Source organism: Vombatus ursinus, unplaced genomic scaffold (assembly GCF_900497805.2).
Source record: "Vombatus ursinus unplaced genomic scaffold, bare-nosed wombat genome assembly UNPS02014932.1, whole genome shotgun sequence".
NCBI lineage: Eukaryota > Metazoa > Chordata > Mammalia > Diprotodontia > Vombatidae > Vombatus > Vombatus ursinus.
In genome coordinates, this window is record NW_020954710.1 from 6217672 (window position 1) to 6449448 (window position 231777).

General features: G+C 39.5%; 2 protein-coding genes across 3 annotated transcripts; both read right to left on the reverse strand.

Annotated features, from left to right (window-relative positions):
* Positions 1–6161: 6161 nt before the first annotated feature.
* Positions 6162–27168, reverse strand: PGD (phosphogluconate dehydrogenase). The gene is made up of 13 exons (XM_027844033.1): positions 27051–27168; positions 25501–25576; positions 24779–24958; positions 20806–20871; positions 19863–19981; positions 16735–16804; positions 14330–14464; positions 12815–13004; positions 8512–8642; positions 7693–7826; positions 7062–7161; positions 6767–6889; positions 6162–6647 (listed from the first exon to the last, which is right to left on the reverse strand). Exons 1-13 carry the CDS (start codon positions 27056–27058, stop codon positions 6528–6530), a joined length of 1452 nt encoding a protein of 483 aa, XP_027699834.1. The 5' UTR covers positions 27059–27168; the 3' UTR covers positions 6162–6527.
* A 7143-nt stretch (positions 27169–34311) lies between these two features.
* KIF1B (kinesin family member 1B) lies at positions 34312–219569 on the reverse strand. Of its 2 annotated transcripts, XM_027844030.1 has the most exons (46): positions 219466–219569; positions 200881–201057; positions 164963–165039; positions 163611–163790; positions 159632–159697; positions 156082–156260; positions 155325–155436; positions 154079–154156; positions 152804–152869; positions 150633–150708; positions 150031–150109; positions 149265–149407; positions 145215–145348; positions 141762–141841; positions 138920–138995; positions 133368–133447; positions 132702–132808; positions 131701–131784; positions 129308–129488; positions 128869–128941; positions 106324–106417; positions 104330–104478; positions 103336–103514; positions 101647–101784; positions 94879–94997; positions 84312–84397; positions 83614–83743; positions 83280–83442; positions 76549–76639; positions 75273–75391; positions 74404–74459; positions 72008–72116; positions 69282–69348; positions 68248–68332; positions 65292–65397; positions 59436–59550; positions 58088–58221; positions 55930–55991; positions 54024–54169; positions 50350–50589; positions 49451–49522; positions 44309–44430; positions 42921–43070; positions 41731–41923; positions 39503–39621; positions 34312–38897 (listed from the first exon to the last, which is right to left on the reverse strand). In XM_027844030.1, exons 2-46 carry the CDS (start codon positions 200984–200986, stop codon positions 38855–38857), a joined length of 5064 nt encoding a protein of 1687 aa, XP_027699831.1. In that variant the 5' UTR covers positions 200987–201057; positions 219466–219569; the 3' UTR covers positions 34312–38854. The 2 variants fall into 2 exon arrangements, with proteins under 2 accessions (XP_027699831.1, XP_027699833.1); XM_027844032.1 differs by lacking the exons at positions 34312–38897; positions 39503–39621; positions 41731–41923; ... (21 more) ...; positions 104330–104478; positions 106324–106417 and adding an exon at positions 112957–116084 and having other exon boundaries at positions 219466–219568.
* Between the last annotated feature and the right edge of the window lie 12208 nt (positions 219570–231777).

Here is a 231777-nt window from a genome sequence, read left to right on the forward strand (position 1 = left end):
AAAAAAAAAGAAAAAAAAAGAAATATGAGCAGGCAGACTTCAGATAAACCTGGAAAGACTTGTATGAACTGATGCTGAGTGAAATGAGCAGAAGCAGAGAATGTTGTATACAGTAACAGCCACGTTGTGTAATGACTAACCTTGATAGACTTAGCTCTTCTCAGCAATACAAGGATCTAAGACATCTCCAAAAGACTCATGATGGAAAATTCTATCCACATCCAGAGAAAGAGCTATGGAGTCTGAATGCAGGTGGAAGCATGCTATTTGCTCTCCTTTCCTTTTGTTGTTTTGTTTTATTTCTTTTTTCTCATGGTTCCTCCCATTAGTTCTAATTCTTCTTTACATCATGACTAATGTGAAAATATGCATACTATGAATGTATAAGTAGAGCGTATATCAGATTACATGCCTTCTTGGGGAGGGGTAAGGAAAGGAAGGGACAGAAAATTTAAAACTCAAAATCTTGTGGAAGTGAATATTGAAAACCAAAAATAAATAAATTATTTAAAATTTTTAAAAAAGAGAGAAAAAGGACACAGGTAGAGATGTACTGGAGAATGTGTGGTAACTGGCTCATTGGGGGGAATCATAGGCATGACACACTTTTAAGTTTAACTAGAATTGGGAGGCAGAGCCAAGATGGCAGAGCAAAGTGAGCATTTTTTTCCCTAGCTCTCTGAACATATCACTCTAAAACACTTCAAAAGTGTCTCAAACTGAATTCTGAGCAGGATGAATGACAAAATGTTGCAGGTGGTCACTTTTTCCAGCCCGGGGCAGCTTAGAAAGATAGTAAGAGAGATCTGTGTGCACTGGGGTGGGGCGGGCAGGGAGTAAGGCACTAAGGAAGTGGCATTAGGCACGGGCAGCCGACAGGACTGCCAGAACCCAGGGATGGTAAAGGTACTGAACATCCGGTCAGAAAGAGATCGCAGGGGACCCCTATGCTAGCACTGGGCTCAGGAGTCTGCATCATTTGGGAGCTCAATCACCAGCTACCTAGTTCTAGGTCAAAGTTCCAGGGCAGAGAGGAGTGATTATGGTCACCAGGGAGCAGAGCCCCTACCTAGGTAAGGACTGAACAATCCACAAGACAACAGAATCAAGCGCTGATTTGGAGTATTTGCCTCTTTCTGAGCTGTAAATGCCCACACTGAAAACTGAACATTCAGCTCTCACAAGAGCAGTCGGAGTTGGTCCCACCAAAGACGCCTGTGAAGGGGATAAGGGAAGTAGAATTTTGTACAAAAGGAAATCTGGGAAGCAGAGAAAACCTGGGAGAGAGAATTGCAGTTTACCCAAATCCAAGAAAGCAGAAACGGAAGTGATATTAATATGCAACTGTATGACGGACCATTTGGGGAAGAAAAAAAAAAACATAACCAGCCTACCACAGACACTGGACAGTCATGGGAAATTTCAGTTACCCAGAAATCAGTTGGAGATCTTACTCTACCAAAATCACAGCCACTGATTAATCACTTCTCCCCTTGTCTTTTTGATGATTTCATCCTTCAAAAGGTAGAGAACCTTCTTCAAAGACACTCCCCTTCCAAAGGGAATCTGATTGTCACCTGCCAGGACAAAATGGTGGTTGTAGTAGGAATGATGGGGACATTTGAGGCAGGGAACCATTTCATCTCAGACTTTTGTGATTAATCAATAAGCATTTATTAAGCACCTAATGTGTGGCAGGCATTGGAGATATAAATAAAAAGTATGAAATGATCCCTACTCTCAAGGAGGGAGACAGCCACACACACACACACACACACACACACACACACACACACACACAAACACACATACAACATGAATATAAAGAGAATGATTATGAGCGTACACAAAGCAGTTAAAGACAAAGTAGCTTGGGAAGGAAGGTACTAGGGTCAGGAGGATCAGGAAAGGAAGCCTTCACACTCATGGTAGTGCCCAGCTTGGATTTTGAAGGAAGAGAAGGATTCTGGGAGGTTGGAGTAGGGAGGGAGCACATTCCAGGCATGGGGATAACTAGGGTAAAGTCTTGGACACTGACGATGGAATACTGAGGGTAAGGATCAGAGAGGTCAGTTTGGCTGGATCACAGGGTGTGGGATGAGACTGGAAAGAGAGATTGGGGGCAGGGTGTGAAGGGCTTCCAAAGTTAAGTGTCTAGTAAGAGGTGATAGGGAGCCACTGGAGTTTATTGAGAAGGGGAGTAACGTGGTTAGATCCTGGGGCCCTGTGTCCAGGCAGCGCAACATAGCAGGTGGGCAGCCAAGCTTGGAGTCTGAAAGAGCTAGCCTTTGGCACTTACTGGCTCTTAACCTCTCAATGTCTCCCAAGGAACTCCCTAAGACTATCAGCATTAGTAGTCTGATCTGCCTCAGTGAAGAGAACTCCCACACTGGAAGCACCCACAGCAAACAAATAATAGGTCCTCTCCTTGCTCTGGTCGGTCTTACCTACCCATAATGTTCAAAAGGTAAAGGGATAGGACTGGGGTAGTGTTGGAAAATGAAATATTCGGGTAAAAGTGGAATGAGCTGCTGGGGAAGGTGGTGAGTTACCCATCCCTGGAGGTCTTCAAGCAGAGGCTGGATGACCATTGGTTGGGTGTGTTGTAGAAGAGATTCCTGTTTGAGTCTGGGCTGGCTGGGATGAATGCTGAGGTCCCGTCCAGCTCTTTCACCTTCTGGGATCCGATCTCTCTGTCTCTGTCTCTCCTTGTCTCTGTCTGTCTCTGTTTCTCTCTCTCTCTGTGTCTCTCTGTCTCTGTCTCTCCCTGTCTCTCCTCTCTGTCTCTCTCTCTTTCCCTGTCTCTGTCTCCTCTTTCTCTCTATTTTTAAAATTTTTTAAATTTTTTAAAATTTTATTTTTTATTAATTTATTTTGAATTATCAACAATCACTTCCATAAGTTTTTGGGTTTTAAATTTTTCTCCCCCTCCCTCCCCACCTTCCTCCGCAAGACAGCGCACAATCTAATATAGGCTATACATAGGCTATTAAACATATTTTCACATTAGTGATGTTGCAGGTAAGAATTAGAACCAATAGGAGGAACCACCAGAATCTCTTTCTCTCTGTCTCTGTTTCTGTCTCTCTCTCCCTGTCTCTTTCTCTCTTTCTCATCGCTGTGCAAATTTCGAGACATCTCCCCTCCAAATGTTCACATGGACTATTTGTGCCCGACCTGTGGTAAGCTTTCCGAGCTCGTAATGTTCTGATCAGCCACAGTCGGACACGGTGTCCCTTGACCCTGACAGTGATGTCATTTTGGTCCTCTTCCAGCAGGAAGGACAACAACCCACCTTCTGGAACTGAGTGAGAAGCATGGCGTCCGAGTTCTTAACCCAGTTATAGAACTGGCCACTAGGGGTCACCATCACACCATGCAACAATGAGCCTTCACATTCTGCACTAGCTCAGAGATGGAAAAACCAGAGGCAGCTGGTCCAAACTGTCCTTGAGCAAGAATTCTTCGTCATCTCCGCCGCCACCACCATCCTCCTCTTCACAATAATAACACTAATAGCTAATACTTATCCAGCACTTTAAAATTTGCAAAGTCCTTTCAATTTATTATCTGATTTGAGCTACAAGGGGTCACCCAGTCTCTGTTTGAAGACTTCCAGTGACAGGGTGCTTATCACCTTCCCCAGCGGCCCATTCCCCCTTCGGACAACTTTAGTCATTAGGAAGCTTTCCCTGACATGAAGCCTTTCTAGAGCAGCAGGATGGTGCAGTGGGTAGAGCAGCAGGCCTGGAGTCAGAAAGATCTAAGTTCAAATCCAGCCTCAGACACTTACTAGCTGTGTGAACATGGGCAAGTCACTTAGCCCTGCTTGCCTCAGTTTCCTTATCTGTAAAATGAGCTGGAGAAGGAAATGGCAAAACCGCTCTAGTATCTGCCGAGAAAACTTTGTTGGCCAGTGTGGGTCAGAGGGAAGATTCGAACCTGGGTCTTCCAGACTCTGATGACTGCTCTCCATCCCTGCTGCCCTCTCTGAGAGTTCATGGGTGCCAAAGTGCCACATCTGGAGGCCACCACGAGGCTCTTCAGACTCAGCTAGGCCGGTTCTCGAGGTGTTGGCAGGCAGAGCCAGCTGCTGTCCCCAGGCCTCAGGCCTGCCTGAGCTTGCAAAGCCTTTGGGAGCACAGGGTCACCTCCACTCCCATAATGCAAGATTCCTAACAAGCTCAGTGATCATCCTTCCTCCAGCTGAGCGCAGTGTCCTAGCCCTGGTCTGAGCTGAGCTGGACGCCCAAGATCAGCCGGAATTACAGGCCTTGTCTTTAGTAAACAGGACACTAGGATAACCACTTCAGGAAGCGGTAACGTTTTTCGTTCCCCTCCAGGGAAAGCAGTGCCGTGTAATGCTGGATCTTCACTCCGAGCAGGGATCTGCTGCTCTGGAACACAGTGGGAGCTTAAGGAATGCTTTGCTGACTGGCTGGACAAGCACTTTCTTCCCCTATAAGAGGAATTACATGGATTACATGGCCTCTGAGGATTCTTTCACTTCCAAACTTGTGGTCTTAGGGTCACACAGCCCACTGTAGAAATGCCCCATGAAGGATCAGGGCAGCCATTTTGTCTGCAGCTTAGTTTTAGAGGCTTGACGTGCCCAGGGTCACACAGCCAGTGTGTGAAGAGGCAGGATTGAGCCCAGGTGGTTCTTTTTTATTGTTTTATTTATTTAAATATTCTTCTCTTTTTAAATTTTGAGTTCCAAATTCTCTCCTCCCCTCTGACCTCCTCCCCCACCCACTGAGAAGGCAAGCAATTTATCAATTAGGAGCAGCTAGGTGGCACAGAGGGCAGAGACCCTGGAGTCAGGAGGACCCGAATTCAGATCTGGCCTTAAGACAGTTATTAGCTGTGTGACCCTGGGCAAGTCACTTCACCCTGTTTGCTTCAGTTTTCTCATCTGTAAAATGAGCTGGAGAATGAAAGGGCAAATCTCTCCAGTGTCTTTGCCAAAAAACCCCAAATGGGATCACAGTCGGAAATGACAAAAACATCAAATGTCAATCATACACGTGAAATCATGCAAAACATACGGCGCAGGTCTTTCTGATCCAAGGCTGGCTCTCTCACTGCTATGCTACATAACCCTCGAGCAGATGTACCAGCTCTGGGAAGAAGAGAAACAGGCTCAAAGGAGTAGAGCCAGAAGGCCCCTCCGAGGCCAGTTAGGCTGCGGCTGAACCCTTGGAAAGCCGAGTGTCTGCAGATTCCAGCCTTCTCCTATCATTTCAGCACACTGCCATCCCCATCCCCACCAGGCTCTCCAGAGAGAAGGTCAGGACACGGGACACCAGCGTAGAGTCGTCAGGACACATCTCAGGGGTCTTTCCAGCCCCTGCCAGGGCTGACTCCTCTCAGGATGCTGGGACACTGGCTGGCCAAAGCCTCCCACAATGGCTAATCTCCTCTCAGCATGTGGTGGGGTCCCAGACTGAATGGGGGATGGGCTTTGAAACAGATCAAGGAGGAGATGGCCAAAATCAGGCGTGAGGGCAGGAACTTACAGACATCTCAGTCTAAGTCTTGGAAAAGTTCAGTCATTGTGATGGATTTTCTTAAAGGGAAAAAAATCCCAAACAAATTAGAAGAAAATTGGGTCAAATGTAAGAAAAACTGTCTACCAGTCAGAGATTCTGAGCAATGACCCACATCCCAGGCTAGGGAAGCACCAACTGTCTGGGTGAGAGTAACAAGGGACTCCCGTGATCTTCCCCAGAACACCCCAAGAAGACAAGGAAAAAGCCAGCAGATCCTGACATGGGTCAAACTTTTGGAGCTGGAGGACCCCAGTTCCAGTCCTGCCTCGTCATGGTACCTGTGTGACCTTGGGCAAATTACTTTATCTCTCTGGTCCTGTCTGCTCCTCTATAAAGAGGGGCGGCTGGCCTGGCAGAGCCCTTCTGGCTCCAGATGTGGCATTCTCTGACCCTGAGACAAGGGATGCTCCGGCACAAGGGGGCACTAGGGTACCACACACAGCAGCTTGGAAGTCATCCCAGGCCAGGGCTGGACGGCTGGAGGGGCATGGATTGGGTGTGCGGGAGGATTCTTTTTCCCCAATTCCATGGGTTGGCCTAGATGGCGGCTGAGCTCCTAAGGACTTGGTGGTCCTGAGATGAGAGTATTTAAGAGGCTGGAGACAAAACTATAAATAGAATGGAGTTTTTATTAAAAGGTAAAAGAAGGGCCATTCCCCTGTGTAAGACAGACAAGGATTCCAGTTTGGTCAGAGCCTTTCCCAACCACGACGGATGTGCCACTACCCTCTGGGAGCCCACTCCCCGCCTTCGCGGATCCTGCTCCCAGGGTAGGGCCACTGGTCCCATGATCAGTTTCTAGACAGTTCTAAGAAGCAAGGGCAGAGGGCAGAGAGGGGTCTCCACAGTCGCCGTACAGGCTCTACAGCAATTATTTTCAGAGCCCTGGGCAGAAGCAAATGCTGTGCAAGCTGAAGAGGGCGGTGGGAATGTCCTGGGTCTCTGGAATTCCGACAGCAGACAGACACAGTCTGGTTAGGCGTTGTAGGATGAGGACGACACGTTGCCCCCATGGCCCGTCCAGTTGGTGTGGATGAAGTGTCCTGGTTTGGCTAAGAGTTCATAGGTGTGAGCCCCAAAGTAATCCCTCTGAGCCTGGAAAACAAAAATATGTTGTGCACGTGGATATGCAGTCACACCTCGGACACCAATTCCATGCCTTATGCCGCCTGCCCGGCCAGGCTAACGCTTGACGCACGCCCCCAAGAACATACCTGGATCAGGTTGGCAGGCAGCATCTCGTGTCTGTACCCATCATAGAAGGAAAGCGCAGTGGTGAAGCAGGGCATGGGGATGCCAGCCTGCACGCCGGTGCTGATCGCCCGCCGCCACGAGTCCTGGACGTGAAACACCAAGCAAAGGTTTGTTCAGGAGAAAAAATAAAAGAAATCTGATTCGTGCTAAACCGCAGCTGCTCCCCTGGCTGGGGACGTCAGAGAATTAGAGCCGATCCCCAGAGCACGCGCCACCGGGCACAGTTCACATGCGGCCTCTTGCCGGCACACACACCTGGCAGTTCTGCACGGCGGTCTTAAAGAAGTCATCCAGGAGAAGGCTCTGGAGCTGGGGGTTCCGGTCAAAGGCATCTTTTATCTTCCCCAGGAAGACGCTGAGAAAACAAAGGATAAGTCAGCAGGTAAACCAGCGCCTTGCAGCCAGGGAGGTGCAAAGTCCCATTTCCCACCTCTCCAGAGCGTGGAAAGTGAATCACTGCCAAGAGTGCCCACGGTCAGCTGTGCCCCTTCTCAGCTGCCATGAGCCACATGGAGGCTGGCAGCAAGACTGTCCATTCAAGCAGCCCATGCTCAGATACGAAGAGAGCAAACATTACGATTCATTTGTGAAATTTAAAAAAATCTTTATGATTTGGGGAAAAACCCAGTTTCTCAGAAGAGCCCCAGGGCTCTGTGGCTGCTGCCAAGGCCTAAGCTCGGCGAGCAGATGGGCAGGATTGGCAGAAACACCATGGAAGGGCCGGGCTGGAGGCGTGGGCTTCCAGGAGGATGCCTCGGGGCCCCCCCTGCAGCCTATGAGCCCACCGACTCCAGTACTGCTAACACCCTCAACGCCTCTAACAGCGGGAGAGCTGGTCTACCGTTGTTGTGGCCAGCCTGTGGTGAGGCCAGGGAGCCGTTCTCACCTACGGATGATACAGCCTCCCCTCCACATGAGGGCGATCCCACCGTAATTGAGCGTCCAGCCGAACTCCTTGGCTGCCTGACGCAGAAGCATGAATCCTTGGGTGTAAGAGATGATCTTGGAGGCGTAGAGGGCCTGGGGAGGAACAGAAAGACTCAGGCCAGACTCTAAAAGCAGCGAGGGGATTGGGGTCAGACGCAAGTGGGACCAGAAGGCCCCTGGGGAGACTCTAGGATTTCTGTGACGCCCGATTTCAGAAGCTGAGCAGAAGGGCAGAGAACCCCAGCAGCACCAGCTAGACCAGCTGCTAAGATCAGAGACGTTGGAAGGGACCTTACAGACGGTCTACTCTGACCCCCTCATTTTACAGATGATGAAACTGAGGCCCAGAGAAGATAATCCACTCACCAAAGCTCCCATGGGTAGCACTGTACCACGATGACCTCTCAAGCTCCTCCTGGACCTAACATTCTCTAATTCCATAATGAATGGATCTAGCCCTGTCCTCAGGGGCCAGGAGACCTGAGTTACAATCCTGCCTCTGCTCTTTGCCCCACTTCAGGCACATCATCTCACTCTCAGGCCCTCAGTCTCCTCATCTCTAAGATCCCTCCAGCCCAAGCCCCACCATTCCAGACTCAGTCAGCACAACGGCCTTTCCGAGATGGTCAGAGGACAGGAGAATCCTAAACCACAATTCGAGGGGCCCCTGATGGGGCAGCACACCCCGTGCAGTGTGACCCGTGTCTTCAACACATTTCCTGCGCCATCCTCACTGCCTGGATGGGATAAAGAAGCACTCACCCCTTCTCACACCCACCTTTCGAATGTCCTCCAGGAACGACTTCTTCTCACCCCCAAACTTAGTCTTCGGGGGGCCTGCCAACTTCTTGCTGGCTTGGATCCGCTCGTCCTTCAGAGATGAGAGACATCGTGCAAAGACAGCTTCTCCTAGAGCAAAGCAAGGGAAAGATGGTGAATAACCCAGAGGAGAGCAGGGATGGGCACTGGCAGCTGGCAGGGGAGACCGCGGCTGGCTGAGATCACTCTGTCTGCGATGGGAAGTGTCTCACAAGTAAACCCCAATTCCACTCTCCAGCCAAAGTACAGGTAATTGTCAGTGGAGAACAACGGAAAATTCCCAGGGCGATTATGCGGAAAAGAAGACACGAGGCAGGTGTAAACTCCTCGTCACTTTTGCACCTGTGATTGCCCTGGTACCAGAAGTCCCTCTGCCCATGAAGGCTGGCACTGTCTCTTAAACTCTCAGATCAGGGGGATCTTCACCTGACTTGTGTCACGGACCCCTCTAGCAGGTGAGTGAAGCCTATGGGCTTCTATTGTTTTTAAAGACATAAGACAGAGGCAGCTAGGTGGTGCAGTGGCTACAGTACTGGCCCTGGAGTCAGGAGGACCTGAGTTCAAATCTGGCCTCAGACATATAACACTCACCAGCTGTGTGACTCTGGGCAAGTCACTCACCCCCAACTGCCTCACCAAAAAAAAAAAAAAAAAAAGATACGCAGAATTACAAAGCAAACTGTATTGGAATAGTTTTCAAGATGTTAAAAAAAAAAAAAAAACCCAAGTTCACAGACCTCAGGTTGGGAACTGCCTCAGAAAATCAAATCCAAAGCCCAATGGCCCCATGGGGCTGATAACACTACTGGGTGTGGTCTGGACCAAATTAAAATGTAACTGGGAAATATTTAACAAAGTACATGAAAATACAGTAACGTGTATAATATTACATTTTAAAGCTAAGTGAATATGTGGCCCACAGGGAACCTTTGGTTTGAATTAGTGGCACCTGTTTCTGAATTTGGCATCCTTTGACTCCAAGGTTAAGTGACTGATTCAAGGTCATACAGCCTGTATGTTTTGGCAGGACCTGAACCCAGGTCCACCCGACTCGGAGGTGGGCTCATTGTCTACTACTCCATGCTACCTCTCAAACTATTATTCAGCTTCAGTATCCTGGGCTGGACTCTAAGTGACCCTTTGATTCAAAGAGTTTTATGGAACATTGGCCATTCACTCCAGCTCTTCTATTCCTCCTTTGGCATTTGGGGAAAATCAAGTGACTTCTCTGCTTCCTGATCTAGGAAATGGAGACACTAGAGAGTCTCAAAATCCCTTCCAAGAATGAAATCCAATCTAATCCCATCCCTACTGTGTGTAATACACTGTCCCAGGCACTGAAGATACAAAGAAACAACAGAAAAAAGCACCTGCCTGATAATTAGCAGAGGGAGAGAGCACTGACAATTTGGGGAACCATGAAAGGCTTAGAGCTGAACCTTGAAGAAGTCAAGGATTTCTATTTTTTTCCCCTTAAAAAATATTATCTTTTTTTACACTGCCAAAATTTCCAGCTGTATGTTTTTTCCTCCCAGAGGAATATACAATATAACAAATGCTTTTTTTTCCTAAAGAAAAAGAGAAATGAAAGAAAAACTGATCAATCCATAAAAAAAGCTAATCATACATGCAATGTTCTATGGACATTCCCCCCCACCCCCAGGCGCTGCAAGGGAGTAGGGGAAGTGTGTTCTATTTCTTCATAGGGATCGAGATGGAGGGGAGGTGAAAGTACATTTGTGGCATCTGAGAAAGCCTGGGCTAATGCATGGGGGCAGAGATGAAAGGTCAAGTTTGGGGACCAGCCAATGAACTCTGGTCCACTCATCCATTCACTGAATAAACAGACATTGAAGACCCTTCAGCACCTGCCACATTCAGCATGGAGAAGAGCCCCAGCCTGAGTTCTCCAGATTCTACCCCAGGGGACCCCACCAAGGACCCCGACACTGCTCATGCAGGATGACTTGGCTTTTGTGGAGAGATGTGTAAGGCACCTGGTGCAATGAGACCCGAGGGGCCAACGCCCTGGTGTTACATAAGGGCCGGGGGAAGCCTTCACTTCCTCATCTGCTCAGGGAGCCCGAGGCTGCACCCAAGCCTTTTTCGCTGCCCTCGCCCAATGACACTGCAAAAACGCACAAGAAAGCCTTCTAAAGCTGCCTCTGAGCACAGCGATGTTTTATGTATCAAATCAGGGACAGACACAGAGCTTCCCAGGAATGTTCCGTAATCTCCCTGGGTTTGGCTGAAAAGCAGCCAGCTTCCTTCTGGGCAGGCTAGGTCTCTGGCCTCACAAGGACACTGCGAACAGGGTGGGGTGTGATTCAACAGAAGAATACCAGGAAGAGAGAAGAAAGGAGAAGAGGAGAGGGAGAACTCTGCAGATGATCAGAGTTGAAAAAAGACTTAATTCCTTAAATCTTAGAAGACGAACACCAGCCCTTGGATTGGCAGCTGAATGAAGGGGCTAATGCCTTCACGTCAGGAAGACGGAGGTTCAGATCTCGTCTCCGACGATGACCGTGTATCCCTTCTCTCCACACATAAAGCCACCCTCCTCCTCTGGGTTCTCATCCCCTTTCCCCTGGACTCTAAGCCCCCAGCTTGGCCCCAAACAGCTGCCAAAGCACTGACCAGGTCCTTTTCTCCTTTACAGAAACATCAGTGGCCCCCCAATATCTCCAGGATCAAATGCAAAAATCTGTTTGGCATTCCAAGCCCTTCGTCCCCTGGTCCCTTCCCACCTTTGCACTCTCCTCTCCACACATGCCACATCTCAGCCACCTGGCCTCCTTGTAGGCCACGGCCATCTCCCACGGCCCAGCCTCTGCTTGAAAGGCCTGCTGTACCAGGAAAGTCCGGGCCCCTCTTCTCTGCCTGAGTTCCACCGGCTTCCTTCAGGACTCAGCTCAAAGCCCACCATCTGCAAGAGGCTTTCCCCAGCCCCCTAGCTGCTAGTGCCTTCCCCTTTCAGATCACCTCTCATTTACCCGGAATACATTTTGTACATTCATGATGATTGACATGCTGTCTTCCCCGTCAGAATGTAAGCCCCATGAGGGCAGGAAATGTTTTTGTCTTTTTGTGGATCCCCAGAGCCTGGCACATAGGAGGCACTTAGCAAATGCACGTGGACTGACTGTCTGGCCATGGTTCTCACTTCACCTTTCTGGCCCTCAGTTCCTTCATCTACACAACTGGGAAACAACACCTGAAGCATCTGAAGGGAGGGGATGTATGGGAAATGCTCTGAGACACTTGAACCTGACAAACACTGATTATTAGCCTTCACCTCATAGCACAGCTCCACAACTCTCATTCCAATGCCTTCTCAACTTCTAAAAGCATTAGAAAGGTACTGATTTGGAGGTGGGGGTCTCTAGTCTCAGACACATCAGTTCCAAGCTAGACAGGGTCTCATGGGCTGCCTCTTCCAATGCCGTCATTTTACAAATATGGGAAGTGAGGCCCAGCAAAGGGGAGTAAGCACTCAAGGCCCCAAAGGCTGGAAGGCCTGCAGCTCCTGCTCAGTGTTCCTCTCCCCAGACGACACTGCCAAGTGAGAGACTCCAGAACTATTCCAAGATAAACCAAGATAGGGGACGGCACCCCGACCCCACAGACAGAGAAGAAAGGGGCTGAAATGAGAGGAAATGGCTGAAATTTTCCTTTTTTGGTTTTTTTACATTGAGACCCAGTTTTTGATGCTGTCAGTGTGTCCTGAGAGCTCATGGCTGGCACTCTTTTCCACACTGGACAAATACCTATTTTAAAAACTTTTGTATACAGTAAATGTCTAATAAACATTTGCCAAAAAAATTAATGGGATGATGACCGTTTCATCTCCAAATTCAAAGCTGGAAGAGATCCTCTTGTCCAGGGGTGGGGAGCCTGCAGCCTCAAGGCCACATGTGGCCCTCTAGGTCCTCAAGTACAGCCCTCTGACGGAATCCAAACTTCACAGAACAAATCTCCTTCCTAAAAGGATTTGTTCTGTAAAAATTGGACTCAGTCAAAAGCCCACACCCAAGGACCTAGAGGGCCACAGGTTCCCTACTGCTGCTCGTGTCCAACTTCTCAGTTTTATGGATTAGAAAAGTGAGAAGGTTCACCAAAGTTAGACAAAAGCTCCAAAGAAAAATCCCCTGGCTTTCTAACCTCCCTAAGTTCCCTCAATAGGCCAACATGGTCAGAACGGGGGGAGGGAACACAGGGCAAAGAAAGGTGGCTCCCGAGCAGGGAGGGGCGGTGGGCATTACCGATGAGGGTCACGGGGACTCCGTACTCCAGCGCGGAGATGGCCGTCCACTTGCCGGTGCCCTTCTGGCCGGCACTATCCCTGATCTTTGGCAGGAGGTGCTGGCCATCACTGTCTTGGAACTTAAGGATATTGGCTGTGATTTCAATCAGGAAGGAGTCCAGCTCTGTCTTATTCCATTCTTCGAATACCTAAGCACAGGATGTGGGAAGAAATGAAACGATCAAATCAAAGACAAGATGGGCCATATTCTGCGGCCACTCTTCCTGACCACGAGCCAGATACCCCATTCTCTAAAAATCCTGCTGGACCCACCGCCAGCAGCCTCCCATGCATTCTCAGCCACAACAGCCAGAGGAAAAGGCATGAGAGAGCTGGCAAGGATGAGGAAGACAAATCTGGAAAAGAATTTTATGAGATGATGCAAAGTGAGAAAAAGATAAACTGAAGGATGGACTAAACGGTGACCACACATACCAAGGCAGTGGATGGAATACTCGACTTGGGAGTCAGGCAGACCTGGGTTCAAATCCTACCTTGGACACGTCTAAGTTGCGTGACCCTCGGTGGGTCACCAGACCTGAGCTTTTTTTTTTCCACACACATAGTGGCCTTGATATCTATGGTGGTATCCTCAACTGAACTGTTCTAGGGATCGAATGAGATAATCTTTGTGAGATGCTTTGCAAACCTTAAAGTGCCATACGAATGTTTTTTTATTAAGTGTTCACTGTGTGCCAGGCATCTAGAACACAAAGAAAGGCAGCAACAGCCCCTATCCTCAAGGAGCTCACATTTCAGGGGTAGAGACAACATGTATAAATCAGGACCTATGACATAAACACAGAGTGGATGGAAGGTGAGGAGAGCCTTGGTAAAAGTAAGGAGAGAGTCAGCTGAGGAGTCAGGAAGAGCTGGGCTCAAATTCTACCTCTGACTCATTCTAGCTGGCTGACCCTGGATAAGTCCTTTGACCTCTTAGTGTCCCAAGCAACTTCTTAAGACGGTAAATTACAACACATCCAACTTGTGCCAGCAGAGAGGGTTTCACCCCAGGAAACACCCACAAGTGGCATCACAGACCAAACCAAATATAAGAGGAAAAGATAATGAGAACGAATGAACAAAGAAGGCTGATGGGACTTTCCCAACCCCTTATCAGAAAGAAACTTCTCCTGACAAAGAAAAAGAATTAACCAAAAAACCTTGAGTGACATGGCCAACATTCTGACTTAATATTCCCTTGCCTCTCTGCCATGATGGAGGCATGACAAACATTAGGTGTTATTAAAACAAAAGCATGAAAAAGCACTTATTATGTGCAGAGCACTGTGCTAAATGCTGGTGAGACAAAGAGAAAAGTCAGTTCCTGCTTTCAAGGAGCTCATGTTCTAATGGGGGAGAAAATATACCAAAAAGAGAGAAAGAAGAAATGAGCAGAAATGTATTTGGATGTATCCTCCTGTCCAGCCTCCTGATGTGTGGTGGCAAGCACAGGGCCGGGTTCCAGACTCACCTTGGCCATCTCATCATGCTCCATGCCCAGGATGTCTTTCATCAGGTGGTAGGCTTCACAGATCAGCTGCATGTCTCCATATTCTATCCCATTGTGCACCATCTTGACAAAGTGACCAGCACCTTCATCTCCCACCTATCAGATAGAGCCAAGTGCCACAAGGCCATGAGAGGCTGCTGGAGCACCAGAGCAAGCCTACACTGGTCTACTTCCAGCTGGGAGCTCCCCTGAAGGCAGGCTCAAAGGCCCTCGCCCCTTAAGGACAGACTTGAAGCAAATACAGTAAAATCCCTGTCCTTCGCCAGCTAAGTTTCACACTAAAAGAAGCCCAGAGAAAAGGACTTATTGCAGCTCTTTCTGCGGTGGCTGAGAATTGGAAATCAAAGGGATTCCCATTAACTGGAGAACGGCTGAATGAGATGTGGTATATGACTGTAATGGAATATTACTGTGCCAAAAGAAATGACAAGCAGGATGATTTCAGAAAAACTTGGGAAGTCTTATATGAACTGATGCAAAGTGAAGTCAGCAGAACCAGGAGAACATTATACACAATAGCAGCAATACTGCACGACGATCAACTGTGAACGATTTAGCCATTCTCAGCAACACAAGACAATCCCAAAGGGCTAATGATGAAGCATATTATCCGCCTCCAGACAAAGAACTGATATTGTTTGAATACAAACCGAAACATGCTATTTTTCGCTTTCTTTCTTTTATTCAAGTCTTCTTGTACAAAATGACTGGTATGGAAATGATTTACATGATTCGATAAGTATAACCTATATCTGCTTACTGTCTCAGGGAGGCAGGGTTAGAATTTGAAACTCAAAACTTAAAAAAAAATGTTAAAAATTATTTTAACATGTAATTGGGGAAAAATTTTACACACACACACACACAAATATAAAATACAAGAAGGCCACAGAGCTTCTGTCTAGTGTAGTATTAGTCCTTTTTGACTTAGTGACACAGACTCGAGGGTCCCTCCCTCAGGCTGGGTCTTTAGAATTCAGGATCGCCGAGACCTCCTTGGATCTCCCTTTGCACCACTTTTAGAATCTGGATCCCCAGGGGACACAAAAGGCCCCATTTCCCTGGGGATGTCCCCTCTTGGACAAGAGTCTCCTCACAAGTCAAAGCTGAAGATATTTCTTATATTTAACACCAGCTAATATTGTCAGAGACAGCATAGTGCAGCGGGAAGAGCTCTGGGTCAGAGGGCCAGGGTTCACATCCTGGCTCTGCCACTCACTCCTTGTGACTTTCAGCAAGTCCTGTAAGATCACACTGAGTGCGGAGAGACCCGAGGGGTCATCTAGTTTAATGCCACCCCCTCCCCAACACCCCTTGTCACAGATGGGGAATGTGGGGCCCAGAGAGGTTAACGGACCTGCATGACACCATAAGGTTTCCCTGACAACCCGCAGGGTGGAGGGATGATGGAGACTTCTCATCGGAGGACCGGGCAGCCTTGCGGCCTCTCCCCAACGGTTCCCTTAGCACAAGGGCTGCTCATCAGTTAAACAGAAAGGACAGATTTACTGCAGGGCAATGAGACAATGAGGTCACCAGGAGGGAAGGCCCAGCCTGGCAGGGCCGCCCTCCAGCGCTGCTCAGGCACATACTTGGATGCCTGTGTCATCTCTAACAGTGACAGCTCTCTGGCACACAGCCAGCCTTCTCTCCTAGAACATGGAGTGGGACCTCGGGGGGAAGGTAAGGCACATTTGAACAGCAACCCAGGGAAGCACTAAAGTGCAGTGGAAAGGACACTTCGCTTGGAAGCTGAGGATCTGGGTTCAAATCTTAGCTCTGCCATTCATTATCCGTGAGACTTTGGAAAAGTGACCTGAGTCCTCCAGGCCTCAGTCTCGCCCTCTGTCCAAGAGCTCTAGATCCTATAATTGTGGTGGAGGGGGAAACCTGGAACCAGAATCCAGGCTCTTGGCTTCAAAGGCTGGCTGTGCCGATCACAAGTGGGGCAACCCACAGGACGTCAATGAAGCCCTCCGCAGGCCTCAGCGTCCTCATCTGCAGACTGTCTCTGAGGTCCCCTCCAGCTCAAGATCAATGGTCAGATGAAGGCCTGGAGCTAGCTGTTTCATCTGACCGTGGACCAGAGAAAGTCCAGGGTCCAGGAGGTCCAGACTTCTCCGTCTCTACCCAAAACCCCATGCACATTCTAGATCACAGCAGCCTGTTTAACCCACAGGTGAACTCCTGCCCCAGTAGTTATCAGCTACAGCAAGAAGCTATGAAATGTGAAGCCACAAAGCTGACCCCTGGGACCCCGAGAACCTGCCATGCTATAGGAATGCCCCAGGCAGCTCCGCTGTCCTCTCTGGCTGTGCCCCGCCCACCCCCCAGCCCCAGCTCTACGGGCACAATGCAGTACTTGCCCAGTCACAGCAGGGTTCCCCAGTGCCCACTTTGGCAGCGATGCTTTGGAAGATTGTCTTGATGTGGGGCCTGTGGAAAGGAACACAGTCATCTCAGCAGCCAAGAAGAGAGGGGCCAAGGTTTCCACCCAACACTCTAGAGTCCCAAGAATAAACTCTCTTTCTTCTAATGGGGAGAGAAGACCCCCCCATTTAGTGAACAATTTCCAGGATAATCCCAGAACCAAAAGGTGCTCTCCAGCTACTTGCTAAGTGGGCCCCTCTTTCAGCTCTCTGGGGATCACTGAGACAGAAGTCAAACAGAGGGTGGGGCAGAGTAGGGGAGAGAATCACTTTAGAAGCCAAAGGCAAGAATCCTGGGTAGAAACAACCATTCCAAAGAATCAGCGCTTCCCAATGGGAGAAGCCCCTCCCAACTCTTAACACTCCTTCTTCCTCCAAAGATATTCCTATTTACTTTTCCCCCCCTAGATCTACTTATCTCTGGCTATATCATCCCTCCCAATAGAAGGTAAGCTCCTTGAGGGTGCAAACTGCTTCATTTTTGTCTCTGCAGCCCCAGGGCCTGACAGAGGTCTCTGCTTGGGACATTGTGGCACCTGAACATGAAGGACTGTGGGTATCCTAACACAGGGAGGCTAGGAAGAATTCAGAAAAGATACATGAACTGATACAAGGTGAAGCAAGCAGGGTCAGGAAAACCACACACAAGAAGACTGCAACAAGTAAACACTGAGGGCCACACCTGGTCCTGAAGAGGTGGCGGTGGGGGGAGGGGGGAGAGGGTCTCTGGACTGGGAATGTCTTGTATACTGTTAGACTCACTTCCTGGGCGGGAGACTGACTTAGGAAATGAAGGTGATGTAAAAACACGACCACAAAACATTCTAAAAACGTGTTGAACTGAACTGATATTAAAAGAACAAGCTATGACTCAAATTGGAAAAAGAATTTAGAAGTCTCTTTGTCAACCAGTCAGAGCTCTCTTCTCACTTTATTTCTGGGAGTGCAAAAAAGTACTTCTAAATCCCTTTGGTTTGTAATTCATAGTTCAAAGCCCAGCTCCAGGGGGGTCCAACTCACATCTTTCAAAGCTGAGAAGGTATTTTAATCTGAGCAAGAACTCTGCAACGAAAATCTGGGAAAGGTCAAGGGCTGACCCAACCACATTAAAAATCAAGGTAGGGTGTGTGCATATAAATAATAAATTTTTACTGATATCTTTTGTTTTTACATCACCTATTTTCTTTCCTTTGAATCTGCCATACTGGCCAGACTCTTAAGGAATCTAAGCATTTGTATCGCTGATACAAGTAGGCCAGATCTTAAGAATCTGAGCCTACATCACCTACTTTCTTCCTGAATCCTTTTCTCTCCAAGAAAACCATTCCTTACTACAATTTTTTTGAGGGCAGGCCAGATACACTGTTATTCAGGAGAAAAGTGCAGATGGCTACCCATTTATACTTCTCTCTCCAGCTGGGCAAAATAGCCACTGTTTTGAGACACCTGTATTTTAAATTTATTAATCTGCCAGCTGTTAACAGTGGGCTACTTGGGGGACTCCATCTCCCCACTCCTGAGAAGTAAATTGTGATCATCAATTTAAGTCAACAAATATTTATTAAGCTCCCACTATGTGCAAAGCACACAGCTGGGTACTAAAGGTACAAAGATAAAAATGAAACTGGAGGGCCCTGCCCTCCAAGGGCAAGATGGGCCTGGTCTGGCCAGAGATGAGCAGTAAATGTGTGAGGTGAAAGGTTAACACTGCTCCATCTCTGAACTTTCCCTTAAACCTTTGCTGCAATTTCTCCCAAAGCACTGTTTGAGAAAAGTGAGGGGCCGTGAGCAGGGCAGGTGGCTGGATGTGCATCTCCCTCCCCACTCCTCCAGGCCCAACAGCTTTGAAAAGCAGCCCCCATCTCTTCTAGATTTCAGCATCCTGAAAGGCTTACTTGTTTAGATTAAAGCCAAACCAGGTCAAGGGGAGAACGAGCTTCCCCAAAGTCACCCTTGACACTGCGACAGTTAGAGAGGAGCCCGCTGAGCCCTGATAATATGCACATTCCATACTATTTAAGATTGCGAATCAAACTCTTTGAGAGAACAAGGTTACCTGTCTCTATCTCCTTCACCAAGGACTCTTCTTTTGCTATTTTCTCCTCTGTTCCGTCTCTATCTTCCTGTATCTGGCTGTCTCTTTTTTCTGGAGTCTCAGTGGTGATGTTTTCCCTCAGACTAATTTTTATGTATAATTAAATCATTTGCAATTTTCAGTTTGGACTCCCTCCTTCCTTCCCCTTCTCCCTAAGCTCCATGACACTCATATTTTCTTTCGTAGACTTATCCCCGATCCTCCATTCCCACCAGTTTTTTCGAAGGTTTCCCCCACTGTCCAGAACTATTCATTCAGCCAATGTATAGTAAGAACCTGTGATGTGCAAGGACTGTGCACAGGAATGAGCACCGGCCTCTCTGCCTTTACGCATCTCACAGTCCAGGAAGGGAGATAAGGCAGGACAGGGCAGTGGGCAGCCACACCGTAAGCAGGGATTCCCAGGCTGCTCTCTGGAAGTGAGTGTCTCCAGCCCTGGGTTTGCAGAGACACACAGCGCCTGAGCACAGGGAAGGGCCAGGGAGGCCTTCTCAGCAGAGGAGCAGCAAGGCTGTGTGGGCTGGGCATTCCTGGGTGCCGAGATTCCTCTGTTCTATGAGGATCCCTCCTTCTTTCCAGGCCAATCTGCCGTCTCTCTTTCTTTTGGCAATAAAATGTGACGTGACAAGTCCCTCCCAACTTCTCTCACTGTATCTGTATCAGACACAGGGCTGGTAGAGCTAAAAAAGCAGGGGCCATTCCCCAGGCCATTGTGGGTTGGCACTAAGGGTCCGGGGCAGGCCGTACCTTTTGAGTCTATTTTTAGTTTTAGCCTCATTTAAGGAGGGAACGTGAATCTGACAGGCACGAGATGTCAAAGGGGTGAACAGCTGTCTGAAGAGTGTCTCCAACATCCTTAACCCTGCCTGCTCAGCGCACACCTCCACAACCGCTCCAGAAGTTCAGACTTCTCCAAAGCTGGTGGGGATTGTTTAAGCACCTACTATGTGCTCGAGGTCACTAGACTCACCAGGCTTCTTTGTTTCCTCCAGGCATGAGAGACGGCCCATAGCGGGCCCCATCCTCTCCACCACTCACACCACTTCCCACAAACAAGATGCCTTTGGCCTTGAGGTCTTGGCATCGCCTCTGAAAGGGAGAGAAAAGGAGGTCCATTACACATCAAATAAAATCCTCTTTCTACACAAGGACGAGTGAGGGGCAGGGAAGAGAAGGAGAGAAGGATTCTTCCCCTTCTCCCCCGAGCTCTATCATAAAGGGATCTGAGAGCCACAAATTGACCTGGAAATGCACAAAGAGAAGGCAAAGACAGGTTTTGGAATGGGCCCATGGGGGATGGAGGTTCAGTGAAATAGGCTACTTCATACCTAATGTGATCTATCAATGTTACTGGGGAGGAGCCTTGCTCCACAGGACTCCCCATGTCTCCAAAGACATGAAGCTGGTGGAAAGGTCTTAGAATCGGGATCACACGAGAGTAAATCAAGCCCCCTCCTCTCAGCAGGGAGAAGAAGGACCCAGGGCAAGTGACGCTGCTATATCACTGGATGGAGCCTTGATATCAGGTTTTCTTGCTTAACTATTTTTCTGTCACGAGAGCAGGCACAACAAATGGAGAGGGTTACATGGGGGGTGACTGGGATGCACAAATAAAATGCACCCATAAACTATATAAAAAAGTAAATTAATTTGTTACTGCAAAGACATTAATACACAAAAGTCAAACTAGGAACCTCCAAAACCAGTTCTGAAATCCAAACACCATTCCAAGAGAAGGTCAGTGCTGGCACCCAGGGACTGCTGTGGACAAGTCCCAAGTCATCTTGGGTCAGAGCAGGGGTGCTCCTTCCCACACAACAAATCAGAATGTGAACGCAGTCAATGATGGCCCCTGAACCTCCTCAGTACTGCTCTCAAACCTTGGGCTTTGGACAGGAGAGAAAATGACTTACTGTGGTATCTCTATACTCTGAATTCCCCGCATCGATAATAATGTCACCAGCTTCCAACAAGGGCACCTGTAACAAGACAGAAGTGTGAAGAGGAACACCTGCCTCCCCAGGAAAACCCAGTGCAGTCCAGGAACGTAACCAGCTGGGTAAGGCTGGACCAGAAACTGTCCCAGGAATGCCCAGTCCCCCAAGACCATGCTTGGAACCTCTCTGACCCGAGATGTTTAAGGCAGCTTATTTCAAAGTCCAAACAAGAGAACCCAGTCAGAACCATATGCCTTTCAGGGGTGAGACAAAAAGAAACAAAAGTTGGTTTCTAAAACATACAAAGTAAACCCACTGAGCCCCCAAAATCTACTCACAGATCCCAGGTTAAGAATTCCTGGTCCAGAATCTCTGAACTCCCAGACCAGCATTCTTCCCACACAACTATTCTGCTTCATTAATTATCTCAAACAGAAGCATCAAACATGTGAGCTGCATGAGGCCCTGGACACTCCTGAGGATGGCCTGAACCACATTAAAATGCAACTGAGAAATTTAACAAAATAAATAAAAATACAACAAAACACAGGTAATATTACATTTTAAAATGAAGTCACTGTGAGGCCTGCAGGGATCCTTACGCACAGTTTCATAGCCCCTATTTCTATGAGTTGAACATTTGGATTAACAACATTAGGAGGCAGGAGAAAGCTGAGACTAGGACAGCTACTATGTGTAAAACATTACGGTAGGCACTCAGGGACATACCAACTGGATCTTGCAGCCTAGTAGGCAGAGAAGAAGCCTGCACAGATAACTACATGGCACAGTGACACCAAACAAGTACATTACATTAGAGAGGGACAAAACAAAGGTCCCAGGGCAGAATTCTGGCCATTCATTACCAAAGAGGGCCAGAGAGGGTCGGGGAGGCCTGGAGAAAGCTGTGGGATCTGAACAGACGCTCCTTCTGACCCCAATCTCAAGTAGAAACCGACACAGCCTTTTTTTTTTTTTTTAAAAATAGGTCCGTAATGCCCCCTGGTTCTCTCCCACTCATGGCGTGATCAGGCAGAAGGAAGGCAAATGAAGCCTGCCTCTTTTACTGATGTTTTCTGGGCACATCCCAGAACATCGGATGTGGAAGACCTCGGAGACCACCTGGTTTGGTCCAATGTTCCCCGCTCTGGAACAAGCGGTCGTTAGGAGTGGAGGGAGGAAGGAGATGCCTGAGGCACCAAAGTGGACCCTCAACCTCCTGCTGCCTGCCGCTGCCGGGCTTTCTGGTAAGGGGCACGCACAGGTAGTGAGGGTACTCCCTGAGCCCCCTGCTAACCGGCACCATCCCCTCTGGACCCCGAGGGTCAGGAAGGGAAGAAACTGAGGTTAGTTGTGGTACACAGGCTCTAGGCTGGTAGGAGGGAATCGTAGCATTAGTAAACTCCAATTCCCAGAGTCTCTGAAGAGGCTCAGGGCGGAAGGCCCCCATCTAGCGCCAGCCTCCTCCAGGGCACCTGCCTCCTTCCTCTCCTCCATTACCAGCCACGTCAACCAAACCGCCATGGTCCCTCACTGACATCTCTGGGAGGTTCCTCGCAAAGGAGCCAAATAATACAAAATGTCCTTTTCCCTGCTCCCTTCCCAAGGAAGAAGAACAGGCTGACTGGTATAACTTAAGGCCCAGGTGTCCAAAAATGGTCCATGGCCTGCTCAGTCCCAACTGCCCAGCCCGATAGCACTCAGTCCATCTGAGAAGAGTCTCGGACATGTGGGGCCCCTCCCAGCGGCCCCTGGGCCTACCTGCCTGGGGTTGAGGAACCTTCCCAGCCTCATACGGCACTCCACATACTTGGAACCCAGCCTAAGAAAGCCCAGTCCAGGCACACAATGTATTCCCATGCTGGGAGAACTAGATGCTCGAGTTCAAGGCTGAACGCTAGGCAGGTACCTCCCAAAGTGTCAGCTGCCTGAAGGCAAGCATTCTCCTCTTCCCCTGTCCCTCTGCCCTCCCAAGTCTGCCCACAGTGCCTCGCACAGAGTCTGCATCTCAGCCGGGCCAAGGGATCTGAGGGCCTTGCAGTCCCTAAGCCACAGGCAGCCCAACCCCTCTGAGAACTAGAGGCCAGCAGTGGACTTGATAACAGCCTGAGGAAGAAAAGCAAACCTTCAACGTGTCCAAAACCAAAACTGTGACCCTTCTCTCTAAACCAGGACCTTCCTCGGACTTCACTACTTCTGTCGGGATCAGGGATCTTGTTTTGAGTTTGTTTTTCAGTATGACAGCTGTATTTCAATAATCTTCTGTACTTTATTTTATATGCTTTAAAACATTCTTCTGAGAAGGGACCCACAGGTTCCATTAGACTTCTGGTGGTGACCAAAGAAAGGCAAAGGTCTGGAGTGCCCTTGTTAACCTCATCAGCCAAGTTTGTCTTGCCCCAAGAAGTCCCTCCTGACTGTGGCTCTGATCCCAGCTTCCTGTCCTTCAGCACCGAGCTCAAGTATGATGCCTGTAAAACCCTTGGCCAACCTTAAAGGGCTACCAGCTATTCCTATTTCTCTCTCCCTTCTCAAAAACTCTTACTCGTTAAGAATTTCCCAGGCTGTAGGGAAACTAGGTGATGCAGTAGACAGAGCACTAGCTCTGGAGTCAGGAGGACCTGAATTCAAATCCGGCCTCAGACACTTGATACTTACTAGCTGTGTGACCCTGGGCAAGTCACTTAACTCCAATTGCCACACACAGACACACACACACACACACACACACACACACACACACACACACACACACACACACACACAAACAAAAAAAAACAAAAAAAAAAAAGGAAAAAAATTTAAAAAAGAATTTCCCAGGTTGTTTCCCCTCTAAAATGTCCTGCTTGCTTAAGTATCACTGCTCCGTCACTGTTAGGGCTGGAAGGGAAGCCTTAGTCACCTTGTCCAGCCTCCTGCTTTTATACCTGAGGCAATGGAGGCCCCAGAGAAGGCAGAGAATAGTGGGGAAAGGACCCAGATTCAAATCCAAGCTCTCTGACTTGCTACCTGTGTGCCCTTGGGCAAGTTGCCACTTTACCCATCTGAGCCTCAGCTTCTTCATTTGTATTGTGCAGGGGTCAGACGAGATGACCCAACATGACCCTCATGCCCCTGACAGCTCAGGGGCTGAGATCCAGGAAGTGACCTGCTCAAAGTTATACGGATTTCAACAAGTCCTCTGACTCCAAATCCAGGGTGCCTTCTTCCAAGAATAAAAGCTTTCTGAGAGCAAAATCTGCTTTCTTTTTTGTCCTCAAATACTCAGAATTCAGCACAATACCCGGCCATACAGGAGGTATTTAGGAATGCTTTCTGAAGAGCTTTCATTCACTTCACCAAGCACTTCACATAAGTTAACTCACTTGATCCTTACAAGAACACTGGGAAGTAGGTGCAATGATTAATCCCATTTTACAGAGGAGGAAACTGAGGCTGAGAAACATTAAGTGACTTGCCCAGGGGCACACAGCTAGTAAGTGCCTGACAGTAAAACTCAGGGGTTAGTACTGCTTCCTCTGGAGGGCTCTATTAATCATAAGGTAATTATTTGAGAATTACTGACTTTTTAAGCTTTGGGGCTAAGTCTAAGAGGTAAAGTAGGCAGTGGAGTCATTTCCTAAAGAGATAACAACCACATCTGGTAAACCCTTTGAGTCTGTCACAGATAAAGCTCACACAAAAGAGCCCTTGTGTTACTATTATTACAGTTAACGAGGTGTTTCCCAGAGTCACCCAAATTGCACATCGAGGGAATGCCTACCGGTAGTGTGGGGGTGGCCTAAATGGAGATAGCGCAGGTCACCAAGGCCAAGCCCACTTCTGGTCTGTCAAAGAATCTAAGCAGGCTAATTCGGAGAAGAGGCTGGGGGTCTGGGAAGAGGAACAGAAAACTAGGGAGGAGAGATGGCCTCAGCTCGGTGCCAGCTGGGACGAGAGCAAGCCTCACCAGTTTCACAATGAAATCATCGATGGCCTGGCCAGCCTTGACAAGCAGGATGATCCGACGGGGTTTCTTCAGCTTGGAAACCATTTCCTCCAGGGAGTGAGCTCCAACCACCTTAGTACCCTTGGCCTCATTGGCCAAGAAATCATCAACTTTGGAGACCGTTCTATTAAAAGCACACACCTGCAAGGGAGGAAATTTGACTTGGGATCTGCCATGAATTAGGACTCAGAATCTAAGGTGGATACAAACCAGCTCCAAGCAGAGTATCTCAGATTCACACAGAGTTGTAGTTCCAAGGCCACTTAGTCTAGGATTCAGTTAACTCTAGCACCCTGGCTTAGATAAAATTCATTTCCTATTTGGCTACTGGGGAATCATTTTTCTCAGAGCCCATCAGGCCCCCTCAGGCCTCTCTAGAGTCAGAGCACTGCCGTGCCTAGTCTATTTCTCCAATATTCTCCTAGGCCTCAGATTTTAGCGTGCAAGCTTTGAAAGACTTATTCCGTAAAACTACAATTCTTCATGATCTCCAAAGAGCTGGTCCTCCTACAAAGGGGCACTGGTAGTTTTCTTTCTTTTATGAAAGTGTTTCAAGGAATAACTTGGGATGTAGTGAAGGATAACATCTGCTACATCCAAATGTCTGGTCATCCTCTGCTCCCCCTGCTCATGGATATACCAAGCAGCCACCAGAATAAAAAGGCGTCATTTCCTTTACTCACCACAAAGCCATGGTCATTCATGTTTAAAACGAGGTTCTGGCCCATGACAGCCAGTCCAATCAGTGCAATATCAGCTCTGGAAAAGAGCAGAGAGAAGTGTGACAGAAGACTCTCAGCCACTAGAGATAACCCATCCCCAAATGAGGAACCCTCACTTTCCGGACCCTGCTAGTGAGGTTGCCCCAAGGGACCCGGCACGTAATTGACATGACTATTCCCTCTAATACAGCAGAAAGAAATTCAGCCATCTCTGCCCACCTCTTGTCCACATCCACCCCCAAGTTTTCCTGGTTCATGGTCAATTTCCTACCTTTACCATTCATTACTGGGCATAATTAAGTCTTTTTTAGGGAAAGTCTTCCCTGTATCCGTTGCCACCCCAACAGAGAATCTCACTGTAGCCAATTAACCTAAAAATAAAGGTTGCCCCAATCTAATAAGTATGTAAGTTACCTGCTGGAGAAAATCTCGGCAGGTCTTCTGGTTCTGTTTCTTGCTTTTTTTTTTTTTTTTAAATTTTATCTGTCCTTGCTTTGTCTCCCCAAAGAATCATGGCAAGGAGCAGATTGTTATCTAGCCCAGGGCTCTGACATCTGCAGGCTCAGTCTGTGTTTGATGAGGAGCAGGGAGTGTGCCACCCTCAGAGTGCAAGCCCCAGCTCCAAGACTTACTAGCTGAGTGACCCAGTCAAATTTCTTAATCAGAGCCTCAGTTTCCTTTGCTGTAAAATGGTGCCAACAAGTTCCAGTGATGCAGTGCTTTCTAGAATTATAAAGTGTTTTCCTTGAAACAACCCGGTGAGGCAGGTACTACAGGTGTTCTTAGCAACCCCATTTTAAAGATGAAGAAACTCAGGCTCAGGCAAGCTAAGTGACTGACTGCCCCAAGGTCACCCATTCGGGGAGAGTCAGGTCCAAACTTCAAATCCCGGTCTCCAGACTCTGAGTCCCCAGGGGGATTCTAACCCACTAGGGCTGTATAACTGTCCAACACCAAGTCTTAAAGAGCTGCCCAGGAAGATGAGGTGCTGCTTATTATTACTCCCCAGCTGGCTGGGGGGGGACCTCAACGTTCTCATCTGTAGAATAGCCTGATTGAAGCTAAAATCTTGATCTCCAAGGTCCCTTCCCCCTCTAAGATTCTCGAACAGCCCACTTCCCCCCCCCCCCCGGCCCCCACCCCCCCTGGGGGGGGGGGTCTTCCTCCAGCCTGGGGAGAGGTGGGAGAAGGGGGGAGAGAAAAGGAGGCGGAGAAAAAAAGAGGAAGGGAAGAGGGAGGGGAGTGAAGAAAAAGGGGAGGGGGAGGAGAGGAAAGGGGGGAGCGGTGGGAGAATGCGGGGTTCCCCATCCCCCTGATCTCTGGGCCCCGGCCCCCACCGAGGAGGGCGGGCACGTGGGGACCTGTACCACCCCCCCCAGGCGGAAAAGCAGGGGCTCAGAGCTGCGGAGGGGTCGGGGGCTGGGCGTCGCCTTGGGGCAGTGGAGGTCCCGGAGGGGGGTCTCCCCCGGCGCGGAGGGGGTCCCCGGGGCTGGCTCGGCTCGGGCACTCACTGGGCCATGGCGGTGAACAGGACGGGCCGGGCCGGGTAGGCGGGACAAAGCAGGACCGGAGATGCGACAAGACGAAGGGTCCTGCTCGAGGTGCAGCCTCGGAATCAGCCAGCCTAGGCTCGGCTCGCTCACTTTGGCGACTGCGCCCCCCTGCCCCCTCCCGAGCTGGCCAATCAGAGAGCAGGAGGTCGGGAAGGTGCTGCCCCACCATTGGTTCGCCCTGGCGCCTGCTAGACCGCCTGAGAGCGAGCGGCCCCGGCCCCGCCCCCGCCCCTGAGCCGGATCAGTGGAAAGCCGATGTTATCGATCGTTTAAAGAGCCCCTCGGGCGTGGGCGCTCAGTCAGTTCGCTTTGGCCCCGAGGCAGCGCTCGTTCCTCCGTGGAATCCTAAGCCGTCCGGGCGGTGAATTGGCTGGGCTGGAAGCCAGTTTTCCCGACCTAGGGTTGATCCCTTGAAAGCCCTGGAGTTTATACTGAGAATAAGGATACTTTCAGTGCCCCGGACAGGGAGCAGGGTTGTCCCACTTAGTCTGTGGGTGAACTCTGGTGAGTCACCCCAGCTCCCGGGTCATGCCACCTGTCTGCCAAGTGCTCCTTCTCACGGGGATGTGGTAGGCATGAGCTAGATAAAGCCTGCAGAGCAGAGGGCCCAAAGCACCCTATAAACACCGGGTGTTACTCGGAGCCAGCGCCAGACAACTGATAGCATCACCCAGGAGGAGGGATTCTTCACACCTGGGCTGCTCGACACTTTGCTGGTTTGTTGCCTTCTTTTACTTCCCAACTTCTCAGCACTTGCCTCCTTTCCACCTCTTCTGCACTTCTGTTTACTCAGCAAAAGCCTTCCTGAGCAGTAAATTAAATTGTGGTTAAAAAAAAACCCACTTTAAAAAGGGAATCCTATAAATCAACAAGCACTTATTAAGCGCCAGCTGTGTGCCAGGCACCGGGCTGAGCACTGGGGACACAAAGAAAAGCAAAAGGCAGTCCCTGCTCTCAAGGAGCTCATAGTCTAACGGGAGAGACAAGAAAACAGCTACATACAAACAAGATACAGACGGGATAAACTGGCAGCCAAGAGGCAGAGAAGAGGAGGGAGAGCATTCCAGGCATGGGGGACAGTCAGGGAAAATGCCCGGAGGTGGGAGATGAAGTCTCCTTTGAGGAACAGGCAGGAGACCAGCATCCCAAGATCAAGAGTACGGGATGGAGGCTTAGCTTGGATGGTGAAGTGGATAGAACACCAGCCCTGGAATTAGGAGGACCTGAGTTCAAATCTGCCCTCAGACACATAACACTTACTAGCTGTGTGACACTGGGCAAGTCACTTCACCCCAATTAAAAAAAAAAAAGTGTGAAGGGCTATTATTTTGTCTTTTGTGTGAACTCCTATTTCTCAGCAGGGAATTTCTTACAGTAGAGGTATCCATGCATTTAGCATTATTTTTTCAGTGGGCTTTCCCAATATACATAATACTTCCTCATATACAATATGGGGTAATGGATAGAGCACCGGCGCTGGAGTCAGGAAGACCCAAGTTCAAATGTGACCTCAGATATTCACTAGCTGTGTGGCCCTGGATAAGTTACTTAACCTCTGTTCGCCTAGGAGGTCACTAGGTGGCTCAGCAGATAGATTGCAAGGCCCGGAATCATGAAGACCTGGGTTCAAGAAACTTACTATATGTGTGACACTGGACAAGTCACTTAACCTCTATTTGCCTTAAGAAGAAAAGGAAATGGCAAATCCCTGCATCTTTGCCAAGAAAACTCCATGGACAGTATGGGGTCATTAACCACAACAACATATACTATATATTTGTTTCCCCTCTTTTATGAATCACAGCTAGTGCTGTTAAGGTCACTGTCGGTTGACTTACTTAGGTGCAGTGGCAGGGCCAACGTTAGAACTGGCTCTCTTTCGAGGAAGTGGTATACTGTACTGGAAGGAGCATTGGTCTGGGAACCAAGAAATATCCTGGTTCTACCTTGGGGAGTCACATAATTAATCTAGGACACTAATTCAGTGTCCTCCTCTGTTAGTTAAATGAGGGATTTGCCTGTAGTTCTTCTATAAAGTTCCTTTGAGCTGTACAGGCCTGTAATTCTGAGTAGCTTTTGCAAGGTTATTGTGATTACAGCTAAGTAGTTTGTAAAGTCAGTCCAGCTTGTAAGAAAGGATATACTAAAGAAACAACAGAAACCATATCTAGCATTACACACAAGATTGTGAAATTAAATGGAGGAGGTTAAAAGTATCTTCAGCCACTCAATGAGCAGCTCTTCTTAAAAGACATTAGAAAATCTCTAAGGGTTTTCTCTGCTTACGATTCAGTTTTGGTGCTCCAGCTACCCCAGGGGCTGGGCTGATCCAATGCTGGAATTGTTAATGGCAGCAAATATTGTTATTTCTTTCTGCCCACCCCCCAACCCCCCATCATGGTCACTAGTTCCACCTCCCACTCCCTTGGCCAAAAACTGCTAAAGAGGAAGAAAGAAATCTAGTTCATGGCAACCTGCCAAAGGCATCTTTTCAACATACCAATGTCTAAATAGAGTTGGGAAACACTTCTTTAGAAGATGTTTAGAAATGAGGTAACATAAACTGATTTATAGTTCTTAAAGCACCGTAGAGGTCCTCCTATTATTTTTCCTTGCTTGCAACACAGACACAGCATACAAAAGTGCCACTCACGAATTTCTGGGGCAGGGTGTTTTTTAAATTCGCTTTTATTTTCAGCTCTCAATTCTCTTCTTCCAACTTTCCCTCTACCACCAATTGAGAAAGCAAGAAAAACAAAGCTTGTTATAAACATGTATAGTCAAGCAAAACAAATTCATTCCTGCATTAGGCATGTCCAAATACACACACACATATATCTGTATGCCCTACCTGTCTTTCTTGTATATGTACATATACGCATGTGTGTGTGTGTGAGTATGCCTCAATCTGCACTCCAAGTCCATCACTTCTCTCTCTAGAGGTCAATAGCATGTTTCATCATGAGTCCTTTAAGACTGTGGCTGGTCATTTATGTTGATCAGAATGCCCAAGTCTTTCGAAGGCGTCTTTGCAATATTGTCATCATTCATCGTATAAATCGTCCTTCTGGTTCTGCTCACTTCACTTTGTATCAGTTCATACAAGTCTTCTCAAGTTTCTCTGAAACCATCCCCTTCATCATTTTTTACAGCACAATAACATTCCGTCACATTCATATACCATAACTTCCTCAGCCATTCTCCAACTGATGGGCATCCCCTCAGTTTCCAATACTTTGCCAGCATGAAAAGAGCTACTACAAATATTTTTGTGCATATGCATCCTTCTTTTCCTTTTCCTTGGATCTCTTTGGGGTATAGACCCAGTATCACTGGTTTAAAGCTATCCATAGTTTAATAGCTTTTTGGGCATAGTTCCAGTCTACCCTACCCTTTCCATTTTCCTTGTGTGTGCTGCCTTCCCCCATTAGATTGAAGCACTTTGAGGGAAAAGACTATCTTTTCCTCATTTGTATCCCTAGTGCTTAACACAGTGCCTATCACATAGTAGGCGCTTAATACATTTGTTTTCTATTGCATTACTTTCCAGAATGGTAAGATTAGTTCACAGTTCCACCAAGAGTAAATTAATATAGCTTTTTCTGACTGCTCCTTCAACATTTGTCATTTTCCTTTTGTCCCCTTTGCTGGTCAGATAGGTATAAGGTGGTACCCAAGACTGTTTTAATTTGCATTTCTGTAATTGTTAGTGATTTGGAGCATTTTAAAAAATATTGCTATGGATAATAAGGTGTCTACAAAAATATCCCACATTCCTCTTCCTTGTAGGAATCCCCAGGTCCAATTCCTAATCTACCAACCCCAGTGGAAAATTATACTGGATAGCTGCCCCTCACCTCTGCCTCTGAGTTTCTTTGGCTTCCTTCAAGATTCAGCTCAAATCCTCCCTTTTATAGGAGGTCTTTCCTGGTCCATTCAGCTGTTATGCCTTCCCTTCTGAGATTACCTCCCACCCACTCTGTGTATATCTTATACATACCTAATTATTTATGTGATATCTCCCTTAATAGAATGTAAACTCCTTGAGGGCAGAGACTGTTTTTTTATCTTCGTATGCCAGTGAACAATAAATGCTTAAATGGCTGAGAACAAAGATGGATACATCAATCTTCTTGGTAACCACAGACCTTGATTACAAAAAAATAATGTAAAGATATCAGATTAGCAAGTGGTAGGTTAAGAGTTTTGTATCCTTGCTTCTCTATTTACAATTAAGACCCCTTACCCCCATACCTTCCCCAGCCAGCTCCAGAGGAGAGCCATGTGGGTACCTCACAAGGCATTGTGAACAAGGAAAGCCAATAATGGCCCCCTCCAAGTTTTTATCTAGTATCTGAACTTTCAAGTCAAATATTGATTTCCTCTATTGTCACCACATTGAAGGTTGGTGGGAGGGGAATCAATGGGGTCGCTGCCTGGGGGCTGGTGGAGGAGAGAACCTTAGACCTAGGCTAAGGGTACAGGAAAGCCCCCAACGCTCTTTAGAAGACAGCAACGCGACAACAACAACAACAACAAAAAACTCCCATTCCTAAAACGAGTACTTGTAGGTGCCAGCCTTCTTGTATGTAATTCCAATCCTTGCTCTTGGCCAAATCAGTGAAACTCAGCATCCTTCTGATGAGGTCTAGAGATTCAGGGGTGCTGGGACCCCAAAATCATGACATGCGGGTCCTGCCTGAATGAATTCAACCCTAGCCTTCTTTCAGCCAAAGACAAGATTAATAGACAGAAGGTTCCAGCAAAGACAAGTCGCTTTTTAAGATGTGAGGGCATTTCCCTATAGTTTCTCTTATGCCAGGGTGGCCCTGGCCCACTTTGTTTCTCAAGGCTAGGCACCTCTTCTGCAGGAAGGGTCCCCTTTAATCTCACTTGATGCCTTTCTTAGCCTTGGCAGTTCCTTTTCAATGACTATTCTAAATGAGATAAACCCTCATTATGACTTGACAGTCTCTATGGTGATGGCGCTATGCTATGTCGATTTGAGGGTCAGAGCAGAACTGTTAGGAGTTGTCTGCATCATGGAGGATTATAAGGACTTTTTTTCTCCATGAAAGTCAGCATTTGTTCCAGAGAACCAGGAACACATTTACTTGAATACATGGTGACGTCTGGCTGAAGATTTAAACACCATCTTTGGAGAACCAGGAGCAAGTAGTGGACTACTGAGTAAGTTCCTCATATAACAAACTCACTTTAAGAAATCCGTGGCAATGTGAAAAGTCATCTAGGCTTCATTTTAACTACTTCCCTGTGCTATAGCTTGGCCTACAAGGGCCATGTGAAAGGACTATTTCTGGAAGCAGATCGATTGCTGTAGTCTCAAGTTTGGCAAGGGATCAAGTTGTGCTGAGTCAACATGACTGTACAAAATGACCTAAGCCAGCACTGGCTAACCTTTTCATTGAATAGGCAGGAAATAGTTTAATTCCATATCAAGTGGCTGATTTTTCTTTTTTACCAATAGAACCACACATGAAATTTTATTCAAAATGCTGTATCTACTCAGTAAGGAAGCAGTGAGACCTGGGCAGTGAGACCAGGGACACTGGCAAGAGAACACTGACTTTTAAAATGGCTTCATGGTCACCCTAAACGAGAGAAGGCAGCCCATAACCAGATGCCCATGTTGGTTAAAAAAAAAAAAAGCCTTTTCTACCCATACCATCCCTACTTCCCCACCCATCATCCCTACCAAACCATGATTTTGATACAACTCTTCTTATTTACAAGTAACAAACAGTGGCACGGCACAAATATCCCAGGGGCCCTGAACCCTAAAAAAGGAATTATCTAAGAGAATATGAACATACCACTGGGAGGTGGGGGGAGATGTTGACTCTCACCTCTGGCATTAACTTGCTATTATTATGACTTCAGAGTAAAGGGCTAAAAAATAACATAAGGTGAAGATGAATAAATATTTAGTAAGGAGCAAGAGGTTTCTTAGGGAAAGTGGCAACATCTGTTCACCTACAAAAAAAAAATTACTGAAAGAAGTACTAGAATAACCTCATGGGAAGAGGGCTGAATTGAGAGGCAGAAGACTCATGTCTGAGCTACTGGCTACTTGTGTTACCTGCTTTACTTTAAGAAGTCACTTCACTTCTCAGGCCCTGTTAGCCCATCTATAAAATGAGGAGGTTGGAATAATAGCTCTGAGGTCCCTTCCAAATGGATACCCATAATCCTCTTGCTGCCAGACAACATCCATGAGAAACAAGGGAGGGAGCAGAAAGGTTTGCTGGGAGGATGTACATTGTCCTTCCCATAAGGGCATTAGACTAGATGACCTCTCAGGTTCCTTCCAGTTCTAAATCTTGTGATCCTACAGCCCTACTGTCTGACCCAAACACTTCTGAAACCATGTGGGAATTTCTGGAGTGGAAGCAGGCTAAATTCAGGAACAGGATCATATCTCTTCACCATCTCTATGAGATGTCCAGACATTGCTTTGTTCTGTTAAATTCATAAAGCATAAGTTAGAGATACTAAAAACCAAGAGTTCAAAACTTATGTCCAACAGGTAGAGAATCGGTACCAGGTATCCTGATTTAGTCCCCAAAGGTCCATATAAACTCCTCAAGAGCAGGGACTGACAAGTCTGCAATTATTTTTTGTTGAGTTGTTTTAGTCTTGTCCAACTCTTCATGACCCCATTTGGGGTTTTCTTGGCAAAGATACTGGAGTGGTTTGCCAGTTCCTTCTCCTGCACATTTTACAGATGAGGAAACTGAGGCAACAGGGTAAAGTGACTTGCCCAGGGTCACCCAGCTGTAAGTGTCTGAGGATGGATTTGAACTCACAAAGATGAGTCTTCCTCACTCCAGTCCCAGCACTCCATCTACTGCACCAATGATTACTTTCTATTATTGCTTTTGTCCTGCCACTATGTTCTGAACATAGTGGATGTTCTATTAATTGAGCCGTGACATTTCCCAAACAATAAAATAAAGGCCTTTGAAGAATCAAAAGGAATAATAAGCAGAACATTCAGGCAGATATTCCGGTTTCTGAGCTATAATAATGCCCACTGTGGGCACGCTGATCTTCTAAACAAACAAACAAACAAAAGTTATAAGGGCACGCCTGGTGATTTGGGTCCAGGTGAAAGGATGACCCTGGAAATCGAGACGAGAACATCTGTGGCAATGCCTTAGCACGGGAAGCACAGAATGAATCACACAGGGAGCCTGAATGCACTGGTTGTACCTTTATTATTTTACCTCGTTCACTAACAGTTCCATGGTGCAAGGTTACCATACACAGTTATTTAATGTCTGCATTGCACATCTAAGGCTATCCAGCAAATGAATCAGAATTAGTACAAATACATGAACTATATTTACATTTTGGATACTGAAGCTCCAAACGTCAGATATATTTACAAAATAAAACATGAAATGAAAATCTGAAATTAATAATGTACATCATTGCTAATGTGCTTGATTCCTTCACTGGGGAGAGATCAGTTTACAAAGTATTGGTTCAAGAAGGCCACTTATGCTTTATGGTTTTTGTTGTTGGGTTGAGAGGATGGCAATGGGAGATGGGTTCAAGGGTAACAGCATTTTTAGCAACAACATCTAAAATACACAAAACACATGAGTGTTGATGGAACCAGTTAGGTCAACTGATGCCAGACGTGAGAAAACAACATGGCAGCAAGGGTGTGGCGAAACACCAACATTACTCTAGCTTTCCATTTGAGCACAGCTGTTTGGCTGTAGGTTTTGGAGAGAAACTTAGTGTCAGTTACAGAAGTTTTCTTTTTCTTAAATAACTGCCAGTTTTCCTAAATTTCTTATGGGACTTGGACCAAAATTCCATAAATGGCCTTTTGAACAACAAAACTCTCTCTTTATTGAACAGCTGATGTTTCTGTTTAACAAGGAAGCACAAAGTTAATACATTCCCAGTACATACAGTAACGACTTGGAACATTGGGTAATTAATTAGTAGCCACAGTGGACAGATGCAATGCACACAAGTTAGAGTCCTATTTCAAATACATTCATTCAGCAAACCTTCCAAGAACAGCAGCATTAGTCTCTTTTTAAGAAGCAGGTTAACAACTGGCCTTTAAAAAGAGAACAAAACTAAAAGAAAAGACAAAGGCCCACAAGAATGGAAGAATTGATGCTGTACAATAGAAATAGAGTGGTAGCCAGGCAGTAGGAGTCAAACGCAGAACACCAATCAGTGCTAACCTCTGGATAATCCTTTTTTTCCAGTCTAATGTGCAATTAATTACAGATGTGTAAATATACAATACATTACAAAACAAAGTTAAATATCCCTGTAAATTAGATAATAAGCAGCAGGCAGCAAAGTCTTTGCTTTGAAATATGTGCCAGGAAAGTAACTTTTTTTTGGTCTGAAAAAGACCTTTTACAATGATTTTATTTCCCTCTCCTTTATCTTGGGATAGAAAAAAAAGTAAAGTGTTAAGTGGTTCATAAATTTTATGTAGCTGCAGAAAAGCCACAAATGTCATGTGGTGTTTCTTGGTTAAGGGATAATCATTTCTTATATAATTCGATAATTTTAAAAAATCCAATTTAGGAATTCCAGGTCATTATTGAAGACGAGTGTTCAGACCTAGTTACCTACTCTGTGCTGGTGGCCACAGTCAGTGGGTTGGCTGGCCCCTGGCCTGGTCCCTGACCTGAGAGCTGGCTGACTCCCAAGCAGGCTGCACAGAATCAGGTAGCATTTCTGAACACCAGCTGTTGCTTTTTTAAGGGGAAGGAGGTATGAGCAGGTAAGAGAGGACAAGGAAAGGAGAGGAAACAGTGACTGGTTTTTAACCATCACATATTCCCTTTTAATTCTCAGGGTGTTTTTTTTAAAGGATCTAAGGTTAATCTGGATCGCCTTATGAAAATCTGAACAACAAGTAACTTAAAATCCCTTTATATTTCCACCTCTGTGACTGCAGTTGGATTTCTCTACTCAAAACATCATATGGCAATCGCTGCCACTAGACCCACTTCCTGAGGACCTAGGAGTGGTGCCAGCCTAGTTCTTCAAGTCCAAGTCTCCAGACATAAAATGGGTCCCTTGTAGAAAAGGAGACACAGAAGCTGTGCCTGACAGCCAGGTGGGAGGGCCAAAGTAGTTTCAATAGGGAAAAGAAGCTACGCACCTGTCCTGGTCCCCACCACAGGATGGCGCTGTTCCCCTTGCTTTCAAACATAGGTCTCAGCTGTGATTGGTATAGATCAGTGTAGATGTGTAATTCAGTTAACTCATCTGACTTACCCAAGGCAAAGACTTTCCCAACTAGAGTTTTCTACTTAAAAAAATAAAACAAACCAAAAACAAAATAAACCAAAACTAAACCCAAGTCACTTGAGTGTGCCACATGATTTCACTGCCTCTCAGCCTTTCCACCCACACCTGTGACAGATATGTCCTCTTGAGTTAGGCATCACAACAGCCTCAGTCTTATCACGAAAGGCCTAAGTGAATTTCCACTTTGTTCTTCATTCATTAGTAAGCCAGATGAACTTCGACCCAGGAAGCCGTCCACAGCATGAGCGGATCCAGGACTGCATGCTGTGTCCATCACAGAGATAACAAAGAAACATCTGAGTACAGTAAAAGTCCCACAAACAGCTAATAAAACAAATGAGATGGGGAAGCAGAAAGAAGCCATGATAAAGGGTTTCAGCTCTTTCCAGTTAAGGTAGAAAGACAGGGCATACCATGTTACAATCTCTGCCCTCCTGTTCCTCTTGCACTAAGCTCTCCGACTTGCTCATTCTCTTAACTGCAGGGCAGCTCTAGCGGATGAAGCAGGGAACCGAGTGCTGAAGGGATGAGACCTAACTGTGGGATGAACGGCTCTGCAGAGATGGCAATTAATGCTGGCTGCCATGACAATCACCTATCTGTGCCCTGCTGGGCAGTGCCATGAACCTCAAGGCTGAGGTCTCAGTGTATGGCCTTCAAGCACGCTTATGGTGGAGACCAGTGCTACTTTGGAAGGAAGGAGAGGGTGGCAGAAGACTCTCCAGTCATCTAATAAATTAACTGAGGTAACCTGGAGACCTTTGCTCTCTTCTGCCATTTCTGTAAAACTCAATGGCCGATGAAAGAACAGATAGGATAATGGGCAACATTTGATCAGAGCATCGCACTGGCCTTCCAGGGACTGTCCTCTGAAGCAGATGAAGTTGCCTAGCGGTGAGGATGCCCTCACACAGTAGCAGCCTCCTCCTTTCTCAGGAGGAAGCCCCTTCTTTTCTGTTCTAAGGGGATCCCCTAACTCTCTAGGGAAGAAAGACAGAGAGCAGGAGGGACAAGAGAATGCATAAGAAGAAACAGCTTCTTTCCAAGGGAAGGAAAAATTCTGACACCAAACTCACAAGGTCAGGCATACACTGTTTTCTCTTTCTTTGTATGCCTTTATTCACACACACACACACACACACACACACATACACACACACACGCGCGCGCGCGCCCACCCGCAGAGGAGATTTTGTTTGGCCATCTCAACTCAGGGACCTGCAAAACAAAGCTAGAAGTATATATGGATACAGAGGGAATATACTTCCTCCTCTTGGATGAAGGCCAGTGGGACCAAAGGTAGGGAACTTTTGATTACCACCCTTGTTGATAAGTTTTCTTGGGTCAATTATGACTTCATCAATTAACAACAATGATATTAATATTATTATTATTATTCATCACAAATGAAACATTAACCCCTTCTGGCTAATTCTCATACTTGAATACATGGATTCCAAAGGGCAACCCCAGTAACATTACTAGTGCTAAGGAGATAAGCTTCAAGTTCCAGTGAATCCACTTTCCTTCCTAATCCTATGGCCCACAGGGATTGTATTTTTCTAGCTGCATGGGACCTAGAGGGAGTGATGACTTGGTAGAACTCTTGTCTACCTCTTTTCACCCCAAATGGTTTGGACCGTAATGGCATAGTGACATGCAAGCTGACATATCACAATCCTTACCTGATGCCAACAGTAGAGCCACCTTCCTTTAACAGAGAAAGCCACTGCTTCAAGCTTACTGAAAATAATTTTCTCCCCAACACCTCCAACCTTCAACTAAACTATTACAGAATCTCATTCTAGGTGAGCTCCAATTAATTCTCAGAAAGAGCTGAAGTGTCCAATTCTCATTACAGTCGTTTTGTCTGGAAAGAAACTTAAAGATAAACCAGAGCCAGAAAAGGAAGAAAAACAAGACAGAGAAGCAATTGAACTGTGGTTTTTGGCAGGGTAAGGCCCCTTATCCAAGTTATAAAGGGCTGGATCCCTTCCCCTTCCCGTAGGTTCAAGGTCACTGGGGAAAAACTGCAGTGACCTCACTGGAAATCGGGAAAGGGGAAGAAAAGTCATGAGCAGTTTCCAAAGACAGACAAAGACAGCAGTACAGACACCAAAGGTGATCAGAAATGCTAATCAATAATCCAAAATGAACACCCTCACCCCAACAAAAATAATTTGGAGGTTCATTGGATCCCCTCTTTTTTCCACTTTTCCTTTTGTTTGACCACATGCTACAAGTAGTATTCTCAGCAGAAGAGAAATGAAAAGAGGACAGAGCAAGAAGGGTTGGGGAATAAGAAGGCCAGAAGACCGCTGGGGAAGGAGCGGTCGTTAAGCCACAGGAGCACGAACAAGGAGAACCATCAAAAGCACAACAAGAATGAGTGGTGACCCTTTGTCTCTGTCTGAAGGTGGGGGAGGGGGCTCCGCAGCATCTGCTCAGTACTTCAATGGACCTGTGCGTCTGCGAGAGAGTTTTGACCTATAAGAGACAGATAAAAACCAGAAGTAAGTTGGATTGCAGTCTCTCCCCTTCCTGCCTCTCCTCTGTGACTCACGCCTGAAGCCTCTTCTCCCAGGGATCGGAGCCAGCAATTTGGGCCTCTTGGACAGAGAACCCAGACTATCACAGCTTCCTCCTGCACGATTAGCAGGAATAGCTTTTTTAGGAACTGTTCCAACACAGGGCTGAACAACACTAACTCCCAGACTTGTAGTTGAGACCCAAACACTGGAATAGCAAAACTAAAAAAGTCTAAAATCTGGCTCCCAGCTCATGTTTGGAGAAAGTCTAAAGAACAGTAATGAAGACAATGAAATAAGACAGAGAAGGAGCAAATAGGGTTTGCGGTATACATATAAGAACAGGATATGACAGGCTATGTCTCATGGGGAGTTCAAGCACCTCAGTCTCAGGCAATTCAGGCCTCTTTCCACCCAAGACTCAAATATTAAACGCTTTTTCTCCTTTTTATATCACACTTGGTGAGCAGCTCATAATAACCACTTCCCACTTCCCAATGCTGATGCTCTTAGAGGCTCAAAACTAAATGATGAAAGGAAAGATAGGAATGTACCATTTCTTACCGTATCGTACCAGCAAGGAGTGGGTTAAAGGCATATAACCAGTCATTCATGTCTTTATCATTGATAGCTTGCAGAAGGATGCCACGGTGCTTTGTGAACACAGCAAAAGTATTGGATGTCTAGGAGAAGCACAGAAAGTGCTTAAAGAGTTAATAATGACACGAATATTTTCCCAGGGTTTTACATTTTAACCAAGAGGCACTACAGAGTACTACAGAGACAGGGTACTACAGAGACAGGACTAGAATGGGACTGAAGATCTTGCAGAAGCCCGTGGTGGATGCCAGCGCAGGCATGGCCAAATAAGTGGGAAAGAGACTTATCTTGGAGCTCCAAGTTCCAGTTGTGAACTAACAATAGTATTTGTACTTTCCTCTTTATGGGGTTGTGAGAATGAAAAGGGCTTTGAGAAATTGCATGGTAATATAGACATGTTGGCCATTATTTAGTTTACATTTGTTTTCTCAATCCTCAAAACAGCCCAGTGAGTCAGAAAGGCAGGTTTTTTCCATATTTCTCAGATGAAGAGACTGAGGCTAAGGACAGTTAACTGGCTTGCCAAATGCCCCCTGCAGATAAGCAGCAGCTCTATGAACATGGTAGTGTGCTCCGGTTAATGCAGGACATCTTGACACCTTCTCTAAGCACTTGGCACTCCAATGGTTTGGTGATCTCTCTAAGACGGGCAAGTCCTCTGACAATACAGATCACAGATTGCAAACCTTGTGCCATCATGCCCTCTGTTGCAGCCAGCCCCATCATCCCCAGGTCTTGCTGTCATGTCTGATGATTGTCATTCTCAGGCCACGACTTCAGCAAAGCCTCAGCTGCCAGGCTTCCTTTCACTCCTTAGGCTCTGGACATTTCCCCTGCTCCCCCAACCCTGCCCAGCTTTACCTTACTGCTCTGGGGAACGTTCTGTCTTGAGGCCTCAGCTGTCCTGACTGGTGACTGCTCTTTCCAGAACATCACGTTCAAGGCCCAGACATGGTGTACCCTCTCCCCTGCCCACCCCCTTTCCAGTTATGGAACCAACAACCACAACCAAATCAACTCTGCCATAATTCTGGAAGGAGGAGGTGTCAATCCATTCTCCTGTGGCCCCACGCACGATCCCTACAATTTTCCAAACCAAAGTACCCCCATGATATGTGTTGATTCTCCCATTAGAATTTAAGTTCCTTGAGGGCAGAGCATGTCTTCACTCATATATTTGTATTCCCCAGTATTTGACGTGGGGCTTGGCTTAGAGAAAGGGCTTAATTATGATTTTTCACTCATTTATCCATTCATGACCGCCTATCCATGTCTTCCTATCAGTTTTCCACAGAAGGTCCACTTAATATCTTGGTGGGGGAGTGGGTGGCTTCCTCCAATTCTCTTGACAAAGAGAGCACACTAGTGGAAAGTGTGAGCTGTCCATCAGTTTTCACCTTGCTCTCACCATGTGATCAGCCCACATTCTTTTTTTTAATCATACATTTCTTGGACTGCATCTTTTGCAACACTTTATCCGGCCTAATTTCTGGCTTGCAATGTGTTGCAACCTGCTTACAACTACCACATACTTCACCATTGCCCTTCAGGAGATCCTTCGCTTCAATTTCCAGGGACTGTAACATTCCGTGACTTGCAGCCACCTAATATCACCCAAAGACTATTGATATGAAAAGATCTTTTTGGAGAGAAGCTTGGGATCACTACTGCAATTTTCCAAAGGCAATCCAGTCTGCTGTCTTCCTCTTCTGGGTCCAGTTCACTAGTGGTTTGCAATGTCTGTCTAAGATGTCTAGATGGATGAGTAAGTGTTATAGGTTATCCATCAATCTGTACAACATAGTCTGGATAAAAGGCATTCTTAATTTTTCCTGAGTGGGCAGTAAGATCAAACTCGAAATTTTCACTAATTATAGATTTCATTTAGGAAGATCTGCCTTGTTTCAGGGCTTGCTGCAGTCAGTCCAATGTCATTCACAAACAGGAGCATCTGGAGGAGCTCCATTTACAGGGACTCCCTGTTACATCTGGATTCTGTGGTGGCTCTTCACCACATTTGGAGTACATAAATGTCTCCCTGGCTGATGCCTTGATTCACATTCACAACTGGCTCCCCAGAGAGAACACTTCAGAAGGGCACAGGCACCAAGGAACAATTCTCTATGCTACAAAGAAAAAGGTCACAACTGTGCTTGTGTGTTACATTAGAGACCAGACATGTCAGTACTGACCTTCACCATGGCCTGCTGGTCCTCACTGTATTCCACCTGGGCTGTAGATAAGTTGATGATTCCTCGTTCTACTGGATCTTTGTCACTGTTGTAGATGAATGCATACGGACGTCGTACCACTACAAAATGTTTAGCCCAATTGCTGGAATATGGTTCCTTAAAATGGAGGTACCCCTTCTTAGATACCACTGAGCTGAAGGACAATTAAGAAAAGTTAATTTCCCAACATAAGAGAGGACATCAGTCAAGGTTATACACGCATGTGTCTATGTGTGGCAGTAGGTATGTATAGCTGTATGGATGGATATTTGGCCCATCTAACTTACAGCTAAAATTGACTTCATGCTTTTCCTCCCCCAATTAGAATGAAAGTTCTTTGAGACCAGCATCTGTCTAAATTTTCTAATTATATCCCCAGTGATTAGCACAGTGCTTTGTTTACAGTAAGTACTCCAGAATAGGTAAAAACAGGGTCATTAAGGCAATCTTATCTACTCCTATGGCTTTAACTTTTCTGTTGGTGCAGATGACTCTGAAATCTAAATCTTAACCCCTAACTTTCCCTTAAAGCTCCAATCCTAAATTTCTGACTACTTATTTTATATATTTCCATGGGCATGCTGGACCAGCACTTTATTCTCAGAAAGTTCTTTTTTTTATATATATATATCCAGTTTTAGGGAGATGTGTTCTGTTAAGAACTTTCTGAAGGGGGCAGCTAGGTGGTGCAGTGGATAGAGTACTGGCCCTGGAGTCAGGAGGATCTGAGTTCAAATCCGACCTCAGACACTTAGTACTTACTAGCTGTGTGACCCTGAGCAAGTCATTAACCCTATTGCCTAGCAAAGAAAACAAAAAAAAGCTGCTTGAGATCTCTTCTGTTTTCTGTTTACATGCCCAATTTCTACCATAGTGTTCTGCACATACTAGCGGTTAATGCATTTTTGATGAATTGAATTTAGGCAAGAAATCTCTTCCAAAGCAGCTCATAGGAAGTATAAAACTCCAGCTGTCCTCTCCAAGCACTAAATGTAGCCAGCTTAAGTGACCTCAGCTGGAGAGCTTTCAGAGCAACAGCAACCCCTGCTGGAGTCTAACCACCCTATATGAAGGGCAAGCAGGAAAGTCTACGGAATGATTTCGTTATCCTCATCCCCAGCAACCTCATTCCAAAAACGAATCCTTCTTACCCAGGTCTAATTTCTTCAATATCTGGAACGAGGTTGAGGAATTCATTTTTCCCAGCTCGAGCCAAGTAAGGAGTCTCCACTGTTGGGACTAACTGGAACTGTTCAAACTCTGAGCAGGGACTGGAGGCCCGAGAGTTAACTTCTGGGGTCCTTTAAAAACATGAATTGAAATACGAGATGTAAAATTAAAGTTACTCCTTATTTATTTCCATGAAAATTTGAAGGTAATGTTATGAATTTATTTTATTACACTGTGAAAAACACAATCTATCTCAATGTATCATCATGATTTAGAGATCCTCCAAACAATTTTGGAGAGCTGGAAACAGTCTCATGGAGTAGTTTAACTTCATATTCAAGCAGTATGAGTTTTCAGAAACTGCACTAATAGCCTAATTAAGGGCCTATGACAATGCTCCACCATATGACCACAGTAAGTTTGCTTATTAATTTGTACTCTTTGAAACAATTCTATGTTAATAGCGTCCCCTCATCTTATTCTGCAAATCCTCATGACCAAAAAATACTGCAAATAATGCATTTCAAAGTGGGGTTTTAAAAACAAAGAAATTCCCCCAATCTACTGATGTCACATGAGAGAAACCAACAACTTAAATTAAATGGAGACTCCAAATAGCTGTCTTGAAAGGAATTCTTCCCTTTCTTAACCATTCTCTTCACATCCCAAATAGTCTTTTAAAAATAACACATTGTGAATCTCATGCAAGTAAACAGCAACCAAAAGGAACCTGTCTGGAAGAACATAACATTTTGTTCACTGTGGGTATGGATTTTAGTTTTTAAATTTGCAAACTTTGCATGAATGGTCTTAGGACAAGTGTGATCCTATGATATCATTTTATATTGTTGTTGCGGTTGTCCAGTCGTTTCAGTTGGGTCCGACTCTTCATTACCCCATTTGGGTTTTCTTGGCAAAGATACTGGAGTGGTTTGCCATTTCCTTTTCCAGCCCATTTTGCAGATGAGGAAACTGAGGCAAACTGGGTGAAGTGACTTGCCCAGGGTCACATAGCTAGTAAGTATCTGAAGCCAAATTTAAACTCTGGTCTTTCTGACTCCAAGGCCAGCACTCTATCCCACTTCACTACCTAGCTGCCCTTTCCATTATATAGGATTATCCTATATTATATTTTTTTCTATGCAGCATTTATTTTAGCAACAATATTCTTTTTCCAATGTATAAAATTTTTTTTTTTTACACAAGAGATTACAATTTAGAAGAGAAAAGAGAAAGAAGGGCACTTTGGAAGCAACCAAAAGACAATGCTGCAAGAAAGAGAATCAGAAGGAATCTGCAATCAGAAGGAAACCAGTCATTGCCATGTGACACCCAAGTCATTATCTCTAAGTGGAGGAGGGGTACCTACTTCTGGTCCACTGAGCTGCACCTTGACTCTACCAGAGAGGGGCAGGTAGATGACGGGGTGAGGGTGGCACTGCTGAAACTGGACACTGACGGATCTCGCCCAATTGGAGAAATATCAGACAACTGTAGACACAAACCAAACAGGATTTGTTAGATTATAGCAAAACATCAGGAGAGCTGAGGAGGAGTTTAAAGTTGTCCTTAAAAAAACCAACAAACATCAAATGTTAGAATTTGCCTTTATCAGTCTTATGCATTAGCAAGTTATTAAAAAAAAGAGAATTAAATTGTTCAATCAAATATTCAACAAGCATTTCTTAATAAGTAACATATTCTTGAGGAGAAGGAGGAAGGAAAGGGAGGAAGAGAGAGGGAGGAAGAGAGGGAGGGTGGGGGAGGGAGAGAGGGAGAGAGACAGAGACAGAGACACAGAGAGACAGAGACAGAAAGACAGAGAGAGACAAGGGGGAGAGAGGGAGGGAGAGAGAATAAATACAAATATACGTGGAATTTAAAAACTTGGTAGTTAGGGAGAAAGGGCCCTAGGAGGCTTCAAGAAAGAGAAGGTGCTGGAGCTGTGTATTGAAGAAAGGAATACTATGAATAGGAAAGAAGGAAGTTATCAGGGGGATGGCCAGTGCAAAGGCCTAGAAATGGAAGATGGAGGAGAGAAAAGCCCAGTTTGGTTGAACTGCAGAGCATGGAAGGGATAATAATGGATGATAAATCAGGAAAGAGAAACTGGGACCAGGTGGTGAAAGATTTAAGTCTAACAGAAAAGATTCTGTTTTCACCATGGGTCAGATATGTGCTTAAGGAAAATCACTTTGGTAGCAGAGTGTAGGATGGACTGGAGTGGGAACAGACTTAAGGTAGGGAGCCCACTCAGGAATATGTTGCAATAATCTAGGCAAAAGGAGAGCCTGAATTAAAGTGGTGGCTATGTGAGTGTAAAGAAGGGATTAGAGGTCAGAAAAGTTATAGAACTAGAAATGACAAGAATTGTCAACTGATTAGATACATGGAATGAGGGAGAATGAGAAGTCAAGAATGATGCCAAAGTTACAAATGTGAGACACTGGAAGGATGGTGGTTCCTTTGACAGAAAGAAGGAAGCTTGGAAGAGGGGTGGGTTTTAGAGTAAAGATACTAAGTTCTATTTTGGACATGTTGAGTTTGAGATGCTTACAGGATATTCAGATTGAAATGTTGAGATATGAAAGGGGGGAGGGGAAGTGAAGGGAATAAGCCTTTATACAGTGCCTACCATGTGCCTGGCATTATGCTACATACTTTACAAATACTGAGGAGAAGGTAGGTGGTGCAAGGATGATGGTCTAGGAAAGAAATGAGGGGTGGTGAGAATGAAGGTCATGGAGAGGATAACAGAATGGTGTTAAGGGTCATAAGGCATAGGTAAAGATAGAATAATAAAAGATTATAATTAGATAAAGGAACTTGGGAGTTCATGAAGTAGCAAAAGAGCCTAAAAGGGAGAGGTCAGATGGGTAGGAGGAGAACTAGGGAAAACTTTGCCATGAAATTCCAGAGTGGGGACAGTATGCAGGAGGAGAAGGCAGTCCACACTGTCAAATGCAGTAGGATGAGGACTGAGAAAAGATCCTTAGATTTGGAAATTAAGAAATCAACGGTAAAGAGTAGTAAACACCAAGTGGTGAGGTCAGAAGCAAGATGCCATTTCTGACTCCCCTTGCACTCTCTCCACATCTCTAGTTTATTGACAAATCTTGCTTCTCTGGCCTTCACACTATCTTGTCTCTGTCCCCTTCACTCCCCTTCCAACCACCCCAGCCACCAAGCTAATTCAGGACTTTGGCATCTCTTGCCTGGACAATTGCAATAGGCTTCTAGCTGGCATTGCTCCCTTAATACTCTCTGAGCTCCAATCCATCCTCCATTCAGCTGCCAAAATGGTTTTGCAAAGGATATGAACAGGAAATTTTCAAAGGAAGAAATCCAGGCCATCCTATAGCCATGTGAATGAAATGTTTCAAATCACTACTAATTAGAGAAATGCAAATTAAAGCAATTCTAAGATTCTTACCCCACTGGCAAAGATGACAAAAAAAGGAAAATGATGTATGTTGGAGGGGCTGTGGGAAATACACTATTGGTAGACACGTGCATGGGCACAAATATTTTGGGAAACAATTTTGAATTATGCCCAAAAAGTTAATAAATATTGTGGGCCCTAACACTTAGCTAGCTCATTGCTAGGCCTAGATCCAAAAGAGATCACAGAAATAGAAAAAGTTCCTATATGTATAAAACTATTTATAGCAGCTCTTTTTTTGTAGGAGGAAAGGCTAAATAAATTGTGATATATGAATATGATGAGATTGTGCTATAAGAAATGAAGAAAGAAATTATTTCAAAGAGACCTGGGAAGACTTGTACAAAATGATTCAGGGTGAAGCGAGCAGAATAAGATCATGCTACACCATAATGTCAATATGACAAAAGCAAAGAATTATGAGATTTTTATAAGTGAATTAAGTCAGCAGAACCAGGAGAATAATTTATGCAATAACAACCACACTGTAAAGACAGAGACTTTTGAAGGCTATAAAAACTATGGTCAAAACAATGACCATCCATAATTTCACAGGACCCTACCTCCCGACAGAGGGTGGACTTAGGGCTACAGAATGAGACACAGATATTTTTGAATACAATAATGAGGGAATTCGTTTTGCTTGAATGTGCACATTTATTACAAGGAATTTGTTTTTCTTTCTTTTCTTAGTGGGGTAGGGGAGAAGGGAAACAAAATAGATTTCTGTTAATTTAAATAAAACACTTTACAAGACAGAGGTTGGGGGTGCTGCTACAGATGTGGAATACTGCATGCACTGTCACAGGAGGTCACTGTATTGTGGATCACATGAGATAATAATTGTAAAAAGCTGGCACAGTGTTTGGCACATAGTAAGTACTATATAAATGTCAGTTATTATTATTATTATTATTGTTAATCTTGCTTAATTGTGTTACTTTATTACAACAGAGGTCTCACAGACCAGGAGTAATCTGGAAATGTTTGCAATGTAAAAATAAAGTCAATAAAACTTAAAAACATAAAGTGAAAGTCTGACTATGTCACCTGCCTGCTCAATAAACTCCAGTGGGCTTCCTATTACCTCCAGGATCTCATAGAAAGTTCTCCGTTTGACATTTAAAGATCTTTATAACCTGACCCTTTCCTACCTTTCCAGGCTTCATACCTTACTGCCTCCATGTACTCTATGATCCAAACCATTTGGTATGGTTAAAAAAAGAGAAAAGTCACTGAGTGAAACAGGTTGGATCAGCAAGAAACAGAAGCAACCGATAACAGGAGGAAGCAAAGAAACAGCATTTGGCAAACACTTACGACGTGTGCCAGGCACTCTGCTAAGCACTCTACACATATCTAATTTGACCCTCACAACAACCATGGGAGGCAAGTACTATTTTTAATCCCCATTTTACAGCTAAGGAAACTGAGGCAGAGGTAAAGTGGCTAGACCAGGGTCACATGCTAGTAAGTGTATGAAACTGGATTTGAACTCAGGTCTTCCTGTCTCCAGGTCCAGCATTCTGTGCCCTGTGGTGCCTCCTAGCTGCCTCTAGAAAACATGAAAATGAGGGCAGAACTTGCTATTTTCTTAACTGGGGTATGTGAGAAGAATATACAAACATGAGCAAGGAGCAGGGGAAGAGGGCATTCCAGAAGTCTCACTCCTCTCTGAAACATCCAAGCGAGGGAGGGCTGACCAGGGCCTGGTGCTGAAGCACCTCCAGGAGCAGGGGAGAGAGGGGAGGTGAAGAGGGAGGATGAGACTGGGGAGGGAGGAGTTGGAAGCAAAACAAATATCTTGATCCTGAAGTGGGAATTAAAAGGGGAAAAAAAAAAAAAAGAAAAGCAGAGAGCTGTAAGAGAGGGCCCCTCAGCTGGGGAATGGCTGAACAAATTGCAGCATATGAATACAATGGATTTGCCTGCACCACAAGCGATAATCAAAGAAACCATTTCAGAGAACCCCAGGTAGCACGAACTGATCCAAAGTAAAGTAAGCAGAACCAGGACAACAAGGACAACAACACGGTAAAGAAAAACAGCTCAGAAAGACTCATACCCTTTTCTGATATTAAGTTCAGCATTAAAAAAGAGGAAAAAAAGAATACAGAATAAGCAAAGGGGGCTGGATTCAGTGACTTCTAAGGGCCCTTCCAGGTCCACATCTATGATCTCGTGACTCAGGGAATGCACACGCGTTTCTAAGGAGTTCAAAGTGAATTTCTGTCACAAAATGACTTCACAATGAGCTCTCAGAACCCCTGATTTTCCTTCAAGGTTTGGCTCTGGAGACATCTCTTATATCAGGGCTTCTTAACCTTTGTCGTGTCTTACGTCCCTTTGACGGTATCTGGGGAAGCCTACAGAATCCTGCTCAGAATCATAGTTTTAAATGCACAAGATAAAATACATAGGATTACAAAGGAAAGCAATCATACTGAAATACATTTATTTCAAGACTTTAAAAAACCAGGTCACAGACGCCTCGAATTCAAACTCCCCTGTCCCACATGAAACCTTTCATGATGACTTCAGCTGTCAGTGCTGCTCCCTCCTGAAAATACTGTGCATTTACTTATCTGTGAGCACATTCTTAGGGGCCTTCCCCACCCCCCCCCACCCCGCCTCCCCACCCAGAGAAACCTCTTTGAGGGCAGGAATTGTTTCATTTTCTTTTTGTCCCTCTCATGCCTAACACTCGTACACAGGAAGTGCTTATTAAGGGCTCACTGAAATGAATAAGGCTTTCGACCTCTTTTTGTTTATGGCTGACAAACACTTTCCTCCACTAAGGAGGTAGGGAACACCTTTTCCCAAGTCCCTCAATGATGTCCTTATCGTGGGATTAGCAATCAAAGCTCATAGCCTAAAAACAAAAGAACAAACTACAAGGAGCTGATTCCTTGACTGATCTCACTCACCCCTACAAATACTGATACGCCTAATTTAAGGCAATATGGACAGGAATTACAGATAATGTGGGAGATGGAAAAGTAAAGTGAGCTGGAGAAAAAAGTCATCACTTTATTACCACGATGATTAAGGCTTAAGCAATTTGCTCACCTTACAATCACTGATGCTACTGTGCACCTGGTTAAATTCTCGATTGAAAGTGTGGGTGAGAAGTTGCAGGCACTGGAAAAGAGAAAGAAAACAAAACTCAGAAGACTCCCAGACACACAGCAAGAAACAGGAAAAGTATGTTTATTAAAGCCCACAGTAGAACTCATAAATAGTCAGAATAATCAGTTACAAATTTACTAATATTACAGGAAGGGAAACACCTCCCACAACCCTCCACCTCGGGCAGGACTAGGACAAAGTGTCTAACAGTGTGTACACTCTTGGAATGCCTCACTCTCCCCAGCGATGCCCTGCTCTCCCTCCTCTCCACACCTCCCCCCTCCCCACTCAACTCAACTCAGACATCTTCCAATCGTCCATGAAGCCTTCACTGTGGCCACCCTGCCCTGGTCAGAAACCCTCTTTCCTTTACTTCCCTCACGCCAGCCTATTCTGCCCTTAAGTTATCATGCAGGCTCGCCTGCAAGAACCCCGAATCCATGTGGTGCTTTTCTCTCTCTCTCCTCTCTCTCTCTCTCTCTCTCTCTCTCTCTCTCTCTCAGTGCCTCACAGAATGCACTGAACACAGAAGGTATTTAATAAATGAGGAACAAACGTGGCAAGAAGGAAAAGAGCTCCACAGGGAACGTGAACAAACCAGAACCATCGACACTAAATGAAGTAGTTACTGTCAGTTCTCAGGATCCCCTATTGTGAGCAACATGCGGCGCATAGACTCACAAGCTCTAGAAGATTCTCTGATGAGGAAACTATCGAGGAGGTAAAAGCTACCAGACCAAGTACTCTGGTACTCTGAGTACACAGGGCAGCTCCCATAGAAGGCACTCTTCCTAGTCCCCAACAATGTCGAGTCACATTCCGTTTAGGCGGACTGGTACCTTGGTAGCCAGCTCTTTCTCCCGATCCACCAGACTCTCGATGTCAGCTGAGTCATAACCACTGCTCTCACTCGGCGTGACTGCACTCTCCAAGGTGGTGGTGGAGATCTGAGAAGAGATGCTGGTGGAGGTGCTCAGGGTCCCACTGCTGAGGCTGGGAGACAGTGAATCACTCAGGGACTTGGGGATGCTATCACCAAGCTTCTCGCGGAGCAGCAGGAAGTGACGAGTCTTCTCTACCTGAAAACATCCACGCAAATGTCAATGACTGGGAACACTGAGAGAAGGACAAGAAGGGGTAACATACCAACCACAGTATAGCCTTTTCTGATCTAAAACTTAAGACTGGCTACCAACTTGGATTGAGCAGATAAAAAGCAACCAACAATAAACGGAAGAATATTCACGATTTCCCCTCCTGGATCACTGCTTTGCTGTGGCAGAGGAGCTTGTGCAGGTCAATGAAACTATGAACTATGCCATGCAGGGTTACCCAACACGGCCAGGTCACAGGATGGAGTTCTGACAATAGGTGATCCGCTGTAGAAGAAAATGGCAAACCACTCCGGTATCTATGTCAAGAAAACCCCATGGACAGTATTAACAAGACAAAAGAGATGACGCTGGAAGATGAGCCCCTCAGGTCAGAGGTTGTCCCATACACTCCTGGAGAAGAGTGGAGGACAATTACAAGTAGCTCCTGGGCCAAAAGGAAAGTCTGATGCTGTCAAGATCAATATTGCACAGAAACCTGGAACGTAAGATCTACGAACCAAGGCAAGCCAGATGTGGCCAAACAGGAGACAGAAAGATTGAACATCAACATCTTGGGGGTCAGTGAACTTATATGGATGGAAACAGTTGAATTTCATTCGGAGTTCTTTTTACACAACAGTATATTACGTATACTACTGAGGGCAAGAATCCTTAGAAGAAATGGAGTAGCCCTCACAGTCAAAGAAAGGGTAAAGCAGTACTGGAGTATAATCTCAAAAATGACAGAATGACATCTGTTCAAAAACCAAGGCAAACCATTCAACATCACAGCGATACAAGTTAATGCTCCAACCAGTGATGGGAGAGGCCAAAATCACTCAGTTCTATGAAGACATACAACACCTTTTAGATATAAAACTAAAACAATGGCACATTTACCACAGGGAACTGGATTGCTAAAGTAGGAAATCAAAAGATAATTGGAGTAACAGGCCAGTTTGGTCTTAAAGTATATAATGAAGCAGGGCAGAGGCTAATAGAGTTTTGTCAAGACAACTCACTGGTTATAGCAAACACTCTTTTTCAACAACCCAAAAGGCAACTCTACACATGGACATCACCAGATGGTCAATAACAAAATCAGATATATTATATACTTTGCAGACAAAGCTGGAGAAGCTCTATGCAGTCAGTTAAAATAAGACGTGGAGCCGACTGTGGCTCAAATCATGAGCTTCTTATTGCAAAATTCAGATGTAAATTGAAGAAAGTAAGGAAAATCATCAGACCATATAGATATACATCCTTTATGAATATGAAGTGGAGGTGATGAATAGATTTAAGGGATTAGATCTGGTGGAGTGTTTGAAGATCTATGGACAGGTTGGAACTTTTACAGCAGGCAGCAATAAAAATATCACCCCCCCTAAAAAGAATAGCAAGAAAGCAAAATGGCTGCCTGATGAGGCTTTACAAATAGCTAAAGAAAGAAGGAAAAGGAAAGGGGAAAAGGAAATATATATCCAACTGAATGTAGAATTCCAGAGAACAGCAAGGAGAGATAAGGTTTTCTTAAATGAGCAATGCCAAGAAATAAAAGAAAACAGAAAGTCAAGGGATCTCTTCAAGAAAATTATAGATTTCAAGGAAATGTTTTATGCAAAAATAGGAATAATAAAAGACAAAAGTGTTAGAGACTTAACAAAAGCAGAAGAGATTAAGAAGAGGCAGCAAGAATATACAGAAGAACTATACAAGAAAGATGTTAACATCACAGATAACTATGATGGTGTGGTTACTGATCAAGAGACAGATACCCTAGAAAATGAAGTCAAGTGAGCCTTAGGAAGCATTGCTAACAATAAGGTTAGTGGAGGTGATAGAATTCCAGCTGAGCTATTTAAAATCCTAAAAGATTTTGCTGTTAAAGTGCTGCAGTCGATATGCCAGCAAATATGGAAAACTCAACAGCAGTCACTGGATTGGAAAAGACCAGTTTACATCCAATCCTAAAGAAGGGTAATGTCAAAGAATGTTCAAATTAATGCACTCATTTCACATGCTAGCGAAGTTATGCTTAAGATTCTGAAAGCTATGCTTCAGCTATATGTGAACCAAGAATTAGCAGAAGTACAGGCTGATTTCTGAAGAGGCAGAGGAACTAGAGACCAAATTGCTAACATTCACTCATTGGATTATGGAGAAAGCGAAGGAGTTTCAGAAAAAAACATCTACTTCTGCTTCACTGACTACACTAAAGCCTTTAACTAGGTGGATCAGAATAAAATGTGGCAAGTTCTCAACAAGATAGGAGTACTAGCTCCCCTTACTTGTCTTCTGAGGAACCTGTAGATGGGCTAATAAACAACAATTAGAACCAAAATGGAACTTATTGGTTTAAGATCAGAAAAGGAGTACGACAAGGCTGTATATTGTCACCTTATTTAACTTATATGCAGACTACATCATGTGAAATGCCAGGCTGGCTGAATCAAAAGCTAGAATTAAGGTTGCCGGGAGAAATATCAACAATTTTGGATATGCAGATAATATCACTCTGATGGCTGAAAGTGAAAAAGAATTAAGAAGCCTCTTGATGAGGGTGAAAGTGGAGAGTGTGAAAGCTGGCTTAAAGCTTAATGCTAAAAAAACCCTAAGATCTTGACAACTGTTCTCATCACTTGCTGGCAAATAGAGGGAGAAGAAATGGAAGCAGTATTAGACTTTGTATTCTTGGGCTTAAGATCATTGCAGATGGTAAATGCAGCCATGAACTAAAAAGATTCCTGCTCCTTGGAAGGACAGCTATGACAAATCTGTACAGCATACTAAAAAGTAGAGCCATCCCCTTGCTGACAAAGGTCCATATAGTCAGAGCTATAGTTTTTCTAGTAGCCATGTATGGCTGTGAGAGTTGGACTATAAGGAAAGCTGTGTGCTGCAGAACCAACACTTTTGAATTATGATGCTGGATAAGACTTTTGAGAGTCCCTTGGACAGCAAGGTAAAAAAAATCAGTCAATACTAAAAGAAATTAATTCAGAATATTTATTGGAAAGACAAATACGAATTTGAAGCTTAAATACTCTGGCCATATCATGAGAAGACGGGACTCGTTGGAAAAGAGCCTGATGTAGTGAAAGACTGACAGCAAAAGGAAAAAGGAACAGCAGAGGATGAGAGAGATAGTGTCATGGAAGCAATGGACATGAGTTTGTTCAGACTTTTGGGAGACAGTGGAAGACAGAAGGGCCTGGTGAGCTATGGGCCATGGAGTCATGAAGAGTCGGACATGACTGAACGAGTGAACAACAAATTCATGATTTCTTTATAATGTGAGATGATGGGTGTAAGGGAGTTCTCACTTCTCAAGCTGCTTTTCTGTGATTTTTCTCACTTTGAAAAGAGGATTCTCTGAAGGCCCTGATGGTATCAAAGGGACCCCAATCCTCTGATACCTCATGTAGAAGCTCTAGTTTCTCCAGTTCCCACTGATGCTCAAGAATAAGGCTGTCTCCTCTCGGCCTCCAGCCTGCGAGGTTCTCTTCTCCACGAACATATGCCACAGATGTGTCCAGAACTTTTCTTCTCCTCCTTTGCATACCTAAAATGGAGAAAACAGAAAAATTTCAGAAGAACACATCTTTACTTTGGAGTATCCTCCCTAGTCCACAAAAAATTGACGATCCACTAACTCACCAATCTGTGCTCCAAAACTGATTTCCACAGACTTGGAGTTTTGCAAATTCTATTCAGCTTCTTCCACCCCTCTCCACCCCACAAAAAAAGAAAGAAAGAAAATCCTACATTTTTTTAATTTCAAATTTTACTCTCCAAGAGATTACTTAGCCCCCAGTAGGTTGTGAAAAGGTGGACCCACTATCACACTGTTGGTGGAACTGTGAATTGGCCCCGCCATCTTGGGAAGTAATTTGGAGTTATATTCCCTAATCCACCTTTTGGCCCAGAAATTCCACTGTCAGGCCTAAGGAGGGAAATGGCAAAAAGAAAGAACTAACACATCAAAATACTAATTCTTTGTAGAACTTTTGGAAGTAGCAAAGAAGTGGAAGCAAGCAGATGCCCAGTGATTGGGGGGTGGCAGAGTAAGTCATGCTACACAAAGGTAATGGAATATGACTGTGCTATGAGGAAAAGAGAGGTGTGGAATGATTTCTATGAACTGATCCAAAATGAAGTGAGCAGAACCAGAGAAAGGATACACAACAACTGTGACAATGCCAATGGGAAGAGCCAGCACAACAAAACAACTTAGTGAAATTGACTGCTATGACAATGTGAGGACCAAGGCTGGCCCCAAAGAAGGGAGAGGAGAAGAGCCTCCCCTAGTTTCTTTGCACAAGTTGAGGACTCTGCTGTGAAGCACTGCATTATTTTTTTTTTGTTAGTGAGGTAACTGGGATTAAATGACTTGCCCAGGGTCATACAGCTATTAAGTGTCATGTGTCTGAGGCTGGATTTGAACTCAGGTTCTCCTGATTCCAAGGCCAGAGCTCTACCTACTGCGTCACCTAGCTGCCCAAAAAAGCACTGCATATTTTGTCAGACTTTTTTGATGTTTAGGTTGAGCTGTTTTCTTTCCCTCTTTTTTATTCTTTATTATAAGAGATTGCCCTCTGGAAGGGAGTAGATGGTAAAAAAAAAAAAAAAAGAAGTTTCAATAAAAATGGAGATTAACCCCACCCCCCCGCCAAATCTCTCAGTACTGCTATAAAGACTTAATTTCAAATCAAAGGTTTCATCTTTTCTGAAGCAAACATATGAAATTCTGGTTTCCACTTAAAACATGTTTCCTATAGAAGCGACAATCCACCAGGGATTGAAAAGTTTTCGTTCATTCAGCTAAGCCCCTTTTGTTCTCTCTGATACTATTTACAGAGAGTGTCAAGATTTCCTTCTGTCCATGGGGCTAGTGATAAAAGCCATCAACTTATACCAAAATATATGCTTTGAGAGCAGTTAGAATACACTTTAATCTTTCTAAATGATACTATTTTTTTTTTGTTTGTTTTGTGATATCTTAATGTGCTGTCAATTATCTCCAGGAGTCAAATTTCCAAAGCAAATTCATTTTAATTCCCTTTTAATTTCTAAGATATGTATCATGTTGTCTGGATGACTTTCAAAACTGTGTTGCAGTATAAGAAACAAAAGAGAAACTAGCCATCATAGGATAACTTGTGAGAAGATCCATTATAACAAAATACAATTTTCATTATGAAAATTTTTACTTTCATCCCAAGTGGACATTTTCTAGTTTTCTGGAACAACATAATTCTACCAACACACGTCTGTAGCACCCATGAGTAAGTATAATACCACAAACAAATGGCAGCTGCTTACCAGGACTGCCTGTGTCTGCCATTTTGCACAAACTGAGTTCATAAATTCCAGTTACACGGTTTCTGTTTAAAGAGAAAACAAATCAAAACAATCCCATCAATTGTCATAACAGAAATATGAAAAAAAATAATTTCTCTTTCACATAAGATGATCATCCATCTCAAAGACAATGAAAAGCACCTTAGAAATAGTAATGATATTTGCATAGAATTTTAAGATATACAAAGTATTTTACCCAAATAACTATTTGCAATAAATAGTGTGAGTATTGTTATCTCTGTTTCACAGATGAGGAAACTGAGCCACAGAGTGGTCAAATGTCATCTATAGCTGTGCTGGAGCCTTATGTTTTAGATTCCAGGCAATATACTAGAATGTACTAACAAAGACACAGTGAAAATTTTTAAAAAAAGGTCACGGTTACAAAGAGTTATGCAAAATCATTTGTTAAATACTTTCTTTGTGCAAAATACTACAAATAGAAAAGGAAGACAGTCCCTGCCCTCAAGAAGCTTTCCTGCATTAGACTATGAATCCCTTGAAGGCAGACACTGTCTTTTGCCTCTTTTTGTAGCCCTAGTGCTTAGCACAGTGCCTGGCACACAGTAAGTGCTTAATAAATGTTTATTGACTGAATGAATTTCAAATGGGGAGACAATGAATACAGGAAGTTCCAACTTTGAGTCAGAAAAGTCTGGTGTTCACTAGAGTGCAGCAGCAAAATAAATGGTAATGCATCTTCTTCAACATATTTCCATTCAAAAAACCATAACCCGTTTCTAATGGTGAATCATTTAATGATGGGAAGGACTCTGAGGTGAAAAGGACTTTCCTTTCCATGACTTTAGTAGCTGTGGCTGCTGAGGAGGTAGGAGTTATAGCACTTGCAGAAGCAGTTATGAGATCACATTTCCACAAAGGGGGCTCCCTGGACAATGGCTTCAGGGGTTGGGCTTGAAGCAGGGTCAATGGTCTGCTTACCACTGGTTTTTCTGGGTCTCTTAGGCTCAGGGTCCTGGGCTGTGTCCACCAGGATTCTAAGGACCACCATTTTTAGAGAATCTATGAGTATTAAAATATAACTATTGGTACAGGAGTGTGGGATCTTTGCTAACCAACGAGTTACAGAGTCATAGAATTTAAGAGTTGGAATGGACCTCAGAAGGCATCAAGTCCAACACATACCTAAAAAAGAATCCACTCTAGAACATACTGGACAAATGGTCATGCAGTCTTTGTATAAAGATTTCAGTGAGGTGAAACTATCTGAGCTAGCCCATTCCACTTTGAGAAGTTTGTCCTTATTTCAGGCCTAACTTTGTCTCTGCAACTTATGCATATTTACTTCTAGTTCTGCCTCTTGGTCCAACACAACAAATCTAATCCTTCTTGAAGACAGCCAACATCCCTGAATCTTTCCTTCTCTAGGCTAAACACCTTCAGTTTGTTTAACTGATCCTTATTTGGACTGAACCAGGGTCCTTTCACTGTCCTGGGTGCCTGCTCTCTTAACTAGTGCCCAAGTAAACTGTGCCACCCAGAAATGAATAGACTCCTCCTAAATGACTATCATCTTCTTAACCCTGGATGCTGTACATCTTTTAATACAGAATAAGACTGCATTAGCTTTCTTGCATGTCACATCACAATGTTGACATACTGTGCTTACCATCAGTGCACTAAAACCTCCAGCTCTTTGTCAGACCAATTGCTATCTACTTCTCCCCCATATTGTACCTATGAAGTTAATTTTCTATACCCATGAGTAAGACTTTCCTTTTACATCTGATTCTCTTAACTACCAATCTTTTACTGCCACTGCAAAAAAAAAAAAAAGGTGGGGGGGGATGGGGCACTTTTGTGTTTGTTTTTTTTAAATTGGTTTCATGGTACACTACAGTTAAAAAATAATCTGGCCTTTGAACTTCCGAGGAACCTCTCCACATTTAGCTAGGCCATTTTTTAAAATGGAAGTATGAACGTAAATTTGGTCTTCAGAAAGCTATTCTAGAAATCATCATACTAATTTATCAATGATTAAAATGGACTGTCTAGTACTAGCCTTGCAATACCGTAACAAGGGAATTATTAGAATGAAATGGAATTGAACTTAATTATTTCAGGAAAAATTTGAACTGGAACATTAGTAAAAACTTACGAGTCTGGGGACTTGGAGTAACCACTCCCAAACAGGCTTCGAAGAGAACGTGGTGGTGAGATCTTGGCATCTCTTGAATAGAAGACCATACAAACATCCTTAGTGATCACAGCTGGTTGAATGCAATGGTCAAGCTGGAAGCAGACAAAAACATGCTAAGAACTGATATAAAGGCACACTACATACAATTAATTAGTGGGGCCTAAGTACTATAGATGGAAAGTTGTATTGAGACAAGTTTTAATCTTATGGGGCAAGAGAAGATTTTACAATTACTCTTGAAACATATGGTTAGATTCTATGTAGTAAGTCTCCCATTAGACTGTGAGCTTCTTATAGTTTTTCCCCAGTGCTGGGCACACAGTAGGAGCTTAATAAATGTTTGATGACTTGACTACTATAGCAATGTTCTTGGGAGCCCATCAGCACAGATGTGACCACAAGGTCTTGGCATTGACTTTGGGCATATCTACAGTTTCACAATCTGCCAATTCATTCAACTAATCAACATGTATTTATTGAGTGTCTACTATGTACACTCAAGCACTGTACCTTTCAAATGTGTTTTTGTTTTCAAATTATTTTCAGGCTGCTTCCATAGAGGAACTAGTCTGCAGCCAAGTACAGGCTCCACGACTATAAAGACACATTCTAAGAATAGTGGATCATTAGCATGCTTAAATTTCAACTATAAAAAACTCATACCCTTTTGGTTAACAAAAGATACACACGCGGTTTAATCTGTGTCTGGGAGCTCCTGGGGTGAGAACTTCCTATACCGGGGTGGGGAACCTATGGCCTCGAGACCACATGTGGCCCTCTAGGTCCTTAAGTGTGGCCCTTTGACCGAATCCAAACTTCACAGAACAAATTCCCTTAATAAAAGGATTTGTTCTGTAAAACTTGAACTCAGTCAAAGGGCTGCAACCAAGGACCTAGAGGGCCACATGTGGCCTTGAGGCCGCAGGTTCTTCATGCCTATGACCTATACCCATGCAGATGGACAAGTGGCCTGCTGCTTATGGTTTTAGAGAATTATCCAAGGGCTGAAGAGGTTAAGCCACTACTAATATACGTCACAGGGATAAGACATGAAGCCAGGTCTTTCTGACTCCTAGGCAAGCCCTCTTCCCACGACATGACACTTCCCTTGATCTACTACACCCAGACAATTCACAGCAGAAAGCAATCAAACAAAGCTTTAGGATGTGGTGGACAAATAAAGGCACAAGACCACCATCCAACACTTCTCTCAGCATTTACTGCTCTCGTGATGCAGCGTATCAGGTCTGGATACATCTCCAGTAAGCCAGACCTAACTAAACACAAAAAGTCAGGACCCTCTCACCTCCAGGTATGCAGACAGGGTCATGTAAATCTTCTCTCCATAGGGTGTCACTCTGTTCAGCAGGAGGGAGTTATGCAAAGAGCTGTCCCACACAGCCTCAAAACGATAGAAGGTCCTAAAGTAAGTACAAAGAGGCAGTGTGATTCAAGGGAACCTATGGGTATTTACAACCCGGAAACAGCATTATCAAATAACATACTGTGCACCTGTTAGGATGTGATATTATCATATGTCTCAGGGGAATGCCCCCTAAAACCTTCAGTTTATTATTGAACAAATGATTCTTCAAACACATCAGAGCATGGCCCTAATCCCCAGCAACGTTGAGGAGCAAAAGGTACATAGAGATCAGCATTAAGACCCATTAAACTATTCTTGGTCTGTAATCAGCCTGTTTTCCTCCTATGAGAGAGATAGAAAGATCTGGGAGATTAACACAAATGAGGGGAGAGAAGTATGAACAAGGGGTGGGGGAGAGTGGGGAGAAGAAAGAACATATGAGTAGCCCTATCACCTATTAACAAGAGCTAGAAACAAATACTCAATTTGTAAGCTCTAGTCTTTATATCTCTAGGGACCCAACTAACATGCCATCCAGTTCTCTTGGGCCTTAGAAAAGCCAGAAGAAGGGTCTCTATTCAATGGACTTTCCAATTACAATTATAGTTCAGAGGATTGATAAAGATGATAAAGATAATTTAAATACAGAAAATGATCTTTTGAGAGTAAACATCAGATAGTAGACAGAGAACAGGACTCAATGTTAGGAAAACACTGATCAAGTGCTGCCTCTAACATATACTGGACATGTAACCCTGGGCAGGTCACTTAACCATTTCAGTGCCCGAGGACTACAAATTGCAGAGCAAATATGTATCAGCATGTGAATTACACGATAAAGGAAATTCTTCTCTAGTAGGTCCCTACACCAACAAAACCACAGGATTGGGTAAAAAAAATTTTTTTTAAATACTCACTTGCAAATAAGGATATAGCTAAGTCTTTGCTAGTGGAATTAGCAAAACAGAACACCATTTGTTAGCCTGCCAAATAATTCACTCTGAAACTCAACTATTAATATAATAGAAACTGTATTAACATGAAACTTTATTCATTAAGGACACCAATAAACAAGTTCTCATGTCTCTTCCCCATTCCTACAGAGAAAATTGAGTGGACCTTACTCACCTCTCAGTAAGGGATTTGGAAGAGAGTTTAAGTAGAGAGCTTCTGGGTACACATGGAATGTGGAAAGGATGTGGAAAGGATGTGGAAAAGGAGCGTTTTCTCTCACACACTTGGACACAATTATATAGCTTTCAAGTTCTGCCAAAATCTCACTTGTGGCATTTTACCGAATGTTACTGCAATACCTGGACTAATTCCTAATGTTGTCCTTTATTTCTTAAGTTGCTAAAGTTTAAGTTCCAGAGAAGGATTCTGATTCAGGGCTCAAGAATAAGGTTTCCTCAATAGGTCTCCATACAGGTAAATTGCTATATCCTTCCAGAGAATTCCTTCATTCCTCCTCTCTGGCCTATGACAACAAAATCAAAGAAACCTTTACCAGGCCTTCCGATGCAATAAGTCCTTGGCACTGCTAGCTAACTTTCTAAACGTCTCTGCCCCCTTTAACCACAACTGCCAAAGAGGCCTCGAGAGTCCTCAGTGTCTAGATTTTCACAGCAGTGTGGTGTTGCCTATTGATTGCATTGATAATTACAGCTTCACTTAAAATTCTTCATGGACCATCACAATCTACTCTAGACAGGGCAATGAAAGTGCATGAAAAGACAACACAAAAGGGGGAGGGGGATGAGAGTATGGGAAACAGCAACAGTGGGCGGGAGGAGAAAGGGGGAGAGGGAGAGAAGAGGAGGGAGGGAGGAAGAGAGAGGGGGAGGGAGGGAGAGAGAGAGGGAGAGAGGGAGAGGGGGGGAGAGAGAGAGAGAGAGAGAGAGGGATAGGGAGAGAACCTAACAAAAGGAAACCAAAGTCTCTCTTGAATAAACCTCTTACTCAATTAACCACTGTTTAAGGCCAAATTCTGCTCTTTCACATGTTCAGGATAACTCAAATTTAATGAAAGTTTCAAGTATCCCCAAGTAATCCAGGATGCACACTTCTCTTTTGACTTGCTGCATTTTGCATCAGAATGGGAATAGTGCTACAATGACTCAATATCGAAAATTCTTATATTACTATATATAATTTGTACTTGGCTACATTATTTCTAATACATCCAGTTTGGCTATGTTTAGTGTTACTAGACGAGTTACCTGATTCAAAATTAGTGAAGTAAAAGCTTCTGGTTCACACAAGAAAACAACTTGGCCTTTCTATAATTCAAGGTCAATTTCCACACTTACATCATGTAGAACAATAGTGCAGAAGAGTCAGGGCAAACACAGCAAAGAACTGTGGAAGTTTTTGATACCTCCTTCAAGCAAGCCCCTTTGTATAGTATTCCTTTGAGGGTAAGTGTTTTCATGCCTGCAGCATGTCAGAAGACCCGAGTTCAAGTGTAAGTGCAACCCTTCCTAGAGATACGCCTCTGAGAAAGTCCCTTTCTCTCAGAGATATCCTGTGAGATCCTAGGTAAAGAGGGCTTGGCCCACACAGCCTTTGAGGGCTCTTTTGAACTCTAACTTAGTGGAGAGTAATTTTCTTTGGAGGCTAAATTAGATAGATTGCTGGGGGAGGGGAGAAGAAGGAAGAAAGAGAGAGAAAAGGAAGAGGAGAAACAAAGGAGAAAGATAAAATAATGGTTTTAGAGTATAGTTTACAATGGCCCTCCTGAAGATATTTTTAACCATGCCATTATTGCTGGCAAAAATATATGGCCTCATCGGGAGAGCAACAACTCTCCTTCCTTGAGTTTGTGGGTTAGCTTGTGTTTTCTAAAACTCTCATGACTTTAGAGGCACACCTGACAGGTTTCTCTGAAAGAGGATCATGGGATTATTCTAAAACGAGAGCACAATAGAGAATAAATCAAACTACTAACCTTTGTCAAAGGTTAACTAGAAGAAAAGCCAATCTATTTACTTAATGTAAAATATCTGACAGCTTAAGCAATGGGTACTTGGACTCCCCTTTCCTAGATTAGGCAAAACACAGATATGGATAGTTTCCAATATGACACAACCAGGGCCTTGTTCTGCTCCAAAGGAGAACAGTGGGTCAGCAGGGTAGAAGCCTCAATCATCAAAGGAAGAAGACTTTAAGTAAAGTCCTTCTCACAGGTTCTGCTCTTAGACAGTCAGACTAGACTACTACAATATAAGACAAACAAGAAAGGACAGTGTGATCGACAACTTAAAGTTACTGAACAATTAATAAACATTTATAAAGCATCTACTATGTGCCAGGCACTGTGCTAAGCCCTGGGGATACAAAATTAAGAGGCAAAAGAGCGTCCCTGCCCTCAAGGAGTTTATAATCTCATGAACAAACAGCAAACCTCTCCAGCTTTTGGCTTAGATAAAGTCAGAAAATCAAAGACAGAGTGAAGGATTGTGAACTAGGGCTAAAACAAAGACTGGGAACAATTTGCTTTTCAAATAAAAAGAATGGGAAGCAGCATAAAATTTACTCAGAAGTTTCCCATTGTGTAATTAAGGGCAAGATCATTTAAAGAGAGGAATAAAATGGAGCAAGTTTAGCACGTGGGAAAAAAAATAGTAAATCATCTACATGCTGAACTGTGTTCATGAATCACAAAATTCCAATGGAGAAAGAGAAGTTACTTCAGAGTAATAATTAAAAAAAAAAAGAACATAGATCTTGTATCTTAAGCATCAGCTGAGAGGTTTGCAAAGGGAAAGGCACTAGGAGTTAAAAGTACAATTATAACAATATAAGGCAGAGCATTTTGCTAAACAAGAAACTTTATGCACTTAAGAAGCAAACATAAAATACCTAGGCATATCCTTATCAAGAAAGAGCCTGCAAAAACATAGAAAAAGCTCTTGTTAGTGCAGCCAAAAGCAAGACAAGAAAGCAGAAAAGTAAAAACAAAAAAGAAAAAAACCAATCTGCTGATAAGTAAAGGGAAAATAATTAGAAAACAAAGGTGTAGACACTTAGCCATGAAAATGCCCCAAAGTCCCAGATCAGATGTGGAGCCCATGCTTGATTAAGGTTCCTGGCCTGGGCGAGACCTAGGAGTGGCCTCTTTACATCCCCCCGCCAGCCCCTAACCCTCTTTAGAGCTGCCTGAGTCCGGTAGAAGGTGAAGATGAGACTTCTAAGGAGGGAAGGGATCTGATCTGTAATGTAACGTAAGAAAGACAACTACGGGACTGGGCAGAAGGGAATGCTTAGGCCCTGAAGATGTCAGTCCATTCTTCGTATCCACAAGCCCCGTCAAAAGATACACAATTAACTGTCTTGGGACCCTGAGGTAAATGCAGACTAGGTGTATTTGAAAATCCATTATTCCCAGCTGTAGTTTTCTCTTGGCCTGCCAAGATGGGTGAACCACTGGATCTTGTTAAGGCTCTCTAGACACTGACAGGACCCTTGAACTAGACCAGCACTTCAAGCTTCTTTCCATATATATATTTTCCTAGGCATCACTGTATTCCCAGAGACAACATGGTGATGGACACGGGTGAATAATACCAGTTGTTGGCAGCAGAGGGCAGCCTACAGACAGGGAGCTCCTCTTGGCTGCTTACCAACCTTGGACATGCTGAATAGGCTCAGTCAGCTTCTGCCTCCCTCTTGCCCTTCATAGGCAATAATCTGGGTCTTTCCATTCCTCTGTCTCTCCTAAGGTATTTGTGAATATACTTATCTTATCACTGATTTATGACACAATCAATATACAAAAAGATTCTTAAAATGGAAGGGGTCTTAGAATACAGAGAGAGGCAGCACCTTCCCCAGTTGATGGGGAGCACGTTATGCTCCTATATGAGCATGTTAAAGGAAATAATCTAAAAGAAATTAAACGCGCTCATTTATTTTGAGCACATTTTCAGGAATAAACAAACAAGGGGAAGCTAAGTTATGCAGAAACCAACAGTAAGGCACATATTAGAACACTGAGACTGCTATTCCTAACCATAAAAGAGATCAAGAAGTTCTGGCTTCCCCACAGTGAACACTTTGGTCCTTTCCCAGGCAAAGAGAAACCCTTCTATTAAACTGGGACCCAGTGAAAACTCCTGAAATTACTCTTAGTCTGACAGAGGGAAAGAAGATGGCCATTTAATCAAGACATTTACAAAGATCAACATTACTGGGAAAAGGAAATTCAAAAGACTTTAAAAATAAAGACAAAAAGAAGCTAAGTCTTAAGATCAATCATTCTAGGTTAAAGAGATCTGTATGTAGATTCACCATTGTGAACCAAGACAAAGAAGAAGGCAATGAGCAGAATCAAAAGATTTCCTCCAAGCAGCAGCAGCAGCAGCCATGGCTACACACAAGAGGCTTCATTAAACACTGAAGGGGTGGAAGGAGTAAGGGGGAATATGTCTCTGCTGGAACACTGCCATTAGCAGTACCTCTTCCACAGCAACCTCTTCACGAAAAAGTATAGCCTTAATGATGCCTTATCTCTATCTCAACTCTCTGAATAGCATGCTGCGGCATTTTTTTTCTTTTCTCTTCTCCCCTATTTTCTTCACTTTACTTAAAATAATTATTTTCCCATCTATACGTTGTGCATTACTATAAATACATATACACAGAGAGTTATTTTGTTGGCAGCATGAGCACATCTGAAAACAGAATGAAAATAAATCAGACCCCTGCCCCAAGAACCTTTAGTGACACAGGGGTCAAAGTGCACTCTGATCAGTCCTCATCAAGGCTGATCCCAAGAATGTCTCCAGGGGGCCCTACCTGCTAGAGTTGTGGGAAGACTTCAGGTACTTGGCAGAGATAATGTTCAGAGAGAGAATAGCATCCACTGCAGCTTCATCCACCTCTGCTTTGCTCCTGATTCGACCTGAGGAAAAAGGTAGATGTTACTGTCAGAATACATCCCTAAGACAAAAAAGTAAACTCCTTAGACCACAAATCAGTAAATCAATTCAAAATTCTAGTGCTCTCGGGGCAAGGATGGCTCCTCGGGTTGACTGCTCTCATGCTCGGGCCTCTTCTTTTCTCTCCACGTGCTCCCCTCACTTTCACTGCCACTTGTGACGTCTTCCGCGATTCTCTCCTGGGCTGAGCAGGAAGTGGTGGGGAGAGGAGAACACATGTCCACGAGCTGGTTTTGCTTCTCCCCGGATGGGAACCACTCTGAGCCGATTTCCTCATCCTTTAAATGGGCTACAACAGGCCAGCTCCGTGGTGTCTCCAGCTCCCATGTTCTAGGGCCTTTCGCTCCAAGGTCTTTTTAACTACACGCAGGAAACACTCTATATACACGTTCCATCTTTATTACAAACTTGTGTCCCAACACAAACTCATCATCTACAACAGACCAGGCTCTCCTTTCCAATGGCCTTCAGTGGTACCAATCTCCTCTCATGAATCCAGACTTAAAATTTCAAAATAATCACTAAATCTTCCTTTTCATCTCCTATTTGAAGTCAGTCAAAATTCTACCATTTCTTCCTATAAAACATCTTCCATCCAGCCTCTTTTTTCCCCCCGCTGCCATCTGCATTTAAATCAATCAATGAATTAAGCATTAAAGACTTACTCATGGCAGTCACTGAGGATAAAATGTCAACATACAAAACAATTCCTGCCCTCAACGAGCTTGTATTCTAACATAGAGACAGATATCTACATGCAGAATAAACACAAAATCCATGAAAGGCTGACAGGGAAGATGGGCACCAGCAGCTGGGGAGAGCAGGAAGAAGCACTTGAACCCGCTTCCTTTAGGAAGAGAGATTCTCAGCGGCAGGGACGAGGGGCGATGAGGGGCAAGGAATCCTGTGTGGGAACAATCACCTCACGCTGGCACTGCTGCACAGGGTCCTGGATGGGAATTCACCTTACCCTGCCCCTCACATTAATTTCCCCCAAATGCCCATGTACAATATTCATATTCCTTCTCTAGTCGCGCTGCCCCCCCCCCCATTTCCTGTAGGATAACAGCATAATTCCAAAACTTGGCACGGATACAATCTGGTCCGACACTACTGTTTAACAACCCAGCTCAGGTGTCATCTTCCCTGCTCCCTTGGATGTTAGCAATCTCTCTCTCCTCACATTGTCTGGTATTTACTCACCCATGTACATGTCACATCCCCTGAGCAGATGGCAGGAACTTTGTGTGGGTAACTCAAGGCCTGGCATAACCCAGAGCACACAGCAGGTGTGTAAGTATGGCAGATTTTAGTGTGTGTAAGGAGGATTTTGTTACTCCTTTTTAGAAAATAGTTCCAGAATCCTAGATAATATTTCCTAAGAATTAGGGTAGAAAACAACTTGCACTGCACAGCTGCAGTAGAGATATAGGGGTGACATAATGTACGCCTGCGACGCTATTGCTAAAGTTAACCTATGAGCTTAATGTTGGCAATATTCCTTCTTTGTTGCCCCATAAAACAAATGGGCACTGGTCAGTGAGGGGGGAACCTATTTCGGGATTTGGGTAACGTACAGAGGGATGCACGTACCTGCCTTGATTGGCCCCCATCAAGGCTTGGGGGGAATCTGTGTGCTTGTCTCAACTGGACCCCATTGAGGTTGTAGGGGACCAGTAGGAGCTGTAGCTCCTACCATTCTCACCCTACTCCCCCAGCCGAGAAGAGTGATTAGGGAGGGAATGCTGTAGGAGTTGGTATTCTCATTATCAGCAACTCTCTTGAGAAGACTAGACTAGAATAAAGTAAATACTTATTTAAACCCTTCCAAAGCTGTCTTCCTATCCTTCTGGCTGCCAGATCAAGAGTGAACCTGTTAGAGGCTGGAGTCCAAAAACTCCAGTGCGTCCTGTGTTGTTACTTGTCTCTACAAAGGGCTTCACAAGTATTGGACTGAACAGTATTCATGATTGAGGGCTCAAGTCTAACTATACCCACAACACCCTTCCTGACTACTCCAGTTCACACTCATCTGTACTTTCCCTAAACTTCTGTACACTACTCACTAGGACAATACTTACTCAATGACTTAATTAAAGAATGAACAGGTAAGTCAATAAATAGATACTCATTGTCTACTATGTGTGTAACAGTGAGGCTATGCCGTATTGGAGACAGAAAATTTGGAGATGATAAGGTTCCTGTCCTCATAGATTACAATTTAGTAGGGGAAGGAAACAAAGATAACTATAACAAGAATTACATGATAAGTGCATCAGAAAGTTAAAAAACGAAGGGCTATGTGAGATTAGAAGAGAGAGAGAGGCTATTGACCAGCAACAGGAGCCAACTTCCTGCAGAGTTAGTGGTTGGGTTGTGATGAGCTGTGATTCAACAGGGGAAGAGGGGAGAGGGAAGACATTTCAGGCACACACAATACCAAGAGCAAAGGCATGGAGGAGGTGTGACAGCACAAAGTAAGTATGCTTTTATTTTCCCAACAATATTGCAAGCACCTAATGGGAGCTTTTATAATTTTTATAACTCTTTTATAGCTCCTGAAAAGAGTGCTTTTACACAGTAGGTAATTAATAAGTATGTGTTGTATGTGTTGAATGAATGAATGATTATCGTGGCAGTTAATAGGAGGGAAAGAGGAAAAGTAATTTCAGATCCAAGGTTCCTATGCAGTGTCTCTGTGTATATCTATCCTCTCCAGTTCAGATTTCACCAAGGTCAAGGAAGTACAGCAAAAAAAAAAAAAACCTCTTTGGTGACCCTCAATTTGTTCTCCTTCTTGTGGGTACACTTACCCACCACCAGCTCTCGAACATCCTTCCAGTGTAGCTCACTGCCCTTCTCGTGGATAATGGTCACTGTGATCCTACGCTGGATGCCCTGAGAGGAAAGCAGAGTGGTGGTTTAGGGGGCTTCCCCTCCCTTTCCTGTACCATCAGCCCTCTGTTTGGGAGGGGGTGCTGTCTGAGCCATCGTGCAAACAAGTATAAATGAGACACCAGCTGCGAAACAGATCATTCTGCCTGAGCTTCCTCCCTCCCAGAATGGGCCTGAGAGCATCCTCAAAGGAAAAGTCCAGTTGTGGGTCACAGGAGGCGTTTGACCTCAATAATCTTCATCCCTGCTTCTTTCTCCATTGATATAATCTGGACTGCAGCACACAATTTCTTTAACCATTACAGCATGAAGGCTGTACAAACTATAATAAATAACTAGGTGTGCTTGTGGAAACTGTACCACCTAGCTGCTCGATACATTATTAAGATACAATACACCTAAATGCTGCGAAAACTTTAAAAGTCCTACAGAAAGCTGTAACTTTTGTTTTGAGACTTGGTCTCCCTATCTCCTTCATCTGGAAGCACAGCAGCCACAATTCCAGTATCGATAAGCACCGGAGGTTTATCCTGTTCTGTTTTCCCATGAGGGCCAGCTCATCCTCCCTTAGGCAGATTGGTGATCATTGGCTACTGGTGTTGGACATACTGAGGACATCAGATTGCCTTTAGCCCTATTGCTGCTCAGAACTTAGGAACAGCAGCAAGGGCTACAGGTGTGCACCACCAAACCCAGAAGTTGTTATTAAACACATTTCTTTAAAATCATATTTAAAATAACAAGGATTTGTTAAATAGCAAAGTAGCAAGAGGAAAAATTCAAAAGTCAAATTTATGAAGAAAAAAAAAGTTACAGGAATCCTATTATCCCTCTCCCCACACTACCCATAAAGAAATCTGTCATGAGGGGGAGAGGGAACATTAGACAAAAATGCTTCTTTTACTCAACAATTTCTATGCTTGCTCCCAAGTCCCCTCTCTTTTATTAGTACCTGGTGAAGCAGAAATGTTCCTTGACAGGGAAGGCCAGCAGTGTGATCAACTACGGCTGGGATATACCTGTATAAACATTGACACGAAAAAAAAGAAGTTAGGATCATTAATCTAGTTAAACAAACCAGTACCAACCTTCTCAAGACCTTACTGATGACTCCAGCATAGAAACACAAAACCACAGAATCTGAGAGTTGAAAAGTGCCTCAGGTCATTTAATCCAACCTACACCTGAAAAAGAATTCCCTTTAGAACATTCTCAACAAGTGGTCACCTAGTATTTACTTGAAGACTTCCAGGGATGGGAAACCTGATCCATGCTGGGTCAGCCCATTTCACAAGAGGATAGCTTGGAACTGTCTTCTAACATAAAGGCAAAATCTTCTCCCAACCTTCTGTATATTATTATTAATTCTACTTCTGGGACAAGCGGAACAAATCTCAAACCTCTCCCCTGTGAGAGGCCTTAAGATACTTGAAGAAAGCTATCCTGTGCCTTGTAAGTTTACTTTTCTACAAGCTAAACATCCCCAGTTCCTCTATATACCCCTCCAGCTATTATCTCCCCTGTCTTTTCCAGGCTAAATTTCCCCAGCTCCTGCAGGCAATTCTCCTGGCATGACCTTGACTATGCTCCCTCTGAGACTTTTCAATTTACCAATGCCCTTCCTCAAATGTGGCGCTTTCTAATTTATATATAAATTTATGAAATTTATTATAAAATATTTATAAAATTTATAGGTAGCAGGGGGACAGGGCCACATTTGGGAAGCGCCACATTTAGGGCCAGAATAGTCTAATACTCTGAATGTGATCTGACCGGGGAAGAAGACAAGGGGATTATTACATATCCCCCATCCTGGACACGAGACTTCTTTTAATGTAGCCCAGTTCGTATTAGCTTTCTGGCTGACAAATCACACTGATGACTCATACTGAGCTTAGAGTTTACTAAAATTTCCAGATCATTTTCAGACAAATTACCATCTAGTAGTTGTAGACAATTTCCATCTCTCCCTGATCTTGCACTTATGAAGTTGATTTTCTGAATCCAAGTATAAGACTTAGGTGTGTCCCATTAAGTTTCATCTTATTAAATTCAGCTCCATGTTGTGGACTCTAAATCTCCTGGAGTCTTGCCACTGGCACCTAATGATTGCCACTACATCCTGCCTCTCTGAATTCTCAACAGCACTTGTCTGCACTGGCCCTAGGATTCACCAGAGGGTTATTTGCTTTGTTGCTTAGATGAACCACTCTTTTCCAAGAATGTAAACAATAACTGTATTACAGATCTGCCTCTTGTTAAAGTCAAACCTTTCACATGAACCTCATTATCAGATTCTTGGTCACTCAATCCACTACTTGGCACAGTGCATTAATGCAGAAATGTCAAACATGCAGTCCACAGGGGCACGGTGGCCTGTAACACTCTCCAGTGTGGCCCCCAAACTAGACTGATGTGTAATTGGGAAATAGTTAACAAAATAAACAAAAATACAATAGAATATAGATAATGTTAATATGTGATTTTCAAAGTCAATATGTGGCCAGCAGGGATACTTAGTTGAGTGGCCCCCATTTCTATTTGAAATTGACACCACTGCCCTAATGTATGGTTAAGATTATACATAAAACTATAAGATTATACACAAATGGTTAAGATTATACACAAAACTATGGAGTCAAAATTTTAAGTTTAAAATTTCCCTTCAATCTTTGTCATGTATTAGAGTGCCTTCCTCTGTGTTACAGACCTACGAGTTTGCAGAAACGTTTTAGACACAGCTTTATTCAATAGTCACATTCATCACTTGTTCCCAGGGTGGTAAGGTCAGCTTGGGTCTGTTTTCTTGATCCAGGGGAGGACCCTATCCTTTGGAAACTCTCTGAAATTCCTGACAGCTTTCTACGGAATAATCTCCTATGTCTTTGCTCCCAATGAAACCCACTCAGTGGGAGGAGAGTAGGACTACATGACTACAGGACAAAGTACAACAAGGTTAACAGGATTGCAGCTCTAGAGCTGGAAGTGCCTTAGACATCCCGGAGTTCACACCCCATTTTACAGACAAGGACACTGAGGCCCAGAAAGGTGAAGGGACTTGCCCAGAGTCAGCAGACAGTAAGTATACAAGGTGAGATGTGAGCTCAGGCCTTCCCGGTTCCAAGTCCAGGGTCCTAACCACTAGGCCATGCTGCCTCTCAGGTTGGTTCCATCAGCCCCCTCTGCCATCTGATAACAATGAAAGACACTAGGGTGCTTGTGGTTAGAAAGCTCTGTGATGTGAACACCTGACTGGTGAGGCAACATTGAAATGACCAGTTCAGCTCATAACTCCTGATATAGGGATTCAGAAAGTCGAACCTAAAAAACAAGGCTACATAGAATGACATCCACAATAACAACAATAATAATAGCTGGCATTTCTATAGAGCCTACTACATACCAGGGATTGTGCTAAGAGCTTTACAAATATCTTGTGATCTGTACCACAACCCTGGGAGGTAGGTACTATTATTAGCTTCATTTTCTAGTTGAGGAAACTGAGGCAGACAGAGATAAAACAACTTGCCAGGGTCACACAGCTAAGTCAGATCTTCCTGACTCCAGGCCTGGCACTCTGTAGATATCGCATATCACAGCTCTTCGTTTCCAAGCCCTTTTCTTCACTGAATAAATATATTCAGAATAAATAAATGAAACATTTTAAGATGGACTTACTCTCCTGTAGGTTCCAGTTCACTGATCTCAAACCAAACAAGAAGGTCGTATTTGCTCATACTCTGGCCCAAGCTGGTTTTGCTCATGGTGTTCAACTTTGTTGCTGGCACTTTATGGGGAAAAACGAGAAAATATCAAACTTGTGCATGCTCAAAGCCACTTACTAGAAATGTATGCTGTTCAAATAGCAGGCTTTGACACTTAGGTCACTTTGGTAATTGTCACAAAAGCCAGAGGAGTGATTTAGGGCCAGAAAACTGGAAGGATGAAGCCAGAGAATACAGAGAATAAACAGAATTTTTCCTTCTTAATCTAGAGAATGAGGTAAATGAGTAAATGATAGGTAGGTCTTCAGACAGTACACTGCATTTGTGATCTGTGTCTCCATTTGCTATACCAGGGGCAAGGAACCTGCGGCACTCCTGCATACAGGGGTTCTAAAAGAAGGGTACATGACATGGCACGGTGCAGTTTGCATGTTTGAATCAGACACATCTAGATGTCACAAGATGAAAGTTATACAAATGGCATTAAATACTTAGGTGTCTTTGTGGGAAGATTTCAAATTTAAATCTTTTCTACCATTTGCTTCAAAAGCATCTTTGTGAGACCAAAAGTATAGCAGAGAACTAAAAATTCCAGAGCAGGGGTTAGTAAACTATGACCAAAGGGCCACCACTTGTTTTTGTAGGGCCTAAAAGCTAAGAATGTTTTTTTTTACATTTAAAAATACATTAAAAATTTACTTAAAATATAAAAAAAATATTCTTAGATGTTGAGCTGTACAAAAACAGGAGGAGGCCAGACTGGGCCATAAGCAGCAGTTTGTTGACCCCTGCTCAAGAACCATATTTTATGGTTCACAAAGCATGAATTACAATAAAGTGCCTTTTTTTAGATGGTTCTGAGAAAATGATTCAAGTTTGAAATGTCCATTTACACAAAGATCTCTCCTAATCCATGTGTCGAGTCTGCACCTCCAAATACAAAACTATGGGAGGTATTTTATATATTTACTTCAGGTTTAAATTTCATACCTCAATTAACTCTGAAATGTTTGAATGAATAAATGAGCCAGAATCCAAATTTGTGGCTAAGAGTTTCCATTCCCCAAAAGTTATAATTCTGAAACACTATCTTTAAAATAAACTTGAACTAAAGAGACCATAGTATACTCCTAGAAATGGTAAGAACTTCAGCAGACCATCATTCCAACTTTTCCATTTACATAGGAGAAAACTTGGGCCCAGAAAAGTGAAATGATTTCCTCGAGGTCACGTGGGTAGAAAGTGACATAAACCCAAGACCTTTGACTTCAAATTCTTCTAGAAGCCATGGAGGAATTCTATTTCTACTCATAAAATCTGTGCTCTCACCAAACTCAACTTATTTGAGCTGATGGTGCTATCCAAGAAAGAAAAAGAACCCTTAACTCAGAGTTACTTCTACATACGGAACTTTGAAATGAAAACTGCCTTGAAGTGTACAGCCTCCCCGTCTGGGACAACAAGCCAAGAAGGGACTTCCCTATACCTTTTTCAAAGCTATGTTTTAGGACTTCCTGACTAAATGAACTGTGCGTTAGATCTGCAGTATCCAAAGAAGACAAACATCTGTGTCTCATCCACACAAAACCAATGGCTTAGGATGGTTCTACATCTAGAGTGGAAATGGTTTGGCCACTAACCATCTCGTTTAGGCACCCTCTCGTTCTGGCAGCCAGGGACAGGCAGAAAGAGATAAGGCGGTAGCGGGTCAGCCCCGTCCTGGAAGCTGGTGATGGCAGAAGATGCAAGGGCACTGGCGTGCTCAGAAAATACGTCCAGCACATGAACATTCATATAGCCAGACATGAGATATCGAATCAGTTCAATCTTTCTCTCATGGTCTGGTGAAAGGGTGAAGAACCAAGGTATAGAGAACAAGGAAGGCGAACAAAGCCGGTTGGGAATTAGGGGGACAACAGTGTGGGAAAAGGAAGGAAATAAAAAGAAAAAAAGATAATTGAACATGCAGAATAACTTGATTATGCAAAGAAAAGTTCTCAATCATTTCAATGTAGCTAAAAACATGCAGGGATCTGGGAATGGGGGTGGGGGTAGGGCAGGGAAATGGACAGTTAGTTACAAGGAAGAGAGATAGATGGATTGCTAAGATTTGGCAAACACATAGGAAGCACACATGAGTGGTTCAGCTGGTCAATATGACTTTGCTGTCTAGGGGATAAAACCTTATCTCTTCACACTTATTGTTCTGATCCAGAAGATGAGGACAGCTGCTTTGTTCAGAAAATTTAAAGTCGAGTACTTTAGAAGAGTGGCAATCAGACTGTATTACACCCTAAAGCTATTCAGAATGATGAACATATACATGCACACAGATGACTGAATTCTCACCTGGTTTGGAGAGTGGCATGGGTGGAGGGAAGAATCGCCGGGATGGCTGAGGAGGACTGTAAAGAAAAGAAGTAAGTCAGATTTCCTACAGACTGAGAAAGAGTTTGGAGTCTTATGTCACCATCATCTTAATCTCTCTTTAAGCAAATCTTTCAAGTTTTCATCACAGTACTGCGGATGCTAGACCTCATTTCTCCTAGATTGAAATGCTAACTAAAATACTTTTTGTTTTGTTTTTGCTTTTCTGGTAAGGCAACTGGGGTGAAGTGATTTGCCCAGGGTCACACAGTTAGTTAAGTGTCAAATGTCTAAGGCTGGATTTGAACTCAGGTACTCCTGACTCTAAGGCCAGAGCTCTATCCACTGCACCACCTAACTGCCCCAAACTAAAATGCTTTTTGACAATTCTCTTGTGCCTCTTGGCTAAAAATGGAAAGTGAGAATTTTCTAGTTAATTTTGTCTTGATTAAAACACTATTGCACCACCAACATCATTATTCTACCACACATCAGTTCCTATGTATTTTTTTTTCATTCACCTGTTTAAACATTTTAAGGGAAAAAAATCAACTAGTCAGTGTTGTTTCCTGGAGTCTGAGCTTCAAGGGATCATTTATAGCTAACTTTTTGACTGCGTAGCAGAGGAGCCCATCTCAAGTAAAGCCCCTTTCTACAGTTATCTGAGCCAATCTTAAAGTGTACTCAGAAGGTGGACCTTTGGTAAAGCCTTGGTAAAGGAAGTAACATTAGTGAACAAAGGGAAACATAGGGTGGTTGGGATGATATTTGCCTTAAGTCCCTATAAGGGTCTCTTATTTTTCTGAGAAGAAAACTACTATAAAAATCCTCTTGACTCATTTGGTCCAAACCTGTGAAGCTCCTGTCCCTGAACATGAAGAGGGTGTTGCTGGTAATGTCCAAAAACCTCAAATACTATAGGCTTGGTCTTGATGTAGTCCACAAAGGATTCAGTTACCTCCACTGCAATCTAGCAAAAGAAAAAAAACAAGTGAAAGAAGTGAAAAGACTGACAAAAAAGGCCCTTTTCTTCACTGAAATCTGAATTCAAAGTATTAGTTCAACATTCCCTAAGTAGAGTCCATGCAAGCTCAGTACAAGTACCTCCACAAAAATGTTCCAATCTCTCTTCTAGATTTCTTTATGTGTGCCAGTGTGTGTCAGAATTTACATTATATATACGGTCCACCTTCTTCCTTCCTATTACAGATGAGGAAGCTGAGAACCATAGCTGGGTAATTAAAATTCTGGGACTAGAACTCGGGCCCTGATGGCCAGTCTAGTGCTTTTCCACCCACTAAGCTGTCTTAGAATCAGTATGTGGCATCCTTTGGTGTTAGACTTTACTTCTTTATTACCTTTGTTTATACACTCCTTCCTGCCCTCCCCCCTCTCCCACACCCACCAAGAGCCACTTTAAAACTCGATTTTTTCTGCTGTGTTCTGCTCAACAAGCTCTCCCAGATAGACGGCTATTAGTGTGACTGACACACTGGAGAGAGACGAGCATACTCCTGTGCTCCAGAAAGGTCTCCCCATATGTTGTGTGTTGTTACTACTCTAGTTAGTCTGAGAATAGAGTGCAGTCAGGGGTCACACAGTCTAAGGGGTTGGTTATCCATCATCAGGAAACAGAACCCTGACTGAATTCTAGTCAAACACAAAAGACTGGAGGTTGTTAGAATCATTTTTGCTATGTACAAGTTGACACTGGGGTTAATAGCTTAGAATTTAACTGAGAATATGGTCACCTCAATAAAACGCTTATTTAACACGCCCATATTTTTCTGGGGAGAAGAAAGTAATTGACAAATGATTTAATGAGCTCAAACTAATGCAAGATTTCATTAGCCCCTGCTACCACCCAATCACACACACATACATACTGCTCACTAAGATGACTAACTCTGATTTGCACTGGGACGTGCCCTCTCTCGGCCCTGAAGATTACATCACCACTTTAGGTGGTTCCCTCTATCACTTCCTCTACTATACACTCCCTTCCCCTTCTTGGGCAGCACCTCATCTCTGAGTTCATCTTCCCTTGGTCTGGAAAAGCTGAACGTAAACCAAACAGTACCACCCATTCTTAGCCAAACTCCCAAGACATTAATGCATCACACTTACATTCTGGACGTGATAAAAGCCGAGAGGACTTCCCCTGCCATTGTTTTTTAGGGGTTCAGTAGAGAATGCTTCATCATGACGATGTAAGAAGCTAAATGAATAAAACAAATGTAGCTTTCAATAACCTGTGTCACTAGGATCCTCATTTTCAAATACATATTGTGGAAAAACAAAGGAATCCATAAGTGGATATTATTTACAAATTTACTACTATACATATGTTTATACACATATATATGAAGACCAAGACAGCATAAATGAAAGTATTATTGAAATTAATACCAGAACTATTCAGCATTCTTTAAAATTAACTTCCAGAAATTGTTCTGGGGCTCAGTCACTCAGTAGTAAGTGGATCTAAAAAATTGGTTGGGGGGGGGGTTAGGTGAAGTAGAAAACTGGATGGCCTCATTCTGGTCCCATAGTCATTATTTAGAAAATCATGAAATCATTTTTTATAAAATAGGTCTGCAAGGGCTTAAGATGGTACAAAAATATACTGAGGCCTGTCAGTAGCATCTATATGCCTGGGGATAGTTTATATAGAGCATCCATTGAGAGTGGACTGTTCAGACCAATATTGAGTACTCTTTACACTCATAAGACAATGAAAATTCTATTGCTAAGGGGAAAGTGGGAATAAAAATAAGTAGGGAAGAAAACAGTAGTCAGTACATGAATTATTCTCAGATAAAAGACGTAATATCCATTAGGAGAACACAGAAAAGCAAAGCAAGTGAAAGTCAGATCCAGAGGAGAAAGGATTTAAAAACATTTGTTTTACCTATCAGTTTCACAGTCTTGAGGAAAGCAGTAATTTTTGACACAAGGGTACAAAGCATTGGTGAAAAAATTGTGTCACTCTATCATTCTTTGCCATATTTTCTATTGTTCTATTGCCATAGCTTTCTATTGTTTCTCTCACTTTTATTCCCCTATCCTTCCTTTATTCTCTTTTTCTCCTTCTTCTTAGCTATGTCTTATAAAGTTCCAGATACATGGTAGGTACTTGACAAATACTGATTGCACTTGCCATTGGTGCAGATCATGAAGTCCCACTGATAACACTCAATTGTTCTATACCATTTCCACTATATTGGCAGAATACACAATGATTATAACGCAATGAGACTGGTCCATAAGTCATATACCAGATCGTTAACATTATTTTATCTTTAATTCAATTTTATTTTCAGCACCTTCCTCTCCTCCCCACATTTAGAAATCAGGAAAAAGAAAACCCATTACAAATATGTGTAGTCTAGCAAAACAAATTCCTACCTTAGGTATGTAAAAAAAAGAAAGGAAAAAAGGTATCTTAATCTGTGCCCTGACTCCATCACCCATCTCTCAGGAGGTGGGCAGCATATTTCATCATGAATCCTCTGGAATCCTGATTAGTTACTGTGCTGCTCAGAGTTCCCAAGTCTTTCAATGTTGTCTTTAGAATTCTGTTATTACTGTACAAATTGTTTTCCTGGCCCTGCTCACTTACTATGTATCAGTTAATATGTGTCTTCCTAGGTTTACATGAAATAATCCCCTTCATCTTTTCTTACAGCACATTCACATGCCATAACTTGTGGATCCATTCCCCAATTGATGGGCATCATCTGAGGTTCTAACTCTTTGTCACCACAAAAAGAGCTGCCAAAAGTATTTTTGTACACATGGGGCCTTTTCCTATTTTCTTGATCTCTTTGGGATACAGGTTTAGTAGTGGCACTGATGGTTTAAAGGGTATACATAGTTTAATAGCTTTTGGGGTATACATCCAAATTGTTTTCCAGAATGGTTGGACTAGTTCACAGCTCTACTCACAGTGTATTAACATATCTATTTCCTGATATCCCTTTTAGCATTTGTCACGTCCCATTTCTGTCAACTTTGCGAGTCTGATAAGTGTGAGGCAGTGAATCAGATTTGCTTTAATTTGCATTTCTCTAATTATTAGTGATCTAGAACATTTTGTTCATATAGCTGTTGGTAGCTTGAATTTTTTCCTCTAAAAACTGCCTGTTCATATGCTTTGACCATTTCTCACCACGGGAATGGCTCTTTTTCTTATAAATTTGACTGAGTCCACCACTGTAAGCTCTTTGAGAGCAGGGAATGTCTTTTGCCTCTTTTTGTATCAACAGCCCTTAGCACACTACCTGGCACAGAGTAGGCGCTTAATACTACATTGAATTAATATATCTAATAAATGAAAACTTCATTAAAGATACTTGCTGTACTTTTTCTTAATTTCCTGATTCCTTTCTAATTTTAGCCGTAGGGATTTTGTCTGTGTAAAAATTTTAATTTTTTATAATCAAAACTGTACATGTAACCTCCTGTGAACTTCTCTATCTCGTTTGGTCATGAACTCTTTAGCTATCTATAGATCTGTTATGTCACCCTTTTTGTCTAAATTGCGAACTTGTTTTGAGTTCATCTTGGTATACTGTGTAGATGTTGGTCTATCTGTAGCTTCTGTCAAACTACTTTACAGTTTTCCCAACAGTTTTTATTGAATGATGAGTTCTTGCCTCAATAGCTAGAATTCTGGGGTTTATCAATCAGTAGGTTACCATACTCAAAATTCTGCTTGGGTATCTGTCCAAGCTGCACTTCTCTTTGAAGCTCTGGAAGTAATATTTTTAAGTCATTAAGATGTTTGTAAGTCATTCTCTTTATCTCAGTTTGCAGTTTGAGCATCCATGTCACTATAAGAGCTCTTCACGGTGGGATTCTATTTTTTTGGTTTCGTTTTGGCTCCTTCTAGCCTACTACTTGACTTTGAATTTTGTTTTAGGGCTGGGCTATACACACTTCTGGGGGGAATGTCTGGGCTGAGTTTTTGCCCTCTTACATTTTTCTATTACTTTCACAGCTTGAGCTGAGTACTTGAAAACTTTCAGGGCTCTCAAAGAGAGGTCATCTGGGGCAAAGTCTGTTCACTGCCTTTTTGGTCTGAGCTCTTCAAGTTCTTGACCCAGATTTAGGCATGCTGATTGTCTCTGGTTGGAAGTGCTAGTAGAGTGCTGCTGGACTCAACCACTCTAGAGGTTCAGAGGGACTGAACTGCTGGCTCCCCTTTGGTCTGGGACTCTGCAGGCTTCAGCCTGGGTTGGAGTCTAGAACTGAATCCCTACTCTGCTCCTGGGATCATAGCCACACTGATACTGTTGACTTGGGTACTTGTTACATAGCCAGGGTCTATGGCCTACACCACGATAGCTCCTTTCTGCCACCCCTTAAATGCAGGTCCCCTCCTTTTAGTCTGCCGTGGATCTGTGACCTAGAATTTGGTACAAGGCAATGGAGATCCTAGATGGCACCCATCCCTGCACCCTGTCCTAGTTCAAGAATACCCTGGGATCTCTTTCTACCCTGGCGCCCATTCTCAACCCTCTTTTAGTCTCTGGGTCCTGGAAGACCCTGCATGGTTCTTTCTCCTAGTCACCAGTAACTTTTTCTTGGATTTCCCCATTTGGTCTGACATGTTTTTAGATCTTTGTGGAAATGTGGTGATGTACTTCTTCCTGCTACTCTGCCATCTTGAAACTGCCTCCATTATTATTATTACATAGCCATAATTCATAGATAAAGTGAGCTGGGAATCATAACTCAGAAAGACCTTGAGTGTCAGAAGTTCTATTTGATCCCTGACCACTACTCCAGGACTATATCTATTTCACCCCACTGACCAAACTGCAAGTATACTGCCTCAGGATTTAAGGGATGTGGGTTTAAATACTGCTTTACATGCTCGCTAGTTACACAACCCTGGACAGGTTCCTTCATCTTGCTAAGCCTCAGTTTCCCCATCTGCAAAATAGGGATAATAATAGCACCTGCTTCCCTTGATTTGTGGTGAGGCGAAAATGAGATCATGCATATCAAATGCTTTGAAATCCTTAAAGCCTATAGAATTGTCAGTTATGATTCAAGAGGATCAGCATCTAGGTCAGAAATATTAGCACCCTGCCAGGAACAGACACAAAGGTAGAATATACTGCCCAACTGTTGTCTGCGTGCTTTGGATCCAAGTCTTAGTCATGTGTGGGCATGTGGATACTTCCAACAAATTCCATCCTCTCCAAACAGGGGTTGAGCCTCCACCTGGAAACCTGCCTGGTGTGTTAAAAGGATTTATTTCTTCTCAAGTATTCAGGCTCACAGTTTCTCAAAAGCCAGCTGATTGTCTATGTGTATCATGGACACGCTCCCCTCCACCACCCATTGTGGTCTGTCTCTCTGGGGGAGGGACTAGGAGGAAAGGGAGAGGTAGGAATTTTGGGGTGATGAGGCACTAGGTTTAAGAGTCATTTTCACTTGCAGGTGAATCTTTCTCTATGTGTTGTAGGGACTCCGTCAGGGCCTCCATTTGTAGAGGGACCCAAGACTCTCAGCCCCGCTTGGGACTCTTGGATTTCAAAATTATGATGTGGCCTGTTTCCCCCCCACCCCCATCAGATATCTTGACTTTCACCTCTTTTACATGTTTTCTTTTCTCCGTTAGAATGTAAGCCCCTTGACAGCAGGGCCTGTTTTTCTTTTTTCTTGTATTTGTAACCCTATTGGTTAAACATGGTGCATGGCACAATGAGTGCTTAATAAATACTCATTTCCTTTCTCCCTCCTTTCTCAGAATTTAATTTCCCTAGAATTCAGAGTCACCAGGAGATGCTGGCTTTTTTTTCAGAGTTAAAGGGACAGAGATAAAAATGTTAAAAACAACTTCAGTCATCATGTCAACACCAACTAATAAAAGACCTTTTTTTTCCCTTCAAAGTTATCATTGGTCTGACTTAAATAAGATCGGACAGTTCTGAAGGATTGATTTTTATTATGTCCCATTCAACCTCATCCTGGCTTTGATGATACCAGCTAATACAAATTAAACAGCTGAATGATACTAGACAGGAGATATTTCAACAATAATATACTATAGTAAGTATTTCTGATACCATGCATTAAAACTTAGTTTAGTATTGAGCTGACAGCCCACCATGGGACTAAAGCAGTGATTCTCAAACTGTCCTGGACTCAGGGACCACCAAAGAGGGACACAGGAAACTGACGAAGGAGTGGAATGTTTGCAATGCCTGAGCTCGAAACAGCTACAAAGTGGTAGCACTGACAAACTATGGGGTGTGTTATGTCAGCCTTAAGCTTGATTCCTATACTCTCCTAGTTTTTGAGGGACAGGAACTGGACCTGTGAGTTCATTTGTATAGGGAACTTCCAACTCAACAAACATACATTTAGTACTTACTATGTGCCACTATGCTTCCTAGTGCCCCAGCTGGTAGCAAGGGATACTGTAGCAAAGGTAATGCAAAGAAGAGCAAGAAAACAGTCCCTGCTTTAAAAGAGCTCACATCTAATGGGGAAGACAACGTGCAAACAATTATGTACAAAGAGGATATATGCAGGGTAAAGTGGAGGTAAGCTCAGAGGGAAGGCCCTAGCATTAAGGAGGACTGGAAAAGGCTTCTTGTAGGAGGTGGGAATGTAGCTGAGACTTGAAGGAAATCAGGAGAGTCTGGAGGCAGAGAGAAGAAAGAGAATTCCAGGAATGGAGGACACAAGTGGAAATTCCTGGAGTCAGGGAGATGGAGTCTCATGTGTGAATAACAGCAAGAAAACAAGTAAAACAATATTATAAAGGGGAATAAGGTGTAAAAAGATGGGAAAGGTAGGAAGGGGCCAGCTTATGAAGGGCTTTGAAAGCCAAATAGAGGATTTTCTCTTTGATCCTGGAGTTTATTGAATGAAGTGGGGGAGGGGAAGAAGAGTGTTGCAGTCAGACCTTCCTTTTATGAAGATCAGCTGGGCTGCAGTGGGGATAGGCTTGAGGGAGGGAGGTCAACTAGCAGCCTGTTGCAATTGTACTGGCATGAGGTGATACAGGCCTACACCAGTGTGGTGGCAGCAGTGTCAGAGGAGAGAAAAGGGTATATAGGAAAATAAAGGTAAAATGGTAAGATTCGGCAACAGATTGGGTATGTGGGGGTGATAGAGTGAAGTGTCAAGAATGACACCTAGGTTGGAAGCCTGGGTGACAAAGAGGATGGTGATACCCTTAACAATATCAGGGAAGTTAGGAAGAAGGGAGGGTTTTGAAGGAAATATAATGAATTCCTTCTACCAGTTTGGCACCTTCTCTGCATCTTGCAACCTTAGAGAACTATCCAGAGCCCTAAAAGGTGAAGTGATTTACCCAGGGTTACAGAGCCAGTGTGTGTCAGAGGCAGGATCTAAACTCAGGTCTTCTTGGTTTCCAGTCCAGTTACTTAGCCACTCTACCAAGCGGCCTCTACCCTAAGTTTTGGGACATCCTTTATTATACCAATGGTTATGGAGGGCCATACAGCCTTTTTACTGTAGAGTTGTTTCCTCTCGCCTAGAGAGAGAGGGGAAGGAGACCAAATAAGGTAGTCTGATGAAAGATTGTCACTAAGCATAGAAGTCAGGAGAACTGAGTGTAGGACATATGATTTTTAAAAAATGTTTCGGAGCCACTTTCCTGTTGAATGAATCATAAAACAGATCCAGCTGCCCTCTTGCTCTTCACTCCATGTACTACTGATACACTGCACCAACAACTTAATCCTATTCTATTAATCTTACATTTCTTGTTCTTATCTCTGCCCTGAGTGAAGAAAGCATTCTGTTTTATGGTACAGAACCCCTATACCAGACAAATTACAGAGAAGAAAATAACCAACAGCTTTGCTTACTTGAATTGGCAGAAGATATCGGCATACTCCGGGAGGATACCGCTGGCCTGCAATACCGTCACACGGAAAGTGAAAGCACTGCCCAGTTTCAGATGGTCTCCAACCTCTTCTGGAAACCCTTCCATCACCATTTTCCCATCCAGCAAAGTGCCTGACTTTAAATCTAGGGAGGAACAAATGACAAGTGCGTGGCTGAGATTACACACAACTTTCCTTCAAGAAGGCAAAGTCAGGACCTCTGACCCTGCTCAAAAGCTGCCTATGGAACCGCTTACCTTTCCTCACAGGGATTAGAAACATTCTTTCACCACTACCTCATCTTCTGTTCACTTACCTGGTTCATTCCCTCGAATGATTTCTTCTGGAGGAGTAATGATGTCAGAACTCTGACCCTGTCCTTCCACAATCCTTAGCTCCTCAAGGGACAATCCAGAGCGGGTCATTGCAACCGAAGAAAAATCACTCTGAAAAGAAGGCAAGGGGTCACATATGATCTAGCATGTTGATACTGGTTTCTTTGAATTTTTTATTATGTCTCAAAAAAAGGACCATGAATGAAAAATGTATAATTAAAAAGCTTAGAAATTATAAAAGTATTATTAATACATTCTTGTCCTTATTTGAATATTTAAATACATTTAAAAATTTAAATAGTTTTGTTGTAATATTCAATAACTTTTTAAAATATAAAATTCAAAATAAAAATTATTTCTTTAAAAAAGTACCTGGAAGTTACACATTTAAAACTGTCTGAAACAAAAAAATGACATTAAAGGTAAATGACTTTCCCCTGTTTGAGAAGGATATGGAAAAAGGAGGCAGACTGATCAGGATTGGAACCAGCATTGGTTTAACAATGCTAAGCTAATAACAATTGCTGGTAATGGTAAGTTAAAACTTGCTGACAACTTCCCAGTTGTTCTGCAGTTACCAATAGTAAAGAATTTTTGGTCCAACTTCTAGAATTTTCTCTCCACATTTTTCTTCCACTCCCCCACACCTCAAATCTTCCTATTTTATTTGAAGCCTTACCTGATTAAAATATTCATTATCAAAAGATATTTTAGCTGTTCCTGACTGCCGAATTCCAGAGCCATAATCAGGAGCTTCTTCATCAGCTATTCAGATAAAAAAAAAAAAAACAAGAAAAAAACCACTGTAAACTAAGGCTAAAATCAAAGTAGGGCTCAGCTAAGACTGAATACTCAGACTGAAAGTCAAACAGTCTTGCCAGTTGAGATTTTGAAAACTAGACAGCACTAAAGAAGATCTATTGAGGGGATGAGACAGAACAAGAGTAGGGCAATTCAATTGAATCATTTTAATCCATTTCTCCAAATGAGACTAGAAACAAGCAAAAAAAAGCAATCATACAAATGAGCTAAATTTTCCTTTGCTTACATCAGACCAGTTCCAAAAGAACCATGACTCTCAAACTAGTTCTTCTTGATGTAATAAATACTGTGTATCGGTAGGACACTACTTAACACCTCCCATATAGCAACTAACTGCTTTATCTTTTATAATACACAATATAGAAATGTTCTGCATTATAGAAAATATTTTAGCATCTTCCTCATGGTCTAATTTAGAAACAATGCCAATAAAATAAGCTGCTTCAGTGGAGTAATAAAAAGGCATGGATTCACATAAAGCTTGAATGATAGCTCGTACATGACGGGAATCCCATCACTTCCTGAGGCAGCTGATTCCACTTTGGAGTAATTCTAATTCTGGGAAGCTTTTCCTGAAATCCAAAGTGTAAATGTGTCTCTTGATAATTTCAATTTGCTCATATTTCAGTCCTTGAAGGTGCTGTCCCACCTTCACTCTTCCAAAGTATGCTCTTCTCTAGGCTTAATATCCCAGTTAGTTCAGTCAATCAACCAGTTCTCCTCTAATAGGATCTGAAGACCCACCCCGACCTGAGCCACTCTGCCCTAGATATTTTCTGCCTTACTATTCCCTTCCTACAATGTGGCACCCTGAAACGAATACATTACTCCAGACATGGTTTGACTAGGGCCGAGTACAGCAGAACTTAATAAAGTTCCCTAGCCTTGGAAGCCTTTCCAACGCAGCCTACATGGCATCAACTTTCTTGGCTGACATATCATATTGTTGACTCATATGACGCTTATAAGTCCACTAAGACCCCCAATATCTTTTCCAGACCAACTGCTATCTAGTTATGTCTCTTGCATCTTGTACTTCACAGATAATTTCTTTTTTGGAACTTGTGTAAGATTTTGCATTGATCCCCATTAAATTCATCTTCTGTGACTTAGCCAAACTTTGTACCTTGTCAAGACTTTTGTGAATCTTCAGTATATTCAGGGTGGGTATATATTTTGAACGTGTTGTGGCGCATTGTCCAAGATGCCGATCTAAATGGGATTCATAGCTAGATCTAAATGGGATTTCATAGCTATGGGTAAGGTGGGGGGAATTTTTTCTTCTTTCTCTTTTTAAAAAATTAATTAGAAGATTCTCCAAAAAAAATGAATATTTTCATGTATAAGAAAGCTAGAAAAGAGGACTATATATGAAATCATGACTCAATTAAATATAGCTTTTTAAGAAATATATGAAATTTAATGTGGTAGTAATAACATTGCCAGACAAACAGCCGTGGCCCCTTCTGAACTTTCATTTGCTTTCTTCTGTGTATTTTAAAAGAGTTTTCATTTATTCTTTTTTGCCTTTTTATTTTCATCATAGATTTAGAATTGGAAGGGAGCCAAAAGGCCCCCTAGTTTAACCCTCTCATTTCCTCTTATGAACTGAAACTCAAGAGAGGTTAACTTTTCCAGAGTCACATAGCTACTTAAGTGACTGAGGCAGCATTTGAATTCAGGCCTTCATGACTCTAAAGCTGTACTCCATCCACTAGGTATGCTGCAAACATTACTGCCACCCCGACTCTTTCCATCCTTTCATCCAAATATAAGTCCTCTCTTGTAATAAATAAACAAAGCAAAACAAAATACATAAGGGAAGAACTCTTAATCACTCAAGGACCAGAGAGGCAACATAATGCAGTTGAAGGTCTGCTAGATTTGGATTTGGAAGGCCCAGGCTCAAATTCCAAAATCCCAGCTTTGCCATTTCTATTGCCTTGGTGACCTTCAGTAAGTCCCTTAACCTCTCTGGGTCTCAGTTTCATCAACCATAAATCAAAAACATTGGGCAGTAGATGGCTTCTAAAGTGACTGCCAGCTCTAAATCTCTGACTCTGTGACAGGTGAAAATTAAAAAAAAAAAAGAAAGAAAAGATAATTTAAATAACAAGAAATTGAAAAGTTTTGCATGAACAAAATCATTACAACGAAGATAAGAGAAGTGGTCAACCAAGGAAAATTTGTGTCAAATATTTCTGAAAAAGATCTGATACAAAATATATGATATGGAATATTACTCCAAATCACTAAAAATAAGAGATGAAAATCAATATAATTCTGAGGTTTTACATCACACCCAGCAAAATTAATAGACAACAGATGCTGGAGGAGATTGCAGAAAACAGTCAGTTATACGCTGTTGGCAGAGCTGTGCATTGGTCTAACCATTTATAAAAGCAATGTGAAATTATGTTAAGAAAGTAACTAAAAGGCTGATATCCTTTGCTTCAGAGACCCCATTGCTAAGCACATATTCCAAATAGGTCAAAGATAGAAAGGTCTCATATATACCAACAGCATTTTTTTGTAGTAGAAAGAACTGGAAACAACACAAGTCCTGATATATTAGGGAAAGGCCAAACAAATTGCGATGCATGAATTTAATAGAATATTGCTATGCTATAAGAAATGATGAATAGAAAGAAAACAGAGAAACATGGGCAGACTTATATGAACTGATGCAAAGAGAAACAAATAGAACCAAGAAAATATAAATAACTACAACATTGTAAAATTGGAAAAAAAAATGAAATTGAGTGCTGTGTAAAGGTAGCTAGGTGGCACAGTGCACAGACCTTAGTTCAAATCTGCCCTCAGACACTTATTAGCTATGTGACCCTGGGCAAGCAATTTAACCTCTGTCTGCCTCAGTTTCCTCATCTGTAAAATGGGGATAATAATAGTACCTACTTCCTAGAGTTGTTGTGAGGATGAAATGAGATAATATTTGTAAAAATCACTAAGCATGGTGCCTGGCAAATAGTAGGTGCTATGTAAATGCTTATTCCCTTTCTTTTCCCAGCTGCGTAAGAATAATGAACAAACCAGACCAAGAAGAGATATTCCAATGTGCCTCCCTCCCTTCTTTACAGATGCTGAGAATTATGGATGTATATAACATTGCATATGCTGTCCACCTTGGTTAACGTGTTGATTAGTTTCATTGAATCTTTTTAAAAATTTCTTTCTTTATTCTTTGCCATAAGTAATGGCTTTTTGAGTAGAGGATTAAGAAATGAGGATGATAAAAACAAAAGATATTAATAACATTTTAAAATAAAAATTGATAAGCACACTTCAATGATTTTATCTAAATCAGTGATAAAAATGTTAAATCGTACAGCCAGCTCCTCCATGAAGACCTCCTCCCACAAGGTGACACAAAATAATTATTAACTAGACTTTGGTTTTAGCCAACCAGTCCTGGGTTCACTTAACTGTAGTCCTGTCTAGCCCACAAATCTCCATCTTGGCCATAAGATCAGCATCAGTGATTTTATCAAGTGCCTTGTGAGGTTACTCTACCAAGAGACAGCATTCCCCTGGCACTCCAGTTTAGTCAGTGTCAGAGATGGGCAATCCCATCCATAGATACCAGCACAGCTCACAACCAGCAGTCAATCAGTAGAAACATGTCATGAATTGTTTTATGCTTAAAGAGGGTTATTGATATGCACATGGCAGAGGCAGAAGTGGACAGGGTCTTCCTGACTCCAAATCCACCACTCTGGCCATTACCCTGCAAGTTTAGCCACCTTGTCAAAAAGGGAAATGCGGTTCATAAGGCTTGACCTGGTTTTGATAAAACAAAAGCAAAATCTGCTGGCTCTGTGCTAGCCACTTTTTCCCCTAGATGTTCAACTCATTAAGAATACATCCTAGAAGTTTTTCAGGAATCAAAGTCAAGCTTACTGGCCTACAGTTGAAAGATTCCATTCCTTTCCTTTTTTTTTTTTTTTTTTTTTTGAAAATTGGGACATTTATCCCTTATCCAATAGTCTCATTTTCTCTCACATTTCCATGACCTTTCAAAGACTACTGACAATGGCTCAGAAATCACATCTTCCATTTTTCATCCTCCAGGATGTAGTTCATCTGAGCCAAGTGATCTGAACATCTCCAGGACAGCTAGGTTCACTCTATTATCTTACTTTCCTTTTTCCTTTCCAATCCAAAGACCATTCTCCGTGGTAGAGAAAGCAGAAACTTAAAAGAGTTTAGTAGCTCTGTTTAATTCACTGTCTATTACTGTCTTCCCATTTACCCCTAAAGAGTGGTCAGAGCCCTCCTGTGATTTTCTTCTTCTCCCCTATAACTAAAAAACAAATGATTTTTGTCATCCTTAGCTTTCTTTGCTAACTTTGAGTTTTATCACCCCTATTTGGAATCTCTATTTACTATGGCTAGTTCAGTGTAGGCTACTCATGCAGTGATGTGAATGGACTTTAATTCTACCTGGCCTCCTTGAGAGCAAGGACTGTGTTAATTTTCATCTTTGTATTCCTGGGCTTTTTATGATGCTTTGCATATAGTATTTGCTTACAAATGATCAATGAATTATTATTATTCTTCTTTGGAGGCAATCGGGTTAAATGACTTGCCTAGGGTCACACAGCTAGTAAATGTTGGAGTTCGGATTTGAACTCAGGTTTGTCTGACTCTAGGGCAATCCATTGATTGATGAATTACCGAGAAACTCATCTAGTTCAGAAGGGAGTTGAATCACATAGGCCATTTGATTTTGGTCTCTTTGCCAAGTCTATCTACCAAGAGACAATTAGCCCCAATGGATTTTTAATATACAGATAATTTCTTTAAAGTATCCAGGTGGAAATAAAATAGTTATTTGGTAACAACTCAGGTATCAAATAGGTGTCACTAAGAAACTAACATCATCTTTGAGACCTATAAAATTAAGGTATTACCCAAGCCTGACGACATTGACTTTCTTCCTCTAATATCTTACTGTAACACAGATCAACTATGAAAATACTTCATAATATCAGCAATTTTATTCTTGCTGAGATAAATCCATAACCTCAGCTTATCTAAGAGTGACTGTTTTACAAATCCTCATAGGCAGAAGTGTTGCAAGGTTACCTTCTCAACACAATACAGAAATCTGGAAATGGGCTATTGGTCCAAAGGCAGAAAATTACAGGAAATGTCGTGACTAATTTCTCAGGCCCTAGGAAGGACAGATTATGGAGAAATGCCAAATAGTGATGCCTTAATTAGTTCTTTTCAAAGTGGTAGCCAATAAGTTGGAAAGCTTGAAACTGTTTGGCTCATATGGGAAAAAAAAAAAAGCCCTGAACAATAATTCAACATTTCTGAGTAAGTAGGGTGATGTTGTTTTAACAATAAAGAAATCTTCTATGAGCAATGTCCAAGTTGCCCATATAGTGTCAAGGGAAATTCCTTTATCCACTTATTCCAGAATAGTAGCAGATGCTGTCTAGAATCAACTTGTAGTTTTTAAGATTAACAGCTAGGAAGCAAACAGTAAAGAATTGATTTATATTTTAATGGATTTGTGATCTCATCAATGTAAGAGTGTACAACACCTGCCCACCTTGCAACCCATCTACATATTTCTATTCTGCAATTTTTGCCACATCTTTCCAAAAATGTCCATAGAAGAGCTGTCTGATGTACAGGCCTTCCTCTGCATCTTTTATCATTTCATGAAGGTCAGTGCGATAATCTGGCTGCCCATCTGTCACACTAGCCTACCTCCTTGTCCAATCAGACATGAGTTTGAGGTTTTTTCCCCACTCCACTTTGCATGCACCACCATCATTGGTAATATGCAGCAAGCTACACACAAGCACTGAACATCTTTCCACTGATCTCTGGGTCACCTGAAATTGTGATTCTTTTGAGACTGCACTGTTCCATGCTTCAACCCAATAAACATTTACTAGGCGTCTGATATATGTAAGAGACTGCCATATATCATTACTAGCAGAATGATATTAAAAATATGGAAGTACCTTGGAATCAAACACATTTCCGATCTGTGATTCAGTCCTTTTCCCTTCTCTTCCATCTATTAAAATCTGGATTCAGCTCATGGCTAAAGCAGTGCCATTTCAAAATACGGAGGAGCACTGAATTTAAAGTCTGAGGCTCATGGTTTAAATAGTGGTTGGCTACTTATTACCTGTTTGACTGCTCAAGTTGCTTAATATTTCTGGATCTGAGTTTGCTCATCTGCAAAGTGAGGTGTTTAAACTAAACTAGATGATCTCTTGGGTTCCTTGCAGACAAAGATCCAATGATCCTATACATACTGGGTATGGATGAACTCGCTGGATTGTCTATTCCAGTGGTCTATAAAGTGGGGGCCATGGTATGACTTGAAGCGGTGAGTGATCAGCCAGAGGGTGGGAAGACGGGTTGCCTCCCCTCCTCTCTGTGAAATACAATTGTGGAGTTTGTCTTCAATAAACTACACCTACCCTTCACCCATTATAGCTCAACACTCACAACCTTGATCCCCTCACATGCTGTGAAGCTCTGAACCTCCTTCCTTCTGCCAGGTATCAGTCCCTCAGGTCAGTTATAACTGAGCTGTGACCCAGACACCCACAGTAGTAGCTGTGCAGGTACCCTTTCCAACATGACGACGCTTCCCTCTAGCTGCTCAAAAACTGTACTGTATGGGATTCACATTTTAAAAGTTTAGAGACCACTGGGCTACTCAACTGGTTGTCATAGACTGGACAATATTCATTATTCACCCAGATGTTTTTACCTCCAGGTAATGGTAGCATGATCAATTGTGAATTAGCCACATATGAGAGTCAGTCAGATTTCATTATGTAACCGTGATTTTTACTCACAGAACAAAAAAAGCTGAGAACTGGAAGAGAATTTAGAGGTTGTCTAACTCTAGGTAGAGAATCCCCTCTATGACATATACAAATAATTGTTCAACTTTCTGTTTGAAAGTCTCTAGAAAGTAGGAATTTACTACTTCTAAGGCAGCCCATTTCATTTATGGATAGCTCCAATTATTATTAAATTTCTTCTTACATCAAGTCTAAATCTGCCTCTGTAATTTCACCCATTTCTCCAAATTGCCAAGCAGAACAAATTTAATCTCTCTTCCACTTAGTCCTTCAAATATTTAAAGAAAGCTATATCCTTCTACTAAGTCTTGTTTTGCCAAGTTCAATTACGCCTACTGCCTTCAATCTGAGTTTGAGACATTTCAGCATCTGTTTGTTCCCTTCTGAAGATCATCCATATGGTCACTGTCCATCCTAAAATGCATCAAGTGCATCTCACGTTATCTGATCAGGGCAGAGGACAGAGGGAATATCAATCATCTCCCTGATCTAGTGTGAACATCATGCCTTTTTAATGCCAGCTGAGATCACATCACAGCTTTCTTGGCGGCCATATCACACTTGCGACTCATAATAAATTTATAGTCCATCAAAACCCTCAGATCTTTTTTTAGACAATTGCTATACAGCCATAATTCCCTCATTTTTAACTTGTGAAGTTGATTTTTCTTGAGACCCAAGTGTAAGACTTTACACTGATCCCAATTAAATTTCATCTTATGAAATAAATTCTTTTTCTGCTTTTTGGTGAGGCAATCGGGGTGAAGTAACTTGCCCAGGGTCACATAGCTAGTAAGTGTCAAGTGTCTGAGGCCGGATTTGAACGCAGGTCCTCCTGACTCCAAGACCAGAGCTCTATCCACTGTGCCACCTAGCTGCCCCCCGTTGAAATAATTTTGCATCATAACTTCACCCCCTAGATTACTAGTGCTCCCTTCACACCTTTGTGTCATCAACAGATTTGATAAAGATACCTTCTGGGCCTTTATCCAAGTCACTGATAAAAAATGTTAAATAGCAGAGGGCAAACACAGATCCCTGGGTCACTCCACTTAAGACTTATTTCCAAAGGTGACATTAAATCACTAATGACAACTCTTTGGGTTTAGCCATCAAACCACTTCTGGATCTACCTAATAGCACTACCACTCAATCCATTTATCTCCAATTTGTCCACAAAAATAGCCTAAGAGACTGGATTAAATATTTTGCTAAAATCTAGGTAAGCTATATCTACGCATGGAGCAAGCTAGGTGGTGCAGTGGATAGAGTGCTGGGCCCAGATAGCGTCAAGAAGACTTACTTTCGGGGCAGCTAGGAGGCGCAGTGGATAGAGCACAGGCCCTGGATTCAGGAGGACCTGAGTTCAAATCCGGCCTCAGACACATAACACTTACTAGCTGGGTGACCTTGGGCAAGTCACTTAGACCCACTGCCTAGCCAAAAAAAAAAAAAAAGAAGACTTACATTCCAGAGTTCAAATCTAGTATGACCCTGGGCAAGTCACCTAACCCTATTTGCCTCATTTCCTCATCTGTAAAAGGAACTAGAGAAGGAAACTGCAAACCACTCCAGTACCTCTGTCAAAAAAAAAACCCCCAAAACCAACCTCTATGTGGTCACGAAGAGTCAGACATGACTGAAATGACTGAACACCAAATATCTATGCAGTTTCCTGATTTACCAGCCTAGTAACTTTGCCAAAAACAGAAATGAAGTTATGCTGGCATAATCAATTTCAATGCAGCTCTGTTGGCTCTTTGTGACCATTGCCTTCTTTTCTAGCCATCCATTAACCAACACTTCATAATGATAGGTTTTATAATTCTGCCAAGAATCAAAGTCAAGCTCATTGGAAGGACTATCAGTTGCTAAGGAATGGTAGAGTCAAATGAAGTCCATTTGAGGAGACTTGGATATGTTTGTATGCTTTAGATAGGAATACTGAAACTTAAAGAGGGTGGGTAGAAAATGATTATAGAAGCAATCTGCCAATCTGCCAAAGGTACGGAAAGGAACAGAATCAAATATAAAAGCAGAGCCCTTGATGACAGGAAGAGCCATCTTTCATCAGTGATGATTTTAAGTGGTTTTATGAATAGGGGAGAACAGGAAGTTCCGAGTTGAAAAGCCTCTATTGTCTCAGAAAACAAAAAGGCAGGATCCTCTGCAAAGAGAGAATTGGGGAGGGAGTGATGCAGGAGGCCCAAGGAAGGAAGAGAAGGTACAGAAGAGCACAGAGAATCAATTAGGGAAGAATAAAAGGGTAGCCTTAAGGCAATAAGGACCAGTAGAGAGAAGATAACATATATTATTAGTGGATTTAGGCAGCACAGTTGCCAGTTCAGCAGGACATTGAGGAAGCAGATGGAGGGAAGCTTACTGCAGCTATTCTCTGAGTGAGTGAGTGAGTGAGTGAGTGAGTGAATGAATGAATGAGTTTGTGTATGTGTGTGTATGTGTGTGTGTGTGCGCGCGAGCATTTAGGGTATAGGCAGGTGTGTTTTCTCCCTTTTCAAGCTTCCAGATAAATACTTCTCATCATTCTTATATGTCCAGAAATCCAAATCTTATTCTAAAACCATCTCTTTTGGGGAGTGAGACAGGGGCAGCTATTAATACCCCAAATACACCTTTCAGTTCTAAAGCCTATTTCTTTAATTGTTAGTAAGTGATGAAAACACCACCACCTGTATCCTTAAAGTCTTTACTTTACTTCAGAAGACTTTATAATCCTAAGCAAAGCCCATTGTGCTTTCAGTTCCTCATTAAAAAAAATATATTTCTATGGTTTAGTTACTTTACTACACTATAGAACGGTAGCAGTAGAGCAGATTACTATAGTACAATTGTCTGGTACCACTATTATCAATGATAAGAATAGGTCATTATAAATCTGGCAAATCTATCCTATTTTATGTCTCTTTGTTGTCATCCTTCCAGTTTCATCTAGCAATACTTTCCAGATGGTTGGCCTTAACTGGGTCTCATTCTAAGCCATCTGTAGAATCATTTCCCCCATGCCCTTACCTTTACTATTAAATGTTTCCTATTTCCCAGAGTCATTTAGGGTACTGAAACTTAAATTAACATTTGTAAGTGGTTTAAAAACTACAGAACTGGCAGCCCCCTCTGTCTCCTCCTCCATTTCTCTAGTCTTTCAGCTCTAAATCTATGACCCTCTGACCAAGGGCCATTATGCCTTCTGTTCTGGATCACGAATCATCATGATCAAAGATGCTGGAACTTAGGGGCCAACCTTATGATGAGGATCCTCTCTTGTTATGTGTAGACAGATATGGACTGTCACTGGGACCACACTCTTTGCAATTTGGAAGAAACTGCATTTTACTTGCATAACCTTCATAAACCTAAGGTCCACACCGAAGTATGGTGGGGCACTGGAAATTTCATGGAGAAAACTTTTTTAAGAAACAAAAATATCTCAGGACTTATACAAATAATAAAAGTAAGGACCATGTAAGTGATGAATTTTTGCTAAGCCTCAAGACAGAGATTAAATCAAAAAAAGGGCTGTTTTATGAAATGGCACTTACTTACCTGCAATAGCCTGTACTGCCACACGCAGAAATCCCCGAACTTCGCCCTTCTCACTGACAACAGCCACTCTATGAATCAGGGGTACTGGGTACAACAGGTTACTCAGGTATACAAATGCCCTAGTGATAGAAGCAGAAAGACAAACATTATAACATTAACTATAGAGAGAATTTGGTATTTGGATGCATGGAGTCTTCATGAAGTCTCTTGCTGACCTTATTAATAAGGTGCCCTCTCAGACTATACTGCACTGTTAGGTTGCTTCTAAATAACTTCTGACAGGACAGTCGTTCATATGAACACAATCAAGTACTTGGTAAAACAACTGGCAAATGAACTGCATCGCTACTCTCTACATCAATTACAACAGGTGGATGAATGACAATTGAGAGCTAAATGATCACACAGAACTCTATGAAGATTGTTAGGAGAAAAAAAAATCCATTGATGAACTTAATGGCCTTTATGCACATGGAATGGAATTAGATGGTTTGTTGTTGTTTTTCTCCCCCAATGGTTACAACAAAAAGCAGAGACATAAAGGACAAAGAAATGTGGCTGGGACTCAGAGTGCAGCTTGAGAAACTGATCTTACTCACAACAATGCCTATTAGCGTTATGATAAAGAATTTTGATTAGAAAAAAGATTTTCCATCTGTCAGGAAAGAAAAGTGACATATAGAAGAAACAGATACATAGGCAGAAAGCCTGTACAGCCAGAATTTTCCGAATAAAATAGTTTTGGGGGACATTGGAAGAGCATCAAGATAAAATTACAAGAAAGAACAAAAAAGCTATTTCTCAAGGGTATGTGTATATGTATACACACACACACACACACACACACACTCTCTCTCTCTCTCTCTCCACACTCTCTAAATTATCAGGAATGAAAAAAATCCCGAGTGGGGATAAAAATGTATAATTACAGACCTAACTTTTAATATCACAAATTAAATAGAGTCCTCTCACATTTAGCTTCTTTCCTTTTCTATTAATTGGTAGAAATTATTTTATTTAGAAAAAAGCTTTGGTGAGATTTAAAAAAAAAAACAACCCAACTCTGATACCAACTCAAAGTTTCAGGTATTAGTTCAGATTAGCAAATAGGAAACAATTAGTGGCCCCTACTACTAATCCATTGTCTTTACATGGCACACATTGGTCTTTTGATATAAAAGAAAAACAGTAAACATCTAAGAAATTAAATGATTATTTCATATGAAACATACATCTCTAATCTGTCCTTTTAACCCTGAAATAATATAAACTGGAAACAAAGGCACAAAAAATATGAAATGGACATATAGAGATTTCCATAGCAAATTAACTAAACATCGAAAATACTAAAATTAAGCAAACTATATTACAGAAAAAGAAAAGGTTACTAAAGCTTTAAAACCACAAATGAAACATAAATGTACATAAGCAACAAAATAACTATAAATCTACAACAGAATAAAAATGGAATCTATTTCCTTTTCAGTCTGCTCGAAAGTAGAGGCAATAATAAAACAGGGAGTATTAAACTCTGTGATGTAATTTAAAATAACCTCAGGAAAAAGATTAAATCCTAGGTCTTCTGAAGATGATTTCACACAAAACTAGCAAATACAGGTTACTGTTGCAGAGTTAATGAGATTTGAAATCTGCTTTAACTGGGTACTGAACTATGCTTCTCACCCACAAGAGTGAAAGACAAAATATAATTACCAAAGAGTATGCAGTCTGCCCTGACTCTTTATCTGACTATTAAAGATCACACACAGACTCAGCACCCTCTTTTCACTGAAAACAATCTAATTTGGGAGGGTATATGAATGATTGTTAAGACTCACTAGAGAAAAGGACAAAGGCACTGAGTCTAGATGGCTAACTGTACTTTATGAATTACATGAGAACATATAATTGTAGATCAGGCAGGAACCTTACACATTATCTATTCCAACCTTAAAAAATGATCATCTAAAAATCCAAAACTCACCTTTTTTAAAGGAAGATTACCTCTCAGATGGGCTAATGAACTGATTACAAACTCACACAAGGTAAGGTCCTTCTTTAGTACTCATATGTTGTTGTTAATGGAAATGGCTCTTTTAGACAGATACAAATCTGCCTCACAATGATCTTGCAGATTTGACTTCTGACTGAAGGCAACTGCGAATTTCTATAGTGGTATAATCTCTGAGGACAGGTGTGTCCTGTGACCACAGTTACTATAAACACACCAACTAGATGACAACCTCTTTGGTATTGAGGGATGCTTTAGTGAAAAATGAAGACTAGAGACCAAATTCTTCTAATGCTTTAAAGAAGGGAAATTTTCAATCACCCTATTATGGAGTACCCTTAAACCTTGGCCGAGCAGACTGAAAGTGGAGGGGTGGTGGAGGCAAAACACATATTAGATGAAACAATGGCAAGTTAAAATGGCACAGGCATACCAGAACAGAAAATGAATATAACAGAAAATTTTAACTAACATTAAAAAGAGAATATTTAGCATAACTAGCAATTTTTATAGAAATACAGAATATCTATTCCAGCATTTAAAGAAGTCAGAATATAATCTCTTTCACTCTAAACCTCCCCCTTCCCATAAACATTAATTATTTAACACTGTGTTCTAAATACTATTGAATGCTTCATGATATCCCCACATGTCATAAGAGATGGCTAAAGGGACAAGCTCTTTTCATTTCCATACAAGGATTCAGTAAAAGGCAGCCAAGGCTGAAAATCAAACGCTACAAGTAGAATAACACAAGAGATTGGAAAATTTTACTACTGAATAGTATTTTTAGTTATATCCTAAAGGGGAAATACAATCTTGTGAATCAACACAAAGGCAAAAAAGGAATCTACTCCTCTGATATGTATAAAATAAAGACTTCACATTTTGAAAAAACTGGATGATGATTACTTTCTAAGGCATTTAGCAATTTATTAACCACAAGATACAGTGCTGAGTGAACAAAAAAATCTAATCTACAAATTGTGTTTCTGTTCAAAGACAGTAAGCACTGGACAAAAACATGGAGAAGATATTTATCCCTCATTTTACTGATTTCTGGGATTTCTCTCTGGCCTTTCAGTCTCTACAGTTGCTCCAAAATTAGCTCGAAGCAAAGCTGGCTTGAGCCCCACCAAGATGAGGCCCAGGACACCTACCCAAATGGGAAGGCACAGAATCAACTCCACTAATGGCCACAAGAATCAAGCAGAAGTGACTGTTTTATACCTACTCGAGTCGAATACAATCGAAGTGAATGAAACTGCCCGGCCAGTTCAGGCTTTACCTAAGAGAAAAACGACACACACATCTCTCAAGAGTCAATAAATTTCTGCCTTCAGGTGGGTTGTGAACCCAAGCTGCCTCTTCCAAGTGTCACCAAGTGGCAGTCCTCAGCCTGACTCTCACTAGTAGAGAAATGGTCCATCACTGCTCAGAGGGAGCTCAAAGGCAGCTTTTAGGTCATCTAGTCTGACCTCTAATTCTCAAGAAAGCTAAGGATCAGTCGTATCACTTGTCCAATGTCACATAGTTTAGCGACAGAGAAGAGAGAACTTTTATGTCCACCTTCAAGGCACTGCTCTTTCCACCATGATATGCTACATGAGACAAGAATGAGGCTCACTACATGGAACACAGGACAACCGATTAGCAGTTGTGGGGTGTGCATAGGAATCCTGTAATGAAGAAGTTTGGGGACACATACTTCCTTCCAGCTGCTTCCAAAATTTCTGGTATGAAGTTTGCCATCAGCTAAGATTCCTGAACGTCTATATGTCAGAATAAGCTTTATGTGGTTTTGGAGTTTATTCTTCATTATGCTCACTTTTCATTCCACATAACAATAAGTAAGTTTCTCTGAGATTCTGAAGATTATTTTCTTGGCTATGAGTCAACAGGAAGGATAACAAGTGACTAACAACACATATAATGTCTCTTTATTCTATATTGGTTAATTTTCGGAAACAAATTTTAAAAGCTATTTCCCCCGCAAACCAGACATTCCCAGTAATATTTCCACTTAATATTTAAATCAAGTTCAAGAACCAGCACTCTTCATATGTGCCTAAGATCATATAATCTTTAATACAGGATTTTTTTTAACCATCAAAAGGCTGTTCTCCCATTTTGCATCATCATCATCAGCTATTTACTTCATAAATTCCACTAAGCACATGATATTAAACCATCTGGTGTTTTTCTTAGAGTCTGATAGTATTTTTCTACATGGGGCTTTCCCATCTGGTAATGATGTCATAGATTAACAGCACAATATAATGTGGTTCCACTGCAACTACATGGTCACTTTAATGCCCAGAAATACCGGGCATACTTTCTAGCCAATCTGGTTTTTGTTATATGATGTGGGGCTGAGTCGAGAGGGAAATCACTTCATTATAGAAAGGAAGGATGCAAACAAAAATGTTAGGATTGAAGCTAATGCAAAGGAAGTGTTCTTCTGTAACAAATGGATGTACAGATCATAGAAAAATGGGATGACCATGTGGTACTAAACAATGACCTAAGGCAACATCCTCATAAATCATCATCTCTTCAGACTTGTTAGGAGAACATTCCTAGTTACTTCCTCAAGGAGAGATTTGATGAGAAAGGGATGTATTTTAGTCACAAAAGAGTAGGTAACTCTTTTAATCTTTGGCTTTCTCTATTGAGGCGGCAAATAAATGTTGTTCCTGATTTTATATTTACTCCACTTACTGCTAATCACACCACTATAACTCTGGACTGATGTAGACTATCCAATCCTCTCTGCCTTCACTGTATTTCTTCTCTGCAGATAAATATGCCTGAAGTAATTTTCCCATTTTTCTTAGATACTGCATATAGTGCCAAAAAGAATATCTGGGCTCCAAAGAAATCCTGTCTGTGCATCCAAAAAAAGGGAAGTGGACCTATTTGTAAAAAATATTTGTAGAAGACTTTTTATGGTGGCTAAGAATGAGAAATCAAAGGGATGCCCACCAATTGGGGAATGGCTAAATAAGCTGTGGTATGTGATTGCAATGGAATATTACTGTGCTATAAGAAATGACAAGCAGGATGACTTCAGAAAAACCTGGAAAGACTCACGTGAACTGATGCATAGTGAAGTGAACAGGACCAGGAGAACATTGTACACGCTAACAGCAAAATTATTCGATGAAGAACTGTGAATGATTTAACTATTCTCAGCAATACAATGATCTAAGACAATCCCAAAGGACTAATGATGAAGCATATCATCTGCCTCCAGAGAAAGAACTGATATTGATTGAATACAGACTGAAGCATGCTATTTTTCATTTCCTTGTTTTCATTTTTTTTCTTTTGAGTCTTCTTGTACAAAATGACCACTATGGAAATGTTTTAAATTAAAAAAAAAAAAAAGCCCTGTCTGTGGCTTTATGATTTCTATCTCCAACCAGGGCTATGTTTACATATAAAAAGGGCCTAATACTTTGGAGTACATGGACTGAGTATCCAGGGATTTTGAATGACTAACTCTAAGTTTATTCATGTAGCACAGAGATGCTTATATAGCAAGAGCTGGTCCCTTTTTGCCTTTCTCACAATAACCTCACCAACCTTCCCACTAAAATGAACCAAGGGGATCGGTCGTAAAACGGGTCGTGCCCATCACTGAAGAGATCTGATCCCTCCTCCGTCCCTGCGTCAGAGCCAGTGTCATCCACGAATGCCTCATCGTCAAAGTCCTCCATTTCATCTTGTTGCTCATCAGCCAGCTCAGTGATGTCGGAATCGGCCGTGGAAAAAGTGGGGGAAGGCGTACGGTCAGCAAGGCGCTCATTCACACAGCCGTGGAAAATGGGGGAGCTAGACATCAGGTAACGGAACACGTTGATTAACACAGCCAGGGAGAGAGGAATATTTGGTTAAACAGAAAGAAATGGGTGCCGTCAGGAGGGAACCAGCTGCTGAATCAATCAAACAAGTAGTATAAAAACAAAAAAATCTTAAATCAGGTAAGGGACAACTGAGAAAAGTAAAGCAAAATGTGGTTCTTAAAATTAAGAGAAAGCAAGAGAATACACGGCTAGAATCAGATAAATACTGGGTTTACATATAGGGGTAATAAGAAGCATCTGCATGATTCAGTACGCAAAAAAGAATCACATTCTCCCCTAACCCCTTAAGTAGCCTAAAGAAAGAGGCTCAAAATAAAGGTTAAAAAATGAGAAAAGGCTTTTAGTCTTCATTCAATACCTCATAAAATACCAGGTCGGGAAACAAAATAGAATGGTGTTTCAGATGAAGCATTTACCTTGGTTAGAGGAAACATGTCTGGCAACTTTTAACTCTTAAAAACTTACTATATTGTAAGAGTAGTGAATTAAAGAAGTTATACTTTACTTCTAGAAGATGCTATGCATCATCCTTCTACCATTTCTCTAATGTCTTTAAAAATGTCTTTCAGTCTTTATTTGTGTAAAACACAACTCAAATTCTAAATAAGGGTAAAAGCAAATCAGTTACCACTGAAAAGAAATTAATTCACTAATCTCAAAGCTACAAAATTTGTTAATGTTTCCTTGCTTCTCAACAAAATTCTAAACATAAAAAAACCTTTGAAATCACAAACAGGTAGTTTGTTTTTGTTAAGTACTGATACTATTATATGAAGACAAAAGCAAGGCATCAAATGGAACCCCAAAAGTATAAAACACACCACTGGTAAAGACTAAAGTCTTAACATGAGTTTATCACTAACAGGAGCCAGGACAGTAAGTACATACCTTCCTACCAGTTTGAACCAATGGAACCGATCATAAAATGGGTCACTGCCAGTCATTGCTGCCTCTCCATCGTCCTGGGCATTGGAAGCCATTTCTCCAGCCCTGTCATACATCTCTCGCATCAGTTCCAGCCTTTGTCTACACAGTAGATAAATTATTAACAAGATGCTGTGAAACTTTTGTTTATATATTTATTACCCTGCAGAACTGAAGCTTTTGAGGCCAGGGGCTACCTTTCATTTTCGTCTTTGTGTTTCCCCTGCCTAACCCACACAAGTCCAGCACTTTTCCTATAGTTGTTTCTTAACAAAGGCTTGTTGAACTGGATTACTGAATTCAACTCAATAATGACAAATTACTACTACTACACAGTGTCACTATTTGTAAAATAGCACATCTTATAAAATGGCAAAAATAGGCCCCAAAAGCATAAACTTCAATGTTTGTGAGGCTGTCAGCAAACCAGTACTCTAATGTGACTGTGACAGCAAGTTACAGCAAACATTTTGGAAAGCAATATAGAAACATTCAAAAAGGGCAAAAAAAACCCGATCATATTTTTATTTATTTAACCCAGCAATTCTATGTTTAGGAATTTATCCAAAATTATCATAAAAAGAGGGGGAAGGACCTACCCATGCAAACAAACTCATAGTTACTCTATAACAGCAAAAATTGGAAACAAATCAATTAGGAGAATGATTAAATAAATCATGGTATAATAAAAGAATGTTACAAAACTGTAAAAAAATGAAGCAAATAAAATAATGACAGTTTTTTATGAGGTGATACTGTGTGACATCAGCAGAACCAGAATTGTTTCTATCTTGACAGAAGGGAAAGAAGGCGGGAGGGAGGGATAAGGGTGGCATAACTTTGTGCATGCCTGGAAGGGGACAGAATGAAAAGCACTGTCTTTGTTTTTTAGTTCATTTGGCTCTGTCTGTTTAAGGATAAGGGTTTTGTACAAGATGTTGACTTTTGTTGCATATAATAGTTTTATTGACAGTAAGTCTGTCACTTAACATTTTTTAAAAATATATGAGTCAATACAAAAATCAAATGGCATATTTATATTATAGAATACTAAATAGTTAATAAATAATTAAATACTAAAGAATATTTAGTTTTCCAAAGTATATACAAATGTAGAGAAAGACCCAACAGGACCCAATCTGGCTACCCGCCTGACAGGCTTCACAATTCATAGGAGAAATGTGGTCCAGTGACATGTACTACCTTAGTGGCACAGAAATAAAAGGGACTTTCTCATCTTAACCAAATGCATAGATTTTTCTGTTTATCAGTGAATGGTCAGATTGTCAGAACAGTTAAAAAAATAAGTCCTCGTGAGGACAGAAAAATTGTATGCATACAAGCAACATGGAAAAGACTTAAAAAATAGCTTTTCTTCAGAGAGTAATTTTAAATTATGTCTGGTAAAAATTGTGGAAAGATCTTTGAGAATTTAGGTTATGATGCTTAAAAATAGAAACAAATGTTGAAGGGTAATTATATCACAGTCTGCCATTCTGAAAGGCAAAAGGAAGTCCCAAAGTTAGGAAGGACCAAGAAAAGAAAGGGGTCTCCAGGACACTAACTTGAAAAGTATAAACATTTGGATATCTCACTGTTATTTCTAAATTTATCAATTTCCAAAACAATATTTCTTCTATAGGGTTTTCATACCTGAGTTTTTCCAAAGACCAGTAATGTGTTGCTCCATTTTTCAGATCCTGTACTTCCACAGCCACAACTGTACGAGGGAAAGGTCTATCATCCTGAGTTTTCTCCATCTCAGGGGGCAGCAGCTCAGGCGGCAAAGGGGAGTAGAGTGTGTCAGTCAGCAGAACAAACTGAAACTGTACCTGAATTGAGAGAAAATACCACTGAAAAATTAAGGACAGCATTGGCCTTTATTTAATGTTTTCTGAAAATGTTTTCTAAATGTTATCTGAAAGTATATATAAGAGGTAAAGCAATTAAAACTTGCCTAGTGTAGAAAAAGATTGAGGCTGTAAGTACTCAAACCATCAATGAGTGATTAGAAAATAAATTTTCCTGGTCTCAATTCTTTTCTAATTTAGAGGTTAATCACTGGGAATAACACAAGTTTTCCAAGATGAGCTTGCTTTCTTTTGCAGGACATAATTTTGGAAATTTTAACCTGAATCAAGTATAGTTTTGTTTAAACTCAAAGTATGAGAATGGGACGTTAATATTAATGAAATGTATCATGTTAATTTTGGCGGAAAAAAGACCTGTAGAACAACAAAGTAAAATCATAGATTTTAGATTAATATAGATGGAATTGTACTAAAGAGATTCAGAGAGAGGAAAAAGTTGCTGGAAAAGGGTCATAGAGTTTAATAATGAATCAATAAAGTGTGTGTATTCACACACATCTGTAGGAAACAGGAGGTCAATAAGGTAAATGGACCTCTAGAAAAGATTTTTCTAGCATTATATTTCTTTACTGCCAATCAACTCAGTTTCCTCAACTGCAATGTGAAGCAGTCCTTTCTAGACTGAAAATTATGTATTAAACTTAGGTAATTTATGTATTTTGCAGCATTGAGCAGGTGAATCAAAAGAGAGACTGAAAAATTACTCATGTAATAGGCAGAAAGAAGGCTTCTGGAATTTAGGAAACATTGTTGAGTGACTCCTACACACCCCATACCTTCTTCTTCAACTCTACGCTGATAGCATTGGCTTCTTTCAGGTAAACTGCATTTCCCCAGAGCAGATCTCTTAATGAGGTAAACTGATGAAATTTCCATTTCCGGAATGCCCACTGTGCCAGCTCAAATTCGTGTTGTGTCCAGGGTACTTGAGAGAAAGAGGGGGAAAGGGAGAGAAGAAAACCAATAAATCAGAATCAGTAAGTTTAAATGACTATCAGAAATTGAAATAGTAAACTACATATCTTCTTAGCTAAAGCTGTTTACACAAAACTCAACAAGTTTTCTAATCGCTCTTTGTATTTACACTCTAAATATACTAATATTTTAAAATGGTCAAGCAAATAACTAGTTAACTAGATATATTCCTAACGGGCTGCTAAAATGAATGTTCTGATACTCCTCTTAACCTTTGTTGTGTTCCAAATGGCTAAGGAAGACAGTGAGAAGTAAAAAAAAACAAAGCCAATCCTTAACTACTTACAAAATACACACAAACACAAAAGCTGTTGTTGTTGTTCAGTTGTGTCTGACTTTTTGTGACCCCATTTGCTTTTTTGGCAAAGATATTGGAGTGGTATGCCATTTCCTTCTCCAGTTCATCTCACAGATAAGCAAACTGAGGCAAATTGGGTTAAGTGACTTGCCCAAGGTCACATAGCTAGCAAGTATCTGAGGCCAGATTTGAACTCAGGAAGATGAGTCTTCTTAACTTCAGGCCCACCATGCTATCCACTGAGCCACCTAGCTACTGAACATAAAACAGTAGTCCACAACTTTTTTTCTTAGAATCTATTTTCAATTTCCTAAAGTTCTGAGATTCCTACATATCAGGAGACAGAGAGATAAAAGCTAATAAAGACCATGATGAAGAGGGGTTTCTGAAATAAAATTCCCAGAGAGACTTAAGGAACAATGTGCTGGTCACTGTCAGCTGTATTCTTTCTCCTGCTGGGAAATCCAGGCTGACCATGGGCAAGGGGGCCTGAAAGAGCTGGAGGATCACAACTAGCAACTGCCTGAGATCCACCTGAAAAAAGGCTGAGCCAGCAGCATGTTACCCTGGAAAGCACTGGGTCTGGCATCTATACGCTTGAATTCAAGCCCTTGGGCGCTTGCCAGCTTGTCACTAGGGGAAAGTCATTTAATCTCTCCACTTTGGTTTTCTCATTAGAGTATATTTGCACGTTATGGGGTCACTGTGGGAAAAATTCTTTTTAAGCTGTAAAGTACTATATAAATGGGGGTGTTATTATCTATCAGTAGACCCCAATTCTCTAGTTTGGGGATATATTATAAAACATTAAAAAAGAAATCTAGGATGTCAGCCTAATTTGTGACTAAAGTGCATTACCATAATGAACTTTAAGATACTTATTAGAATTCTACCGTAGAGTTCTACCGTTTTCCTACCCTCTTTCATGCCAGGAGATGAGTGAATAGTGCTAATTAGGTAGAAAGGCAATATTCAGGGACTCTAGGAAGCTGTGATTAATACCAGTATCAACTAAAGGCTTCCTCAAGAATGTGGTCTTATCTAGCCTCAGACACTTGACACTTACTAGCTGTGTGACCTGGGCAAGTCACTTAACCCTGATTGCCTCACAAAACAAAAATAAAAACAAAAACAAAAACAAAAAGCAAAGAATGCGGTCTTAGTTTCCAGGGAAGAAGATCCATTAAACCACTACCTGGCTCAGTGACATGGCAAACAAAGGCAGGGATGGCTATGGAGAACACTGCGTACACCATTAATGAGAGGCAGCACAGCAGAGTGGGGAGGGCATCAGTAAGAATGCCACCTCAGACACTTACTAACAGAAGTCACCTCTCTTCTCTGTTTCACTTACTTCATCCATCTGGGCTTGATGACCTCAAAGGTCCCTTCCATTCTCTACCTAGGACGCTATGATGGAATAGATAACTAATAACCAGTGAAAAATGAACTGGTCAAAACTTATACTCAGGAGAGCTTTTGGTCTAAAGATCTCACCTTCTTCTTCTTCCTCTTCCTCCTCAGTGGTTTCAGCAGTAAGCGAGCGGGTCTCAACCTGCTTCTGTAGGGCCTGCAATTTACTTTCATAATCCTGAAGGGAGAGAAAGGAGATACCATGTAGGAGAGAGAGAGTGTGTGTGTGAAGGGATGGGGTGGAAAAAGAAAACTAGAGGATGGGAACAGAGACAAAGAGAAGTTGTGGGAGGTCTGGAGAGAACAAAGAAAAAGAAAGAGACAGACACTGGGGATGAAAGCAAAGTGCAGAGAAAAAGCTTAAGAAGTGCAAAACTGTAGGAAAAACCAACACAGGGTATTCTTCTGGTGTTAACTCCAAAGAAATGTCATATGGTCTCCTTCAGCTTCCTCAAAGATCTAAGGACTGTTTTAATGGGGAAATGGAACTGGCGGTAGCAGGGGAGTGTTTGGTAGAATGGGCAGAGAGGAATGGTGCCCTTAAAATATTAAGATGCTCTAAAATTGACTGTAATATATTTTTCAAAGAATAAAGTAGCACTACCATTCTTTATTTATTACTAAAACAATTTTAATTTCATGCCTCATCTAACAAGGAAAATAAAAGTTATAACCATTAAGGCTTAAGATGTTTTAAGGACAGAATAATCACCTAATGGCTTATATCTCTGGATGAGTACAGAATTTATATAACTAGCTTTTCACAGGAACATTTTAAGAACTAATAAAATAATGTATACAATTCATTTAGTTATTATGAAAATGGTTATATTATTAACTACATTGGAATAATAATAGCTAGCACTTACACAGTACTTTAAGGGTTGCAAAGGGTTTTATAATATCATCCTCATTTTATCCTCACAACAATTCAGGGAGGGTGAGCAGTGTTATTATTACCCCCACTTTACAGGTGAAAAAACTGATGCAGACAGCGGTTAAGTGACTTGCCCAGAATCAACAGATAGTGAATGTCTGAAGCTGGATTTTTAACTCGAGTGTTCCTGATTCCAGGTCTGGGGCTCTATCCACTGTGCCACTTAGCTGACTCTTTACACTAGAAAACTAATATTAATAATAGCTGATATCAACAAGTACTTTAGGGCTTACTAAGCACCAGATATACATTACCTGATCATACATTTTAAGGTCATCTGTTCTTCAAAATACTTTAAAGGAATTAAAAGAGATTCCATTGTAAAGTATTCTGTTCTGTGAAATACAGTAAGAGGCACTAAGGAACACAAATTTGTAAAGTTAAAAATTCATTTTTAGGTAGAACTAGACTGAAAGAAAGAAGGAAATTTGGCCAAAGGCAGAGAGAGCAAAAAACATATTTTAAAAAAAAATTCCTGTGGTGCAGTGGATAGAGCACCAGCTCTGAAGTCAGGAAGACCTGAGTTCAAATCCGGCCTCAGACCAAACACTTGACACTTACTAGCTGTGTGACCCTGGGCAAGTCACTTAACCCCAGTTGCCTAAAAAAAAAAAAAAAAATTCCTGTTCCACCATCTAACTCTCAGAGTAAAGAATAGATAATTTTCTAGAATGGATGGGGAATTATATCCTTAATTTAAGTGTTTCTCATAACCACAATATATCCCCATTTAACCATGTAGTATATAACAAGTATAAAAAACAAGCTACTAAAAAAACTATTTTCATTAAAATAGAAGGGTTAAATATGTATACAGAATGAGAAATACTGTAATTTGTTTGTGCTGATTGACCTCATTTCTAGTATTGAGAACAGATTTTAACCAATTTCCTTTTAGAAGGTATCTATTTTCAGAATACTGAGGTAGTCTAAAAAAAAAGCACTACCTTCAGTTATTAATCTAATGACATTTTGTAAAAGCAAAACAAGGAAGGCTAGATAAAAGAGACCCTCCCAAGAAATAAAAAGTGTAACAATAGCATTCCAAAAGAGCACTGCCCAGAGCTTTCCTGTTTTCTTGGGCTTCATAGGTGTGGTCCATTACTGGACATTCTTTTAAAGCCCAGAGAATTTCAGGGTTGGGCTGTGGGGGGAGGGAAGGGAGCAGGCTTTTCAGAATCAAAAATATATTCTGTTTTGCAGATCACCACTAAAAGCAGACTTCACAAATTATTTCATATTGGCCTCCCCATGACAATGGTGGGCAGAAAAGGAAACAACTTTAGAAGGGGGGTGTGGGTTGGGTACATGCTACTAGTTACAGACATTCTCTGAGGCTCATATCTTTTCTTTGGTTAGTGAAATGTATCAGTTATCAGGAGGTAACGTTGCAGCTTTATAAACAAAAAATTGTTTTATGACAATTCAGGGGGTATAATAAAACAGAAAGAGCAATGGGCAGCCAGAAGGCTTAAGTCTGGGGCCAGACCCTGCCACTAATTAACTACGGGATCGTGAGCAAGTTGCTTAAAATTCTTTAAAGTTCAATTCCTGTAACTATAAAATGGGGATAAAACAGATTCTATCTAACAATGCTGTTGTTCAATTCTAACATTATAATGCATATGAGGGGGCTTTGCGAATGACAAAATGCTTTAAAACATACAATGTTTTAAAATGTTTTGTGACCTACAGTTGATATATTGGGTCCTTTGAAGTTAGGGAAGGGAACCTGGACATTGTCCTGTTCGTTCATCAAGTACAGAAAATATTTCAATAAATAAGCTTGGTCAAGTTACAACAATAGCTAGCATATCTATAGCACCCACTATGTCCCAGGCACTGTACTAAGCACTTTACAAATATCTCATTTGATCTTCACAAAGACCCTGGGAGGTAGGTGCCATCATTGGCCCCAATTTACAGATGAGGAAACTGAGGTGGATAGAGGTAGAGTGACTTGCCTAGGGCCTCACAATTAGAGACTGTCTGAAGCTGGCTTCAGACTTAGGGTTTCCTGACTCTGAATCTGCAGCTCTATCCTCTGGAACACCCGGTGCCTTGGCTGAGCAGTTGAGCTATCACAGATAGGCCTCTATAAAATGTTCCAACTAAGTTCTAGTTAATGGGCTGTGATTTCATCTTTGTAGAAAATGCCAGGGGTGGGAATTGCCTCCATGACTCAAAAGAAGAGTGATGGATAACCTTCCATACACCTTAGTGGAAAATCCCTAGGGAGTGGTTTGGGACTCACAGAGGTTAAGTGACTTGCTCAGCGTCACAACCCAGGAGGGATCAGTGATTAGAGCTCTACCACGCTGCCTTGGAGCAGAGCCTTAAAATGTAACCAAATAGGACTAAAATACAGGAGAAAAGTTGTCAACGACCTACAAATTCACTTTCTTGTCTTACAAAAAGCAGAAAAGTATATTCCCTTCCTAAAAGCTTATGTATGACACCAGCGAAAACCTTAGCATTTGGTTTTATCTGAAACTAATGGGAAGTATAAACTGATTGATTAAAGTACTGGACCCTAGTCAGAAAGATCTGAATTCAAATTAAGCCTTAGACACTGACTGGCTATGTGATCCTGGGTAAGTCATTTCATCTGAGACTCCTTTTCCTCAGCTGTAAAATGGGGATGATAGCATCTACCTTACTGGGTTGTGAAGATCAAATGGTCCTCAAATGAGATCTCTGTAAAGCACTTTGCTACATGAATGCTAGCAATGATGATGACGATGATGATGATGATGAAGAGGTACTGTTGTCCTTTTCATTCTAAATTCTTAACCTGAGTCTGTGGATAGATTTGGGGGTGGGAAGTATCTGTGAACTTGAAAAAAATTGTATCTTTATTTTCATTAATTTTTAACTTAAAGGAGGAATGTAGGCCACAAACATCATTCTGAAAAGGGATCCTTGGGTTTTCCCAGACTGCCAAGAGGGCTGATGACATAAAAAGAGGTTAAGAATCTCTCATCTAGAGTGAAGAATAGACAACAATCATGGAAGATATAGTTTAAAGTATGATGTAATTAGCCAACAGCTGTTTGTATTCACAAAGAAAGATTCTAAGCCATTTTCCCAAGCTAGCTCAGATGGGCAACCTCAGAATGGACACTTTACAAAGGTATTGCTCTAAATGTACCAGATCTGTGCCTTCTGAGTAACTTTGTGGGAACTGAGAAATAAAATTAGACAGAAAACTACCTCATGAAAAATTGACAAACCAAAGAGCAAAGTAGGTTCTTTCTGACTGAACCCCATTGAGAGCAGTAGTTATCTTGCCATTTTTCAAAGGAAAAACATCTCCTGTTGACTAGGAATTCTCAGCAACTGGCATAACTTGGTTGCTTAAGCAACCGAGTTAGCCAGGAAATGGATGAAGTGTGAAATAATCTCTAAGCTTTATGGATGGACTGTGGGGAGGTTAAATTGGCCCACCTGCTAACTGGTACTGGTAAATATCATTCATTTACAATGGCAGGTTGTAATCAACAGGTTGAAAAAGCCAAAAGTGAAACAAATTCCTACCAAAGCAGAAAATGATGTTTAAAAATATGGCTCAAATATAAGAAAACAAAGCTATGCAAAGAGAATTTATCCATCAAGTTTGGGTTCTGTTTACAAGAGCACTTGAAAACAAAATAGTTCTAAGGATGAATGAAAAAGTAATAGCTTCATTCTTTTTGCTCCAGAAAAAATGCTTCTTAACCATAATATTCTATAGAGAAAGTGCTCAGTCAATTTTTAATTAAGAACACCTTTAAGGCAGATTTTTGCTAAAAGGAAAAAGAAAAGTCCAGGACCAATTGATTTAGTGACTTAATTTTGCAACAGAATATCAGATAGGATTTCATTTTTAATTCCAGATGAAAAAATGGAGACTCTCCCAAGTCAGGCCACACAAAGCACACATAATTTCACTCTCCCCTCATCCCAAACTGGGGATTAGGCACCCACTTCTAAGAGAGTTTCATCATTTATTGAAGGACCTCTGTAGCAATACAAGCTAGTTCTGTTTTTCTAGAGAGTGCAAGTTCTTGCACTCCAGACAGTCTTCAGATACCTTTAGGGTAAGAAACATGGAAACAAATGGAAAAGTCCACAGGGTTTTTCTTTTTTATTGGAAGAAAGATTCAACACTTCCTTTTACAGTAAAATGGGAAGAAAAATTAACATGAATTTCACATCCTAAAGTGATTCAAGACAAATACCTAAAGCAAACTTTATTACCCATAAGGGATGACAACATTAAATACACATTAGTAAAATTATTCATTATCAAAAGGTCCTCATTTTATTGGGCAAATTCTCTAGTTTGCATCGCTCCTAAGAAGGCTTCTTCCTTAAGGGAGATGAGGACAGAAGAAACCTCCCTTATCCCTGTCTTGAATGTGATTCATTAAGGCAACTGAACAAATGACCAGTAACAGACCTCAAAACTCTACCACAGGGAGTTTGCAATGCATCACTTCTTGTAGTTTGAGAGCCTGTTTCAATAGGCCCATAAGTGTGAAAATTTCAGCATCACCGCCCTTATCTAAAATATGAACGGTCTGGTCACTTCAAGCCACTTCAATGTAATGAACAAATTCCAATCCTTTTTCTAGTAAAATAAAAGCCTACATTGCTAAGGACAGGTAAGTAGTAAACGCATTTAAAGGGAAAAAAAAACACTTTGGTTGAAACTTAAATTCATAAAATATCGTTAATGCTGCTTTCTACCCTTATTTTACTCTCTCAGTAATCCATTTTGGTTTGTGAAGTTACAGTAGCTAGCAAGGCTCTGCTAGACTCCCATTACTGTCCTACCACCATCTAGTTCCAAGACTATTATGAGTTGCATTTTTGTCTAGTCACCATAATAGTGGCTATTGACACTACCATAATAATAGTACATAAAATTCTGATCATCTTTCTCTATTCCTCCAATATTTAGGCTTAAGAAGACATGCCATTCAAATTATAAAACTGGGTTAAATTGACAAAGTGTGAGACTGGGTTAATAATTTCATCCAAAGATTCAATGATATAGGTTTATTCACCTTAGGCTATTCACTAAGACAGATACCTCTTCTGAAATGAGTTCCTAGAGGACAAAAATGACATCAGCCCCAACTGTCAAATCTTAGTTGATTTTCTCCCTGAATTTTGTGCACTAAAGGGCTACTTTAGAGTTTTGAAGATTTTTTTTTTGACCAAAAGGGTAAAGTAAAAAATAATAGCAATGTGAGCACAACTATATAATCAAATGTGACAAACATATATGAAATTCTTTGGAATACCACTGTGCACACTATATTCCATACTCGTAAATGCAAATACACTTTTCCTCATTTTAACAATTTATCAAGTTACTTCCACCGTCTAAAGGGGAAAGGTAGCATAGACATAGGTTAATTATGCTACCACATACAAAAATCATATAACTACCCAATTGAAAGTTAACAGCAAAAAAGAACACTTTGTAGAGTTGAGGCTTGAGTAATTCATTTTCAGATTCTAAAATGTATTTTTTTGCAGAAGCAGAAGAGTGAGAACATATGCAAGGACAGGTTGGTTTCAACTGCCTAAGAAAAGAATGATAAGGGACAAAGAGGGCCTACACCAAATGCACAGAAGTGACCTGAGGTAGTCTACCAAGTACATTCATGCGATGCAAGACAGGAGATTGTCATTTTAACTGAATGCATTTATAACTGTGATTCTTCCCATGTTCAATTAACAACAAAAAGTTTAAGAATAGGATTAGGTTCAAACACTGAAGGCAAATGTGTCCCCCAAAGATTCTGATTTTTATTTTTGAAGGTAAAAATCCAAGAGCTAATATAAAGCAAATGAATGTTTTAGCACATTAAGAAAGCATCTTTTCAGAAGCAAAGAAACAAATCCCACAATAGTAATGCATTTCAATAATGACTAAGCACACACACAAAGACACACACCGCGCACGCACGCGCATGCACACACAATACCCCTCCCCAAAATAACCCCCCCAACACAATTATAATCCTTAAGGCTTCCTTAAATGTTACTTGTTCTGTAATTTTCCCCATCATCTAAGAAGGTTGAACGTTAAGTAGATGCCTTAATTTGTATAGTTTTATAAATTCTGAACAATATGAATTTTACAGGCATCTCTGGTTCTTCACATTGTTTCTAAGGTTAGATTGTGAGAAGGCACAAAGGATTGGGAAGGAAATCAAAAAGAAAACTAATCTCGCTCTTCCCATCAAAAATATTTTCATTTTCCATTAGATTCTCCAAAGAGTGAAACAATCTGAAACCAGAATGCACTAAAAATGAGGTATCTATATGAACACAGATTTTTGCCAGTCTTTCTCTTCTCAGTAAGATTTGTAAAAGCATAAACTTGTAGGGTTTTTCAATTTCTAACTAAAAGAACACCTTCTGCATCTATACTTTCAAGCCCAAACCAACCTAACTTTCACAATTTCATCATCTGCTCCATGAAAACAGTACCATTTCCTTGCCCTGCCCCACCCCACATCCTCTTACAAATAGTACTATCCAAAGACTAGCTTATTTTCTTGGCATTTTGTTACTGTAGTTTTAAGTTAGAGCAAGAACATAAAGTTCATTACACATTGGGTTAAGATTCAAACTGCAAACAATATACATATTCCCAATTACTGTGCCATCTGATACAAGCTTCAATGTCATGTCAAATTTCAAACAAGTAATGACATTAACAGAACTAAGATGGAGAAAAACAGTCTTCTTCACTCATTCTACAACACAATTGACTCAGCTCTTCCCTGCAAACCATGGAAGAAAAAGAGCAGTTCTGTGGAAGATGCAAAGCTCTATAATATTTCCATGTCAGTCAAAATCAAGTTTTGGTTTGTGGACAATTAAATCCAATTTGGGGAAGGAGAATGGAAGTTGGACAGAAATCTAAAGTTGTGACTATGTAATTGTATGCCATTTTATCACTTTTTAACAGTTATGAAACGACATTCAACACTGGATAAATATTCCCTTTTTGACTGTCAGCATAAATTTAAGAGGCAGTTCTTTCTGGACAGCAAACTCCCATTATAACTTTTAAAAAGTAGCACTAGATCAAAACAGACAAGTTCCTGTAATTAAATCCAGTATTCTGGCACACACAAAGACACACACACAAACAACACTCTGAAAAATCAGGGAATCTAAATGTTTTTCCAAAATTCCAGAAAATGTCCCATCAGTGATACACAATCAAAAAGGGATGTATTAAAATTCCAGTGTATTATGTATGGTATAAGATTAAGAACTAGTTAATCTCTGCTGGAATACAACATCAAAATCACAACAGGAATCTTCTGTGGCCACAGAACACAAAGGTAGACCCATTTCAAGTGTTTTTCAATCATAAGTCAAAATTACCATTCCCCTCTTTCTCCCAACAAAATTTCAAGCTTGTCCAAGTGAGTTACACTGTAGTTTCTCTACCAGTTTTGAGATTAGGTGCAGAAAACTGTCTTCTCATTCGAGGCGGTGTCACAAACTGGTTATAGTGGTTGGGTCGGTCGGTCTGCTTCTGGTAGAAACTGGACATGCTGCCTTCCATCTGGCCTCCAGTGTTATAATTACAGTAAGGCTGGCGGTGCTGATGAATATGGCGCTTCTGTTGGAAAGTTTGTAGATCAGGGTTCTGGTGCCCATTGAAGGACTGTAATGACTCTGATGATGCAGACTGAGCACGTACATTTTTCTGCTGGCCATTATTGAGGGAATTACTTCTCCATCTCAACTGAGGAGGTGGCTGCTGATGATGATTATTAAGATGTTGCTTGCTTACTTGTATGGCATCTTGGTTTCGATTGCCTTGATGACCCCATGGAAACTGAGGGTCCTTAGACATTGCTCTACTAATTTTTTCTTGGCTCTCTTCACTTCCTTTTCTTTCCTCTTCCTCCTTCGGAATTTTTAACTCTATAACCTCATCTTCTGTTATAATGATATGTGTTCCTGGACTCCAAGAGTTTCTGTGTTTGGGATTGCTCTTAAATGGGAATCGAGGTTTTCGGTTCTCTGGGGGGATAAATCTATGTGGTACATTCTGTCTGCGAAGCTGCTTAGTTATCTCCTGCTGTTGCAAATTCTTAAACCGAATCTGTTCTTGCCTCATCCACCGAAGACGACCACGCCTAAAGGCTGGATCCCCATCCATCAACTGTGAAACACGCTCTTCTTTTCCAGGTTCCTCACTGTCTGACTTGTTAGTGATACCAGCACAGCTTGGGTCTTTACTTTTATAGTTTCCTTGAGATTTCTGCTCTTGTGATCCAATCAGTGGCAAGACTTTTTCCATTTTTAACATCTTATTTCTCAATACTTTGATCTCTTCATCTTTCATGTTGTTTTGTTTTTTTACTTCTTGTAAAATATCCTCCAGTTTATCTATGTGTACTCTGAGGTCATCTACATCAGTGACTCCTTTCCCATTGGTCATTACGTCCTCAATTCGCTCATCTCCAACACCAACTGTGTCCCAGACATCTCTGGCCACTGCCCTCCAAGAATCTCGCTCATTGGGGTCTTTCTTCCCATACATGGCACAAAGTTCTTTCATTTTAACAATAGCTAAGGCCTCAATTTCTTGTCGGCTATGTCTGAAATCATTGAGGGCAACCTCATAGCAGATTTCTTTTACAGCCTGAATCTTGAGGTCTGAGATGGTGACCCATTTGGAGTCTTTGCTGAGGCGCCTTCTTTGGGGAATCTGGTACATTTTGATTGGCTCTCGTTTCTTCCCACTGCTGGGGAGCCCACATTTTTTAACAATGGTTTGTAACTTGCTAGGAGGTAGTTTTTCTCTCAGGGAAGTAATCAGCCTCCAGCTCTCTTCACAGGACCTCTTGTCTGAATCGTCCCCGCTATCAGAATCTGCATCCTTTGGAAAAACAAAATCAAAAAATGGCCCCCAAATAATCAAAATTAAAATGGAAAAAGGAAAATCAAATTGAAGAAAAAAAATCAAGCAAAAAAAACCTTAGCCAAACTTAAAAAATAAACTAAATAATGTAAAAACTTTTTAGGGCTCAGTATTAAGATATTAAAAAGTCATTGGCCCATAGCCTCATTTCCTTAAATGATGACATCTCTACTTGAAAAATTCTCATGATGCCTGATAAGTGAACATTATAAATATTTCATTCACTTCTGGTCACCCCAAACTATGAGAATATAAAATATATTAAAAAAAACAACAACAAAAAGCTGCACCCCAGACATGCTTTAAAACCATGCACACACTCCCCAACATTTGCCTTGGTTATTGCTGCTGCATCTTCCAGAAACTCTTTCCCCCATGAGCGAGGACAGGTGTCATACAGAGATGTGACGAGTAGCCAGATTAACATTGGTTAGTAATGCTGTAGTATGCTGAGGCATTTTTTTGGTTGTTGTTTAGAGTTGGCTTTACTAAAAAGAGAAGAGCCCTAGAAAAAAGTTAGAAGATAAGAAAGTAGAAACTAAGCAGTCAACAGGGATGGTGTTAAAAGTGCTCAGAGTGCCCTTATACAGAATTCAGTGTGAGTTTATCAACCACAGAAGTTTACTACAAGATAAATAAAAGGAAAACTGCAAAACTATTCTTTCCATTTTCAGTTTGCAGCTTTCTCATGTCATTCATTATGGGTGCATCCGATTTACATACAGAGATGAAGTTTACTGTCCAAGGAACAAACAGGAAAAAGAAACAAAGGCAATTATGTTGATTTTTCTTCATATACTTGAGCCAAGAAATACTGTTTTCATAAGGGGAAAGAAAAAACCTCACCACGAAATACTAGAAAGTGGTAGATGATAATTAAAAAAAACCTACCAGGTCAAATATGTTTTGCTTAACTTTTCTTTTCATAAGTTCTCCAGCTAATTTTTTTAAAACATAGATTCCATTTTTACTAAGGTTTTATACATGGAAACCTATGCTATTTGTAGTTGCTGAGGCAGCTAGGTGGTGCAGTGGAGAGTGTGTTATACCTTGACTTCAGGGCAGGTAGAAGTCATCAAAAGTGCTAGCTCTCCCTTGACAACGTGCTAACCACAAAAGATAAGAATTTGCCAATTTAAAAATAGCAGAATTTTAAAATTGTTTGTTTGTCTCTAAAGTAATCTTTCCAACCAGTGTTTTTTAAAGCTAATATGATTTAGGACTAATACACCAATTTAAGTCCTTAATATAATAGTTTGCAAAGTTGTTTTTTTTTAATTCAGTCACTACAAACATTTAGAAGTGAAGAGACTTATCAACAGTACCCTAAATGAAAGTAATACATTTTTCCTTTTTAAAATTGGTTATTTAAAGGGTTAAATTAGTTTCTTTAAATGTAAAAAAAGTTTGACAGGAACTGGATAATGAAAAATATGAATGGACAAGTCATATTACCTATTTCCCCTACCTAAGTTGTGTTCACCCTATGGGTTTTTCAAGATAAGGCAAGAAAATTATAATTTGAAAATACCCAATCCTAATTCATTTTCCAGACGAAAGTAAAAATAGTGATTTACCAATTAAAAAACAAAAATATATATCAAAGAAAATTTTATTTCTTGTCCTTTTAAGGGGAATATATTCTATAAGTTTTCTCAGTCTATTCGAAAATGTGGCACTAAATAGCTGGCTTATAGTATCTATACTTACCCCTATCCTTTTGATTTTTAATGAAGAAAAATATATACTTATTTGATGAACTCAAGAGTATATGTGAACACTTATTAAAAGTATGAAAAACAACTGAAAATATATGTGGTTCCTGGAAAATAATTTTCTTGAAAATATATATGAATTAAGCTAATGGATTATTATTATTATTAATTTTTAATGGATAACTTTGTTCCATAAATCTTATAAACACTAAACTTACAAGTCAATACCCTAACAAAGTGTAATACCTGAAAACTATTAAGCAAAACAGTTTGGATATTAATAATAGCAGACACACAGCACTTTAAGTGCTAGAAAACTTTTTACATACATTATTTCACTGGAACATTACAACAACCAGGTGAGATAGAGTACTATAGGTACTAGTGTTATTATCTATATTTTAAAGATGAAAAAACAGGCTTAAAGAGGTTGTGACTTTCCCCTGGTCACAGAGTTCCTGAAATAGGGTTCAAAAGCAGGTCTTCCTACCACCAAGTCCAACACTGTACCGTATCCATGAACCAACTTACCCATCAAAGACTTCAAGAGATAGGAAGGGAGTGGACTTTAATATGTCATTATAAATTTTATTATGAATTCTATAATTTTTTTATTTGAGTTGTTCTATTTAAAAGTTGTCTAGCTCTATATAGCAATAAATTTGGGCATATTATTCTTTTGGCTCTGGTTTCTTCATTTTGAATAACTTCATACAAGTTTTTACATTTTTTTGAATTCTTAATATTCATTTATGGCACAATATTGTTACCTTACATATATTATAATTAATTAAGCCTTTTCCCAATCATTGGGCACATAATCTGTTTCCAACTTTTTGCTATTATAATGACGCTACAAATACTTTTAAAAGATATTTATTATCAATTTCCTTCTTAGGATATAAACCCAATAGAGAGAACACTGGGCCAAAGGGTGTGAATAGTTTTTTTAACTTTCCTTGCTTAATTCTATTCCTTCTCTCCCCAGAAATGGTTGAAAGAAATCACATAAAAACAGAGGTGGGAAAAGACCTCAGGGGCAATGTCTTTACTCAAGCCCACATGTGAACAATTATTTCCTTTAAAACAAATATTTAAAATGGTTAAGAGCTACATAACCTCCACTAAGGGGCAGGATGATGGCATGGTGGATAGAGTGCAGGTGTTGGAAAGTCCTGCATTCAAATCAAGCCTTAGACATTTAATAACTGCATGATCCTGGGACAAAGAATCAAAAAGCCTTTCTTTAGATCAAATTTATTTACCTTTTTGACCCTTTCATCTACTACATCTAGTTCTACCTTCTGGGGTCAAGCAGAAAATTAAAACTTTACTGCCAATAAATTGCCTTGCCTCTTTTATCTTTATTCCATCTATGTTAATTTTTGATTAATCAATGATTTTTAAAAATAATATTTATCAATTTAATTAGTGTGATGTGATTTTTCAGAATTTTCTTAACTTACATTTCTCTAATTATTGGTAATGGGAGCATTTTTTCAGCTCATAAACAATTTGTATTTTTAACTTTGAAAACCTGTTCTTACCTCTGATCGTTTCTCTACTGGGGAAAGGCTCTAAATCTTATTGATTCACATAAAAACTCCCCATAAATTCTAGATGATATTTTTATCAGATGTTTAATGCAAAGGTTTTTTTTAGTCTGTAAGTTCTTATCCTAAGCTACACTGATTATATCTTCACACTACTGAACTAATCTGTTTGGACTTTTATAATAGTCTCCATACCAGAGGTATCAAAACACTTGGCCAGTGGCCCGTAACATTTTCCAGTACAGCTCAAACCATATTAAAATACAAGTGGGAAATATTTTAAAATATCATGTTAACATGCAGTTTTCTGAGTCACAAAGCAGTTGCAGAGATCCTCACATATGGTTTAGTGGCTCTCTTTTTAGTTGTTGTTTGACACTGCCATTCTCCCCTATGGCCAGTTACAAACAGATTGTCTATTTAGTTGTGAGAGATGTGAATCCATGTTTTTCATTTTTTGTGGCGTGACTTTTTATTTTAGATAATGTATTCTGTGCAATTTGTTGAGGGAATAATGGTATCAAATGCTTGTTTCAACCTGTTTTTCTACCCAAACACCAGCCAACTTGCCCAGAAGTTCTTTTGTGCACTTAAGGGTTTCTCCAAGACTAGACTGATACTCATACATTTCTGTCTTGCTTAGTGAAGGGCAAGCCACTCCTTACATTTCTTTTTCTTTTACCCTTATAATTCTTGATCTTTTGTTCCTCTACATTGATTTTGTGGCCTTACTGTCTGATCCATAAAGTATTCCTTTAGCAATGTGATTGTCATAGCATTATGTCTGTAAACTAACATGCATGGTATTACCATTATTACAATATTGTCTAGATTAGTCATGGACAATGACTCCCTCCCCAGTAATTTAAGTCTTCATTTTTTAAGTAAAAATTATTTTATATCTGTATTTATGAGTCCTATATGTCTTGGTAGGTAAATACCCCAATATTTAATGCATTTTGTGGCTAACTTAAATATTTCTCATAATTTGTCTTTTTTAAAATATAGAAAATTGAAGATTTTTGTGAATTTATATTGTTACTGCATTTAAGGTATTGTGTTGATTTTTTTTCTGATTACCTAGACTTCGGTATCAAATATCCTAGTATCCATTAAAGACATGATTTTCCTTCTTACTGCCAAGATTTATCCATTTCTTTTTCTTCACTTATGACTAGAGTTAGAATTTCTCATACTGTCAAACAATAGTGAAAATAGGCATTCTAAGTTCATTTTTGAACTAACTAGACAAGTTTTTCCATTATAAATAATTGTACCTCCTGCCTATAGATAAACACTTTTAGTCAAATTAAAATCCTTTCATTTGTATACTTTTTGGTGTTTTTAACATGAGTTCTGCATTTTACAGAAGGGTCCTTCTGTATCTATGGATATAACCCTGTGGTTTTGTCATTAGCATCATTTATTATGCTATTTACTTTCCTAACGTTGACCCTTTGTTTCATTCATGGCATAAATTCAACAAAGCCATAATGATATAATGTTGTAACCTTGGTGCTTATTTAATAATTTAAAAATAATATTCATTAATGATACTATTCTACAGTTATCTCCTAGGGAGAAGCAATCTAGTACAGTGGATAGAATGTAAACTTGGAATTAAGAGGACCTGGGTTCAAATCTAGCCTTTACCACTTACTATTTAGGTGACTACAGGCAAGTCACTTAATCTCTATTAAAGATGCTCTTCTTTTCCAGGCTCCTCATTATCATTTACCTCTGGGAACCCCAGTTCCTGATGTGTAAAATAAGGATAACGGCAGTAAGTGCTCACTCCAGGGGATTTGGGGCAAGTTTAAATGAGGTGTTATGGGGAAAATTTGCAAATATCAGCTCTCTTTCTTCTGATTTCTCCTTCCCTGTTTTGGGAGTCAAGACCATATTTACCTAACACAAAGAGTTTGGTTAAGTGCCTTCTTTCTCTGCTTCTCAAAACAGCTTATGTGGTAGAGTTATTATTTGCCCTTTAAACATATGATAGAACATGCTTGTATATCCATTCTCCTGATATAAGCTCCGTTTCTTAGAGATTGGGTTACTTAGGTCACCTAGTTCATGTTTTCTCTATTACTTATTTTTAGACATTCATAATTTTATTTAAATTTTCAGTTTTGTTACCATGGAATTAAGGACAAAGGTTTCTGAAGTTTCTTTATTTCTTCTCTATTTACAACAAATGCCTATTCCTCATTTTTCATTACAGTAAGTCAATGGTCCTCTTTTATTGACCAAATTTGCTAATGGCTTGCCAATTTTATTTGTCTTAAAAACCCACTAGTTCTTTATTTTATTAGTTAGTTTAAAATTTTTTTAATGTTTATTGATCCTTCAGTATTCAACATCATTTTTGTGCTTGTTGTAGAGTTAACTTGTTTTCTGCAGATTCTTTTAAAATTGCATACTCAACTCATCTGTCTTCTCTTTTTTCTAAGTTGTAAGGAAAGTGATTTACCCCTAAAGTCTGCTTCAGTTGTATCTTTTGAATTTTTCCTACTACTATCATTCTCCTCTTTTTTTTAAGCTGTTTTTATGATTTGGTCTATGACCCACTTATTTAACATATTGTATTTTGGTCTCCATGTGGCTCTTTTAACAGTTTGTTCTTATTTCTTTTATTGATTATAATTTTTATTGTATTATAATTTATAAAAGTTTAAGATTTCTGCCATGCCACATTTATTTATTAGTTCGAGTACAAAATTAGTTTTTGTTTAAGTCCTATAGGAGAATGAGAAATATTTATTGTGCTACTTTCCTTTCAAAAACCTCCATATAGCTATCAAATACAGTTTTTCCAATATTCTGTCCAATCCTGCCTTATTATTTAGGCCGCCTATCAACTGGCATTTCCTTTAAGAACTTGGTTGATACAGCATTTGGCACATACTCTCATAATTCAATGTATCTGTGACAGTCACATCAATGTGAATATTTCTTCCAACAATGCAAACTGTGAGCCTACTCAGCCTGTGTGATGCTTGTCCATGTCCCCTTATAAGTCTACTACACGATGCCCATCCATCACATTGACAGTCATTTTCTAATTTTCTTGATACCACACGGATTCTAATGGATCAGGAAGATTATCTGATTGCCACTGTTCTTGAAATGTTCCTGGCTAACCTTGTTTCTTTTTTCCTTAGTCTTAGAGTTTTCTCATTGTAACCTTTACAATATTTTACCATTTGTATTTTGTCACATTATGCTCACATTCATCAAGGCCTTTTCCAAGACTCTTTTGGTGATTCTCAACTTCATTTTCAGAAGCTGTGTTAGTCCATTACTCACACTCATACAATAGCACAGCTGTTCCGGACGCTTATGCAGATTCGGGAACAAATATTTTATATTTATGTTATTTTATTCACCTTCACTTATATATTGTAGTTTTTCTCTTGTCTCCCTTAATAACATCTATATTTGCAATTGTGTTATCTGAAAGCATGATGATAACTCCTGAATTCTGATTCAGCTGAAATATGAGTTTTATTCTAGACAAATACTTCTTAACCTTTTGTGTGTGACAGTCTGGTGAAACCTATGGATCCTTTCTCAGAATATGATTTTAAAAGCATAAAATACAGAGCAATATAAATGAAAACAATTATGCTGAAATACAGTTCTCAAAAAGGTTTTTAAGTTCATAGTCTCTAGGTTAAGAAATCTTGTTCTAGACCTTCACTTTGAATGAATATGGCTTGATAATGTTTTAGGTAAATTTCTTGAAAACAGCAAGATTATTAGGTTTTATTTTCTAACTCTCTGCAGCTTTCTTGCCATTTTATTGGCCAGTTTAAGGTTTTATATAGATATAGATACATACACACACATACAATATATACATACATATGCATACACACATGTATATTCATATATATATATATATAATATTTGATTTTGCCCCTATTGGATTTTCTTCAAGTACCTTTTCTCCCCATTTATTAGCACAAGGTATTAGACAATTAAATTTGGTTCCAATAATCCAATCTAAATCCTTTGTAACTCACACAGAGATACCCTCTGCCCTCCCACTCACTCCAAGGAAGAACCTACTTCTTACTGATTGGTGGTTTGCAAACATGGAATACAGACCTAAAATTTCAACACTGGAGAAGATTTCTGGTGTGGAAAATCACTCTATCAAAGCATCATCTTATTTGTAACTTACAGTCTTAGGAAAAGGACTGGGGAACTGAGACATTAGGTGTAAAAGTTAACTGCAAAGTTGCCTACGTGCCGTATCATGGTTCAAGATGATTTCCTTTGCTTGGTTAATTTCTTGTCACTGAATTATCTTGCAAAAACTAAAACATAACGCTGTAGATATGCGTATTGTTTTCTACAGACTTCTCCCAGGATTCTCTCTGACGATGAAGCCTAAGAACTTGACAACTACATTTCTGGATGAATTAAATTTAAGTTACTTTTTCAACGTATGGATTTGGTTGTGCTAATTTTTCCCTTCTTTTTCCTCTTTAAAAAGTACTATTTATTGTTCTAAATCACTACTGATTAGAGAAATGGAAATTAAAATAACTCTAAGGTACCACCTCATACCTATCAGATTGGTTTAATATGACAAAAAAGAAAAATGATAAGTTTTGGAGAGGATGTGGGAAAATTGGGACATTAATGCATTGCTGGTGGAGGTGTGAACTAGTCCAACCATTCTGGGGAGCAATTTGGGACTATGCCCCAAAGGCTATAAAACTGCATACCCTTTGATCCAGCAATATCACTGCTAGGTCTGTAGCCCAAAGAGATCAAGGAAAATGGAAAAGGACTTATATACACAAACAATATTTACAGCAGCTCTTTTTGTGGTGGCATAAAACTGGAAACTGAGGAGGTGCCCATCAATTAAGGAATGGCTGAATGAGTTGTGGTGTATGATTTTAATGGACTATTATTATGCTATAAGAAATGAGAATCAGGATGATTTTAGAAAAACCTGGAATGACTTACATGAACTGATGGAAAGCGAAGTGAGCAGAACCAGGAGAACATTGTATACAGTAACAACAATATTATACGATGAAGAATTGTGAATGACTTAGCTATTCTTAGCAATATCATCCAAGACAATCCCAAAGAACTCATGATGAAAAATGCTATCAGCCTCCAGAGAAAGAACTGATGTTATCTGAATACAGAATGAAGCTCACTCTCTTTTTGTTTCCTCCATGGGGAAGAAATAAAATAATTTTTTAAAGTGCCATTTGTTAAATCAGATAGCTCTCTGAGAAGGGGATGCACTGGGGAAAACTATGATGATGTAAAAAACTAAAAGATATCAATACATTTTTTTTAACAAATTTAAGTTAAACCTCTGTATGCATTTTGTGTTTTCTACTTGCATTCTGATCTCTCTTTCCAAAGCTTTTAGTCAATTTTTTTTAAATGAGATTTCCTGGAATATGGTATTCAGACTTCTTGCTCATATTTTTCTGGAAGACCAACAATTCTCAGATTACCTCATCAAGTTCTGTCACTTTGGTTTGTAGAGGTAAGAAGTATTTTTCCAGTTGATTTAAAAAAAAAAATTATAATTGTTCTTCCAACCCTCCATTTTGGGTGGGCTTTCTTCTTTTATTTTTATTTTGCTCTGCCCAGGCCATTCTATTATTCCTCAGAGTCCAATGCTTTATTAAGATTTTCTACCACCTTTTCTCTTCATTTGAGTTTCAAGTCATCTTACTATATTCTGCCTTCAATGGTCTATCTTTATACTAGATATTCCTTTATATTTCTTACTGAAATACTAAATTATTCTGGAGGTTCTTGAAGTTACTCCATATTCCTTTTGGGGGGGGGGGTAGAGGAAGGAGAGGTCCTAGTTGTTGCTGAAGCCTTGTTCTTTCATACCAGCAATTTCTTTGCTTTCTTTTATCCTGTAATATCCATACTACAGGTAGATCACCATAAGGTCAAATAACAAATCCCATGAAGTAGTCACAATATTCAAATTTGCCCTGTATATTTCTATTGGCCTGAAACAAGTGACTGTATTTGACATAATTATAAATTCAAATAGTATGAATTCCAATATATGCAACCACTATGGCATTCATTATTTGGACTAATCCAGACCTTATTGTATTTATTCATTGTACTGGGTGAAGAAGTATTTTTGTTTACCCATTTCTTCAGTTTCTTAGTGTCCCTTTCAGATCTTTCCTGTAAGGATTTCTCCCCTCTTTTTTCTTTTTAAATTAAGTATATTTGTTGCTTTTCTTCAAGTGACATAAAGGAGCAGAGTTTACTTATGAATTAATTACTCATCCACATAGTCAAAGTCTCTAATAGTGTTGTTAATCATAACAATAACTACATCTAACATAGTATTTTAAGGTTTATGACACTTTCACCACAGCAACCTAGGAAGTAGGCAGTATAACTATTATTACCACCATTTCAATGAGAAGGAAACTGAGGCTTAATGACCTGTCCAGGGTCACAGAGCTAATACATGTTAGAGCCTGGAATGAAACTATGGTTTTGGGATGGCAAGGAAAATGTTACACTTTTCACATACAATGTTAATTAACTGTTTTTCTTCCTTACTCCTTCTGTACTTCTTTCTTTCTAATATCCCTACAAGAGTTTAAGGATAAAGTGGGCACCAACTACTTTAGAAAATGGTTAAGTATTCTCACTCCTGAATCAATTAATTGTTTGAGTAGAAAATTTTACATTCAAAGCCTTTAAAACAAAAGCTACAGAACAATGAAGTTAATCCAAATCAAGCCCAGAGAAAGATTATAATCAATGCCAGTAGCTGAGATTTCAATGCTAATCTCAGGTGATAACTACTTAAGTTACTTGGTTTCATTTATTATGTTTTAAAACATACTTCTAAAACTGTGACATTCATGGATGTTTAACAGAATGCCAAAAACAATATTACTCTAGCACTTCTGCCACATCCTCTACAAGACAGATTCAGGAATCATTAAACACTCAGCCGTGGGTAGAAATACAATAGAAGACTCCCAGATAGAGCCTTTACGTGAGGGGACAACTAAAATGAGTGGATCTCAAAATACACAGAGATCCTGACATGCCAAGAGAAAGTCTAAACCACTTAGCAACCACTGTAGAAGAGGAGTTATTTGCAATTCAGGAACAATAATGCAACAACTACAAATCACAGAAAATTAGATAATATCCCACCAATGTGTCTAGCTTGAGAATATATCAAGTTAAAACTGTGGGACCTGGATTTTTCTTTTAAATTATTATGTAAAAGTACTAAATACATGCTACACACAAATTTTATTAAGCTTTTTCTGCGTAAAGAAGCCCTACGACCATGTTTGACACTTTCTTGTATCTTCAATGTCTAGAACATCATTTTGTATATATTGGCTGATAATAAACATATGCCTATTTTATAAATAAGAGATATGGAAACAACCTATGTGTTATTATTAACTGAGCTGTTTAAAAAATACTGGCTTGCTGTCAGGAGCTAATAATAGTGGTAAATCAAACCCTCAACACTTATTACTATTTACCAGAATAATAATGATCATGATAATAATAGCTATCATTTTTATAGTGCTTTAAGATTTGCAAAGTGCTTTTACAAATATTAACTTATTTTATCCTTGAAACAACCCTGGTGGGGAAGTATTACTATAATTCTCATTTTACAGATGAGGAAACCAAGGCAGACAAAGGTAAAGTGACTTGCCCAGGGTCACAAACCTAGTAAATGACTGAGGCCTGATCTGAACCTTGATCTTCCTGACTCATGGCCCAGCACTCTAACCACTGCATCACCTAGTTGCTTCATTAGAACTAAACCATTTAACAACTAAACCTATTTTCCAAAAATTTTTTCTATATTTAGGGAACTAAAGGGACACCAATGTTTTATACTATTACAATAATAGTGTTATCACATCTGCCCTTTTTTGTTCTCTGCGGTGCAGTACAGAAATTTCATTAGATCATGTTACTATACTGAGATAAAGCTTCCTTCATGTATCATAAACCATTTTAAATTACTAAAAATTCTGTGCCCCTCCCAAGAGGGCTTTTCATAGTCACTTCCCACAAGCTAAACTTACTTCACCTGCCCTTCCTCCACCCCATGTGATTCTCCTTTATCCTCAATTCCTTTTTCAACTTGACTGAAGTTGCCAAGATCACACACAAGAAGCACAACCCCATACCAAGCATGACCATTGTGCCATACTGAAAAAGCTGCTACAGCTCAGGGATTCTGAGTTTTCATTTGTCACAACTTTTCTGCCAAGTTCAGAAGGTGGATATAAGACTGTTACATGTTACACATTATTGTGAAAGGCAATATTCACCACCTTAGAGTTAGGAAAGAAAGTAAACAATTATCTCCTTTCCTCAATTCTCCCTTCACCTTAAAAAAAAAAAGTTAAAATTACAAATTCCTAAAAAATCATGCCTGGTCTCCTGAGGTCATTCTGTTCCCTCAATTTTATCAATCAACATATCCAGAAGCTTCTTCTAACTAGACTTCAGGTAACTGAACTAACAATGTCTAAAAATGAAGCTCTCTTCAAGAGAGCAACTTTCTGTAAATCATAAAAACTAACTAACCTCAAAAGTGCATAGACCATTGTTGACATACTTGGAACTTAAGTTTACTGGATGAGCAGTTAACCATTCAACTACTTCCTTCATATTTAAATGAGGCTAAAAAAAAAAAAAAGACTTTGCTCTTCATTCCTGCTTTGACCCTATATCACCATATAAAGTGACAATAAAGACCCTGGCAGATGATTCAGACTCCATGCGGGGGTAGGAAAGAGGTTAAAACATGCAACTGTGCAGCAACATTTTCAGACACAATATATTTTAAAAAAAAAAACCAACAAAACAAAACAAAAAACCCCAGCACAAGAAAATCATAACTGAGTCAGCCCAAGAAGACAGAATTAGTAATTTCATGTGATCAAAGACAAAACCAAGGCAAACATCCAACAAGTTAAAAAATCCACATCAGTTATAATTGATAAGACCATTGAGGATTCAAATCCAAAGACAACTCAGCTACATGAAAGAAAATCTTTCTGCCCAATTTGCTACCCTGGAAAAGCCCCATTGCTTCCCCCAAAACGCTTGGTGCTGACTTAAAGAAACTCTCAAAAGGCCCAAACCTTCCTGCAGAGTTTTTCAGGCTCAGTTTAATAGGCATGGGTTAGTTCTCACTAAGGAAAAGGTATACTAGCCCGTGCTTCTTAAACTGTGGGTTGCGACCCTGTATGGGGTCCCACCATCACAACCCATAGATTAAGAAGTGCTGATGGGGTTGCGAGTGGAAAAAGCTTAAGAAGGCCTGTATTAGACTACGGTATCAGGGACAGCGCAGGGGCACACCCTGAGCCAGCACACCTCTACGGCATCAGTCATGGCAGAGAGGCTGCGCTGGGCTGCTTATCCAGTGGATCAGCACAGGCAGGTGCCTACCAGTCTCTGCTGCTCCAGTAAGAGGTCAGCTTCTTCTTTCTCTTTCTTATACAAGATTTCCATTTCCTGCAGCCTATAAAACAAGAGAAGGGGAAAAGAATCAAACTGGAGGCAGAAAATTAAGCAACTCCACAGAGTTACATTAAAAAGTCTCTTCTGACAGATCACATGTAAAATTTTTATTGCTGTATTTTTGTTATTTTACTCAGTCCACACAAGCTAGTACAACAGAAAATCCAAAAATCAAGTGAACCTTAAGATCTATTCCAGCTCTAAGATGCTATAATTCCTATTATTTCTCTTTAGAAGGCCCCTCTTTAAGTATGTGGCCTAGGAAATGAAGACATATCCATGAACAGCTCTTCTAGCCTTCTCCAATGATTACTTTAATAAACTGAGTATCAGGAGGACTAATCAAAATAAGGAATTTATAGATTACCTTTTTTCCATCTCCTGTTTCATATCAATGCCTTGTTTCTCTAGAAGCTCTCTCTGGGCAAATGTCCAGTCGACTGGTTCAGAAGGTGTCTCAGCTGATGGAGTCTTTTCACGCTCAGCCCGTGCTTGCTCCGGATGGTTGAAACGAAAAACGTGATTTTTACCCATGATGATGCGATTTCCTAGCATAAAATAAAATCAGACTTAGAGAACCTCAGAGAATCAACTAAAAAACCAGTCAAAACAACAACTTTACTAAAGTTGCAGGATATAAAATAAACCTACACAAATTATCAGCACTTCTATATATTATCAACAAAATCTAGCAGGAAGAGATAGAAAGAGAAATTTCATTCAAAATAACTGCAGACAGTATAAAATTCTTGGGAGTCTACCTGCCAAAAGATACCCAGGAACTACATGAACAAAAAGACAAAACACTTTTCACACAAATAAAGCCAAATCTAAACAACTGGAGAAAAATTAATTGCTCATGGGTAGGCTAAGTCAATATAATCAAAATGACAGCTCTACCTAAATTAATTTACTTACTCAGTGCCATACCCATCAAATTACCAAAGAAGTATTTTTAAAGATCTAGGGAAAAAAATAATAAAATTCATCTAGAACAACAAATGATCAAGAATATCAAGAGAATCAATAAAAAAAAATGTAAAGGAAGGCAGCCTAGCAGAACCAGATTTCAAACTATATTTTTACAAAGCAGTAATCATCAAAACAATGTGATACGAGCTAAGAAATAGAGTGATTGATTAGTGGAATCAATTAGGCCCACAATACACAATAGTAAATGACCATAGTAATATAATGTTCAATAAACCCAAAGATCCAAATTTGGGGGGGGGCAAGAACTCATTATTTGACAAAAAAATGCTGGGAAAACAAGAAAGCAGTCTGGCAGAAATTAGACACAGATCAACATCTCACACCGTATACCAAGATAAGCTCAAAAAAGATAAAATCAAAATGTGATTTAGACATAAAGGGTAATATCATAAGCAAATTAGGGGAGCATGGAAGAAATTATCTATCAGATCTCTGGAAAGAGTTTATGACCAAATAAGAGACAGAGAGGATCACAGGAAATAAAATGGATAATTCTGATTACATGAAATTAAAAACTTTTCATACAAACAAAACCAATGTAGCCAAAATTAGAAGGAAAGCAGGACACTGGGGGAAAAATTTTTACAGCAAATTTCTCTGATAAAGGTTTTATTTCTCAAATATATAGAGAACAGAACCAAATTTATAAAAATAAGAACCATTCCCCAATTGATAAATGGTGAAAGGATATGAATAGGTAGTTTTCAAAAGGAAAAAAATCAAAGGTATCAACAGTCACATAAAAATATTCTAAATGATTATTGACTAGAAAAATGCAAATTAAAACAGCTCAAAACTGTTCAAAGCTCACTTCACACCTATCAGATTGGCCAAGATGACAGAAAAGAAAAATAACAAATACAGAATAGGATGCAGAAAAATAGGGATACTAACATATTTCTGGTAGATCTGTGAACTGGTTCAACCATTCTGGAGAACAATCTGGAACTATGCCCAAAAGGCTAGAAAACTGCACATACTCTTTGACCCAGCCATACCACTACTAGGTCTGAATCTCAAAGAGACAAATGAAGAAGGAAAAGGATCCATATGTACAAAAATTTTTATAGCAATATTTATTTAAATTTAAATATTTAGAGAAATGACGAGGGGAGATGGTTTCAGAAAAACCTTAGAAGACTTAAATAACTGAAGCAAAATGAAGTGAGCAGAACCAGGAAAACACTGTACACAGTAATAGCAATACCGTACAATGATAAAATGTGAAAGACTTAGCTATTCTGATCAATACAATGATCTAAGATTAATTCCAAAGGACTGATAAAAAAAAAAACCCAAAAAAACCACTTTCCACCTCCAGAAAGAGAACTGGTCAACAGTGAAGACTGAAGCAGACTGTTTTTCACTTTATTTTTCTTGCTCTTTTTTTCCAACATGATTAATACAGAAATATGTTTTGTATGACTTCAACATACAATGATGGGTACCACACTGCTTGCTTGCTTTTTCAGTGGGTGTGGGAGGAGCTGGAGGGAGGGAGGGAGAGAATTTGGAACTCAAAAAAAAAAAAAAAAGAGTAAAACAATAAAATCAGGATTAGGAAACTATTCAAAAATATAATTAACAAATATCTGTAACCTCTCTCTGCCTACTAAAGGAAGAAACAGAGTAGACTATATATACACAAACTTCTCACTTTAGCTCACTGCTTTAAGTCAAAAGACAAAATCAAAGTATTATTCACACAAGCTACAATCGGAAACATAACATTTGTGTCAGGAGCATTAAGAATCTGTCCACACTTACCTGAGCGTAGCTGTACATGCTGTACAACCCTCTTGCCATTCACATAAGTCTCAGAGCGCTCACAAGGTTCTAAAGTCACAATAACTACAAGAAAGGTAAAATGGAGTAAGGATTACAAACCCATGGCACTGAACACTGGAAGTATTCCTGAACTCAATGAATTCCAAATGCAGAATAAAGAATCTAGCTTTCACTCAAGCCCCTTTAGAATAATATAAAACTATGACCATGTCATTGCTAGACTAAATTCACTGAACAATCTATTGGTATAGAGTATAAAGTAACTCTATACCAATTTAATCTTTGTGACAAGATTAAAGCCAGAAATAGCACCCATTAAAGTTACATAAATTATATAAACTACTGCTAAAATCACAGAATGAACAGGTTGGGATAGAGAAGTTTTTTTTTAATCTCCTTTGGGTAATGAAGAGAAATGAAAAAGAGAATACGGTCTTAAGCATCATCTAAAAATAGTTCCCTCAAGAAAGCAGGAAACAGAAAGGAGGGATGTCCTGAAGAGGAAGAGTCAGGCAAACATCTGAAATCTTGAAGCAACTAAGGACTATTACATTCTGATTGAGGAAGAATGAACAGAGCACAAAAGTACTGATTTTTTTTTTTTAGCTTAGGATAAATGAGGTCTGGAACTTTTTTCCCCTTTTCACATAAAATAAAAATCAAGTCTACTGAGTAAAAGCGTGGATGGAGTTCCTGCAGGCCTCTGTCGATGTCAATTTGCCCTCTGCCTTCTTTTCTATGAAATCATCACTATTCAGGGCCATACTCAGCTGCCTATACAGCGGCTGGCTGGGCAACAGAGCTCCACTTTGTTGAGGCCATTTTCATGCAAAAAAGCTACAGTGGCCCCTGCATTTTTAAGGAAACCAGGGTCCTCCACTATGGATAACACACCATACTGATTCTAAAGAAAATGTTAGGGAAAACTCTACGTGGGGTTTTTCAGAACATAGAATAAAACTGAAATCAAGGATCCTCACCTTCGCCATTCTGATTCCTCTCACTCCGGAAGATGCAGTGCTCTTCTTTAATGTGAGCCCCACTAAGCACTATGTCTTGGCGCCGTTCAGCATCTGCTTGGCCAACCCTGTATCCAAGAGAAAATGTTTCCCAGGAACAACGAGGCACAAGAAACAGGAGAAAACAGACATGTTCATGGTGCATTACCCAGTTTCTAATTAAATACTAAGATCAATATTAAAAACTGCATATTAAAAATTATGTTTTAGAATATCATAAAGATCTAGTATCAAAAAAATTTAAATCAAAGTGACTTGGCATATTAAGGTGACCAGTTTAATGTTTCAAGATGGCAATCAAGACTTTAAGCCTCCTTGGTTAACACTGAAAATGTTTTTAAGAATATTATTACCCAATGTTTTATGGGGGAAAGTACCCATACCAGGAGTTATCATGGAGACTACATTAGCAAAGACCATTTTGTAACTTGAGAAGGGTTAAAAGGACAGTTTCAGACAAACTACTTCAAAAAGAAAAAAAGAGCAATTCACAAAAATGAGTTTTTCAAAGGAGAACATCACTCCAGTTATTAAATCAGCTAGTTTATAAGTAAAGCCTAACTAAAAATAAATAAATAAATAAAAAAACTAAAAAAAAACCTAACTAAAAAAGAAAAACACATTTACCGTGTAATGCCATCTTTGATGTAGTAAAGCAAGCATTCAGACATGAGTGGATCTTCATTGAGGTTAACAAGATGTGGTGTCTGAAAAACATTACAAACATTCTCAGTCCAGAAGAAGATTAAATCATTCCTTAGAGGGCCAGCTGGAGCTAACTAGATCCTACAAGAGACCAATGGTTTATCTCTTCTTTTCCCGTCAGTGTACAAAAGGAACTTTCTTTGCCACCAGAACAAACTGTGGCAGTTCCATAATAAAGCAAAATTTCTCCATGTTACATCTTGTCAACATATTCAAATTAATTTTCTTAAAAATGGAAATTTTAAAAATAATAGCAGAGACTAATTTTAGAGAGGGACAAAGCATAAGAAGCATGAGACAGGATTAAGCTAACTCAGTTACAATTCTTAAAAAGAAAAAGTGAAAATGTCTACAAAATACTACACAAATACAGAATGTAGTGAAAGAAACTCAATCTTCATAGTTACAAAATATGCCCCATTATTTTCCTTTATTCCTCCCTACCTTCTGCTACTTCTCCTCAAGTACATTCTGTGGCTTTGGTTTAGTATAATAATCCAAGTTACAAAGAAAAATCTAAATGAATGATACTTGCTAATATAAGCACATATGTTTATTTAGAAATGCTTTTCACCTATTTCTACAACGTTTCTAAAACTCTTAAAACCAACCTTCTTTGGTGAAAATACCCCACTGGAATCCACAAATAAGTCACATGGTCTTGGGGTAAAAATCTAACCAGGGTAAGGCAGCAAGATATGAAGAACAAAAGAAGAGTTAGAGGGCAGTTAAAGAAATGAAAGCAGGAAAGAGGGTGCAGAGGTTCCCAAAGAAAAACAAAAAGCCACCTCCCCCAAACCAGAAACTAACACTATAATAGGTAAAAAAAAAAAAAAAATTGGAATATTTGGATACAAAACTTTGGAATTACCTCCTAGGAATCATCAGAACTCCTCTGAAAGTCAAGACTACTGTCCATATGTACTATATTTAATAAGTCATTTAACAACAAAGCAGTTCCTTTCATGTTTTACAATCTTATGTGTAGAGAATCTTTTATGAAAAGGTTTTTTTTTAAATCCCGTTCTGAAAACTTCACAGGATCATCCATTAAGGAAATTTCAAGAGCTATATGGACAGCAGTTTTTAAGTCAAAAGATATATACTCAAAGTGACGAAAAGGGAATAGCAACTCAAGAAACTGAAATCAAGCAAATAGCTTCCAAAACTGAGTTTTGATCACTTCTACGGACATCAATCATTTCCTTTTCTCATGAAGTTTATTTAGAAAGTCCAAGTAAAATATGAAGGAAATGCTACGAAATGATAGGATTTCATGTTCGATGCCACTGTCATTTCCAAAAATCAGACAGTACAAAAGATTCCTTATCCGGACCATAGGGAAATCTCTAGGTCCCATGTAGACTTCATCTAAATTTTACCAAGCATTGCCTTGTGCAAGTTTCCCCAAATGTTATAGCTGAATAAACAAAGTCCACTTAAGAAGAAGTTTAAGCTGCTAACACTTGGTAATCTAAATTAATATATCAAAAAGACTTTTTGCCTACCCTTAAAATGTTTCTAAAATTTCTTGAAACCAATCTACTTTAGTAAGTCAACAAGCATTTATTTCTTTAAATTGGAACTTATTTTATTTTCAACGTCAAATTCTCTTTCTCTCCAAATCTGAGGACGCTAGAAAAAAAAAACTAGTCCCAACATGTAAAGTTAGGTAAAACAAATTCCTGCATTAGCCATGTTAAATAAAACACACACACATATACACATGCCTCAATCTGCATTCTGACTCCATCCCCTCTCTGTCAAGAGGTTAGCCACGTGCTTCATCATAAGTCCTATGAAGCTGTGGTTGGTCACTGCATCAATCAGAGTTTCTAAATCTTTCAAGGCTGTTTTGTCTTTACAATATTTCAGCAAGCATTTATTAACTGCTTCCTATGTGTGTGTGGCAGTGTGCCAAGTGCAGATAATAACAAAAAATGGAAAAAAAAAACCACTATCCACGCCCTCAAATAGAAAAGCATTTATTAAATGCCTATTATGTGCCAGGAACTATGCTAAATCCTGGAGATACAGAGAAAGTCAAAAAGCAATTTCAATTCTCAAGAAGTTCATATTTTAATAGGGAGACAATATGCAAAAAAAAAGCATATAAAAGATATACACAATGAAAACGTAGTGTAATCTGTGAGGGAAGGCACTAGCAGATGGGCGTGGGGAATGGGAAGGACCAGGAATGATCTCTGGAAGAAGGTGGGATTTGAGCTTCAGGAAAACCAACAGAGGAAGCTTGAGTGAAGATAAAGAACATCCCAGAAATGAGTGAAAAGGCATGAAGGCAAGAGATGGAGCATCTTGTTCAAGAAACAGCAAGAAGGGAAGCTTCCCTGGATTATAAAATATGTAGAGGAGTACAGCGTTAAGTAGATTCGAATTATAGGAAGGAGTTAATTTGTGAAAGGCTTTAAAAGCCAAAGAGGATTTTATTCTAGAGGTAAAATGGAACCACTGGAATTTACTGAGTAGAGAGATAGAAGTGATATGGTCAGAGCTGCATTTTAGGAAGATCACTTTGGCAGCTGAGTAGAGGATAGACTGGAGTAGGGGAGAAACTTTAGGCAAGGAAAGCAATGAGAAAGCTATTGCAATAGCTTAGGAATGATGTGGTGGAAGCTGCGGTACAAGGGTGGTAGCTGTGTGAGTGGAGAGAAGGGACATATAACTAGAAATGTTGTGAAGATGGAAACAATAAGACTTAGCAAAAGATTGGGTGTATGGAGTAAGGGTGAGAGAAGTTAAGGATAACACTGAGGTAGTGAATATTGGTGACTATGAAGATGATGGTGCCCTTGATAGTAACAAGAATTTGGGAAGAGGTGAGGATTTGGGGGAAAAGAGAATGAGCTCTATTGTGGACATGTTGAATTTTAGATGTCCAAGAGGCAATTGGTGATGCAAGCCTGGAGTTCAAGAGAGGTTAGGGCTGTATATACAGATCTGGGAATTATCTACACAGAAATGATAATTGAGTCCACGTGAGTTCATGAGATCACCAAGTAAGATAGACTAGAGGGAGGAGAAAAGAGGGACCAGAACAGACTTTTCAGGATACTCATGATCACCGAACATAATGTGAATGATGACCCTTCAACAATGGAGATGGAGGAGAGGCCTGATAGGTAGCTAAAAATCCTAGAGGAAGTAGTGTCATGAAAACCAAGAGCTAGTATTCAGAAGAGGGTAACTGACATTGTCAAAAGCTTTGAAGGATGAGGATTGAAAAAAGACATTAGAATTGGCAATTAAGAAATCACTGGTAATATTAGACAGTAGTTTTCAGTTGAATGATGAGTTTGGAAGCCAGTTTGCACAAAGTTTAGAAGAGACTGGGAGGAGAGGAAGTAAAAGAACCTAAGGTAGATGTCTTTCTCAAGGAGTTTAAATGAGAAAGAATTTGAAAGACAAGGGACAATAGATGAAATGACAGGTTTTTTAAGGATGGGGGAGATATGCGTAGAATTGTAGGTAGCAGAGAAGCCAGTAAATAGGAAGAAACTGTAGAATACTGAGAGAAAGAGGCGATGATACAGAGCAATCTGCTAGAGAAAACTGGATGGAATAGGATCATTTGTGCATATAGACAGATTTATCTTGGCAAGAAAGATCACTTCTTTATATAAGAAAGGAATGAAGGAGGATATACAGAGGGGCTCCATCTGAGCCATGTGGAATGAGAAAGAAGGAACTCTCAATTTTTTCAGGTGAGTGTAAAGCAAGGCTCAGTTAAAAAAAAAAAAAAAAACAACAACAACAACAAAAAAAAAACCACCAGAATTAGCCCCTGTAAGTAAGGTGGATTTCTGTTATTCTGTCTTATAGTTCAGTTCCCAGGCTCGATGGCCATAACAATCTCTAGTTTCCAGGTGTTAGATAATATTTCTCAGGCTCATGACTTATAAACATGTCTACCACATTCACATAGCATTATATAATGATAAATAATATAAACATGTGTGTTTAAATTGTAAATATCCACTGCGACTGCATAGTGAGATATAACAATGAGGTAATGTATTCCATCTTTGTCTGTTGCTCTATAAAGCAAGTGGGCACTGGTGAGTGGGGAACCCATTTTGGGATTTGGGTAATGCATAGAGGAATGCATGTGCCTGTCTTGATCAGTCCCCATCAAGTCTTGGGGGGGAATCTGTGTGTTTGCCTCAACCAGCCCCATTGAGGCTTAGTGATGCTAGGAGTCATATTCCTATTCTCACCTGCCCCTGCGAGAAGGATGATTAGGGAATGCTGCAGGCGTTGGTGCTCCCATTATCAGCATCCCTCTTGAGCAGACTAGACTAGAATCAAGTAAGCTTATTTAACCTCTCTGAAGCTATCTTCCTGTCTTTCTGGCTGCCCAGATTAAGAGTGAACCTGTTAGAGGCTGGAGCCTAAAAACTCCAATGCTTCCTGTGTTGTTACTTGTCTTACAGCACCCTCCCCCTAACCCCCCCAAAAAAGTCACATGGCTTTGAGGGGAAAATCTAATCAAAAGATACAGGAAATCAACAATAACAACAATTCCCTATCACCAAAACAGAAATGCTAATGATATAAAATTCGCTCTGCTCTCTCTACAATAATATAAGGAGTCCATCTTTAAACCCCTTTAAGCATGAGGACAATAGGTAAGTAAGTGTCCAAGGCCAATTCTGTCATCTGAACTGAGTGACCAATTAAATAGGCTGTCTTAACCATAAATAGTTTATACAGTGAATCCTCCTGGTCTGTCATTAAACACACATGCATATGTGAACTAAACAGTTAAACAGTAATTTTCAATTTTAACTAGGCTACAACATAATAAGAATTTGTAAAATTTTATAATTGCAAAATAAAAAATCCAACTACAGGCTAAAATAAACATTATATAAAATAGACGTTATAACTATGTTTGCCGCAGGTAGAAAGATAGTTACAAGAATTGTACAAAGGAAAAGCAAAGAAAGGAGGAAATGAGGTGGCGAGGCAGGACCTAAAGGGCTTTAGTATATGGATTGGCAGAGGTAGAATTGACTAGTTTCTATACAGCTAATTGTCTAAAAGAACTTCCCTACACAAACCTGGTCAGCTGAAAATTCTTCCAAAGAATCATCAAATAGGGTTGATGGCCTCTGAGGGAAAAACTACATGAGAGATGAGCTTTAGCTGAAGCAACATGGGAAAAAAAACCTTAGCAGGATGATGACTAAATATAATGGAGTATGAATGTGATTTCAATAGCAGGCATACTGTCTCGTTTGTTATTTATAATTACTAAAGTATGATGCAGAGACACAGCTTGTTCTTGTATTGAAGGCACATCTTAAAATGAAACCAGCAAGATTAAAGTTAAGCCATATAACAAGATGAAAAGGGATTATCTCAAAGACATGAGCTGCTTGAGTGACTAAGGCCAAAGAGAGAACTCAGAAAGTAGAAGATATTTCCATTTGATTAGGACAAATTTTTCCAACCTTTTTCGGTGAAAAGACACCCAGAGTTCCTCCATCTTCCCGAATGGCAACTCCCATTTCAGCTAATAAGGCCTCTCTAGAAAAAGCAAGATAAGCACATCAATGACACACTTTTCATACTTCAATGGAACTGAAACTAACTGAGAAATGTAGTAAGTGAATCAAAATAAGTTTATGGTATGGAGTAAACACTTTAGGTATTTAAAAGCTACACTAACAGGATATAAGTTACAGCATTTCCTACCAAGCTACAAAAGCTTTGAATATAACCTGGCAACAAGTAATTTAAATTTTTTTTTAAATAATTAAAAAATATCACTCAGCTTTATTGATAAAATTATTATAAAGTACATATTCCAAATACATATTTTAAGTTTCTGCATTACAAAAATAATGAGCATATGATATAAACTTACTACACAAAATAGCACTCTGCAAAACCCTAAAATTAAATCCAAGAAAAACATATCTATGATGGTCAAGAGTAGATAAATTAAATCACAATTTTATTTACAAAAATACTCATCAAGAAGTATTTTTGATAGCTATCTCAGTCTGTCACAAACTAAATCTTTTTTTTTTAAGGCAATTGGGGTTAAGTGACTTGCCCAGGGTCACACAGCTAGTAAGTGTCAAGTGTTTGGTCTGAGGCTGGATTTGAACTCAGGTCCTCCTGACTTCAGGGCCGGTGCTCTATCCACTGCGCCACCTAGCTGCCCCTTGTCACAAACTAAATCTTAACTGTGGAGTTTGTTACATTTCCTTAAGTATATTTATTGAGATAAAAACCAAAAGTATTAGGACAAATCTGCCAACTCAGATATTACTTCTTAATCAAAATAAAACAGAAGTCAATTTTAAGAGAAAAAATATCTACTTCATATTAAAAATCTTCACTAAGGCCTCTGGAATAAGGTTTGGTTTGGTTTTGTTTTAAATAAGAAAGAAATAATGTTTATGAAGATATGTTTGAGTAAATATTTTGTTTTTATTCTCAGCAATATGTGAGCCTTTATGCACAAATACATTCTGCTAAAAGAGTAGTATTTCTTTTTTTTGTTTTGTTTTGTTTTGTTTTTAAGAGTAGTATTTCTTCAACAAATAAACAGTTCTATCATCAGAAAATCAATTGGAAGAGAGGTTCATTACCTGGTAATACATTTTTTCAGCCCCAGCAACTCATGAACACTGACCTACTGAGGCAGGGAAGAATTGAGATCTGTGCCAAGGAAGGAATTACCTAAGCTGATGAAACTGCTGAACCTCGGAAGTATGAGTTAAAATATGCTCAATTCATGTATTAAATTAATACATCAGTCGGTACTGTTTTGAAGGGCTTTCAGGAAAGGAAAAAATGTTTTCTGAATATAAACTTATTTAGAAACAAAAAGTACTTCATTATTGCCTATAAGTAGGGTAGGTAAAGAAAAGCGAGGGAAAAAAATTTTGGAAATTAAGTTACCTTTTATTCCCCAACTGATAAATGGTCAAAGCATACGAACAGGCAGTTTTTCAATGAAGAAGTCCTAACTATATATAGTCATACAAAAATGCTTTAAATTATTATCGATGAGAGAAATGCAATTAAAGCAACTGTGAGGTATCATCTTACACCTATCACATTGGCTAAAATGACAAATGTTGGAAGAAATGTGGAAAAATTGGGACACTAATACACTATTGGTGGAATTGTAAACTGATCTAACCATTCTGGAGAGCAATCTGGAATTGTGCCCAAAGAATTATAAAACTATGTATACCCTTTGACCCAACAATATCACCATTAGGTCTGTTTCCCAAGTTGATTGGAAAAAAAGGAAAAGAACTTACATGTTCTGAAATATTTACAGCAGCTCTCTTTGCGGTGGCAAAGAACTGAAAATTGAGGGGATGCCCACCAATCAGGGAATGACTAAATAAGTTAGGTATGTGATTGTGAAGGAAAACTATTGTGCTTTAAGAAACAATGAGCTGGCTGATTTTAGAAAAACATGGTAAGACTCCCAAGAAATAATAAAGGTTGAAATGAGCAGAACCAAGAGAACATTATATACAGCAACAGCAATATTGTTAGAACAATTGTGAACAGCTAAGTTATTTTGGGTATTTCAAATACTCAAATCAACTACATAGGACCTATGAAGGAAGATATTATTCCCCTCCAGAGAAAGAACTTATAAATAGAAAAGTGTGTATATGTATATGTGTGTGCATATGTACACATATATATAAATATAAAATGATTTTACATATACGTACACATCTGTGTCTATTGGTGAACTTCTCTAGTGTGGGGTGGGGAGAGAGGGAGAAAAAAATATAAAAGAGCACAGCAGAGAACAAAAGAAAACTCAGAATGAAGCACAGAAAGGCAGGGTAGCTTTGAAAATGATGTGCAGTATTTATAACATAGTTTTTCAAAAAAGTAAACTGTGAAATGGAGATTCATGGTTCCATATTGAATCCTCTCTTTGTATTGTGCTGTGTAAAGGGAAGTTTTTGTCTTTTTGTATTAAAGTTCAAAATTTAAATTAAAAGAAAAATCAAGTTAATTTATCCCACATGAAAATGATTCTAGAAAAAAAAAGGTAAATGTCAAGAGACATAGGAAAACAGATCTACTTTTAAAATTCCAGCCTCTATCAATATCAATCTATCTTTGCAAATGAAAAAAATTTTACTTTGGTAATCTGCAGTCTTCCATGGATACCTAAAGAGCATTAAAAATTATGCTTACTATGTAACTATAGACTTCATCACAAGTTTGTAATTTTCATTCTGTAGTCTAATCCTACTGGTTACATAGACCAGCTCTTAAGTGCTCCTGGCTTTTTTTCCTAACCTCTCCATCCTGATGGCCTCTGTTTTACGAAGCTTCTCTTCCCATGTCTCATTCAACTCAGCAATGATCTTCTCAGATTCCTGAGGGGAGGAAAATCCACAGCTAAATAAGAAATAATACATGAAAGATAGTCTCCCCACCCAAAGTACTAAGGATTCATACCTGTTAACAAGCCACTAGCATCAATGATTACTTCAAGAGCAACAGTAGAGATGGTTTTTAATGGCAATTGATGAATAAAGGTTTATTTTACATTTCTGATGTCTTTTCATTAAAAAAATTTAACACTTAATAAGAGTTCAATCACTTAAAAAGGTTTGTTAAACCCTTTACTTGTTCAGAATAATCACATATCTAGCATGATTCATTCCATGAGTCAAAGTTTTATTATACAGATGCAGTTTTTCCATTACCCTCATTTTGCCCAGAAATGTTCTCTCTTAAAAATAGTTTCTTGACTCTCAAACATTAAACATTCTTAGACTTTTCATTTGAAAAATACTGCACAGGGCAAACCAAATGTTATCGAACCACAGCATTAAAATGCAAGAGAAGATAGGTCTTCCCCAAAGGAACTCTCACCAATCACAAAACAGCAGCAGCTCTAAGAAACTTAAGCTTCAATTGACTGCAGTGGTATGTGAAAGATACACCAAAATCCTTTTCTCTCATGAATAAAACTGGAGAAAATGGAAAACTACCATTACTTTTTACCTACAGGTGAACTGAAAACAAAGTAATGACTCAATAATTAAAGTTATTCAGATTACTCTGAGAAGAGGATGAAGGATTTTCTTCTCTAATGAAGAAAATGAACTGTACTTACTGTAAAATATCCCAGAATAGTCAAGCCATTGTTACTAATTTATTCCCTTGGCATTTGCCATCGTATTTTATTATAAGAAACACATTCCTAACCTCCAAAGATCTGATGTGGTGGAAGGTACATAACAATCTGACTTTCCCTCCTCTTTTTTCCCTTTCCAAGAGAACTGAATGTTTCTTTAAATTTTACTGGGAACTTCCTTCAAGGAATTAGAGATCTAATTCTAAAGTAGTTTGGTGGGTGGGCTCTGATATCTATGCTTTACAGATAGATTACTTTCATTTGTTTCATATGATAGTATTCTAAGATATGGGGCAAAGTAAGCAGCAGCTTCAAATGAACATTAAAGCTTTATCAATCAACATCTAACATTGAAAATGTAGTATTTTTTTTCCCCAAGGAGACAGAGTTTTCAATAATAAATCATATAATAGAACTTTAGGGCTAAAACAGTATTATGAGATCAGATAGTCCAAACCTTTCATCTTATAGATAAGGAAACTGAGGTTGCTCAGGAAGGGTAAGTGACTGGCACAACACCACATAACCATTGCCAGAGGTGGGATCTGAACACACCAACTTTGCCATCTTTCCCAATAATTGAATGTCAAGAATTTTGAAGGTTTAATTTGATCAAGTTTATTACAGCACTGAAAATCAGATTAGGTTTCATGTCTTGAAAATAACCCCCAAATTTCCCTTTCTTGTTAGGAACACAACTTCTCCCAGTAACTTTATGATTGGAGCACATCACGATAAATGAATTTTAGTAAGGGAAAATGCTTGTCCTCTAACAAATTCACAAGAATCCATCTTTGTAACTTTGCTTTTCAATATCAGAAAACTGTTTTTGTTAATCTTGCTTTACGAGTGCTCTTCTCTCATTTTTCTTTGCTGTGTTTTAAAGAATTAATTTTTAAATTAATTTAATCAATTCTAAAGAATTAATTTTCTTTTCTCAGAAGTTGCTGCTCATTGTAGAGTAAGCAATATGCAAAATAAAAAGGGGGCTGGAGAAGGAAAATAAGAGGGAACAAGGATAGAAATATTATAGAAAAAAATTAAAATTCTATCAAGCAAGGATTTCTTTTTTTGTTTGTTAAATATAAATTTTAAAAAGCAACTACTCCCATTCTGGAGACATTATCTTTTTTTCCCCTCAGATCTTGGCCACACATGAGTGTTCAAAGTATTTGACATGCTCAGTTCTCAGGCCTAATTGGCTTTTAGTTGTGAAGAAGCACGGCACTTTGAATCATTAAGTAATCCAAAGTGCATTTCCCAACTGTGCCTTAATGAGAAGCAGTGATTCTAAATGCTGACTGCAAGAGGAGAAAAACTGTCTCCATTAGCTTTCAACATGAAATAAAACTACCCGCTGCCTTGAAGTGCTGTCTATTTCTCTATCCCTCCCTGGCATTAAATCTTCTGCTTTATAGAATTTATTTAGGAGGTGAGTATCACAGGATTTCAGAGACTGCCCTGTGCAGATCCACGGCAACAACATTATTCAATGGAATGAGGATGAGAAGTGCAGCAAACCAGCTGAACTACCCTCCATCTCTTGAACACAGTCAACAAGGCCTGGCTCACACTTTCTTCCTGGGGATGTGAAGGGGAAAGAAGAGGACCAAAGCAAAGCCTTTTCCCTACAGTAGCACTGAATCTGTTTTGCAGCTCAGTGCATGGGTGGGTGGGTAGATGGACAAGTACACAGTTCAGTGTGGAGGCAGTGCGGCCTCATTTTCTGTTCCCATGTATATCTCAAGGGTAAGGGAGAAGAATGTGTGAGCAGGATTTGTTGCTCTCTTGCTTTCTGTATTCTTGAATATTAAAGAGCAAAACATAATCAGCACGGGATGAAAAATAAGGCAAGATGCAAGAGACAGGCATTCCTCTCATTAGTTAATTTGCTGACGTGCTACTCAGCATCAGAAGACATGGTTTTGGTTCCTGAATGCCAATAGTTTTAGAATTGCCAATATTTAGGCAAAAAGGGCATCTATGATGATATTAGAATATTCCAAGGGATATTATCTCACATTTATTGGAATGAGTCTGATGACGTGACTAACAAAAGGCTGAGGTGCACAAATTCATAAACACTTAGTCATACATGTGTTTACTAATTCTCCCTAAATGTGATTCTACAAAGAACCTGCAACTGCATCTCCCAAACCAAATCTTCTAAATTCCAGCACTTCCTTGTGAACCTCATAGTATTTCACCAGGAAGGACATGACCTCACTCACTGCCAGGATGAATCTGGGCTAGTCATGTATCCTCTCTGGGCCTCCATTTCCATATATATAAAATGAAAATTTGAACTACATGCCCTCCATGGTCTGAATCTCTGATCCTGTGACCCTAAATGATAAGACAGCTTTTAGAGAACTCCAGGGTCAGAAACTCCCTCCTACAATACACTCTGGCAACTTATCTATAACTTAAAGCTATAGAGAGCTGACAGGTACATTGAGATAGCAAGTGAATTGTCCAGAGTTACAGAGCCAGCACGGTCAGTGTCAGGCTTTGAACACTGGTTTTCCTAACTCCAAGGCCAAACCTCTATTCACTAGGCCATGCTGCCTTTCAGGACCTAGTATTTAGTTTAAATTGCCACCTACCTTAAGACGTTCAATGGCCTCTTCTCCTCCAGGAGTAGACATGATCCTCTCCTGAATACTGGTCACAGATGTTAAGCCCACCTGACTATTTAGTGAGCAGGAAGATGGAGATGATGTAAGGGACCCCATGGATGCTGTGGAAAAATTGCCAGGGCGTTGATTCTCAGAGGCTAGCAAGTACCTATGCTTATTGTTCTGAAAATCTTTCAGATCTGAGAGACAGATAGAAAGAAGGGAAGGCAGAGAAATAGGAAAAGGAGACAAAAGAGGAAAGGAAGCAGAGGAAAAGGAAAAAAAGGAAGGAACACCAGTGTAAGAAAGGAGAGCATTAAAGCGCCAACACGAAGACAAGTTTAATGATTTTAGATGGCAGTTCTTAAACAGGTCTGTCTTGAACACTAATACTCTGGAGTTAAGAACTATAATTTGGTTTAAGATCTTAGTCTTCTAAATAAGCTAACATTTCCTAGTAAAGCTCATTAAGTGATACGGCCAATATTGGAATAAAGATATCATTTTGGCCCACAGTATTTTATGAAATCCAAGAAAGCCTAGTAATGTTTTAATTTTCAAATTAAACTGTAATTGTAATTTTCAAATACAACAAAAATCTCAGACTAAAACCTCAATAACATTTTTTGAAACCCTCTTTCAAGAGACAGTTTGCTGCCCAGACCGATGGGATTCACAGAACTAAAAGGGAAAAATCTTATTCATGCTTAGAATTCCTTTTGGATATCTGGTCAATGCTTGAAGGAAGATGAGTTCAGTCTGTTTGTTCTATAGTGATCTGTATATCATCAATTCCCCTGAATGGAAAAAAAAAAGTATGAATTTTTTAAAAGGTTCAAGAAATAAACCAGTGAAAAATCTACAGCTTTAGAAAGAAATAAAGTATTTTCTTGCCACGCCTTTCACCAGTGGAATCTCCTAGATGTGATTTTATACAAAAAAGAGAAGTATTTCCAAAAATAGGAGTTTTATAAACTTTAATAAAGGTTAAGATGCTCAGTATTCTGGTTAATGTCTACAGCAGAGAAGAGCAATTCTAAAATTATAGTTTAGTCTCCAATTTTGTAAGTGCACAGAAATAAAAAAGGATAATTATCTCTTAGTTTACATGAGCTCTTTGCCCTCAGAGTATAAGCAAACATGACGGTCCTAGGTCAAACTTTCATTTTATGATCTAAAACTGTGGCTACTGGGTTGCTTTGCAGTAGTGAGGGTTGATTTACTGGAATTAATGATTTGCCATCTTTCTATTATCTCTGTGTGTCATCATGGCTATTATAGTTAAGTGTTCTCTAGACTAAAGTCTGACACACAAAGTCACAGAACAAGAGTACAGATTTTTGACATAGCTTGGGATTTATAATTTAATGAGAATAACAAATAGTACATATTTCCCAAATAACTGAATGAATGTCTATTTTTAAGTGCTTTGTCAACTTAAGGATATAAATATTTTCATTTATCAAGTTCTACAATAAAATTTGTTTTGTCTTTAATAATATACATACAAATAAAACTAGATTTCATGAATCTATTATTTGTTCTTCCTTCATGGAACATTAGCCAGCCAAGTTTCAGACAAAAAGGACAGAGAAAATCCACAGGTGTGAGCTGATACGAACTCATATAAAAGTAAGAATTAGGTCAGTATTTATTCTGATAAAATACATGACTTGCCTAGAATTAAATAAAGTAACTGGATATGTTTCTTCAAATGAGCTAATTATGACAAGTACTAAACAATAAACTTGGCCTTTATTTCTGCTCACTCACTCCTGGAAGTCTATTTACTCTAAACTCATCTCTGAGGGCCAAAAAAAAAGATTCCTTCAAGTCAGTTTGAAAACCGCCATCTACAAATACAGGAAACAAGAACACAAGCCAAGAGGCAATTTAAAAGGGCAGCAGGGGGAGAAAAAGAGCAACTGAATGGTCAGGCAGGTGGAAAACAACATAAAGAATTTGATTTGCAAAGTCCAATGGACGCACACACGCCCAAAATCAAATTACAGGAGTGAACCAAAATGATATAGTTGCAACTGACTAGGGCTTACAATCATGTGCTGTTATACAATCAAAACTGAGTCATGCATTGCTTTCCAGAAATGCTATTGCTGCCAAGGAAAGAGTTAGACGAAAAAGCACCTTAAGCACAGAAGCGAGGACCAGATCAAGTCGTGACCACACCAGTGTCATTCAGCCAGGAAATCTCAGACAGAGATGTTCTACCCAAAAGCAAAATACTCATTTTCTAATGAGAGTATTATGTGAAAGTCAGCATTTAACCACATCACAGCAACCAACTCAACACTGGGGCCTTAATACAAGTGACCAAGCATTACTGTCCCTTCAGTCTGCTTCAGTTTCTTAAAATAAACAAACAAAATCAAACTAGTCCTCTATGCTAAGACAACATTCAAAATGGTAGGAATGAATGAAGCCTATTGAATACAGAGAGAAGAGCAAAGGATGATGCTGTCTTAAAATGTTCCCTCTTCAAATTTTAAACTTATTTTCTAGACTTTATGACAGACTTGCCCCGGCTTTGTTTTGGTTTTTCTTTCTCCAAATAGAGGAAATAGAAAGCTACTCTAAACATGGAGCAGAATGATAACAGGATCATAGATTTATGGAGAACTTATTGATCATCACATCCAACCTTCTCATTTTACAGAGACGGAAATGGAGAACCTAGAAGATTAAAGAACTTGCTCCAAGTCCCATAAGCAGGAAGGAGCCACGATGGGATAGAAGGGAAGCCTTCTGACTCCCAATCTTTTCACTACATCATGCTGCTGTTAAAGGCACCACAGGGTGAAAGTGGCCAAACAGCCACTGTGGACACAAAGGGCTTAATGATGTTTTATAGCATGAATACCCTGCAGACTTGAGGAACTGAATTTAGGCCTTTCAACCTTCAGAGCTGTGCAAGCTTAACAGGGTTTTCACATTAACTAACAAAGCCCTGAGATAAAATAAAAATAATCTCACATTATCTGGGATTTTATAACTATAAAATTTAATAACATGAGAGAAGAAACAAGCCCAGTGATGATAGGCTGGTAGGTCTTTCAACTTTGTACAAGCCACAAATTAAACTTAACTGAACTTTATTTTGATATACTACTTTTTTTTTTAAAGGAGGATAATTTCTAATTCTACATTAAATGCTCTGTCTGGGATTTCCTTGTTAGGATTGTTGGCATGCAAAGCTAATTTTAAAGCTGACCCAGCAGAGGAATACTAGCAAGTCAGGGCACCAGAAAGAACCAACACACATGATACACACATTTGACTCCACTTCCAGAGTAATCATCGACCAATGGATCAACTGAAGGTAAGCAGGAGGGAAAATATGAGAAGTATAAAGTTTATGTTCAATGGTGACACAGATAGAGAATAGAATGGTATTTGGTTAGGATGAAAAATTCACACTACTTATAAAACCAATCACACAAATTTTATACACCTAAGAGGTATATCTAATCAATAAGAGCAACTAAACATGAAGAGGACTTATAGAACCAAACTGGATTCAAATAATAATTTTAATTCATTAGTAAACAAAATAATCTTGAAATAACTTTGTGCCTAAAGAAACAAGAATTTACCATAAAGGTAAGCAATAGACTCCAAATCTGAAGAATTCATTAACTTGCTTAACAGGATCTTCAATAATAAGCCTAAGGTTAATCCTGGTACTATATAAGGTGAGTTTGCAGGGAGTACAATTTCTCAATATTTGAATTTCTTTCTATAAACAAAATGCATTTATCCAACCCAGTAATTTCATTGGAGACCTAAAACAGGATGAGTGACAGCTAATAAACATTGCATTGTGCATTCTCTGAACTCAAACAATGTTGACATCCACCATCCTTTTGTTTCAGACTACTTCACCCAGACCTCTTTCTCAGCAAAAACATCACCCACCACCAAACCGTTTTCTTTAATCAATGGATCTTTGATGCCCTTCAGAGACACCAGCCCTGGAAAGGCAGAGAGTGAACTCTATAAGATAATTCTCAATTGACTTACTATCAATGATATCTCCCAGCCCTTGAGCACGTAGGAGGTCTTTCAATCTTGTGACCTCCTCCTTAAGTTCACGAACAAGCTTGGCATTGGGATCCTCATTGATGACAGCATTGCATTTAATTTGTTTTGCACGATCTGCATATCTGTATTTCAAAATGAAAACTCATTTTATTTATCTGATCAGGTCAACAAATCCTCAAATTTCCAAGGGCATAATCCTATCATTTCAAAATAAAATGCTCTACATATTCTAATATTTTGCTAGCACTACTAAGGCCAGAAAGGTCCAAGTCAATTTAAGCTGTGAAATTATTCATAAATGGAAAGATAATGCTCTGCTCATTATGGTGGGGATTTTTTTCTTCAAATACCTAACATTCTTATCTGAATTTTCCTCCATTACTTGGTGTTTCTGACATGACAAACAGCAAATGATAAACAGAGATACTTTTTTTTGGTAAAGAAATTAACATCTCAAGATAATCTTTTACCAATATCTAATAAATTTACATAATCAACATGAAAATCTTTACTCTGATTATGGATGAGTACAAAGTCATTGACTCTGAAGAAGAAAACCAAATACAGTAAATCTCTATTATAATACTAGTATCAGGGAGTAAGGAAGTGATCTATAGAATTTTCCTATATGAGGTGTGCCACATCATAGGTAAAAAGAAGACTAACGGGATAAAAATTCCTAGTGCTTCAGAGTGATTTATGAAAGAGCTACATTATCTTGCTTAACTCACTCAACTCAGTATACCTTAAAGTGCTCAGAGTTTCATCATAGTTGATATCTGCTGGGCTAAGGGCAGCAACCATAGCAGTGCGAGAGTTCCCACCTAGAAAAATGAACCACCAATTAACTGAAATCATACCATTCAAGGAAGGTAAAGAGTTTTATTCAAAATGTCACTGTCCTAGTTTACTCCATAGGTAGTGCAGCCATGAAGATCTAAAGGAGTAATAATGTGCTGAGTGTTTACTAAAGCATATTGCTTTTCACTTTCTTGTTTTTCCTGGGTTTTTTTTTTTTCAACATGGCTAAAATAGAAATTCATTGTGCAGAACTCCATATGTATAGAGAGCATTTGCCTTCGCAGATGAAGAGGGTGCCTGACAAAAGGGAGGGAGAGAATTTGGAACTCAAAATTTTAAAAAATGACTGTCACACATAAATAAGTGAAAAGTGGAGGGAAAGGAGTAATAACGTGCAAATCCAACAAATGTAATAAAGGTAAAGATGAAAAGGACTGTAAAGCATTCAAGTCAGGTTCTCAAAATTACAGCCTGCCCGCCACATTACAAAGTGATAATCACTGCAGGGTATGTACAATCCTAAAGCAGCGGTCACATGGGCCTTACCTAGATTCTCTCGAAGGAGCCAAGTCAGAACAGAATCTCTATATGGAATGAAATCTGTTTTTTTCTTCTTTTTACTCTATTAAAAAAAAAAAGAATCATACTTACTAAGCCATTAAAAAGTAAAAGATTTCTAAAAAAGGCAACCAATGTGGAAATTCTCAGCAAGTTAAATGCTTATCTTCTCCCCATGACTAATCAGACACCTATCACAGAACCAATGGCTAGAACATACCAAACTGGAAAGTTAGCACTGAACAGGAACAGACAATCAGCTCTGAAAAGCTGTCTTCACAAACAGGCACAGTGCAGTGCCTTGCAAAGAGGAGGTTCTCAATAAGTATTTGTTAATAAAACCAATTGCCAAATGAAGCTTTAAAAAGTCCCTTTCTAAAGGGAAGAGAACCATCTTCCCTACAACAAGAGAACTCTACAATCCACTTCATGTAGAAACTGTAAGAATAATAATAATCTGAAGTAGATTAAACATGAAAAATCTGAAGTAGAGTTTTTTTTCCCTTGATAGGAATTTGAAAAAATGTTCACACAAGAGTGCAAAACACAGCAGCAAACAGGCTTTTCTATGTTTTGGTGAAGTTTTTCAAGTCTCTGCACAAAGATGGCTATAGCTTGTATGAAGTTAGTTTTTAGAAGCAGGGAGAATACAAATAAACCTATATAATTCAAGATGTAAAGGTGTAATTCTATATAAATGCTGTCCATATCCTGAATCTTTTTGTAATCAACAAAAAACTATTAAGGGGTGCTTTTTTTTTAATCTGCAGTATTTGTGAAAAAAAAGTATGACTGAAGGTCTATCATCTATAGTTACAGGTTAAAACGTCATCAAAATTATTTGTGGTTGCCAAAAGGTATTATTATTAAAAGTACAAAACTCATTTAAATGTTACCTAGCTCCTCTGAATCAGAAGTACAACTCTAGGGCCATACCATTAGAAAGCAAAAACTTCCTTGCATATTTCTCTGCTATCTTTAATTTTAATTTCTCACTCTAGCTCGAGCCCAACGAATATTAAGTATGATACAGTAGTGGAGATTTCAGTGTTTAGTCTTATTATTTCTGGCCACTCCTAATGGTGATCTTGAGTATGAGCATAAGAAAACAACTAACCAAAACATTTGTGAAGGTTACAGCCCTAACTCATCCCTTTCTACACCCTTGCTGACCATCTGGAATCACAGCAGTTGATTTAACAGCTCTCTGTTCATTCCTGCCAAGCCCCACCATACCTTGCTGGTGCAGTTATCCTAAAATTGAAAGCATTCAAAGAAGAGAAAAAGAACAGAGTAAGCTTCTGACTATAATAATAAACAATTTAATTGTAAAACCTGGAGAGAATTTACAGTGAATATTGTCGTTCTGTGGACAAATGAGTAAAATTCTCTTTGAGACTCAAAAGCAATAGTCAAAGAGATCAAGGCATATAAAGTTGGACACTCTTAGTTTTTCATTCTAAATGCTGCATACACATATAAGAAAATTACTATGGATCCACTGCTCTGCTGTCATGGCACTGGATGGAGAAGGGAGAATATGTGGCCCTCAAAATTGCCAGTATTCCCAAAGAGTCTTAAGGCCAACCAGCTCCAAAAACCTCAACAGACAATCAGAGAAGACACCAGATAGAAGACTAGCCATCTTTAATGTGGTGCAGAGGAAAGAGCCCTAGCTCAAGTCAAAGGACCAGGGCTTAAAAGATACTTCTGCTTACTACTCATGTGACTCTGGATTAGTCACTTTACCACAATGGCACTCAGTTTCTGCACGTGGAAAATTAGCTAGTTGAATCAGATGGCCTCATGAGGTCCATTCCACCACTAGCTCTACATTTCTCCACACAAGGTGTGAAAGGGAAATCAAAGTCAAACCAGTCAAAGAAGTTCTGTCCTAGATTTTGCCTTGTCTGGTTTCTTTCACACTTCGTAATCCTCTTCTAAATCTTTTTCCTAAATCTTATTATTAGATTGATACCTAGGTGGTGCTTAGATAGTATGTAATCTAAAAATCTGTACGAGATTGTTAAGTCTTATGTTACCTAGAGAACAAACACCTAAAATAGATGAAATAATTAAATAACACTATGATATCACTAGTATGTATGTTAGCAGATTAGACAAATTCTTCCTTTAGAACAGAGTACTGAAAAATTTACCACTTCTGCCAAGGCTGAAATGACTTTGCCCAGAGTTGTAAGAGATTTATTGATATTTGCTCCTTCCTAGAAAAAATAAACAACAAACCAGAAGAAGTTATGATGAGGAACTTCAAATATTCTAATGTGCTATTCTCAGTACTGGATTACAACACATTAAAGAAATTTCTTTTAACATGGTACCATTGATTCTACCAAAAGCTTTTGTTTTTTTAAAGTACAAAAAAAATCTAAATAAAACTAGTTCCCATAAATAAAAAAAAAATAGAATGAACAATTTCCTCAAAAAACAAGTGGAGGGATCATTAAAAGAAGTGATGAGGGCCCACAGAAGTGAAATGACTTATTCAGTCATGTAGGCACTAATTGGTGAATCATTTACATTTAGGACCAGAAATTCAAGTGACATTTTGATTTTCTTAATTTTTCCTCTACTCCATTTGTTAACATATTGTAATTCCTATCTCTAGGAATCAGTCTAGATTCAGAACAAGGCCAGCTTCTAGAGATGTCAGGCCTACATTAGAGTCCCAAAGTATTACAAGCTTAAATGCAGGATGCTATACTTAGTTACCTTATCCAAGCTGATGTCCAACCATTCCCTTGTATTTACTCATCTGGGTACATGTTGTATCCCCCAATAGAATATAAACTCCTTTAGGTCAGAGACTGGGTTTTTTGGGGTTTTATGTTGGGGCCAAGAGGGTTTAGCCTTATCTCTAGCTTCCAAAAGAGTGCCTTGCATATAATAGGTAAATAAATGTTGAATGGAATTCCTCATTATTAGTTTTCTTGGCTACCTAAACAGTCTTTTCACATTTCCTCAAATTAGCTCTGCTCAGCTTAGAAGTGTCATAGTGTATAAAGCAGTAGGCCCAGAGTCAGGAAGACCTAAGTGCAAATTCAGACTCAGACATTAACTATCTGTGTGACCCTGGGTAAGCCACTAAACAGATTTGACTCAGTTTCCTCAACTGTGAAATGAAATAATAACAGTACCTATATCTCCCTCCTCCTATCTCCTCTTCCATAGATTTGCTACTGCTGTGGCCTAAGAATGCCCTCCCACTTTTCTCCACCCACCTAAATCCTTTCTATCCTTCCAGGTCCAGGCCAAATCCTACTTCCTCTCCATGAAATACTCTCCCAACTAGTCTAACACATGGTTATTACTATCTCTGAACTTTGATGACACACTGTCTAGCCCGCTCATTTTGGCACTGCCTTTTAATGTTAACAAGAATAATAAATGCTTGTTAAAGTAAACCTAATTACCTTTAATCGAGTCCCTTTGGCACCAGTTGAGTCAGCTCTTTCACTCCCAGCCAGATCCACCAAACTGATCTTGCTGACCTGGTAAGGAAACACAGATCATCATTGGCAACATATATAATCCATAAGAGATCTACAGAAAGGCAACTGAAAGGGCAAGGGAATGGATGCAATTCCACAGGAAGAAATATTTAAAAGCAGAAATGATTCTATCTGTAAAGCTGAAAGTTGAGAGAGCAAATGATCGAGGTCTATACAATCATAAAAGTTGTGGATAAAATAGTGATGTATTCATGAAATTTCCAAATAATAAAATTCTTGAACCTCAAAAAGGTCATTTTTTAAGAAATATTTGACTATATTGGGCATAGTAATTTTATAAGTAGTACTGTAGATTCTCTGAGTTGGAAGGAATCTCAGAGGTCCTATAATCCAAAGCACAGATTACAGGAATCTAAAATAAGACACCCCTGACAAGTGGTCAACAAGTTTCCAATTAAAGAATTCTTGCACCAAGAAATCCCTATCTTCCAAAACAAACCATTCCACTTTTAAACAGTGCTAATTGTTAGGAAATGTATCTTAAATTGAGCTGAACTCTTCCTCTCTCCAACTTAATATGATTGTTTTGAGGCCTATCTGTTGGAACTTATTAGGAAAATATGTAATCTATCTTTTGTGTGATAATTCTTCAAATATTTGAAAGTTCTCCAAGGCTCCCTTATCCAGGCTAACCTGACACTGCCCTCAAATTGTCTGGGGCTGTTTTCTCATCTACAAAAGGAAGGAGTGGGAGTCGATGGCTGTTAAGGGCTCTCTTCTAGCTGAAAATGTACATTCCTTTCTTATATATAAATTTCATGGTAGCATAATCACACCTCAAATAAAATAGGTCTCTGCCACCAAACAGTTAATGAGACAATCATTAAGTGGCCAATGTCAAGCAAAAACATTGAAAAATTTCTGTTCAGAAGGATTGGTTCCACTTTCTGTCACCTGGTAGCCTTCGAGACTTCGAGTTATGAATTCTTATTTCCTGACTCTCTATCTTCTAATTTCACCTCAGAACTAATGACCAAAAATCAGAATGACTTGAAAAGTCAAAGTAACCAAATGAAATACTTCAGGAAAAGTGAGGACAGTAATCTTTTCCCCTTCCATGGGACATACACAGCAAAAGGTGAGTCATTTTCTATAGTTCTTGTCCTTGTCCCACACCTCAAAACCCATTCACCACTGTTCTTCCTACCTTCTCTGTTGAGAGGTCAGTTTCAGAATCATGTTTCTTCTGAGTAAAAACAATGGTGAATACAGCATGGGAACGGCTACTGGTCTCATTCATGTTGGTAGCTGCCACTGTCCTAGATGAAAATATGAATATGTAGACTTAGCACTGGATGGAGTTCTTGGAAAGTAAGAAAAGAGAGCAGAGTTCAAACTACAGGCCAACAACTTAAAATACTTTAATTTACTGTGAATAGCTACTCATTCTCTGAACTCAGAGAGTCATCATCTTTCACTTCCAAAGACAACTTAGCAGAGCCTTTTTATACAGTCTAGCTGCCACTTTATAAACCACTGAAATAAATAATTTTTATTGATTATAAAGTGTTCACTTATTCAAGAATTTATTCTCCCAGGCATATTAAGATAAGACAATGACTAATAATTTACTGTATGCTATTAGATGCAAAATGTGGGCAAGAGAGCCACCTAATCATAGAACTGATGTGTTACCTGAGTGAGGGATTTCAATGTGAATGGGAAGGGGAAAGGAAGAGAATAAGCATTTCTATAGCACCTACTATGTGTCAGGCGATGTACTAAGCACTTTTGTTATCTCATGTGAAGGAAAGTAAACTAACATAAAACAATAAATTTTTCTAGCAGACCCAGGAGTTCATAAAATTTCACAATAAAAGCAAATTTCAGAGCCAAGAAGACATTTTTGGTCCCTCAACAGGGAGCAAAGGAGTTCACATTGTGCCCCTACTTTTTGCCCATACCTGGCTTTGTTCCCAGCATCCATGAGGTCTGCAATGTCTGTATAAGAAGTAACTGCCAGCTTAGACAAGTCTTCCACATAAGGGCCAAGAAGAGGATGCTCTCGGACTCTCAAATTACCCTTGTTTTTTGGATTCAGCAAATCCCGTACCCTCTCACAGTAAATTTCCATGTAACTCACCTATGAATAAATAAGGGAAATCAATAAGAGGATGTGAAAGAGATTACTGGGGCTAGAGAAGGTGACAGGAAGATAATGTGACCTAAAAATAAAATTTAATTTAAAAAAAAAAAGCTTTACTGAATTTAGAAGAATACTATGCTCACACTAGGACTAGGTCTAAGACCCTTTGAAAAGTAAAGTATGAAAGGTTCCACTCCTTTCCTCTCTGGTGTGCCCCCCAAAAGGGAAGAAAGACTCCCTGCAGAGATGAGATGTGTGTTAACAGTGGCATTCAATGCCACGAAGGCTAGCTGGAAGGAGAGGTAGAAGAGCAGCAACTAGCCTTCATGACATCCAATCACCACAGCTAACAGCCACAGATGGGAAGATCACAACTTCGTGCTCTCAGCAACAAAGGCATTTTAAATGCCAACTTATGAGTAACTTGTAAGTATGTTTGTTTGCAGGAGGACTGAGACAGAACCCTCAATGCTGCCTCCATTTTTCTTTCTTCCACTTAGTTTTTAAAGTCACCACCAGGTACTAATGAAAATATTCTAAACTGATGGCCTGGAAAGATGTGCTTTTTGGTCCATAACCAAAAGTAACACAATAAATTTTCCTCTCTACATCAGTTTACTTCAGGAGCTAAAAGGATTCCAAATCAAACTAGTAGCCCTTGGCCTTGCTGCCAAGGTACCAGGAAGGTGAGTACATTCTTCTGTAAAATTGTCTACTTTTCACACATGTCATCAGCCTAAAGGTCCTAATAAATACCTCTGAGAGAATCATTGTGCAGTCAAGCTAGGGCTGGATTTGGAGTCAGGAATTTATGGGTTAGGTTTCTGCCTCAGATACTGACTAGCTGTGTAATCTTGGACAATGTACTTAACCTCCATGAGTTTACAAACCTGTCTAAAAAGATGGTTATGAGAATCAAATGAGATAACATATGTAGAGTGCTTGGCATACTCCAAAGCCCTATACAAACATCAGCTATGCCCTTAGGGAGCCCTTTAAAGTTGGCAAAACACTTCACATGCTATCTCAGTTGATGCTTACAACAACCGCCTTAAAACAAGGCAAGTGCTATTGTCATCCCCATTTTATAAATACGGAAATTGAGGCTGGGAAAGGTGAAATGACTTACCCAGGGTCACAAAGTTATTTTTATTCTTATATCATTATTAATAATATGTTAATTATTATCATGCCTTGGTAAGAATCTGATTTAAAAAAAGTCTACTTGTACCAATATCTAGTCTCTATACTAGCCAATTCTCCACTATTTCAGCTTTTAACCTTCAACCAGTATAAATAACACACATGGTAAAGCACTGTATAGTTCATTCAGAATCACAGAGTGTGGTCACTGTGGTCCAATATAAAAGAAAACTACATATTATTTCAATTTGTAAATTCAAATGTTTTATCATATTCTTTTTTTCAACTAAATTTAAAAGTTTTTTTTTTCTGTTCCACTCCTTCTCCTTCCATTGTACCCTGTTCTAATAGGGAGGATAAAAAGGAAAACAAAGCCCTGGCAACATCCACTCATAGTCAGGAAAACAAATTCATACATTAAGAATGTCCCAAAAGTGTGTCTTATTTTCCATATTTAGTCCATAAATTCTGTCCACAAATTCTATAGACAGAATTTATCCACTACTCCTGAAAATCAATTATGAAAAATGCAATTAGCCATGGGTTTTTTTCCAAAAAAAAAATAGTATTTTAGCCTTAGGACTAGATTTAGAATATTCAGAAGCTGATTTTTGATTGAAAATATTTGTAGAAAACCATGTCCCTCTTTCTAGATAACATTATCACAAGGCTGTATTCTTTAAAATTTACAACTGTTAACATAACTCAAACAGGTAAAAGGAAAATGCCCAAGGCAGTTAAAAGGAGATCAGTGATAGTTTGGGCAAGGCTTTTAGGCTCACCACAGTACAATAAACAAGAGCAACATCCTTTTGAAAAAAAAGGTGGTATGATATCTGAGTGTCTGAGTGTCAGACTAATCCTATTATACTGATTTTAGTGACTTCAGTAATTAAAATATAAAATAATGGGAATTAAACAACATTTTAATAAAAGCATTGACAGGCATATGGTTTAAATGAGGATCAATAGTAAGAGATTGGTCAACAAAAAGAACACCAACATTTCAAAATCAGTATTATTTAGCCATAATTGCATCCTTCCTTCACTTTTTATTTCATCTGTCAAGATGCTAGTAATAGGGAACCACATTATTTTTAAAGGGACACATATTATCTCCCCCTACTATTAATTCAAGATCACTCTGTATTTGCCAAAAGGGAGAAATCATTATAACTAAAAAGATATTTGTGCCTCTGTCTGCCCCCAGGAGCAAAGAGCAGAGCCTCCACAAGGCTCCAATGATAGGTCAGTCAGAGAATAAAGGATGAGTCCCAGGGAAATGTCAAAATACGGTCTCATGCCTTAAACCAAGACTCCTGATAAAAAATTATGTACAACTAACTCGGCAGACCAACATGCTATACTGTCAACTCAGAACCAAAACTAGGAGAGAAATAAGCTTTAGGTTCTGAGTTGAAAGTATGAGACTTAAGATAAACTTTGTCCCCCACAAAAAATCTCCCAGAACTTGTTTTTCTTGGCTTCAGAAACATACTAACGGAGTATTTAAAAACATGAAGGATATAAAATTTACTTAATCATAACATTTCCAAGCGTCAAGAGTTTTGCGAAATCTGTACCAGGGAAGACTTATAATCTTTATTTCTAGGAAAGACCTTGTCTTCTTAACTTTGGCTGAAACAATCAGAATAAAAACACTTCTCAAGTTATGAACAAGGAATCTCCCTTGGGAATGTTCTAGATCTAGAACATGGAGTTCTCAATTCCTATTATTTAATTCCATACTTGATCCAGAATCTAGTAAAGTAACTGTCATCCACAGAATTTTAGAACTGTAAGAAGTTTTACATTAGTGATTATCTAAATCCAATCAATAGTCAAAGCTATCATTTTATGGATGATAAAAAAACAGAAAAGCTAATTAACTTGTTTGAGGTCTTACAACAAATTAAAATCAGACTCTATCTTGGAATCTCCAATATATACCACAGAACATTTCATAAAAGATTACTGAATTAAGTATAACTGAATTAGGACTAGAATTTTAGTCTATTGGCAACCACATTTCCATTGTATCACATTATGTCTAATAAATAATAATAAACAAATTAGATGTAATCATAGTGACTGTAAAACTGTCCTGATTTAAACACTTAAGGTAGGGGTCGCTGTTATAAAAAAGGCAGAAAATGAATTTGATTTCAAATGCTCAGATATGTAGCTACTGCTGACATTTCTGCTTTCAATCTACTACTACTCACCTCCACAGAGTAAGACATTTCCTCATTACTGTTATCATTGATTTTCTCAAAGAGTTCCTCACATAACTATAGAAGCAGAAGAAGATAAAAGACATAAGTCAAATATATTCATTACTAATCAACATTTAAAAAACACAATTATGACCTGTGTATCTTTTTTTTCTTCCCAAGAGATGAATGATACTAACGGCACTCTTTGAACAACACTCTGTCTTTAGAGAAAACGAAGAAGAAAGTCTTGGAGCATGACATTTCTTCATTTCTCCCATGTAGTCTTCTGTTTCCCTTATAGGCTGCACCTCACCACTATTTTAAGGTACAGAAAGAAAGAGCTTGTTGGAAGGTAGACTATAAAGGGATTCCACTCAATATGTTTGATAACAATCAGTCACATTAGGTGACTGACAATAAATACCGGTGGAATTGTAGGAAAATAAAACAAAAATTTTAGAAGAGATTGAAAACTGACTCTTCATTCCCACTACCTGTAAAATCAATGGTCTTTTTTGTCATTGTTAAAATAATCCTAAAATTCTAATGGTCTCCCATTTGCCATGTCTCTAAAATCAAATCAATATTAAATTAGTCTTACACGTGTTAATGACCACTAATAAGTGTAAGTAAGGATTAATGGGTGCCCTACAAGATGACAGGTTTTTAAAGATGACAGGTTTTATTTAATATGAAACCAATATGTACCAACTATCAGAAAAAAAAGATAAAATAAGGTTACAAAGAAACTACAATAATAAATAATTTAAAGGACAAAAAAGAATACCTGTATGATGAAAAATTTAAATGGGATTACTATTTGTAATCTAACTTGCCATTCTCAGAAACTATTAATGAGACTACTTTTGAATATAAATGATAATGGTAATTATATAAACTGAGAAATTGTAAAAACTGATATTCTTTTTAAACACCACAGTAATTTCTTGATATGCTTCCCCCTCCAATAAGTTCTCCTTTGAAAGAAAGAAAAGTAGAGAAAATGGAAATTTTTCAAAACTTTTTTCACTAATTTTGCTCATCTAAATTCATGGGGGAAAATCAAGACAAATAAGTACTAATGTTACTTATTCAGAATTTTCACACTGGTGAAAGGAATAATTTGTTGTGCAGGTCTCACCTAACAAAATCTCCCCAAATATAAATGTTTTGTTTGCATCAAAACTGGAAATTACAGATAAATGTTGCACTGGGGAAAGCAGCTACTTATCTGCCTTACTCTCTGAAACCAAAGTAAGTGTCCCAGCCTTAAAATAAGGAATACCTTAAAAATCATTTAGCATATCTTCATTAAGAGTGAAACCCAGCAAGTTTTCAAAAATGCAAAGACATTCTCTCTGAAGCTCTGCAGCTCGTGCAACCCCACCCTCTGCTCCCATTCCTGATAACTTAAGGCCAAGGGAAGAGAACAATTCCTGAAACAAACATTAACAAAAACTTCCAGAGACCTGGCAGTTATGTAGTCCTAGGTTAATTAACAGTCTTGCATTTCAGGGATCTCCAATTCATCTCAAAGATGAACTAATTTCCCAAATGATTTCTATGGCGAGTACTTCCAAACAGTTTTTTCATTGGTTTTACAATGATGTTAGGGTCAAAAACATCAACTGAAGAAAGAAACATTCAGTCTCCATCAAGGACTTCTTCTTTAAGATATATTCCTACTGTGTCTGAGAATTAAGCATTAAAAAAAAAAAAAGGAAAGTAGAGGCTATTTCTTTTTCCTTTTCCTAAACTTTCTGGAAAGTATAAATATGGCATTAACTGTGCTATTATTATTCTTCATTATGAATTAAAGATGAACAAGTATGATTTAGGTTTTGCAACATAATCTTTTTTAAATACAAGGGAAATATTCTAATTAAAAATCACTTGAAATTTTCTGAAAAGTTTATATCACAATGTAACATGTTCTGGGTCACAAAGTGTTCACTGTTTCAGTAGTACAACAATTTTCTCCTTTTAGAAATTTCTAGAAAACGTCAAGTGATTATAATATGATGGCAATGACAGTACCTTTATTGTATTTATAAATCCACCATGATGCATTTTCAAGGAAGCAGTTGCTCTTCCTCATAAAACGTAATAAAATGCATTTAGTCAGATCCATCCTGCATAGAGTGAGACCTCTATCTACTAACTCTTGTTAAGACAGCAACTGCCTATGAAATGATCCAACCATTTTGGAGAGCAATCTGGAACTATGCCCAAAGGGCTATCAAAATGTGCATACCCTTTGACCCAGCAATAGCACTTCTAGGGCTATATCCTAAAGAGATCACACAAATAGGAAAAGGACCTACATGTACAAAAATATTCATTGCAGCTCTATTTGTGGTGGCAAAGAATTGGAAACTGAGAGGATGCCCATCAACTGGGGAATGGCTGAGCAAGTTGTGGTATATGAATGTGATGGAATACTATTGTGCTATAAGAAATGATGAACAGGCTGACTTCAGAAAAACCTGGAAAAACTTGTATGATTTGATGCTGAGTGAAGTGAGCAGAACCAAAAGAACGTTGTACACAATAACAGCCACGTTGTGTGATGACTAATATTGATAAACTTAACCCTTCCTGGCAATATGAGGATCTAAGACATCTCCAGAGACCTTGTGATGGAAAATGCTATCCACACCCAAAGAAAGAACTATGGAAGCCAAATTGTTATTTTTTTCTCTTCTGTTGAGTTTTGTTTCCTCTTTCTGATGGTTCCTCCTATTGGTTTTAATTTCTACTTACAACATCACTAATGTGAAAATATGTTTAATATGAATATAAATGTATAGCCTATATCAGATTGTGCGCTGTCTTGGGGAGGGTGGTGGGGAGGAAGGGGGAGAAAAATTTCAAACTCAAAAGCATATGGAAGTGATTATTGATAAATCAAAATAAATCAATAAAAAAAAAGTAGAGTAAGAAGGAAAAAGAAAAAAGACAGCAACTGCCCCCTCACTATTATTCCAGTATTACTCCTAGTTCTTGCTTTAAGATAGGCAGATTCCTGGTAGAGCAAAAAGACCACTAAGACTAAAAATCAGGAGATCTTGATTCTATCTCTAACTCCATCAGCTGACTGATTGGGGATTTTTGACAATCTTTGTTTCTCAATTTCTTCACTTATAAAATGTTGCAAATACAGCACTGTGGTAAAAATTCAAAAGAGATTCTATGAAAAAAGCAACAGATGTGACTTTTCCCTCCTCTGGGTTTTCATAATACTTACATCTGAGGTTCTCTCATGAATTGCATTTGGTATTATAGTTATTTGTGGATAGGTCTAATCTCCTAAGGCATAAGCTCCTTAAGTAGAGGAGGTGGGTATTTATTGGAGTGCTTTACATATTAGAGTACTTTATATTTTAATAAATACTTATTAAATTTGTCAAAAGCACTTCAAAAAAGTTGACGTCTCTGCACATACACAAAACAGTCAAATATCATTAGGTCAGAATAAAACTACCAAATACAAATACCAAATACCAATGGAATAAAAAAATTAGGTCATTGACTGTGATGAATATGATGGGAGACACTTGCTGAATCTTCCCCTACTCCCCTCATCTTCTAATAAACCATAATTTGTCTGCCGTTTTCCAAAGTCTTGTCTCTTATGGCCACAAATCTTCTTGACAATGTTGTCTACTAGTTTGGGATGATGGTTTTTCAACCTAATAAAATTTTCTTCTCCTCCGTCCCCTCCCAATTACCTTCAATTCTAAATTCAAAACACCAATCATACAAAAGAACTAAGCAACTAATAAATACATTCTGGAGTAAACCTGTCTTTATTTCTACATGTGATTTAAGCTAGCAAGGGAACAATAAGGAGAAAGATCATTTATTTATCATCACAATGGAAAAGTTCTCTTTACATAACTAAAAATAACTAACAATATAATTAGTAATCCTAGAAAAAAAATAAGGTTATACTGCAAATCAATTTTCTCATGGGATTTGATTTTACCTGTGGGATGATGCCTGCCTGGCTTTCTTCTTGTTTGCCCATCATCGTATAGGATTTTCCAGCACCTGTCTGTCCATAGGCAAAAATACAAACATTGTAGCCTTCAAAGGCATGCAAGAGCATTTCCTTTCCAATGTCATTGTACACCCGGTTCTGAGATGCAAAACAGGGATCTTCAGGCTACAAAGATTAAAAAGATAAAAATAAAGGATGTTTTATCTTCATGCTTTCATAAGTGTGTAGGACAACTAGTCGATCTTTGACTAACTGATTCTTGCACAATTGCTAGGAATAGGAAAGGAAAAATTAAAAATTAATCCCATATACAAAGATACTTCTTTGAACTTTACAAGAATATGTATTGCCTGGCATATGAGTATTCCAAGTTAAGTAACTATCAGTGACAAATGTTTCCAAAACCCTTTCAAACAACTCACTCTGGCAAATGGGCTTTGTCAACCAAAACCTAGAAAATGAAACTTCTTATTCACCACCATCACCATCACCACAAACAAACAAACCCTTAAATACAAGAGAATTTAGTGATGAAAAGCCAGTTCAAATTGGCTTAAGAACAATTCTTGGAAGTCAGTAAGGTTTCGTGTCCAATACAGTTGGAGCAGAGTGTGCTGATGCTACTACTATGATTTTTTTTCTGATTTTACATTGGGAAGTCTGGATCCCTAACCCCAATTTTTTTCCCAGTCTATAAAACTTTAAAAGATCTATGATTTCACTAGTTAAATCTAAACTCATGTTCCTCAATTGAGTTTTTTTTTAAAATGTAAGAACTTAAACAGTTCTACTGGAACAAAACTGTAACTTCATCATTAGCTATGGATATATTCCTCATGTCCTTATTTTCCCTCAAAATTTCATTGACAAATATAACGAACTGCTGCTTAACATACTGTTAATTAGCACTTCGACTTACCTATGGCAAAATTATGATGTTCTTTATACCCCAAGAGCACTTGGCACAGTGCCCTGTATATAATACATTTGTTAAATGAATGATGGTTCTGAGATACTGCAAGTAAGATCCTGAAATGTCTTAAGAGACTTCCATAAATTAACTTATGACTGGTATCATTTTAATATACAATATATTTACTGTGTTTCAAATCTTTACAAGTTGGTGATCCAAATGCACTTACTAACAAAATCCTTGACATTAACTGCTTACAAATAAAAAATATGGAAAGTTAATTAGAATTATCCCCAAAGCAAGAAGGCATTGTGGGATGAGGAGGAAAAAAAAGAGAAAGAAAGCAAAGGGTAAACTTAAGGAGATCTAACAACAGAGGAATTTCAAAGGCTTTTGCCAGGTTTTTGGGGGATGAAGCACTCACCGAGGTGTGAGACCAGTAGGAGTAGTCAAAGCTGAAGGACTTTGGCGCTTCCTTTGGGTTCTTTGGGTTGACAATACCTAAAGGAGAAAAAAATGTGGGGTTTTTAAAAAAATCTTAAGTCATTCAGTCATTAAAACTCTTTGGTTAAACATATATCCTCAGTATCAGATCAAAAAACTTACCATGTAATACTGTATTACATACAAAGTAAAATTAGATCAGTACAACCATACCACTGAATTTTGATAGGGCATATAGGTCAGGAAAAATAAACACATTTTTATGAAGTTGTTAGTGTATGGAATATTTTTTTAAAAATCTAAAAATATGTATATATTACAGCAGTTGACCTCCTCATAAAAGCCAGTAGCAGAAAGTTGGAAATGGGCCATGTTACTATATCAAGGATGAAACTAAACTTCCTAGGGCTTTAAACTTTTAGGTCAGAAATTAATGCATTACAATTAAAAAAAAACCAAGAGTAAGGCTACCATCTAACAAAAATTAAAAAACATTTATCAGCTCTTTTCATTTACTTCAAAAAGGTATTCACTTTTGGAAGCTGCCCTTGATATTTGGCTGAAGTCCATGCCACCAATAACTGATGTTCCTAAAGGCTTGAAACCCACCCCTCTCCCCCAAAGAACTACAGAAATACAGTTTACTATAAATAGTTAACTATCTTGACATGTTATAAACAGAAGGGAAAATTCTTTTTTTGACTCAATGAGCTTCCACCAAAGTAATTCCTAATGTAAACTAGTCATATTACTCCTTACAGACAGCATGAGAATGCTAAGGCTTAACTCCTTTTTCTTTTTTCGTGCGTACAAAGTTTCAGATCCCCTTAATCTATATGGTGAAGAATCTTTAATACATGAACTCATGTATTAAACCTCAAGCAGATGCTGTGTCTCTAAGGCAGGGCCACAATCCAAGGCTATCAGAGATGGAGAAAGAAAAAAAGTCTACCATAGGCAGCTGCTTGTGACACAAATAGCAACAGTTGCTACTGTACTTCTCTTGCTTAATTCCATTGCATATGGTATTGCCAGAATCTAACATTCCAACCTCAAATGCTGACAAACATGCAGAATGGAGGATTACTATAGCTCATATTACAGTCATGTGACACTTGATCTAGATAGCAACAAAACATACTCATATAAAAGATAACCTAAGCAATGAAATATGCTTCCAGACAAAGGGAAAAGATTACAAAATTGTCTAACATTACAAATAGCATTTTAATTATCATTCATGGAATTTAGGATTTCACAAAGAAAACTGCATTCGAAGGCCCATTTTTGTCACCTTTCTGAAACTTAAGGTACATTACATTTTGAAGCGTCTTTGGCCACAAACCATATAAATATACTGCAAGTATACACTGAGCACTGATTAGGTGCATTTAAGACATGGACACTATGTATAGAAAATTCCCTCTTGAGAAATTAAAAACATATGCAACAAAGGATTCTACAAAATAACTAGACATTTATTCTTTTTAAAAATATATTATTTATTTAATTAAATATTTACTAATTACACATAAAACAATTTTGCTCCTTCCCCGCCCCTTAAGAAGGCAAGCAATATATCAATTATACATGTGAAGTCATACAAAACATATTTCCATATTAGCCATATTACAAAAGAAAACATCCAAAAATCCCCCAGGAAAAAGAAAGAAAGAAAGAAAAAAAGTATGCTCCAATCTGCACTCAGAGTTCATCAGTTCTCTCCCTGGAGGTGGATAGCATTTATTGTCATGGGCCCCTTGGAAATGTCTTGGATCATTGTCTTGATCAGAATAGTTAAGTCTTTCACAGGTGATCACTGTTCCAATATTGTGTTTATTGTGTACAATGTCTTGCTAGTTTTGCTCACTTCACTTTGCATCAATTCATTTAAGTCTTTCTAGGTTTTTCTGAAAACACCCTGCTCATCATTTCCTATAGCACAACAGTATTCCATCAAAATCATTTACCACAACTTGTTCAGCCATTACCCAATTAATGTGCTTCTCAATTTTCAGTTCTTTGGCACCACAAAAAGAGTTGCTGTAAATATTTTTGTACAAATAGGTTCTTTTCCCTTTTCTTTGATTTCTTTCAAATATAGACCTAATAGTGCTACTGATGTGTATAAAGAGTATACACAGTTTTATAGCCCTTTGGGTGTAATTCCAAAATGTTCTCCAGAGTGGAACAGTTTACAACTAGACCAACTTAGCAAAGCTGCAAGATATAAGACACATTTATTCTTTATGATAAGCCAATGGCTCAATTTTAGCATCTCAACTCAGTCATGGCAAGAATGGAAGCCATAAAAAGAAAATGCAAAGAAATATGAATTTTCAATTAAGCTCATTCCTTAAAAAAAAAAAAGAAAAAAGTATGTGTGTGTATACACACACACACAAAATCTTTTTATGCATCCCAATATCATTTTTCTGAGTTACAAACTGATTCATAGAAATGTTAAATGACTAGAACTACACCCATTCAATTTAATCAATTCAACTTCATGACTCTGTCTACCATGTCTTTTTCCAATACCCAGAAAAAAAGGGGGGTGAGAATACATCTCTCATTAAAAATATCCCTGCCAAGTGATCCAAAATTGTGAAGGATAGTAGCTTTAGTATAAATATCAAGATACTGGCACTCAAATATCTATAACAGTAGACATCCCAAGCACAAAATAGGGCAGAGAGATATTTACAACATTCATTATACTACATCATTGAAAAACTACATGCCAGCTATACCCTTGGATCCAGCAATACCACTACCAGGTCTGTATCCCAAAGAGATTATAAAAAAGGGAAAAGGACCTACATGTACAAAAATATTTACAGCAGCTCTTTTTATGGTGGCAAAGAATTGGAAATTGAGGGGATGCCCATCAATTGGTGGACTTAGACTGAACAGGTTGTGGTATATGAATATAATGGAATACTACTACTCCATAAGAAATGATGAGCAAGTGGATTTCAAAAAAACCTGGAAAGACAGGAAGTGATGCTGAGTGAAGTGAGCAGAAACAGAAAAACATTGTACACAGTAACAGTAACATCATATGATGATCAACTATGATTGACTTAGCTCTCCTCAGCAATAAAATGACCCAAGACAATTCCAAAAGACTTATGATGGAAAATACTATCCGTTTGCAGAGAAAGAACTGATGAAGTTTGAATATAGATCAAAGCATACTATTTTCACTTTTTTTCATGATGTTTTCCTTTTGTTCTGTTTCTTCTTTCACAACATGACTAATACGGAAATGTTTTACACAATTGTATATATATATATGTTTTATATATAATATATGTTTCATATATATTATATAATATATATTGTGTGATATATATTATATATGATATTATATATCGTATATACAATATTCATGTGATATATATTATATATATATATTATATATATATATATGAAACCTATATCAAATTGCTTACTATCTTAGGGAGGAGGGAAGGGAAAAAGGGAGGGAGAAAATTTTGAAACTCAAAATCTTATAAAAATGAATGTTAAAAATTGTCCTTACATATAATTGGAAAAATAAAATACTATTAAAAAAAAAAAAGAAAAACTACATGCTGGATCACTGCCAAAATTAACAAAACCACTTAGCCAATAAGCCAAATCAGTTGCAGCAAACTATTGGAAATTTGCCCTGACATATTTTAAGTCTGTTCTAACATATTTTAGAAAATGACCCTGACTTTATTCACATTCTCTAGTCACTTATCTTCAACTCCCCATAAGATATCGCCAACTGGATATACTAACACCTGAAACTGAAGAAGTCAGAAGAGAGTTCATTTTCCCTGCCAAACAGGTAACTCTTCACAATCTTCCTAATGCAAGTCATTTATAGTTACTTGTTACATCTCGTTTTGCTACTCTCATTCACTGAAAATATAAGACTAATGCCTCACTTTTCCTTTACCTGTTTATATGAAAAGTTTGTATTTTTCTAGAAAAACATTAAGGATAAAAGTGAGGACAGTGTTACAAAACACTAGTGTCACTACCATGACTACTTTTAAAAATTCCAAGCATAAAGCCCCTTCTTTTTGCTTCTTCCTCTGTCTTTCATTCCAGAGTCAGTCTTGCTGCTTTCTCCCTGCAATATCTATTCTTTTTCATTTCTATAACTACAAATGTTGCAGGCCCACATTAGCTCATGCCTAAATAACTTCCAAAGCTTATGAATTCATCTGTAAAATGAAGTCCCAGTTCTTCTGTAGCCAGCTTCCTCCTATTCTAATCCATCCTACAGAATTCTATTCCTCAAGCACCATTTTCATTATGTTAATTCTACTCCTCAGTGATCTACAATGGCTCCTTCTATCACAACAATGTAAAATGGAAGTATGTACTAAAAAAAAAAAATCAAAAGTGAATGTAACACAATTATAAAGATCATGCAGGACCCAAAAGGAAAGATAGGTGAAACCCCTTTGTGGACCTTTGTGGAGGTGGGAGATTCATAGTGTCACACAGCGTACATGTTTTGCGGCTTTTTCAATGTATCCAATTTTGTGCTGCTTCTTTTTCCTCTTTAAAAAATACTAATTGTTATATGGGATGGCTCTCAGGGAGGGAGAGAGATACTTGGGATAACTGTGATGATGTTTTTAAAAAAGAAATATTGAAGGACATGGATTCAGAGAAACCTGGAAAGACTTGTATGAACTGATACTGAGTGAAGTAAATAGAACCAGGAGAACAATTTAGATAATAACAATATTATAAAGACAAACAACTTTGAACAACTCAGACATTCTGATCATAATAATGACCAACCATAATTCCAGAAGACAAATTATGAAATATGCTACTCACCTCCTGGTAAAGAGGTGAAAGACTTACGAGTGCAAAAGAGACATATATATGTACATGCGAATACACATATATCCCATTTTGGACATGACAAGTGAAGAAATTTGCTTTGCTTGAGTATGCATGTTTGTAAAAGGGGTTTTTCTCTGGGTTGGAAGGGTGGGAAGAAGACAAGGTAGATTTTGTTGTTTGAAAAAAAATGCAGGGGCAGCTAGTTGGCGCAGTGGTTAGAACACTGGCCCTGAAGTCAGGAGGACCTGAGTTCAAATCCGACCTCAGACCAAACACTTGACACGTACCAGCTGTGTGACCTTGGGCAAGTCACTTAACCCCAATTGCCTCACAAAAAAAAAGAAAGAAAAAAATGCAGTTTAGTTTTTTTTTTTAAATGAGGCAACATTGCTTGTGAAGTTGAAAGGTCAATTGATCCATCTTCCTAGTCAAACATGAATGTGAGCCGAAACAAGGTAAGGCTAGTTAGCAATAACCAGAACTGGAAACATTAGAGGTTGATGTCACAGCTTGGGAAAGCAAGAGTTCAAGTTCTTATAGGAGTGAATAAAGTGGTAAGAATGTCTAGTATCCTTTCAAAAATTATTTCATGCCCTCGCTATCACTCATATAATTGTTAACATTCATTTAATAATTTATATTATCAGTGGAAATGGAGACTAACTGGTCATTATCTTTTTAAAGCTAGGATTTTATACACTTGAACACAGTATTAATAGTTCTCCCAATTCCCTAATGGCAATCAAGGCAACATGATCCAGTACAAACAGCATTGGACTAGGTAAGAGTCAGGAGAAATGGGTTCAAGTCCTGGTTCTACCAGTATCTGTGTGACCCTGATCAGGTCACTTTCTCTCTCTGAACCTCAGTTTCTTCAGTTGTAAAATGAGGAGGTTAAACTAAATTATCCCATTTCAGTGCTACCATTCTATCATTCTATGAACAACAAACAATTCACAGGTGGCTTTTTTTGGTTCTATCTATACCACTAACTCTTTACCACCCAATTACCATTAAATTTTTCTTTATTGCAGACCTCTCTTCCCATGCATAGTGATACCATTTGAGCATGCAGTCAAGGATCAGAATGAACCACATAGAGATTTTTATAAATGATTTTTTCTCCTCCTACCATGCACTTCATCTGATACTTCACTACAAGACATACCCAGATAATGTTTTGATTATAGAGCCCTAGAAAATGAAGAAGACAATCACAACAGAGTTTGTATTTAAAGGCCCTTTTATTTTTGAGAACAAATTTGTTTATGTGTTATCTCAAAGTCCCAATGTAGCAATTAAACTGTTGTTGGCAAACTAATACTAAAAAATTTGTAGACAACTGTAATTAGTCTATCAGCAAGGCAATGGTGTAACTTTAGATTAACTTTTCTAAGAAAATGTTTTTAACCTTTCATTAGCAAGCTCAATGACATTACCTTCAACACAATCTCTTTCTTCCAAAAGCGCCCTGTATACGATACACAAATGAGAAAAAAAACCATATAAAATGAAAACTGTTATATTTGAAGACCAATGAATTTTTTAAAAGTAGAACTTTCTGAGGATCATACACCAAATATACGCCTAAAAACTATGTTGCATAGCAGGGTCAAAACTGAAACAAAGAATATTCCTGTAAGAGCAGCATTATAATTTGTGTTTGCCTTCCTTACCAACAATTCAGCAGCAAACAAATCAAACAAAAAAACAAGACACACAAAAAAATCTCTAGAGTCACTTAACACAACAAAATTTGACTCCACATTCTACAGCATAAGCATAAATGTACTGTACACACTGATTATACAAAGTGAATACATAGCACATAAATACAACTCTGATGCATCTACTCCTGGGTCCATTTTGGTGATTTCATTGGCATATGGAATTAGTTCTGTGGTTTCACAAAATCCTTCAATCAGAGAGTTGGAATGGCCACCTCCTCAGCCATTAAGTCCAACCCATAACCTTGACCAGTCAGAGCTAGAATGTGCCAGAAGCTCCACTGGAACCCAGCACCTCCTGACTGCAGTTTCCAGTATCTTTGAAAGGCTCTGGTATCGCTCTGCTTGTCCTTGGAATGAAAAACTAGAAATGAGGTCGAAGTTGGAAAGAGGCAGAATTCACTTTAAATGAAAACTTTTCTAACAACTAGACTTTTCAAGAAGTCATATGGGTTCTCCATGAAGGTTACAAAACGAGATTACTGCTTTTGGGAATGAGTGACCTTTGAGAGGGCCTCTTCTAATGTCAACATTCTGTAACAACATAACATAAAGGGGCCCTTGCAAAAGTATCGCTTGTTTTTGCATCCCTAGCACCCAGCAATAGGCCTAACATGTAGTAGACATGATAAACATTTGCTGTTTGACTGATTGACCAAGTTCATCAAGCACCACACTTCACTAGAAAGACAGAAAACTAATTACCAGATTATGAGCCCAGGCATTCAAAAATCATTTTTGTTGTTCAGTCATTTCAGTCGTGTCTGACCCTTCATGACCCCATTTGGGGTTTTCTTGGCAGAGATACTGGAGTGGTTTGCCATTCCCTTCTCCAGCTCATTTTACAGATGAGGAACCAGAGACAAATAGGGTTAAGTGGGTTGGCCAGGGTCACACAGCTACTAAGTGTCTGGAGCCAAATTTGAACTCAGGTCTTCCTGACTCCAGGCCTTTCTGACTCCAGACCTAGTGCTCTATCCGCTGTGCTACCTACCTGACCTTAAAAATTATAACAGCTACTATTATTTATATAGCATAATATATGGTAGGGTATATTATTATCCTCATTTTAAAGATGAGGAAATTGAGATTGACAGTGATTAAGTGACTTGGCCAAAGTCATACAGTTAGTACATGTCTGAAGCCAGATTTAAACTCACATCTTCCTGACACCAAGTCCCATGCTCTATCAACACACCTTCTAAAGCATTATACAAACTAACCACCAGAAATAACAGTATTTCTATAGGAATATATATTAACCTTGAAATGGTAGAAGCAGCCCTTGTAGTAATAATGATGATTCTCAGTGTCAATAACAGTGACCCATTAGCCTGGAGCTCACAGCATGCAGCAGAAGGAAAAATAGTACAGAGTAAGTTTAGGCAGCTGCTGTTCAGTGAGGAGTAGGAAAGAAGTTACTGGGGGCAGAGAGGAGGAAGAAGTTGTGAAGAGCTAGAGTGGGAAGGATGAGAAGTAACAATAAGTACAATGAAGAAAGTCTAGGGAATTGTGCAATTTCATTTTAACAACTAGAAGAGTGCACAGTAGAAGAAAGGACGGTGATAGATCAATTTTCTCTCCCATCCCAACACAAAGACCTTTTCCCTTTCTCACCCAAATGTTCCCCATAGTGCTATCCTCAAGTTCACAAATAGTCATACATAACAAAGAGTGCTTCTCTGTCTCTCTCCCTCTCTCTCATGAATGTACTAAAGCAGGCAAGGCTGCCCTTCTCCCTTTGAGTCAAAGCCTAGCCACTAAGAGGCACCAATACTTACCCTCCTTTTAGACAGTTTTAGAAGCAGCCTGGGTCAATTAAGAGGAAGCATGGTATAATAAATAGATAGGATGCTGGACCTGGATACATGAAGACCCAGGTTTGAATCTTGTCTCAGACCAGCTAGCTTTGGTAACTTCTCTGGGCCTAAGGTTCCCCACCTGTAAAATGGGGGAGGGCAGACCAGATGGCTCCTCAGGGACCTTCCAGTTCTTTATCTATGTTCCCTATAATTTGTATAACTCTGCCCAGCTGACCTGGATGAAGAAGGGATACAGAAAGACAAGTGAAGAAGAGAATGGGAGTGCTCCTCTGAACTCTAATATTCAGTGGAAAGTAGATACACATAAGTCAGGCACTGAGGGACGGAGGGACCAAATGGGACTGACTCACCCACAAGCCAACCTAGAACAGAAAACAGGAATTTATTTGAGCAGCCCAAAGAGGAAACTAAGCTGTGGTGCCTGAGTTTTAAAACAAACAAAAACCAAAGGTTAAAAAAAAAAGATACTATGACCAGGAGCCACAAAAGACCTATCACTAAGATACCAGGGGAATCTCAAGCTGACTGAGAGCTGTTCCCCTGGCAAAGAATTCTCAAGCACCATCTGCTGCAGGGGAAGGTAAAGGAGAGAAATCAACAAAGAGAGAACCAGCAATGGCAGTGGAGGACAGAGATACCTGGGAAGGAAAACTGGGAAGGAAAAGGTAGAGGTTCTAAACCTTTTATGTGTCATGGACCTTTCAGGAAGTGTGGTGAAGTTAATGGACCCCTTTAATGAAAAATGTTTTTAAATGCATAAAACAAAATACATAGGATTACAAAGAAAATAAATTGTCAAAATATTTTAAATTGAATAGAACCCAAAGTGTTCCATAAACCCCAGGTTTTAAGCACCACTGGCATTAAAGGATTCCTAATTCCTAAAGGAATCCTAAAGGATTCCTGGAAACCTATAGGCCACAGGGTGGCCTAGTGAGTACAGAGTTGGTCTCAGAGACAGGGAGGCAGGAGGTTCAGTCCTAACCCTGATGCTGATCAACTGTGTGACCCTGGGGAGTCACTTAACCTTTCTAGGTCCAAGGCACCTCTCTTAAGACTAAGTAAGGGAGAAGGCACAGCTGGGGATCAGTAGATGAGGATCTTCACAGGAAACTCCTTACAATGAGGAAATCACAGGTGGGATAAACAAACATGTATGGCCGGATTGAATGGAGGAGCAGTAGAACATCAGAAGGGAACAGTGACCCAAAGATGCTGGCCAAAGAACAACGCAATATAGATACAGAATCAATCACCCAGTGGAAGAATGACCTGCAAACTTTCCCCTTCCTGGGGATCCAACCCAAGCCAAGATTATAAATCATGGAAATAGTACAAGGGTCAGGGGGAAAGGGTCCCATTGAATGCTGCCTTGTAATTCTCTTGGGGCTTAGAAAATCCTTTAAAATTTTTTTTAATTCCATATTTTGAACCTTGTAAGACTAAGGGGTTGTACTAACCAGAAGCAGAGTGATTACTCTCAGGGGAAGATCAGATATTAAAGTGACTGGGTTTTCCAGCCATTTGGGTGAAATGTACTGGAGGGCAGAGGTCCCCAAAATGTGCTTGGACCTTCTGTGTCAGGAAGAAGCATCTGATACCAGAGTTGTTAAGTATACGATTCCACCTCCAAATATACTACAATCATATACACCCCTGTGTCAAAATCACTTTATTATCCATATTATGTACATTGGCAAATTGACTTCTGAGGCTATAAGTATTATTCTTACATCTCTTGTTGTTTCTTCCTAGAAATTACTACGCATGTTCCCTCAAGCTTTCTCCGCGTCATATTCATTGCTCTACCAAGTGTCTGGTTTTTTTTTTTAATTTTTACTTTTAACTGGACATTTTTCTCAATCTTCTGAAATTAAATTTTGAGGAAGCAAGTGGCACAGTCCAGAGAGCACTGGGCTTGGAGTCAGAAAGAACTGAGTTCAAATCCAGCTTCTGATACTTCCTGGCTGTGTGACCCTGGACAAGTCCATGCAGTGTGAACCCAAGTCACTTCAACTTCTGTTTGCCTCAGTTTCTTCAACTGTAAAATGGGGATAATAAAAGCACGTACCTCTCAGGATTATTGTGAGGATCAAATGAGCTAATATTTGTAAAAAATGCTTAGCACAGTACCTAGCACATAGCAAGTGCTATATACATATATACATACATACATACATACATACATACATACATACGTACATATATCTCTCTCTATATATATATGCTTATTCCCTTCTTTCTCTCCCTTTCCCTTCCCCAATTTAAAATCTCTTTGATCAAGTCAACCAGTGTCCTGCCAAATATTCTTCTAAACATTCCCCAATATATAGGCAAAGTATGAACAACTTCTAAAAGAATTCCAAACTACTAAGAAATACATTAAAGACTACTACAAATCACTAATAACACGAGAAATGTAAAAACAAAACAAAAAACAACTCCCCATCTCATACCCAGCAAATTAGGAAAGTTGACAAAAGGTGAAAAAAATCAAAGTTGGAGAGGCATACTAATGGACTGACTGTTGTTAGAGATGTGCACTGATCCAACTATTCTAGAAAGGAGACTGGAATTATGCTAAGAAAGTAACTAAAACATTCATTATCTTTGACTCAGAGATCGAGTTATTAGAGCATATACCCAAAAGAAACCAGAGAAAAGTATTATATGCATCCAACATTTTTTGTAGTGGCAAAAAACTGGAAATAAAGTAGATGTCTTCAGAAAAACTGGGAAAGACTTATATGAACTGATACTGAGTGAAGTGAGTAGAACCAAGACAACACCACACACAGTAACAGCCACATTGTGTGATGACTAACTTTGATAGACTTAGCTCTTCTCAGCAACTCAAACATCAAAGACAGTTCCAAAAGACTCATGATGGAAAATGCTATCCACATCCAGAGAAAGAACTATGGAATTTGAATGCAGATCGAAGCATACTGTTTTCTCTTTTTTTGTTGTTTTGTTTTGTTTCTTCTTTCTTGTGGTTCCTCCCATTGGTTCTAATTCTTCTTTACAACATGACTAATGTAAAAATATGTTTAATATGAATGTATATGTATAGCCTAAATCAGATTGCATGTTTGGGGAGGGAGGAGGAGAGGGAGGGGGAGAAAATTTAAAACTCAAAATCTTATGGAAGTGAATGTTGAAAACTAAAAGTAAATTAATTAATTAAAAAAAATAGATGCCCACTGATGAAGAAACAACAAATAAAAAACTGAGGTGTGCTGTCTTTCAAGGGCAGCTTGGTGGTGCAATGGATAGAGCACTAGGCCTGGAGTCAAAAATATCTGAGTTCAAACTTGACCTCAGACACTTACTAGCTATGTGACCCAGGGAAAGTCACTTAACTCATTTGTCTCAGTTTCCTCACTTATAAAATGAGGATAACAACAGCACCTCTTTCTCAGGGTTGTTTTCAGGATCATTTGAGATAATAACTGGAAAGTGCTTAACACATTACCTGGCACTTAGTAAGTGCTATATACATGTTAGCTATTATTATTATTATTATTATTATCTTTTCCCCCAAACCCTCCTCTTTTTCTAATTACTGTCCTCTTCCCTATTACTGCTGAGAGGACACTACCATCCTCCCAGTCAACCAGGCTTCCAACTGAGGTTTCATCTTCCACTCTTCACTCTCTCTCTTACCCCTATATCCAGTCTGTCACCAATGTCTGTAAATTTTACCTTCAAAATATCTCTAGGATGCACCTCCTTTTGTCCTCTGACACTGTCCCTATTCTGGTGCAGGCCTTCATCACCTCACACCTAGACTACTGCAATAGCTGCTGGTTGGTTTCCCTGATAGAAGTTTTTCCGCACTCCAGTGCCTCCTCTACTCAGCAGTTAAAGTGATCTCCTTAAGTGCAGTTCTGACAATGCTGACTCCATAAACTCCAGTGGCTCCCTAACACCTCCAGGATCAAATACAAAACCCTCTTTTTGGTGTTCAAAGCCCTTCATAACTTGCCCACCCCCATGTTTCAATCTTCTTTCCCTTCTTCTGTGATTCAGTGACACTACCCTCCTTGCTGTTCCATAAACAAGATACTCTGTATCTCAGCTTTGGACATTTTCTCTGTCTATCTCCCATGCTTGGAAAGCTCTCTCCTCTCATCTTTACCTCCTGATTTCCCTGGCTGCCTTTAAGGCCTTTAAGGCCCAGATAAAATCCTACCTTCCTCAGGAAGCCTTCTCTAACCCCTCTTAATTCTAGTGCCCTCCCTCTGTTAATTATTTCATATTTATCCTGTATGGAGCTTGTTTGTACAGATTTGTTTAGATGTTGACTCTTCGATTGGATTGTGAGCTCCTTAAAGGCAGGCCTGTCCTTTGCATTTTTTTGTAGCCTCTGTGCTTAGCATGCGACCAGGTACATAGTAGGCACTTAACTGCCTAACTGACTACATGAATGTAATGAAATATAATTTGCATAAGAAATGCTGAATGTGAAGAATACAGAGAAGCATCAAAGACTTAAATGAACAGACGAGAAGTGAAGTAAGCAGAATAAGGAAAAGAACATAGAAATCTTACAGTACAACCCTACACACAAATTTCTCCCAGAGTAAGCATTTTAAAATGGAATATGGAGTTACAAATGAATAAAATTTAAAAAGTTCTTAGAATGTACTCTTTTCACAGAAAACCAATTGTATCCTGTGAACAGAACTGAAACAACTAAGGTCTACAGATGACTACTGTGAAATTCTCCATTTCCTATTGCCAAGTGCTATGGTAGTACAATTTAAATGTGTTTATAAGCAGGGGATAGGAATGGAATACAACTGGCCTTAATGTGAGGTACCTCTGGCCTTGCTGTTGGGAACCCAAAAAAAAACACAAGCTAAAGACTGAAATAGAAGCTATATTTGATAACACTGACAAAGTATCAGAGTTCGTTTTTCAAATTATTAGGAACCTATTCCATATAATGGGACATTTTCAAGTGGTTGTTAGTAGGAAAGTGGAGAAGGCTAATGAAGGCAGAGAGGAAGAGGACTTGGAGGATGATAGTGATATTTAGAAAGGAGAAAAGAGTATTAAAGAAGTACTGCAAAGTATACAGAAAAGAGCAGCAAGAAGGTCAGAAGGGGATACATACAAATGGCAGTTTTGTTACAATCATGTTTAATTTAATATGCACTTTAAAAAAAAGCAAACTGTACAGAAGAGATAGGTTTAGGGAGATCTCATTTGGCCTGTGGGCCATAATTTGCCAACCCTTGTTCTAGCCTAGTAAGATTCCTTTTGGATCCTGACTTTGTCATCTACTACATGAGACATCCTTTCCAGCTTTGTGTCATTTACTGTTGAGAAAGCTTTGGGGGAAGATTCCTTGGAAAACTTATTTTTGGAGAGGTGGTGAAGGGAAATCCCTACAGGGATGTCTGGATAGAAAGATCTTCATGGAATCTTTATGGAGTCAACTCCAGCATCTCTGAGATAAAATACCAGAGAGAGCAGGTCCTGGTTAAGACTTGGCAGGAAGTAAGGGTGGAGAGAGATGGTTGGTGGGTAAATCTCCTTGAGAGCATGAACACATAGTCAAAGTTTTAAGTGAGCAATGGCCTTAAGTCACTGAAGGTGATTATGGAAGTCACTGGGAATTTAGGAGATAATTAGAAATAAAAAAAGGTAACTAGCAATGAGGCATGTCATTGTTGTAACTCTGACTGGGACAGCCATATACAGTGGGGTGTAAAAGCCTACAACTAACTAAAAGGAAAGAGTCTTACCATATGGGGAAAAAATATTGGAAACTTGCTGTCTTTCCTTAAGCTGGAAAAGCATAATTAAAGTGATGGTTTGGATAGAAAAGAAGGTTTGATGTAGAGTCTAATTTTAAAAAAATTTCAAAATTATGGGTTGAAAATGGATTGTCAATGGCATAATGGATGGAATGCAATTGTTGGAGGAAAGGAGTTACATCCATGCACAAGTATGCAACTTGTGCACACTGACTAAGATGTTATTCCCTACAGAGGCATCCGCTATGGCCTGGCAAATTATAGAACGTAGACAGGAAGTATTCAAGTATTTCATGTGAATTATTTGGATGGTTCCATACAAAATGCAACGAAAGTTATTGAGGGAAGGAATTCGGGGCCCTTGATCTGGGAAGTAGCACAACAGGGTTGGATGATTGTTGCCTCCTACTGGATTCATTCATCGGTATTCTGATTGGGCTAGTCCAGGGATGGGTGGTTAGCACAACAGAAAGACTAACATAAGATGAGATTTCAAGTCACTCAAATGTACAAACTATTTTTTAGATGTCAAGGGGAGAATCTGACAGGTCAACCTTCAAGTGGACTGAGACTGGAGTAATTCCTTTTGGATCCTGACTTTCAGTCCTAAAACAACATTCTAGAGGCACAGGCACTAAATGGAGGATTACCAGACCTGAAAAATGGATAGATAATGAGGCAAGAAAGGAGGTTAACAGAAGAGAGTCACTTAGTTATGATGAATAGAAGGACTCTCTCCCAAAAGCTATTCTGAAAGTGTGGAAAGGATGGTCAGCACTGACTGCTAATGGGTTGAGAGGCCAGCCTAATCAATGGCAAAAGGAAGAATTTCATCTTTAGCCAAGAAGTACTCCTTGAGTCCCAGGGAGGCCACACCACCACTGAGAACAAGGTCATGGATCACAGAATACTGGAATAAATGATACAGCACGCTAGACATTCCCAAAGAAAGGAGATAACTGCCTTTTAGATGGCTACAATGGAGTCTGGTTCATAGTCACACCTGGACAGAACTGTTTTGCATAGCCCATAAGCTGTTTGGTAGCTTGACTTAAAGAGGAATAGTGAAAACAAAACATTTCACTAGGTGAGATTTGACTAATATAGCCCTTCCTTTATTGAAACTGGGCCCAACAGATTAACATGACCCCCTCTGCAAAGCCCAAGAAGGGAAGAAGTTTCTGATGAGGTGGTATGACATTGTCAATAGAACATTGGACTTGTAAGTCACACAGGGGGCAGCTAGGTGGTGCAGTAGATAGAGCACTGGGCCTGGAGTCAGAAATACCTGAATTCAAATCCAGCCTCCGACACTTACCAGCTGTGTGACTGGGAAAATCACTTAACTCTTGTTTACTTCAGTTTTCTTGCCATTCCCCTATCTTTGCCAAGAAAACCCCAAATAGGGTTACAAAGAGTTGGTCATGACTGAACAACAACAACGACAAAAGTCACAAAGACTTGAGTCTGAATTCCCAACCTTGATACTTATTAGGCTATATAACTATGTGTGAACAAATTAAGCACTCTGAGCCTCAGTTTCCTGACTCTACATCCTTAGACTCTACATCAAACCTTCTTTTCTATCCAAACCATCACTTTAATTATGCTTTTCCAGCTTAAGGAAGGACAGCACGTTTCCAATATTTTTTCCCCATATGGTAAGACTCTTTCCTATTAGTTAGTTGCTGGGCTTTTACACCCCACTGTAGTAACTATAGTACCTACCTTGCAAAGTTATCAAGCTAAATAAACTATGTTAAGTACTTTATAAACTTTAAAATGCTATATAAATAATATACTACACTATATATAATAATTATTATTATTTCTATGAGGGATGGTATATTCTTGAATGAGCGGGTAGAAGGGAGGAGAATGTCAGTATCAAGAATGACCTGACACTATTTGAGCAACCCTGGGAAAGTCACCTACCTCATATGGTCATTGTAAGGATCAAATAAGATAATGTATACAAACTTTAAAATGCTATATTGTGGTAATTATTATTAATAGATATTTGAAGTATTGTGTAAAGAGAGCTGAGATCCTTGGGGGTAAGTGGCTGGAGGAGCTTCAAGTAGTGGCTAAGTCCATGTAATGGGAGTCACAGGAGAGGCTGCGAAGGAGGAGAGCAGGAGGTTAAGTGATTTGCCCCAATTCCCCAAAGTGACTCAGCTTTTGCAGATCAGAAGCTACGTTTGAAGCTAGATCTTCCAGATCCCACACCAACCATTCTTATCCACTATCCTGCCAATGCCTCTCATATTGGTCCAAAAATAGACACTACATCGCCCTCCTAGTATGGGGTCTCTAAAATCTGATTGGAGCATATAATTGGTGGTATTTTTTTTCCCAGCCACAGATCTGTGTTATGTTCTTTTCAAAAACATCTAATCAAAAACATTTTGATACATGGCTTATATTCAGGTGCAGCCTATATTTAGACCATTTGTTACTTAGAAAAAAGATGAACAAACAAACACCAGTTAATGTTTTCTTAAGACGTTTCATACTTCTAATAATAAATTGCAACTATGTTTACAATAAATTTACTACTTTATAAACACTATAAAGAAACAAAGTTATCAAATCAAAAAGTTAATTTTGTAATATGACAAGGGAAATAAACCTTCTTAGTAATCAAAGTGTTCTTTTCTCAACAAAGTGACCGCTCTTCATTTTAGGTGTATCTTGTGCAGCTGAATAGTTCTGTGCAAATCTAACAGTGCTTGAAACAAACTATCCACACACAGGGCTGTGCTGTACATTGTAGCCAAGACACTTCAGAGTCAGATGATCTTCTTGAAATAGTTCTGCCTATTTCTCAGAGGAAGAAGAGATGTGCTGTCCTCCACAAGTGTCTATTCCTAACCTAGCCTCTCACAACCACTGATGAGACAGAAGAAGAGGCACGATGCCATCCAATCCACTCTTTTTTTTTTTTTTACAATGAAGGTTAAACAAAGGTTAGACACAAGCCTAAGGAGAACTCACACTGATATAACACTTTATAGGTTACAAAGTACCTTTCTCCCAACATCCCTCTAAGGGTGCATTATTTCCATTTTACAGGTGAGGCTTTGAGCTCAGAAATTTTAAGTAGTTTAATTGCTCAATGGCACAGTAATCCCGCTCAGAGGTTAGCATTCTTTCCAACTACACTATGCTTTTAGAATACTTGTAACTTTGAGCACAACCTTTGCAAGTAGTGATATATAGAATCAAAGGATAGAACAGCACAGGATTTGGAGTTCGAGGAGCAAGGTACCTGAGTCTGAATCCTGGCTATTACCATTTTCAGCCAATGGAACCTTAGGCAAGTCATTAATAATAAAAGCAATAACTATAATAAAAATTTAAGAATGCTTTTAATAGATGTGATATAAAATATTCATAATCTCTAAGATACATTTAAAAAAAACTTTCAGAATACAGAACCCTAGCAGAAGAGATTGAAATCATGTCAGAATAGCATGTGGAAACATTTAAAATCTCTTTTAGTTTGGTTGAAAATATTAAACAATACTTTCTCCACCCTAGAACCCTTGCCAGACTTTTCCCTTTAGGAAAGAGGGTAGAACAAAAGCTAAGGCCTTTCTTAGGGAAATGGATTATTAGCAAAACATAGCTCTGGTCTAGATAAGATCGTTGCTTCTCCATCCACCTGAAGCCAGGACCCACCTAAGTTTAAGATAGTGACAGAAAGGAGGAAAACAACCCATCTGATATCCTTGAAGGGATGTCCAATTGTACAGTGACTATTGTAGAATGCTAAACATATTATATTTTTCTTATTCAAGATTCCTATAAATGTTACCTCAAACATTATTGGAGTTGTTGTTGTACTATTGTTGGTGAGGACTAGAGGAAATTGGGAAACTATGACAATTTAGACATCTTTCTTTCCAAGCTAGAAATGGCTTGGACATAGAATAATGTTCAATTAAAAAATTGTTTTTGGCAGACTTATGCCTAAAACAGAGAGTATAGCATTAATATTTTTTCTTCTACAAGCATGACATGCTGCATATCATCCCTGTTATCCCATCTGCTACTGGACTTGAACTAAGGATGCTTTCAACAAGTCTATAGAAGATGAGCTTATATATCTGAAATACAAACACACACACCCCAATTCTTTTATTCAACTACAAAAAGCAGCTGTGTAAGGGGCCATAAAATATTAAATATAAAAGAATAATAATAGTAGCAGAATAATGATTTTTCTCAAGACTATTTCCCTCTGACCCTCACTGAAAAAAAATGGGCTTTTTTGATGAGAGATGAAAAGGTGGGAAGAAGAGAAGATGGACCTGAACATAAAACTGAATATGATGTAAAAAATGAACCTGCACTAAATTAAAAAAGAAAAATATGAGAATAGTGAAGTGGTGATAATATTATTAATAAAAATAATAACCTTCCCAAAGTCTAACTCATCACCCATGCCATGAAGGACAGGTAAAAGCATCAGGCAGAGTAATGTAAGCAAAAATCTGATGTGCCCTAAAATCATTAGGGTAGCTATGAAGGTCTTCCCAGAACCCTGAAACATAGGCAGTTTTACCTTTGGTGACGTCACTGATTGGGTTAGCACTCCAGTCAGTATGATGTAGCTGCTAACTAAGTCAAAGAAATAGTGGCATATATTGCAGGATACTACTATTTGAAATCATGATGATCAGCTCAACGGAGATGACAACAGAACTAGTGCTCCTTCAAGTTCTCCTACCCCAAGAAGGCAAGGTACACTAGACCAAATGAGAAAGACCAAAACCTTATCTGCTGGAAATGCTTTGGTACAGAGAGCCAACAACTAAAGTGAGCTAACCACAAGTACACATAAAATGTTTTGACATAAGAATACTTTCACAATACACATCATAACACAATTGAAAACAACATACCAGCTGTAGGCAAAGATTTTCTGTCATTAGTACTGTTGAGGACAGCAATCTTAAGGAGTAATTCATCCCTAAGTCTAGGTTAGACAAAAAAGATAAAATTGAAGAGCTATTAAAATAGCAAGGAAAAATTGAAGAACCTGAGGTCAATGAAAAACCTTCACTTTTAACATAAATTGCAAACATATACCTACTAATAAAACAACACTAACACCTCAATTTTGAAAAAGAAGTGGACATAGATGGAACTTCAAAAAGTTCTTTTTAAGTTTGATTATATAAACTCAACTAACAGACAAATCATACCAAAACAGTAATTCAAAATTCAAAAATTTCCTATAACTATCAGGAATAAACAAATTCTCCTACTATATTTGACAAAAGCTATAAACATTTCAGGACCTGCACACAATGGTACATATAGCCATCACTACCTTAATAAGAAACATAAAAGGAAAGGTGGAGCTAAGAAGGAATGCCATTATAGAGAGGTGTCAAATGTCTTAAGTGACGTGAGAAGGCTATTAAAGATGTTCAGAAAGGCACTTCAAGATTATATCAACATACAGAGCAGAAAATTCAAATGCCATATCATCCAATCAAAAGCAACAAAAGAATCAGGCAAAACGAAACCCAGAAAACCAAAGGCTAACAGAAATTCTAGACTTCTTTAATCAGCAATTGAAAGAATTGAGTAAAAATGGTTAAGATGACAGGAGTCAAAGTAGGTTACTCAACAATACAATTCAGTACAAATAAAAGAAAAATTCATAGCAGAGGCATGAGAAGCAAAGAAATCAAAAAGAATTCCTGAAAATAGAGGATGTGGAAAAATTCTGATCACCCATATTGTTACAAGTGCAATACAAGAAAAATACAAGGTTAGATCAAATGAAAAACAGAATGCTTGAGCAACATTAGAATGACAAACAGCAGAACATTACATCAATGGAAATGACTAACTTTAGTTTCTCTGAAAAACTGGAAAGTGGCAGGGACAGATAATGTTCACATTTATTAGCACAAATGCTTTACAAATTTCCTATCAGAAGCAAACCTGATCCAACCTTTCTTAACAAAAAGCATCGCACAACTACTACTCAAAGATGGGAAAACCAATGACTTCTACAAACAGAGGTCAATTACATGTTTATGAACTTAATTCGAAGCATTCCCAATTTGTAACAATGGGGGAAAAAATCTACAGATGTTTTTAAGAAAACAATACACTGGCTAAAGAGTAAAAAGGTACACTAAGACAGCCCAAGGGTAATAAAAAGTAGTGGTGTCAAACTCAAATAGAAACTTGGGGCCACTAATCCATATGTAAGGATCCCTGGATTTAAGTTTTAAAATGTAATGTTATCTATGTGTTATCGTATTTTTGTTAAATATTTTCCAGTAACAATTTAGTCTGGTCCTCCCCCTTCCCCCTATCATGTTTGACTCCATTGGTATAAAGGAGTAAATAAAGATCATTTTAAGCATTCTATAGTGCTTCTGTAGAATTTTTTAAATGACTACAGAAGGAATGAAAATATGGTTGCAGAGTAATATCTAAGCCAAGGACTTTTTTCACAGAGCTACTGGTAAGCCTATCATTCTCAGCTGCCTCTTAGAGATCCAGTTGCTATAAATATAAACTCCACAGCTGCTGCATGTGGAGACTGTATGCCAGTGGACTTTGTCTAAGGAGTTATCTGTTAAAAAGCATATGCTCTTTCAGTATCTCAGCATTAATGATATTCCAACGATCTATTACTTCACTGGTATGGATACATCCTTCTAAGGTCCTACTCTCTCTATGCTTTAATATATGGTCCTCATGACTTGTATCTGAAAAATCCACTCTATGGCAAATCTGGTGATGACTCTCTTAGCAAGAGTTGTCTTCAGATGATAAAGTTCATTTTGGGGCCTATCTACTCAAAGCTTTTCCAGTTTGGTCAGACCTTCCAAAACCTGCATTTCACTGACATGACTTTTCAAGCACCCAAGGTCATAAAAATAGATCACTGAAACACTAAAGAATAAGAAATAAATGAACTTAACTGAGTATTCAATAAACATATGAACCTAAGTTATTTGATGAATAATTCTCTATTTGACAAAAATCTCTGGGGAAAATGTAAAGCAGTTCGACAAAAATTAGGTTTAGACAATATTTTATACTATGAACTGTAATAAGTCCAAACTGGATATATAATCAGAATACTAAAGGTCACACAATAAAAGAATTGAAAGAGAATCAGATCAAATACCTTTCACAGCCATGGCTAGGTGAAGAATTCTTAACCAAAAAAAGGATAGAGATGATCACTGAAGGTAAAACAGGTAATATGGATTACATAAGACTGGAAAGATTCTATACTAACAAAAGTCAATGGAATTAAGACAAGAGAAGCAGTCAACTGTCAAAAAAAATATTTGAATCAGTATGTTTGGTAAATGTCTGATGTGCAAGACAAATAGCAAATTGACATCAATAATTAAAACCAAAAGCCATTCTTATTTAAATAGGATATAAAAGTAGTTCTCAGAAGAATTATAAACTATTAACAGTAATATGAAAGACTGCTCCAAATCACTAATAAGAGAAATTAAAATCAAACCACCTTTAGATTTTACTTCACATCTCATAAATTGCAAAGATGACAAAAATGGGAATGGTTAATAAAGGAGAAGCAGTGGAAGGACAGGTACACAAATACTGTTTCGTGGAGCTGCAAGTTAGTCCAGCTGCTCTGGAAAGAAATGTAGAATTAGGCTACAAAATTGACTATAAAGTTCATACCCCTGAAACCAGAGATTCTCACTATTGGTAGATACCCCAAGAGGTCAAAGGTAAAAAAAACAAAAACACCACAAAATACCCTCAAATACCCCAAAATATTGATGGCCACACTTTTTTGTAGTGCAAAAGAACTAGTAGTTTTTAACTCAAACAACTAGAAATGTAGTAGATGAGCATCAATTACACATTAGTCTCCCTGCTGCCCTCTATGATCCAACCAAACCTGCTGCCTTCTCTCTGTTCCTTGCAAACATCACTCCACTTTCCATTCCCATTGTCTTTGCAGTAGCTGTCCCACATACCTGCAAAACACTCTCTCCTCACAGAATCCTTCACTTTCTTCAAGATGAAATTCAAGCACAACCTTCTCCATGAAACCTTTCTGACCTTCTAAACTGCCAGTACTGTCTTTGCCTTATCTTTCACTATCTTGTATTTACTCTCTTTCTATGTATTCTGTATATCCTTACATAAGTATTTGTCTCTCCCAATAGTATATAAAGCTTCTTGAGAGCAGCAATTTCTTCATTCTTAATATCTGCATCCCTAACGCTTAACATAGTACCTGGCACATAGTAGTAGGAGCTTAATAAATGCTTGTTGATTGACTGGGAAGTAGATAAATTATGGTATGTTATGTACTGGGAAATTATTATAAGAAATGCTAAATATGAAGAATTACATGAAGATTTATATGCACTCATATAAATGAAATAAGCAGAACCAAGAAAACAATATGCCAAATGACAATAATGTAAATGAAAAGAATGTCAGTCCAAAGAAATCAAAACTAAACATTGTGTAATTATAATTACTAAGCTTGGCCCCAAAGAGATAAGAGATAAGAGAATGTGCCTCCCTTTCTTCTTTTCAGGTGTATGAGGCTAATGGATTTGGAACACTGCAACAGACTGGATTTGGTTAATAGTTAGCTTTACTAACCTGCTTTTGTTTTCACTTTCTTATTCTTATTATAAGGGATAGCTCTCTGGGTGGGAAAAGGTTGAGAAATATATTGGAAATAGAAGCACAGGAAGACTTAGATAAATGGATGCTGAGAGAAGTAAGCAGAACCAAGAAAATAATATATACAATCACTATAATAACACAATGGAAAGAGTAGGGAACAGAACAGGGTATCCCTCCCCTTTCCTAATTATTCACCAAAACACCAAAAGTAAATATGGAGTGGCCCCAGGTGGTCTTCAGGGGCATAACTCAGAGTCTACACACTTGTCCCATCAGCTCTCAGCATTTTCTCTAGCTCAGTTTCCCAACTCTCATCATCTCATTTCATCATCACAGAGGCCTAGAGGCAGGGGTAAGGCATCAAGGGTATCTCTCTAACCATGTCCTCCTCACCCCCTAGTCCCTTCCCTCTCTTCTGCTGGCTCAGTCAAGATAAATTCTCCATGACTTCATTTTTCCTAGTATCTTCTTCCAACCCAAGCTCAAACATCATGGATCCTTGTAAACTCTGAGTAAAAAAATATCTGGGGCACTGAAACTCCTTTCCTGTACTTCCCTGGCAATGTAGCAAGGTCATGAAGTGTTACATCTGTAACCTCTACCAACAACAGCACACCACTTTCCACCTCCCAATTCCATGTCTGCATAGGTCCTCATTCCCAAATCTTCCCCTATAATCCCAGGCTCAATCAATACATGCCCCTCCCCCTCAGGCTCTATACCTTTTCCAAATTGGAGTCTTCCCCTTCCCCAGCATTTACTTCAGGTTCAAGGAACTTCCACTATCTACTAAGAGTCCACAATTGGTAGCTCAGTTATCATTTACTCCTCTTTCTCCTCCCTATTATGGGTCAAATGTATTCTTTTCAAAGGCTTACTACCTCTCTATCCTTCCCACCTTCACTATTTCCTCTAGACACACACATCGATTTTCATTATTGCCTGTAACCCTTCCCTTCCCAATTCAAGTGTAACAAAATAAAACTGAGAAGTTTATGGGTGTGAATTAAAAAATGAAGCTTTTAGGCAAATATAAAACATAAGCAATAAACAGGAGATAAGAAATCACCCTAACTCCATCAGGCTAAGGGCAAGTCAATTTGATGGGGGTGGGGTGGGGGGGTGGAGGCACAAATATCAAAAGAAAAAAGAACTAAAGCTTTGTTGAAGAGACAAAGCAAAGTATCACAAAACAAGCAAAAACAAATACAAAGAGCATATATTTCATTAACATAATTTCAAGTCACACTTTTATACATGTCATCTTCTTCCAGGAAACTGTGATTCATCCCCTCCAGATGAGGAACTGAGCTCAGCACCTTCTTCGTAATTTATAATCTTACGAGAGTTGCCTAGAACACTGAAAGGTTAAGGGACTTGCCCAGTGTCACTGAGCCAATACTTCTTCTTATGGATTTGTTACCCTTACAATTTAAGCCAAGAACTTAGCCCCAATTTCCTTTTTAAAAATAACCAGATCATTAGGAATACTTCCTGAGTGGGAGAAACTTAAGATACAATGGGATATTATTAAATAAAGCCATTTTTATGCTGTCTGGTACCCAAATGTCATGGCAATAACATTTATCCCTGCCATAAGCAAAGCTATGGAAAATATTCCCCATGAGACCAGAAGTGCCTCAATGAAATTTTGTGACTTCTCAGTTTTCAGACATTTGGCACCTCTCCCAAAAAGCCCTTCACCCACATCTCCTTTTTTATCCAAGACCTAATGGCAGGAACACTCAGCTGCATTCCATCTGTAATCAGCTATGATCTCTGTAAGCAATCCAGGCCTTCTGCCAACACAGCAAGATCTTAATGCAGTTAACACATGGGACTTGTGTTGGACTTCAAGGTTCAAAATACATACTTTCCAATCTCTAAGCATCCAGTTTTATAACCAGGAAACATTTTAAAACTGGAAACCCATTCACTCAAAGATCTTCCATCAGTTAAAAAGTATTATTCCATTTACCATTAGCCAAACTACCTAAGGAATTGTCATCTGAGATGCAGAAAATATGCAAACAGAAAATGCAGAAGTTTTAGCAGTGATGTGGAGTTTGAACAATGAAGTGGCTAGAGTGCTGGACCTGGATTCAAGACCCTAGTTCATATTCAGACTAAAAAAATTTGTGACCCTGGAAAATTGATTAAAGAGAGAAAATTTAAGAATCATTAGACTGAATGCAAAGGGGAAAAAAACGAGCCTAAACATTGTATTTCAAGAAATCTTGAAAACAAACTGCTCAAATTTCTAGTAACCAGAGTACGAAAAAAGTCCACCAGTCACCTCTGGAAATAAACCTCAAAATGAAAACTCCCAGGAATGTCATAACCAAAATCCAGAGCTTCCAGGTCAAAGAAAAAAATTTTTGCAAGCAACTAAAAAGAAAGAGCTCAAGAAACACAGCCAGGATCACGCAAGATATAGCAGCTGCCACTATTTAAAAAAAAAAAAAAAAAAGAGGAGAATTTGAAATACAATATTCCAAAAGACAAAAGGTAAAGGCTGGCAACCAAGAACAGCCTAGCTGATAAAAAGAAGTACAATCCTATATGGGGTGGGGGGAATAAAAATTGAGGATTTCCAAGAATTTCTGACAAAAAAGGCCAGAACTGAAGGTACATGGAAACGGAAACACAGGACTAAGAAGAAACATAGAAAGTACACACATTTGATCAACTGGAAGAGACTATGTGAGGATAAATTGTTTACATGCTAATAGGAAGAGGAGAAACAAGCATCCTCTCAGAACCCTAATGTCTTGAAGGATCAATGAAAAAGTTAAATAAGATAGAGGGACTAGGGATGTTTTTGTTTCATTTTCATGGTCAAAGGAGAAAAAGGAAATGAGAGAGATAGGACTTTATACTGGAAAGGAAAGAAAGAGGAAGGGAACTCACTATCCCATTCCACCTAATAAGGATACATGAAATGAAGCGTACACAAACATGGGGGAAGGAACAGAAGGAATGGATATTCCACAAAAATCACTGTCATCCGAACCAGATAAAGAAAAGTTGAATACCCTCACATACACAGAGTAATGTAAAAAACAAACAAACAAACAAGCAAAAACATAAAAGTCAAGAGAGGCAGGGAGAAAGGTGTTTAAAAGGGGGAGGGGCAACAAAGAAATCATAAAAAAAAAGGGAAAAGGACCCACATACACAAAAACATTCATAGCAGATCTTTTTGTGGTGGCAAAGAATTGGAAATTGAGGGGATGCCCATCAACTGGGGAACAGCTGAACAAGTTGTGGTATATGAATGTAATGGAATATTATGTTCCATAAGAAGTGATGAGGAGGCAGATTTCAGAAAAGCCTAGAAAGAAATGAACTGATACTGAGTGAAGTAAGCAGAACCAGGAGAATATTGTACACAGTAACAGCAACACTGTGCAATGACCAACTTTGATAGACTTAGCTCTTCTCAGCAATGCAATGATCTAAGACAATTTCAAAAGACTCATGATGGAAAATGCTATCTACAACCAGAGAAAGAACTATGGAGTCTGAATGCAGATCGAAGCATACTATTTTCTCTTTCTTTTGTTTTTTCATTCTCATGGTTTTTCCCTTTTGTTCTGATTCTTCTTTCACAACATGACTAATGTGAAAATATGTTTAATATGATTGTACATGTACAGCCTATAACACATTGCATCCTACCTTGGGAAGGGGGCAAAGGAGTGAGGGGAAAAATTTAGAACTCAAAATCTTATAAAAGTGACTGTTGAAAAGTAAGAATTAATTAATTAGTTTTTAAAAATAAAATAAAAAGGAGGGCAAGATAGGTAAAAAAGTAGTTCTAAACAAAACAGGGACGGGGGAGGGGGGTGAGAGAGAGAAAGAGAGAGAGAGAACACCTTTGATTAGGGAACTGGGGATAAAGCAAAGGAAAGAAACGGAGCAATAAAGTAGAAACAGATCAAGCAACATACAGATCACAAGTGTGATCTCTTTCACTGCTTTCTTCTTTGTAAAGAGTGGGTGGGGACTAAGAAAGAAAAAGCACAAGAGGACAGGATAGAGAGAAATACAGAGTTAACAATCCTAACTGCGCATATAAATGGGATGAACTCCCCCAGAATAAATAAAGAGTTGTAAATAATAGAGTTGTAAAATACAACTCTAGGTTGTTTAAAAGGAACATACTTGGAAAGATTCACAGAGTTAAAATGGAAGACGGAAGCAGAACCATTTATACTTCTAGTGAACTCAAAAAAAGGGGGCGTAGCAATCATGATTTTAGATAATGCTACATTAAAAACAGACAAAAGAGATAGGTAGGAAAACTACATTATACTTAAGGCACCAAAATAGTGAATCAATATTGATATTTAATATATTTATACCAAATAAATCAATATCAAATAATTCATACCAAATATACCAAAAAGCAAAGCACTTAAATACTTTTTTAAAAAGTTAATCTAGTTGCAGGGAGAAATAGATAGTAAAACTATAATAGTGGGATTCCTCAATGTACTCCTTTCAGATCTAGACAAATCTAACAAGATAAACAAGAGAGAAACTGAGGACCTAATTATACAATGCAATTAAAACTACATTCTATAAATGGATTTTGAAAAAAGAATTAAAACATAATTAGACATTAAATAAATTAATCCTAAAGAATTAGTGAGTCCAAGAAAAAATTATAGAAACAACAGAAAATTTCATCAAAGAAAATGACAATATACAAGAAAACATTATGAGACACAGCTACTACGTCCTTAGGAGGGAAATTATTATCTCTAAATATTTTCATCAACAAAAGGAAGAACAAATAAACTGAACATAAAACTAAAAAATGAGAAAAACTAATGTTAAAAAATGAAAAACTACTGAAATAAAAAGAAGCTTTAATAAAGATAACAAAAGAAAAAATCAAAACATTTTAGTTAGACCTGTTTGTTCTAGAAGAAATTTTTCCTCTCCTAGACATCAAAACTTTTTCTAAATCTAGAGAACCTAATCCTCAACAGCTTGTGTAGAAAAGAGAATTTCATTATTTTGCAAAACTTTTAAAATTACTGAAATTCTTAGACAATTTATCCACTTCATGAAAAGAGCTGATATCAAGTCATTCAGTGGCAAAACTAGTAACAACTCAGAAATTATGCAAGCCAAAATGTTTAGCTACTTTTTGAGCAAAATTGATAAAAACACATAAAATAAAAAATTGAAAAAATTCAAAATTGTCTAACTAGAAATTATACCTATATCAAGATTAACTGTCACATATTCCCCCCATCCCTTACTCCCTTTAAATGGACATTTACGTATTCTGTTGAGTAACCTTTCCCCATGAACTCTGAGATGTTCTGTTCATTTTGTGAGGAAGCCATTTTCTTGATTTTGAGGGGAGAATATAAAACCTCTCTACTGGGCAACAAACAATTAAAATCATTTTAAGGGTATGAAAGGGCATCGAGGTGGCACACTGGATAGAGTGCCAGGCCTGGAGTCAGGAAGATCCATCTTCCTGAGTTCAAATCTGGTCTCAGACACTTATTAGCTGTGTGACCCTGGGCAAGTCTTTTGACCCTATTTGCCTTGGTTTCTTCAACTGTAAAATGAGGTAGAGAAAGAAAAGGCAAACCACTCCTGTATCTATGCCAAGAAAACCCAAATTAGATCATGAAGAGTCAGACATGACTCAACAACAACCAACAACAGAAGTATATAACTCCTACAAAGTTTCTAACTTTTTTACTAAATGCTACAAGTAAAGAAAAAATAGAAGGGCATCTCAGGACTACTTTCTTGGGCTTGAATCAACTGGATCTGATCTGGAGCTGGGTTGTCAACCACAGCTACCTCTTTTTTACTATCTTAAACCAGCTCTCAAAACTCCTCTATGTGCTGTATTTAGCATCTAAAGGAATAGCCACCTTAATTAGGGATAAGTTACATACCCCTGACAGCGTAAGGAATATTGACGGTGATACATCTCATTTGCTGTCTAAGCCATCTTATGCCTATGACAGAAAATCTAAAAATAGGAGTGAAGAGTAATGGAAATCTAGAGAATACATTACTCATTAGCAATATTTGGTCATTGGACCATTAAGGTCTCAAGTCACTTCTAGTACTAAATCCTCTAAACCAAATGATCCTAAAAGCAAAAGAAAAGAAAGCACCAAAAAAACATTAACTTTGGGTAAAAAAGAAAGAGAAATCTAAATGCTCACAAGATAACATCTAGAACTGGATGGGACCATAGGGGTCATCAAGTCTAAACCCTTCATTTTACAGATGAGGAAACTGAGACCCAGAAAGGTTAAAATGATTTACCCAAAATCACAGGGATAAAAGGGAGCAGACCCAGAATCAGAACCCAAGTCCTACAACTTCCCAAGTTAGGCACTCCTTCTGCTTCACCACACTGGAGAGGAAGAACTCAAATATGAAACCAAGGATTCAAGTACTAGAAAACTAGAGAATAATCATTCCACTGACAGAGACAAGGAAGGTAAGAAAATGAGTTAGGTTGGTTTGGAAAGATCTCAAAGTTAGATGTCAATGCTGGAGAAAAGGGAAAAAAACCAGACTTTTAAAGAGACGCAAGGACAAGAAGAACAAGAAAAAAAGGACTGAAAATGCTTGGTGTTTGAGGAGTACTGTACAATATTAAAAAATAGAAGGCTGAATCACAACTCTTATTTGGTTTCCATCTTCAGAAAGGAAGCATGATTTTCAAAGTGAAAAGGGTAGAATAAACAGCTAAGTGAAAATTATGAGTAAAAGGCCCAACAGGATACATCTGGAATGAACAGCTTTTTAGAAGTTGGCCAAGGTTCTCTCAAACATGCTACTAGGGGAAAGGTGAAGAAATGGAAGTGAGAAGAAAGTAGAAGAAAAGAATGGCAATAATTGTGCTTTGGTCACTGACTCGTAAGATTTAATTTTAATTCAAATAAAGCAGAAACAGAATATAAAATTAATGAAAAATATTTGCTAGTTATGTGAAAATGTAATTTTCATTCAATTAACTTTCTTTTTGAATACTTTACTTTGGATTTTCAACTTATATAATAAGGACTGATTTCCATGCTGCATATTCCAGGAACATTTTTTTTTAACTTAGGTTAAAAATGTGCCTTAATCCAAAGTCTAGCTATTGATTCTGGAAAAGAACTGCATAAAGCCATCCCCCAATAGAAAAGAAGCCAAAGGATATGAAGAAACAATTCTTTTTTAAAAGAGGAATTCCTAACTATAAATGATATGAAAACATGTTTCAAATTACTAACAGTAAGGAAAATACAAATTAAAATAATTACGACAAAATACAAATTGGCAAAGATGACCAAAAAAAAGGCAAATGTTGAAGAGGCTATGGAAAGAAAGGCACATTATTCTACTGGTGGCACTGCAAAGTGACCCAGCTCTTTTGGATTTCAAATTGTAATTATACAACAAAAGTGACTGAACTCACCATATTCTTTGACACCCTACTTTCACAATGAGTCCCAAGGAAGTCAAGGACAGAAAAAAGGGTTCAATATGTAACAAAATATTAATAGCAGCACTCTTTGAAGTAGTAAAGAAAAGGAAACAAAAGTGTCTATCCACTGCAGAATGACTAAAAAGAGTTCACATTCTAATGGAGGAGACAGTAGATGTGAGGTTTCATCGGCAAGTCTGATAGGCAGGTCTCGTGCTCCTTGGGGTCCAGGGGCAAAGCAGATGGTAATACAACTTCTTTAATGTTATTTCCACTGATAAAATCTTATCTGTTTCTGATGTTGAACCATTTGACAATGCCAAGAGCTTTGAGGTCAAGAATTTTCTTTTCTAGGACTTCTGGAGCTGGACCTGCTGAGCAGGCCAATCACTGGCTGGCTCGAATGCCCCCAGGGGCTGCTTGACAAGGTGATGGCTGTGGGAGCAGGGCTGCAAAGAGGCACAGTGACATGGAAGACAATGCCATTTCTCTTGTGGCTCCCTACCCACAAGCAGCAGTTGGTGACAGAGAAGCTTGGCTCCTTCACCACAGGGATTGCTCTTCTCTAGGATGGCATCCTTGGAAAATTCTTATACCATAAGAAATGATGAATGTGAAGAATTTAGAGAAAAGCGAAAAGATTTGTATGAACTGATAGAGAGTGAAATAAGAACAAAAACAAATATAAACAAAGTGACTACAACAACATAAAAGAAGAAATCACTAATTCAGTCAACTAACATTTATTTAGTGTCAGTGCCTACTATGTGCTAAGGCACTGTGTTAATTAAGCGCTTGAGATACAAAGCAAAGAAAACAAAACAAAACAAACAAACAAAAAACAGCCCCAGCTCTCAAGGAGCTCACAGTCTAATGGAGAAGGCAACTCTGTACAAACAAGATATATACATAATAAATATGGGGGTAGTCTAAGAGGTTAAGTATACCTGGGAAAAACTTCTTTCAGAAGGCAGAACACTAGCTGAGACTTAAAGAAAGACAGGGAGAGAAAGATGAAGAGGCAGAGAATTCAAAGCACAAGGAACAGCCAGTAAAAATCCTCAGAGTGAAGACATGGAGTGTCAAGTTGGAGGAACAACAAGGAGGCCAATATCATTGGATCCCAGAATATACGGGAGGTGTAAGAAGACTGGAAAGGCCAGAAGGGGTCAGAATATGAAGAATCTTAAAAGCCAAATAAAGGATTTTATAGTTGATTCTGGATCCAACAGAAAAGCACCAGAGTTTATTGAATAGTTGGGTGACATGGTCAGACCTATACTTCAGGAAGCTGAATTTGACAGCTGACTGGAGGTATGACAGAGAGACTTGAGGAAAGGAGACCAACCAATAGGCATGAGGTGATAAAGATCTGCATCAGGATGGTGGTAGTGTCAGAGCAGAGAAGGAGGCATATACAAGAGGTTACCAAAATAGAAATGACAGAACCTGACAACTGACTGGGCATAAGGTTGAGAGTGACTGAGGAATCAGTCAGGTCCAAAGTATTCTGGACCAACAAGATCCAGTCAGTTATTAAGCATTTATTAAGTGCCTCCTATGTGCCAGGCACTATGCTAAGCAAAAGACAATTGCAACCCACAAGGAGCTCACAGTCTAATGGGGGAGACCACAAAAAAACAGATTTGTACAAATAAGACATTTACAAGATAAAAGAAAAAATAATTAAAAGAGGGAAGGGCATTAGAATTAAGAGGGAAATGGAAAAGGCTTCTGGTAGAAGATGGGATTTTAGTTAGGACTTCAAGGACGTCAGGAATAACAGCAGGCAGAGATGAGGAGAAAGAAGAGCACTGTAGGCATGGGGAACAACCAAAGTGAATGCTTGGATCTGGAAATGGAGTATCTTGTTCTTGGAACAATAAGGAGGCCAGGGGTCACTGGATCAAAAAGAAGTGTGGGGGGGAGGGGAGAAGTAAGTTATCAAGGATGACACCTAAGTAGCAAGCCAGGTTAACTTGGAAGGATGATGAGAAGTGAGAAAGAGGGGAGAGTTTTTGGGGAAAGATAAGGACTTAATAGATTTAAGATATCTATGAGATGTCCAGTTCTAAATATTCAGTAGGCAGTTTAACATTCAATGAAGGAAGTTGAACTTGCTTCAACTAGTGACATCCTTCTGTTTTATTGGTGAATTTCATGGAGTTGTAGGTTTGTTTTGTTTTGTTTTTTAAGAGAAGGAAGGTTAAAGATGGTGACACTACTCCTCTTATTATTATACACTTGCCAACTGACCCAGGGCAAGTAGAAATTCATTCCTGAACATGGAAAAGGTATTTTTTGGCATTTAATTTCACTGTATTTCTTTGCAGAAAACAAACCAAAAAAAAAAATCAATCAAGCATTCATTAAGTGTTGAGACACAAAGAAAAACAAAAACACAATCCGTGCCCTTGAGAAGCTTAAATCCTAATTAGGAAGGAGAGATCAGAAAGGCTTCCTGGAGCAGATGGTAATTTACTAACTCTTAAAGGAAGCCAGGGATTCTAAACGGCAGGTTAGGAGGTAGAGCGTTCCAGGCATAGGAAATACCAAGAAAAAAGGCCCAGAGAGGTGAGACTGGAATATTGTGTGTGAGAAAGAGCCAGTAGGCTAGGATGGCTGGACCATAAAAGACGTAGAAGCAAGTGATATGGAAATACTAGAAGGAGTCAGATTGAGAGTTTTCAACGATAAAACAAGAATTTTCTGTTTGATCCGAGACGGAATGGGAAGCCAGCAGAGTGAAATGTGAGTTGGGGGAGGAGGGTGTCAGATCTGCACTTCAGCATTTATGGAGAGGACAGACTGGATGGGTGAGAACTTGAAGCAGGGAATCCAATGAGAAGGCTACTGCAGTAGTCCAGGAGAGGAGCCTTGAACCCAGGGCAGCAGCCCTGTGAGTGGAGCAAAGGGAATGCATGTGAGAGGAGGTAAAGAACTTCAGAGACAGCAGTTTCAGCTGAATGATGAGACTGGAAACCAGATTATAGAGCTAAGAACAGAAAGGAGATGAAGTGGAAGCACCTATTGTAAACAGCCTTTTCAAGGAGTTTGGCCACAAAAATGAGGAGAGATGGGACAATAATTGACAGAGATGAATGAATCAAGGGAGTTTTTTTGAGGATGGGGGAGACATAGGCATGTTTGTAGGCGGTAGAGAAGTAGCCAGGAGGGAGAGATTGCAGATAAGTGAGAGTGGGGATGAGAGAAGGCAATCTGTTGGAGAAGATGGGATGGAATGAGATCACTTATTCATGTAGAGGAGTTAGCCTTGGCAAGGAGAAGGGTCACCTTTTGATGTGAGGCAAGGGTGAAAGAAAAGATAATGGTAGAAGACATCTGGGTGATATGAGATGAGGAAGAGGAGAAAAAAGGGCACTGACAGTGGATGGCTCAATTTTTTCAATAAAATATGAGGTAAGGTTATCAACTGAGAAAGTACAGGGAGGTGCAAACATGTGAGATTTAAGGAAGAATGAAAAGACAGAAGTTAAAGATGACTCCAAAGTTTTGAACTTGAGAGAATGGTGGTGGTCTAGATAGTAACAGAGAAGTCAAAAGTGGGGTAGGTTTTGGGGGGAAAGATGAGTTCCGTCTGTTTTGGACATGTTGATTTTGATATGTTTATGGGATATCTAGTTTGAAATCTAAAATGAGTACTTGGTGACACTTGAGCTCAGGAGTGAGACTAAGGCTGGATAAAGAGGGAAGTTTTCTACACAGCATTAAGTGAATCCAGGCATGTGGATAAAATCACCAAATGAGAGCCCAGGGAAAAGAAGGCACAGACACATGTGGCAGGGGAGGAGGGGCAGAAGTGGCACCCATATTTGGTGGTAGAAACCTGAATGAAGATCCAGCAAAGAAGACTCAGGAGTGGTCAAACAGGTAGGAAGAGAACCAAGGGAGGGAAGAATCATAAAAACCCAAAGAAGAGAAAAAGATGAGACAGTGATCAGCAGTATCAAAAGCGGTCCAGAGATCAAGAAGAATTAGGATTAAGAACAGGGCATTAGATTTAACAATTAAGAGATCACTGTAAACACTGGAGAGAAGTTTCAGTGAATAATGAAGTCAGAAGCTGGACTTTGGAAGGCTGGAGAATGAGAGGAGGGGGAGTAGAGGCACAGGGTATAGATGTCCTTTTCAAGGAGTTTAGGTGAGGAGAGGATACATACTAAAACAGTGGGTTCAAACTCAAATAAAAAGGGGTGGGTAATATTAACCATAGATAAGGATCCCAGCAGGTATATTGACTTAGAAAGACAGATATTAATATTTTCTATGTAAGGGCAGCTAGGTGGCAACATACTGCACAGAGTGCCCAGCGTGATCTTCCTGAGTTCAAGCACAGCCTCAGTCACTTACTAGCTGTGTGACCCTGGTCAAGTCACTTAACCCTGTTTCCCTCAGTTTCCTCATTACTGTAAAATGAGTTAGAGAAGGAAATGGCAAACCACTCTAGTATCTTTGTCAAGAAAACCCCAAATGGGGTTAGTAAGAGTCGGACAAGACTGAAAACGACTGAACAACAATAATGTTCTATTGTATTTTTATTTTCTTAAATATTGCTCTATTACATTTTAATCTGCTGGCCAGGGATGTCTGCAGGCCACATGTTTGACATCTCTGTACGAGAGGATAATCAGCAGGAATGAAAGGAACTAGTGAGGATTTTTTAAAGACAGGAGATACTTATGAAATTTGTAGATAACAAGTTAGGAATAAGTAGATGGGAAAAGACTGAATCGAGAGAATCTGCTAATTCTGGTAAATTTTTTAGAAGCCTATTACAAATAATAACTATATGACCTTTTCCCCATCAGACATCATAAAGCACTTATTTTATACTTCTCCAATGAACTTATATATCATGTTGTTACATCATTGTCATTTGCCCCTGTTAGTCTTACGTAGATGTCATTATCTCTCTGGAAGCACAGATCTATGGACACATTCAACGCTTTTCAAAGTTTGTTGAACTGAACTGTTGAACTCATACAGCTACTGTGAAGGAATAAGCATAATTTGTAGCACTGACATTTGAAAGCTGATAAAACTTTTGCCAAGGCTGTTTGCTATGTGAAACTGCAAATGAAAAATAATTTGTACAGAGAAATCAAAATATGTACCACAGAAGCCTCCAAAGATTCACAGTCTCACACAAGTACAGGGTGAGCTTCCTGAGAGCAGAGATTACTGTCTTTTTGTTTTTGTAACCCCTGCACTCAGCAGAGGGTCTGGCTCAGCCGCTCATTAAGTGTTTGGTAAACTGATATGAATCACAGCACTCAAACACCGTCCCTGCTTATAGCTTTAGTAATCTATTAATAATCCTAGCTAGGCTAATCCAGATAGCCATGTACTTCCCAATCTGCCTTTTCAAAACAGGATAACTAAATAATCAAATGGCTTGTATTTAAACGTGCTGTAAGGAGTCTCCTTGTCCTTTATTGGATAATTCAAAGACTGTTCAAAGAGAAAGAATATTAGTACTTATACTAGGTGGACTAGAGGGAATAGACGCAAAAGTGGAGAGAAGATACAATTTGTATAATAACAAAACAGAATGCTGCACTTACTGGTTGAGTTGCCTTGCATCTGAATGATACATTTGGATTCCTTGCTGGTCTCTCGGGAATTGAAGGGCCTGACCCGAACAGCCACCTTCACTGAGGCTCCTGACATTCTGATGGCCTTGTTATATGTAGTTCAAATATTGAGAAAGAAGTCTTCTTCCAAAGTTATATTCAAATTTCCTTTAAGAAAAAAAAAATCCAAAAAGGTATTTAGAATTAGGGAAAGCTTTTGACAAGGTAGAAAGATTATGATTCTGCCTTAAATAATTGCTGGAAAGTTCAACATAATTTTTCCCCACATATAATAACAATTAGAATTTAAATAGAGATTTACCATTTATAAAATACTTTACCTATTTTACCTCATTTGACCTTCAATAATCAATCAATAAACATTTAATAAGTACCTACTATGTTCCAGGTACTATGCTAAGTACTGGGGAGACCAAAAAAAAAAAAAAGGCAAAAGATAGTACCTGCCCCCAAGGAGCTTATAATCTAATGGGGGAGACAATATGCAAACAAAAATATATACAAAGCAAGCTACATACAGGATAATTAGGAAGTAATTAACAGAGGGAAGACACTAAAATTAAGAGGGGTTGGGGGACGTTTACAATAAAAGAAGGGTAATATTTTAGTGGGAATTAAAGGAAGCCAGGGAGGTCAGTTAAAAAGAGATGAGGAGGGGAATTGTTCCAGGCATAGGGACAGTCAGAGAAATGCCTGGAGCTAAGAGATCCAGTATCTTGTTTATGAAACAGCCAGGAGGCCAATGTCACTGGGTCAAAGGGTGCATGTTGGGGAATAAGATGTAAGATGACTAGAAAGGTAGAAAGGGCTAGGTTATGAAGGACTTTGCCAAACAGCATTTTGTATTTGAACCTGGAGGCAACAGGGAGCCACTGGAGTTTATGAAGAGTGTGTGTGTGTGTGTGTGTGTGTGTGTGTGTGTGTGTGTGTGTGTGCGCGTGTGCTCGTGTGCGTTCATCAAGGGATCAAGATGGGGAAAAGAGAAGAGGGTGGTTAGTGCAGGGGAGATGGCTTAGGAGAGAATTTAGGGGTCAAGAGATTAGAGATCATGGTATGGACAAAGAGTAGGATTTTGTAAGGGAAGGCAGAGAAATGAAAAACCAATGGATTATGGTCAGACGAGGGGTTTCAGAATTCTTGAACACAGAGGTGGAACATTTCTAGGTAATGGCAAAATCAAGGGTATGACCATCTTCATGTGTGGCTGAGGTGGGGAAAAGGAGGAGCTCATGTGAAGTGAGTAAGTTGAGGAACTTCACAATGCCCCTGTGAGGCAGGTTATATAGATTAAATAACTGAGGCACAGAGAAGTTAAGTGACTAGTTGGTGCAGTGAATAGAGTTCTGGGCCTGAAGCCAAGAAGGGCTGAGTTCAAATCCAGTCTCAAACACTTACTAGCTGTGACCCTGGATGACTCACTAAACTTGTTTGCCTCGGTTTCCTCATCTGAAAAATAGGGATAATAATAGTACCTATCTCCCAGGGTTGATGTGAAGATCAAATGAGATAATTGGAAAGTGTTTAGTACAGTGCCTGATGCATAGTGAGTGGTTTATAAATGTTAGCTATTATTTATTATTATTATAGAGCTTTCCAACTGTTGATTACTTCCTATTTATTTTGTCTGTAGCTTGTTTGTACATAGTTGTTTATACTATCTCCTCCATTAGACTGTGAGGTCTTTAAGGGCTGTGATCATCTTTTGACTTTCTTTGTATCCCCAGCCTGGCACATAGTAGATGCTTAATTAATGTTAACTGATTGACTCACTGACTATTCTCGACCTGATCCTGAACATCAACATGGAGGAATAACTTGCTGAAATAGAAATAACAGAAATCTTGGAGAAGTGACCACTCAATTTTATGATTTGTGATAAAGGAGAATAAAAGTTAGTTTAGTCTCACATGCATCCTAGATTTCAGAACAGAGAAGGAATATGTGGACTCTCATATACTAAAATTCTGCAACGGATGTAAGCCCATAAGAAATGGCAAGCATTCAAGAATAAAATTCTGAATAAACAAAGAGAAATAAGTCCAGTGAGAAGGCAAAGGAAAAACCAATTTGGATCCATGTGGAAATCACTGACCAACTCTAATTTTTAAAAGAAATGTACAGAAGATGGCAGCAGGGAGGTGGAGCCAAGATATCAGACCAGCAGGAAGCAGTACAGTGTACTCTCCCAAAAACTTCCAAAAAGACACATAAAATGCAACAGACCAAATCCCAAAGAAATGTTTTTAAAAAGTCAAAGTGAGACATTTTTTTCCAGCCTAGATCAGTACAAGAAGACAAAAAAAGAGGTCTGCAAATAATGGGGATGGGTTCTGGCCAGGAGCATGCCTGAGGAACTCTTTAGTGCAGGGAAAGGCCATGCAATAGAAAAAAAGAGGGAATGGGGAGAAGGGGGTAGATTTAAAAGAGGAATTAGTCCTCAGCAAAACAAACTCTAACTATGGATGTAGAAAAATATTTATAGCTCTTTTCAAGGTGGCAAAGAATTAGAATCTGATGGGGTATCCATCAACTGGGAAATAGCTGAACAAATTACGGTATAAAAATGTGATGGAATAGTATTGTGCTATAAAAAATGATGAACAGGATGGTTTCAGAGAAACCTGGGAAGACCTGTATGAATTGATACAGAGCGAAGTGAACAGAACCAGGAGAACAATTTATACAGTGACAATAATACAGTAAAAACTAGCAACTGTGAAAGACTTTGGACTAGGATTCATGTAATGACAAACTATGATTCCAGAGGAATAATGATGAAACATGCTACCCACTTCCTGATAAAGAGGTGAAGGATTGGGAGTGTAGAATGAAACATTTTTTTCAACATGGCAAACACAGAAATCTGTTTTCTTTGATGATTTGTAGCAAGGGCTTAGTTTTTCTTTCATTTTCAATTGTGGAGGGTGAAAATGAGTTTTTACTCATTGAAAATACATATGTATAATTTTTTAAAAAAGATGGAAGTAGGATTAGGTTATAAAAGATAAATCTGAAACTATGCAGCATCTTACATGAATAGCGCCATGAGTGCTAAAGCACAGAATGAGCTAAGGCTAAGAGGAAAGCTAAAGACAAGAAAAAGGGTGCTTGGTTTGTTTGTTTGTTTGTTTGTTTGTTTAAACAACAAAGAACAGAACTTAAAAGGGACAGAACCATTGCTGAGGTTGGAGGGGATAATGATGACAAAAGACAGAAAATAAAGTGCTTAATTCTTATTTAGGTTCTAATTTTTCTACCAAGGAAGATGGTCTTTGGACAGAATGAAAATAGCTAATAAGGAGTTAAAAGTCAAAAGAAATAAACAGATAAAATAAGTGAGAGGACATGTAACTGCTCTGGATGAATCCAATTCATCAGGCAGAGATGACCTACATTCCAGGGTACCAAGAGAACTGGAAGATGTGATGACTGAGCCACACGCAGTATGATTTAAAAGACTGAAGAGAATAAGAAAACAGGGCAAATGTCTCAGTTTTTTAAAAGGGAGAATGCTAGTAAACTTTGATTCCTGGCAAAATCCCACAACAAACTATTAAAGGGAAATGCTTTGCAAACCTTAAAGTGCTATGTTAGCCAAGTCAGGAAAAACTCAGAGAGGACAAAGTATTCAGGAGACAGTAGTCAAGTGTCCAATTCTTCAGAGAAATCAGTAAGACAGAAAAGATGCTCTCAGATTTGATTGTTGGCAATTTTTGACAAAGTAGTTTCAGTTAGGCAATGAGGCCTGAAGTCAGATTCCCAGGGATAAGAGAAAATAAGCATCTTTTAAAATAATACCTAGCATTTATTTAGCACTTTAAGGTTTACAAAGTTCTGTGCTTATCTCAATTTTATCCTCATAACCCAGTGAGATAGGTGCTATTATTATCTCTACCTTACAAATAAGGAAACTGAGGCACAGAGCATTAAGTGACTTGCCTTGGGTCACACAACTAGTAAGTGTCTGAGGTGGGATTTAAACACATATATTCCTGACTCCAAGTCCAGAGCTCTTACCCAGTATTTTGTATATAGCACAAAATGAACCAATAGATGGGGAAAGACTGAAAATTAGAGAGAAATAGAAGGATAATCATGGAGGCAATCTTCCAGAGCCTATAGGAAGAAGGGTTAGATTTCAATGCCAAAAAGAACCACATTTTCATCAGACTAGAGTAAAGGAAGAATAGGGACAGTTGATACTTCTAAGTATGAAATGAGATCTTCATCAGAGAATGGGGGAAAGGGGTGGTAAAGGAGGCTTTAAAAGAAGGTTTAGAATGGTTACTGTGGGGAGTGCACTGTGTAGAGATGCTTTGGGAATAACCATTGTCAAAGAATTCCCCACACTTGACCAATCTGGCAATGAACCGCCATAAATTTACCTCAGGTTGGTCTCTGGGAAAGAAACATATAGTGCCATCTCTGGAGCCATTTTCTGAACATGCTGAATACAACCTGTCAGAATTTGTGTTCTACTGGCATCAATTTTGAGAACACAGATTATCTCCACCCCACAATAAGGCATTCAAGTAGGATTTTTGTAATATTCTCAAAGCTGGTTTTAAAAAAAAAATACTGTATTCTATGGTCACAATAATTTTTTTTTAAATAAGACTTGAAATAAATATCTAAGTGGAAAATGTATTCGTGGACCCAAATAAGAAGCAAATCCAGTTCAATCTTACATCCTAATATGTCATTTAAAAGGAATTTAGGGTTGTTTGGAGGCACACCTCTAGTGAAAGCAACTATGAACTAATTTTCAATAAAGGAAACTTCCTCTACCAATGTAGGTCTATACCTCTTCTGCAACTTAGAATTTAAGAAAGTTGCCCACAGCACTGAGTTTAAATAGAATCATTGATTTGGAATTGGAAGAGACCATCTAATTCAATCGTTTCATTTTACAATTGAGGAAACTGAGGCCCAAGGAGGTTAAGTAACTTGTTCAAGGTCACAGGTAATAAGTGTCAGAGGCATAATTTGAACCCAGGTTTTTTGACTTCACAGTTTGTGTGCTTTCCACTATACCACATTCCCTAGTGCATCCAACTTGTATATGTTACAGGTAAGACAGGAACCCAAGATTTCCAGAGTCTGAGGCTTGGTCTCTATGTTATCTTTTATTTTCCTTTAATAGTTTCACTGTGCATAAGTCTTATCTACCCAATATAAACTAGTCCATATATTATAATTTTATATCTTCCATAGTGTCTTAGATAGTTGATTACTTTATTTTTGTAGTTTTCCAGTTTTGACAACTGGAAAGTTGATTCTCCCATTTCTGATCTAGATACATTACATATTTATAACATCAGATTTTAATGCTAACATATCTAAAACCTAATACATTTACCACATCACCTTCATGGAGATTATTTCACAATTAAGAAGTTGGATATAGTTGAAAGACATTAAATTGGCTTCTAGTCTTTACTCCATTATCAGACCTCTATATCTATCTATGTATCTGTCTATCTATCTATGCATGACTTTAGGCAAACTGTTCAACTTCTCTGAATCCATTTTCAAACTTGCAAAATCAGGGATAATCTTATCTATGGAGCTGAAAGGGAAGGTTTGACATGAAAAAAATGAGACAACATGTGATGAAGAAGTTTTATAAACTGTAAAGTATTGCACAAATACAAAGCTTTCTTGACATTAACGTGAAGCACCTTAGGAATTTAATTCTTAATTGGAAAGAACTAATAAAGATCTACAGAGGAGTGAGGCATATGAACCATCTGAGCAAAAAGAAAGGGAACAAATATCAAGTAAGCAAAATCTTTCGATTTAAATTATTTTTAAAAGAATGCAAATTTATTTTTATCAATTTATCACTAATACCAATTTTTAACTTAACCATCTTATGTAATAAAATTACTCATATTCAAAAATGTATTAAAAGGTTATATAGGGATAAGATACCATAGTAAGAACTTGTTTCTTATTTCTTCTTTGGTGATAATTTACTATAGTAAGAACCTGAAGAAGTTACTACTTATATTAGTCAGTTGAAAAGTTACAAGGTTTATCTTTCTAGATACAGTAGAAGTAGACCAGAAATTACAGACATAAAACTGTCTGCTCCTAAGAAAAAAAAAAAAATACAAAAAAAAAAATCTTAATGATGCAAATCCAACTAAGAAATAAGAGCAACACAGAGCTGAAAAAGGCAAATAGAGTGAAAAGTAATCCCCATATAATAGTTTGTGGGACACACAGACACACACATAAAATTTCCCAGTGTTTAAAAGGAATGGTCAATATAACGATTTATATCACCATCTACATATACATTTTCAGTTCAATTCACCACTACTTTTACCAGTTTCCTGACTTAAATCATTACAAACTATAAGAAATCAAAATGGAGCATTGTTTAGACCTAATTCATTTGGTCTTCCCCTGATCATTTAGCTTTTACCCTGTCCCTGATTCTGACCTTGTGGCACTTTCCTTTGGTCTCAAAAAGATCTGAACTTATCAAGTCCTTAAAACATATATGGGAAAGATGTAATGATTAGAAAATGGCTGACTAGGCTATGGTATATTAATGTAATATTATGGTACTATCAAATTATAAATATGAAGAGAAAGGTAGCATGACATAATAAACAAAGAGCAGGCCTCAGAGCTAAAAGGACCTGGGTTCAGGTTCTGCCTCTACACATAAATTCCTGTGACCCTGGGCAAGTTATTGGCCTCTCAGTGTTGTAGGCAACTCTCTAGAGCAGTAGGGTCAGATTCCTGCAGGCTACATATTGACTTAGTTTTAAAATGTTATCTAAGTTTTATTGCATATTTATTTTGTTAAATATTTCCCAATTACATTTTAATTTAGTTCAGGCTGAAGCATTACTGGCAGCAAACCTGGTGATTTTGATACCTCTGCTGTAGTATGCTTGCTTCAAGTCTCTCCCCACTCCAATCCATCCATCCAATCCATCCAATCCATGAAGATTCAGTCACTAAAGTGATTGTCTTAAAGTGGGTCTGATAATGTCACCTCCCCCTCCCCAATTCAATAAATTCCAGTTGATCCCAAGTGCCTCCAGGATCAAATACAAAATGCTCAATCTGGCATTCAAAGTCCCTTATAACCTAGCTCCCTGACATGTACTCTTCAATCCAGTGACACTGGCCTCTTGGATGTTCCACACTGCCCCTCTCAACTTTACGTATTCTCTCCGGCTATTCCCCATGCCTGGAATGTTCTCCCTCCTCCACTCCAATTACTGACCTCCCTGGCTCCATTTAAGTCCCACTAAAATCCTACCTTCTACAAGAAGCCTTCTCCAAACCGTCTTAATGCCAATGCCTTCCATTAACTATTTCCTATTTATCCTGTATATAGCTTGTTTTATATATATTTATTTGCATGTTGCCTCTCCCATTAGACTGTAAACTCCTTGAGGGCAGGGATTGTTTTTTGACTCGTTTTGTATCCCCAGGGTTTAACACAATGCCTAGTACATAGTAGGTGCGTAATAAATGTTGATTGACAAACGATATGAACAGGCAGTTTTCAGATGAAGAAAAGAAAGCTATATACAGTCATATGAAAAACTGCTCTAAATCACTACTGATTAGAGAAATGCAAATCAAAACAACTCTGAGATACCACATCACACCTATCAGATTGGCTAACATGACAAAACAGGAAAATGATAAATGCTGGAGAAGATGTCGGAAAACTGAAACATTAATGCATTGTTGGGGGAACTGTGAACTGATCCAACCATTCTGGAGAGCCATTTGGAACTATGTCCAAAGGGCTATAAAAATGTGCATACCCTTTGACCCAGCAATACCACTTCTAGGTCTGTATCTCAAAGAGATCATATAAATGAGAAAAGGAACCACATGTACAAAAATATTTATAGCAGCTCTTTTTGTGGTGGCAAAGAATTGGAAATTGAGGGAATGCCCATCAGTTGGGAAATGACTGAACAAGTTGTGGTATATGAAAGTAATGGAATACTATTGTGCTATAAAAAGTGATGAGCAGGTAAAGTTTTTCTTTGCATATTGTTGGTGACCTTTTCTGGCTAAATGGAGACAATTTTTTTCTTGGTTAATAGCATGGATTTGTGTACAGATTAAGAGAGAGAATTTACATCCATTTTACCTGACATTCTTCTCATATAAGGGCCACTGGTTTAAACGAACAAACAAAAAAAAAAGTATTCCACCAACATATATTCAGTTGAGAAAAACATCCTAGAAAATAGGTATATTGGAATTACTCATTCAACATTCTTTTCCAACATTTTCAAAAGATATTATTGTTTAAGTGATAGAAAAATATTTGAAAGCTTGAAATAATTGTAAGACTTTTTTGTTTATTTTTGTTTTTTATACATCTGTACATTACTAAAAGGAACAGGTAGGTGGCACAGTGGATAAGAATGCAGGGAAGTCAGGAAGACCCATCTTCATAAGGGGACTCAGACATTTAGTAGCTGTGTAAGCCTGAGCAAGTCACTTAACCCTATTTGCCTCAGTTTCCTCCTCTGTAAAATGAACTAGAGAAGGAAATGGCAAACCACTCCAGTATTTTTGCCAAGAAAACCCCAAATGGGGTCACAAAGAGTCAGATACTACTGAAAAAAAAAACGACTGACTGGAATCACAGAGATTATTACTAATAAGGAAATTGGCATTTTCTTAACATCTTCACACAAATTTTTCATTAGAAAGGGTATTAGATTTGGACCTGGAGTGTATTGGTTTGAATCTTGCCTCTGCTATTTACTAAACTATGTGACTTTGAACAAGTTACTAAATTTCTCTGAGTCTCAGTTTGCAAAATGACATCAAGGTCCTTTCCAGCACTAATTCTATGATCCTGTGTTCTTACAAAATATAAAATAATCACTTTGACAATTTTCAGAAATAGGACATTTTATTGATTAATGATCCCAGAAATCAAAAGATTATCAGTGGTAGCAGGAATAGCAGCAGCAATAGAAGCAGTAGCTGTAATAATAGTCGTAGTAGTAGTAGTCAAAATTAACTCATTTGACCAATTTAAGTTATAGAATTATTAAGCATAGATAAATTAACGTGGATTCCAAGGAATGTTTCCACCCAAAATGTATGTTTGTTTAAAAGAAATCAAACATTATTACAAAGGAAAGATCAGTCTTCAAAAGAGGAAAATATGATTTCCATCCATGGAATAATGTATGATAATCTTGTCATAAACTGAAATACTTAAGTACTTGCACTTGAATAAAACCAGAAATGGTCCTTGGGAAAAAAAAGAAAGAAATGATGAGCAGGCAGACTTCAGAAAAACCTGGAAAGACTTACATGAACTGATGCTGAGTGAAGTGAGCAAAACCAGGAGAACATTGTACACAATAACAGCCACATTGTTCTATGACTAAATTTGATAGACTTATCTCTTCTTAGCAATGCAAGGATCTAAGACAGCTCCAAAAGACTCATTGATGGAAAATGCTGTCCACACTCAGAGAAAGAACTATGGAGTCTGAATGCAAATTGAAGCATGTTATTTGCTCTCTCTCTTTTTTTTTCTTGTTTTGTTTGTTTCTTCTTTCTGATGGTTTCTCCCATTGGTTCTAATTCTTCTTTACAACATGACTAATGTGAAAATAGGTTTAATATGAATGTACATGTAGAGCCTATATCAAATTACACACCATCTTGGGAAGGGGAGAGATGGGGAGAAAATTGGGAACTCAAAATCTTATGGAAGTGAATGGCGAAAAATAAAAATTAATTAATTAAATTTTAAAAAAAAACAAATTCTGACTGATTGATTGATAGACTATAAATTGCAGGGAAAGTGCTGACCTGCACTAATAGAAGGAGTTCACTTGCCTGCATCAATGATATCACAAGTCCAGTCTCTATTCCCATGAAGAATGCAAGGGAAAAAAAAGAATGCAAGGAAAGGTAGAGAGAGCTCTACAAAGTAGTCAAAAATGACATCAGAAGAACTAGAAACCTACAGAAAATGACAACTATACACAACAAGATCACAGAGTTAGACCTAAAAGAATCTTTAAAGACTATCTAGTCTGGGGAGGGGGGGTCATAACTATGGTCCAAAGGGTTCATGCTAAAAATACTTTAACTGCTTAAGCAGCAAATAATTACCCAATTATATTACAAAAAAATTTTCCCTCTGTGAACCAGATTCAAGATTGTGTTTGTCTGATGTTAACCCAAATATGGCAAACTTTTAATCAAACAAAAAAGGCAACATTGAAATTAAATTTACACATGATTATTATTTTATATTAAATGTCTTCCAAGTTGTCATTTATTTCATTAAAATATTACTTATATGTAACAAAATTGGTAAAATAAAGAAATTTAATAAAGTTTTGCAAATAATGGTGAGCATATAAGGTCTTGCTGGATGTCCCACATTAAATATTACTATTTTATGGATTCTATAATTATACATTTAGTTCACATAACTGCAGGTATAATAATTACTATAATAGTTAAAATTATAGCACTTACACTGTGCTAAGCACTTCACAAATATTATCTCATTTGATCCTCACAACAACCCTTGGAGGTAGGTGCTATTATTATCCCCAGGATGAGGAAACTGAAGTAAACACCTCTTAAGTAACTTGCTCAAGATCACACAGATGGTTTCTAAGGACAGATTTGAACTCAAGTCTTCTTAACTCCAGGCCCAATACTCTATCCACTATACCACCTAGCTGGTCTCTAGAATAAAATTTTAAATTTTATATTTTATAATTATAATTATATAATGCACATTTTAATTTGGAGTTTGGAGTGGAGGCAAAAGTTAGCATTGTAGCTATAAAAAGCACCTAGTGAATGAAGAGATTATGAGCAGTGTATTAAGGCATCGTGGGAATTCACCACACATTTTTGTTGTTGTTGTTGTTGTTGAAAGTGGTTCACAGAACAAAAAATTGGGAAACACTGATCTAGTCCAACCTTTTCATCTCATAGACAAGGAATGGAGACCCTGATAGGTTAAGTGACTTGCCCAAGGCTTATATGTAGTATCCACCCCAAATGTTCACATGCACTATTTGTGCCCAACCTGTGGTAGAGTATTCCACACTCACATTGGTCAAATCAGCCACAGGTGGACACACAATACCTTGGCCCTAATATAGTGATGTCATTTTGGTCCTCTTCCAGCACCAAGGACAACAACCAACCAACTTAAAGTAATGAACCTCAAGCCCTCCACCTCAACAATTCTCACTATTTCTACTGCACCATACATATTGCTTTCCTGTTTTCCCCCAGTCCAGACCTGTGATTTCAGTCTCAGATAACAAATTACTTGCCCGCAGGCACAGAGCTATTAAATATCAGATATAGGATCTAAACCCAGATCTTCCTGTCTCAAAGCCCTATACTACACTACCTTTGATGATACAACTAAAAAAAAAATTAGAAGAGAAACATATCATATACTTCTCACAGGTAGGAGGAGATGCATTCTTAACCAAACAAAGGAGAGAGTCAATCACAAAAAATAAAATAGATCACTTTGAGTAAAACTAAAAAGCTCCTGCACAAACAAAATTAATTCATCTAAGATAAAGGAAAATGGTAAAATGGGGGAAAAACAATCTTTGTGTCAAATTTCTCTGATAAGGATGTAGTATCCAATATATATAAACAACTAACTAATACACACACACACACATATCTCACTTCCCTATTGAGGAATGGTTTTTAATGTAGGTATATATATATGTGTGTGTACATCGGTTAATTGTTTTTATATCTTGCATACATTGCATATATCTTTCAGTTCTCCAAAGAGTTGCAAACTGTGAATAATATAAAACAATGCCTCAGTAAAGGAAATGCAAATCAAAATGCTCTGAGGTTTCACCTAATAACAAGAAAACTGGCAAAGGTGACAAAAGATTAGAATAGTTAATGTTGGACTAGTTGTAGGAAGAGAAGCACACTGGAGCGTTGCTGGTGGAACTGTAAATCAGTACAATAATTCTGGAAAGCAATTTGAAATTATGCAAATAAAGTAACTAAAATGTCCACACACTTTGACCCAGAGATTCCATTACTTAGCTTATATCCCCAAGGAAGCTAATGATAATAAGAAAATCCCTATACACACCAAAATTTTTATAGCAGCATTTCTTTGTGATAGTAAAGAACTGAAAACAAAATACAAGTCCATCAATTGGAGAATGACCAATTGAACTATTGCACATGTATGTAACGGAATAACAATGATGAAAGTAATGATGAATGAGTTGAGTTCAGAAAAGCATGAAAAAGTCTACATGAACTGACACAGAAGGAAACAGTCAAGAAAACAATATATACAATGTCTACAACAAAGTAAATGGAAAGAACCCCCCAAAATTTTTTTAAATGAATGTTACAAAATGATAAAGAATAAGCGTGGCTCTAAAGAAGAACCAACATAAGAAGTTACATCCACCCTACTTCTTTTCAGAGATGAGAAGTCCACAAGGGTTGTACATGGCACATATTTTCAGACTTTTTTGATGTACTGAACAATTATGCGGATTTTTTCCTCTTCCTTTTTTGTCTTTAAAAATATTATTTGTTAGGATATAAATAAAAACTTATTTTTAAAGAAAACAATATGAGAAATACAAAGCCAAAAGTATTGGATAGAACTTCAGAGGGACTTGGAAATCAGAGCAAAAGCATTCTTTTTTTTGGTTCACCACAACCTATTATTTTAGTTGGTTGCTTCTACTTTGTTAACTAAGGGTGTTAAGATTTTATTACCTATAATGTATGTTTCTTAGTCTTTGTTGACAATTAAATTTATAATTATAATAATGATATTTATAATAATAAAAAACTATTTTTAATTCCAAAAAGAAAATGCATTAAACTAGACTGGCCAGAAGTTGAGACTTTGGCAAGTAAATATCAACAATTCACTGCAGTGTTTTAAATAGTGTCATTTTCCATGAAAATATGTTTAATAGGAATGTATATGTATAGCCTATATCAGATTGCATGCCGTCTTGGGGAGGGAGGTAAGGAGGGAAGGGGAGAAAAATTTAAAACTCAAAAGCTTATGGAAGTGATTGTTAATTCAAAATAAATTAATAAAAAAAAGAGTATGGCTAATATGGTAGATCTTTAATAAACCTTGTCTTTGGTTGAAAAATAAATAAATAGTATCATTTTCCAAAGAAAATAGCCCATTATTGAAATTTTAGAAAGAAAAACTCTAACTTAAATAAAAGCACTTTCCTTTTTCTAAGTTTTTTTATTTAACAATAAAAAAAACTGACACATCCCTTTCTGATTTTACACTTCTTTGATAATAACAATGATGATGTTTATCCTGTACAACTGTTTAAGAGTAACACACTACAGCCTACTTATGTACACCATGCCCTTTGGGTGACCTAAAACTTTGATTCTTTAGAGACTGTGGTATTCCATGCTTCATAACCATAAGCATCACCAAAAGTATACTGGATTGATTGGTCACATAGCACAAAGAAAGAATAACTGATGGAGGGAAAGCCCTGTGCTCCATTGGAGCACTCTTGAACAAATGCACCCCAAATCAAGAGATATGAAAAAGGAAGGTTCCACCAACCCACTCCCACTGCCAGGATGATGGAGGGAGCCCCCTATGAAGGATTTACAAGAGGATATGACAGACAATAGTATCACTGAATAAGATGAGGATGGCCACACATCGATGGAGATTCAGCAAAATAAACACCGCAATTAAAAAAGAGAGTCAACTACATAGTAATTTATTCTCTTTTGAAGACATTCTTATCAAATCCTAACTACAGGTACATCTGACTTAAAAAAAAAAGTATTCCTAGGGGGAAAAATTCTATAAAGCAAATTATTCTGTTACATTCTATTTTCTCATTTATTTTTTGTCAATGAAGATGCGTCCTTGGGTTAAAGGTCTCATAGCTTAACAAACCAAATAGCATGCTATTCTGTTTTTAGCAACCACAATATTTTAGAGCAGAATAGGATGGCATTCTCTGTTCAGCATTGCTCAAACCACTTCTAAGCATGAGGTGGAAGCTTCTTCAATTTTAAAAATCAAGTTAATTTGAATTGAGAGGAACTAATCAAAATTATTCAAAATACCAAAGTAAATAAACTAATAGGAGAGTTTATTTATTGGAATACATGGCCAAGAAGACCTAAATATTCCATAAAGTCAAATATTCAACAATTTCCATATGTCAATGAATTTGTGATCCTGTCCACATGGGTACTAAGGCAGCTAGGTGATTCAGTAGATAGATCACTGGGCCTAAAGTCAGGAAAATCTGAGTTCAAATCCTGCCTCTGACACTTCCTAGTTGTGTGACCCTGGAGGCAAGTCACTCAAGCTGTTTGCCTTAATCCATTGAAGAAGGAAATGGCAAACCACTCCAGTATTTTTGACAAGAAAACCCCATGGGCAGTAAACATGACTAAATACCAACAACATACAACAACATAGGTACTCCCTCCAGTGATATGTTTCAATCCATTCATTAACTTCTTACCTACAGGACTGTTGGTCACGACTTCCCATAAATCCTCCACCCAACATGTTGGGTGTCTTCAAGTAACAAATCTATTCCCTGCCTTATATTTTGTAAGTTTGAATATCCATATGTTTAATTTAAATATGAAGCATAACATAAAGCATTAGGCATTGTAGAGGCTACAGAAGTAGTACAAGACACAGCCTCTATCCTTCAGGGGCTTACAGTCTAGTTGGGACATAAGACTCAGACGTAGGCAACAAATATTGTTGGAATTTAAATCACTTTTGACTGGTTGATAGGAGCGGTAAGGGGTAAAAATTCTTAGTTATTGCAGAAAATAGAATGAATAAAAGAGAATGAGTTTGGCCACTTCAGAATACCTACAGCCTACAAATGGCAGTCTAAAAATACCTTGAAACCTCTACTGAGGCATCCAATATTAATGGATAATGATCCTAGAGAAAAAAACTAAAAAGATTATTGGTTTGCTGAGAAGAAATTCTACTTCAGGAAAAAGTCAAGGACACCTTTTTGTAGACTTTCTGCATGCTAACCATGCTGTATCAATTTTTTCTAATTTTTCTGTCAACCTAATTATCAAAAAGGAGATTCTATAAGGTTTTTTTTTCTGCTCACATTCCTACAAGAATTGCAAAAATTCACTATTGTCCACTAAACAAGGCCAATTTTTCAAAGAGACAGTTAACAGAATGTAGACTGGAAATGTTATTAATTTCAAATCCATCAGAAAATGAGTCATATCAAATAGGAACATATATTTCTTTCAGAAAAAGATCTGCTTGGGTCAGCAACCTTGGGAAGAGGCATACAAAAGAGAACACAGAAGTTCAATTCTTTATTTTTTGTGTAAGTCAAGACTACAACCAGGAGAATAAGCTAGAATGAATCACTTTGCCTTGGAAACACTTTGTTGGCAGACTATTCTTAGGTATTTATTCACTGCATAGATTCAAACTGGGAAACATGAAAGGAAAGAGGAGAAATTGAATTCATATCTACTCTTGTAAAGGAAAAAACAGCCAGTTCTAAAATTTGGACAATAAAATCAGCTGGATAAATTTTAGAAAAGTATTTACCAAGGAATACACTTTCACAAATACCTAAGATTTTGCTGCCTCCATATTTGATTCACAATTCAGCTAATCAGGCCTCACATAAAAAAAATGGCAAAAACATATTTAGATAGAATTCTCCAATCCATGTTTTTTTTAAAAAAACTAATTTTTAACAATATTTTTGTAATTAGGAGAAACAAAATTATATGGCCAATTTCAAGGTGTCATATCTTAATTCAGTTTGGAAACGATTTAGTGTCTATGTGCCTTGAATTACAACATTACACAAGAATTTCCAAACCTTTAAAAGGAAGACTTAAAACCAAAATTATTAAGGCTGTCTGTACTATTTTCATCAAATAAACTTGAAAGTTGAGTTCATTTCAAGAAGTCCTTTTTTCCTAATAAAGAACACAAAGGCTGGAAGCTGATCCCTCAAGGTCCCATTCCAGCCTTGTGACTGTAGATAACACTAGGTGTTGAGTTCTCAACTTGAACTGAGATAATATAAAAGACTCTGATAATGTGAAGACTGACTACCCTTCCACAATATGATCAATTGATAATCTAATTTTCTTTAGATAATCAACTACTATTCCAACTAAAGCAGGAAATGTCAGACTTTACTGTTTATCTGAAATAATGCTAAGTAAAGATTTAAGTTAGAACAAAATGGCACCCTTTTCCTAAAATCGATGATACATCTCTTAAAGGCTGCCACATGCTAAACACTGCACTTCCATTTAAAGATATGACAGGTACTCAGAAAAGAACGATGACACAAAGCAGCGTGTGTAATAAGTGAAGCAGCCACCTAAAATGGTCAGACCCAGGAGCAAAGGATCCCCTGTGGACAGTCTACCTAAAGATTACATTAAAATAGCTAGTGACCTTAGTTATTATCCTTATTGGAATATTTTTATTTAACATTCACAACTATAGATCCTTTAAAGCTATGCAAAATATGCTGAATCAAGTACCTACCAGGATTAACCTCAGCACAAATCCTATTTGCCCATACATAATAATACCCTCAGACAAGCCCACTCAGGGTAAATTCAGTAACACATCCCATCTCATGCTAAGGGAAAAGATAAATCTGGAGGGCAGTTCAGATTTGAAGCCACTTTTACAATTCACCAATGAAAAAAACATGACCTGTAAGCTCCATTCTGCTTTTAAGAAGTGGAATGCATTGTTTTGTTTTATGTGAACAATGACTAGCCTACTCCAGCAGCCTCCCAACCCCCACAACTTGGCCTCTAATGCAACCAGTCACCCTGAAAGCAGCCAGGGCTGTCATTCTGCACCTTCCAGCAGCCTGGACTTGGCTCCTAAAGGACTGTCAGATCATCCTCCCAATATGGCTGCCATGGTAATTCTGTACTGTGAACACAGTGACTACATACAGCCTTTACTACATCTGGACATAACTAAATAAACCCCTTCCTTCTCAGCCTCTCTACTCTTTCTAGCCTTCAAACCTTCAGTTTTCTCAGTCCCATTACGTGTCTCTTGCTTCATCAGTCTCAAAAAAGGGAATAATTACATTCCTAAATGAAGCCTTGAACGCCAGCAAAGACTTGAAAAACTGAGAGTGCAAGGGTTTTAAAAGAGGAAATATCCTTTCTATGGAAAGCGTAGACCGCTCAAAATCTCCCCACCCTTTGAAAATAAATCAACCAGCTTGTCCATAAGGCATGGGAAAGAACTATCAGGAGAATCCTGGCATCCAACTGCCTAGAGATCTGGTTCGCATACATCAGCACCTTGGAGGATGGAGCAGCAAGAACACAGTTGGCCAGGTGTCTTGCAATAAGTGTAGGGTAAACAACAAGGGAAAGGTGATCAAATCCACAACCAAAGCCCTGAGCTGCTAACCCAGGCAAAGAACCACTATGAGGCAGGGCAGCACCCCAACAACTCATCGGAGGAAATAATAAACCTTCCCTTCTGTGGGGAGGGAGGCGAAGAGAGGGGGAAAACGGGGATGGAGGGAGGGAAAGAGGGGGAAGGGGAGGGGGAGAGGGAAGGAGAGGGAGGAGAGAGAGGAGGAGGAGAGGAGGGAGGGGGAAGAGAGAGGGAGAGGGAGGGGGGAAAGAGAGAGGGAGAGAGGAGGAGAAGGGGAAAGAGGGAAGAGGGGAAGATGAGGAGAGGGGGAGGGGGAGAGGGGGGGGGGGGGGGGGGGAGGGGGAGGGAGAGAGAGAGGGAGAGAGGGAGAAAGAGGAAGAGGGGGAGAGGGAGAGAGAGGAAAAGAGTGAGAGGGAGAGAGAGAGGGAGAAAGAGAGGGAGAGAGAGAGAGAAGGGAAGAAAGAGACCAAGAGGGGAAAGAGAGTGAAAGAGACAGAGAGAGAGAGGAGAGGGAGAAAGAGGTAGGGGGGCAGGGGGAGAGGGAGACAGGGAGAGAGGGAGAGAGGGAGAGGGAGAGAGGGGGAGAGGGGGAGAGGGGGAGAGGGGGACAGAGGGAGAGAGAGAGAGAGAGAGGGAGAAGGAACTAGGGTCCATTTGATATCCTCCCTGCAATACCAGCTGTCAAAGGGTGAAAGGATGCCCAGAAGCTTCCCTGATTCCACCCCCCTCCCCCAAACGGGGGCCACCTCCCCAGCTGCACACCTCCCCCCAGATCTCCTAAGAATTGGGGGAAGGGGTGGGGCGGAGAGGGGGCTTTGGCAAACTCGGGGTTAGGGAGATCTCGCCCGAATTCCGGGCCCTCTCCCGTCTGTCAATCGCCACTAATGCGTCCCCCGCCCTCCCGCCTCCCTCCCCCGCCCTCAATCCTTTCTTGGCGCTCCCCCTCCTCCCCCCACCCCAGCCTGCCCGCGGCCGCGCGCCCCCTCTTCTCCCTCCCCCGCGGCCGCGCGCCCCCTCCCCTCGCCCCCAGCCACGCGCGCAGCGGCCCCTCCCTCCTCCCCCGGCCCCCAACGGCCCCCCCCACTCCGGGCCCAGCTCCCCGGCCTCACCTCAGGACCCAGCGCCGAGCCGGGGCGTGGGCGCGGCGGCGGAGGAGAAGTAGGAGGAGCGGGAGCCGCAGTCAGCAGGAGCCGGGTCGGACAGCGGCGGCGCGCCGCAGCACCACCCCGAGAGGAGCCGCCGCCTGGGGCTGGAGCCGGAGCCAGAGAGCGGGGCGCCCCGAGCCCGTCATGGCGAGGCGCGGCCCCGCATCCCAGGGGCGACGCGAGAGCACCGAGGGCGGCAGGGACGCGGCTGCGGGGCTGCCTGCGACTCCCACCACGGCCGCGGTCACACTAGCTCGGCTGAGGCGGCGGCGGCGGCGGTAGCGGCAGGCGGCGAAGGCGACACTGGCGGATCCGCCCCAAGCCCCGCCCCGCCCCCGCTCCCTCGAGCCGCCGGCACCGCCCTCGCCCCCTGGGCGCGTCACGGGACCCGCCTCCCAACCCGGGAGACTGGCACCTCCTGCAGCCAATGAGGAGGCAGAGTGTGAGGCGCTCCGAGCCTATAGGAGCAGAGGCGGGCCGGAGCAGGGGAGGGGGGCCGGCAAACGGGCGAGAATTCTCGGGGACACCCACACAGCGCACCCTGGTGGCCCGGGAGCCCGAGCCGGCAGGAGGGTACCAAGGGGGAGGAGGATGTGCTGGGCCCTTGCTAAAGGTCATCTCGTCTATGCAGCCCGACCTACGAGCCGGCCTGGAATAGCCGGGCGCTCCCTGGCCCTTTGGCAGCCGGGCCCCGCTCCAGGGCGAGCGAGGGAGGGAGGGAGCGAGGGGTCCACGTCCCGAGTCACGGGGCCCGGAGAGGAATCAGGCTCCCAAAGCTGGGGCCGGGGGGTTTTGGCCGGGCATCCAGACCCACCGGGGGCCTGACCGCGAAGCCCCCTCTTTAAGATGCCTGACCCGTAGGCACGCGATCCGGCCTCTGCCTGCACACTTCCGATGAGGGCGACCCCAACCCAACCCAACCCAGCCCAGCCCGGGGCTGCTGAGCTCCAGGGGCTTGGAAAGGGGTCTTCTGACGTCCAGCCCATCTGCATCTTTACCACTTCTTCAGCCCTTTGCTCCTGTTTCTGCCCTCAGGGGCCACCCTAACCTCTTTATCCTGGGACAACCCTTCCCAGACCCAAAGGCAGCTCTTGCTGTCCCCCAAACCCAAGTTTTCTCTTTTCCAGGTCGATCATTCCTAGTCAGATCTAACAATCACAACATTCGTTTAGCCAGTTAGTGGATAAAATATTTATTAAGCGCCTTTTAGGTGCCAAGCGCTGTGTTAAACACTGGGGATACAAAGGAAGGCAGAAGAAGCTAATCTAGCTGGGCGAGGGGGTGTGTGAGAGGGGAGGGAGGATTCATTACCAAACCTCAGTTCGGCTATAGTTTCTCATATTCTGCTGTAGAAGTTGTTGCTGAAATGAAAACAAAACGTTGAAGGATCATCCGGTGTCCGTGGGTTGTATAATGTTTCCTATATTGTTACTTGGGTACTTTAAGATTTCTTTAACTTTGTTTTAAAGAAGTGAACCTAAAAATCTCTGAGAAGACTAAATAAATGGATCTAGTTTAAAAAAAAATCTCTCCAGGAGCTCAGTCAAATTAGGAGAGACAACATACAAACAACTAAGTACAAACAAGATGTATGCAGGGTAAATTGGAGATAATCAAGAGAGGGAAAGCACTAGAATTAAGGAGGATGGGGAAAGGATTCTTGCACAAGATGAGATTTTAGCTGGTTCTTGAAGGAAGCCAAGAGGTAAAGATGAGGAGGGAGAGCATTCCACGCATGAGAAACAACCAGTAAAAATGCCTGGCATTTGGAGATGGAGTCCCTTGTTCCAGAAACCACAAGGAGGCGAGTGCCACTGGACTGAAGACCATTTGGTGTGGTGTGAGGTGTAAGAAAACTGGAAAAGTCAGAGTGGGGGTGGGGAGGGCAAGTTATTAATAGGTTTGTCCTGAAATAGGTGCTAAGGCAAGACACAATCTCAGTCTTTGGGGAGTTAAGTCTAGTTGTGGAGGTAGGACTATTTAGAATCTAGCTTATTGTTTCATTCAACAAATATACAAAAATAAATAAAACATAGTCCTTTTCCTCAAAGAGCAGAACATTTAATAAAAGCAGATAGTCTCATCTACCCTAAGATCATCCCTTGTCTTATCTTGGAAGATAAGGTGGCTCTCCTCTTTGCCAAGGCTAATATACCTCCACCTGTACCCTTGAGCCCATCTCTTCAGGAACTCCATTAATTGTTCCTTCTCTTTTATCGTCACCTTCTCCCTCCACTTCTCCCTCTCCCATCTCCTTTTCCACATCTGACAAATATGCAAAAATCTACTTAATCCCCCGCCAAAAAAATAACCCACAAACATGTGCTCTCTCTCTCTCTCTCTCTTTCCTCCTCCTCCTCTTCCTCCTCTCTCTTTTCGCTGCTAAACTTCTAAAAAAGAGAAATCTCTACTCATTGCTTCACCACCCACTTCAATCCTTGTTAATGGGCTTCCAACAACCACTCTACTGAAACTGCTCTCTTAATTAATTGCCAAATATAATGACCTATTCTCAGAATTACTCCTCCTCCTCCTCCTTCTTGGCCTCACTGCAGGATTTGACACTCATAACAATGCTCTCCTACTGGATTCTTTTTCCTTCCTTGTTTTTTTTGTGCCACTGCTCTCTCCTGATTCTCCTACCTGTCTTACCACTTCTTCCTCATTGATTCATCCTCCTCCACCTGTACCATAAATGTGGGTGTCCCTCAAGGTTCTGGCCTTGGCCCTCTGCATTCTGTTGCAGTGATCTCATCTACTCCCTTGGCAGACACCTCTCCAATTTGTAAATCCAGTCCCAGTTGTTCTTCCTGGAGTTCCAGGCTTGCAACTTCAACTATAGCCTAGACCAGGGGTGGGGAGCCTGCAGTCTCAAAGCCACATATGGCCCTCTAGGTCCTCAAGTGTGGCCCTTTGACTGAATCTAAACTTCATAGTGGATTGTTCTGTAAAACTTGGACTCATCAAAAGACCACACCCAAGGATCTGGAGGCCACAGTTTCCCCACCTCTGGACTAGACCTTTCCACTAATGTATCCCACCAGCACCTCAGTATGCCCAAAATTGAACACACCATCTTCCATCCCAAATCTACCCCTTCCTCCAAAATACCCCATTTTTATTGATAGTAAATCATCTTCATCTTTCCAGTTAGGTAACCTTCAAAACCCTGGTCATCTTTGACTTTTCTTTCTCCGTCATCACCCATATTCAATAAGTTACCAAGTTGTTTTTTGATTCAGCCTTTACAATCTCTCATGAATTTGCCTCCTCTTTTCTATTCATGCTGCTTCCACTCTAGTTCAGGCCCTCATGGCATCTCACCTGATCTTACCTTACCACTCAGTGTGGACATTCCTCCTTGGCTCTATCTGAGCCCTCTTTTCTCTTGACCCACTGCCCTTGGCTGGTTTCATCAGCTCCAATGGGTTCAATGATCTCTATGTAAGTTACTCCCAGATCTCAATCCAGCCCTAAAGCTCTCCTCAACTCTAGTCTTTCAATACAACTACCTACCAGAAACCACTACTTGGATGTCCCATGAGCATATGGAGCCATGGGCATATGCAACTCAAAACATCCAAAAGAGAACTCTTTGTATTTCCCTCAGTGCCCCCAAACCCAAACTCTTTTTTCATTGATTATTTGTATGGGGGTAATTCTAAATTATCTTACTGTGTTCTGATCCTCCCAAAATTATATTCAAACAAATACCAGTATACCTCCGTAACACAACAAAATGTAATCTCTGACCCATCCCCCAAAGTACCAATATAGTCATTGGATAGCACCTTAATCAGAACTGCTTTGTATTTATGAGTTACTCCTGGGTATTACTTGGGATTTCAGAAGCAACAGTATCCAGAGGCTGCCAATAACAATTCATTAAGGAGTCAGAGCTCCAAAATCCAGATTTCCAGATTTCTTCTCTAAACTTCCACATTTCTCTTGATAGAACCATCATTCTTCAAGTTTGCTAGATTAGCAAACTTAGATTCAGTCTCTCCCTCTCCCCACAAAAAAATAATCCTGTCAGTCACCACATCTGGTTGATTTTGCCTCTCACATCTTGTTCATCTATCGGCTTCTCCTCAAGAGAAGCCACCACCCTGGTTCAGCCCGTTGTACTTGTTGTTGCTGTCCTTTGTAATAGAAGACGACCAAAATGGCATCATGATGTCTGGGTCAATGTACGGTGTATCTGACTGTGGCTGATCAAACCAATACAAGCTCAGAAGGCTCTACCACAGGTTGGGCAGAAATAGTCCATATGAACATTTGGAGTGGAAATGGCTCTAAATTTATGCATCTCACGTTTCTTTTGAATTACTGCAATTCGGCTTTACTCATAAAGCACAGTGCCTTCTTTGATGTAGGCATACCATGCTGAATGGTCCTGTGCCAGTATCTCCCATGACTCACAATCGACCCCAAAGTTCTTCAGAGAGACCTTGAGAGTGTCCTCCGTGTGAACAATTGCCTTGTGTGAGTTCTCCATAAAATAGTCCTTTAGGCAAACACATGGCTGGCAGTTGAACAACATAGCCAACAGAATTGTGCTTTCTGCAGTAGAGCTTGAATCCTTGGCAGTTCAGCTCAAGAGAGCACTTCAGTATCTGCCATTTTCTCTTGCCAGGTGATCCTCAGAATCTTCCGAAGACAATTCAAGTGGAAGTGATTCCATTTTCTGGCATGGTGCTGGTGGACTATCTAGGCTTCACAGGCTACTGCAATAGTCTCCTCATGGACTCCCCACTTCTAGTCTTTCCCCTTTCCATTCAATCCTCTACAGAGGAGCCAATTGAATAAACTGAACGTACAGATCTGATGGGATTCCATCTCTACTCAGTAATCATCAGTGGCTCTAGGAAAAAATACAAAATCTTTAGCCTGTTCCTTAAAGTCGTCTACATTCTGGCCCCCTCTACCACCTTGCCAGTCCTAATTCCTATCAATTCCCTTCATTCACTCTCTAGGGGGGAAAACTTGCCAGCCAGTATAATCAATTTATCAACAAGCAGTTAATGCCTTCTATGCTCCTGGCACTCTGCTAAGTAGTATCAATACAAAGGTAAAAGCGTAACAGCCACTCCCCTGAAGGAGTTTGCATTCTAAAAGGGGAAATAACAGGTACACCTAAGAGAGATACAAAGCAGATACCAGGTAATGTTGGGTAGAAAGGAAGTAATGAAGCAGGGGACCAGAAAGGCCACCTGCAGAACTTTGAACATCTGCTAAACACTGAGGGAAACCAGGGCTTCCAAGAGGCAGAAGTTAGCCTGGAAAGCATCCCAGGAAGGGGTGATGGCATGGAGATTGGAGATGAAACATCTCTGTATGTGAAATGGTGAGTGGGCCAGTATGTTTGGACTACAGAGTGCAAGGAGCTTAATGCACTCATGTAGGATAAGACTGGAAAAATAGGAAGGGGCCTGATTAAGAACTTTACATGTCAAAAAAGAAGAGTTTATTTTTGATCCTAGACATAATAAGGAGCCACTGTGGTTTATTAAGTAGGGTGGTGATGCATTCACACTGGCACTTTAAGAAAATCACTTGGATGATTGGAAGAGGGACTGGATTAGGGAGAGACTTGATGTCAAAATAGGAGGCTATTATAGTTCCAGGCAAGAGGTGATTAGCACCAAGATGGTGGCTGTGTGAGTGGAAAGAAGAGGAGATTGGGAAGGATGCTGTGGATATAACAGTGAGCAGATGTAGCAAATGACTTGTTACATGGAGTAAGTGAGAATGAGGGGTTGAAGGATGACAGCAGGGTTGCTAACTTGGCAAATTGGAAGGATGGTGGGTGCCCTTCATAGAAATGGAGAAATTCAGAAAGGTTTGGAGCAAAAAGATGAGTTGTTTTGGACATGTTGGATTTGTGATGTTCATAGGACATCCAGTTTTAAAAAGCCAATAGGCCACTGGTGATTTAGAACTGGAGCTCAGGAAAGAAACCAGGACTGGATATTTAGATCTAGAAGTCACCTATATAGATGACAATTACATGTAAGTGAATGGATAATGTCACTAAATGAGAGAATATATAAAGAAAAGAGGGCCCAGGACAGAGCCATGAGGAACACTCACAGTTAGGCATGTGACACAGAAGGTGATCCAGCAAAGGACACTGAGAAAAAATGGTCAGGCAGATGGGAGGAGAACCAGGAGAGTGATCTCATGAAAACCCAGAGAGGAGAGAGTATCCAAGAGTATCCAAGAGTATCCAAGAGTATCCAAGTAATCAAAAAAGCAAAATGCTACAGAGAAGTCAAAAGGGTTGAGGACTGAGAAAAAGTAGAGTTATGATGAAAAGATCATTGGTAACTCTGGAGAGAACAATTTCAATTGATTGATAGGCTCAGTAGCCAGATTAAAGAGTTTAGAAGATACAGAGAAATCAGGAAGTTTAGGAAATCTATCAATTAAACTCAATCAGGGATTGAATTTAGGTAGCTTCTTTAAGGTGTTTGGAGGAGAAAGGGAGCAAAGATATAGGATAATATCTAGTTGGGATAGTAGGACCTAGTGAAGTTTTTATTTTGTTGTGTTTTGTTTTTTAAGAATGGGGAGATGTAGGGGCAGCTAGGTGGCACAGTGGATAGAGCACTGGTCCTGAAGTCAGGAGTACCTGAGTTCAAATCTGACCTCAGACCAAACACTGGACACTTACTAGCTGTGTGACCCTGGGCAAGTCACTTAACCCTAATTGCCTAAAAGCAAAACAAAACAAAACAGAAAAAAATAATGGGGAGATGTAGACGTGTTTGTAGGCAACAGGTAAGGAACTAGTAAACTGGATGACTAATTTATTATTACCATTACTAGTAACTAGATTAAAGATTAGAAAAGGGAATTATAGGTAATCTGCTGAAGAAAATGGAAGAGGATTGGGTCAAGGGTACATGTAGAGGAGTTGGCCTTGATGAAGAGTCATTATCAGACTGGAGTAAAGGAAGGAAGAGTTGGCCTTGGTGAAGAGTCATTATCAGACTGAAGTAAAGGAATCAATAGTGGGTGATGATGGAAAAGCACTGTGAAATTAATAGAAAGGAAGAAAAGAGAGATCATGACAAATGGCCTGAACTTTTTCAATAAATTGTGAGTAGCCCAGCTTCTTGGCTAAGAAGGGAAGGATGTGTTGTGAGAGGCTTGAGGAGAGTAGAGAAGGTTTAAAACTGATTCCGTGGTGAATGGGATAGAGAATCAATTAAGGAGAAGTAGAAGGATTGCCTTGCTACCAGTGGGGATAGCTAGTTTGTAATGGACCCAATCAGTGCCATCTCTATTTCTGTTCAGAGGCACAGAAGAGGGGGAAGATGTAGAAACAATCAAGTCTTGGAAGTTGGAAAAGTATGAATAGTGGGGCAGCTAGGTGGCAAAGTGGATAGAGCACTGGCACAGGAGTCAGGAAGACCTGAGTTCAAATCTGGCCTCAGACACTTGACACTTACTAGCTGGGTTACCTTAGGCAAGTCACTCAACCCTGATTGCCTCCAAGAAAGAAAGAAAGAAAGAAAGAAAGAAAGAAAGAAAGAAAAGAGAAAGGATCAGTGGTGCTAGGACAAGAATACAAGGGATTTAAGAGTACAAGATAGTGTAGAATTGAACTGGTTCACTCCTAGTTGAGGCTAGGAAATGAGGAGAAAGGTAGCCAAAACTGGGGAAAGTACTAAGGGGTGAAGGATTAAAGGCCGCAGAATATTTAGGAGACATAAGGCATTCCGTTCACCACTTCCATCCCTATCTTTCTTGTAACTTGCCCAGGATCACACAATGAGTAAGTGTCTGAGGCCACATTTGAACTCAGGTCCTCCTGACTGCATGGGTCAGTGCTCTAGGCACTATGCCACCTAGCTGCCCCATGCCTTTCTTTTTCCAGCATGTGACCTGAAGATACTCCTCCATCTCCCACTTGCACTTGTAGGCTAGGTCTCCAGAGTGCATGGCTGGCTACTACTTCCTTCAAGTTTCTAAGAGTAATCCTTAAGTCCTTTGGGATTGTTTTTCTGTTGCTGGCTTTTTTTTTTTATTATTACTATAGGTCAGGGGTGGGGAACCTGCAACCTCAAGGCCACATGTGGCATTCTAAGTCCTCAAGTGTGGCCCTTTAACTGAATCCAAACTTCACAGAACAAATCCCCTTACTGAAAGGATTTGTTATGTGAGCTATAATATAGCTCTTGAGCCCCCACCAGGGTGTTTCCTCAATTATCAGTTGATATAAATTACTCAGCTAGATTTAATTAGCTTTTTAAAATGGGTATTTAGTGGTGCATCCAGGTGGCACAGTGGGTAGAGCCTTGGAGTCAAGAGGACATGAATTCATATCCAGTCTCAGACATATGACACTTACTAGCTGTGTGACCCTGGGCAAATCACTTAACCCTAATTGCCTCACCAAAAAGGAAAAAAAAGAAGGGGGGGGGATATTTACTAAGTTGGCATAGTAAGCATAACTAGTATAATACATTCCCTGCTCCCACCTCCAACTAAGGACACACTTACAAGTACATACAAAGTCCAGGGAAAAGGAAGCTCAATGTGGCAAAGGGAGTAACTTAGAACTCCTGGAAGTCCTTTTCTCCTCTCCATAGGGTCTTCACAAAATTCCCCTTAGGTATGATGTAGCTTTCTGCTGGGCCCTTTGTAGAGTCCTAAAAACTACCTTTCTATGGTGTGTCAAATTTACTGCTGGGCTGCTGATGAGAATCCCAAATCCTCTGATCCTCTGAAATTGGGAGGAAGGGGGAAAGAGACTCAACCTCTCCTCCCCTACAAAGTGATTTCTACTTTCAAGCTTAGCTTGAACTGATCTCTCCTCTAGCCTGCTAGATGCTCCAATGCTGGGCTCCAAACTGGTTTGTTATTTTATAGAAGCTACATAAAACACAACATGTAGGCATATATTAGTTAAATGCCTTTGATTAATTGGTTGATCAATAGAGGTGTTCTCCCCTGAGGAAGGTATCAAGGCTAGGGTAGTTGGGAAGTTTCTTCAAGTTGGGATTGGGGTGATTGATTGACTCAATGAATCCCACACATGTAAATGTAAATATAATTTGCAAATATAAATGCACAGGTGGCCCCGGAGTCTTTGTAACTGATTAAGTGACATGGGAGATTCTGGCAAAGGACCATCCAGCATCACATACCCATATCAAAGAAGGTGCTATGCTGTATGAGCAAAGCAGAATTAAAGTAGCTCAAAAGACAAGTGAGATGTGCAGATTTAGAGAATCTACCTAGGGGCAGTTAGGTGGTGCAGTGGATAGAGCTCTGGTCCTGGAGTCAGGAGGACCTGAGTTCAAATCTGGCCTCAGACAATTGACACTTAACACTTAACTAGCTGTGTGACCTTGGGCAAGTCACTTGACCCCGATTGCCTAGCCAAAAAAAAAAAAAATAGAGAATCCATCTCAACTGTTCACATGGACTATTTGCTTTTTTTTTAATTTATGTTTTTATTAATTTATTTTGACTTATCAACACTCACTTCTATATGCTTTTGAGTTTAAAATTTTTCTCCCCCTTCCTCCCTACCACTCTCCCCAAGACGGCACACAATCTGATATAGGCTATACATATACATTCCTATTAAACATATTTTCACATTAGTGATGTTGTAGGTAAGAATTAGAACCAATAGGAGGAACCACCAGAAAGAGGAAATAAAACTCAACAGAAGAAAAAAAAATAGCAAATAGTATGCTTCGATCTGCATTCAAACTCCATAGTTCTTTCTTCTTTATGGATAGCATTTTCCACCACGAGGCTTTTGGAGATGTCTTAGATCCTTGTATTGTTGGGAAGGGTTAAGTTTATCAATATTAGTCATCGTACAACGTGGCTGTTACTGTGTACAACGTTCTCCTGGTTCTGCTCACTTCAGTCGGCATCGGACCATACAAGTCTTTCCAGGTTTTTCTGAAGTCAGCCTGTTCATCATTTCTTACAGCACAATAGTATTCCATCACATTCATATACCACAACTTGTTCAGCCATTCCCCAGCTGGTGGGCATCCTCTCAATTTCACATGGACTATTTGTATCCAACCTGTGGTAGAGCCTTCTAAGCTTCTGTTGTTCTGATCAGCCATCATTGGAATATAGCATACCTTGACTCTAACATAGTGATGTCATTTTGGTCCTCTTTGAGAACAAAGGCCAACAACCAATCAACCAATCCTGGGGTCTAGAATGTTTTCCCTCCTCATCTGTGCCTCATATAGTCCCTCACTTCCTCCAAAGCAAAGTGCAAATGCCCCAACTCCACTTTTCTCATATTCCTCCCCCCCCCATCAACAACCATAAGTTGCTCTCTCCTCTTAAAATTACTTTGTAAAACTGTGTATTTACTTATCTGTGCAAGTACTTGTTGTATTCTGGCCCACTTCCCTCCCCACTCTGAGGAGAATATTTCCTTTTTGTCTCCATATTTCTAACACCTGGCCCAGTGCCTTTTACACAGTAGGTGCTTAATAAATATTTGTTGAATTGAATTACTTCCTAATGGGTCATCCTGCCTCCAGGGTCTCCCTTCTCTTTCACAGGTTGCCAAAAGAGTCACCTTAATTTACAATTCAACTACATTATTCTCCTGCTCATACACCTTCAATGACTAGCTACTGCCTGGAGCGAAAAAAAAAAATTTAACTCCTATCACCAAAGGTCCTCCATAATCTAACTCAAACTTATACTTTGGAATGTGTCCAAACTGGTTTCACATTATTCCCCTAAATACTAGTTAAATGCCAACCAAACTGGAACTTAGCTGTTCTAATATCTCATTTTGCTCCCTCCCACTATCATACATTTGCACAAACCATTCATTTCTATGTGTGTAACACATTTCCCCCCTCATTTCTGTCATCTGAAATCTTTCTTTTCCCTCAGGGTTCAGCTCAGGCCTCATATCCTCCATGAATCTTTCCCCCAATAAAAACAGTTTCTCTTGCTGCAAGATTTCCTAGAATGCTCTGGATTCCCCATGATTATATTCTATGCTGCATCATTCTTACTTTTGCATTTTTCATACCCCCTTTTAAATTATAAACTCGACAGGCACAGTCTGCTGTTTTTTATCTTTATATTCCCACGCTTAGCATGTTTTCTTACACATAGTAGGTGATTAATGTTTGCTGAAAGAATTTGAGTAAGGTTGCCTTCACAGGATCAACCTCTTTCTGTCCTTTGCACATAGTAGGTACTCGTAAGAACTGTCAAAAATGACAGTTACTACCTACTTCTAGCCATTTCCATGGCAACAAATGCTAACACTAATAGAATCCTTGAATACATTATTAAGAACTATAAAGTCGTAGGCCAAAAAAAAATGAAGCTCACAGGGTCAAAAGGAATATTTTTCTCAGTGCAGCCAATGAAAGACAGAGAGATGAAGAGAAATGAAGATCTGAGAAGTAAACCTCTGACTAAGGAGATGATAAACATTCTTTTCAGATGAGATCTGAAAATAATAAATTTAGACTAAGGTTTAAATTGCTAGAATGGAGGTCTCTTAGCTGGGGATAGAGTACCTTTTATGAGGGTCAGAAAATTACATTTTCTTTTAGTCTTGTAAACCCAATCAAAAGGACTCTAAAGAGAAAATGAGGGGGGGGAAGGAAGCAAACAATTGTCCCACTTCTCTGCCAAGCCAACTATGACACAGAAGAGTCATAAAAAAGATCAGTCATGAGTAAGAAACAATATCCAAGAAGAGAGACAGCAATAAAAGCTATGGTCTCATATGTCTATGCCCAAATGCACAAAGCATGTGGAGTAAACAAGGTAATCTAGAAATCCTAATCTAAGAAAATTCAGTCTCACAGATATCACCAGACTTTGGAGTTTGCAGTGAATCATCATGGTATGAGGTGATTCTGGATTCTCCAAGGCTATGCTAGCAGACCATGAGCTCTGGCAGGGTCTGCTCTGCTGGAAAATCTTTAAATACTGTCTCAACACCTACTTCTCCTTTCTAAAGACTATACCCACTAAGGGCAGTTAGGTATTACAGTGAATAAAGTGTTGGGCCTGGAGTCAGGAATACCTGACTTGGGTCTTACAGCCTTAGGTATTTCTTTATCCTTGGTAAGTCACTTAATCTCTCTTTTCCTCAGTTTCCTCAACTGTATGAGCATAGTAACAGTACCTACCTCCCAGAATTGCTAAGGATCTAAGGCAGGGGTTGGGAACCTGCAGCCTCAAGGTCCTCAAGTGCGAACCTTTGACTGAATCTAAACTTCAAGGTTTACAAATACCTGATTCAGT

Coding starts and splice junctions, on each gene's coding strand:
- PGD (XM_027844033.1), bottom strand. Junction 24,959..25,500: donor TGAATGACCATGGCTTTGTG/GTGAGTAAAGGA, acceptor CCTCCCTTGCAG/GTGTGTGCTTTTAATAGAAC. Junction 7,162..7,692: donor GGAGGCTGTATCATCCGTAG/GTGAGAACGGCT, acceptor TTGTTTTCTCAG/CGTCTTCCTGGGGAAGATAA.
- KIF1B (XM_027844030.1), bottom strand. CDS start 200,986: ATGTCAGGAGCCTCAGTGAAGGTGGCTGTTCGGGTCAGGCCCTTCAAT. Junction 159,698..163,610: donor AGGCAGGCATCATCCCACAG/GTAAAATCAAAT, acceptor CTGCTTCTATAG/TTATGTGAGGAACTCTTTGA. Junction 74,460..75,272: donor CAGGGACAGGAGCTTCACAG/GTTTGGACCAAA, acceptor TTTTCTTTACAG/TCCTCCTCAGCCATCCCGGC.